The sequence below is a fragment of the Bubalus kerabau genome, chromosome 2, assembly GCF_029407905.1.
Source record: "Bubalus kerabau isolate K-KA32 ecotype Philippines breed swamp buffalo chromosome 2, PCC_UOA_SB_1v2, whole genome shotgun sequence".
Taxonomy (NCBI): domain Eukaryota; kingdom Metazoa; phylum Chordata; class Mammalia; order Artiodactyla; family Bovidae; genus Bubalus; species Bubalus kerabau.
This window is the reverse complement of record NC_073625.1, coordinates 127,775,541-128,018,804: the sequence shown is the minus strand read 5'-3', so window position 1 is coordinate 128,018,804 and position 243,264 is coordinate 127,775,541. Positions and strand designations below refer to the sequence as shown.

The window sequence follows — 243,264 nt, the reverse complement described above, 5'->3', positions numbered from 1 at the left end:
GTTTAGCAGGGGTGGTTGCAGAGTCAGTGTTCCTAAGTATCGTGTTGGCTGGCTGGTGGTGGGGCCTGTCCCTTGGCTTGCTTTGGGTTCTGGGGTGTCTCAGGGCTAGTGCTGACCCACTGGGGTGCAGGGTTGGATCCTCGAGTAGCTGGCTGAGTAGTCCATGGTGTCTCAGAGGTGGTGTTGGCCTTCTGATGGAAAGGGCTAGTGCTTGGGTCTCCTGGGCCTGTGCTCCCTGCTGGTGTGTTGTCTCGTTCCTGACAAGGCAGGCTGTGGGGCCCTGTGGTTCTGATCCTGCCATCCACCCACTGGTGGAGGGGTCAGGATCCCAGAGATACTGTGCTGGTGCCCACCCACCAGGGCATGAAACTGGATCCTGGAGTTAGTGTTGGCCCACTGGTGGGCAGAGCTGGGTCCCACGTCTCTGCCTGCAGGGTCTTGAGTCTCGTACCTGTGTACTGGGTGTCCGGGGCCAGGTCCTGGGTCCTCTGGTGGACAGGGCTGCGTCCAGGGGCAACTGTGGGCTAACGGGGTCTTAAGGCAGCCTGGCTGCCCATGGGTAGGGCTGTGTCCCCACCTGGCTAGTCACTTGACCTGAAGTGCTCCAGTACTTGTGTCTACAGACTGGTGGGCGGGGGTGGGGCTGGCTCCCGAGGCTGATAAGCTAGAATGAGGATTCCAAAATGGCACTTGCCAGCACCAGTGACCCCATGGTAGAAGGCACACGCAAAGACGGCCACTGCCAGTGTCTGTCCCCAGGGTGAGCTGCAGTTGCTCCTGGCGTCTCCAGGAGACTCCAGGTTCAGCAGATGGGTGTGACCCAGGCTCCTTTTTAGATTACTGCTTCTGCCCTGGGTCTTGGAGCGTGTGATTTTGTGTGTGTCCTTCAAGAGTGTAGAGCTCCCCAAAGTAAGCCCCACTAACCTTCAGTGCCAGACATCCTGGGGGCTCATCTCAGTGTACCTGTGTTGTTGAGCTTGATGTGGGGCTCAGACCCCTTGCTCCTTGGGGAGAACCTCTGCAATTGTAATTAACCTCCCATTTGTGCATCACCCGCCCAGGGGTATGGGTCTTGACTATATTGCAGCTCTGCTCCTCCTACCTGTCTCGTGGTTCCTTCCTTGTATCCTTAGTTGTAAATCTTTTCTGCTAGACTTCTGGTTTTTGCCATTCATAATTGCTCTGTAAATTGTAATTTTGCAGTGCCCATGAGAGGAGGTGAGCCCAGTCTTCCTAGTCCTCCTTGGCCAAGCCCTATGATGTTTTGATTCATTTTATTCTCTTTGATGTTCAGATTACCCCATTTTAAGTTACAGTGTCCCTTTGACAGAACCCCACAAGTCTGATTTTGAACACTTCCTGCTTAATTGGTATGATAAAGGCCCATCTTACACATTTCCTGTCCTAGACCTGGAGCTGGCCATTTAGTAAAGGGTTTATTTTAGTGAGAAATTTTAGAGATCAGAATTCGGGCACTATTAATGCTGAGTATCATTGGATTATTGGTCTTTCTAGGCCTTTACAACAGATTAGGGAATACTTGTTTTACTGATTTTAAGTTCATATTAAGATTTTAAGGTTTTTTATTTTACACTGTAACATTAAAAGTTTTGTTAACATCAACATAATTATTCATTTTACCCTGTGAAATACAGTAACTCAAAACATTAATACCAGGATAAAAAATAATAAGGCCACTAAATACAATTTGTTTCCTTTGTAATTCTTTTTAAACAATATTCCACTAGAGAATCACAGTGAAAATCACTCTAATTTTTAAGATCACTTGACAGAGTTTTTTCCTAAGGGATTATGCCATCAAGTTGATACATAATTGGATTTATTTGCTTTTGCTGTTTATGGATTTGCTTCTTGCTTATGTTTTAAAATTATGTAAGACGTAAACATTAGTCCAAGAGCAAAAGTGTGGAATAAAGAACGTTCACAGTTTTGCCTTTCTCTTTCTCTATGTAGATAATTTTATTTTAGCTTCTAACTGTCCCCTTTTAGGGGGGAAAAATACATACATACACACACACACACACACACATATATTTCTTTTTTAACACTAAAAATAGCATATTAAAACTACTTAGGCTTCTTGATTTTTTTTTTTTTTAATTTATTCCTGATGTCACTCCTCATTCTTCTGCTCCTTTTACAGCTTCCTAATAATCCATTGTTTGAGGGTGCTGTGGTTCATTACTGGTCCCCTCACGATGGATGCTGAGGCTCTCAGTCTGTTACAGATAATGCTGCATTGCATGTGCCTTGTTCATGTCACTTTCTGTTTCTGCTAACACGTCATCTTTGGGATAGCTTCCTAGAAGTGGGACTGCTGGGACAAATGTCTAGCATATGTAATTTGCCAAATTTTCCTCCCCAGGAGTAGCATCATTTTATATCACGCAAAGCCTAAAATATTTACTCTTACTGTTGACAGAAAAGGGTTGTCAACCCCTGCCTGACAGCATCGCACTCCTTAGCGTCCAGGCACTGTCTGGAGAGCATGGAAAGGGCAATGGGCTGTGCCAGGAGCGGCAGAGGCCACTTCAGCTCCCTTCCCTTTGGCCAGAACTCGGCCTCACGTTCATACCGCTTGGGTAAAGTGGGATACAGTTTCTGTTGGCTGCTAGCACAGCGCTGCTGGTAGCAGCTTTTGTTGTGTTTATGACCCTTCATTCTCCCCTCCCCACCCCCGCCACCCCCCAAGTGTCCTCATATACATTTCACACATGTTTGGTCTTTGTTAACAAAATATGTATTTTGGAACTTTATTATGATGATAACTATTTTGCTTCCTCTCCAAGGATAATTTTTGGTATTTAAATTCAGTTTTAAATGGAGTTGTAATTCAGCTCTAAATTTATATTTACAACAACTTAAATATTTAATTGGTTTCATTGCTCACATCTAGTTTAAACATGAGTTTTATTTGGCTTCATTTTTAGTTAGAAACATTTTCATATACTTATTTACAAGAGAAATACAGAGTATTCTTATCTGAATCCTTGCATATAGGAATTCTTAAGTTTTCACACATGGAGAACTTGACTGGGTATAAAAATTCTTGAGTCATGGCCCTTTTTCTCCTCAAAACTTGCTCTCTGGCTTTTGGTAGTGGAACAGAGATATATGAAACTAGCTTTATTTCTGTTTGTTGTTTTGTAAGTAGCTTTTTGGGAGGGAAGGGGGTCTGTATCCAATTAGAATTTTAGTTCTATCCAAAAGATATGCCAAATCTAGATCTTTAGTTTTTGCATGGTTGTATTAAGAGGTTTGTTTGTTGCTATAACAAAGGCCATATTAACAGTGGCTTAAGAAAGATCAGATTTTCTGTCTCACGAACATGATTATGAGAACTTTGCTTGGCACTTGGCTTTTGTGTCTTGAGATGCTGTCCCAGCTCCAGCATGGCTCTCACCACCACGTCTGCATCCCTCCAGCGGGAAGGGGAAGTGGTGGTGCATCTTGGAGATGGCAAATACGCATTTTCCTGTCGTTTTAAAAAGTGATTCTGTCAAACTAGACCATGCTGTGCATAGAAGGTTTCCCATTCTAATTCTGTAAAGCTTATAATTATTGTTGATTTCCCTTGCTTTTTGGTGTTTAGTTGTTTTTGTTGTGTGTTTTATTCTTTCTTGATGTTTAATGATAAATAGAGGCCATTTTTGACTTGGAAGTCTATTCTTATACATCAGTTAGAATCAGAGACTTTGTTGTGTTCAAACTTTTATTTTAGATGAGGAGACAGGCCTCCAAGAGGCTATGAGGTGTACAAAGTTATGTAGCTAGTGTACTGGGCAAGCAGGGAGCAAATATCTGGGTCTGGGCTCTCTTTCTCCTGATGAGAACGTGAGACCTGTAAAGATCAGGTACAAGGTAAGGGGCACCCATTTCTGCCTTCAGCCTGCCCCAGAGCAGAGCCGAGCTGCACCCTAGTTAGCTTTCTTCACAGCCTCTTGCTCTGTTTGCCGAGCAAGGCCTACCATGCTGATCAGCAGTTGCTGTGGCTTTCGAGGGCGTAGGATGAAGGAGCTGGGGGCTGTATTCCTTCACATGATTTTTCAGAGCTGAAAAAGCAAGTCCTAGAGATGAAGGATGACTGAAGGAACTGAGAGGGAGGGCAAGGCAGATGTCTCCAGGCATTAGGGGGCTGTCCTAAGCAATCTGGAGCAGGTTCGGCACGTGATGGTTGTAGGGTGAGATTTCCTACCAGGAGAAGACAGATCTACGAGGCTAGGCTGTGTGGCGACTAACTGTCTGCCTTAGAAGTCAAGGTTCCCCTCACTGGTGGGTGACTGAGCACTGCAAAGAGTTTAAAGGACACCACTCCTTATTAGGAAAGTGGATCAAATTACCCCTATAGTCCTTTCCCAGTACTGCTGTGCTGTTAATGTAGAGTTGAGAATAGGTTTTGCCATGTTCAGTGAGGGTGACTGGAAGTAGTTTTATGGCTGTTGGAGGATCAGGGACATTCAGGAGTCACAGAAGTCAGGCAACCTTTCATATTGGAAATGGTTGAGATTATAAACTGGGATAGGGATCAGATTGAGTTTGGTTTTATGGAGTTTGCCCTGATCATCAGAAGTTTTTGGAGGCAAATGGGGATATTCTTCACTGTTTATTGTCAGCCACATCCCAGAGAGAAGATTAGATCCTAAAATGGGAGCAAACCAAGGACCCTGGATCCCTGCTTTTACAAGAGAATACAGAAGGATCAAGGTCAAGTTAGAATATTGTTTTGTTCCATGAGATTTCAATCCTTGCCGGCCACATCAGTCAGAACAAGAGCACTCGTTGCTTCTAGAAAGACAGTGACTTTATGTGGCTGATGTGAACTAGAAGAGAAAATTAACTCGCATATGGTAAAGTCTCAAGTTTTTAATTCACCAACACTTTAAGGGGAATGTAGAGAGGAAATAAAAGGCAGCAACTGACAGTAAACATCAGGGGACTCAGTGGCAGTGTTGTTAAATATTAGCAGGTCAAAGAAATCTCCATTAGGCTTTAAGACAGTGAAAGATTTCAATGCATGTACAGTTTAGGTTCTGGGCTTCTCGCATCATCGTTCACATGAATGTCCCTCCCCAGGGTGCATGAATAAGAGTATGCCAAATGCTTTGCATACTCCTTAAGTCCTTACCCCATCTCTGTCTACTCAGTCACCGAGTCATTTACAGCCTAGTTGATGCCAGGTTATCCACTTTCCCCTGCTTCCCTTAGAAGTCCAGTGTTTCCACCCTTGCTTCCTGTCAAGATGCCTTGTCTATGGCGTATCATTTCCTTTGTTGAAACCTCTCCAGACATCTAACTATTCTACTGATCCTTTTTCTTATGTTCTTAAGCTCTCCCTCTGTGCTGGAGTCCTCTTCTAATTTGCAAACAGCCTCTGCCATCCTTCCTTTCCATGGCTCCGTGTTGGAGGAAGCGAGATTCTCCAGAGAGAATAGGCAGAGTAGGAGAGAAGCTGAGCAGGATGGAAGGGATGTTCAGGCCTACACACCCCATCTCCTGAAACCTGTAACGCGGGGCTTCTGTGGAGGGGTGGGGTGAAGCAAGTACCTTGTCCTTTCCGTTGCCAGGCATGTTGTCTCTTCCTTTCCCTCACACAAAAATAAGCTCTTTGCCTGGTCAGGCTTAAAAGTTTCTTTAAGATAGGGGTTGGCCTTACATAGTTACTACACAGTCAGTATCCAGCCCTCTAGTCCTGTGGTTCTCAAACTTCAGTGCACACTGGAGTCACCCATAGAGCTCCCTGAAACACCCACTGTCCACCCTCAGAATTTCCGGCTCAAGGTGGACCCCGAGAGTCTGCATTTCCAAGTTCCCAGGTGAGACTGATGCTGCTGGCCTGAGGAGCACAGTCTGACCACCACTGACCTCATGTAGCTGCTCGGTGAGACAGGCCTGGAGAAGCCGGCCTCCTCAGTGCAGTTTCCCTGGCCTGACGGCACATGCCCCCTGTTTCCCCACAGTCCCCTTAGGCAGGACTCAGCTGATGCCTAGGGGTGGGCGATACTTAGTAAAATAAGAGACCGAGACACCAGGATCTGGTTAGCTGGATATATTTCTTTTTTTTGTTTGTTTTTGTTTTTGTCACAGAACACTGTTTGCAGTAGAGGAAACTGGCATTGCAGTCTGGTGGTAAAATGGCTTGTTCACATAAACCAGTACATGTTCATCCTTTAGCGCAAAAAGCCCTAATGGCGCGTACCCTATTGAAATTCAGGACATCTCCAAAATTTTCTCTCTCTGTTTTTCTTTGTCATCTTTTTTTTTTTTTTTTTTTTTTTAATAAACAATTTCAAGGTTTGTCCAAAAGAAGGCCATATAGGTTCTTGGCTAGCGGAAGACAATTCAGAACAGTTGTTGCACACTTGGACTGTCACCTTCTCCAGGCTGGCAGTTGATATTTTTTTTTCCAACTCATTTTTATTAAAAAAATAAAAAAATGCTCCAACTATCAGTTTTACAAAATCTCTAAGGGAAACACAAGAGCAAGGTGCTGAGGTAAAAAACACCTGAGGTAGCTTTTTTTGTGTGTTTTTCTCGTTAAAAAAATCTGTAAATTTAACGCCCTGGGCCAACAACCTCGTGTAAATTGCTATTTTCCTCCATACTTTTTTAAAAAGAAAGAAATCATTTCGTTGAATATTGATGGCTTATACACCAAAATGTAAAAAGACAAAATACATTCTTTCTTTGTGGAATTTTTCTTTTGTTTGTTTGGTTGGTTTGATGGGTTCCTGTTTTCCTCTTCCAAAATGCTAGGACAAGTACCATTGACTCTTGTTCTTTTGAGTAACCAAGTGTAAGTTGAGGCTGGTTTGTGTGTTTCGCTTTTGTTCCTTTTGTGTGATGTGATACTCAGAGCACTGCTTTGCCTGGGGGGTGTGTAGATATGGGAATTGAGACAGAGGGATGAGGGAATTAAAAAGAATGGGGATGGAGAAGACAGGGAGGGAGAGGGGACGGGGGAGAGATAAACAGAGAGAGACAGAATTATATAGCAGTATGCAAAAACCAGTTTAAAACCTGTGAAGCAAAGAGAAATGGGTGTGAGAGTTAAGGATGAAGAGAGACAGAGTTTCCTCTTCAGAGAGACGGTATCCCTTCTGTTGACATACACAGGTGATCCAGAACTGCTGTTGAGTGTCCTTTCGGTGAGATTTCCCTCCAGGTGAATTTTGTGTGGGTGGCCTTGAAGTTCCTTACTAAACCATTAGACCTCCCAAAGGATGACTTTATTCTTTAAAGTCTAGAAAAGCCTGCTTTCTCTTGAAAAAGAAAAAAGAATTAATAATTGATTTAAAAAAATTGGAGTTAGTTGAGTTATTTGATATATTATTTCTAAAATATATTAACGCCGCAGGCACCCTGTGTAACCCACAGGCCACATATCTTAACATCTTTCCCTTCTAATATGTACATACATGTACAGAAACAATTTTCCACAAAAAGAAAAGGGTGTGAATTTTGCTTTGATTTGAACGCGTTCACCTATGTTAGTTCAACTAAAAGGGATAGCGTGGTGGGCGTTGAGATCCGAGTGGATGGTGAAGTGGATGGCTGCGAAGCCTGCAGAGGCCCCGGGGGAGGCGGGAGGCTGGGCCTCGACACAGTGCCCTCCCGCCTCCCTTCCTGCCCCCCGGATCCTCAGGGCCTCTGCAGAGCCCCTGGCGCCTCCGCAGACTTCTCATTCCTCAGGATGGTCTTTGGTTTGCTCCCGATCTGGCTGGCTGTGTTTGGTCTCATTCTGTCAGGTGTTGGAAGGGCTACATTCATCCGTTGTTTGCTGGTGCCTGTGGGAGCCTCACTTGCTGCGCTGTGAGGCGACTCCCTGAGGATATTTCTGCTCCTGCTGCTTCACCTGCTGTACAATTTCCCTGATCTTGCGCTGTGCAGTCTGCAGCAAGGGAGAGGAAGGGGATGGGGGGAGAAAAGGAACCCAGTTCTGAGGACAGGCAGAGGGGAGTGAGGGAGTGGGCTTAGGACTTGGGGGGAGGAGGTGGTAACCTCAGAGAAGTGTCATCTGGACTCTATTTCAGTAAAGTGGCAGAGTTCCCCACCCCCACTCCAAGGCTGCTAGGTGGAAGGTAAGAAAGTGGGATCCCAGGAACCACAACCAGGGCATCAGTGACTCAGGACCCTGCAGAGGTCAGACAGCATCGTCTCTCCCAGCTACACTCACTCCAGTGTCCAATGCTGCCCCCCACCCCCCTGCCTTCCTAGAGTGTGGTGTATAGCGGGGATATGACAGTCAGTGGCATGGGGAGAAAGTGAGAAACTGGCCCAGATGCTAACTCCACCCTGAACAAGTGGAGAAAACACATGAACCCACACCTGCCCCCTCACCCACCCTGGTGCTCCTTTTGCAGGGAGAGCCCTGCCATTGAGACCTGTGCCCAGGGCTGGGAGGGGACAGCCACAGGGGTGGCGTGGCCGGGCTCTGACTGTAGGAGTCTCAGGGTGCCTGTGGGTCATGGGGCTGCAGCAGCATCACAGGGCCTGGCAAAGCATGGCGTTGGGAACATGGGCTGGCTAACACCCAGACACACCTGCCGTGTCAGTGGAGACTGCCTCTGCTCCTTCAGGATGGGGACTGGACAGCTTTATCCCACCCCTACCCCATCCATAACAAAGCATTAGAAAGAACCAGGTCACATGATGCTGAGGGGCTGGCCCTTCTGCCTGGACGAGCAGCAGCTGTGTGGAGCTCTGAGTCCTAATGAGGGGTGTCATGCAGCAGAGGAGAGGAAAGAGAAACACGGGTCTCCTGGGATGAGTGTTTAACCTGTAATAGTGTCATTGTGGCACCCAGGCTGGTCCTCAGGGTCCAAGGGTGACCTTGGACTTCCTGGTAAGTGACTCCGGGCAGGGAAAGGCTGTGACTGAGGCCTGGTCAGGAGGATGAGGGAACGCAAGAGCTCGCAGTCCAGCATTTGAGAGGCTGAACTGTACTCGCTTGATTCCAAAGCTCTACGCCCTTCCTCAGCCTGCTCTAACAGAGCTAGGAGAGCAGCAGTAAGCTGAGGAGTGGTTGCCCCTGCCCAGTTCCATCTGTGCATGGGGGTCAGTGCAGGGGCGTGCGCAGGGCCTGGGGCCACCCGACAGGTCACCAAGAGCTTAGAGACTTGAAAAGAGATTAGCAGGAGAGACTGGACGCTCACAGCACAGGTACCTGACTGGCAAAGAAATGCCCGATAATTCTGACAATCACTTCCTCATTTTCATCTGGCGTTTGGTCACGAGGCACGATGACTTCTGCACTGGTTAAGTTCTGCAGTTCATTCACCTGTGGAGGAAGAAACCAAAAAACGTGTGACTCGCTTCATTGCAGTCTCCAAGGCATGTCCGAGGACCTGGGTGGAACTCTGCTCCCTACTCTTTCCCGCTGCTGTGTGTGTGGGTTTACAGGGGCAGGAGGTGGCTCCCTGTCTTCACTTCCCAGTGTGTAGCCTAGATGCAGCGTGTCTGGACTCAGGACCCTGGTTTCTCGGGGTTTGGCTCAGCACTATGGATCTGAGGCCCTCAGCTTGGGATGATGCAGATTACATTTTTGTCCTAGGAGAGTCAGGGGTGCCAGTCTGAGGGAAGTCAGACCAGGAGATGAAGCCAGCTCAGAGCACACTCACGGTTTTGCCGCCCTTGCCGATCACACGGCCGGCTGTAGAGGAGGGCACTCGGATGTGGGCTTCCAGCTTCACCTCCTCTTTGGGGTTAAAGAAGTTTTCTTCTTTCAGTTTCCCAAAGATCCGCCCCTGGGCCTGAGAGAGCAAGACATGTCAACCTGCTTTAGCAGCACTGCTGTGGGAACTGGTGAGTCCAAGGCATGGCACAACCCCGGCCCCATGCTCACCAGGGCCCGCTCAGCTGGCTCAGACCCGGTGGGCACACGCCTTCAACACCCAACAAGTGCACCTTGCAGACATGCATAGACACTCGTGTGTCTTCGGGTTTGCACACGATCACACAGGGAGCTTTCTGTGTGCAGGGACAGGGTGGAACTACCTGTAGTCTTTGTATCCTGAGCACCTATAAATATTTGCTTGAATGAATTTGTTCAGGGAATTCTTAACTTCCTCCCACCCATAGTATGTTCATAAGTCTGTTATTAAAGGATGGAGGCAAGGGCGGTGGTGACAGGATTTGCTTTCTGATACCTAACTCCAGAGGTGGTGTAGCCAAGAGCTTATTGTTCTGTTTAAAATTTGAAGAACTTAAAAAAGTATTTATTTATTTAATGGCTGCACTGCTCAGCATATGAGATTTGTTTCCTGACCAGGGGTCAAACCTGTGCCCCTTGCAGTGGTAACACAGAGTCTTAACCATTGGACTGCCAGGGAAACCGCTAAAAGGATTTAAAAAAAAAAACTGAGATATAACTTACATAACCTCAAATTCTGCACTTTCAAGTGTACACTCCAGTGGTTTTTAGGACATTCATTACGTTGTGCAACCACCACCACTATTCAGAACGTTTCTATCCCATTCCCCCAGATAAAACCCGTGCCTGTTGGCAGACAGTCCCAGTGCCTCCTCTCTAGTCCCTGGCAACCATTAAAGTACTTCTATCTGCACGGATTTGCCTTTTCTGATGTTTCACATAAATGGAATATACCATATGTGGCCCGCTGTGTCTTCCTTCTCTCACTGGATGGAATGTTTTCTAGGCTCACCTATGATGTAGTGTGCGTCAGAATTTCACTCTTTTCATGGCTGACTGATATCCTATTACGTCGTTATACCACATTTTGTTTATCCATTATGAGTTGAAGGACTATTGTCCTTGAACATTTATACATGTGTTAATTTTTTTCTCAGACACATTTTAAATATTTTTAATATGAATTGTATTTTATAAATATGTTTCTTTTAGAAAACTCAATTTGTAATTTTTCTAGGGGTGAAAAGGTAAAAACAAAATACTGCAGGAGAAGGGAGACAGCTGGCAAAGTAGTAACAGAAGGACTTGAGCTCACCTCCTCTCACGAAAACACCAAAATCACAACCAACTGCTGAACAACCATCAACAAAAAGACTGGAACCTTTCCAAAAAGATAATCTGCATCCGAAAACAAAGAAGCCACAACAAGATGGCAGGAAGGGTGCTGTCACGATACAACCAAATCCCACACCCACCAGGCCACCCACAAACTGGAAACTCATTATACTGTAGAGGTTCTCCCAGAGGAGTGAGAGTTCTGAGCCCCACGCCAGGCTCCCCAGATGGGCGTCTGGCATCCTGAGGAGGAATCTCTAGAGCATTTGGCTTTGAAGGGCCAGAGGCACTTGAGTGCAGGAGCTCCACAGGACTGAGGGAAGCAGAGACTCCACTCTTGGAGGGTGCACACAAGGGTTCATGTGCCCTGGGACCCAAGGCAAAGCAGTGACTCCACAGGAGCCCGAGTTAGACCTACCTGTAGGTTTTGGAGAGTCTCCTGGAGAGGCGGGGATTGGCTGTGGCCCACTGTGGGGCAAGGACACTGGTAGCGGAGGCCCCAGGGAATATTCCTCAATGTGAGCTCTCCTGGAGGTCACCATTTGGTACTGAGACCTGGCCCCACCCAATAGCCTGCAAGCTCCAGTGCTTCAGGCCAACCAACAGGCTGGGAACACAGCCCCAGCAATCAACCGACACAATGCCTAAAGCTGTCCTGAGTCCACAGGCACCTCAAGACATGCCCTTTGACATGGCCCTGCCCACAAGAGGGACAAGAGCCAGCCCCATCCCCCAGCTGGCAGTCAATAGTCACTATCACCGGGAAGCCTGTACAAACCCCTGAACCAACCTCACCCATCAGAGGGCAGACATGAGAAGCAAGAACTACAGTCCAGCAGCCTACAGAAGGGAGACCACAAACACAAAATGAGACAGCAGAGAAGTACGTTCCAGAAGAAGGAACAAGATAAAACCCCAGAAGAACAACTAAATGAAATCGAGACAGGCAATCTATCTGAAGGTAGAGAAGACTCTACACATGGCCATCACCACATGGTCAATACCGAAATCAGATTGATAGTATTCTTTGTAGCCAAAGATGGAGAAACTATATACAGTCAGCACAAACAGACTGACTGTGGCTTAGATCTGGAACTTATTGCCAAGTTCAGACTTAAATTGAAGAAAGTAGGGAAAACCACCAGACCATTCAGGTAACTAAATCAGATCCCTTGTGACTATACAGTGTAAATGAGAAATAGATTCAAGGGTTTAGATCTGATAGAGTGCCTGAAGAAATATGGACAGAGGTTCATAACATTGTACAGGAGGCAGGGATCAAGACCATCCCCAAGAAAAAGAAGTGCAAAAAGGCAAAATGGTTGTCTGAGGAGGACTTACAAATAGCTGTGAAAAGAAGAGAAGTGAAAGGCAAAGGAGAAAAGGAAAGATATACCCATTTGAATGCAGAGTTCCAAAAAATAGCAAAGGGAGATAAGAAAGCCTTCCTCAGTAATCAGTGCAAATAAATAGAGGAAAACAACAGAATGAGAAAGACTAGAGATCTCTTCAAGAAAATTAGAGATACCAAGGGAAGATTTCATGCAAAGATTGGCTCGATAAAGGATAGAAATGGTATGGACCTAACAGAAGCAGAAGATATTAAGAGGAGGTGGCAGGAATACACAGAAGAACTATACAAAAAAGATCTTCATGACCCAGATAATCACAATGATGTGATCACTCACCTAGAGCCAGATAGCCTGGAATGTGAAGTCACGTGGGCCTTAGGAAGCATCACTATGAACAAAGCTAGTGGAGGTGATGGAATTCCAGTTGAGCTATTTCAAACCCTAAAAGATGATGCTGTGAAAGTGCTGCACTCAATATGCCAGCAAATTTGGAAAATTCAACAGTGGCTACAGGACTGGAAAAGGTCAGTTTTCATTCCAATCCCTAAGAAAGGCAATGCCAAAGAATGCTCAAACTACCGCACGATTGCCCTCATCTCACACACTAGTAAAGTAATGCTCAAAATTCTCCAAGCAAGGCTTCAACAGTATGTGAACTGTGAACTTCCAGATGTTCAAGCTGGATTTAGAAAAGGCAGAGGAACCAGAGATCAAATTGTCAACATCCGTTGGATCATTAAAAAAGCTAAGAGAGTTCCAGAAAAACATCTATTTCTGCTTCATTGTCTATGCCAAAGCCTTTGACTGTGTGGATCACAACAAACTGGAAAATTCTGAAAGAGATGGGAATACCAGACCACCTGACCTGCCTCCTGAGAAATCTGTATGCAGGTCAAGAAGCAACAGTTAGACCTGGACATGGAACAACAGACTGGTTCCAAATTGGGAAAGGAGTATGTCAAGGCTGTATATTGTCACCCTGCTTATTTAACTTATATGCAGAGTACATCATGAGAAATGCTGGACTGGATGAAGCACAGCTGGAATCAAGATTGCTGGGAGGAATATCAATAACCTCATATGCAGATGACACTATACTCATGGCAGAAAGTGAAGAACTAAAGAGCCTCTTGATGAAAGTGAAAGAAGAGATTGAAAAAGTTCGCTTAAAACTCAACATTCAGAAAACTAAGATCATGGCATCTGGTCTGATCATTTTATGGCAAATAGATGGGGAGATAATGGAAATAGTGACAGACTTTATTTTGGGGGGCTCCAAAATCACTACAGATGGTGACTGCAGCCATGAAATTAAAAGACACTTTCTCCTTGGAAGAAAAGTTATGATCAACTTAGACAGCATATTAAAAAGCAGAGACATTACTTTGCCAACAAAGGTCCATCTAGTCAAAGCTTTGGTTTTTCCAGTTGTCATGTATGGATGTGAGGGCTGGACTATAAAAAAAAAGCTGAGCGCCAAAGAATTGATTCTTTTGAACTGTGGTGTTGGAGAAGACTCTTGAGAGTCCCTTGGACTGCAAGGAGATCCAGCCAGTCCATCCTAAAGGAAATCAGTCCTGAATATTCATTGGAAGGACTGATGCTGAAGAATGAGTAAGTGAGTTGGGAGACTGGTGAAAATCACACTGTGGAACAGAATAAAGAATGAAAAGAAATGAGCAAGTCTAAGAGACCTCTGAGGCAATGCTAAGTGTACCAGCATTCACTTTATAGGGGTTCTAGAAGAAGATGAGAGAGAGAAAGGGCCTGAGAAAATGAAGTGATGAAAGGGAAAAACCTACAACAAAGGATAGCCAGCAAGGCTCTCATTCAGAATCAATGAATAAGTCAAAAGCTTTACAGATAAGCAAAAGCTAAGAGAATTCACTACTTTATAACAAATGCTAAAGGAACTTCTTTAGGTGGAAAAGCCCACAACTAGAAACAAGAAAATTATGAATGGGCAAGTTCACCAATAAAGACAAACATACAGTAAAGATGGGAAATCATTCATACACAAATACGACATCAAAAGCAGTAATCATGAGGAGAGTACAAATGCAGGATACTGGAAAGGCATTTGAAATTAGATCAGCAACTTTATTAAACAATGTTGTATATATAAAGACTGCTATGTCAAAACCAAAAAATTTATAATAGATACACAAAAAAGAAAAAGCAGTCCAAACGCAACACTAAAGACAGTCATCAATTGTGAGAGAACAAAAGAGGAAGGGAAGAAAAAAGACTTACAGAAACAAACCCGAAACAATTAACAAAATGGCAATAAGAACATACATACTGATAATTACCTTAAATGTAAAAGGATTAAACGCTCCAACCAAAAGTGATGCATACACACACACACACACAGTGGGATGTTACTCAGCCCATTTACAAAAGAATAAATACCATTGGCAGTAACATGGATGAACCTAGAGATTATCATATTAAGTGAAGTAAACCAGAGACAAATATATGATACCACTTATATGTGGAATCTAAGAAAGTGATATAAGTAAACTTATATATACGAAACAACGAAACAGGCTCACGGACAACGAACATGGTTACCAAGGGGGAAATTAGGGGCGGGGAGATAAATTAGGAGTGTGGGATTATCGTATGTCAACAAAGACCTACTGTATAGCACAAGGAACTCTGCTCAACATTATGTAATAACCTACGTGGGAAAACCACCTGAGAAAGAATGGATACATGCATGTGTGTAACTGAACACCTGAAACTAACACAGCATTGGAAAACTGTCCTCCAGTATGAAATAAAGGAACACACGCCTCCACACGCTTCCAACAAGCTGCTGTTTCCCCTCACACCCTGTGTTTATGCTCCATCTTCAAAACCATGGCCAAGGGATCAGAGATGTTCCTGCGGGGGTGCCATCTGAACTGGGCACTGACAGTCCACTTTTCACAGGAGAGAAGGGAAGGAGGGCTCCATGTAGAGGGCACAGCCTGGAGGCGGGGAAGACAGGGTGGGTCGGGGACTACTGCAGGAAGGGAAATGGAGATAGGATGGAGCCTCCAAAGAAGAGCTTGAAGCTGCCTCTGGGGCAGCTGCACTTGCTAAAGGTCCTCAGTACCCCTAACAGGCAGCCCTGCACTCAGGACTGAGGAGGTTCTTGGCACTGACCTTGAACTGAGCTTCAGGTGGGCCGGTGATGATGACCATCCTTTCACTGACGTCTGGGCCTTCTGCTGGGGCGATCTGCAGTTCACAAAGCAAGAGGGAGATGCTGCTGCTTGGTGCTGTTCCCTGCGCCCCTTCTCCTCGTGTAAGTGGGTGGCACCCCTACTAGCAAGAGATGACGGGACTCCTGCCTTTGCACCCAGGACTCTGAGCCTGCTGCTTCCACCCTGGGTCTTAGGAGAAATGACATTAGTACCCAGGATCAAATTCAGGTGGGAAGCAGGTTACTAGTTACTGCCTATCCCTGCCCCCAACCCCAGCAGTGACCAACCTCTTCACCAAGAAGCCCTCTAGCCCACCCAGGGCCCAGAGGCGAGGAAGGGCTGGTCAACAGAGTTCAGTTGAGCCAGTCTGCAGGAAAGGGCCTCTTGGCTCTCATTCTTGGCTGCTGGTGGCAACTGAACTAGAGCAGATGTGCCTAGGACTGTGATGGCGCCTGAAAGCATGAGGACACCCGGGTCCAGGGTGCTCTGCACAAGCCCTCTCCCCACAGGTGGAACCTGGCTGAACCCGGCAAGCTGGAAACCTAGCGCTCAGTCTCAGTCTGATTAACACAACTCAGGATGGACCAAGCACACATTTTTTTGTTATAACCTCTTTATATATTCCCCATTGTAGCAAAATTAGTTACTTTTATTTATTTAGGTCATACTGCATAGCTTTCAGATCTCAGTTCCCCATCAGGGGTCGAACACATGTCCCTTGCAGTAGAAGCTTAGGATCCTAACCACTGGACCACCAGGGAACTCCTGTAAAGTTACTTTAAACTGAGTTAAAAGTGCACTGGGTGTTTAGGATGAGCCAGGTTAGTACACAAATGCACCTCATGAGGTTGTATGCACCGTCCAGAGACACCATCCCCAAGACTGACCTGAACTGTTCAGCATGAATGTGACGCACCACTAACGGGTGTGTCTGAAGTCACCGTCTCTGAACCACTGTGTCTGAGTCTCAAGCTCCCCTCAAAAGACCTCCGCCTCCACAGGGTTTAATTTACTTTTCTCTCTACACATCCTAAGCCAGGCTGCATCTGCAGGCCTCGGGGTCCCATGTCACTTTTCCAGCTCTGCTGTGAAGACAGAGCCAAGGCCTGCTCTGACCTGTGCCCACTCTGGAAGGGGAGACCCTTCTCGAGGCCTCAAGGAGGATCCGGCCCTGACTACTTAGTGGTATGAGGGTGAACGTGAGACACTCATCACCCATCAGAGCTTCTTGGAGGATCTTCCCTCTGCTGCGGGCAGACTGCCTGCCAGCCTCCAACCTCAGGGCTGCAGCCTCAGCTAAAAAACACAGATGTGTCCAGGGGACTGAGACCCTCCAGCAGGCCGCAACACAGATCACTGGTGAGGGGGCAGTCCAGTGGTTAAGATTTCACCTTCCAATGCAGGGGTGCAGGTTCAATCCCTGGTTAGGGAGCTGATCCCACATGCCTTGTGGTCAAAAGACCAAAACATAAAGCAGAAGCAATATTGGAACAAATTCAATAAAGCTTTAAAAATGGTCCACATCAAAAAAAGAAAAAAAATCTTAAAAAAAAAAAAAAAAAAAAAATCACTGGCGGGAACCCCTATCTCTACTTCTAGATCCATAGTGAAGTGAAGTGAAGTCGCTCAGTTGTGTCCAACTCTTTGTGACCCCGTGGACTGTAACCTACCAGGCTCCTCCGTCCATGGGATTCTCCAGGCAAGAATACTGGAGTGGGTTGCCATTTCCTTTTCCAGGGGATCTTCCCGACCCAGGGATTGAACCCAGGTCTCCCCCTTGCAGGCAGACGCTTTAACCTCTGAGCCACCAGGGAAGCCTACAGATCCATAGGTGGCATTAAATCCGCTCCTTGTGTGCAAGGGTGAATGAGAGTGACAGAGCATGGGCACAGTGGTTCCCAGCTCTTATCCACCCAAACTGAGAAAGGCTAATTCCCCCGTTGTGTTGACCCGATCAGTTCTCACAGCCACCTTGCTCCAATTCTGGAAGAAAGTCATCTGTCCCCTACCCGGCATTCCCAGCCCAGCCTGGCACTGAGAGCCACACGTGTGTGGCCGCACTTCTGGAATGGCACTCTGCAGGAAAACACCCCTAGAGGCCCTGCGATGAGGACCCCATTCTATGACTGAAGCAGATGAGACACAGAAAGATGGGGTGACCATCAAGATCACGGGTGAGCAGGGCTGGAGTGGGGACTGGGAGTTGTATGTGACATTCTTAAACCCGCCATCCAGAGGCTTCGAAGGCTGAGCAGGTGATGAGGTCTCCGCTCTCGCCTGTGACGGAAGCATCTCTTACGTGTACCACACGGTCCCAACTCAGCCCACCACCTTCCAGCACTGTGCTCCCACATGTTAGTGTAAAGCTTGCCCCTGCCCCGGCAGCATCAATGTGCCTCTAGGCCTCTGAAGACCAGCAGGGCAGGATGGGGGTGGTTCTCCAGAGCAGGTGAGATCATCACCTTTAGAGACATGCTGTCAGAGACCCATCAAGATAAAACTAGCAAAAACCAGATCAATTTTAAGAAGTAGGAAATATGTCTCGCAAATGCTTGGCTTCCCTGGTTTCTTCTCTCTCCTGCTGTTCTAGAGAGCCAGAGCCCATTCTGTTCCTGGCCCAGCCCTGTGGTCTCTGTCCAGCACAGAAGTCACACTACCACTCAATGCTGTTGGGATACCGAGCGACTATGGGGAGGCTCAGGGGAGGTCCAAGGGGTCGATCCTTCTCTACTTTCCTGAAGGCTTGCTGGAATGACTGGTCGAGCATTCAGAGTGCTATAGTGAGAAAACACTGGACCAGAGACAGGAGAGCCTGGTCTAATGTCGGCTCTCATAGGCTTTAGCTTTGTGGCCGTCGACACGTCAATCCAACGCTGGGCCCTGGTTCCTTAGGGGCAAGCAGAGACTCATTGCTGCAGTCAGCCCCGGAGGTGCCCCGTAGCCTACAGGTCAGCAGAGCTGCTATCTAAGCCTTGCTGTGGCCTGTGCCCTCTTTCCAACTCACTTTTCTCAGTGGAAATAGGATTTAATGAGACAGTTCTTCAAGTCCCTTCTAGTTGAAATTGTTTGTCTCTTGCACTGCACTCAGACCACAGGGCCCGACACCTCAGTATGCAGCCAGCACAGTGGCTGTCCACACCCTACCTGTCCCCCATGGAGGGTGGGCCCAGCACAGCCTGTGCTACCTGGGCTGGGGTCTCACCTGCAACAAGCCTGCTGGGTGCAAAGGCTCTAGCTGCTCTGCTACTGGTCACCCCCCACCCTCGGGCTCTCCTCCAGTCTGTGCACTTCGTGGGTGAGACCGACAGGGCCGAGAGGGAAAACGCTTTACCTACATAACATTCTGTCACAGTCTCACTGCAGTCCTTGTTCTGTACCACTCAAGGTTTTTTTTTCCTCCAGCACACTTGCTGTGGGAGAAATTCCAGCTCTTCTTGGGGAGAAAGTGTAAGCATTCTTTCTCTCCAAGTCATGAGACTTCTTGTTCGGAATTCCGGGTTGTCCCATGGCAGCGAATTATTTTACGTAACAACGGAAACTCTGTTTCCGAAAGTGTTTCATGAGGCCTGGGACGTGCTCAGCATTCTGCCCGTGAGTCAGCGCTGATAGCCGGGCTTGGAGCAGGACCAGGGCCGAATAATCCTCCCCTTTCAGTTTCTCTGACGACTCTTCCCGTTATGCTCTGGGAGGCAGGATGTGGGTATGGAACTGCAGCGACCTCGGAGCTCGGGGGCTGCGTGAATCAAGGGGCCTTCCTCCCTGACCCCTCTGCTCAGTGTCCAGGCTGCATCTCAGGCTTTGTCACCAGCTTTTGTCTATGGTTTCATCACTGCTTTTCAAAGAGCTTTTCATTCAAACTCAAAGTTCAGGGGTTTCTGAAGTGGAGACTAACTAAGGCATTAAAGCACTGACTGCTGCTGCTGCTAAGTGGCTTCAGTCGTGTCCGACTCTGTGCGACCCCTGAGACGGCAGCCCACCAGGCTCCCCCGTCCCTGGGATTCTCCAGACAAGAACACTGGAGTGGGTTGCCATTGCCTTCTCCAATGCATGAAAAGGAAAAGTGAAAGTGAAGTCGCTCAGTCGTGTCTGACTCTTCGCGACCTCATGGACTGCAGCCTTCCAGGCTCCTCCGTCCATGGGATTTTCCAGGCAAGAGTACTGGAGTGGGGTGCCAATGCCAAGCACTGACAACTGCTGAGTATAAATGATCGTTTCCCGAGTTGCCAGTCCAGGTTCGATGCACGATACTGGATGCTTGGGGCTGGTGCACTGGGACGACCCAGAGGGATGGAATGGGGAGGGAGGAGGGTTCAGGATGGGGAACACATGTATACCTGTGGCGGATTCATTTTGATATTTGGCAAAACTAAAACAGTTATGTAAAGTTTAAAAATAAAATAAAATTAAAAAAATATATATATTTAAAAAAAAAAAAAAAAAAATGATCGTTTCCCTCAGGCCCACAGTCCCTTCAATTGGGAGAATCCTCTGTTTCATCTTGAGGAGAGGAGGACAATGGTAGCCCAAGGAAGACTAGGTTGGCTTATGTATTACTAGTATTTTTTTTCCTAATTCATTTGTTAGTTGAACAAAAAAAGGAGAGAGGAAAACATGAGTACATATGGAAACAGTGCTGCAGGCAGGTTCCAGGATTCTGCAGATGGTGCAAGAGTTCCCCAGGACGGACAGAAGGAATAAGGGACATGGGGTAGGTGGGGGGGTGGAAGATGGTGGGACACAGATGGCTGTTCAAGAGCAGCTTTACCTTAATGGAGGCCCCGGCGAATCTGGCCAGCTGTTTAATGTGCGCTCCTTTCTTCCCGATAATGGCCCCCACGGCCTGGGTCGGGATGAACAGATTGACGATCTCCTGCTCCGGATACTGGAAGGACAAGACAAGACAGATGCCATCATTCCCCTGTGGGCTGCCTCCCCAGGCACTCACCATTACAGACCAGTGGCTGGGTGCGACATGGGATTCTTTGTTGCCTGGGCACTGCAGGTGGGAAGCTGGAGGGATGAACCTGAACAGTGGCCGTACTATTAATAACTACCCTACAACCAGGGTGCAAGTTTCTTTCGAGCAGCTCTGAATTCGCTGGTCCCAGCAAGCTACCTGTTCATAGGCTTTCTGTGAAGTTCAAAGGTGAGTATCCCTTCTGTGTCTTCGTCCAAGAATCAATAGCTCATAAGCATACCGCGCCTGAGGCACTTTGTTGGTGGGAATGCGGAGCTGCCCTCCCCATCCTTGGCAGGAGCGGATGTTGCAGGGGCAATGGTTCACAATGAGACTGATTAAACTTGTTCTGACTGGGCCGCACAGGACAACCTAGAGAGACATGGGCAAGGGCGTTCGGGGCCCTTGCAGTCCCTGTCCATAGAGGCCTGTGGGAATGACACAGCCCACCTGCTAGTTAAAGTTAAAGAACTTTGGAGACTGTTCTTTAGCCCAGCATCACCTCCTAATGGGACTGCTGATCACCTTCCCGCCCTTCCCCACACCAGCTTCCAGCCACCTGTGGGGTCTGTGAGCACAAGCAGGATGCTGACGGGGCATCCTCCTGTGCGCTCGAGTGCTGGGTTGTCCTGTACTGGTGCTCTGTGACGTGTTGCTCCCAGGACAGCCTGCAACCACGGGGCGCAGCATGCGCACTGTGAGCATGCCTGGTCAGTCTGCCAAGGACTGCGTGGCACTGGCTACAGGAGAGGGACAAGTGGCAGATGGAACTAAACTGTGGGCACTTACAGAGTGATGATGCGGGAACGGGCCAAACTGGTGAGGGGGGTACAAGCTGGAGAAATATCCGGAGTGGGTCTGCAGCAGGAGAGAAACATTCAGTCAGTGGGGCCCGCGAGGCCGCTCACCAAACTCAGGGAGGCAAGACGCCCACACGTACCCTGGCTCCCAGCACACCGCTGCGCAGCCCTGAAGGCACATCCCTCTGCAGCTCAGATCTCTGCTGTTTTCCCTGGCTGAGCCAAGCTCTGGGCTTCCCAGGAACCCACCAGGGTAGGGAGCATGCACTCACACTTTCTAACCTAACCTCAAGCAGAGAGGGAGGGCCAGTGGCTTCTTTTCTGAGGAATTATGAACCGTGGATTAAAGGCCTAGAGGGTGCCAGGTCAAGTCCAAGAGTTAGTCCAAACAAGCAAAGGTGTTCCTGGGGAAGTCAGATCACTAAGCTCCCAGAGAATCTTAGAAGGAATGGAGTGATGGAGAATAGAGGAGTTAAAACGAAATTGAGACAGGAGAGAAAATGAATGAATATATATATATATATATATTTTGGGGGAGGGGGAAGCAGGGAACAGGAAGACAGATGTGGTAGAAAAACAGAGTTGTTAAGAAAACGGCATTCATTTTAAAAGTAGCTGCTTTTTATTCAAGGCCTGTGTCCCAGGCATTGTGGTAGATCCTTTATTCATAAACTCTCTCAATCCTAATAGTCCTGCGAGACAGGAATGCATCTGCTTTTATATATTTTATGGGTAGAACGTTAAGCAGAGTCAGCAGAGTCTAGTTCACTGTGCTTTACACATAAGGCCAAGTATAATAAATGCTGACCTGCGTGTTACAGGAAGGAAGGTGGACACATGGCCCTGACAGGAAGGGATGTGGACAGCTCTGGGACCAACCCCCGAGGGCCTGTCTGTCTGGCAGTTGTCAGACACGATGAGGCTTGGAGTTAGTGGACCTAACTTCCATTTGAGGACCCTTGAACAGATCTCCTGGTGTTCTCTGTTCCCTGAATATCCAACTGGCTTCTCTGTTCCAGAGCACAACACTGCCTTAGGAATCAAAATGTAGCTATTCCTCTTTTTGAGTTTGGGCAGTGGACTTCTGACCTCAGGGGAAAAAGAGATATGAACACGGTGGGGAGCTTTTGCCAAGGGTGCTTGGGGTGTCCACAGCACCTGCAGGAGACAGAAGCTCTGCCAAAGGAAGGGAGTTCAGTTCAGTTGCTCTCATGTCCGACTCTTTGTGACCTCATGAATCGCAGCACGCCAGGCCTCCCTGTCCATCACCAACTCCCAGAGTTCACTCAAACTCATGTCCGTTGTGTTGGTGAGCCATCCAACCATCTCATCCTTTGTTGTCCCCTTCTCCTCCTGCCTTCAATCTTTCCCAGCATCAGGGTCTTTTCCAATGAGTCAGTTCTTTGCATCAGGTGGCCAAAGTATTGGAGTTTCAGCTTCAGCATCAGTCCTTCCAATGAATATTCAGGACTGATTTCCTTTGGGATGGACTGGTTGGATCTCCTTGCTGTCCAAGGGACTCTCAAAAGTCTTCTCCAACACCACAGTTCAAAAGCATAAATTCTTCAGGATTCAGCTTGCTTTATAGTCCAACTGTCACATCCATACATGACCACTGGAAAAACCATAGCTTTGACTAGACGGACCTTTGTTGGCAACCATGCTGTAAAGCCAGCCTCTACTTTCGTTAATGTGGAAAGAGGCTGCAGTGACACCTCATGGCCACAAGAGGGGGCTATGAGATCAGTGTTCTCCTGGCAAACACCACTTTTGAAAGGAAGTGTTGAGTGAAGATACTTGGCTTACTTGGTCGTGCCTCTTTCTCGAAGAACACCAACTCCAGACTCTACTCAGCGCAGGTCCCAGTTCTGGGCCATGGAGGGTCAGGAGAGAATTCCAGCAGCTTTCCTGCCCAGACAAATCCTTGGGGAAAGGATGCGTCTGTCTTCCTCTCACCTGGAAAGTTTTTCCTTCAGCCCTCAGCAGAAATAATTCTTTTGAATTGTGATTTGACCCCAAAAGAGACAAACCACAAGGGTAGCTCTGTTTTGGGTTTAAATACTCCCAAGACAAATATGGTATCAAATTTAGATCTACCACTTGGGCTGGGGAGGGAATGAACTGTAAAAGGCTAAAAAGAACGGACAGATTCCTCAGTCCCTTTTTTGTTCATGAGTTACAGCTGGAAAACCACTGTGGAGAAAGAGCCCTGAACACAGCAATCAGGAGCCTGCTTCTGGCTGAGGCTCTGTCATTAGCTTCTGTGTCTGTAGGATGGTTTTTGGAGTCAGAAGCCTCCGAAGACTTGAGTCTCAATCACTAGGCTGTATACAACTGGGGATAATTTACTCAACTTTTCTGAACCTCATCCACAAAAGGATTTAAAAAGTATCTAGAGCTTATAATACTATTGTGGGAGTTCATTCAACTGTTTATTCATTCATGCATAAGATATTTGAGCAAAAGCACTGTTCTAGGTGCTGGGGACACAGATACTAAGAGAGAAAAGGGTCACTGCCACCATGGAACTTAGGTTCTACTGGGGAGGCAGACAGTATATGAAAGAAATGAACAGGAGGACAGGAGGAGGGGTAGCTGCTGAGATAAGCAGTGGGCTGGTGGCTTCACCTGGAGGGGTCTGGGAGGACTCGGAGGAGGTAACTTATGAGTGGGGACCCACAGAGGATATGGAGCCCCATGTAAGGTGCTAGGTAGGAAACATTCTAAAGAGAGTTCTTTGAGATACAGAGCTAGGAAAGGGCTTGGCCTGTTTGGAAAACAGGAGAGGCCAGTATGGCAAAAATAACTGAGACAGAATGAGATACGATGGAGAGGCAGGCAGTGTGAGGTCACACAGAGCTGGGCCTGGGTTTGGACGTGGGTTTGACCCTACGTACAAGAGATGCCCCTGAAGTACACCACGTGGCACTTGATGAGGTCACCGGCATGGAGACTCCATCACTGGGGACCCTATGGCTTCACTATTGGTAAATGAGCACTCATTTATCACACTTCCCATTCCCTCTACCCTTACACTTACAGGGGAGGCCACAACCTCAAATGGAAGAGGTGCTTAGGCTTAATGATCAAAAAGTAACCTGTTGAATAAATGTTTTCTTTAATGGGAAAGCAGGGTGTAGCCATCTGACAAACTGGGGCCCCAGAGTGGGACAGGTGGTATGGAACCCTAACTCTAAAATGGCAGTTGAGCTTACTGTCTCAGTTTGAAGGTCCTCAGCTATTTCATTGGAGAAGGCAATGGCAACCCACTCCAGTACTCCTACCTGGAAAATCCCAAGGGAGGAGCCTGGTAGGCTACAGTCCACGGGGTCGCTAAGAGTCGGACACGACTGAGCGGCTTCACTTTCACTTTTCACTTTCCTGCATTGGAGAAGGAAATGGCAACCCACTCCAGTGTTCTTGCCTGGAGAATCCCAGGGACGGGGGAGCCTGGTGGGCTGCCGTTTATGGGGTCACACAGAGTTGGACACGACTGAAGTGACTTAGCAGAGCAGCAGCTATTTCATGAGGGAGAAGCTACTTTACTTTTGATGTTTCAGAAGAATTACAATTTCAGATATGGGGGGGGGGGGAGAGATAATGCTGAAGGTGCACCTGAAAGATGTGACCCCCAAAAAGAGAGGCCACAAGGGTCAGGGGCATCACTATTATCCACTGGTTAATTTCAAATTCTTGGTTTGAGGGAAATTAGTGTCATCTTCTATGCTTGACCATTCTGGGGTAGTAGTGGGGTAGATATCAAACTGTGGCCACTGGATGTGAAGACGTGACTCATTGGAAAAGAAAAGACCCTGATGCTGGGAGAGAGTGAAGACAAAAGAAGGGGGTGGCAGAGGATGAGACGGCTGGATGGCATTACTGATTCAATGGACATGAGTTTTAGCAAATTCCGAGAGAGAGTGAAGGACAGGGAAGCTTGAGGTACTGCAGTTCATGGGGTTGCAAAGAGTTGGACATGACTTAGTGACTGACCACCAACAAAAATATATCAAACACACTCATGAACATTTAGAATGGAATTAAAGCTGGGTCTGCTTTTCCTAGAAGAACTACAGGGTCCTTAGTTCCAAGCTGTTGGGTATGACCATTTGATGCATCATTTAGGTGATATTCTGAATCATAAGGAAATCATGGAGCAGGAAGAGAGAGGGTGTGCAAGGGTTGTAAAAAGGCAAGGGTCAGGCATACAAAATATTTTCAGATATATAAATAGCTTGAGTGTGATGACACAAAGATGGCAGGTGCTCCTCCCCGGAACCAGGGACATGGACGTGGGGCAAGGGAATGGACTTAGGCAGAGGGGTCAGAGTCATGGGTAGAGCTGTTCAAGGTTCAGAAGGCACACATGCTACCCCGGCTTGTCCAGTGCCTCCTTCCAGCCCCTGCCTACCAGCCCTGTGTGCTCTCAGAGGACCACCTCAGGAGCTGATGGGGACTAGAAGTTGGTAAGCTAGAAAGAAGTGTAGCCAAGATTCGAGCACAGATCCTCTGTCTGACTCTGTGTCTCTAGATCTTAACCCAATGCTGCCCTCACATGGAACATTCCAAATTCACTGGTTTATAGGTGGGACCCACAGTGTATGTTATGATAAGGCTGCCCAAAGGGTTCTAATATGCCTTTTGCTGAGTTTAAGTACACGAATGAACAATTAAAACTCACTGGACATATGCAGAGAACCAGCAGCATGAAAGAGGGAAGCAAAGCTAAGCAAGGCAAGCACATGACCTTGGTAAATTAATTTAGCAAAGAGGGAGAACTTTTTTAAAAAGTCTGCTTTGATTTCTCAGTGAGATTCAAGAGGGCAGTGCTTTAATATGTGAGTAGACTGCTATGAGGAAAGCCAATCAGGGAACTGGATCATCAATCTTAGAAATTAAAAATGAGCAGAGTAAAAACTCAATGGAAACCATGTAAACAGAAGCATGGACACTCTTGAAAAGGCAGTCAGTGCACAAGAAGGTTAACTCACACAAAACAAAAGGAGGGACTCAGAAAGACATGGCAAGTAGAGGGAAAGGACTGCTCTCTCTCCAGAAAGTATAAACTCCAGAAGCAAAAAACAGAGGGAAGAGAAACATACCAAAATTAATTACAGACCCAGGTTTCCTGAACCAGTGAAAAACCTTCTGAACAGTCAGACTGAAGGGCTGACTCACATTTCTGATTTCCCAGGGTGAAGGTGAAATGCTACAAAAAGCAAAAAACTTACAGGAAAATGAAAAAAAAAAAGTTTCTTACTGGTAGCAACTTATCTGAAAAGCAAAATGCTACAAGTATTGCTTTAAGAGTTCTAAAGGAACTATGACCCTAGAATCTCTAACCATCCAGTTGAACTTTCATTCATGTGTGAAAGGCAAAAAAGGCATTTTCAGATAAACAAAGGCTTAGAAATTATACTATTTATGTGCTATTCCTGAAAAAAAGTTATTTAAGGAAGTACTCCAGAAAAAGAAACAAAAACAAATAACTCAAGAAATGAGAAGATATGGAACACAAGAAACCACTTACAGTGAGCAGAGACCAGTAAAATTTAGCTAATTCTAAATAACTCTGAATTACGAGATTGTGTACTAAGAAAGAAAATTTAATAATTTGGACTAAAGTTCCAGATTATTTCTAGAGTAATTATAAAAATACATTAAACAAATATTAGAAATAAAGAATTTTAAAAAGTCATAATCATAGTGGGAACAGTAAACTGCTCTCAAAATGTAATGTCATAGAGAGAAAAAATAATTATATAGAGGATACAAGTCATCAATTAAAGGTTTGATTTTACAGTCATCAACACAACTTTTAGTCCATTAGAGAAGGTATATCTTTCCAAGATCCATGGTTTCCAAAATCTGATCATGCATGAGCAAGACCACAAAAACCAGAACTGTTTCAATAACATTCTTTGAGAGGAAAGTACAGGAAACTATTGTAAGATAACAAAAAGGGAACCCTGAACTACTAAAAAATTAAAAGAAAACTCCCTAATAACTTTGATTAAGGAAAGAGAAAACACAGTATGTGATGTTAGGAATGAAAAGAGATATTCACAAGTCTGAAGCTTTAAAAGGTAATAGATTGCTTTGTACAACTTTGTGTCATGAAGTATGAAAAGAGAGATGAATACTTTTACAGGAGAATATAAATCAACAAAACCAACTCAGAAACATGTAAGAAACTGAAAAGGTTATAAATGATCTCTCTCCAAACAAAAGTGCTAGGCCCAGAAGTTTTATGGATGGATTGCATTAAATCTTCAAGGGACAGAAAATTCCTATATATTCTCAATTTTCCCAAGTATAGTATAAGTTGACTATCCTTTCAATTCAGTCTTCTGAGGAACAAAATAACCCTGGTGTTGACACTGTCAAAGATAGTATAAAACTATAGTAACCGGTGTAGACAGAAAGATGAACAGAACAGAGCCCAGGAACAAGATTCAGTGGGAGTCCGGCATACAACAAAGCTGACATTGCAAACTGAGTGATGCAGTGGGAAAAAAATAACACTGGATCCCTAGCTCAACGTACAAGTCAAGATAAACTGCCTATGAATTATAAGCAATAGTCTCCCCAAACCAACAACTAAGAATGACGTAAGAAAACCTGGAAGGATATTCTATACTCTTAGATAGCAGGCAGCTTTTTCTTAGCATAACATCAAAGGCCAGAAGTCCATAAAGGAAAACAACACTGATCTAACTATCTTAATTCTTAAAATTTCTGCATTAATTCTTTTGAAGGAAAACGTGAAAATTTAAAAGAAAAATGCATTCCCTTTTGATGTAATAATTGCAGTCTTAGAATTTACTTCTAGATCTGCTCCCACTCTTATGTTTAAGGACATTCATTTTGACGCTATTGGTAGCAGAGAAAGCCTAGAAAAAACCCAAATGTTGAAAAACAGCATGCTCAGTAGAAAAATTATAGTAATTTCATACAATGGAATTAAAAAGCCATTAAAGAGAATCAACTCTAGATATGGAAAGATGCTCATAATAAGTGAAAAATAAAACAACAGTAATTCACTATATGTGGCATGATTCCATTTGTTTTTGAATAAAATGATTATATATACGCTCATAAAACATTTTAAAACATAACAATACTATACTTCTGGGGAGTGGTAGTTGGGTAAAATTTGGGTAAGAGAAGGAAGGCTAAAGGGAAACACTTCCTATTTACTTCATATAGTAGTTCACTTGTTCAAAAAAAACCTATTTTAAATTACTATGGCACAAGACACCAAAAATAAAGCAAAGAGAAATGACAAGCTAGTGAAAGATATTTACAACATGACAAATGGTTAACAGCCTTAATATGTAATTAGCTGTTACAAATCATTAAGAAAAAGATGGGGGGAAATGACAATAGCAACTAAGATTTATATAGCAATTACTGTGTAGGGATTTTTACTTATTTAATTACCCTGACAACAACTGCATGAAACAGAGGACATGGAAATGCAAAGAGGCTAAGTCTCTTGCCCAAGTTTGCTAAAAATAACAAGTGATATAGTGCAGAGATTCAAACACAGGTTGTTTGACTCCAGAATCTATACTGCCTCTCCACAGATTGATAGGCAAGGGATACAAAAAGACAATTAATTAGAGAGGGAGAAAAATGTCCAGTAAGCCCCAAAGTGCTTATTACAAGTAAAAGATACTCATAATAGTATCTTTTAAAGGATCAGACTGCAGGGCTTCCTTGGTGGCTCAGTGGTAAAGAACCTGCCTCCCAATGCAGGAGACATAGGTTGGGTCCCTGATCCAGAAGATCCCACAGGTCGTTGCGCAACTAGGCCCATGCGCCGGAACTATCGAGCCTGAGCTCTGGAGCCTGGAAGCTGCAGCTACTGAGCCCACATGCTCCAAGTACTGAAGCCCGTGTGCCCCAGAGACTGCTCTGCAACAAAGAAGCCACCACAACGAGAAGCCCACACAGCAATGAAGACCCAGCACAGCCCAAAATAAACCAATAAAAAAAAGTTATTGTTAAGAAAGTACCAGATTGCAAGGAATAATTACATTGGTAGTGAGAGTACAGAAGGAAAAAAAAGCCTCTGTGTCACATATCAGATAAGAAGGAATAGTAGTACATTCTTTATGTATCAAAATTTATATGCTAATAAATATAAAAATATCAACATTTATATTTTTATATACTTATACATTCTTTGGCTCAGCAATTCTATTTCTAGGAATTTATTCTGAGAAAATAACTGGATAAAAGAATGATATATATATATAAGAATTTCCATTGTAGAGTGAAAATTTGGAATATATATCATCTATATACTTAATATATACCCACACACAAATAAATAGAAACACTAGTTATTTCGAGATTAAGAAAAAACTTGCACTTGTACCATTTGCTTCTTAAATACTATGCATGTATTACTTTTATAACCAGAAAATGATAAAAATGGTAATTTTCATATATACACACATACATAAAAAGCTTCCAGCATTGGTACCCCAATTCATGCATGTGTGAGCCACCTATAAACAGATGCACAGATCTCCTGACCTTCGGATGTTGACAGCAAAAGCACTAGAGGTTTGTGATGTATAAAAGCAACCAAGAAATACCCTAATTCCTTGAAATTTGAATGTCTAAGTGACAGGAAAGCAGTAATATTTTATAAATATTTGAAGGCTCCCCACCACTCCACCCTCCCCTGTCCTTTTCAGGAGGCGTGGGTCCACCTGGGAAGCCCTCAAGCCTCCAATTCAGGGTCTAGACCCTGCACAGGTGGGTAGCGATGCCCACCTCTATGCCCTCCCTGTCTTCTGTAGCTGTCAGAGAGAGAGGTCTGCAGGAGCTGTACTGTTGCAGAGTTGGGGCAACTGTGTGTTTCAGATTAGAAACTAATCTTGATCTAAGGGCTCAAGGTCAGAACTACATGGCTTTTAACTTGAAAATATTTTATTTAAAAGCTGTTTTATAGAGAACAGAAACTATTTTTGTAAAAATCATTATTCTACTGTTTTAGTAAAAAAATCTCAGATGTACAGGATGTAAAGGAAGCTTCCCAACTGGCAAAACCTATTTTCAAGTTTAGAAAATATTCTGCTATCATATGAAAAGTTCTTATTTTTCAGTTCAGGGATTTGCAAATTTTTCTGTACAGAGCCAAATATTTTAGGCTTTGCATATCTCAGGGTCTCTACTGCATCTACGCAACTCTGCCATCACAGCAGAAAAGCAGACAGACAATGCGTTGAATAAACATTCATAGTTGTATACATACACAGAAATAAGTGGTGGGCTGGATCTGGCCTCAGACGGTCATTTGCTGAGTTCTCTTTTAGATGATCAATTTTAGAAGAACTTTATACTGTATTACGTATTTTTTCTCCCACCATTTATGTTACTTAGGTTTACAGAGTAGCGTGACTTTCAAAGTTATCACTGGTGGAGCAGTACCTATAATCTTTCTTTCAAGAAATGCCACATGTCTAAGGTCAGTTCACTGTCCTGGGCTCAGTCATTCTCACATCTCAGCAAAGATGGGGACACACACTTCTCAAAGCTGTTCTCCCCACTTGGAGTACCTACATGACTGTGACAGCTGCCAGCTCCCTCCTGCCATACGCCCAGCTCCCTCGAACACTCAGACAGACACACACACACACACACAGCTCAATGTTGGACGCTATCCTTGAGTTTAAAGGAAAATGTATATAATTCTAAAGAAATGGTATGGAGAGAAGCTGTATATAAACACGATGACAGAATGTGCATGTCCTTGTGACTAAAGATGTGGGTGTCAGTTCATTTCCCTATTTTTTTTTGGCAAAACAGCAACACTGAGTTCACCCTGTGTCTCTAGCTAACCCAAAGAGTTACTCAGAATTCTGACACTGTGAAGCCTACGATACCAGAGACCACCTCTCAAAAGAAAGAGGTGGTTAAGCTAATGTTCTCCAACTTGATTCTTCCCATTTAAACAATACGAACATTGGGAGAAAATTAGTTTTCTTAAAAAATAAGTAGTATGTGTGGAGAATTAGGAATGAATTAAAAAAAAAAAAAGCTGTCAAGTATCCTGAGCCCTAATTTGGTAACCTGTTGATCTTGAATGATGCTTGTGGATGGGGACAAGTAGAAAACACATAACGTTCACGTTTCTTCTGCTGCTATTAATTATGATTCAAACAATAAATACTTACTGAGAATCTACTAAATGCCAGGCATTGTGCTAAGTGTCTAGGAATAAACACTGTGTGTGCTATTTTCTTTTAAAAAACTATTAATAAAATATAATGTACTTGAATCGTAGACCCAGGTTAGAATTTTATACATGAGTCATCTAGGTACGAAAATATATTTTAGTAAGTGAACAACACTCATGAAGGTTCTTATTTGTGCTAACAAATCCTTTTTTACATTGAACAGGCTTCTAGCTAATGAATTTGCTAGCAGTCTCTTTCTTTCCCAGATATGATATATACTATGTTTAAGAGCACATATTTAGAGGATGGTTTTAATCTGTCCATTAGGAAGAAGTCCTAAGAACTGTTGAATTCAGCCCTTATGAGCACGGCCTCCAAATGAAAGCTTTGGCTCTGATTCAACACAGCAGAGAAATGCCGCTGCCTAGAGGAGTATGAGCGAACCCCTGAAAGCTGAGCTACTTACAGCGAAAGGGTGGTAGGGGGGAGCGGGGGGAGCTCCTCGGGGCCCTGCTGGTGGAGGCAGCACGGAAAGTCCTGTTGAAAAGATGCCAAGTGCGCTCAGGTTCAACCCCGGGATCAGATTGGCTTGTTGCTGAGAATAAAAATGGAGAAAAAGTTGAGGGGAGGAGACCAGAGAGGCCCAGCTTGCCTGGGTCAACCTCCATCTCTTGTCTGGATGGCATCAGCGTCTCCTACTCAGCTCACTCAGGCCCCGTGGACCTCTTCCTCACCCTGCTGCCGGGGCGGGCTCTCTAAGCCTCAACCTGATGGTGGTGCTCCTTTCAGAGCTTCTCTGCTGCTTCGAGTGTCTACACATCTTAACACAGCAATGAGGCTCTTCCTGGGGACCCAGGCCACCTTGCCAGCCTCTCCTGCTAACCTTCACTCACACCCTGCCCAGTCCTGCTCCTCTCTCCCCTCTGGATCCCCCGCATACACTGTCTGCTTTGCGAGAACTGTTGCTTGTCTCCGTCCTCGGCTGGCTACATCCTACTCATCATGCGGGTTTCACCTGACCTTAGGTGTCCGCTCCTCAAGGAACCTTCTTTCATCCCAAAGGCCTCAGCTCAGGTGCCCTTTCTGTGCCCTAACACACTCATGTTCCCCTAAAACAGCAGGCATCACAGAGTATTTGAATGGCCTATGTAGCTGCCTCTCCGCCTTTCAGACAACAATTTCCTCATGGACAGAAACTGTCTTGTTTAGTGCTGTGAGCTCAGTGCCTGGTACATAGTAAGTACTCAATAAATATTTGCTGAATGAATATGATTAAAACATGTTGGCTGAATAGTTCTTCCTAACTCTATCCAGGGAAAAATCAGACCCCTCATTAAGATACCACATGTGTAAACTCTTATCCATGTTTGGAATGGTCCACAACTTTGGCTTGTTTACCATTTAGCTGCCAGTTTTGTGATCATCTCGCTTGCTTATTTCACATTTAAACACGGGGATGCTCACACAGGCTGCCCTTCAGAGGCAGAGGGATAACATACCTCCCACCCTGGTCTGTAACCAACCTGCCTCCTGGTCCTACCACTGCCTCCCCGACCACCGAGCAAATCTCTAACATTTTCTCTTTGCTCATCTGTGGCTCGAGGGTCTCCCAGTAGCTTGCCTTCTTTTAGAAGGTCTGGAACGGGAGAGTTAGGATCTTAGCCTTTATCCCATTCATGTGTGAGATCTAGTGATTTTGTTATTCACCTATCAATGCATGACTTCAGCACAGACATGAATGAACCTAAGTGATGCACATGCTCAGGGGAAGATGTTTGGAACACCCAGAGCCTTTGCAGCATTTCTGGGTGTTCACAGAAAGAGTTTATCATAGGATATCAAGATCCCCAAAGAAGAAAACGAGATCAGTGGATGATACTTTGACAGACAAATACACACAAATGGGGGGAGGGAAGGTCACACTGCAGTCGTGTCCTCACCACGCTCACCATGTCCCGTAATTATCATGTGGGCCGCTAAGGTGGGACTTGGGGTGAGGCGGGAAGGCAGTACTGACCTGACTAAGAAGGTCCTATGGCAAGTGCTGCAGTGAGGGAGCTGGGGCTGCGTTTCACCCACCTAGTCCTTTCTCAACATTTAGTCCTCTGTGAAATGTTACAAAGTCTGGGATTTTCTTCCAAGTCATCCAAGTGGGAGTGGGGATGTGGATGAAGGTTCAAATGAAGCAAAACAGGCCATGAATGGATAACTGCTGAAGCCAGATTATGGGCATATGAGAGCTTATCATAGTATCCTTTCCTGTTTTGTATATGTTAAAAAGATCATTATCATAAAAAAATGAAAAAAATTTACTCCTCTGAGCTGAGTTTGTGCTTTTGATTAAAAGGACAAATATTTTTAAGATTTCTGAATGAATTTCAGGATGGTGTCTCCCCATTATAAAGTTGAAACCAGGCAGTAATAACAGGAAGGACAAACCCAAATCAGTCTGCTAGAATTATCAGAGTCAAGGTGGATGACAACAGTTATCGGACAATCTGAAAGGACAGATCAGTGAGAGGTGAACATCAGAAGTTTTTTTAAAACTGGAAAGTAGGGGGGGAAAAAATCTCACTTTTCTAACATAACAGCTGTCTTGATTTTTATATGCAGGCTTCTAGTCATTTTGACTCATATTATTTTATATAATTAAAACCTTAGTTATATACACTTTTATATTAATATATTTTCTTAATTAACAATATATCATAAGCAATTTGATTTAAAAATCTTCCAAGCTGTGATTTTAATGACTTCACACTATTTTGTCGAGTGTACTTAGCATATTTTACTAGTTCGTCTCCTGATTATTCTAATGCCCTTGCCCCCAAGAAGAAAGGTGTAACTCTGTACTCCTAAAGTGCTTCTTCACTTTCCGAATGACAATTATTCTTAGAGAGGCTTGGGTCTTGCCTGACAACACATGTGAAAACCAGTGGAGAAGAAAGCAGTCAGCACTTACATTAACAGCCAGCATATCATTTTCAAAGGCCTCACGCAGCTTCTTCATAATCTCTATTTCGGCATTGGCACAGGCCTCAACTGTGCCCTTCACAGTGATGGTTCTTTCAGGGTTGTATATGCTCAAATCCTGCAAGCTGGCCACCAGGAAAAAGAGAAAAATTTCCTTTTTTCAAAAGGAAAAATAAAATCCCAGAAGGGTCACACTCACGTCTTGGTGGAAGAGGCAGGGATGGATACCCTCACCTCACACTGTGGCACATAACATCTGCCATCTTATCTCAACTCTTTGCAGTGACTTAGATGATATCAGTAGAGAAGGTCTGAGTGGGAACTACTTATGCATCTGTTTTGACAGTGCTGAAGATAATTATATGATTATCTTACGATTACATTCCCATTATAAGGAAAAGCAGATGAATGAGCTGGACATATCACAATGCTCACAGTCTCCATTACTGGGTACAGTTAATTGGAACAAGTGGCTTACGATGAGATTGTTATCTTGGTCCCTGTCTCATGTTCAATTTTCTTCAAATTTCTGCCTTCTTTTCCAATCAGTCTTCCAACCAAGCCATTGTGGGCCAAGATCTTCAGAGGAATCTCTTCAGCTCTGAAAGAGACAAGCAACAATTTGACATTTAAGTTGAACACAATGGTTGACTTAAGAGCTATTGTTGTTGTTTAGTAGCTAAGTCATGTCCAACTCTTTTGCAACCCCACAGACTGTAGCCCGCCAGGTTTCTCTGTCCATGGGATTAAGAGCTATTACCCTCCTTATTTCTTACAAATAGAAGCTGTTTCTGTTCAGCTACCAAGTGGCCATGGGCTTTAGGAGAAGCGGGGTTTCTCACTAACCCTAGTGCATGAATTCTGATTAACACAAGCCAAATCATGTTAATTTTACTCCCTTGTTGTGACTGGTTGGAAATAGGTCCATGAGAAAGACTGACCAACGAGGTATCAGAAGAGGTCTGTAGAGTGGCTTTAGGAAGGTTTTCCTTGCTCTTAAAAAAAGCACAAGGGATAATGACATCAGTCAGATGGTAGACTAGGAACAACAGGCCCTCCTATCCCTACAGAGACACCAAGTTGACAACAAAAGATAGGCTAAAATCTCTGAGAACTCTAGAGATTAGGGGAGAAGCTATACCACCCAGGCTTTTATAAAACTGAAAAGGGATTCCAGCAAAAGGAGTAAGAAGTTTTGTGGCATTTGGCATGCCTTTCCTGCTCCTTCCCCTACACAACATAGCAAGGGGAAACTGGGAGGAAATCCTCCACACCAAGGCCCCTCCCCTGGGACAGAAACAAAGGACTGTACAATGAGTCCAACATTCTGGCTTGCCTGGGGGCTGCCTGAGAGAGAGGTTTCTGTCTCTCCTAACTTAGGGAGCTGCCAAGCCTGGTGCCCAGGTCTGGAAGCTGCTGAAAACAGAGGTGTATAGTACGTTAGAGCTGCAGTTCCACAGTCAGAAGCCAGGAGGAGAAAGAAATCAGAAATGGTTTGAGAGGTCCTAAAACCTCCAGCCAGGCTGACTAGTGAAGGTCTTCCCCTGAATAAAGCCAGTATGCAAAGATTCTGAGAGGTGATTGCTTTTTCTGATGCCCAAATTCCAGCAAAAAAATTATAAGCCATAGAAAGAAATAGAAACATGGTCTAATCAAAAGATCAAAATAAAACTCCAGAAACTGACCCTAAAGAAATGCAGATCTATGAGCTACTTGACAGACTTTAAAATAATGATCACAGAGATGCTCAATGACCTAAATGAGAATACAAACAACTAAATGAAATCAGGAAGGTGATGCATGAACAAAGTGAGAATATCAACAAAGAAAAAGAAACTATTCAAAAACAACCTAACAGAAATAGTAGAGCTGAAAAATATAACTGAAATATTAAAGGGATTCAAAAGCAGGTATGATCAGGCAGAAGACAGACTCAGAAAACTTGAGTATCAGTCATGTGAAATCATCAAGTGAAGGGAGAAAAAAGAATTTTAAAAAAAGTAGAGATAGGATAATGGGCTTTTGGAACACTATCAAATCGATCAAGAAACATGTCATTGGAATCATGGAAGGATAGAGAAAGAGACAAGGGAAAGAGCTTATTCAAAGAAAATAGGCAGAAAACTTTACAAATCTGAGAAAAGAAACGGACATACATATTTAAGAAGCTCCAAGAACATCCGGCTGGGATAAACCAAAAGAGAATCACACTGAGACACATTATAACCCAGGTGTCTAAACTCAAAGAGAAAATCTTGAAAGCAGCATGCGAAAAGTGATTAGTAACATACAAGAAAGTTTCCATAAGATTACAGATGGATTTCTAAGCAGAAATCTGCAGGACAGAAGGGAATGAGATGACATACTCAAAGCACAGAAAGAAAAAACTACCAACCAAGAATACTGTATCTAGCAAAACTGTCTGTGAAAATGATAGGAAAATTAAGACTTTTCCAGATAAACAAAAGTCAAAGGAGTTCATTACTCCTAGACCAGTTCTACCAGAAATGCTAAAGGAGTCTTTTAAGTTGAAATGAAAAGATGGTTCAACATACAAAAATTAATATAATATACTATATTAACAGAATGAAGGGCAAAACCCACATGATCACCTCAATTGATAAAAGAAAAGGCATATCAGATACACTGAAGAAAGTAAAACAGAAAGAAAAGTCATGGGCCTTTAAGGCTATGATTCAACTGACCCCGCAGTCATTCTCACAGAGTAAGGACTTCTAATTATGTGACATCAAAACTGTTTCTTATTACTTAAGCCATTTGTTACGTTTTCTGTTACTTGAGACCAAAACCATCTAACAGATGCACTACAACAGCCTCAAAATAAAGGGATGTTTGAAGAAGCTCTGTTAGAATGTGACTTACAGAGGGCAGGATTTTTCGTCCGCTTTGTTCACTGAGACACAGAACAGTGCCTGGCACATAGTATGTACTCAATAAATATTTGGTAAATGAATGGCTAAGTGGCAAAGAATCTGGCCGCAATGCAGGAGACGTGGGTTCAATCTCTGGGTCAGGAAGATCCTCTGGAGGAGGAAATGGCAACCTACCCCAGTATGCCTGCTGGAAAAATCCCATGAACAGAGAGGAGGCTGGCAGGCTACAGTCCATGGGGTTGCAAAGAGTCAGATAAGACCAAACATGCACATAAATGAATAAAAGGAAAGTTTAGGATCTCTCTTCTCCATCCTCCATCTCCTACTCATCTTCCTCAGGGATCAGCTGAAATGTCACTTACATAGGAAAGCTTTCTCTGAAATCCCTCAATTTCTTTCTGTCTCTCTAGAGCCTTGATTATGGCCTCCAGTTACCTGCAGTTGTTTTCCACTATGGCACTTATCATAGCCATGCTTAATTACTTACCGGTGTACTTGTTTGTTTAGCAGATGTCTCACACTGGATTAAAAAAAAAAGGAACTGGATCTTGTTCAGAGTTGTAGCCTAAGCCCCTAGCACAGTGCTCAGCATGGTGCCTCATTTAAAAAAAAACATATTTCAAAGATATTCAAACTCTATCTTGGCTCTACATAGATACTTTAAAAATCCAATTTATTTAGCAGTCTTTTTGATTCTTTAAAATAATGTAAGATGATGACACCTAATTCAAAGGGCCAAGGAGGGTAAGTAACATTTATAAAGTTCTCAATAATTTGGATGAGAGAGGGGCTTCTTTAAATTAAGTCACAGCATTTGGGGGATTCCAAAAGTCCAAAATAGTAAGTAATTCATAAGTAAAATGTTAGAGTTCCTCATGAAGCCTAAGAATTTGCAATGTTTTTCTTTTAAGAACTACTCTCATCTCTTTGGTTTTGGAACACTATTATTTGACACTGTTTGAATATAAATTAGTTTTATATTCAATTCATCCCTCACTGCTTCTTTATAAAACTGCCACAATCCATGCTTATAAGTAGATTTTGCCAGACTTACATAGAGCCTTTTTTATTATATTATCTATTCTATTACCATTAATTTGTTTATAATACAAATTAATACATTTGTATTACTAAATTATACAAGTTACTATGAACTGTATTTGTCATTCAAATTGGTACAACAGGAATCCTAAAAAATATTTTGTGAAAGAAATGGACAAAGGAGATACAAGAAAAAAGAATAAAATAGCCACTCAGATACCAGTTTCTACTATTTAAGGAAACATAATCCAAGCTTAAGAGTCCAAGGGGCTTAGGAGCAAAACCCTTTTGATGGTTTTGGTGCAAATGTACTTTTTGAATCTGCCCCGTCCAATATGATGGCCACTAGCCATACATGTGACTACTTAAATCTGAATGGATCAAGTTAAAATATTCAGTACCTCCACTGCACTTGTCACACTTCAAGCACTCAACAGCAACATTTGGCTAGTGCTTATTATAGTGAACAGTGCAAATATAGAACATTTCCATTAGCACACACATTGGACAACACAGTTATGTTCCCATCAATAATTATTGCCAGTGAGTGACGGAAGCATTAGGATCACCAAGAGAAACGTGCAAGTAGAGAAACAGCCACGTTGTAAACATAAAAGATCTATTTCCCATTGTAGTCTCTATGGAACAAATACCTGAAAATTAATCCTTCCCAGGCTCCCTTTAACTGAGAAATAGATTTACAGCTCTTTGAAAACTTTCCTGGGTTAAATGAATGAGAACCTAATCTTTTCTGTTGAGCGGTCTGTGCATTGCATGCAAACTTACAGTTTGGTCTCATCAGCCTCTTTCTGCATGATTTCAAGAATCATGCGGCATGCTTCAGAGGTTCCCTCTGGGGTGGCATGGATGGTGACGGGTTTCTCTGCAGCCCCAGAGTTCTCCTTTCTATGGATGTCTACCCTGCAGGAAAAGAATCAGGAGCCATAGCACAACGTCATCTGGCACTGGACCCTAGTCCAAGAAAGTGTTGCCCTGGCCAATGTACAGCAAGGACACAGACGGACAATAAGTGTCATCAGCACATTTGCAACCAATGCCATTCTCCAAGAAGGCAGCAAGCAGTGCAGAAGGTCTTGGGCCAAACCTGAATTCTTTGCAGCTCCACTTAGAAAGGAGTATTTCTTACAGGAGTGCTATTGGACAAAGGCACCAAGCCAATGTGGTAATGAAGCCAGTTTGGTAAATGAAGTATTTTGTGTAGTCTTTCAAATGATCTTAAAAGTGAGCAGGATAATACTGCACATTGGCACAGTGCCAGTCTCTGAACTGATTGCAGCTTTTAAAAGCCATATGTTAATCCAACTCTAAACACCAAATTCAAGCAAGCTTTATATATCTGAGTGTGGATAGAAAACAGAGGCATGCCCTTTCTCTGCCTAAGTTTTTGGTTTCCTTGCCACTGGCAGCCTGCCTTCTTCCAGACTCTTAAAACTAATGGCTCCAAAGCTTGATGACTTTATCAGACTTCTTTGGGTAGTTGTGGCTCTACTTGTTTTTGTTAACTTTCAAAATCACATAATTAATTGTATCCCTTTTTACTTTGGTTGTTAGAAGTCCAAATCCAAGTTTGGGGCCTATTTCTAAAAAAGTAGGCACACACTTTGAGAATTAACTTCAATTCTATTTAAACTTGCTACATTTATAAAGCCACTTCAAATAATATTTGGAACAAAAAGACATACAAATAAAAATCACTTTCTCAGGGAAGCAGACTTACAGGAATAAAAGGGGACTGATTTTAAAACAAAAGAAACATCAATAGTACTTCCTCTGACTACTATCTTATCACTTCACTCCTATGATTATAAACCCTGGGATTCATGTAATTGTCCACTTTTTGGAAATAACTCAGACACTTTGAAGAAAACAGTTTTTCCTCTTTCAGGTTATAAAACCCTCAATTACCTGAGTAAAATGCATTAGGAATATAAATAACTAATACTTGTAATTTGGTGCTTTGTAATTTAAGTGCTTTCACAATAATTATTTCATTCAATCTGTCTGACTGTCTTAATTCTCACACTACTCCTAGAGTATAGAAGAAGCTGTTGATGCTCAGAAAGCTTAAATTTTTTCTAAGCTTATATAGCTATTAAGTGGGAAAAGGTGAACAAGGGTCTTTGTTTTCAAGTCCTGTGCTTTGTTCATTTTATCATGCTGTGGTCTTAGGAACATACCAAAATCAACAACCTCACAAGTTACTTTATCCACTACAACTCCTACTACCGAGTCAGTCTCCTTAAGCAGACAGAAGACTAAACATAAGGCTAATAATGTACTTTATTTCTTGCTCAATGTAGCAGTGACTCACCCGTTGCCTTTATGAAGCTGTTTGTGAGACTCCCTAGGTGGTCTCAAAGAATGACTATCACCCTGGGCTCTGACTCAGGAGCGGAGGCAAGAGCTAAGGTAAGTGGGTTCTAGGATCCCATAAAGTTCAGCCCCATACCTCTGTTGTTTTAAAAATATGTAGATGTATTCACAGGCATCAGAGAGCTTAGGAGAACAATTCGTGACTGTGAGGTCATTAGTACCTTTTTTTTTATGAATTATTAGTGTTTCAGGTATGACCTTTAGAACACTGGCACGAAAGCTCATGAAGGCCCCTGGGTTCTGTGTTAGTCTGTTAGTACTTCTGTTTAAAGAAGCCACTGTCCCATCCAGCGCAGCCCCCCACTGCTGATGCAAGCAATAGCAACCTGGGAATGGCCGGGACCCACCAGCACTCAGGGGACCCCTCAGAAGGAAGCAAAGGAAGCCCCGGAGGCACGTACCGGGACTGGGTCTGCTTAGTGATGTTCTTTATGGTCAAGCCCTCCTTTCCGATGATGGCACCAACAAACTGGGTGGGGACCAGGATCCGCAGCGGGAAATCAATCTGTCTGGCCTGAGAAGAGCCCCCAGGGGCATGGCCTTGCTCCCGGGAAGAGTGGTCCCCACGCTGGGCTCGCTGAGGGGGCGAAGGGGAGCTCACCTCTTCATCCGGGATGTAGGAAATCTTGAAGGAGTAGTTCTCAAACTGATGCCCGCTTAGCTTCTCGATGGCTCTGAAATGCAGCAGGGGATTTGTTAGAGACCCACAGTCCAGGGTCAGTGGACCGGTTCACTCACCCTCCTTTGCTAATTGCCTAGGAGAGTGCCGTCCTCAGCATCGAGGATGCAGCGTGAGCAAAACACACACCATCTCTGCTCTTTCACAGAGGGTGGTTAGCAAGTAATCACCAAGTATAAGTCTGGCCTGATATACAATGTGTTGTCCTGCTTTCTTTTTTAACCACTTAAGGCTGTATCAGAAACTCTGTAAATATTGGCATAAAATTGACTCAAAAATTTTAACTGTAATATAGTTATTGCTGAAAATCCAGCAGTAGATAAGCACAAATGAGAAAAACATCCTAGTCCATCCTATGTCTTTCTTAAATATATTATTATTTATACAAATGGATTAATACCAAACATACTACTTTATAACCTTTAAAAATAGTTAATACTCCAGTTTTCTAAGTGATTAAATATCCTGAAATTTAATTTTTACTGGTTAACATTCTACTGATTTGCCATCATTTTTGCAACATATTCTCTATTGTTTTATATATATATATACACACACACTCCTAATCGTTTACTATTGCAATAGTGTTGTTATGGGTATCTCTGCAACTACAACTTTACACACAGGACAAATTCCTAATGGAATTTCCTAATGGAGAGCAGGCAGAATTCTAACATCTTAAGTACTGCTCAGAGTCCTCCTGGAAAGGTTTCAACATTTACTATCCCATAGCAGTTCAGAGAGCATTTGTTTCCTTGATGCCTCAGAAATACAACTTATTATTTTAAAATATTTATCAATTTGATAAATCGTTATCTTAAAAACGATACATGAAGTGGAGCAATTTTTCCACTTTTGGCACTATGTGAAAAAAATTAACCCTATTCTGTAAGGTTAATATTTAGGGTTTGCAATTTTTTAAATATTTATTTATTTGACTGCACCAGGTCCTGGCTGAGGCATGCAGGATCTTGAGTCTTTAGTTGCGGCACGTGAACTCTTAGTTGTGGCGCGCAAACCCTCAGTTGTGACATGTGAGACCTAGTTCCTTGACCAGGGACAGAACCTGGGCCCTCTGTATTAGGAGTGAGGCGTCCTAGCCACTGGGCCACCAGAGAGTCCATAGGGTTTGCAAATTTATTACAAAGCAGCACTTTGTGAATTCAATAAAAGCAGCAAAGTAGTATCATGTACAGAGAAGGCAATGGCACCCCACTCCAGAACTCTTGCCTGGAAAATCCCATGGATGGAGGAGCCTGGTAGGCTGCAGTCCATGGGGTCGCTAAGAGTCGGACACAACTGAGTGACTTCACTTTCAGTTTTCACTTTCATGCATTGGAGAAGGAAATGGCAACCCACTCCAGTGTTCTTGCCTGGAGAATCCCAGGGACGGGGGAGCCTGATGGGCTGCCGTCTCTGGGGTCGCACAGAGTCGGACACGACTGAAGCGACTTAGCAGTAGCAGCAACAGTATCATGTACAAAAGTCCTACCTAAGTAGCAGCTGGACAAAAACTGTAAAGGTGAGTTGTTAGTAAATGTGTCCTGCTTAAATCCATGTGCTAAAGTCAATAGCAGGGCTTCCCTGGTGGCTCAGAGGTAAAGAATCTGCCTGCCAATGCAGGAGACATGGGTTTGAGCCCTGATTGGGGAAGACCCACATGCTGCAGAGCAACTAAGCCCAGGCACCACAACTACTGAACCTGTGATTTAGAGCCTGGGAGCCACAACTACTGAAGCTTGAGTGCCCTAGTGTCTGTGCTCTGCAACAAAAGAAGCCACTGCAAAAAGAAGCTGGCACACCACAACTATAGAGCAGCCCCCACTTGCCACAACTAGAGGAAAAAAATTGTGCAGCAATGAAGACCTAGCACAGCCAAAAGAATATATAAAATAAAATTTAAAAATGTTTAAAAAGTCAACAGCAAATGACTGTTGCCTTTTTCAATGCAAAATTAACAGTTTGAAAACCAGTGGTATGAGAACGGGTTAAATACACATTCATGGATGTGGAAACCCTGGAAAAAAACACTAATTCTGGGATGTATAACCAATATGAATATTATGCCACCTCCATAAAGCATGACCACGTGTGACCGTAATTCTAGTTATGATGACCTGACAGGCACTTCATGGGCCTTCTACAAAAAGGAACTTGTTTTTGTTGTTGTTTTTAAAATATTCAATCCCATGTGTGTTAATAGCCAAGCTCACCATTAACCATCACTGAAGCAATGTCGCCATGAGTGGGGTCAGGAGGTGAATGTGAATAGGAAGAAGAGCCTGAGCCAGGCACTCTTTGATGAACCACTCCAAGATGACAGTGCTCCCTTGGGCTGATGTCACAGAGGTGAACCCCTCCCCCCTTCTAATATGCATAGAGGGAAAAGGAAGTTTCAGCATTCATCCAATGAGTGCGGACAGAAACAGGCTTGGGCTTCTTCCTCATAGTGCATGGAGAAAGCTCCAGGTGAAAGTGGCTTCCAGTTGTCAAAGCAGACTCTAGGGGACACAGTGTCAGAGACATGGTGTCCTCTACTCCTGATTGTTTCAAGATACAGCTCCCACCTTGGTTTTGATGCCAAGGCTCAACATTTTTCAAGATAAAAAATCTCTGTACAGTCAACAAACAGATACCCTGGTATAAATTCCCTGGGGCTGTATGGATGTGTCAAAGATCTGCATTCCCTGGTGGCTCAGATGGCAAAGAATCCACCTGCAATGTGAGAGACCTGGGTTCAATCCCTGTGTCGGGAAGATCCCCTGGAGAAGGGAATGGCAATCCACTCCAGTATCCTTGCCTGGAGAATCCCATGGACAGAGGAGCCTAGCGGGCTACAGCCCATGGGGTCGCACGGAGTTGGATGTGGCTCAGCGACTACATTACTACTACTGATGCGTCAACGATCTGCATCTTTTCAGAAGAGGTTTATAAACACAGGATTCAATGGAATTCAAAGACAAGCTCCCTCGGCATTCCCCAGCCCAGATTTAAAGGGAAATAAGCTAAATCCACTTACGTTTTAGCTTCTTCTCTTGTTGCATATGTGACGTTGACAACGGCAGTTTCTGTGTCTGTGTTGACTAGGAAAGAAGCAAAAACTACATTGTCACAGAAAAAAAAAAAGTTGTAGCCCTCTGGCTCAATGTAAATAGACTTAGAGAAAAATGCACAAAAATCTCATTGTTCAAACTCTTAAGAGTTATTTGAATTCTATCTTTATTCATGTGCACTCATAGTAATTTACAATCAGTTGTATATACACATTTGTAATCAATTGTATATATAATTCAAAGCTGTATTTTCCATATTTTATCAACACTTCTGCATGTGTATATGTATATGTACAGTTTCTTTGGATTTTTCATTTTTAATGTCTACATAAAATTGCAACAAGCAAATGGGCCATGATTTTTGCCTAACCATTCCTTAATTGTTGACAAATGGTTGTTCTCAGTATTTGCTACTCTGAAGACTGTTGATAAAAAATCACTACTGTTGCAAATGCCACTTGATTTGTGTTCTTCTGAATTATTTTTAGTGTCATTTAGAAGAAAAATAATTGGGTCAAAAGAACATAACGCTTTTTAATGACTATTTTCAAATTACTCTCCAAGAAGTTTGTATTAATTTACTGTACCACTATCAGTTTTATCTGCTATAATTTTTGGATAATTGGATATATATATATAAAATAATAAGAAAGCATTTTAATTTTAATTGTTCGTTCATGGATAAGGTTGAACTATTACAACATTTGTTCCACTTTGACTGAATTCGGCTGTGTGAGTTAAATCTAGTAACAGTGTACAATGAATCAAGAAAACTGGCAATTCCAACCCACTTGGCCAAAGAGGAGACCATATAAACTCTAAGAGTGGCTAACAAGGTATCACTGTTGTGAGTTGGCTTATCTTGATTAATAATTGATACATCTTCTTCCAAAGTCAGGTGTTAAAAATGAATTCATAAGACAGGACAAAACTTTCTCCATCCAAGTCAGTAAACTTAGACCAAAAGTATATTGGTTTCCCCAAAACCAACAGACATGACTAACTCAAAATCTTCTCCATTAAAACATTTAAGCTATTAGGAGACTTGGAAGTAACGGCATTAAGCAGAACATAATTCAAGAAAACCACACTAGAGCTGCTTTCCAAAGTAATAATAAAAGCCTCTAGTGCAAGGATTTTTAATTTTGAACCCATGTTAGAGCTTCAGGAATTCTATACTCACCCTCCCCACTTCCCTGTAAATATTCAAATCTGTGGGGACGTGGATTTTTCTAATAATTTCCATATGATTTCCAAAAACGTTAACGGTCACTGTTATCCAATAACTTCAAAGCAGCTGTGGCCCTTATGGGGAGGGGTGCATACTCCTCAGGAAGGAACTGCCATTGAGACATACAGGCCACTAACACTGAAGCCAGTCCTGGCCTCGGCCTCGGAGTGTTCGTGTTGCTCTCTAACACAGAGGTCTTCACAGGACTGCACCTCTCAGTGCAAAATAGGGCATGTGCACCCACAACCACCCTCTCTCAGTGCTGATACCCTGAATGCTACTAGGTCTCATAGTTACACTTTGGAGTGCAACAGATGAGGCTGTAGACCCAAAAAGGAAGAAGGGGCTGGGTTTGAACCTCCTGAATAAAGCTACCCACTAAAAGTCTCAGATTCATTCTTATTTATATTCTTTGTTCTTCAAAGACATCTGTCTTCAGGAAATCAGACCTGTGATTCTAGGAGGAACTGAACTAACTCCATTCAAATACTTTATTTCATTGGACATGAACGCTCTATAAAGATTCTTAAAATTCTCCTGCAGAATGCTTTCCTGCTGAATCAGGAATTACCTATGAAACAGAACAAAACAACAGCCCAACACTTATACCCTACAGTCATGAGGCAGCTAGAAATTGGGTGCTCTCAAGGGCACAGGTGCTCCTGGAGCATTGCTTCCTTGCATGGCACTGTCCTGAGTTTATAACATGGTCTTAGCTAGTAACTTGTACAGGTTCATGTCTGGAAAGTCATCTTGCCTATGACAGCCAATTCTTACTAAAATGTCTTGCATTTGAGGGAAATAACAAGAACTGAGAAAACAGAATCCTTATAAATCATGTCTTCTTTCCAGGCTTTTTCCCTTTACCTTGGTGGGCCTACCTCCCAACTTGGGGATGGGCAGTCAGCAGCATGAAACTGAATAATAATATTTTTAATATTCATGGAGTATAGAGCATCTGAATAGTTACTGCTTTAGAAACTATTATATTAACTATACTAGCAGACAGACTGCATATGAGAAAATGCATTTTCTGTGATTTTTTCCTAAGTGAATATTAAGTTATGTATGGTTTCACAGTCTGTAAAGGTAAATGTTTTAGAAGGTAAAAATAAAGTGGCAGGAAAAAGAATATACATTTTCTGGGGATTTACTACACTGTTCCCAAGACAGAGGCTCGCAAATGAGTACACAGAAAAATCACTTGGAAGTGACTGTTTAAAATACAGTTGCATGACTTCTTCCCCCAGAGAGTCTTACTTTGTAAATCTGTCTATGGTGAGCCCCAGGAAACTGCATTTTCCCAAGCGCTCCAGGTGATAATGGTATAGGAGTCCTACACCTTGAGAAACAGTCCAAGACATCAGGGATATGTTGTTCTTTATCAGGAAGAGGAAAGTTGTCATAGTATAAATACAGTTACTTCCAAATGAATTAAGCTTCCCTCATCCTGACAGCAATTTGTCCAGTGCTTGAGTACATTACAGAGTACAAGAAAAATAGTCTGAAAACCATTCTTTGGAAAAATAGATATGGATAGACAGATATAGACATTTCTTACATACATGCAGATATACAAACATATACTCTAGGAAGCTTGCTTCAATGGAATTTAAACTTGTTATATGTCCTTGGATTTGACCCAACCTTCAGAAGTAACAGGCAATATTCCTCTCAAAATTCAACAGGCTAATTTCAGCACTTATTACCTTGCTCCACGTTCTCCACTGTCCCACACTGAGCCAAAAGTCCATCCAACACCTGAAAAAGAAGCTTCACTGTCAGAATTTCAGGTCTTCATAAAAACAGCTAGAAATAAACAGATACACAGAGCTTTCATTTACTTATTGGCTCCCGAGTAGTCTGTTCACTGAGGAAGCACAGCAGTGTTCTTAGTAATTGTTAACAATCATGTTCATGATGGTTGGAGCCCATTTGCTTTTGAAATGAGAAGCAGACTAATGTACAAAAAGCACTTCTCCTTTCTGAAAGATTTAACCATTCTTCCATCAGATTTCCTTTAGGGATCTCCTTATTTTATGAAGCAATGAGATATGCATATGCTCAAAATTTTCCACAATAAAAAGTGTTTTTTTCCCCTTAAAGTAACAAAAATGTTAGCCAAAACATTCTATTTCCTTTAAGTCTATTTTGATTCCGTTTGAGTTGGGGAACATGGGGCAGTGTGCCTTTAAATGAGGCAATAAGGCTGCTTCTCATATTCTATCTTATTTCAATGTAACAATCTTGTAAGAAGTTTTACAACTCTGAAAACATGTCTTAACTGTTATTCACAACAATTAATTCAAAATAAACAAAACACTTGCCCAAACTAACAGAGAACCTTAGATTCTTATTGATTTTCAATTTATTTTATTTCCTCCCAGACCATAATTTAGAAAGGTAAAAATCTTTTCTAAAATCATGGAATAAAAATCACAAGCAAGGCATTTATTTTGTTTAGTTTGTCTGCTGGTGCTTGGTTCCCAAGAAGGCAGAACATAAGGGATCAAAGTGTATATCCAGCACAACAAAAGGGACGACTCTGACCCCAAACTCAGGGCAGATCATTCCCATCAGGGTGCTGAAGAAGGCGAAGTCTGAGGACCTCTAATTCCTAAACGTGAAAGGGAACAATAACAAAGGGACAAAATGCCCTGTTACTCCATCAGCAAGTGAAGACAGAGAGCAGGAAGATAATAAATACAGAAATGACATTGGCCTACCTCCCACTGCAGGTGAGGAGGGATGTTTCGAATCTGAATTTTCCTGCTCCTGTAGAAAATAAAAGCACAGACGCAACAAACAGGCTTAATACCACACTTTCTCACGTGTTAACCGAGGCCTCGGCAAGGGGTTTTGATTGTGAATCAAGAACATCTTGTTTTAAGCTAATCATCAATTTTGCCCTTTATGTTTGTTAGTATTTGCTTTATATATTTAGGTGATCCTATATTGGGAGAATGTATGTTAATAAATATGATATCCTCTTCTTGTTTTAATCCCTTTATCATAATATAATGTTCTACTGTATAGCATAGGGAATCATACCTGACATCTTGTAATAAGCTATAATGGAATATAATCTGAAAAAAAACTCACACACAAAAAAACTGAATCACTATGCTGTACACTTGAAACTAATGTAATATTGTAAATCAGCTATAGTTCATTAAAAATTAAAAAACAAAAAAAAGAGCATCTTGTTTTAAAGTTTTCAATTACTTTGAAGAAAAAAATTAAGAACAAACCTAAGAAGTCTGAATAAGCTAAAGAAACAGTTTAGATGCAAATCTACCATTTCAATTTCCTATCAAAATAGTTAGAATTTAAATTGCCATATATGTTATAATTATAGAGTATTCCCTTTCTCCTCAAAATACATGGTCCTGCAACTGACCCTACCCTAAAAGGTACCTATGAGAAGTAAAGTCACATATACAGTGGGTTTAAATAAGATCTTTGCTAACACCTCAGAATTTCCTTTTAAAAAATTATTTTTTATTTCTGAGTAGGTAATACAGTCCTAATTCAAAAATTAGGACACTTTAAAGAGGCATTCCATGAACAGTCTTACTCATTGCTTGTGTAACCTTCAGTTTCCTTATGCAAATACTAGTAAATCCAAATATACATTTCTGTTTTCCCCTTTTCTTGGAGAAATATTTGCATATTCTACACACTCACTGCATCTTGTTTTTTTTTCACCCAACAGTAATATCTTTCTATTGATACACTGGCAGAGAGAGAGCATGCTCATTCTATTTTACACAAGTTGGATCCACCAAAGTGCACTTGTGTGTGTGATAAGTTGCTTTAGTCATGTCTGACTCTTTTCGACCCTATGGACTGTAGCCTGCCAGGCTCCTCTGTCCGTGGGATTCTCCAGGCAAGAATAGTGGAGTGGGTTGCCATGCCCTCCTCCAAGGAATGTTCCCAACCCAGGGATCAAACCCTCATCTCTTATGTCTTCTGTATTGGCAGGTGGGTTCTTTACCACTAGCGCCACCTAGCCCAACCCTATTGTTGGATATTTGGACCCTCTGCCTTTTTTTTTTAGGCCTTGATGTGGGATCTTAGTTCTCTGACTAGACACTGAACCCACACCCCCTGCATTGGAAACACTGGACCACCAGGGAAATCCTTCTCCTGCCTTTTTATTCAGAAGATCTTTCTCTTTTTCCAAGACATCTTACTGGTCTAATAACTCTGATTTAGATCATTTCTTGTTTTTACCTAAGCTTTAAAATTAGATAGAAAAGAGAAAAGAAACAAGAAGATAAGAATTTTTCTATCTTTGAACTACATTTTAGATCTTGGAAGGAAAACACAAATCACATTTCAATATTGGCAAGGTCATTTCACTGGAAGAATTTGGCATTGAGATCCCATAAAAATCCCCTTCAGGGGCTGCAAGAGTGGAGATGCGGCAGCTGAAGCGTGCCCCTGTTACTTTTCCTCTCCTTTGTATCAGAGGTACCAAATAGTTGCTCTATGAAGTCACAGATTTCTCCACCGCTTTAATCTGGGCAACAGCCACAGAAAGCAATGTTACAATTCACGCAGAGAGAAAAAGGAGAGAGACAGAGAAGTACATAGGCAGAGGAAATAAGAAACAAACAATAAAAGATCTGAGGAGCTCCTGTTTTCTCAGATTGTTTTTATTAAATTAAGGGAGGGCCATCCCTCTCTTCCAGATCCCATATCCTAATTCCATCTTATTTTTTAAAAATAAGAATGCATTCATGCTTTACCAGAGCTGCTTAAATGACTATACTATATAAGCCACTCTGTAGAATCTCTATAATCTTGTGTTAGGATAGGAAGGAGAAAAAAGAATCAAGAACTAATTTCTACTTCTGTGCTATGAAGGCTCATTTCTGACACTGCCTTTGGCAAGAGTTTATAATAAAATTGCTGACACCATCCCATACAGTGGCTCCATGGAATGCTTCACAAAGGATGTCACAAGCCTAACTATTTATAGAAAAGGCAGCATAATTTGCAGGAAAAATTGAGTATTTCTAAGAAAAATACTTTTGTTATCTCCAAGTATAAATAAACATTGACTCCAACTGCTAACCAAGAATTCAACAGAAATCCTATTGGAAGAAACTTGTGCACAGACACAAAGATCTGAATAAAGACAGATACTAGTGCTCTGTTCTGACGAAGAATGAAAATCATCTGAATATCCACCATTAGGGAGATGAGTAAGTAAATCGTAGTACAGCTATAATATGGAACATTATACAGCTGTCCAAAAGAATGAAGTAGACATATGTTTGTGGTCATAGGATACTCATCTTAGAATACTGTAAGATGAGAGCTAGTTACAGATTAGGCTGATCCTATTTTATAAGAGTGCAAAACAAAACTACATGTCATTAGATGTGTGTATATGTAAAGAAAAAGGTAGCCACAAACATTTAGTTGGCAAAATGAGACTTGTACTTTTTATTTTAGTTCTGGTTTGTTCGCTTTTTGTAAAAATGAGAATACGTTCGTGTCTTATTGGTTTAAAAAATTAACAATTAAAACTCCTACTAGGGCTGCTTTCATGAATTGACAAGATTCATTTTTTTTTTTAAGTATCCTGGAACCTGATTAAAAAATAAAGAAAACCCAAACACCTTACTTTCTACATGATTACATTAGGCATCCTTCTTGGAATCTTATTTAACAGAGGATTAATTTATCTGGCAAACTCCTTTGTTCACAGTGTATAAATAATCAAATTCCACCCAGTCCAGATGATCCCAAATCCTAACTGAATGGGTCTAAAATAATGACACTTCATAATATGTCATGTCAGGACTGCACATCAGGCAATCAGCTGTGTAAGTGGAATGCTCATTAAGCAGGGTTCTGGGAGAAAGCATCTCTAAAAAGTTAGTGCATCTCATCTCTAACCTTAGACCAGGATGGAAAGAAGAAGAACTGAGAATTGATAAGGGGAAATGGAGCTCACTGTAGTAGAACCTGCTCACCTGGAGCTCAGTCAGGTCACCTGGGAAAACACCCTGAGAGACTGTTTTTCCAGATTAGGAGTGACCAGGATCTTTGGGATCCGCTAACTCCCATGGCATCATCTAGACACTGTGTCATCTCGTCAGGGTACCCGGAATGCCTGACTCCTTTTCCCTTGGGAGAGATTTCTGTGTGCCCTTCAAAACCCAGCTCACATCTGCAGACAATTCCAGGGCATCTCCAGAAAAGAGTGGTTTCCATGCACTTTTAAGTTTCTATAACAGTTCCCTCTATGCTGTAATTACTTCTCTACTGGCACTGTCCCCTCTCTGGACTGGAGATTTCCTCAAGGACAGGCTTCTTGTTTACTGGTCTCCTGTCCAGCCAGGGGCCAAGCATACAGCAGAGAAGGAGGACAGGGAGCTCCGGGGGCTGTGAAAGCACTGCTGTTGCTGGCTGTAGTCTACTTACGATGCTGTGGGCCTTCCAGCCCCACAGGTTCTTTCCTTCATTGTCAGGGAGTAAAGGGGAGAGGGAAGACCTCGTTCCCCTCTTTTCTTTAGAGAAGAAACCCAGCATTTGGCTTCATCTTGAACAACATATGTGGATCTTTCTCCCTTGAAATCCACAAAAATGTGCCCTGCTCGCAAACAAGCCAAATTTATACAATAACTTAGGAAAGTGATTGAAGAACAAAGTTTTTTAATCCTTTTTTCAAAAAGGGAATAATATCATAGTTCCATTATACTATAAATCAAGCTTTTCTACATATACATAATTGACATATCTTCTCATCCTCGCCACCCCACAGAACACTTACAGCCAGCTACTAGCTGCCTGCTGGCCATCTCACGTTTCCCTCCTCTCCCGCCCACCCCACACTCGGCCACCAGTGACTTTCTGAAACACAAACAGGACTGGTTGCTTCTGTCTTCTTTGAACGACTGTCACCATGTCCAAATTCCCACTCATGACCCTGTTCCTGCCCTGTTCTCCATCTCCTTATCTTTAAATTCTCTTGCCCCAGGAAATGCTCTAACTTTGGGCTCTTACCCTTCCACCCAAAATAATTTGCCACACCTGTAGTTTATATGTGTGCCAGGTCTGAGTCTTCAACACGCCCAGTCTTCCTTAAAAACAAGAGTAAACAAAGGCGGTAAGGAACATGAGTTTGATTTTTTTTAAATTTTAACTGAAAGCAGAATAAGACCTGCAGGTAAACCATCAATACAAACAGGCTCTTTCCCCAAGGCTTTAGGATTCAGGAACTCAGAATTTCCCACTTTTATATTCAAGTAAGTCAAGTGTGTTACGTGCTTCTATTTTTTCTTCTCTACTCAGGCAAGAAGCTCAGCCTCTACAACATCCAGGAAAAGAATAATATAGCCCTACAACTCTCCTGTTTGGCTGGGGAACTGTCCACTTTGATGGATTCTATATTCTAGGTGACTGGTGACAACAGTAAAAACACAAGTAGACAATCAAATCTTAACTAAACAAAGAAACTTAAATGCAGCTCTTCTAAGGCTCTTCAACATATAAGTGAAGCAGGATACTTTTTACGAATATGTTATTATCTTTGTGCTGTAGATGCCTAGAGGAAATAGAAAGCTCTGAGTGAATCTGAGATAAAACTAGATGTCCATTATTACAAATTTCAAGGACCTGTCAGGAATTATTTTGTATGGTAAAATGTATTGCTTAAAATAGCTGGGCAATCAGCTGGAGAAGTAAAATCATATTTAGTTGTCAAGGCATCTCTGTGATTTTGAAGAACCACCCCACACCTGTGTGTGTGTGTGTGTAACGCCTGCTTGCATGTGAAGTGGATAATGCTGTAGTTTTTAGTTGGTCAATTAACCACAAGTCTGATCAACCACACTGGGAACTCTAGCGCATGCCTTAACCATGCGGAGGGGCCACAGTAGAGAAGAAAGTTAACATATATTGTGGAAACTCACCTCACAGGATCTCAGATTCCATTTGAAAATTAGGTGAGCTAAGGATCAGAAGACCTCGGGAAAACTGTAGGCAAGAGAAGCAACAGAGGAAGCAAAAAGGATCCTATAAGAGTGCTTAGGGGGTTCAGTGACAGATACTACCCAACGAGGTCCCATCTGTTTCCTAGCAATTTTGAGCTCCATCAGATGACACATGGTCCTCATCTTGGAAGGAATCCAAAGCACCATGGAATGTGCATTATCTAGAGGCAGGTGTGCTAACCGACTCCAAGGACAGCGGCGGCGCCAAGACTGAAACCACCAGCGCTCTCGGCCACGCCTCCTTCTAGTGCTATGTCAGACTCCTCAGCATCCCCTGCCCTCATTCGTGTTTGAGGCACTTTATCTCCTTCCCATTCCTCATTAGTTCTTAAAGTTCTCCTTAAAACCTCTGGACATTTTGTACAAGGGACATCCTGTGCTAACTTGAACTAGGACCTAGGCTAGGAATGAATCAGGGAAGCAAATGAATCACCGGTGATAGCCATGTCCAATCTCCTACACAGCACTCAGCTGTCTTTTAAAGTAACCCCCACCCCAAACACACACACACACAGGGCACAGGGCAAGATTTTAAAAAGTCAGTAGAACTGTTAAAGTCACTTTGTTACTAAATTATTAAGAATAATTGCCTCTGCCTCTATGGAATCTTAAAGTAAACATAAGTTATTAGAAGACCAAAGGCTTTCAAAATAAAAACTGTTAAAAAGTGAAAAAGGCTTTGGGGTTTTTTTTGTTATGGAGAAAAAAAACATGTGATCAGAGTCAAGTCCCTGTGAATATTAGCAGTATTATGGGCCAAATCATAAAAGGATTAAGTCAGGTATTATTGTGGTGCTCTGTTGCAAAGGGTTTTGAGCCAGAAGAACTGCAGTTACAAACCAGTAAATTCCCTTGGTCTATAAACTTATGTCCACAAAACCATAAACCCCCAAGTGGCCCAAATACACTCATGCTTCATGAGAATTCACAGAAAGGACCTCCTGAAAGTCCACTACTTGAACGGCACAGAAAAGAAATCAGGGACTATGATTAGCAATAGTTTGAGACCTTGTAACTTATTCATTTACCTCTCAAAGAGGCCTTGACTTTTCAAGAGGTTGCCAACACAATTCTAGACTTCCCCATTGAGAAAAACATCAAGGATTCTTCATTGTTCTTGAAAGAGGTAGAAGGAGAAATGAAAAGAGTCAGTGCAATGATTAGATGATGGTATGTTGGTGAGAAGACAGGTCAGGCTGCTACTCCTGGGCAAGGAGTGGAGGAGTCCCCCTAGTGGGTCAGGTACAACCAGTACCACCTGCATTAAACCACCACTGAGTTTCACTCCAACTGCAGGGTTCTACAAACCTTTCAGGAAGATCAAAATCATCTTCTGTTAAAAGGAATCAGTATGTTTGACTGTGACTGAAACCACCATATACTGTTCTGGTGAAGGAGATAACCACATTCCTCGGAGGCTCACTATTTTAGTTCTTTAAAAAGGAAGTCAATATCTAAAATCTCTCTTTTGATTCATATTCAGTTTTTGTAAAGGGGGCTTCTTTTACTGAGGTAGTGGTAAATAGAAATATTTGAACTGAAGGAAGACCAAAAATCTTAATACTTATTCAGAGAAAATACTTATTTTTCTTTATCAAAGACATCTTTAGTAAATTAAAGCAAAAGCAAGCAAGCAAACAAACAAAAACCACAAACCAAAAAACGACATAGAAAAACTGTGACCAGTTTTATCAAAGTTTGTGTACAATTCCCTACAGATAATACCACCTTTCCCACCTACCAAACTACCTCATTAACTCATTTTGTGACAATACAGAGAAACAATTTTAGCTCTAGCTTTACCAGAATTTCTCCATGGGCTTCATGGAACACTTGCCCATTCTCCAAATTATATTATTTGATGAGTTTATTAATGTTTCAGAGATATACCCAACATGTTCATCACTGTTTTTAGCAGAAGCTTTCCCCTAAACCACCACTACTTATGTCGTGTGTGTGTGCGCACGCGCGTGCGCACGTGCGTGTGCTCAATCGACTCAGTTGTGTCCCCATGGATCATGGTCCACCAGGCTCCTCTGTCCATGGAATTTTCCCAGGAAGAATACTGGAGTGGGTTGCCATGCCCTCCTCCAGGGGATCTTCCTGACCCAGGGATGAGACCCATGTCTCCTGTGTCTCCTGCACTGCAGGCAGATTCTTTACTGCTTAAGCCCTGGGTGCTGAGCATTCCATTTAAGCCTCACCACTCCCCTGTGAAGTACAGATTGGTATCCTCATTTTCAGATAAGTAAACTGAGGTACTGAGGAATCCCCTGCTCAGTCTCACAGCTGGGGAGCAATATTTTTGACTATGGTCTATAAGTTTAAGTCTTTGCTCTTAAAATGTCACTCTGGAATTGTTAAACCACCAATAACAAAACTTACATTTCATGTATAAATTTCAGTTCAACAAATCTTGGACAAGATGTGCCAACTCAAGCAAATCCTGGGAAAATGAGTCTTAGGAATAGATTTCTAGGTTCTCCCTCTCACTGTCCACCTCAAACTTCACTATAGTGGCTCATTCTTTGCTTCTTGAGCCTGGAAGGCTATAGTCCATGGGGTCCCAAAGAGTAGGACATGACTTAGCAATTGAGTAAACAGCAGCAGCAGCAGCTTTGCTTCTCAGAAGAATTTGCTGAATATAAATGCCCCCTAGAGAGGGCACTAAAAGTATTAACTACTGACTCCTTCACAGGATCAGCTGACCCCTGGCTGATAGCTCTCCTGGCCCAGGACTGGGAGCTGTGCACGCCTGCAAGCCTAGTAGGCCTTTGCTCATTATCACTGGCCCCAGTCAGTGCTGTGCCGAACCTCACAGATAAGAGTTTGAGAACCCTCCCTGAAATATGGATTGCTGAATGGAATCTCAGAAGTAAAGGACATTCTTCACATGTGACCAAGTATAAACATGAATCTGGATTCAGGAGGATGAGATCTTGAGGGGTAAGACTGAGTCTGTGAGTGAAAGATCTCAAAGCCAGCTTATAGCTTTTCATGCAAGAAGTGAAAGAACTGTGCTGTGATGAATATTCCAGTTAACAAAACCAAGCTGTGTTTCTAATGAAGTGATTAGTTACCCTTATAAGGCCCTCAATTTATTATCTGTAATTAAGAATAACCGGGTAAAACCAAATACTTACACATCATATTTTGAGCCCAGATTTATATATATATATATACACACACCTGATGCAAGACAAATTACAATCTGCATGTATAAATGTTATCCTTGTGTGGTGCAGGGTAAATACAAAACCATCTTTATAAAGGCAAAGGGAGCCACATGCCTCATCACCAACACCTGTGCCATCCTTTCAGCATCTCTTCAATTCACTGTCAATTGATTTCCTGAGTTCTCCAAACAGCACTCAAATCTGTCCTCTTCCTTCCTTTACCTGCATCTTTTTTCCTGTGTCCATTTCCTGGAACAGAGCAGGTACTCAGCATCAGTGAATTCACCAGGAGCATGTGTTGCTGATGGCTGGCTTCTTTTTCCTGGCCCTCTCCACCCCATAGTCTGTGTTCCAACTAGAACAACAACATGTGATTCATGGAGACACTGACTGGTCTTCAACCAAGTCAATTTTCTCTCACTCTAGTCTATGCTTATCAGCCCAAGGCAACAGGCTGTTGACGGGAAAACACCAGGGAAGGTTGTTCCCGGCACAGTGGCCACTGCAAACCCTTCCTGTGATTGGACTGGAGTGACTCATATGGAGGTGGTGTCTCTTCCCTGAAGACAAGTACAATGGCGTGCCTTGACACAATGATGAGACAGTTTCACAATTAAAAAAAACTCAAGCCAGAATCTGTGAGTCCTCAATGCCTGGGAATGAGTGATAAACCAACAGTCATTTTACTTCTGAAAAGAAGGAACTACTCACAGCAGTTATAATAGACTTTGATCTTATTCATTATGCTCAGGATGACTAAGAAAAATTCAGTGAATCTCTAATATAGCTCTAAATCCCAAGTAAGCAGAGAAAGGGGGGGAAGGATCCTCCCTTGTGAAGGAGCTTCTCCACACCGTGTACATCAATAGCATCCACCATCTCACACAAAAGGAACATGTCACCCATGCTGAGGGTTAGGTACCACAAGCAATCCAAACCACCATACCCACATGTTCTGACTGGAAGTTAAATACTGGACATTTTATCTGACTTGGGGGAACAGGATGATTTCTAAGATTAAATAAAAAACTGTTTCATATTCATTTAACAGATGTTCACTAAGCATCTATTACTATAGCCAAACACTTGTTTTAGGTTCTGGGGTACAGTGGTGAAAAAAACAAAAATGCCCTTATTCTGCTTATATTCTAGGGAGCAAACAAAGACAGCACTGACCTCCCGCCCTAGAACTCTCTAATTAATTTCAATAAAACATGTAGTTTACCATGTCTAATTGGTCCCTTGATCCAATTAAATCCTCAAGGAAAAAGGCCATTCCTGCCTTTTCCTCATCATATTCTTGGGTTTTAGCTAGACATGAACCCAATGTCCTTTAACGCCTGTTTCTGCACAGTATCCTTATACAGTACTTGCGGCTAGTAAAGACCATCACGCGATCCTCATTTCTAAGCACGTGGGGAAGTTAAAGCTGAGGCAGGGGTTTCTGTGCAGAACGGCAGTGGGACACAGGCGCTGCCACAAACGGGTGCCTTTCCTTCCCAGCCAGCACGGCCCCTTAGTACCTAACCCCTGAGATTTCTTCCCCTTCTCAAAGGGGAGCTCCAGAGAAAATAAGATCAGAGGGAAAGTTCTGTCTCAAAATTGGGAGGAGTCAGAAAAAACTTCTCACACAACACTAACAAAAAAATAAAATCAGTTCATAGCATACAAAGAATAACAAATCTGTGAAGGTCTTCAGTATCTCATAAAGTGCTGTTATAAAAAGGAAAATCATTAGCTCTTAGAGCTAGTATTACATGAGTTAATAATTTAATATAGTGAAACTTAAAAAAAAAACTTTAACAGCCAACCTTCTTTTCTTTTTTTAGGCCATGCCAAGCAGCTTATGGAATCTTAGCTCCTAGACCAGGGATTGAACCTGGGCCCTCAGCAGTGAAAGCACAGGGCCCTAACTACTGGACTGCAAGAGAATTCTCCTTTTAAAATTCATTTTTATTTTATTGTCAAACAGCTAACTTTAAAAACAGATGAATGAACTGGGAAAGAGAGCATGTAAATTCAGTTCAGTTCAGTCGCTCAGTCGTGTCCGACTCTTTGCGACCCTATGAATCACAGCACGCCAGGCCTCTCTGTCCATCACCAACTCCCGGAGTTCACCCAGACTCACGTCCATCGAGTCGGTGATGCCATCCAGCCATCTCATCCTCTGTCATCCACTTCTCCTCCTGCCCCCAATCCCTCCCAGCATCAGAGTCTTTTCCAATGAGTCAACTCCTCGTATGAGGTGGCCAAAGTACTGAGTTTCAGCTTTAGCATCATTCCTTCCAAAGAACACCCAGGGCTGATCTCCTTCAGAATGGACTGGTTGGATCTCCTTGCAGTCCAAGGGACTCTCAAGAGTCTTCTCCAACACCACAGTTCAAAAGCATCAATTCTTCGGCGCTCAGCCTTCTTCACAGTCCAACTCTCACATCCATACATGACCACAGGAAAAATCATAGCCTTGACTAGACGGACCTTTGTTGGCAAAGTAATGTCTCTGCTTTTGAATATGCTATCTAGGTTGGACATAACTTTCCTTCCAAGGAGTAAGCGTCTTTTAATTTCATGGCTGCAGTCACCATCTGCAGTGATTCTGGAGCCCCAAAAAATAAAGTCTGATACTGTTTCCACTGTTTCCCCATCTATTTCCCATGAAGTGATGGGACCGGATGCCATGATCTTCATTTTCTGAATGTTGAGCTTTAAGCCAGATTTTTCACTCTCCACTTTCACTTTCATCCAGAGGCTATTTAGTTCCTCTTCACTTTCTGCCATAAGGGTGGTGTCATCTGCATATCTGAGGTTATTGATATTTCTCCCGGCAATCTTGATTCCAGCTTGTGTTTCTTCCAGTCCAGCGTTTCTCATGATGTACTCTGCATATAAGTTCAATAACCAGGGTGACAATACACAGCCTTGACGTACTCCTTTTCCTATTTGGAACCAGTCTGTTGTTCCGTGTCCAGTTCTAACTGTTGCTTCCTGACCTGCATACAGATTTCTCAAGAGGCAGGTCAGGTGGTCTGGTATTCCCATCTCTTTCAGAATTTTCCACAGTTTATTGTGATCCACAGAGTCAAAGGCTTTGGCATAGTCAATAAAGCAAAAATAGATGTTTTTCTGGAACTCTCTTGCTTTTTCCATGATCCAGCGGATGTTAGCAACTTGGATCTCTGGTTCCTCTGCCTTTTCTCAAACCAGCCTGAACATCAGGAAGTTCACGGTTCACGTATTGCTGAAGCCTGGCTTGGAGAATTTTGAGCATTATTTTACTAGCATGTGAGATGAGTGCAACTGTGCGGTAGTTTGAGCATTCTTTGGCATTGCCTTTCTTTGGGATTGGAATGAAAACTGACCTTTTCCAGTCCTGTGGCCACTGCTGAGTTTTCCAAATGTGTTGGCATATTGAGTGCAGCACTTTCACAGCATCTTCTTTCAGGATTTGAAAGAGCTCAACTGGAACTCCATCACCTCCACTAGCTTTGTTCGTAGTGATGCTTTCTTAAGGCCCACTTGACTTCACATTCCAGGATGTCTGGCTCTAGGTCAGTGATCACACTACTCTTATTTTTAAAAGGATTCATTATCTTAATGAGGATTCACCTTAAGATCTCTTTACATCAATTCTGAAATAAGACAAACTAGTAGGGAGATAACTGCAAAAATATACAAATTTATAACCAGTTTTGAAAGACCAGACTTTTGCCTAGAGAAAAATTTCCAGTGTTGCTGACAGAAATGCAAGATTCCTTAGCTGTATCCTTCCCAAATTATACACACCCTATCCCTACCCCCTGCAGATCCACAGCTCTGACAGGTGACAAGAACACAGCAGTCACTCAGGAAATCTGAGGAATGAATGAACGTGCACAACAGGGCTAACATCTCTGACACTTAAACAGAGAATTCTTTCCAGCTGCTGATTCACTTTCTCTTCTGAGTTCCCTGTCTCACAAAGATAGTAAACAGAGCATCTGTCTTACTTGGTTCCAGACTTTTCATCACTTCCTCAAACCAGCATCATTATGGGTGGGTCCCAGCAGGACTCATCCATGGGAAACCGCCTGTAGCAGTCAACACCAGACACGAATAAAAGTGAACAGCCTGCCTGGCTCTGCAGGTGACCCTGGGAGGGCCTGCTCCCACAGCTCCAAGTTTCTTTTCCTCTCTCTTCTCCCTTCCCTGGAAGCAGTGCACAGTTGCCCCCTACGTCGACCCTGTTGCTTTCTTTGCTGGGACCTCAGTCTTCTACAGTGTGAGTGAGGAGGGAAGAGAGTTCAGTCCGTGCTCTCCCTCTAACTGTTCACGGAGTCCCAGCCTTCTTAGGACTGTGATCAGCGCCTGCCCTCTCTGCCCCTCTGTCCCTCACTGAATCCCAGGGAATTATGAGAAAGTGCTCCATAGACTGTACTGTACCCTACACGTGAAGGCATTAGGCTGATGTTGACAGAAGCACAGCACCCTCAGATTCATTTCCCCAGTTTGGGTCCTGATGTGCCCAGGAGAGCCAGTGCCTGGTTCTCCTGGAGAAATGAGAGTGGCTCTGACTTCACCTGATGAGTCACAACCAAATAACCAATCAGAAGGCATCGCAGAGAGCCAGCACAGAACTAGGAGAACTCTGAAGTGATGTCACCTGTGGATTCAGGCTCAAAAGGTCCCATTTCAGGAAAATTTTGGAAGCTAAGACATACAACTGGCAAACCGACGGATTATTCTTCTCCATTTAAAAGCACCTTGTTTATTGTGCTGAAGTACGAGTGCTTGTGTTCCTTGGTGGGAAATACAAAGTTTGTAATAGTTAAGCACAGATACTGGTGGAAATGCAAACAATTTTATTTACTAATGTCCATGAGGTCTTGATTTCTTTCTTTTTTTTTTTTTTGGCTGCACCATACAGCATGTGGGATCTTAGTTCCCCAACCAGGGATCAAACTGGCACCTCTACATTCCTGTGTGGGAAACTCAGAGTCTTAACCACTGGACCACCAGGGACGTCCCCATAAGGCCTTGATTTCTTAGAGGAGAACAATGATTAAAGAAGAAATATAAATTTAAATATATTCCCTGGGTTGTCTAACCTAATATTGCTCCCAGCTCTAGTAAAATATTTCATTGCTACCAAAGGCCACCATTATTTTGACACCGCAAGCAGCAGATGGAGATGTGCTGAGATGCCAACAGAAGACCACAGTTTGAATCCTGGCTCTGCCTTGGCAAGCTAACGGACAGATACTGGGCCAGTCACTGAACCTCTCTGTTTAATGCCTCAGACAGGAGGCAGCTGGGACAAGATTATAGGTAGACAAGTTTCTTTTCAAACCCAAGATTCATTTATTTTGGCAGCAAAACAAAACTATCACAAAGAGAAGGGAATGAGCATAAAGAAGAAGTATCTCCTTAGGCTACAAACAGACACTGAATTTTAAAAAAACCATCCCAATAAATCTTGCATTTTGTTTGCGTCACAATTTTTAACAACCCAATAGATGTTAGCTGAATCTCCACAGTATTTTATAAACAAATGGCCTACAATCCAAAAAAGTGGATCTGTGACTCTACCTGTATCACAACCCACCCCTACAAACCACAGTTTATCCCGTTTCTTCTCTTTTCTACCTTATTGTAGAAAGCCTTATGTTTATATTTTCACTAGTACCAGGATTACTCTTGTTTAATCTCTGGTGTCTGGATTTTGAAGGTAGAGTGTTATTTCCTAAAATTTACTATGAATTTGCCAATATCTGTTGGATCACAGAAAAAGCAAGAGAGCTCCAGAAAAACATCTATTTTTGTTTTATTGACTATGCCAAAGCCTTTGACTCTGTGGATCACAATAAACTGTGGAAAATTCTGAAAGAGATGGGAATACCAGACCACCTGACCTGCCTCTTGAGAAATCTGTATGCAGGTCAGGAAGCAACAGTTAGAACTGGACACGGAACAACAGACTGGTTCCAAATAGGAAAAGGAGTACGTCAAGGCTGTGTATTGTCACCCTGGTTATTGAACTTATATGCAGAGTACATCATGAGAAACGCTGGACTGGAAGAAACACAAGCTGGAATCAAGATTGCCGGGAGAAATATCAATAACCTCAGATATGCAGATGACACCACCCTTATGGCAGAAAGTGAAGAGGAACTAAATAGCCTCTGGATGAAAGTGAAAGTGGAGAGTGAAAAATCTGGCTTAAAGCTCAACATTCAGAAAATGAAGATCATGGCAACCGGTCCCATCACTTCATGGGAAATAGATGGGGAAACAGTGGAAACAGTATCAGACTTTATTTTTTGGGGCTCCAGAATCACTGCAGATGGTGACTGCAGCCATGAAATTAAAAGACGCTTACTCCTTGGAAGGAAAGTTATGTCCAACCTAGATAGCATATTCAAAAGCAGAGACATTACTTTGCCAACAAAGGTCCGTCTAGTCAAGGCTATGGTTTTTCCTGTGGTCATGTATGGATGTGAGAGTTGGACTGTGAAGAAGGCTGAGCGCCGAAGGATTGATGCTTTTGAACTGTGGTGTTGGAGAAGACCCTTGAGAGTCCCTTGGACTGCAAGGAGATCCAACCAGTCCATTCTGAAGGAGATCAGCCCTGGGTGTTCTTTGGAAGGAATGATGCTAAAGCTGAAACTCCAGTACTTTGGCCACCTCATGCGAAGAGTTGACTCATTGGAAAAGACCCTGATGCTAGGAAAGATTGGGGGCAGGAGGAGAAGGGGATGACAGAGGATGAGATGGCTGGATGGCATCACTGACTCAATGGACGTGAGTCTGAGTGAACTCCGGGAGTTGGTGATGGACAGGGAGGCTTGACGTGCTGCGATTCATGGGGTCGCAAAGAGTCGGACAGGACTGAGCGACTGAACTGAACTGAACATCATGTGAAATGCCAGGCTGGATGAAGCACAAGTGGAATCAAGATTGCTGGGATAAATATCAATAACCTCAGATATGCAGATGACACCACCCTTATAACAGAAAGCAAAGAGGAACTGAAGAGCCTCTTGATGAAAGTGAAAGAGGAGAGTGAAAAGCTGGCTCAACATTCAGAAAACTAAGATCATGGCATCTGGTCCCATCACTTCATGGCAAGTAGATGGGGAAACAATAGAAGCAGTGACAGACTTTATTTTCTTGGGCTCCAAAATCATTGCAGATGGTGACTGCAGCCATGAAGTTAAAAGATGCTTGCTCCTTAGAAGAAAAGCTATGACCAACCTAGATAGCATATTAAGAAGCAGACACATTACTTTTCTGATAAAGGTCCATTTAGTCAAAGCTATGGTTTTTCCAGTAGTCATATATGGATGTGACAGTTGGATCATAAAGAAAGGTGAGTGCTGAAGAACTGATGCTTTTGAACTGTGGTGTTGGAAAAGACTTTTGAGAGTCCTTTGGACTGAAAGGAGATCAAACCATTCAATTATAAAGGAAATCAGCCCTGAATATTCATTGGAAGGACTGATGCTGAAGCTGAAGTTCCAATACTTTGGCCACCTGATGTGAAGAACTGACTCCTTGGAAAAGACCCTGATGCTGGGAGGGACTGGGGGCAGGAGGAGAAGAGGACAACAGGGGATGAGATGGTTGGATGGCATCACCGACTCGATGGACATGAGTTTGAGCAAGCTCCAGGAGTTGGTGATGGACAGGGAGGCCTGACGTGCTGCAGTCTATGGGGTTGCAAAGAATTGGACACTACTGAGCGACTGAACTGACTGACTATGAATAGAGTGTGAAAGTGTTAGTTGTTCAGTCGTGTCTGACTCTTTGTGACCCAAGAAATGTAGCCCCCCAGGCTCCTCCGTATGTGGGATTCTCCAGGCAACAATACTGGAGTGGGCTGCTATTTCCTTCTCCAGGGGATCCTCATGACCCAGGGATTGAACCCAGGTCTCCTGAATTGCAGATGATTCTTCACCATCTGAGCTACCAGGGAATGAATGGAGTGTAGGGCACAGCTAAGTAGGAGCTTGTCCATTTCCTATAGATGTATATAGGTCTGTGGCAGGGACTGTGAATGAGGAGACTATAATTGCCTCCAAGGAATTCCACTGATGTTATAAGCCACCAGATCAAAGCTCATGTTTCTACTACATAGAAACAGAGCTCTGGCTCATAATTCAGATTCTGGTTAATTAGTATCGTACTGATATTCTGCTCATTATTGCAGCTTTGATCTAGACAGCTCTGAAAGCCTATATTCGTATTTTTAAAGGAATACACTTTAGCAGCAGGTGAGAGAAAATTAAGACAAGGTACATGTATTGGAAAAGCAGCAGTGTTAGCTTGATTTAAAGAAAATGCCACTAGATAACTGTCCAAGGCTCTTTCCAACTCCAATGGTCTAGGCAACAAGTGAGTGAGATTTCAAAGGCAAAGGGGACAGGTTGGGGTGATCTATGGTGAGTCGTCAGGATGAAAAGTGTTTATATTACATGAAGCTTTTCCTGGTGAGTTTTATATAGTGATTCTGTAGATCTCAGCAAATCTGGACACATATCTATCACTCAACTAGTTGAAAACAAACTATGTTTTTAGAAATAAGTATGACATAGTTCAAAAGGTACCAAAGCAGAAAAAACATAGTAGAAAAATTTATCCTTCAGGCCTCTAGTTCTGACACAGTTTTAAAAAATCACTCCATAGTATTCTATACAAAAGCATATATATATATATACAGTAGAACCTTGAACACTGCCGAGTTAAGAGCACTTATCCACATCACCCCACCCACTCTAACGCAGCTGAAATCTGCCTATAATTTTTTATTCCCACCAAACTTAACTTCTATAGCCTACTGCTGACCAGGAAGCCTTACTAATAACATAAACACATATTTTGTATATGTATATTTTATGCATTCATGACATACCTTTTTCTTAAACTTTTTTGTATTTCTAGGATATACAGTTCATCTGTGAGGTTTCTTTTTTCAAATTGTCCCAAATCTCCTAAAAATTTTCCAATATACTTATTGAAAAAAATCCACACAGAAGTGAATCCATGCAATTCACATCTGTGTTGTTCAAGGGTCAACTGTGTATTCTTTTTACCCTGAAACAAATTATTAGTACTCTGAATATGTTTTTTTCACTTGGAGATTGTGTCATATCCATACTTGGAGCTGTTCTTTTTGATAGCCGTGTTAACACTGAACTTTAAGACTATATCATAATTTATTCAACTGGTCTCCTATTGATGGACACAAAATGTTTCTAACTTTTTGCTCTTTCCAAAAAACCAAAAATGTTGTAGCGAATAACCTATCTAATTTTACACAAGTGTGATGTATCTTGGAAGATAAGCTCCTAAAAGTGGAGGGCTGTTCATTTGTAATGTCTACACACAAATGCAACGTTGTTTCTTCACACATGAAAACACAGCTATCTCATTTTTTATTTCTGCCCTTTCACAGGTGAAAAATACTATCTTTTTCTGCATTTTAATTATGAACGAAGTTGACTGTTGGAAACTCCACAGAATTCATCCCTGCTCTTCACTGATATTCTGACAGGGGACTCCTGATTTGATTAAATTCATTAACTTCATTTATTCAGCAGACCCTCCCTGAGCATTTACTGTGTTGGACACCAGAAAGACAGGTGAAAGGCCTCTTCTCCACCATGAGGAACTCACCATCTGGTGGGCGGATAGCCAGTATGCCCTGCACACTGCTGCTAAGAGACATGCCTGTGGCTTGTTGGACGTGCCGAGTGGCTGGACAGACAGGAGGACTGGGCAGGGCCCCGGGGAAGGTGTTGCCTCAGCTGCATCCTGAGCAGTTAAGAGGCAGGAGACAAAGGGGAGGGAGAGCGCAGAGGGGTCTGGAGGGCCTTTCAAATCAAGGGAATGAGGGGCACAAGGGCAGGGCAACAAGGACACTTGGTCTGAGAGGAGCAGAGAATGCTTCCAGGGACCATGAAGGGAATAAACCTTTTGCCAAGACCCAGAAGCTGGAAGATAATGTAAACACAGCCATCAGCATTACCTTTCTCTTCAGAAGCTATTTTCTTCTTAACTGACTCCCTTCCTCGGAGAAGACAGCCCTGTGGCCCTGAGAATTTGGGTGCAAGTATGATCCCATCCTTTCTTCCAGCTGTGTGCAGCCCGCCACGAGGGCAGCCTACTGATAATTCCTCACTTCCCTTTGACATGGGGCTGCCAGATACACTTAACCAACAAATTAAGTGCCTCCAGCTGAAAATAAAAGCATCTTGCCAACTACCATGATAATATTCTTCTGCTTCCAGCAGGTATTTACCATACCTCTTGAGAGTGTAACGAACAGATCTATTAAATATATTAGGAGTGTTTTAGGTTAGTTAGTGGAAGATATGATTAAAAACCACAATTGATTTTTTTAAGTGAACACATTAGAGCTTCTATTTTTTAAATTCATATGAATAATGTCTCCATCACAGTCAGACTATTTACTTATTCTAATGATTCCTCTGCCCAACATTTTTTTACTTCTTTTATTAATATTTTCTACAACATCTATCCGATAAACACTGACAACTGAGTTGCCTTAGTCTGTAGTGCAATCTTACAAATATGCTGAGTAAGAATCTCCCTCTTTTCCTTCCGTATCGTCCTCTTACATTTAACAGAAAACAAAACTCAGAGGTCTCTCCTCTGCCTCTTCTAATAGCAAAGAGCACAGCTCTCTGGGGAGTAGGCTGCCTTAGTTTGAATGACAGACCTGCTGGGTTGGCCACCATATACCCTTGTCACCAACCCATCCTTATCAGGGGCTTACCTCCCACTTTCTTTTTGAGGGTGGTGGTACAGAGGAACAGTGCAGTGGGAACATCACCCTCGGCTGCTCAAGCTCCCTGGTCTGGTTAAGGAGAGGGTATTTACTCAGGATCATGGTGGCGCACAGGGAAGCCAACCCCATCTGTGTTGGCTGATCATCAGAACGGGGACAAAGGGATATTCTTCATTTCTGAGTCATGTCTGGTTAACATTAGGTGCTAGGCTCAAACTTTCACCTTAACTGAGGGGCAGCTGCCCAAGTGGGCGAGGTGAGTGCTCCTGTGGCCCTGGGCTAGTGTCTTCTTCATTGCATTTATCACAACCCACCATTTACATCTCTGCTGCCAGTCAGACTCTGCCCACTGTGCTGTGTTCATCCTACCATCCAGCACTTTTCTCTTCAAGGGATGATTATATACAAGTGAATAGACAGCAGGCACGGTTGCCCTTTAAGCCCGTGTAATCAGGCCTGTCATTTCAACTCACTATGGTCAGGTCACGTCATCTGAATGCAAAAGGGCTGCTCTGTCTCTGACCAGGATTCTTGCAACCCTTTGATGGCCATCCCTTGTGGCTCAGCTGGTCAAGAATCTGCCTGTAGAGCAGGAGACCTGGGTTCGATCCCTTGGTTGGGAAGATCCCCTGGAGAAGGGAAACGCTACCCACTTCAGTATTCTGGCCTAGAGAATTCCATGGACTGTACAGTCCATGGCGTCACAAAGAGTTGGACATGACTGAGTGACTTTCACTTTTGATGGCCATGGGGCTCTCAGAGGGAGCTCATTCCTGGGTGCTTGAGACCCAGTCACGGGCAGAAAGTTAGACCAGGCATCAGGATTGCTGAGTGTGGGGCCACCACCCAGATATGTGACTGTGGCAAGTTATGTCATTTCTCTGGAGACTGATGGCCTCTTTCTACAGTCCTCCTCAGGAGAGTAGAGATGCCTCTTATTCTCATAGAAAAGTATACAAGAACTAAGTTGTCCAAGCAAAAAAAAGACTGTTGGAAGAATTTCTGTGTTGCAAGTACTGTGAGAAAAGGACTCAGAAAAGTCTTAGAAATCTTCACTCAGTGACACAGATAGATAGACTTTAATCTGTGAGCCAAGAAAAATGGTTTGTAAAGGCTAGAAGAAAAGAACCCCATGGCTAAGAACTTGTAAAAACATCTACAACAAACAAGAGTTCTAAGGGAAAGACTATGAATCAGCAGGATCACAGGAGGTGGAGAGGGAGCTGAAATGGCAGAGAGCTAACCAGCTAAAGGGCAAACGGTGCAGAATGCCACTGCAGGAGGTGGCACAGGAATCCTGGTGGCACCTGGAGTCAACAGAGGACAAGCAGACACATCTTCATCCCAGGCCTGACCGACGGGGACAGCCTAGCCTACTAGGCTGGTATTTTCTGGATGGGAAGTAGGCGCTAATGAGATTCCTTAGTTTATAAAGCCAAAATCTCCACTCTTGGGAGGGAGAGGAGAGAAGGAAATGAGAATGAACAGGAATGACATTTTCCACATTTTCCATTCCCTTCACAGGCAGGTCTGCACAAGCTGCAAATGCAAAGGGGGAATGTAGACAGGAGCCCACCATCACGGTCTCTGCCCCCCAGGGAAAGCCAAAGTGTTAGTTGCTCAGATCTTGTCTTACTCTTTGCAACCCCGGACTGCAGCCTACCAGACTCCTCTGTCCATGGGATTCTCCAGGCAAGAATACTGGAGTGGGTGGCCATTTCCTCCTCGAGGGGATCTTTCCAACCCAGGAATAGAACCCGGGTCTCCCACATTGCAGGCAGATTCTTTACCATCTGAGACACCAGGGGAGCCCCAAAGTGAGGAAGGCAGGTCAATAAAACCCACCACCCAACGTACTGCCAATGACAAAACTGGTGCAGACTTTACCATCACAAAGCATTTTACACACGTCATCTCATTTAATTCTGACGCTGGTCAGTGAGCCAGAAGAGAACTTAAGCAACTTGCCTGAGGTCACTCAGCTGTGATGCAATAGGACCCATTACAGAAATTTCACTGGTACTTTTGTAAGAACTGTAAGAAGGAGTCTGAATTTACAGGGGTCCCAAGGACAACAGTGCCCATTCCAGGGACAGGTCTGATGTTAGGTGCTTTACCAATATCACTCCAGTGCCTAAAAGAGCCCCACACTGGTGCCCAGCCAGGCCCAGAAAGGCAATACCTGACTTCTAATGAATGAAGCTGGGATTTCTACTTTGCAGTTGGGGAATCTAAGGTGAAGTCAGGAATATGAACACAGGTCTGTCTGATGCCCAAGTGATTAGTCCTTTCATCTTGGCAGTTTTTAGGTGGGATACGAGACACAGAGTTCCATGTCTGCAGGAGGTGAGCAAATACAGCAATAAAAGCAATGCATCACATTTCATTTATTTTCTAAATTTCATTTTATATCAAGGAAAAACTCTCAGTCTGAGGCTGGAAGTTTTTAATGCCTCTCCAATACTAATCCTCCTGCTTCTTAAAAAATGTGTTAGGCTCTGAACCTTTCAACAAGCAACAGTAGCTAGAATTTAAAAACACCACATTGTTTTCAGTATACTGCAATTTTATTTTGTGTTTTTGTTTTTTGGCCATTCTGTGCAGCATGTGGGATCTTCAAACCCATGCCCCCTGCACTGGGAGCATGGAGTCTTAACCACAGGACCACTGAGGAAGTCCTGTCAGTGTATTTCATTTTTATGGTTACTTTCTATTTACTGCAAATGGTACTGTTTTTTCAAGTATATAAATAATACAAAGTTTAAGAGTAAACTTTGTTGTTGCTGCTGTTTCAATCACTCGGTCATGCCTCATGCTTTGCGATGTCATGGACTGTGGCCCTCCAGGCTTCTCTGTCCAGTGGACTTCCCAGGCAAGAATGCTGGAGTGGGTTGCCATTTCCTTCTTCAGGGATCTTTCTAACCCAGGAATTGAACCTGTATCTGCATTGGCAGGAAGATTCTTTACCACTGAGTTACCTGGGAAGCCCAAAGTAAACTTTTAGGTTACGTTTTTTCTAAGGGAGACTACTTCAAAAGAACATTAAGTAGTTAACAGTGCAGAGGGTAGAGCCAGCGGCAGAAGACATGAAGGCAGGACACAAATGGCTAGGATTCGGGAAGTGCTGCTCTGTGTTATCCCAGCCTCTGAACACAAGTGCTTCCACCCCATTGTGAATCAGCGCTCCTTTGTGGGTAAAGTAAATGTGACAAGAATGTTCCTGGAGCCTTAACTCAGGCTTCAGGACTCCCAGCTGCGCATGTCCCAGACATGATCTCCCACACGAGCTACACTAGTGAGTATCACATATTCAGGCTGGCAGACAGTTTTATGAACAGGTGTCAGGAGTGGCTATTAACAAGCAGGGGTGTTTGACTAGGGCAGGGGTCAGCAAATATGCCTGGTGGGCTACACATCCAGCCCAAAGCTTATTTTTGTTAAGTAAAGTTTTATTGAGACTCCAGTTTGGTTATATACTGTCTATGGCTACTTTTCCACTAGAATGGCAGAGTTGAGAAGTTGTGACAGAGACCATACAGACCACAAAACTTAATATATTTACTATCCTGATCTTTATCCACCCCCCGCTAAAAATACTGCCCACTGGACTACAAGTGCCAGGGTAACACCAGAGATAATGGTCTTGCATCTTTTGAAGTCAAGAGCCACCCTTATGGGGAGCTATTCTGGGTCTCCCAGTCCTTTGAAACTTATTGGCCTTTGAAGCTTAAGGGAGCCATGTTCTTGGGAAACCAGGGTTTCCAGTCATGCCTTGCAGGTGGTATCAATGTGGACCATGATAGGATTGTGATGGTGAGATGAGCTTGGGTGGGGAGAGGAAATAACAGACTGTGTTTGGTTAAGGGAAAAAACAGGGCATATCTCCTGGGGGGGACTGATGAATACTAAGTTGGAACAACTGCAGAGGTCTTATTTTTTAATAGGGCAAGGAGTTTGTGCTAACAGAGTAGGCTACGGGAGATAACTGCAGGCATTTGAGCAGGGCAGTCGTTCATAATTCCACTTATTCATGAGGCAGAGATAGTGGGGTCTGACAAAGCTCTACAAAACTATAAGATACTACCTATCTTTGACTAATAATAGTATAAAAGACAAATAGATGGGCTTTACTAGAATAAAGTATTTTAAAAGTGGCTGTCGCTAGTGGTCTAAGAATTCGCTGCAGCTACAGGCTCAACACCACCTATGCCAGCCCTTCTTTCACGTGTTTCTCCTCAACTGCACAGACAGTTCTACAGGTTAGGAGAAAGAAGGCAGGAATGATCTTGAAGTGACCAAGAGTGCTAACTTGGTGAAGGCTGGAGTATAAAGAAATGAGGTTTAAATTTTTTTTTTTACTTTGGCTGTGTTAAGTTTTAGTTGTGGCACACAGACTCCAAAGTGTGCATGCTCAGTAACTGTGGCATGTGGTTTAGCTGGCCCATGGCATGTGGGATCTTAGTTTTCTGACCAGGGACTGAACCTGAGTCCCCTGCACTGGAAGGAAGATTCTTAACCACTGGACCACGAGGTTAAGTCCCAGAAGTGAGCTTTGATAGACACCAATTCAAATGAGAGGAGTAAGATGTACTGGATCCCAGGGCCACTGATATATACGTAAAGGTAGTGGTGCAGGTGGGGTGCAATGTATAGTTTTTGTTAATTTCCACGCTATGCTATGCTATGCTAAGTCACTTCAGTCGTGTCCGACTCTGTGTGACCCCATAGACAGTAGCCTACCAGGCTCTCCGTCCCTGGGATTCTCCAGGCAAGAACAATGGAGTGTGTTGCCATTTCCTTCTCCAATGCATGAAAATGAAAAGTGAAAGTGAAGTCGCTCAGTCGTGTCCGACTCTTAGTGACCCCATGGACCGAAGCCTACCAGGCTCCTCCGTCCATGGGATTTTCCAGGCAAGAGTACTGGAGTGGGGTGCCATTGCCTACCCTCACCATACCTAATTTAAATCTACGAAGTGATGTCACCAAACAAAAGCTGCCAAGAGATGCACATAGTTGGTCCTCCAGCAACCACTGGGAGCCAAGCATGTTGCTCCAAGCAGCTCTGACCTGGACAATGTGGGAGGTGCTGACAGGTCACTCTGATGTCCCGCTGCTGCAGCCACTCCTCCCATCCAGTTACCAAGGGGCCGAGACCTTACAGCCGACGTTCTCAAAAGGTTCTGGAAGAACCTCAGTTTCAGATTTCAGAACAACTTCATTCTGCAGATAAGAAAACTGAGGCTCAGAGCTTTAGAACTGCTCACCTGGGGCTACATGGCAGGGCTGGGGCTGTGCTTTGTATGACCAAAAACAATTTCTGAAACCAAACAGGGTATAACTGTAGTGTGAAAAGGTAGTCCGCAAACGGTCAAGCCACATCAAAGTGCAGCTGATACAGGGCTAGTAAATTACTCCAAGGACAGTCTGGGCAAAGGAGAAGAAAGTCACCAGGAAAGCATAGAAGCGTGTGTGTGTTCGTGTGTGTGTGTGTGTGTCCGTTTGAACGTGACCGTGTATGTGTGTGTGTACAGGACCATGCCCACGTGCACATGTGAATCGGGAGATATCACAAAGCACTACCCATTGTCATCTCCTGTGTAGTGTCAACAGAACAAGATGCCCCAGGAATCTTGTGAAATAACAAAAAATTAGTGTGTGAATTTTAGCCAGTTAATGTCACACATAAGAGGAAAATTCATATGCTTTTCTCCTTTCAAGTAAGTTTTTTTCCTCTCCTTATTTATTTATATTTCTTGGCCACAGCATGCAGCTTGTGGGGCCTTAGCTCCCCGACCAAGGATTGAACCCACGCCCTTGGCAGTGAAAGCATACCACTGGACCACCAGGGAATTCCCCTGAATTTTATTTTTAGGGTTAAAACCTTTCATTTTGCTACATGCTCACCCTAGCAAACTTTATTGGCAATCAACTCCTCTAAAAACTAGTTTCCTTCAGACCAATAACATGCTGCTGATCAACCGAGACCTCAAGCAAGTCTCTCGTGCACCTGTCTTCCTCCTTTCTGCCCCCCACCGCCTCACTTCACCTGGAAAGACATGAACACCCACCAAGCAAGTTCCCTCTGACATCAGGACCCACAGACCCAGGGGGAAGTTCGCCCATGTTAGCTTTTTCCTGACTGCTCCTGCTTACGAAGAATGCTCCTTTGGCAAGTCAGGGCAGCCTTGTGGTCTGTCTGTGAGGCGCTTTTCTTCTGGGTGGCAGATAATGTCTTCTATTTACCAACCATTCGCTCTGCCTCCTTGGCAGCCTCTGGAAACTTCCAGGTGGCAGTGTTTCAATCCCATTTTGTTGGGGGTGAAACTGAGGCACAAGACGACACTGTTAGGACATACTACAGGAGCACAACACCAGATGAAAGCTTCGTGGGTTATTTTTAAAAACGAAAGTGACGCCAACAAGAACAGAATCACACCTTTTAGACAGCACTGCCTTTCTTCACCACTTTCTTCACACCTCCTTCACCAGCCAACTGTTAAGTGAACCTCTGCTGAGGGGCAACACTGGCAAATTTAAGCTTTCGATTTTGTCATTCTGCGCTTTCTGGAGGAGGGAGAGTCAGCTCGGAAATAGGTGATAGAGTGGGAGAGTGGAGACAGGGAAGTAAAGTGAGGCTTGTATGATCCAGGATGAGATAATTAAACTAAGAAGAATCAACCTGGTGGAAGCTGCATGGAGACTCCAGAAATGACCCTCAGCTGTGCTCATAGCTCACTGCAAGACCACAGGAGTGACCTTGGGTCTGGCAGGTAGAAAACTCAGACTGTATAATTACATAAATACACACACAGATACATAAACACATATACACATGTTTACATACATATACATAAAAATATATATACATTATTATATTTAATTATGTAATTATAATTGAGTTACAAGAACCTACTATGTTAGGATGTTTTCAAGATCAGACCTCATTATATGGGAAAACTGTTAGCCATAAAAGTTGTTTCATCTTGCCCCCAAAGGGATATGGCACTCCGTCTTTCTTTTGCTAATTAAGAGTTGAAAATTGTTGAAATGTTTCTTGTTGGCTAAACTGGAGAGAAGGCAATAAAATCCAGTGGAGACTTTGAGAATTAGGATCCATTGAGGTTTATGTGGGAAGGAGAAAGGCTTTATGGACTGTAGCCATGTTTATGATTCCATCAAATCTAGTCAGCCACAGCCTACCACCAGGGCATAGTCAAAATTGTGCAAATAACCAAATTTCTATCCCAAATGATAACGTTGGGTCATATCTTCAATAGATAGAATTCACTGCTTAGCTCCATGGCAGTCTATATTCCAAAGCTTATCAGTGAAAATTATCTTCACGTGGTATTAGTACTGGGCAGGTCCTTAAGGAAACCCCTTCATCTCATAAATAGAGGACGCTGCATTCCAGAGAAGTGATTTGTCCAACGTTTTCTGGATGAGAAGTCACATCTTCTGAGTCTCAAGATCCCTGAGTCTTCTTCCCACCCTCATGTCTCTGTTGGCAGCATCCAACCCAGTCAACGCATTAACAGACATAAAAAGCACTGCTGTTCCAGGCAGCACGCCAGCCTCCTGAGGAGGATCTGAGGGTCTTTGATATGCCCAACTCTTAACAGGCACCAAGGGCTCCAAGATGAATGACGCACAGTTTCTTCCCGGCTGGAGCTCCCGGACTTGCAAGGGTAACATGGAACTAAACAGCAGACAAATACAGAGTGGGACAAAAACCATTCCAGAAGAATGTACGAGAAACTGTGGGAGCTCAGAGGAGGGGCCAAAATCTACCTTGAGGATGGTGGGTAGGAACCCCAGCTGAAAAGGTTGAAAAGAGAGTCAGCACCATCAGGTAGAGAAGGGGGACCAATGACATCCATCCTGCAGAGAACGCTGCATAAGCGAGGGTGGGAGGCAGCCCAGATAAGCATGTTCAGGCCAGACAACCCCAGGGAAGCCAGAGGAGCCAAATCCAGAAAGAAGCCGAACTACGCAAAGACAAACATCTGTGACTGTAAGCAAGGCTGCAGTGAGTATTAGGTCCAAGCAGACCTGGGCTGGAGCTGAGGAATCCTGAGTGGGTGCTGGAACCAGATAGGAACCAACAGATCAGAAGAAAATAGAAGATGAAGAGGGCCTCCCTGGGAGCCCAGCCCAAGCCTGCAGAGGCAGACAGAGAGTCACGAGATCACCCCCTTGGCTTGTCCTGTCCACTGGGGCCACCTGACATCTGAGCACCAAACTGGCTGGAGTCATTGGCTAATGAGAGTCTGGCTTCCTTGAGTTGTGAGCCCTCCAGGATGGAACTGGACAAGTAGGGAGGTCAGAGTCTAAACTGAATCTCATTCCTGGCAAGGTTTCTTAATTACTATCCTCTTTTCCCTCTCTCCCTCCATCTGGGCACCCTGATAGAAGTGGAGATAGGACAGCCTGGAGGTTAAGACTGGCAACGCAGGTTCTGCATTCAAACCCCACCTGGGTGACCCTTGACAAAGCTGCGTTAAGCTTCTTGATTCAGTTCCCTCATCTACAGTCATAATTGTTAGATTAGAGGAGAACACATAGGAAGTCGTTTGACACCTAAGAAGTGTCCTGTAAATGGCAGGTGCTCTCATATTTAAAAGGTAAGTGGGCTACTATAAATAAAACAGGTGTGACAAGCAATAAGGATTTATAGTATAGTACAGGGAATTATATTCAATATCTTATAATAACCTATAACAGAATATAATCTGAAAAAAAACTGAATCACTTTGGTGTACACCTGAAACACAGTACTGCACATGGACTATACTTCAATTTAAAACAACCAGGTAAGCTGGGCCCTATTTTAAAGGAATTCCCATATCAGGCTAGACTTTCTGATAGATTCCATTTTTCAAAGATGACAGCAACAAAATCACTCACATGCTTTTCTTATGACGTGATTCCCTCCTCCCACAAGATACGGGGTTCTATGTTTCCTTCCCATGAATCCAGACAGGCTCATGGCCACAATGAAAGGGACAGTGTATGGCTTCTGAAGCTGGATCACACTCTGCCTCTCTTAGGAATGCACGCTCTTGGAACCCAGCCACCATACAGTAAGGACGCTCAAGCAACCACATGGACAGACCACCATTCCAGCTGACAGCTCCAGCTGAGGTCCCAGGGGACAGCGGCATCAAATTGCTGAAGATGTGACCAAGTAAGCCCTCAGACGTCAAGTCACTCCAGCCTTTGAACCTTCCCAGCAGAGGCCCCAGACATCACACAGCAGAGACAAAGCCAACTCATTGAGCCCTTTCCAAATTTCTGACCCACAGAATCTACGAACCTAAAACAATGGTGGCTGTTTTATGCCACTTAGTTTGGGTTTGCTACATGGCAACAGATAATCACGATTGTTTTAAGGCAATATGCGCCCATGGAAAATTTATGAGTGATGAAAAGTCAAGACAAAGGTTTCCAGAAAATTAACCTGACTGTAGTGAGTTGAGATTGGTGGCAGGGAGCCCTAGTAGGAGACCAATGATACAATATAGCAGGCTTTAAGGGCTTCCCTTAGAGATAGCCCAATGGGTTAACCACTAAGCCATCATCCCTGGTGGCTCAGCGGGACAGAATCCGCCTGCAATGCAGTAGACGTGGGTTCAATCCCTGAGTCGGGAGAAGGAAATGGCAACCCACTCTAGTATTTTTGCCTGGGAAATCCCATGGACAAGGAGCCTGGTGGGCTACAGTCCATGGGGTTGCAAAAAAGTAGAACACAACTTAGTGACTCAACAACATAATGCAAATCTGAATATTGTGTGTGGGGGGGTGTTTATAGGAAACATTAAATGTGAGGGTTCAAGGAAAGAGACTCCAAGGTTGGAACTAATGGTGGAACCTCTAACAGAATTAGGCTAATCCAGAAGGGGACTAATTTTTTTCCTGGTGGGCAGAAATATACTGAATCTGCATGATGTTAGGATAATCAAAGAGGAAGTACCAAGCATGAAGTTAGAAATTTAGGGCTAGAAGTTGAACACTAGCTTGGGTGAAAATCTTTAAGAGCGATGAGAATTATCTCCGAGATTATGCCGAGAATCGGTCTTATCCTCAGCCTGTGTTTAGAGGAGTGAGAGACGACAGGGATCAGGTTTGGTCAGTCACAGAGGCAGGATCCTGGAGGTGGAACATCACAACCACACTGTGGAAAGGTGTGATGACTGCTGATACCAGATGCAGAGAGGGAGTCAAAGGGACAAAATAGTGAGGAAAAAAGCGGGAACCGAAAAGGAAATTAAGAAGGGACCCAGAGTCAGGGGACAGCATCTCTGCTTCAACCAGACATGGAATCAGGCGCACACAGTGAGGAATCAGGCGCACACAGTGAGGACCAAAACGGCACGAGCTTGAATCAGATGCACACACTGAAGACCGAAACGACATGAGCTTGCTCAGCGCATCAGAGAGACAATTTCCTGTGAGTCTGCAAGGGCAATGGATGGGGACTGTCAAAACAAGACGGTGAGGTGCACAGTTCTAAGGGTATAAAGTGGGGACTGGAGCACCTCCACAACCTCACAAAGATAAAGCAGAGATTAGATTACCGTAACACGTTTTGAGTTCCCTGGCATCACGAATCTGACACCTATCTTTCAGCCTTTCAGAGGAACTGTTCTTAGCATTTGTTGAACTCCACAACATTCCTGCAAGGTAGATATTATCATTGGGTGAGGAAACAAAGGCCACACAGCAAGTCAAAAGCGAAGGCAAGATGAGAACAGGACCTGCCTTCCGTGTGGGGAAGGCCAGTTGGCTGGCTTCCTTTTGTGTCAGTAATAGGTTCTTTGATCTGTAACACGGAAGATGCTTGTTTCTGGGGAGGTTGTAAAAATAGACTCATTAATAACCATAAGGTACTCTGAAACTCACAGAGGGGGATATAGGGGAAAAAAAGTGCAGCCACCCAGATTCTAGAAACAATAAAAGAAATTCCAGGGACAGTGGGGATTCTAAGAACTTTGAGGGAGATCTGGGCACTGAGGAAGTCATTGTGGCAGTAACCAGGAGGGAACGGCTGCATAGGGAGGAACCTTGGAGTGGTGGCCCTGCACCAGCTGCTCCTCACACATCTTTCTTCTGCCTTTTCACTTCGGGCAAACATAGCATGAGAGTGACTGGACTCGACTGAGACTCTTGGCCTCACAGAGTAGCTGGGAGACTCCCAGGCTGAGCTGTTAAACAAACGGGCAGGGTTTCCCAGGTGGCTCCGTGGTCAAGAATCTGCCTGCCAATGCAGGAGACACAGGTCCAATCCCTGGGCTGGGAAGATCTCGTGTAGAAGGAAATGACTACCCACTCCAGCGTTCTCGCCTAGAAATCCTATGGACAGAGGAGGCTGATGGGCTACAGTCCATGAGGTCACAAAAGAGCTGGACACAACTTAGCAACTCAACAACAACAACAAGAACATGGGGCAGAGGGGTTCTCGATCAGAGCACCCCAGGGGTCCACAGACGCAGCAAAGAGGAGGGGTTACGGTTTTGTGAATTGTTACTTGAAATCTCTGGATGAGAAGCAGCATCACAGCTCTTCCAGTACCACATCTAACTTTTCCTAAAAACTTGAGTTTCCTAATAAAAGTAAAAAAGCAATGATGACATGGCTTGACTAGTAGTTAAGTCCTTATTCTAAATGAACAGTGACGGAATTCAAGATAACTGAAGGGGAAGGTAAGATATTTACTGAGTGCCTACCATCAGCTATCTCACTTAATATTTACACCCCACAAGAGGTACTAGCAGCCCCATTTTACAGAGACGAAACAGAGGCTGAGAAAGGTTCAATCCTTTGCCCAAGGCCATAGTGCGGGTTCATGACAGAGCCAGCATTTGAGCCCTGACATGCCTCATTGCAGAGCTCATGGTCTCCTCCGTGCACTGCTCTGTCTACCTCCCAACAGTTACAAGTTCACCATTAGTCAGGTCTGAACTAATGAGATTAATTGTACAGCCCAGAGATGGTTGCACCTCAGAACAGGAGAATGTGTAGGGAGGGGCACTTACATAATGTGTGCCTGGACTAAGCTGGTGATTCACAAAAGCAAGAAGAGACCAGGACCGATTCCAGGGTATGAGACTTTGTGTCATTCCTTCCTGCCCCAAAGAACCCTCACTCAGAACTCCCCGCCCATGTTCTACCTACACTGCAGCTGTCTCAAGGACCCCTCACTGCTCCTGGACCTCCCCCACCACTGTCACTCCATCCAGCACTAACTATCCTTCTCCACTCTTTCCGAGTCTTGACTCAGTTGGCAAAGTTGCCAATCTCTGCAAAGTTGTTAGTTAACACACTACCCCCTCTAGCACACAGGTTTTCACTCAGGTAATATGTACTTTACCACCATAAGGCTATGAAGGAGGAATTACAATGGTGGCCATCTCAGGCATCCTGGAAGACCGACAAAGGAGACAATTTCTGCACAAACCTTGCCTCTATTTCCCCAGATAATCAACCTATTAACTAACTAGGTATTACATTTTACCAACACCCACCAACAGGTTAACTATTAGGCAGGTTACCCAATCTAATCAGGCTGGTACTATTATTACACCCATTTTACAGGGACCAAACAGTCACAGGCTCAGCATCCTCCCAAAGTCACACAGCTGAACAGCCACAGAAGGAGGACTCAAAGGCAAGCCATCTAGACCCTGTGTTATGCTCTTCACCACTAACTCATACAGTTCTCAAAGTGTGATTTGCAAAGACTCTTTCAGGGGCTCCACAAGGCTAAAACTCTTCCTAACAATACCAAGATGTCATTTGCCTTTTCGTTGTGTTAATATTTGCAGAGATGGTGCAAAAGCAATGGTGAGTAAAGCTGAACCTTTAACACAAATCAAGGCAGTGGCACCAAACTGTACTAATAATTATTGTATTTTCACTGTTATGTACAGTTATTTATATTAACATAGACTTCCCTGGTGGCTCAGATGGTAAAGTGTCTGCCTACAGTGCGGGAGACCCAGGTTCAATCCCTGGGTTGGGAAGATCCTCTGGAGAAGGAAATGGCATCCCACTCCAGCACTCTTGCCTGGAAAATCCCACGGACGGAGGAACGTAGTAGGCTACAGTCCATGGGGTGGCAAAGAGTCGGACACGATTGAGCGACTTCACTTTTTTTCACTTTATGATTACTTTATTACTGTTATTTTAAAGGGAACTAATAAATACATTCAAACTTTCTGAACTTCAGATATGGGAAATATCAAAAGCTCTTCAGCATCCTCAATGATTAAAAAAAATTTTTTTAAATTGGAGGATAATTGCTTTACAATGTTGTGTTGGTTTCTACCATACATCAAAATGAATCAGCCATAGGCATACATATGCTTCTTCTCTCTTGAACCTCCCTCCAACCCATCCCACCCATCTCTGTCCTATTCTGGGAAACTCCTCCTCTTCTTGAAGGAGTCATGTTGCAGTAGGTACTCACCTCTGCTCTCTGCCTCCAAGGTGGGCTGTCACAGAGCACCAGGTTGAGCTCCCTGTGTCATACAGCAACTTCTCATCAGCTACCTCTTTTATATATGGTATATATACCAATGCTACTCTCTCAACTCATCCCACCCTTTCCTGCCCCAGCTGCATCCATATCTGTTCTCTACATTGGCGTCTCTATTACTGCCCTGGAAATAGGTTCACCAGTACCATTTTTCTAGATTCCATATATATGTGTTAATATACGATATTTTTTTCTCTCTTTCTGACTTACTTCACTCTGTGTAATAGGCTCTAGCCTCACCCACCTGAGCAGAACTGAGAGTCTTCAATAATTTGTAAGAGCACAAAGGGACCCAGAAACCAAACGTTTGAAAAATCACTGTTGTACAGCATGAGATCTAGAAGCAAAGAAGCCAAAAGAATAGACCATGCAGCTGCATCTCTCTTCAGGTGAAAGAGCCCCATAGTTGCCATCATGAATGTCATGGACTTTTCAGCGAGTAAGTTTCAAGGATCCAATTTCTCATTAGGCTTTACAGCTTAATGAGCATTAAAGATCGCTCTCAATTCCTTGCAGTTCCCAGAGTATACTTGTTCTCTCTCCTGTCATGGGAAACTCCTACTTTCCTTGAAGGAGGTAGGTACTTACCTCTGCTATCTGCGTCCAAGCACCCTCTATACCTTCTTCTAAGCACTAGGCTCGTAGTTCAGATGTTTGCTTATGTGGCTCTCTGAGGCCTTGAAAGCTAAACTTTTGACTTAATTCCAGCACTCTACTCAGTACTTGGCACACAGAGTGAAACTTAAAAAAAGATCTGTTCAATGAATGAAACCAATGAACTCCCCACCATGCACCAAGCAATCTTCCAAACGCAACCTGACTTTCTCAGGGGAAGGCGGCTGCTGGCCAGCCAAGAGGAATAATGCAGGTTTTCTGAGTGATTCTCAGTATGTTCTTCAACTGACACTCTGACTCACTAGCAAGTCTCCTGTTAGTGACATCGCCGTAAATTGTACAACTGAGACGAAATCCAAGGAAAGCTCCCCCTGCATCCTGCCCACACCAAAGGGCCCTTTCTCTGCAGAGTCTGGCCTCCCTTTGTGACACCAGTGACACAGCTCTCTAAAACCGACAAAACGCTTTTAATCTGCCAGGTTGGAAGAAGCAATTTTTAGTAAAATGAAGAACATATAACGCCAATTAGAAAATCATCGCTGTAGCCTGAACTGCTACATGATCAGAGACTTCATAACTCAATTAGAGAAAAAGATTTTCCCCCCAGATTTTAATATAAGCAATGTGTGGGAATAAAGGATGTTGAGTCAGATAATCCCCTGTGAGAATTACACACAATACAATGTGTATAAGTTATGAAAAATGTCCGCATAACTCAGGATGTTGCAGCCTCTCTCTGGAATGCAGCTACTGTCCTGTTAACCCCCCTCGCCGCCTCCTCAACTCCCAGAGTTCTCTTATCCTGTTGTTCATCCTGCCTCTTCTCTCTCTGTTGCTCTCCCGAGTTCAGCTGCTTCCTCACTCTACTTACCTAGGAACTGAGGCTATGACACAGCTCACAGACACAAGACACGTCACAGCCTTCATGGGCTCTGCCAAATTAGGTGCCTCCTTACGTCGTCATTCCTACAGTGCCAGAACGCTGGGCATCACCTATTCTCATCCCTTTATTTTACGTAAGGGGAAACTGAGAAGAACGATGTTAAAGGACCGACATGCCATACTTCCTCAATTTATTTATGTATGTTTCAGGAAAACTGATGCCAAGGAAAAGGGGGGTGCCCAAGGGTAAAAGGAGGAAAGGGACTGAGGCATGGTCAAGACTGGCAGTATCCATTCAACACTATGTATCGAGCATTTACTCTCTGTTGGGTGCCAGAGGCTCTGTGTCAGCACAGGCAACAGAGAAAGCCCTAACTGTGTATTAAAATTTTAACAGATGTTAAATCAGAGGGGAAAAAAGTAAACACAAATAGCACAAAGGAAAACAAAATAAATACAGTAACCTAGGAAAATAGAAAACCTAGGAAGGCTCTCCATGGATGGAATAGGAAAGAAACGGAGGAAAGCATAATACATTTATTCAGATTGGAGAAAAAAATTCTATCATCTTTCAATGCAAGTAAAACTGAATACAAGACTAAGCAATTCATTCACATTAAGGATTTGCTGAGGAAGATTACATGCATTCACTACTGAGAAAGAATTTCTGGTGACAATTTTTAAAATCCCAAAATAATAAAATACAAGTACTTTTCATAAAACTCCCTTAACCCCCTCAATTCACCACAAGAGGGTGCACGATTCCTTATTAATAAAGTAACGAAGGGAAACCCTTAAGTTCCTCCACAGAGCTGCCCACCTCTGCTCGGGGACCTCTCTTCCCTTCCCCTGAGCCTCAGGAGTAAACAATATCTGTATGGACTTGCGTAGGTTAAACCCCTTTCGCCTATATCATCTCATGTAATTCTAACACCATTTCTATCTGGGTGGGCAAAGTGAAAAGTACCAACTCTACTTTAAAGTCACTTTTAAGTCACTCAGAGGCAAAGTGACTTGGCCAAGGGCAGAGTAATAATAATCTCAGAGCCCAAACTCAAATTAATGTCCCCTGATTCCCAAATCCTATATACATGCCCCTTATTTCTCTATAAGAGCATAATCCAAATCCATGCCTCACTCATTTCATGCCTCTATCAACCCATTCTACTTTTTCTGAGCAAAGAATCATACACTAGGCAGATCAGGAAGTCTTGCTCACCTATGCAGTCTTAAAGCTCTTTTTTTAAAAGTGTATGTTAACACCTGGCAATTACTTTTATGGGTTTCCAATGAGGTGAGAAGTGCGCTGACACTTGTCTACAGTATTCCAGGCAGCATTAACACGGACCAGAATAATTTTAAGTGTTGGTTACAACAGGAAAATTAACTATAATCTCAAATGTCTTTGGCCAGATCTTAAGAGATTCAGACTAAATAATTCCAAAATGCCCTCTCTCATAAGAAACACTATATAGTGAAAGATTTGGGCTTGGCAGCCAGACTGAGTTCAAGGCCAAGTCCTGCCACTTACTCTGTGACCTTGGCCAAGTACTCCCATCCAATGCATGTCAGTCTCCTCTCCGTTCTACAGAGAGCGGCACCCACGTCACAGTTTAATAGTGAAGCTGCAGCCGCCACAAGGAACAGCACCCAACACAGTAAACTATGAAAGGCAGTCCTTGTTTCAAAAGGACAGATAAAATGATTAATTATAGTAATTATGAAAACATTAATTTTTATGTGCTTTGTCACAGAACTATATTTTATAATATGTATATTCAAAATTACATGTAAATCATAAGTATGTATAATATATATATTTTAGAAAATTTACAAATTTTTCCCTAACTAAAAAATTTGACATTTTGATTCTACTTTTTTTACTTAGTATGAATAGAATGCTATTTCTAATTTTAAAGATAGATATGCAACATGCAACAAAGGTTTATTGTATAATACACTGTATAGTCAATATCTTGTAATAACCTATAACAGAAAATAATTTCAAAAATAATATATGTGTATATATATAACTGAATCACCTTGCTGTGCACCTTAAACATTTTAAGTCAACTATACTTCAATAAAAAATGTACATTAGGAAAAAAATACATGTAAATTCCTTAATAATCTATGTGCACAGCAAATTATATCTTGAAGAATTTAGAGCATAAATATAAGTTATTAAGGAGCATACAGTTTCCTACCTCTGCTTTTATGACACTATGTATAATATCTGTGGTTAATTCAATGCCGAGTCTTTGGTCGGGAAAGAAAAGATAAACTACAGAGTTCCTTTGGGAGGAGATGAAAATCTTCACACACCAGAGACAGAGGAAACCTGAAGACTCAGGCTGTAGTCACACCTCTGCCACGAAGCAGCATCCTCCTAATTCTACACCCACAGCTCCTAAATACCTCAAAACATCCACCATTTTCTCTTCATTCCTATTACCAAAAACAATGACTCACCCCTTATCATCATGGGCTCCTAACTGAACATGAGAGGGGGTCTCAAGAAGTTAGTTAAATAAGTGAATAAATGGGGCTGGGAAGAGTGACACTAAAGGAAAAGACTGCAAAAGAGGGGAGGGGGGAATTAGTTCACAGACTACATACCTCCACTTTGCTTTTTATGTATTTACTTTTAAAGTTTTTATTGAATTTGTTACAATATTGCTTCTATTTTATGTTTTGGATTTTTTTTTTTTTGGCCATAAGGCATGTGGGATCTTAGCTCCCCAACCAGGGATTGAACTCATGCCCCCTGCACTGGAATCTTAACCACTGGACCACCAGGGAAGTCCCCAAAGCTCCACTTTGTTAATCCAAGTCTTAGCTCAGCTGACATGGTAAGACGCTGGGCTACTCTCAGAAGGTTTTCTTGGTGGTAGTGTCACAGAACCCTCAGGGACCCCAGATCACCTTTTCCAGTCTTGTTCAGTTTGCCAGATAAAATTCAGCAGAACATTAAGGCTGGTGGCTCCTCAGTTCAGTCGCTCAGTTGTGTCCGACTCTTTGCGAGCCCAGGAATCACAGCACACCAGGCCTCCCTGTCCATCACCAATTCCCCGAGTTCACTCAAACTCATGTGTATCCAGTCAGTGATGCCATCCAGCCATCTCATCCTCTGTCGTCCCCTTCTCCTCCTGCCCCCAATCGCTCCCAGCATCAAGGTCTTTTCCAATTAGTCAACTCTTCGCGATGAGGCAGCCAAAGTATTGGAGTTTCAGCCTCAGCATCAGTCCTTCCAAAGAACACCCAGGACTGATCTCCTTGCAGTCCAAGGGACTCGCAAGAGTCTTCGCCAGCACCACAGTTCAAAAGCATCAATTCTTCGGCGCTCAGCTTTTTTCACAGTCCAATTCTCACATCCATACATGACCACTGGAAAAACCAAAGCCTTGACTAGACAGACCTTTGTTGGCAAAGTGATGTTTCTGCTTTTTAATATGCTATCTAGGTGGCTCCTACACCTGGCTAAAGTCACTCTGGCCCCTCTAAGCCTAAGAAGGCACTGGGCCTAGCCTCAGTAGAGGTCATGTGGGCTTGCAGGTAGGGTAGCTCCTTTCAAGGGCCCCACAGACCTCTGATCCACTCCCATTCCAAACATCATCCTCCTTTTTTAGGCTCTACCTCTAAATTCCTGTTTAGTTTGGATACCTCTCTTGCCTGACGCCTGTGCAGAGAGAATTCCATGGCTCACTTCAGTCAGTTCAGTCCCTTGCTCAGTTGTGTCTGAATCTTTGCAACCCCATGGACTGCAGAACATCAGCCTTCCCTGTCCATCACCAACTCCTGGAGGTTGCTCAAACTCATGTCCATTGAGTTGGTGATGCCATCCAACCATCTCATCCTCCGCAGTCCCCTTCTCCTCCTGCCTTCAATCTTTCCCAGCATCCAGGTCTTTTCCAAGGAGTCAGTTCTTTGCATCAGGTAGCCAAAGCATTGGAGCTTCAGCTTCAGCATCAGTCCTTCCAATGAATATTCAGGACTGATTGCCTTTTGGATGGACTGGTTTGATCTCCCTGCAGTTCAAGGGACTCTCAAGAGTCTTCTCCAACACCACAGTTCAAAAGCATCAATTCTTCAGTGCTCAGCTTTATTTATAGTCCAACTCTCACACCCATACATGACTACTAGAAAAACCATAGCTTTGACTAGATGGACCTTTGTTGGCAAAGTAATGTCTCTGCTTTTTAATATTCTGTCTATGTTGGTCATAGCTTTTCTTCCGAGGAGCAAGCATCTCTTAATTTCATGGCTGCAATCACCATCTGCAGTGATTCTGGAGCCCAAGAAAATAAAGTCTGTCACTGTTTCCATTGTTTCTCCATCTATTTGCCAAGAATTAATGGGGACAGATGCCATGATCTTAGTTTTTTGAATGCTGAGTTTTAAGCCAGCTTTTTCACTACCATAATACCAATTCCACGGCTACATCCCAATGAAAGGTGACTACCTTTTATGCTTTGACCTGAGATTCTATTTGATGTCCCATGGGCTCCTGCACCCTTGTGGGGAACACAGCTTCATACACACACACACACACACACACACACACACACACAATATATATATGCAAGATCATTCTCCATCTGTGTAATGGCAATGTCTTACTGCATCTGCAGACAAAGGACTGCCCTACCCCCTCGGCTCCCTCAAGAATGTTCTTGCTTGCTTACTCAATAAGGCTATTAATTTTATAGAAGAGAGGCACCTCTGTCTATCTTGCTCACAACCTGCAGGGGGCACCATAGAGGGAGGAATCAGTCACCTGACAGCAGAGTTAATCAGCTAAACTCTGGGTTTTAATTTAGGCTGCAGGCACAGTCTCTACAGGGGTGGACTGCATGATGTTGGGGATGTGCCTGAGTTTGGCTTCTACAAGACTGTAACAAGACTCTTTCTTTTGACCCCGATATGCAAAACTGTGCAATCAGAACTGGGTAACAAATCCATGCTAGGAAGGGCCATGATCTCAGTCATCAAAATTAGAACTGGAAAAGCCCTCTCCAAATGTAGGCAGGATAGCTCAGTCATAAATGCCTCCTATACAGGGGCTTTAGATACTTCTCTTGGGATTCAAATTTACACGCTAACAAGTCTTCCCATGAAAACAGCTTTTTGTGATGTTTAGCATTAATTTTTATTTCTTTTTATATACTGCTTTGATTGGTTCTAAACACATTTTCTCTTTCCATGATGTTTACATCCTTCACATTCTTAGAGACTGTTATCATATCCCTTTTAATCATCCTTTGGCCAAGCTATACATATTTAGCTCCTTTCATCTCTCCTATGTCCTTCTTTCCAACAGTGTTGGCTCCTCTTTAAATTCCTTCTAATCTGTCAACATCTTTCTGGAACTGATGCACACTCTCCCTTAATAAACATTCTAGGTACTTCTGGTTTCCTAAGAGTTCTCCAAAAACCCCTTGACATACAGAATATTGGAGCAGAAGTAAGTAGTGGTAGCACTAATCCTGGTTCCCCTCCAATCTTCAGTAGTCTTTTCAATAAAATAAATGAGAGTAAGACCTCTTCTGGTTTGATCAAAAGAACTCAAAATATAAAATCACTTTGCAGATTTTAAATTACTGTGCATGAAGAATATGTGCATGTATTATTTAAAAATTTTAAATAATTTAAAAAGCACAAATAAAAATGAATAGGCTTGGAGACAAGGGCATCAAATAAATCTGGTGGTATCAGAGTAAGGCTACATTATTCAATGTATTTGGTGCTTTTTGCTTCAATTTAAGAAATTCATTTATTCACTGAAGTATTTACTGAACATGTACCATATGCAAGACAACAGCCTGCATGATTTGGGAGAAAATAAAATGAGGACTTTAAGAAATTATCATTATTATCCCAAGTTCTTAGGAACTCCGTTCTTGGTTTGGATCACATAAAATATGAAAGTGGTTGCTGCTGTATCTTTTTTTTTTTTTTTGGAAACATAACTGACATATAACTTCTGTAACTTTAATTACACTTAATGTTACAATGTTGGGATGATTTCTTCATTATTTCTTTAGAATACATTATAAAGAACAGAATTACTAGGTCAAAGTGTGTGCCCATATTTAAGCTTCAAATTTCCAAACGGTGTGCCAGAAACAGTGTGCCAATTATACTCTCATCAGCAATGTATGAGTGTCTCTTACCACACCATTGCCAACACTGGGTGTTACCTTTTTTGTCCAATCTAATGGGCTGCTTTTACAAATTCGAAACAAAAACATAAGCAAATCTACACTGCATTTCTGCCAACACAAAATCTCTCTACTTGGCATATATTCTGGTGTTGCCTTACAGTACTTAAGGGTTTGGTAGAATCTTTGAGTGGTTATTACTTTCCAGGCAATATTGCGGGTTAGACAAAGGTAAAACAGACCTGGATCCTGCCCTCAGAAGTCTCATCGTCCAGTGAAAAAGACAAACACCAACAATTACAGACACTGTGAGAAGTGTGCCTTTCTTGCCAAGTACGTGTCAAGTACAAAAGCAACCCAGAAATGGAAACCAGAAGCAGGGAGAAGAGTCAGGGAGATGTCAGAAGAAGTGGTGAGATCTCAGAAGGATGAGGAGGTCTGGACCACAGAAGGAAAAACAAAGGACAGTAATTCACACAGAGGAGCCTACTGTTGGCCTTTGCACCCATTATCATCTCCCAGAAAATGTTTTATTATATAAAGTTTTAGCAATTCAGATTTAAGACTTATGGGTAGTTTTTTTTTTTTCCATCTATGTCATCTGCAGCTATATTTTTGTCCATGGAAAAAGCAATCTTCCTGCTACTTCATCTAACAACAGAGGGTGTAAGATTACCATATTTCCTTCACAGATGACTTTACTTTATTAAAAATGGGTAGAAAACCATTTTGCTGAATACAAACTTTAAAAATTAGACTGTCAACTCTAAGACATTAATGAAAGAAACTGAAGAAGACACAAATAAACGGAAAGATATTCCACGCTCATGGATTGAAAGACTTAATATCATTAAAATGTCTATACTACCTGAAGCAATATACAGATTCAATGCAATCTGAATCAAAATTCCAGTGGCATTGCTGCTGAGTCACTTCAGTCATGTCCGACTCTCTGTGACCCCAAAGACGGCAGCCCACCAGGATGCCCCATCCCTGGGATTCTCCAGGCAAGAACACTGGAGTGGGTTGCCATTTCCCTCTCCAATGCATGAAAGGGAAAAGTGAAAGTGAAGTCGCTCAGTCGTGTCTGACCCTCAGTGACCCCATGGACTGCAGCCCACCAGGTGCCTCCGTCCCTGGGATTCTCCAGGCAGGAGCACTGGAGTGGGCGTCATCGCCTTCTCCGTCCAGTGGCGCTGCACTGCAACTAAAGCTTATGCCAATACTGTACTGTTTTGATTTCTGTGGCTTTGTAATATAATTTGAAATCAGGAATGTGATGCCTCCAGCTTTTTGACTATTCAGGTTCTTCTGTGACTCCATGTGAATTTCAGGGTTGTTTGTTCTATTTCTGTGAAAAATGCCACTGCAATTTTTAAAAAAATATTTCTGTTTATTTGTCTGCACTGGGTCTTAATTGCAGCATGTGGGATCTTTGATCTTCATTGCAACATGTCGAATCTTAGATCAAAGATCCCACATGCTGCAATTAAGACCCAGTGCAGACAAATAAACAAATATTTTTAAAAATTCCAATGGCATTTTTCACAGAAATAGAACAAACAACCCTGAAATTCACATGGAGTCACAAAAGAACCTGAATAGTCAAAGTAATCTTAAGAAAGAAGAACAAAGCTGGAGGCATCACATTCCTGATTTCAAATTATATTACAAAGCCACAGAAATCAAAACAGTACAGTATTGGCATAAAAACAGAAGCATAGACCAATGGAACAGAATAGAGAGCCTAGAAATAAGTCTACACAGATATGGTCAATTACTTTACAACAAAGAAGCCAAGAATATATAACAGGGAACAAACAGTCTCTGCAAGTCTCTTCAATAAATCATGTTGGGGAAACTGGATGATCAAATGCAGAAAAATGAAACAACCATACCTTACACCACACACAAAAATTAACTCAAAATAGACTAAAGACTTGAACATAAAACCTGAAACCATAAAACTCCTACAAGAAAACATGGGCAATATGCTCTTTGACATTGGTCCTGTTGATAACCTTAGATCTCACACCAAAATAAAAAATAAACAAGGGGGACTACATCAAACTAAAGAGCTTCTGCACAGCAAATGAATCCATCAACATAATGAAAAGGCAACCAAATGAATGGGAGAAAATACCTGCAAATTGTACATGTGAAGAGGGATTAATATACAAAATATATAAAGAACTCATACAACTCAATAACAAAAAATCCAAACAATTCTATTAAAATATGGGACAGAGGATCTGAACATTTTTCCAAAAATATACAGATCATCAACAGGTACACAAAAAGAACATCTTTTCTGTTAATGATGTTATGATAAACCCAACATCTATCATTATAGAAATCCAGATCAAAACCATAATGAGATATCACCTCTTACTTGTTTGAATGTCTATTATCTAAAGACAAGAAGCAAATGTTGGAAAAGGGAACCCTCAAGCCCTGTTGGTTGGAATGTAAACTGGTGCAACCACTATGGAAAATGTAAAGTACATATGATCTAGTAATTTCATTTCTGTGTGTTTGCCTAAAGAAAATAAAAACATTCATTTGAAAAGTCATCTATACCCCTGTGTTCACCCCTATGTTCATATCTTGACTATGTATGATAGTCAAGACACAGAAACAACCTAGGTGTCCACCAACAGATGAACAGATCAAGACAATATGGTATAAACACACACACACACACACACACACACACACACACACACACGATGGAGTATTACTCAGCCATAGAAAAGAAAGAAACCTTCCCATTTGCAATAATATGGATGGAACTTGAGGGCATCATGCTAAGTAAACTTAGTCTGACAAAGACAAAAACCATATGATTTCATTTATATGTGGCATTTAAAAAAACAAAACAGAAAACCAAGATCATACATACAGGGAACAGACTGATGGTTACCAAAGCAGGGAGGTGAGCAAAATGGGTGAAAGGGATCAAAAACTATGAACTTCCACTCATAAAATAAGTAAGTCATGGGGATGTAATGTATATAGTATGGTGACCACAATTCATAATACTCTATTACATATTTGAAATTTGCCAAGAAAGTAAATCTTAAAAGTTTTCATCACAAGATTTTAAAAAATTTTGTAATTACATATGGTGCTGGATATTAGCTATACTTGTGATCATTTCACAGTACACTACTACTGCAGATGGTGACTGCAGCCATGAAATTAAAAGACGCTTACTCCTTGGAAGGAAAGTTATGACCAACCTAGACAGCATATTCAAAAGCAGAGATATTACTTTGTGAACAAAAGTCCATCTAGTCAAGGCTATGGTTCTTCCAGTGGTCATATATGGACGTGAGAATTGGACTAGAAAGAAAGCTGAGCGCCGAAGAATTGATGCTTTTGAATTGTGGTGTTGGAGGAGACTCTTGAGAGTCCCTTGGACAGCAAGGAGATTCAACCAGTCCATTCTAAAGGAGATCAGTCCTGGGTGTTCACTGGTAGGACTGATGTTGAAGCTGAAACTCCAATACTTTGGCCTCCTGATGCGAAAAGCTGACTCATTGGAAAAGACCCTGATGCTGGGAAAGATTGAGGGCAGGAGGAGAAGCGGGCAACAGAGGATGAGATGGCTGGATGGCATCACTGACTCAATGGACGTGAGTCTGGGTGAACTCCGGGAGTTGGTGATGGACAGGGAGGCCTGGCGTGCTGCGTTCACGGGGTCACAAAGAGTCAGACATGACTGAGCAACTGAACTGAACTGAACCCCTACATACGAACCTTCAAGTTGTGAACTTTCGAAGAGGCAAACGTGCTTTTGCATGTCCAATCACGTAAGGTGTGAGTGAAACTGCAGCTTGCTCTCCATTTACTATTGCTGACGACCCCTCAGCTCTACCATCTCCCACCTCCTCTCTCTCCTCCAGTCTCTCTCCTCCTTCTTGCCTGTTCACTTGATGCCAGCCCCTGTATGTCAGCTGTTGTACTGTACTACTGTACTTTTCAAGATACTGTAAGATTAAAAATGTTTTATTCTTTGTGTTTGCTTTTTATGTATCATTTGTGTGAATAGTATGTTATAAACTATGATGATACAGTACTATATCGCCAATTGTGTTAGTTGAGTACCTAGGTTAATTCTGTTGGACTTATGAACAAACTGGACTGACGAACACACTCTCAGAATGGAACTCATTATTAGTATGTAGGGGACTTACTGTATATATAAATATCAAATCATCATTGTACAAATATCATTGTGTACTTGAAATTAATATAATGCTATGTCAGTTATACCACAATTTAAAAAGCAAATGTAAGATTTAAGAGGATCTTTAATCCTTCCCTGTTGTTGTTCAGTCACTAAGCTGTATCCAACTCTTTCTACCTCGTGGACTGTAGCATGCCAGGGTCCTCTGTCCTCCACTAACTCCCAGAGTTTGCTCAGATTCATGTCCATTGAGTCAGTGACCCTATCTAATCATCTTATCCTCTGTCACCCCCTTCTCCTCCTGCTCTCAATCTTTCCCAGCATTAGGGTCTTTTCCAATGAGTCGGCTCTTCGCATCAGGTGGCCAGAGTATTGGAGCTCCATCTTCAGCACCAGCCCTTTCAATGAATATTCAGGGTACATTTCCTTTAGGCTTGACTGATTTGATCTCCTTGCAGTCCAAGGGACTCTCAAGAGTCTTCTCCAGCACCACAGTTCAGAAGCATCAGTTCTTCAGCTCTTGGATCAATTCTCACATCCATACATGACTACTGGAAAAACCATAGCTTTGACTATACAGACCTTTGTCTGCAAAGTGATGTCTCTGCTTTTTAATACACTGTTTAGATTTGTCATAGCTTTCCTTTCAAGGAGAAAGTGTCTTTAATTTCATGGCTGCACTCACCACAGTGATTTTGGAGCCCAAGAAAATAAAATCCGTCAGTGCTTCCACTTTTTCTCTTTATATTTGCCATGAAATGATGGGATTGGATGCCATGATCTTAATTTTTTAATGTTGAGCTTCAAACCAGCTTTTTCACTCTCCTCTTTCACCCTCATCAAGAGGCTCTTAATAATTTCTCTTCACTTTCTGCCATTAGAATGGTGTCATCTGCATATCTGAAGTTGTTGATATTTCTCCCAACAATCCTGATTCTAGCTTGTGATTCATCCAGCCTGGCATTTTGGATGATGTACTTTGCATGTGAGTTAAATAAGCAGGGTGACAATATACAGCCTTGTTGTACTCCTTCCTAATTTGGAACCAGTCTGCTGTTCAATGTCTATTTCTAACTGTTGCTTCTTGACCCTCATACAAGTTTCTCTTTAATCCTTAAAGGTCCTTAAATAGTTTATCAAGTAAAGTGGGAGGGTATACAAATGAGATAAATAACTTTCTTTTCTATTCCCACAAAAGCAAATCAACTGGATCTACACAAAATCCAGCTTAAAAACAGTATAAGAATTTATTAATGGCATCAAATAATTTTCAAATAATAAAAAACACATAAAAGCTGCCCTTTAATGTGCTTTCACATGTAATTAATGGCAGATATACTCATGTCTGGGATTTAACGGTTCTGAAAAACATACTTATGTGGAATATGGATTTCAGCAGTGCACTTTAAAGTGGGGGCAGGGGAAATTGAAACTGTACTAGTTAAAAGCCTCTGCTGCTGCTGCTGTCGCTTAAGTCGTGTCCGACTCTGTGCAACCCCATAGACAGCAGCCCACCAGGCTCCCCCGTCCCTGGGATTCTCCAGGCAAGAATACTGGAGTGGGCTGCCATTTTCTTCTCCAAAATTATACCCAAATTTTCAAAGCCCAAAACATATCTCCAGGTCACTAATCGTCTGGTGTTTAAATTACAAAGCAGAAAAGCACATACAAAGAGGCCCCTAGTCCCTTATAACTTACAGAAAATGCCTTACAAATTACTTCATTGATTATTTTCTTTTACATTCAAGCCTTTCAAATTGTGCTTATGGCTCAAATATCTTCCTAAAAGCTTTGTTATCAAAGACAAACAGATCTTTCCCTGAATCTAAACGACAGCCTGGCTTTCTCTACCACCTGCTGGAATGTACCTGAGCTTGGCTTAATTTCTGATGCCGCGCCCATGATGGACACAGGTTCTCCAGCCAGGGAGCTGTAGGGGAAGGCTCTGACCCGAGCCCAGGTAAGCAACCACATGGAGCTTCAATTTCTGTCCAGCCCCACGTTGTAGCCCAAATCCCAGCTGAGGTGCCAGGCCATCTGCCACTGAGCCCAGGATTCACAGGTCAAACCTATGTTCAGACATGGAAAATGACCAGTTGTCCCATCTTTATTAAAAATAAAGATACCACCAAATTTGTGTTTGGCTTTTCTCTACCTTTTTCTCCCCCCAGTTGTAGGAATCAAATGGGATAGTCACACACAAATAACCACATATGCCTGCACTATTTCTACTGACAAAAAATAGACCTCGTTGGTTTTTTTTTTTTTTGGTAAATTTAGAAGAATAAAAGTCACATAAGGTAAAAAAATAAAATATGTACCTATTAATAAGTTCACAGTTTAATCAACAAGCACCTACTATGTGCTGATCTAAGGCTACAGAAATGAATGACACATAGTTACTGTTTCACAACATAGTCCAGTACAGACTGGCACCATTTTCTTCTTTGTATTTAATTTCTATCTGTTGGGTTTCCAATAGAACTAGACTAGGCTATTTATTAATCTGATAATTTATTTCATATCAGAGTTATTCATCTTTTAATTACAAGCATAGTCATTTGAAGTCTTTTTTTTTTAGTTACATACTAATAAGTATAATAGGTTAAAATTGAATACCTAGTTTGTGTCAAACATCAAACTAAACCATTTCCTGTATATTATGAAGAACAATCCTTTGAGCTAGCTGTTTTTAGCATAGTCTCTTCACAGGTGAGGAAGGCAAGCCCAGAGCTTTAGGTGACCGCCCCCCCCCGCCCCTACGCATACTAAGAGGCAGTGGGTGTCAGTCACTCAGTCGTGTCTGACTCTGCGACACCATGGCCTAAAGCTCACCAGGCTCCTCTGTCCGTGAGATTCTCCAGGCCAGAAAACTGCAGTGGGTTACCATGCCCTCCTCCAGGGGATCTTCCTGATCAGGGATGGAACCCACATCTTTTATGTCTCCTGCATTGACAGGTGGGTTCTTTACCACTAGCACCACCTGGGAAGGTCAGTAAGAGGCAGAGCAGATATAAACTTAGGTCTGCCTCACCAGAGCTCAGGCTCCTAAGTGGCAGATTTTGTGGTCTCCACTTACTCTCTGTCAAGATCAGTTACAAATAGAATTTTTGAATATTTTCTGAGGAAATGTTCTATCAAAGGCAAAAGGGCAAAATACTCCAATTGCCTCTTGGAGATAAGTTCAGAAAACTGTTGGTTTGCAAACATCTTACCAGCCCACTGAGTTTATAAACCTAACAGTAACATATGCCAACAGAAATACAATTGTGAATGTACTAATTATAAATTTCATTTATTAAACTTAAATCACAAAATCCTTTACTTATTTTTTAATTGAAGTATATAATTGATTTACAGTGTTGTGGCAATCTATGATGTACAGCAAAGTGACTCAGTTCCAAGATCCTGGACTCACAGACTCAGCTTCAATTCTTTCCTATTCAGGCTCCATGGGCTAATATGTCTGATAAACACATAAAGAAAGGATGAATTGGTATCAATAGCGAGTGGCACTTTTATACCATGAGTAACTATTTGAGCCTAGAATTCACCCTGGACAGAATCCTGGGCCCCATGAAACTGCAGATAAGGAGGACTCATAACCTAGAATAGAAAGCCATGGGAAGATTTTCAAGAACCCAATCATTAGGATTACAAAGATAACAATCATTAGGTCTGGCTTTATGGGATGCTACCTATACAGTCACACAGGTCCTAGGCTCAGAAGGGCCCTCCAATACTTCATTTAATGCTCTCCTGTTACCATGCAGAAATTCTTAATATCTTGTCTTTGAACCTGCATTTTGTAAGTAAAGTCAATGAACAATGGAGCAGAAGGGATACATGTAATGTGTGTGTTGCCACTCCTTGTGCCCCTCTTTACACTGACCAGTTGTGATGCCCTTCAAGCAGAGAATTCTGGTGGGCCCACCACACATGGGAGTTAGGCAAGACTCAGAGCAAATACAAGGCAAGCACACAATGTCTACAACTGAGTAGTAGATGTGAAGCCTCAAGAAGTCGCATTTTCCATTGCAACCAGAACTTGCTTGGAACACAGAAAGAAGCAATGGCATTTGAAGAAACAAATAACCAGCGGATCCTACAGTATTACTTTCTTATGCAAATCAAGCACTTACACTGAAAGTATGTGTCTGATGTAAAAAAAAAAAGAAAGGGAAAAATAGGGCAATCCATAGTCCCTTGTCTATTAATCCTACTATCAGTTAGCCAAAGGAAGAGCACTGGTAGAATGCAAAATAAACACAGCTGCAGCTGCACAGTTTGGTGCAGCACTTCCACTGTTCTAGTGAGAGCAATGTATGAGCTACAAAATACAAACTGTGCAATTCTGGTGATTTCACATATGAGTCGAATGCTCTTAAATTTGCATTTTAAACCTGCACTGCATGATATTAGAGTGAACAGTAAAATTCATAATTATGAAAATCTTTAATTTTCCTTTACTTAGAATGATATTAAGAGGTAAATAAAATATACCATGACAAGCCAAGATAGAGAACATGGAAGAAAGGATAAAGCTTTATATTTTTGTACTTTTAATGACACTGTTTCTCTTTTTTTTTTTTTTTTTGATCAGGAGATCCTATACTTTCATTCTGCACTTGGCTCTACAAATTATATACCAGCCGTGACAACAGTTAACAGGTGAAAGGATTAAATTATGATTAATTCATTGCCTGCTTCCAACTGAACTTTTAAGAGGTGAAAGACTAGATAATTCAATAATAAAGCTAAAAAAAAAATAGAGTAAGTATTACTGCTTGGAATTCTGAGTTTGGTGAAATCAACTCATCAACACATACACACAACCTCCTTTCACCATATGCAGCAACCCAGAGTATTCAGCCTGGAACGGAGGAAAGAGGTTTTTACATTAAGTCACCAGTACTTCTCCCAGGGCCCAAGACGGTGCCTCAGGGCTTTCCGGCAAGGGAAAAGCATGTAGATAGGACAAGCGGTATAAATGACACATTTTCAGTGCAAATCTCTGTATGACACAAGCAGCCTCAGACCTCAGCAATGACTTACCGCTCATGTGCACCTGTCATACTTGGCACCTCAGAGCAGAGAGAACCCCTTATGCTCGATGGATGTTTTAAGATTTAATAAGCACAAGCACTTTCATATATAGTCTTATTTTATTCTTATCATAGCCATGTGAAGAACTCAGGAAAAGTAGATTTTTAATAACATTTTTATTGTCAGTGTTTCAATGACAAAAGTAATGTTGTTTTTAATGTTCCTGACCTGGGTACCGATGACATGGGTATATTCACTTTAGACTCATTCTTTAAACTTATTTTGTGTGTTTTATGTACTTTTGGGTATGATAAGAGTCTTCAACAACAACTGAAAGGTAATAAATGTTCAGTGCAGGAAATTAGAAAAGACGGCTAAAAATCTCCCACAATTCCATCAAAGGAAACTATTAACAATTTGATGCTTTCCTTTGTTTTCATAAAATTGAAATCCTGTTTTTCCCTGATGTCTCTTTTTCAACATACTGTATCTTCACACAGCATTAATGATTCAACATAGTATTTCTTAGCAAAGATAAACCCTATATATTTAACCAATTTCCTACTGTTGGATTTTCAGGTTGTATCTAACTTATTTCCAGAACTACTAGAGGGCACTCATCTCTCTCTCAGGGAAAAGGAACAGCTTGTGGAGGCTGACAACCTTACCATCGCTGTGTGCAAAGGCAAAAGGAGCTCACCAGGTCAGAGTCTTGCTCCTCTCCACAAGCTGCTATGGACATCCTCTGATCAGGGGGTTTATCTTGACAAACCACAGGGGAGAACAATGAAAGGTGGTCAGTCTGACCCTTTCCCATGAACTCTCTTCCACTAAAATGGGGCTCAGTCCACCAAGTTGAGGGTTAAGATCATGAGGGGTGCATTTCTGTGGTGTCTGGTCTGAGATGAAGGGCCCCATCACTGTCCTTCTGAGGTGTACTGCTCAGGTCCAAACAGTTCCTTGGGAGGCCAGGCAGGGAGAACAAACTTTTCAAAGGTACAAGGTTGCAGGGTTCGAGGTTAGTAGGGAGGTTCTATAAATATTTACTGAACAAAACTCTGCCTGTTAACTGGTGACACAGAGCAAGGTGTGGTTTTCCTTCCCACCCCCGGAGGCGGCTGGGAAAGCTGGTCTGACAAACCAGTGGGAAGCACTGCCCGGCCACGATGGAACCAAGAGACACAAGAATGCTGAATATGACTCAGGAAATGAAGTGAGCCCAACCATCTTCTGCCTGCCTTCTCCTCTGAGCCCCCACAACTCCCACTCCTAGTCACTGAAGCCGGAAACCATAGAGGAGAAGACACTCATAAACAAAACACTGGCCACAAAAATGAGAGCCTGGAGGAGCTGACCAAACAAATAGCTCTGGTTGCAGTACACAGTTTAGCTGTTTCCCAACAGGTTGAAATATCACTGGCACCATTTAATACTGCAAATGCCACTGGGTGGCAATAAAAATCATGAGCTGTGGGAGGCTGCACAGAGAAAAAAAGTTTTAGCCTACCTCCGGTTTGGTGGGTGGTCTGAAAGTTTTCTTTTTGGCAAGGCCGTGTCCATTCCTTTAGAATCCTAGCTAGCTGAAGCAGCCAAGAACTGAGGTTTAGGAAGATGACCTTCCTTCAGGTAGAACCACAACTAGATTGTCTAGACCTAAGACAATCTTTCCTATCACCTAGGGATTCCCGAGACAGTGATTCTAGAATCTACTCAAAAACACAAAGCTGTTTAGCTACAGTTTACTAGGAAATCCACCTATCACCCCCAGTCAATTCTAATCTACTCTTTGATTCTAAAAGAAAATTAGCCCATTTTTCACATAACATAAAATGTAGTCTATGTGGCACAATAAATTTTGCTTGGGGACATCCTGAGGCAGTGAGGGCCTTCAAAGGGATAGGAAGCTATCTTCCAGATCTGTTGAAGCCAATGTGCACACATTACTCACAGCAACTGTGGACATACAACCTGCTGGCTCCCGATATCAGTGAACTCAAAGGTAAGTGCTCCCAGTGACAGAGCAGTGCTGTGCTGTGGGGCTGCTTCTCACATGAGCAACTCCACATCCCCCAGCATCAGCAGAGAGTGATCAGAGTAATGATGACTCTTATTGTCCTGAACTTCTGAGAAGTTCAGCTAGAGTACAATTCAGAAGGATTAGCCTTTTTAGCACTGAAACCCAAGGTCAAACTGAATGTCTCTCTCTTCTGGACCAAAAAAAGAGCCAGCTCTCACAAACATGGGTATGAGGCATGATTTGATTTATAAGCTTTGTGGGCCTCTATCCAGGCTTCCTAGGTGGCTCGGTGGTAAAGAATTCACCTGCCAATGTAGGAGATGCAGGAGACGTGGATTCAATCCCTGGGTCAGGATGATCCCCTGGAGTAGGAAATGGCAACCTATTCCAGTATTCTTGCCTGGGAAATCCCATGGACAGAGACTGGTGGGCTGCAGTCCATGGGATTGCAAAGAGTCAGACATGACTGAGCACACATGCACACATGGGCATCTATGAGGAAGACTGTATATGGGAGTGGAGTGGAAGTGGGATATAGCCAGCAAAAAGCATGTGACATACCATGCAAGTGGGACTTCCCTGGTGGTCCAGTGGCTAAGACTCTGTGCTGCCAAAGCAGGGGGCCTAGGTTCGATCCCTGCTCAGGGAACTAGATCCCACATGCCCCAACTAAGATCCTGAATGTCACAACTAAAGATCTCAAATGCTGCAATTAAAGACCCAGGGCAGCCAAATAAATACACAAATATTTTTTAAAACATTATGCAAGTAAGATACCTATTTATTGATAACTTTTCTTTAGATTTTCACATTATGCAAGCAAGATACCTATTTATTGATAACTTTTCTTTAGATTTTCACTTAAATGACAGATTCTCAAGCTAGGGACTCGTGTAGAAATTACCTGAAATATTTTGAGAGAAGAGAAAATACTCTGATGTTTGGAAGCAGGGCCAGAAAAAGAATCTCTTTGATGCTTTAAGTTGAAGAGTTAGGTCCATAAAGATCTAGGTATCCAAATGTGGTCAGGCTAAATTTGAGTGTGGGCTGTTTCTCATTCCTGGCCTGCCTTCTTTTGGACATGTGATTGGGCAAAGAGCAAAATCAAAAATAAACAAAAGCAAAAACCAGGTAAAACACAGAAATAAGTCAGAGACCTAGAAAACTCCAACATTAATAATTTCCAAATCACTAGGAGTTAGGGATAATTATCCAGCTATGTATCAATGGGATCACTATGTTTTAACATTCTATGATTCTCATGGTTCCAAAATTATCTGCTTACTTGTAGCTTCTAAATTACTATTTATAAATAGGTACCCTTTTTCTGCTCTGAAGAAATTTTAAGATGCTAACATTTATGTTTTGGTGCAGTCACCATCTTAGAGATCTTTGGTATTTACAGCCTAGGTGCTCTGTTCGTTCAAACTGAAAAAAAATCTATGGCCAACTTTAGTTTAACAGGTTGGGAGTGTTCCAAATGTAATCATGAAAGTTTCCTTCCTGTCACTGTTTCAGGGAGTCCTACTCAGCCTGCTCTTAGCAGCAGCAAAAAAGGCAGAGGAAGGAACAATGGGCTGGCATAATGGAGACGCTGTTAAATGCATGATGTCCTGCCTGCCTGTCTCGAGGTGTCTGTAAACGACAAGTGTTGTGCTTTAACACAAGAGGCAGCAACAGGCAAATAGAAAAATACACCACAAAGCCTGCTGCTCTCACTATTATGAGCAAACAGCAACCCTGTCAAGGATCAGTTTTCTACCCCACTCCCCTCAATAATAGGTTATATACAAGCTCTCTTCCAAGTTATAGAATTTATTTCTAAAAATTCCCAACCAGAAAATTCTAGATGGGCAGTAGGAACTGGAAAGGCATAATATGTAACAATCACAAGAGGCAGAACTCCCCAACTCTTGATTTAGGCATACGACCGCCACCCCACCCCAACGTCCCCACTCAGCTTGCCCTGTGACAACCCTGTTCCAAAAGTGCAGCCGTCTCCACACACTTCAAAATTCAGCCCCAGGTGTCCCCCTGCCCCCTAAGTTCTTGGCACACAGAATTCCAATGTCACTGATAACCTTGGAAATTCAAACACTTCTCTTATCTCTCTTCACCGTGAAAATTATTTTAAAATACGTATAGTAATTCAAGAACTTCTCCCTTTTCCTGCCTGACTATACTGAGAAAGGTATTTAACCTAAACACATACATACCAAGGCTGTGTTGTAAAGGCTAATTACCTATTAGTTTATTTATTAGACTCTTGGCATTAAAAATAAATGTTAGGAGTGGAAAAAAAACAACAACAAGAAATTGGGGTCAATACGTGAAGACTCAACCCAGAGAAATAAAGACATATATTCAATTACTGATTAGATACTAATGATAATAATGCATGCTGTAGTCCATACTTCAAATAAGCAATTATCATTGATGTAAGAAGTGTAAACAGTTAATGAATGGGCTAATTACTTTTCTGATTGGAGACTGGCCTCTGTTTCTCACACAGACTCTGCGACAATCTATCTAGAATCTCTATGGGTAACTCCTGGGCCACTTCCTCCCAGGCATATTGAAAATCTCTGAAAACTAGTAAAACTCTGAATGCAGATTTATCTTTCAGGACCATCACTTCTTCCTCTGGGTAACTCTGAGAAAAAACTTCTAAGTGTGAAAAAAAAATTGAACTTACAATTGGGCTTGGAATTAGCCAGGATATGATCTCTCATTGAAAGGCAAAGGCACTACAACAATTAGCAAAGTTGCAGCGTGTTAAAAAGGTCCCTGACATCAAGCCAAGAACATGAATTAGCTTGGCTCAGAGAGAAAACAGCCTGTTCCTGAGATAAATCGGCAAGCACGCATCTTTAACAAAAATTCAAAGGACACCAAAACCACAATGGCATCTTGGCTTTTATCCCTCTTGCTGATTTAATAGGTGACTCTAAACTCTTCAAAAGAGGGGACTACATCTTAGCTCTGTTCCTACGTCAGAATCCCCAGGAGAACTTGATAACACAGGACCCACCTACAGAGTTTCTGAAGCAATAGATCTGAGGTAGGCCTAAGAATCTGCAGTTCCAACAAAGTTCCTAGTTGATGGTTAAGGGGGCTACACTTTGAGAGGCATGCCCTGGCTTCTCTATTACATGGGGTGTAGAAAGGAGAGAGGATGTTCACCTTTCTGTGGAGAATATCCCCTCAACAGCACTGGAGGGCTGCACTGGGAAAGGGTCCTTCAGGAAATGCCCACATAGGCCCACACTTTGCCTTTTATATTGGGAATGTATTACCTGTTGGTCTTTAGTCTAGCTATTCTAAGCCTCTCTGGACTTAGAGACCTTCCAAAGCAAAGGAGAGCAACTCCCACAGCCTAGGAACCATCTCACCTGGGATGACATGCAGCCCATCCCCTGACTAAGAGGCACCTAGGTTCAAATCCTGGCTCTTTCGCTTATTACAGTGTGAGTCCCTGAGCAAGATAAATAAATCTTTGAGCCACTGCCACCTTATCTATAAAATGGGAATCAAAACAACAATACCTATAACTCAGAGCAAAGCTGGAAGATTTTGATGAAATAATACAGTAAAAAAACATCTTCACGACCCAGATAATCACGATGGTGTGATCACTCACTTAGACCCAGACATCCTTGAATGTGAAGTCAAGTGGGCCTTAGGAAGCATCACTATGAACAAGGCTAGTGGAGGTGATGGAACTCCAGTTGAGCTATTTCAGATCCTGAAAGATGAGGCTGTGAAAGTGCTGCACTCAATATGCCACCAAATTTGGAAAATTCTGCAGTGGGCACAGGACTGGAAAAGATCAGTTTTCATTCCAATCCCAAAGAAAGGCAATGCCAAAGAATGCTCAAACTACAGCACAATAGCACTCATCTCACACGATGAAAAGTGATGCTTCAAATTCTCCAAGTCAGGCTTCAGCAATATGTGAACCTTGAACTTCCAGATGTTCAAGCTGGTTTTAGAAAAGGCAGAGGAACCAGAGATCAAATTGCCAACATCCGCTGGATCATGGAAAAAGCAAGAGAGTTCTAGAAAAACATCTATTTCTGCTTTATTGACTATGCCAAAGCTTTTGACTGTGTGGATCACAATAAACTCTGGAAAATTCTTAGAGATGGGAATACCAGACCACCTGACCTGCCCCTTGAGAAATCTGTATGCAGTTCAGGAAGCAAGTTAGAACTGGACATGCAACAACAGCCTGGTTCCAAATAGGAACGTACTTGTAACGTACTCCTGTATGTCAAGGCTGTATATTGTCACCCTACTTATTTAACTTATAGGCAGAGTACATCATGAGAAATGCTGGGCTGGAGGAAGCACAAGCTGGAATCAAGATTGCTGGGAGAAATATCAATAACCTCAGATATGCAGATGACACCACCCTTATGGCAGAAAGTGAAGAAGAACTAAAGAGTCTCTTGATGAAAGTGAAAGAGGAGAGTGAAAAAGTTGGCTTAAAGCTCAACATTCAGAAAACGAAGATTGTGGCATCTGGTCCCATCACTTCATGGCAAATAGAAGGGGAAACAGCGGAAACAGTGGCTGACTTTATTTTTTGGGGCTCCAAAATCACTGCAGATGGTGATTGCAGCCATAAAATTAAAAGACGCTTACTCCTTGGAAGGAAAGTTATGACCAACCTAGACAGCATATTAAAAAGCAGAGACATCACTTTGCCAACAAAGGTATGTCTAGTCAAGGCTATGGTTTTTCCAGTGGTCATGTATGGATGTGAGAGTTGGACTATAAAGAAAGCTGAGCACAGAATTGATGCTTTTGAACTGTGGTGTTGGAGAAGACTCTTGAGAGTCCATTGAACTGCAAGGAGATCCAACCAGTCCATCCTAAAGGAGATCAGTCCTGGGTGTTCATTGGAAGGACTGATGTTGAAGCTGAAACTCCAATACTTTGGCTACCTAATGCGAAGAGCTGACTCATTGGAAAAGACCCTGATGTTGGGAAAGATTGAGGGCAGGAGAAGGGGACGACAGAGGATGAGATGGCTGGATGGCATCACCGACTCAATGGACATGGGTTTGGGTGGACTCCGGGAGTTGGTGATGGACAGGAAGGCCTGGCGTGCTGTGGTTCATGGGGTCGCAAAGAGTCAGACACGACTGAGAGAGTGAACTGAACTGAACTAAAGCTCTTAGACAAAAGACTAAGGCAGAGAAAACTCAGTGTCAACGCTATCACGCCTAGTTTTACTGAGGATGTCTAGAGTTCTCTACCCAGATCACTGTAACCCAGGAGCTGTTTTTCTACTGATAACTGCCACCTACCCAGACTTTTCAACATGATGCCAAGACAGGAGAGAGATATTTCTCCCAAGGAAACATCACTCACAGTCCTTTTGGATCCCTTGGTCCTCCTGCCAAAGTTGTATCTTTGCTCCAACCCAGACCCTCTGTAAATGCCAGTGTAAGAAGTCTATCTGGAGTACTTTTACCTGAAGTCCACTAGGTGCCCTAAATGAATTCACCACTCTTCAAAAACCAGGCTTTCTGAATAAGAGAAAGGTGTGGGCCATCATAAGTTCAGCCAATCAAAGATAAATCACCATAGCATCTGAACACATGCACTTCCTTTAAAAATTATGGAATTCAGTGCACATTCTCTTTTACAAACTTTGTTTCATTTTTCAAACATTTTTACTATAAAAGCAATACAAATAGAAAAGAAATTGGAAAATTAAGACTAGTGATTTTATCACAAGATAACCACAACTGATGCATGTTACTACAGTTATGTATTTATGAAAATGTATTTATGTATTTATGAAAATACTTTATATTTTATATATATAAAAATTTATTATTTGTTATTGTTATGTGATCTTTCTCACTATATTGTATGTTTTTAAATTATACGATTTTCATTTTTTATTGAAGTATAGTTGATTTACAATGCTGTGTTAGTTTATGATGCACAGCAATGTGATTCAGCTACACATATATTTTTCCTCTTTCAGATTATATTCCATTATAGGTCATTACTAGATACTGAGTATAGCTCCCTGTGCTGCACATTAGTACCATGATGCTTTTCTATTTTATATATAGGAGTTTGTATCTGTTCATTCCAAACTCCTGAGGTATCCCTCTCCCCTTTGGTAATCTTAAATTCGCTTTCTAAGTCCGTGAGTCTGTTTCTGTTTTGTACAAATTTTTTAATATTCTTCTCTAACAGGAGTTCTAATGGCTGCAAAGGGTGTCATGACGTGGTTCGGCAATAACTGACTTAACCCCTTGGCGTCTTTTCTCCCACAAAGGCTGTGTGTGTGCTGAGGGCCCAGCGGGGAGAATGTATGTACTCACTGCCCCCCATCACTGGGCCATGAGCAAGGACAGAACTGCTGGACTCATAAAGCGAAAGCAATCTTGCAAACTGACTTAATCAAAGAAAACCATTTAAATTAAAAATACTTCTATTAGTTTTCTACACATTCTAATACGGGAGAGCCAGTGGCCCACAAATTCCTTCCCTTTTTATACTCCAGTGTAGCTCATTTCCCCCCATTTTTGTTTTAATGAGAAATTTTGTCAATGAAATTAAATCAGAATATACTTTATATATATTCCCCAGGGTCTGAGCAGTTAAACTTTTTTTTTTTTTTTTTAATAAAAAAGAGGGGAAATCAAGGCATGTAAGCCATTTACTATGCTTCAATCCCGGAGAAGGCAATGGCACCCCACTCCAGTACTCTTGCCTGGAAAATCCCATGGACGGAGGAGCGTGGGCTGCAGTCCATGGGGTCGCTAGAGTCGGATACGACTGAGTGATTTCACTTTCATTTTTCACTTCCATGCATTGGAGAAGGAAATGGCAACCCACTCCAGTGTTCTTGCCTGGAGAATCCCAGGGACGCAGGAGCCTGGTGGGCTGCCATCTATGGGGTCGCACACGACTGAAGTGACGCAGCAGCAGCAGCAGCAGCAGCAGCATGCTTCAATCCTGTATTCACTACAGGGAGAATGCAGGGGGCCGAGACTGGTGGGGCAGATAAATTTAAATCTTACACTGTACATTCTAACTCATTAATGCTGTTAAAGAATCAAAAATCCTGACTCTTTGATTCAGGGAAGTCCAACTCTTGCTGTTTACATTGTGCCTCTCAAAGGCTTCCGTAAAAGTGATGACTGTGAGTGTAGGGCTCACGTAGCAGTCACCTCAGGAAACACCTATAGCCATGGCCTCCACGATGCACTCCCGAGGACTGCCAAGTACCTGCAGAAGTGAACTCTGTGCCCCCTGCCCCCAGCCTTCCAAGTCTGTGCCTCTTGCTTCTTATTTCTCACTGACTCCTTCAAAGAATATGTCTTCCTCCCCATTTGGAGAGGACCAACATTACTAGGCAAGATAGAGAGAAGATTACACACACACATATTATCTAGAAAGAATCAACTCAAATATCCCTTATAAAAGTTAAATTATTTTTCACTTCCCATAGTAAGTCATGCCTGGGAGCACCTGAGGGTCTATCATGGTGTCACATGCAGGTGAGGCAACTGCCCTGTGAGGAGAGAGAGCAGGGCACAGCCGTTCCATCCCACTAAGCAGACATTTCCTCTTGATGCACCAGTGCCTCACCAGCATCTCCTCAAAGCCACCTCCCTCTTCTGACTTCCATATTACATCTAATAAACCAAAGCGCCCCTTCTCCTAAGATCCCCAGTTCAGGATCACTGAGCCATCTTTGAGGACTCCTCTCCCTTACCTTCCTCTGTTTCTTCTCACAATGTCTTCCATCTGCCTCGTTCCTTCAGCTTCCTCAGCCAAGACCCTGGTTCAGGATTTATTATCCACACACCTAAACAAATCTGCCTCTTAACTGGCCTCCTCACCCATCACTCCACCCCATACTTGTTTTGATCAACCTTCTCTGCCAATCAGACACTCAGGGAGTTACAGAATAGAATTTAAATGTCTTTGTCCAGTACTCAAGATACTCTGATTCCAGCCATATCTCTGGCCTAGCAAAACTGGTCTATTCTATTCCGGGGACACATTTATATATGCACTCTTTTACTTCCAAACATACGTGACACCTTTTTCCTGCATTTGGAATGTCCTTCCCACTTTTCTACTCTTCTTTTCCTTAAATTTTATTCATATTTGAGTGTCCAGCTCAAATTTAACTTCTAAGAAGCCATCAAAACATCAAAAGCTATTAATCTCTCTCCTCTGCATTCTCATTCATTCAAAAAACATTTATTAAGTTCTAACAGCATGGCAGGTACTAAGCTAGTTATTGAGTATAAGGAGATGAAAAATAAAAGCCCATACACAGACATGGTTCTTATTTTTATATTTCTCTCCCTCCATGAGTCATATCTGCACCAATTAGACATAAACCTTTGAGAGGCTGTATCTCACGTCTTTATTTTTTTATTCCTTTAACACTCTTGTCATAGTGTCAGGCATGTCACCAAATGCTCAGTAAATCTTTGCTGATTGATTTTTGACTAGTACTTATAGATGCAATCTACCTACATACATACCCCTTGACCTGCCTGTGACAGCAGTCATTTATACATCCAAGCTAAAAGGCTCATATCTGGAGAGGCTAATCTTTGTTAACACTATGCTCCAAAACCAACAGGGCTAACTGGTCACTTGATCAAGAACAATAATTTTCCTTCCCATAGAGAATGCAAGCAGTTTGCCTTAGGCATTGAGCACACTTTGTAAAATCCTGATGCAACAGCAAAAGGCACCCTTTTGAATGGGACAGGAGATGGTACAGGTGGTCTCTGCCTTTGCATGTCTAGGCAACAGAACACAGGTTTGGTCAAAGATTCTCATTCACAGATGCCTTTGATAGTCCCGACACACTCATAACCATTTCATCTCATATAAATTTAGGAGATATGCAAAAGATCTGTCAAGCATCCAAAATATGCATCAATTCAGCCAATATTTACCAAACACCAAGAAGAGGCAACACACTTTACAGGGAAAAGCATGGGCTTTGCAATTAAGAAAACCTGGTTTTGATTCCTAGATTTACCACTAACTAGTTGTGTAGAAAGACAATTGACCTTGCTCAGCTTCAGTTTCCTTCTCTGTAAAACAAGGTTAAGGTCACCTACCTCACAGTGTTGCTATGAGGATTAAATGAGATAATGCATGCAAAGTACTTGGCACCAATAGGTTCATAGGTAGAAAGTTGTTGGTATGGTCAAAGGAGAAAAATAGAGCAATGGTGGTATTTAAAGCACTGGGCTTCATGCTTAATTTGCACTGCTGTGTATTCAACAAGACAAGCTCAAAGACAACCTGACTTAGTGACATAAATAAGATAAATACAAATATATAAGATACATTATCTTATACCCTGGGACTATGGGTCTGTCTTTAAAGTTGTTTCTTTAAAAAAAAATAATTTTACTTTTCATTTATTTTTGGCTGTGCTGGGCCTTCATTGCTGTGCAGGCTTTTCTCTAGTAGTAGCAACTGGGGGCTCTTCTCTAGTTGTATGCAAACTCCTCGTTACAGTAGTTTCTCTTGTCATAGAGCATGGGCTCTAGAGACTGCAGGCTTCAGTAGTTGCAGCATGTGGGCTCAGTAGCTATGGTTCCTGGGCTCTAGAGCACAGGCTCAATAGTTTTGGTGCACGGGCTCAGTTGCTCCACAGCATGTGGAATCTTTCTGGACCAGGGATCGAACCCGTGTCTCCTGCATTGGCCGGCAGATTCTTCACCACTGAGCCATCAGGGAAGCCCCTGTCTTTAAAGTCTCAAGTAATGTGCAATTTAGGTGTTTCATGGATATCAAAAGTTATGCCAAAGTATTTAATGAAGTGAAACACTCTCCAACTACTATCATGGCATAATCACTTAGCGCTTTCAATTCAAACTGTTTTGGGGGATGTAAGTCAGTGGTAGAACACTCGTGTGTGTGCTCAGTCATTCAGTCATTTCTGACTCTTTGTGATCCCACGGACTGTGGCCAGCCAGGCTCCTCTGCCCATGGAATTTTCCCAGCAAGAATACCAGAGTGGGTTGCCCATTTTCTCCTCCAGGGGATCTTCCTGACCCAAAGATCAAACCCACATCTCTTGCGTCTCCTGCATTGGCAGGCGGATTCTTTGCCACTGCGCTACCTGGGAAGCCCAGTAGAAGATCTGACTGCACTTCAAAGTTCTTTCACCTGTTTTACCTTGGGCTAAATGGCTTGTACACTCCTAGAAAGTCACGTTGGTTCCAAAAACCAAAGTTGGTTCTTCAGGGAAGATAACACTAGGGATCCAAAACTAGTCTAAGAACTCAACTTCAGGGCTGCTGCTGCTGCTGCTGCTAAATCGCTTCAGTCGTGTCCGACTCTGTGCAACCCCATAGACAGCAGCCCACCAGGCTCCCCCATCCCTGGGATTCTCCAGGCAAGAACACTGGAGTGGGTTGCCATTTCCTCCTCCAATGCATGAAAGTGAAAAGTGAAAGTGAAGTCGCTCTGTCGTGTCTGACCCTTAGCAACCCCATGGACTGCAGCCCACCAGGCTCCTCCGTCCATGGGATTTTCCAGGCAAGAGTGCTGGAGTGGGGTGCCACTGCCTTCTCAACTTCAGGGCAGGCCCCCGAAGAGAGGACACACCTATCTACCATACAGTAGCCACACAAATGTGTGCTGAACATAAGAATGAGTTTCAGTTACGGTGAACCTGTACCTCCAATGTAATGTAACACCTGAGATACCAATGCAGTAAATGTTTCTATAAAAGAGAATTCCAAACTTGAGAATCAGAGAAGGAAATACAAATGCCCAGTTTCAATCTCCCCTGAGAACAGAGTACTGGGGAAAAAAGTACTGAAAGAGAAGCTGATGTTCATTCACAAACATGTGTCACTGTTAATGTGACCCCCTTTACACACCCCTTTTTCAGCCTCAGAGATGAGTTTGTACATGGTTTCATTTGTGGGTTTCCAGTTCATACAGGAAGTCAAGAATAAATGTTATTCTTTAGCATCTTGCTAAAAAATTTAGCTCTCTACCTAAGAAGATATTACATCAAGTACTTCTGCACTCAAATCCCAAATTAGGAGACAAAGAAATCCGAAAGGGGAAACTACCCTTTAGAGAAAAGGAATAAAGAGTTCTCCCCCGCCTTTCTGAAGAGTGGCAGCTATTCCTTCCACCACTCCACGTCACAGTATCTGAGAAGCACAGGGAAGGCTGAAAAAGCTGTGGATGACCTTACTAGAATTTCATGCTTACTTATACATGTGACTTCAAGCCAGTACCCAAGCTTCCAATCTCTCAGAAGTCACCCATAAATCAGCAAATGAGACAAGTGCTGCAAATAGCATAATTTCTCATGAGCAAGAACCGTGGCTATGTTGCTAGTTTTTTTTTTTTTTGGTAGGTAACAGAGAATGGTAAAACTGTTTTAAATTTCATCATGAGAAAATCTGAAACTTACACAAGAGTAAAGAGATAGTATAATGAATCCAGCTTTAACAGTTATCAATATATAGCCATTCTTGTTTTATCTACAGCCTATCCAATGGATTTTTAAGCCAGAATTCATAGCATTTTTTAGAAATACTTCAGTATGCATCTCTAAAAGATAGACTTTAAAAAATCACTACAATGTCATTATCATACGTAATTCCTTTACAGCATCAAATATGTTCAAATACACTCCATTATCCCATAACCTCATTATCTTTTTTACAGTTCATCAAAAACTGAATGTTCACAATGGAAAGAAACTTAGAGATTGCACTGTCCAATTCTACCCAACATGATCCCACTTTCCACCCACCCTTAAAGCAGTATCTCAGCTGTGTGACACTGCCCTGGAGAAGAAATGTGTGCATTTTGCAGAAGACATGAATCTTAAACTCATGAGCTGGCTTTTTTTCCCCCCAGCATGTTATTCTACCATCTTTTATCACAATTTAAAAAATTTAGAAGAATAGCTTTGTTCAGATATAATTCACATACCACATAATTTACCCATTTGAAGTGTACAGTTTAATGGTTTTGAATATATTCACAGGGTTACGCAAGTATTACCACTATCTTTAGAACATTTCCACCACTCTAAAAAGAAACCCCACACACTTTAGTGGTCACATTCACCATCTCCCCTTCCCCAGCCCCTGGAAACCACCAGTCTGCTTTCTGTTTCTGTGGATTCTGCCTTTTCTGCACATTTTTACTCTATACTATGCTGTTTTAAAATTGCTTGGGGGGTCTGCCTGCCCCTCAAGAAAGGCAAGAACTGTTCTGGAAGGTACTCGTGGACACTCATGGAAACAAGATTCCTTAGCTGGGGGCTCTCCCTTTCCCCCCTAATTTGGGATCTGAGGATCAGCTGTTTCTTTTCATTTTGGCTGTCAGAAAGCCCAGAGGTGAATTTGTGGCCCAACTTTTAAACCATGCAGCATATTATCATAAACATTTCTCTGAACAATCTTTCCCTCCAACCTGAATTTTCCGTTTGTTTTGTTCATATGTTTTTACTTATATTTTAAGAATTTTTGTACTTTATTCTCAAATACACCTTTGAAACAAGGAAAGATTTAAATGCATTACATTTCTTTTCAGATATTCTTATAATATTCTATCATATCTTAAAAGTCTAGGAAAATCTCTCCCATTTGGCTATGATTATTTTCTTTTGATGACGGATGCTTCGGCTGGCATTTTCCAAAAATACTGTTGTAGGACTCCTAATAAAGGAGAAAAAAGGCAGAAAACGTGACGTGAATGAGGAAGGTTTAATCCTGTACATACAGAAAGAGGTGTAGGGTGTGGGGGCAGTTCTATAAAGAAAAAGTTGGTGATTAAATGGTTTAGAGAACTAAACGTAACAGTTTGATGGTCAGGGGAAACAGAGAGAAAGAAAAAAAGAGACATGGCAGGTATCACCCTCTCCTGGGATTACAGCATTTACTAAGAGGAAGGGGTGTGTCTCTGTACTTAAGAGACCAAGAACTGAAGCTTTACTGCTAGACATATGATGCACTCGTCCCAATTTCAAGTGCTGGATATTCAGCACATTTTACTTGGTGGTATTGACTATTTTGCTCTTGCCAAAAGAAAAATATTCTGGACCAAGTTAACATTAAAATCCAGACTTTCTGGGACTTCCCTGGTGGTCCAGTGGTTAAGAATTGGCCTTGCAATGCTGGGGTCGTGGGTTCGATCCCAGGTCGAGGAGCTAGGATCCCACATGCTGTGAAGCAACTAAGCCTGAGTGTTCGCAATGAAGATCCCATGTGCTGCAACTAGGATCCAAAAAAGAAATACTAAAATAAAAAGAAAAGAAAATTCAGATTTTCCCAAGGAAAAGTTGCCTGGAAGGATCTCACAGGCAAAAGACATTCATCCTTCCCTTCATAGGTTCAACTAAATCCTTTCTGCACACAGGAATGCAATGATTAATCAACTAATTTCGACCCCAGTTTTGTTTATATGTTCCAACCATAAACATTAATTGAAATATTTCCCTTGCAGCAGTATCACGCTGGTTTAAACACTGCTGCATAACAAAATGCAAGCATGTTTCAGAACATGAAAGTACAACCTGACAAAGCAACGTTACCTGTATTAAAAATCCCAGGGGACACACAATGGAAAATGTGTTATTCCAGGCTGCACAGCTACTTGACAGCTAGAGCGAGGGACTAGGGCTTCCTTTTCCATGTGAGAAACTACAACAGATATTCCACCTTACTTTGTAGTTTTAGAACAGTTTGCATGAAGACAAATCTGCTTGTTGGTGTCTCTCTGCTGTGTGGGAATTTAGGTTTAACATGTGAAACAGAGACACACATGTGAAAAATACCAGATCTAAGAGTTACACATGTTTTTGATAGTATTTAAATAGGGGTCAAGTCCTTTGAAGAAGCTTTGCTATAATAACGGAGGTGAACAGGATAACAGAACTAGTCTGGGCTGTATTCTATTTCAGTTACTGGTCCAGGGGACAGCAGCCTTTAAGAGGGGGAAAAATGACTGGGCAATTTGAGATGTACAAAGGCTATTTTTAAAATAAAAGCTAACAGGTAAAGTTTATCCAAATGTTTTAAAGTATGTATAGCACAGACTGATCTGCACCAGTTCTTCTCATCAGCAGAACTCTCCCATCTTTAAAGATGACAACCTCCTAGGTTCTTCAACAATGTTGTAGCAAAAAATTTATAATTTCTAAAGAAAGGCTAAGAAAATTTCTTAGCCTAGATTGTGGATTCTCAATCCTAGATGCACATTAGAATCACCTAGATGGCTTTTTCAAACAGCTAACCTACCCACCCCCACCACCCAAATTCTATTTTTTTCTCTTTCTTATTTTTTAAAGTATGAAAGCATAACACATTTATGGGAGACTTGGAAAATAAAGAACAAAGTTACATATAGTTATACTATTCAGTTCAGTTCAGTCGCTCAGTCATGTCCGACTCTTTGCAACCCCATGAATCGCAGCACGCCAGGCCTCCCTGTCCATCACCAACTCCCGCAGTTCACCCAGACTCAACGTCCATTGAGTCAGTGATGCCATCCAGCCATCTCATCCTCTGTCATCCACTTCTCCTCCTGCCCCCAATCCCTCCCAGCATCAGAGTCTTTTCCAATGAGTCAACTCCTTGCATGAGGTGGCCAAAGTACTGGAGTTTCAGCTTTAGCATCATTCCTTCCAAAGAAATCCCAGGGCTGATCTCCTTCAGAATGGACTGGTTGGATCTCCTTGCAGTCCAAGGGACTCTCAAGAGTCTTCTCCAACACCACAGTTCAAAAGCATCAATTCTTCAGCACTCAGCCTTCTTCACAGTCCAACTCTCGCATCCATACATGACCACTGGAAAAATCATAGCCTTGACTAGATGGATCTTTGTTGGCAAAGTAATGTCTCTGCTTTTGAATATGCTATCTAGGTTGGTCATAACTTTCCTTCCAAGGAGTAAGTGTCTTTTAATTTCATGGCTGCAGTCACAATCTGCAGTGATTTTGGAGCCCCCAAAAAATAAAGTCTGACACTGTTTCCACTGTTTCCCCATCTATTTCCCATGAAGTGATGGGACCGGATGCCATGATCTTCATTTTCTGAATGTTAAGCTTTAAGCCAACTTTTTCACTCTCCACTTTCACTTTCATCAAGAGGCTTTTTCGTTCCTCTTCACTAGCTGCCATAAGGGTGGTGTCATCTGCATATCTGAGGTTATTGATATTTCTCCCGGCAATCTTGATTCCAGCTTGTGTTTGTTCCAGCCCAGCGTTTCTCATGATGTGCTTCTAACAGAATTCTGCAGTGACATTAGATTCTGTGTGATTTCAGTACCTTTAGATGATGAAATTTTTGCACCTTGTTTTATGTCCCTGTTTATGTTCCAGTGTCTTCTAGTTTATAGTCTCTGGGAACTTGAATAGAATTTGTATCCTACTGTTGTGTGAAAATTGTATAAATATTAATTATGTTGATCTGATCTGATGTTGAATTGGTTCATGGTGTGTCTCAGGTCTATTATATCCTTCTATTTTTCTGTATATTCATTCTACTTTTGAGAGTTTGATATTGAAACTCCAACTAAAAATCTTAATTTAGCGATTTAAAAAAAATTGTAATATATACTATATTATATACTATATATATACTAATATAAACTATATATAGTATATATATTACAATTATTTAGCAATTTAAAAATTATACTATATTATATACTAATATATATATACTATATTAATATACTATTTATATATATACTATATATATAAAATATACTATATTAATATAATAAATATACTATAATACTATATTAAATACTATATATATTAGTATATATATTACAATTATTTTTTAAATCGCTAAATTAAGATTTTTAGTTGGAGTTTCAATATCAAACTCTCAAAAGTAGAATGAATATACAGAAAAATAGAAGGATATAATAGACCTGAGACACACCATGAACCAATTCAACATAATTAATATTTATACAATTTTCACACAACAGTAGGATACAAATTCTATTCAAGTTCCCAGAGACTATAAACTAGAAGACACTGGAACATAAACAGGGACAAAACAAGGTACAAAAATTTCATCATCTAAAGGTACTGAAATCACACAGAATCTAATGTCACTGCAGAATTCTGTTAGAAATCAGTATCAAAAGATATTTGAAAATAACCCACATATTTTCAAGTGCAGTTTGACATTTACCAATGGAGATCTGACTAAGCCACTGAAAGCCTCAATAAAGTTAGAAGATTGAAAAAACACAGAGGTGATTGCAGGGAAGAAAACATTTAAATGAGAAACTAATATCAAAGATACTAAAATCCCATGTACTTGGAAATTAAATGTCCACCTTTAAATGATGGGTGTACCTAAGAAGCCATAAGAAGGAAAATTAGAAAATATATGTAACAGAATAAAAATGAAAAGAGTTCACCAGAATTTGTTGCATGCAGCTGAAGCTTCTCAGTGCAATTAAATACAATGTGGAACCAAGGTTCTAATTTAAATGGTTTGGGATTGAGCCCAGGCATTTGTATTTTTTACAAGTTCCCCAGTGATTCCAATGTGAGCCAGTGTTGAGAGTCAATGGTCTACAGAGATGCTTCAAATAAGCTTTTGCTTCCTTCAAGGCTGAATTTTCTCCATGCAATATACCAAAAAGGTTCTACTTCAGTATGACTCTAGTCATTTAATCATTCTAGATATACCTTCAATATTAGGGCTTTTGCATTTTTCCTGCAACCTAGTTATTTATGGATATATGCAGCATTGTATTCACAATGTAACCATCATATTTGTGGTTATGTTACTATGTTATCATATTTGTTACTATGTTACATGCTTAAGGCTCCATGCTTGTATTTATCACCCTCATTTATTAGGTAATATTAGACAGCTTTAGTCACTGTGCTCAAAGCCTGTGTAAGCTGCAAAGATAAAAAGTCAGTCTTGTAGCTATACCTGCAGTCAAGGACCTTAAAATCCAGAATGGAGATAAGACAGGTGTGAGTAACAATATGAGTTAGAATATAAAGTCTATAACAAACAACCAAGATGTGCTAGACTATGCTTGCTCAACTGCAGAACTCAAAAATATTTCTGAAAGATGTATATGAAAATGATAACTGAAGTCATCTCTAGGAAGTGACAATAAAGATTTTGTTGTTTGTGGTTTTCTGTTTTTCCAAGACTTTTACAAGATTACTTGACGAAAAATACAATCCGTAGGGTCACAAAGAGATGCGACTGAGCATGCACGTACACACAGACACTCTCTAAAGGTGAAATCAGTTTGAAGAATGGAAAATCCATAGGTAGAAATGGCCATAAGAAAGACAAAGCCCCAGATGCATTTGGTAACATGAGTGGCTGTTTGCTGTAACTTGGAGTGTAGGGCAGAAAGAAGAGGAGGTAAGATGGGAGAGGTTGGAGTAACATCACAAAAGCCTTGAATGTCAGGGTGAGGGAATTTATTAGCAACTGGGAGCCATGGAACGTTTTTAAATGGTACTTTTTATCATTATAAAAATATGCTATGCTAAGTCACTTCAGTCGTTTCCGACTCTGTGCGACCCCATAGACGGCAGCCCACCAGGCTCCCCCGTCCCTGGGATTCTCCAGGCAAGAACACTGGAGTGGGTTGCCATTTCCTTCTCCAATGCATGAAAGTGAAAAGTGAAAGTGAAGTCGCTCAGTTGTGTCCGACTCTTAGCGACCCCATGGATTGCAGCCTAACGGGCTCCTCCGTCCATGGACTTTTCCAAGCAAGAGTACTGGAGTGGGGTGCCATTGCCTTCTCCGTTATAAAAATAACATTTTCTTAAAGAAAAAAAAACAAAACAGCATTGTATCTTTTTTCTCTTTTTAAAATTATTTTTTAATTGAAAGATAATTGTTTTACAGAATTTTGTTGTTTTCTGTCAAACCTCAACATGAATCAGCCATAGGTATACATATATGCCTGCCCTTTTGAACCTCCTTCCCATCTCCCTCCTAATCCCACCCCTCTAGGTTGATACAGAACCCGTTTGAGTTTCCTGAGTCATACAGCAAATTCCCATTGGCTATCTATTTTACATATGATAATGTAAGTTTCCATGTTACTCAAACTCATCACGGACAGATGAATGGATAAAGAAGTTGTGGTAAATATACACAATGGAATATTCAGTTCAGTTCAGTTCACTCAGTCGTGTCGAACTCTTTGCGACCCCATGAATCACAGCACGCCAGGCCTCCCTGTCCATCACCAATTCCCGGAGTTCACTCAAACTCATGTCCACTGAGTCGGTGATGCCACATTACTCAGCCATAAAAAGGAACACATTTGAGTCAGTTCTAATGAGGTGGATGAATCTAGAGCCTATTATACAGGGTGAAAAGTAAGTCAGAAAGATAAATATCATATTCTAATGCATATATACGGAATCTAGAAAAATGGTACTGAAGAATTTATTTACAGGGCAGCAATGGAGAAACAGACATAGAGAACAGACTTAAGGACTTGGAGAGAGGGGAGGAGAGGGTGAGATGTATGGAACCAGTATTATACCTTTATTGTAAAAATGACTGGCCAAGACCCGCAAAGTAAATAAAAATCACCAGGAAGCAGCTCATCACCAGGAGAAAACCACTGTTAATATTTTGCAACACTTCCTTTCAACCTTTTCACTATGTATATAGCTCTAGAATATTTGTAGCAGGAATGTGACATCAGCAGGGCTGTGCTTTAGGGAGGCTGGGTTACCAGGTAGCTTACATACAAAGAGCACTTTCTGGGAATGGAAGTGACCAGCTGAGGCTTCCAAGCACACATTCACTGTTTTCCCTTGCTTGTATTTCTGTACCCACACAAGTCAGAAGCGAGTCTGGCTATTTAGGGCAGACCCACAAACACGTCCTGCAGAGCAGCTTCCCGAGAGGGAAGCCCAGGGTGAAAGCCTAGGGGTGAGCACCCGTAACAGCATTCAGCAAAGCAGAAAAGACCTCAATGGGGATGGAGAGAATGTTCTTCAAAGTATCCTCAGGATTCCAGGAAAGGAGGTCTTTATCACAGGAAGAACGAAGAGAACTTTCCTAGAGACCATCCTCACCATGCACGCTTCCCAGTAGGGAAATGCCTAAAAATAGGTGATTACCGCATCTAGTATGTGATAATCACATTACGATAAAACAGCTCATGGTATGACAGCTACTGCCTATTAGTCAGAATTCATGTCGGCTCTGAGATCACAGCTTCCAGAAGAAGTTGACCTGTGTCAAAATTCACTGACAGGCGTTAACTGGCCAAGCCAGTTCTCACAGCTCTCAGCCTTGCCCCCTCCTCAGAGAAACAGGGCTCTGTGGAGCAGCAGAGGCCAAAAACGGGAAGGAAATTTGCATGCCACTTCTACCCCCTTGAGGTGTTTATTATTTTGCTTCCAAAGAGGCTGTGTCCAATGCTTTATTCCTCCCTCTTCTTCTCTTTGCTAATTTTAACTCAATTTCAAATTAATATTTTTCAAGCGATAACTTACTAAATTCCCAGTCCCTCCTACCCCTGTTTATGACTGAGGAATGAACGCAAGCACAAAACATCTTGTGATGGCCTCAAAATAGAAAGCAGGTTTAAAGTTTTATTTTTCTGTCCCAAAGCTGCCAAAGCTCTGGGTGTTTTAACTTCTGCTCTACACACTGTTTTCTCCCTCTCTCCCACCCAGCTATATTTAGTAAAGCCCAAATAAAAGGGATACAGGCAAAGCAAAATTAAATATAGTTTCTTTGAATCAGTAAACCCCAGGGTTAGTCTATACGGCCGCAGCTAAGAAAGCAAGGCTCATATCAACACACGTATACTCATGATGCGCACTGTCCTTCAAAGGTGACCACAGTCTCACCCGTTTCACCAAGTGGCAGGTGCACCCAGGAAGGTAAACACACCTCCTCCCTGCCTTGATCTCCAACCGCTCCCTTCCCTTCCTCCCTGCCATCTCCCTACCCCCACCTTCACTGCCACCCCCATCAACATATCTGCACCACCCTCTACTTTCTGCCCACACCTAGAAGGAAAGGAGGAAAATCGAGAAGGGTACATTTAAATGAATGAAAGCACAGAGAAGTACTTGGGGGACCGAGAACTTCTAAACGAAGCTGGCTCAGACACTCACTGCTATAACTGTTGTAATACCTTGCATTTTTACCTCATTTGATTTACTTAAAAACCATCTCAGGCTTTTGTTGATTTAAGGAAATTCTATGGGACTTGTGAACAAGGGCAACATTCTGTTTTCCAATACAAAGAATGAGCCTATAACAATAAGATTTGGGGGAGTAACTTCCCATCCACAAGGCAGCAAATCTAAAAATCTAAATACAGAATATTCCACAGAAGGGAAGAGGATGGGTTTGAGGGGCAAGGTCTGTGGAATGGAAGGGTAATGGCACCAAATGCAATTGTAGCTTTTTCCATAAAAGTATCTATCTGCCCTCTGCCTTTCCCCAAACCAAAGGCACAGGACAAGAGAGAAGTGCAGAGGTTCTAAGAAACACCTAATGGCTGGGTAGCAAATTCGCCCTTCACAATGTTCTCACTTTCCAAGTCCAATCTGAAAAGCAATAAAGATAGTACACTATCTAGACAATATGATCAAAGAAAGCCTGTATTTATTTGCTACTATATTAAGGGGAAAAAAACTCACAACCGTACATTTTAAAATATTTTAAGGGACTTCCCTGGTGGTCAGTGGTTCAGACCCTGTGCTTATTACTGCAGGGGGCATGGGTTTGATCCCTGGTCAGGGAATGAATATCTTGCATGCCACGTGATGGCAAAATACATATATTGGTTGTTCAGTTGCTAAGTCGTGTCTGACTCTCTGTGACCCCATGAACTGCAGCACGCCCAATTTCCCTGTCCTTCACTATCTAGTGGAGTTTGCTCAAGCTTGTGTCCATTGAGTCGGTGATACCATTCAACCATCTCATCCTGTTACCCTCTTCTCCTCCAGTCCTCAATCTTTTCCAGGATCAGAGTCCTTTCCAGGAAGTCGGTTCTTCACATGAGGTGGCCAAAGCATTGGAGCTTCAGCTTCAGTCCTTCCAGTGAATATGCAGGGTTGATTTCCTTTAGGACTGACTGGTTTGATCTCCTTGCTGTCATACTGTTGCTAAGTTGTGTCTGTTTGTGACCCCATGGACTGCAGCACACCAGGCTCCTCTGTTCTCTGCTATCTCCTGGAGTTTGCTCAAATTCATGTCCATTGAGTCAGTGATGCTATCTAAGCATCTCCCACCCTCTGTCACCCCCTTCTCCTATTGCCTTCAATCTTTCCCAACATTAGGGTCTTTCCAGTAAGTCGGCTCTTCCCATCATGTGGCCAAAGTATAGGAGCTTCAGCTTCATATTATTCTTAAAATATGTATTTATATTTTAAGTATAAAATCATAGAACAAGAGTTAGCAAATTATGGCCCATAGGCCAAATTCAGCCTGCTACCTGTTTTTATACAGCCTGTAAGCTAAGAATGTTTTTCATTTTTTAAATGGTTGAAAAAAATCAAAAGAATATCATTCTGTGACATGTGAAAATGATATGAAATTCAAATTTTGGTCCATAAATAACGTTTTATTGGAAAACAGCCACATTCATTCACTTACATATTGTCTGTGGCTGCTTTTGCAGAGTTAGACAGGTATGAGACTATATAGCCTATAAGCCAAAAACACTTACTATCTTTGTTGTTGTTCAGTTGCTAAGTCACATTTGACTCTGTGCAATCCCATGGACTGCAGCATGCCAGCCTTCCCTGTCCTTCACTATCTCCCAGCGTTTGCTCAAACTTATGTTCATTGAGTCAGTGATGCCATCTAACCATCTCATCCTCTGTCGACCCCTTCTCCTGCCCTCAATCTTTTCCAGCATCAGGTCTTTTCCAATGAGTCAGGTCTTATACTATCTTGCCCTTTCTATAAAAATTTTTGCCAGCCACTGGTCTAAAGATATATCTGGGGTGTGAAAATACCTTTCACTTATATCATACTTGATAGTTTTTCCAGGTACATTCGCACTCATTACTTTTATCTTTACTCCAAGCCTTTGAGTTGAATAAGCAGGAATTACTATCTCCTCTCTAGAGATGAGAACACAAAAGTTTGAATTTACCCAAGGTCATATTGCTGCTAAGTGGTTAGGCCAGAGCTAGACTCCAATTTTCTGACCCTCGTCCAGAGGTGTTCACATTACACAACTCTGTCCTCCTGGATGTCTGCCAACCGTGGCTAACCAAACTCTTTTAAAACATTCTCTCCATATTTGAGAGTTCACCATAGTGTAAAATCCTTCCTTCCTAAAATAGATCCCAATCACTACACTTCTTAGCACCACTTCCTGCTAGGGTAGAGACATATGAACGTGGACTCAGCGGTTTCCCGTCTTGGCAGAGGCAGCTCTGGAGGAAGTACAGTGATGGTGGCCGCAGATCCTGCGGCAGACCAAGTCAGTGGGATTCCTGGAAGCTCAACCTGGAGTTTGTTTCTTCATCTTGCCCAACAATTCCGTGCTCTATTTACACACCTCAGTACATTCTTTTATGCCTAATCAAGCTCCTACAGTTTCTGTTTTCCAGAACTAAGATCATGAGCCAATACAATTTAGAAGAAATCTTTATAATACTATTGGTGATGTTGTTCAGTTGCTAAGTCATGTCCAACTCTTTTGTGACCCTATGTACTGTAGCCTACCAGGCTCTTCTGTCCATGGGATTCTCCAGGCAAGAATCCCGGAGTAAGCTGCCATTTCCTTCTACAGGGGATCTTCCCAACCCAGAGACTGAACCCATGTCTCCTGCATTGGCAGGTAGATTCTCTAATGCTGAGCCACCAGGGAAGCACTTATAATACTACAGTGAATCCTAAAAACTTCTGGGACAACTTCCATCTTCACCATCTTCCAAAATACAATCTTATTTCTGTAAGATATTACCAAATGTAACTCTTAAAAACGGATTCTGTGGTGGTCTTCCCTCTGGTGATCCAGTGGTTAAGAATCCACTTCGCAACGCAGGGAATGTGGGTTTGATTCCTGGTCAGCGATCTAAGATCCCACATGCCGTGGAGAAACCACTGAGCCCACACACTCTGGAGCCTGTGTGCCACAACTAGAGAATTCACGCACTGCAATGAAGATTCCACACACCACAACTAAGACCCGACACGGCCAAATAAATAAATAAAGGGATTCTTTAGTTAAATAAAATTGGAAAATACCAATTAACACAGATTTCTTTTTCTAATTTTTATTATTTAAAAAAAATTTTTACACACTTTTTATTCCTATGTGTACATGCTCAGTCGCCAAGTCATGTCCAATTCTCTGTGACCCCATGGGCTATAGCCTGCCAGACTCCTCTGTCTATGGGATTTCCCAGGCAAAAAATACTGAAGTGGGTTGCCATTTCCTTCTCCATAAACTGATTTCTTTATTGCAGGACTTCTCAGAGCCTTGATATACATGTACATTTCACAAATCTCCAAGAAAGAGACAAGTATACAACATTTGGAAAATTTATTGGCCCACTGAACTATGTTTAAATATAATACCTCACCTGGATAGTAATACATTTTGGGAAATACTAGTCAATTGTTATCCTCTACCTAGAAAAAAAAACTATAGTTCTAAAATATAAAAAATAAGCCCTCTGAAATGAGAAATTCGGCTCCAGAGGGTGTTAAGAGTAAAAAAATACTTTCATACACTGCTGGGGGCTGGTATGTATTAGCATAACATTTTTAGAGAGCAACTTTACAATAACTAGCAACAGTCCCAATATTTATACTTTCAACTCAGTAATTTCACTTCTATAACTTATCCTAAAAAATAACCTGAAAGGCGGACAAATCTCAGGTCCTCAGTTCTTATTTATGCCTCTGATACTTTATAAAAAAGAAAAACATGCTCTGATTTGAAAAAACACAAAAGAGGGCTGCTTCGTTTTTCTATTCAGTTGATAGAAAAAAGGATTTCCTCCTTATAATTGAGGGAAGAGACAAAAGTGCTTTTATATTCTTAGTTGCATTATGACACTATATAAACATTTATTTAGCCTCTACCTTCTGCAGAAAAAGGAAGAAGTTGAAAGTTTAAAACTTTCCCAAGAATATCTCTATTGTTAATTAAAACATCCTAGACCAGATGCACAGCATCCCCATAAATGGGGCAGGAAGAAGAAACCTGGGTGACATAGATATGTAGTTAAGATATGCTAAGATGCTGAGCTAACCTTAAGGTTGATGACAAACCACAAATCTCTGGGACAGATTTGTTTACTCTAGGATTCAGGTTAACTTGGTAAAGATCAAGAAAATGACGACGAAGAACTGTATGTTAAATATTTGTTTGTTATGTTAACCTAAATACTCTTTCAAAGATTATTTAATGTTATTTAATGGGCTTCCCAGGTGACTCAGGGGTTAAGAATCCACCTGTCAAGCAGGAGATGCTGGTTCGATCCCTGGGTTGGGAAGAATCCCCTGGAAGGAAATGGCAACTCACTCCAGTATTCTTGCCTGAAAATTCCATGGACAGAGGAGCCTGGAGGGGTCGCAGAGTTAGACACAACTTCCCAACTAAATAACAACAATATTACTTAATTCATTTATTAATTATATTTTGTAGTATTGTTTATATTTAGCATATATAAATATATTACTACCAGTTTTATTTATTGTTATTTTAAATATTTATTTGGCTGCATCAGGTCTTAATTGAGGCATGAGGGATCTACGTTGTGTGATGCAGAATCTTACATTCCAAAGCATGGATGCAAAGCTATGGCGCAAGCTTGGGAGTTGTGGCACGTGGGCTCCCTGGTTGCAGCAAGTGGGCTGCTGTGTGTGGGCTTAATTGCTCCATGGCATGTGGTATCTTAGTTCCCAAACCAGGGATCGAACCAATGTCTCCTGCATTGCAAGGTGGATTCTTAACCACTGGACCACCAGGAAAGTACCAGAACTAGAAATTTTAAGTGAAGGATTAAAAAAACCTCAAATTCAGCAATTTGTAGGTTCAGATCATGTGACTAAGGCAGCAATGCCCCCTAGTGGTGGAGCACCACACTTTCACTTTGAGGCTTTTGACAGATGAATAAGCATCTTTAAAAGGTCAAATCCACAAAAATAAAGGTATGAGGACTCAGCAAACATTTCTAAGAACTGGTAACTCCTAATTGGTGAATGCCATGACCAAACAAGGGTATATTCAGTTTTAAAGCCATTCCTTGATTTGCTCTAAAGTCCATTTTACAGATAGAGAAACCATGGCCTCGAAAGATTAGGAATGACTTTGTTTCAGTCACAAAACCACACAAACCAAGAAGGCTACGTATGTCTCTGCCATGCTTACTGCCTATTAGGCAAAATCCACAAAGTAAGGATGAATGAACCAGCTTTTCTTATTTTATCTCTAACAAAATGTCAGTAGCAGCTGCTACATTTTTCTTTCCAAATTCAGCCCCTGTGGGCCTACACAAACTGCCTAAGGTCCAGGTACCCCCCAGAAGGAAAGTGATCCCCTTTCTCCATGTCCTTCAGTAAGTTCAAAAGGGAGACTGTCTCCTGCTTAGGCTCAGATGCCACGGGATCTGTGTCTCACAAGAGGGGAGGCAGTGGTAGGTATATAATTGGTATCAGAAAAGGAAGCCTGTATCTTCACTCTGCAGGAATACAACCATAGGTTAGAAGTCAGGACTGGTGAAGGAGGGCCAGCCAACCCCAGGAACATATCTGGTAATTTATGGGAAACTCTCTAGTTCTCTCAGGGAAAGTGGGATGTGGTAAGAGAGGCAAAACCAGGGAACAGAGACCATCATGATGGCCTGTGAAGTAGTAGTGGTCTATATTTGCAGAGTATTTAATATGCTCCAAAGTATTTTCACAAGTATCTTATTTGTTCCTTTAGTTATGACCCTATAGAGAAAGTCCCATTTATTCCAAGGCTACAGATTAAGAAGAGATGACTCTGAGAAGCTGAGTGGCTTGTTTGTATAACCTGGCAAGTTAGCAAACTCAAGACTCACCCTGAGGTCTACTGTTTCCCACAGCACCGGTCACATCCAAGTGAAGGTGGCTTAATTAGCAGTGAATATAAATTATGAGAGGAGGGGAGCTCCAACAGGCAGTCAAAGAGCAGGAAAAAGACACTGGTGACACATGATATTGTGGAAAGGTTTTCAAAGTCCAAGAAATAGTCACAGAAATTAAAAAGCAAGGAAGCCAGAGACCATTTGGAATAGGGAAAAACAAACCTCCGTAAGTTGAAAAGAGACTAAGGTAACCACTATATTACAATTAAAATACATTCCTTATACTCTCTGTAATAAGCAGGAAAATGAGAAATCCATTTTTAGAAAGACTGCTATCCGAAACTGCTAAAACATTTCCTTAAGGAGGCAAACTTTCCCCTTTCCAAAAACCTTCTGGATGACCAAGGTTCGGGCTAAAGTCTTCTCAATAATCTCAACCAATGGGTTAATCTCTTTCTGTTCTTCCTGTGCTCCCATTTTTGCTTCCATTTACTTACATTCTAAGTAGTCTCATATTTGGAGTTTTTAAAATGGCGTATTTCAAATCTTATAAGCTAATTTGCATTGCAAACCCCACTCTTCACAATGAAAGAAAACAATGGAACTGAAAAGCCACCTATAATAGACTATGGTAGTTTCTGAGACACTTGGCAGCTCACACTGCACCCCACACCTTCAGGAACCGCTTCTTCATCTCAGGGGTGGGCTCTTGGAGGCCAACCTTATATCCTGGAACCCTGTCTCTGTGACCATACCCAACTGATTAGGAGTAGACTTCTGTCCCAAACAGCCAATCAGAAACGTCTCCAGAGCAACTCCTTTTGCTTAAGCTAGCCTGATTCTGTTTCTATGACTTGGAACCAATGGTTCTAAATCACACATTCCATGGATTTACTTTCTGCTTCCCTATGTTGAACTGTTTGCTCAGTGTCTAAAATAATGCTTGCTGTGCTGTACTTAGTGGCTCAGTCGTGTCCAGTCTTTGCGACCCCATGGACCTTAGCCCATACTAAATACTCAAAAAGTTTGCAAAGTAATGCCTATTGTGAAACCTTCTTGGTTTTTCCCATTCTAAGTTTTATTCAGTGTACACTCTATTTGCTTAAGGGAAGTCTCAGTCCTGCAGAGTCTGGTCTTTACCACATTTCCATACAGTATCTGAAAGATTTTCGATTTCATCCTTTCCCAAGTATCTATTCTCCCTGCTTCTGTTGCTGAGTCTCATCTTCCCTTTGTACATCAGCACTTCACTACTATCTCTGTTGTATAGAGTGCACTGTGTTACTATCATCACAACAGGATAATCTCTTCATTTCTCTTTCTTCCCTTCTCTTTTATCCTTCCAAATGTCTGCTCTCAATAATGTCACTGCCCAGGCCATCTATTAATGAATGGGCAGAAGACCTTGTTCCTGCTTTACTAGCTCCAGGATTTAAATGATGTCAGCAAGGGAATAAAGACGTGCTCTGGGAAGCCTGATGACTCCATTATGGACCAATCACATTCCCAAGAGCAGCAAAGCATGTGAGTGCTACCCAGGAGGCCAAACAATGTCATATACCTCCAAATCCCTTTACAGAAATTAAAAGGCAAAGACCAGAGAAGCATACAAACTGCAAAAAGACAGCTGACCAAATCTTTATGCATCCTGGATACCGTTTCAGCTCCTGTAACTGAGCCATTTAACTGCTCTGTGTGGAGATCAGTAAAAAAACCATTGGTCCTACTTCTCTATATTGTTAAGGGAGAACAATCACTACTATAACACCTAGATTATAGAGGTTGAGTTTCTGGTTAAGATACAATGATCTATTTGACTTTGAAGTGACTTAAAAATGCTAAATAAATACCAATTATTCCTATATAAAATCCAAGTCCAAATCACAGATTTAAATGGAAACATGATTTTTTAAAAAAGATAATTTTTTTGAAGTAGAACATTTTCCCAAATATATGGCACTACAACTCAGTGTTTATGTCTAAAACCACTTAGTTTAAAAAAAAATAAATAAATAAAACAAAATAGACTTTAAATAAATTTAAATTCCCAACATAAAAACTAAGTTTGGGAAGCCAAGGAGAAGCTTATGTATAAGGTGGAAAGAACCACCATCACAAGTAGATAAATGAGCAACTGGCCTTGTCTCTATGGTTTCTTACAATTCCTTTTATCACCTCTTCTTTTCATGCCACCTTCTCTTTCTTGGTTTAATTTCTCAGTGTAATTCCTTAGGCTTAAATACTTAAATTTTTTTTGTATTGTGGAACTCTTAGCTTACTTTCGTGCAGTCTGAATAGTATTTTTAAAAAGTGCTCCACAAGTCCCTTGTGTCACAGTTTTAACATGTTGAGCACACTCATGTAGGTGATCTGACAAAGGCAAATGCTTTTTCGGCTCTCAATCACCAGCTCGGAATTCTTCTCACTTCTGGTCCTCCCTTCCAGGAAGTCCTGACTTTGCTGATTAAGGGAAGAAACAAATCTCTTTGGATGGGCTGGGGTGAGAGCTGCCTGCCACTCTCTACCTCTCCTTAATACAGCGCTAAACAGTTTCCTGGATGAGCTCCAGAATGTGTGTTTTCTAGAAGAGTAAAGAACTGTAGCAGCATCTTTATTCCAGTTCTCGCAGCTGGAAGAGTGTGGAGGGTTCAGAGCAGGAGGGAGGGAGCCTGTGATACAGAGCTTACATGATACCACTGACATTCACCAGGTTTCAAATGTCCTCTTTTTTTCCCCCACTTCTGCAAAATCACAGACTAAGACAGTAAAAGTGACTTCAAGAAATAACTCCTGGGCAAAGCTCTGTCTTCCCATAGATAAACAAGTAAGTCTCACAGACAGTGTTATGTGATGATGGAGAGAGAGCCTGGGTTTAAAGCTTGGCTTCACCACTTACTGGGAAACTCTAGAAGTTACTTAAGCTCTGTGCCTCAGTTTCTTCATTTGTAAAACAAGGATAATAACAGAACTGACTGTACAGGATTATGCAGATGTTTCATGAGATAAAACACATAAAGCATCGAGAACAGTACCTGGCATGTAAAAGCTCATGTAAATGATGGCAGTAATAGCTGTTGACGTGATTACTATCACTACTGTTGTTTTCTAAAAGAATTCCAAGAATTGCAATGCCTTCATTCAGCAAACATTTTAATGAGAACCTACCATGTGTGCCACGTATATGGTGCTCAGTACTGGAGACTGAGACTCGAAAGGTACAGATTCAGATCTTCAAACAACATTCAAGTGTGACAATATATTACAGAGTGGTTATGACAGATAGCAGTATAGGATCTTAAGAAGAAAGAAGCCTGGAGAGGTTTGAGAAAGGCAGAAGGAACCAAACCTTAAGAGGCTGACTGGAGGGCACCAAAGGAAGTGGAGAGAGAAGATCATTTGGGGCAATGGCAAAACGCAGGACTAATAAGCTTAGCAAAGGCAAGTGTATGAAAGGCTTAAGTAACCTGAACCTTAGCCTGAAGATAAATGTGGATCCTTGACTTTAGGACAAAGGATCGGCTGGAATGGGATGAATAAGTGGAGAAAGAGACTGGGTGGCGATTACTCCAAAAATAAACGCCCCTAAGTGGACAAGGATATATTTAAAAAACTCAAAAGTATCTTACAGAAAGGATGGAGCAGAGAGAGTAAACTCCCCAAACATTTAGCAGTTAAAACGGCTGACCTTACTGATTAGATGTAGAGGATTCGAGAACGGGAAGAGTTAAAAATCAACCAGCACAAAATTATTGATTGGGGTAATGGGGGAATGGTGGTGCAACTGGAATCCAGGCAGAGAGGGTTTGGGGGAGATTATGCCGAGCTTAATCTTAGCAAAAGACTGAAGGCAGAAGGAGAAGGGGGTGACAGGATGAGATTGGTTGGATGGCATTACCGATTCAATGGACATGAACCTGGGCAAACACTGGGAGATGGTGAAGGACAAGGAAGCCTGGCATGCTACAGTCCGTGGGGATGCCGAGTCAGACATGACTTGACGACTGAACAACAACAGCAATGCCAAGCTTGTTTTTGAAGATGCTCAACTGAGGTACTTGTGGGACACTCAAGTGGTGCCATGTGGTATGAGGGAAGTCAGAAACACAGGTGTGCATCTGTGAAACCGGTAAGGGTGGAGATAGAGATGAGCCACTACTGTTCAGGGTGCAGCCAAAGCCACGGAGAAAGAGAGGGGGTGGAGGTGACCAAGATGGATGGGTCAGGAAGATGAGAGGACAGGGGGGAAAGCAAGAGCAGAAACAGACTCAAAAGCTGCAATCCAGACATTCAAACAGCATCCAATCAAATGTGATGATATATCACCAACATTTTCAGAGAACCGTCGCACTATTTTCATCCTCATCAACCTTGTCAATAACAACTTTTTCAAACATTCCAGTGTTCTTTATTTATATACCATCTGTTTCACAAATATTTGAGGCAACTTAAGGTAAAGACATACAATAAAATAGCGAAATAAAAATGAAACAAATCAAAGCAAGGAAATACGGTATTAGATTAGAAGATCCTACAGAGGCAGGTTAGGGGAGAAAATGGGATTAGAATACAATTATGCAAGTCAATGATGACTACAGAGTTGTTACAGTAAAGGTGCAAGGTTGGCCCTGAGCTTCCTAGTGGCCAGAGTAAGAAAAGAAATAGTTACCTTCATAAGAAGAAACTATACCCTTCCTCAAGAGTACCTGATTTGCCTGACTGCCCAGTTAAAAGGCAAATGGCTCCTACTCCACCAAGTTGTTCCAACATGCAAATACTCTTCCACATAGTTAGATTCTCATTATCAGGGTGGAAAGATATAGGATTGGCCAAAAAGTTCGTCTGGGTTTTTCCATAAGATATTAGTGGAAATCATATTTCCATTACTATAAATCATATTTCCATAAGATTTAATGTCTTATGGAAAAACCTGAATGAACCCTTTGGCCAACCCAATAGAAAGGGGACTGGACTAGAAATCAGGATACCCAGTTATTTATAATACTAGTTCTGTTAATCACCAATCCAATCGCCAAACAATCGCCAATTGCAGATCATTTAAATTCTTTGTGCCTCTTTTCTCATTTATAAAGCAGGTGCTTTCACTGAGCTAGGGTCAACCAACATTATAGCTTCTGTGCTATCATTCTCCAATCCAGCATATCTTGACAGACATCACTAATTGATCACAGAACTTTTTTCTGCTGAAGCCTCAACAGACCTCAAAAATCCTGCTCAACAGTGTTCCAAGTACCCACCAATGAATCAACATGGGCATTCTGACCCTACAGCTGCTTTGAAGTGCCTCCAGTGTGTTATGCCATCAGACACACTATCATGTAATAAGCATGATCTCCATCATATTTTGTGGCATCCTCTCTGAATGGGAAAGGCTAAGGGCAGGGGTTGACTGCAGCTGCTAAGGTAGGCAGATACGGAACAAAACTCTTTTTGGAGCTATTTTTAAACTTCTAAAAATACTCTGATATATTAAAATTAAAACTCACACAAGTCAAAATACACCACTGATTAAAATAAAATACTTCCAAATGATTGACCAAAGGAAATCTACCAAAGATGTAACAGCATGTACTGAAATGAAAATCTTTAGAAGTAGCTCAAATTTCAAAGAATCTTTATTTTGTTCTCTTTCAGAATTTGTATAATGAGCATTTCTGCAAAATGCTTACACAAAAGAAGAGCAAATAGTACAACAAATCTGTGTGCAGCACCAGTTTCTACAACCATCAACATTTTGCCATAGGATTTAACCTTAAAAGTCAAGCCTTGGGTTTCCCTGTTGGCTCAGTGGTGAAGAATCCACCTGCCAATGCAGGAGACAGTTTCAATCCCTGATCCAGGAAAATCCCACACGCCATAGAGCAAATAAGCCCGTGCACCACAACTACAGAGCCCATGTGCCGAAACTACAGAAGCAGGTGTGCCCTGGAGACTATGCTGCACAACTAGAGAAGCCACCACAATGAAAAGCCCACACACTGCAATGAAGAGCAGCCCCTGCTTGCTGCAACTAGAAAAAAGCCTGCGCAGCAACAAAGACCCAGCATGGCCAAAAATACATGACTGCTTCCTCCAGAAACATACCCAGGTATATGCATTAAGGCATGAACACACACATTCATTACAAACAACAACTTTCAGACAATATGGGGAAACATGCTAGAGTGATATCTGTCCTCTAGATTCCTGCTTCTCAAAGTGTGGTCCCTGATCAGCAACATCAATATCATCTGAGAGTTAGTTAGAAATGCAAAATCTCAGACCACATTTCAAATTTACTGAGTCCTAGTTTGCATTTTAATAAAACCCCCAGGTAATCTGTACAATATGGCTTAAGAAGCACTGGTCTACTCTAGACCACCATAACTGTCCTCTGCAAAGCTTTTCTTAATTAAATGACTTCAGAGGAGCTGGGCAAGAAACCAAACCATGAAAAATAGTGTCCATTTCACTTGGGAGGGCAATTTGCCATTAACTACTCAAATTTAAAGGTATAATCCATCCTAAAGGCGATCAGTCCTGGGTGTTCATTGGAAGGACTGATGCTGAAGCTGAAACTCCAATACTTTGGCCACCTCATGCGAAGAGTTGACTCATTGGAAAAGACCCTGATGCTGGGAGGGATTGGGGGCAGGAGGAGAAGGGGACGACAAAGGATGAGATGGCCGGATGGCATCACCAACTCGATGGACATGAGTTTGGGTAAACTCTGGGAGTTGGTGATGGACAGGGAGGCCTAGCATGCTGCGATTCATGGGGTCGCAAAGAGTCGGACACGACTGAGCGACTGAACTGAACTGAACTGAATTTATGACCTGGTAATTCCAATTCTGAATACCTTTACTAGAGAAACAGCCACCCATATGGTTCAAATAAGATGTCTATCATAGCATTTTGGGGGGATTGAAAACAACCTAACTGCCCACTAGGTGAATGGTGAAACAAATCAGTACAGAACAGTCAGCAGAGGTTCAAGTGAATGAACCAGACCACAAAAAATTCTCCTAGTCATGTTGAGTGAAAAAAGCAAGTTGCAGAATATTCCACTTAGTATAACATTTGTTTAAAACAAAAGAAAAACAAATGTTTCATTATGTGTTTTCTCTGGATACATATATGCATATGTAAAGGAAGAGGAAAAAAATCTGGAATGACAGATATCAAAAGGAAACAGAGGCTACATGTGCAAAGAGATGAAGAAAAGTGGGATGAGGGGTGGAAAGTTAAAGGAGGATTATAATATTTCATCTATTTTCTTATTTTCTTAAAGAGAATGCATTCATGTAACTACCTACTTGTGGGACAAATATTTTATAAGTGGCTATGTGATTTCTTACACCAAATGAGTTTATGTAAAGAAAATGAGGTCAGATAGGGTACAGAAAGACAGATAGAAAATATAAAGACATTTGACAAACTACAGGTTTTTAGAAATGAGTTTTGTTTGCGTGGGCCATTTTCTCTGTTTTCTACAATACATGCATACAGCTGGTATTGAGCTTAGTTTGCAGTATTCAAAAATGTCTTCAAAAGTGGTATATTCATTTTTCTCTGTATTTTTGTATTTCCTTCATTTGTCTATGATCTATTTGAGAGAAAGTTATATATGTGATTGTTTCTATTGATGCATATTCCAGGTTCCTGGTTCAACAGACAATGATGCACACCAGTTAAATGAATAACTCACAAGCCTATGAATAATAGGTTTAAAAAATCCTAAGAAGTAGGCAAAGCACATCTTGTCCTGAATTTATAGCTGAAGAAACAGGCTCGGAAAGGTTGGGTAATGTGCCCAAGGACCCTCTAGCTAGTAGGTGGCAAAGCTGAACCTTGGCTCCCACTTGGTGATTCCAAGTCCTCTGTCCTTTCAACTGTACCATATTTGTCACGTCACCATTCTTAAATATGATGCTTATGTACACTTCTAGGCAGTTTTTTAGATAACTTCATGTTGAAAATTCTCCTGAGAAATATTAGAATTCAGTATGTACATTTTGGGGGTCTTATATCTGATTATTTGAGTTTCTTTCCCAATATCCTGCCTTGACAAGCCCAAGGAGATAAGACTGAAAAACGTACTACCATACTATTTCCATCATGAAGTAGAAAAAGGATGAATTCTAACTATTCTGAGTTTAAAAACCCATCTGTTCTAATTTATAAGGGGAAAAAATAGTATAAAAGTAGACAGATACTATACACCCATCATCTTTAAAGATTATCATAGTCCATGAGGAAAATCCTAAAAAGAGTGTAAACAGTGTTACAGAGTAGAAGGGAAAGGGAGAATCCAGTTCTCTATCCTTAATAAAGTGAAAATCTCTCAGTCATGTCCAACTCTTTGTGCCCCCAAGGACGATATATACTACACAGTCCATGGAATTCTCCACAGAGTGGGTAGCCTTTCCCTTCTCCAGGGGAATCATCTCAACCCAGGGATCAAACCCAGGTCTCCCACACTGCAGGCAGATTCTTTACCAGCTGAGCCACGAGGGAAACCCAAGAACACTGGAGTGGGTAGGCTATCCCTTCTCCAGGGGATCTTCCTGACCCAGGAATCAAACTGGGGTCTCCTGCAATTCTTTATCAACTTAGCTATTAGGGAAACCCCTCCTTAATAAAGGAAAGTGACCAAATACCTAAAAGCTTTTCATGGGAAATAGTCGCAATCTAATTGGCTTTGTGAAGTTAAATTTCTTTTTTTTAAAGTGTAAAGTTAACAAGGTTAAAAGCTCATACTGGACTTTAGATAACAAGATAATACAACTGACTTCTTGATCTTCTTAAGCACTGTGGCTAGAGAGGAGCTACTCTGGACACACATGCATGCCTCTATTTATAGCAGCGAGCACCAAGTCTGATGGGAAAAGCTCCTAAACCATTTAAAAATCAAACTATTTTAAGTATCTCACAACTTTCGAAGAATTTATTTTTGTTTGTCTTAATATTGTTCCCAAAAGTTGGATCATAAATTGCATGTGTGTGCTTCTGCACGCATGTGTATGTTTACTTTTGAGAAATGTGCAAAACGAGGTTAGTGGGTTTGAAGCATTAAAGGCTCTATGGAAAGGCTCTAACCAGAGCTGCGTTTGTGGGATAAGGTCCTGGGGGCTCATGGTATGACTAAGAAATGAATTCACTGCCCAAAAAGTACTTAAAAAAAAAAAAAAAGAATCAGGCAGAATTTAAATACTGTTAAAAAACATGAATCAAGTACAGTTGATTTCAAATATTAGGCATATTTCCCATAACCATTTAAAACATATACATACTGACTCTGGGAACTTGCTAAATTTAAACCCTGACTCAGTAGAGAAAGACAAGTCCTTCCTTTTTCTTTTGTAGAGGGAAGAATGGGAGAGATTGCCCCAGTAGAGAGGACTTTTAAAAACACCCTCTATGTGCCAAGAACTTCACATGCCAGGAACTTTTTAATTATGTAGAGAATTACTAGCCCTACGCACTTTCTTTTGAACACGTAAAAACCAGTTGGGATCACAACTAACTTCCCACACTGGTCTGTTTGCCTATCCCTTCTTTCTCTTACACTGACGTTCCACTAGGCCAGCGGCACCATTTGTTTGCATTGGACAGTCCTAAAAGAGGTTTTACTGACCATCTCATCTCTGCTTGGAATTAATCTTTTGATCATGTCTTTCGCTAATGTGCCATGTTTTTAAAGGTCACACTCATTTATACAGAAAGTTATATTACCACCTACTAATTTTGAAAAAGAACCCTTGAAAAGGGCTTTCCACCCCACCATGGCACTTACAAGGTGGTCATCAAAAAATGGTTATTCCTAGTAATTTTATTCCATCACTGGGAGCTCAGAATGTAAATTAATGGGCACAGCTACACTGGTCTTGTCTGAAAATAGCTACATGACTAACCGTGTCCACACAGTGACCAGAGTAAGTTAAAATACAAGACTCATGGGTTGCAGAAACTCTGTAGAGGGAGCCTCCATAAAGGTTGACCAGGACCCCAGGCTGAGGCCTGGGAGGTAGAGGTCACTGGCTTTCTAGTTCGGTCACCAATAGCACCCATCTGAGATTTCTACCACCAATCTTATTGTGATTATTGTTTTAAATTCTATCTTAAGGAACACATATGAAGAAGTTATGCAGTGGGAATTAACCACCTGTCAGCTGTGGGCCTTGTGTTATCAACTGGCAGGCTTGACTCAATTAGTAATTGTAATTAATTACATAACTTTTAGTTCACATTTAATTCCACTAAAATGCCATGGTGAAACTAGGCCATTTATGAAGGTTTATGCATAAAAGAACAATGATCAGGTTAAAGGTTATTATACATTTGATTCAGATTTGAGATACATAATATACTTATAATAAACTAAGAGTGGACCTTCTTGCTCCATGAACAGCAATAAAAATTAAGTGCGCCCTTCACATATATAGGTTCGGAACATTTGGATTCTTACTGAAAACAGACTGATGCCTTTGCTCTGGGAAGGCCATGAAAGGCCTAATTCCACCCCAGCCTCAGGAGGGAGAACGTGATAGGTTTTTCCAGGACTACAGGGAGCCCTGTGGAGGTGAAGGGCTTACAGTGGTGGGAAGCCTCAGGGCCGCTGGGACTGCCACCGTCAGCAAGTGGAGTTCTCATCCTTGAGGGCAGGACAGAGGGTTCTCAGAGAGCCCAAGCTAGCCACTGATTACAAACTCAGGGACATGAACCAGGGCTGTCACTTTGTCACTATAACCACAGGCCACTGCCTCTGCACCTGGTTCTTGGTTTACATCACTTTATGCGGAAATATCTCAGTTTTCAAGATCTGATTGGCCAAAGTGGCTAACACCTGTCTGTCAACAGCTCAGCCCTGCTTCTCCATCTATGATATAAGTCATCCCAGCAAATCAGAGTAGTGGGCTCAGGGTACAGGATGAATGTAGTTCATTCTTGTGGAATGTCAATTCCATGTAAAGTTTTCAAACATTTTTGATATGTTTATACTAAAGCAAACTCATATACAGTGGGGTCACATCACCAGAAACAGAAATGTTTTTTAAAAAAATACAAGAAGGGACAAGTTTTGTGTTCACAGAGATGACTTTGGTGGCTACCTCCCCATCCCCCTGGGGAATGTTGGTATAGACAACCAACATTATTGAGGAACACTGGCCGGCTGGATCGCTACACTGCTTCTTCAGGGTCTAGGCTGGAATGGAAGCTCCCTCTCCCCAGACACTTTCAGCTCCCAGCCCAGCAGGAGGCATGAATCCTTGGCACTGCCTCTTTCATTATCCTCCACCACACTATGCTCACACCACACCACAGGGCTGGGCATGACTACATCAGTACTGGCTAGGTTGTGAAGACTGTCCAGGGCACCAAACGGTGTATAAACAGCCCCTTGTTATCATCATCATCAAACCTTGCAACAGTGGTAGAAAAGCAAAATGGTACTGGGGATAAGGTGAGACATGGGGAACTGTTTCTACAGGAGTGAGTGTGTGAGTGAGAACAGCTGGGACAAGGAAAACTAATAGAAAAAACAGAAAAATATGAGGCATATGTGCAGAAATAGCAGCAGTACAGCCAGCACCAGAAACACAGTCACTAATCACCCCATCACATGCTAGGCACTGGAGACACAGGATACATAAGTCGCAGCCCTTGCCTGTGAGGTAAGATCAGGATGACTTAAGTCTCTGACATTTCAGTGGCTGCTATCAAAATCTGTATATTATAAATCCAACTTTATTTTTCAGGTAATATAATGATGTATCTGTGCTTTCTTTCCAATTTTGAGCTGGCTTAATGGTAAGGAGCCCATCCCCATGGAGATGGGGATTAGAGGTCTTTACACTCCAACACCTATATTCGTTTTATTGTGTCAATAACAAATGTTAAGAAAAAATAAAAATAATAAGAATTTTAGTCTAATAAGCAAGAAGCATCTGTTTTCTATAAGAGAGATTAATCATTTGACAAACTTCTTAAAGGTTAAAGAGTTTTCTTTTTGATTTCCAGTGCTGTAGGGTTTGCTGTGAATGCAATTTCTGGACTGAATGGGTCACTGAACTGGATCAGAAGTTTCATTCATTCAACTACGCTGTAACAAGTTAAACGGCTTGAAGAAAATGTTCTAGATCCTCTGCTAAATGCTAGAATACTCAGAGGCTAGTAAGACATATGTCCTGCCTTCCAGAATTCAGGCTCAGGCAGTGTTTCACAAACCTTTTTTCATTACTGTTCCTTTATTGAGCCTAACTGTGTTGACATTTGCTCTCACTGCTCCTCCCTGCCTCCCCTCCCCCAAGAAATGTTAATGTCAGAGATACACTATATATCTGTTTATATATTGTGGTTCTTTGAAAAGCTGCAAATTATATAGTATCTAAGATTTCTCACCCTCCAAAGACCAATATCACCCCAATTAGGAGCAACATAGCCCCATTCAGAATTCCTGATCTAGGGTAGATGTTTATATACCCTCCATAAGATATGTGAAAGGGTATATACACACACACATTTTAAAATGAAACTATTGGAGGACTCCATGATTTTAAAAAAAGGATATGGGATCTAAAGAAAGTGAAAGTGAAAGTGAAGTCGCTCAGTCGTGTCCGACTCTTTGGGACCCCATGGACTATAGCCTGCCAGGCTCCTCTGTCCATGGGATTCTCCAGGCAAGAATACTGGAGTGGGTTGCCATTTCCTTCTCCAGGGGATCTTCCCAACCCAGGGACCGAACCCAGGTCTCCTGCATTGCACGCAGACGCTTTATCCTCTGAGCCACCAGGGAAGCCCCATGGGATCTAAAACAGGGGTCAAAAAACTTGTTCTATTAAGAACCAGATTGTAAATATGTATTTTAGTTTTGGGGGGCTAAATACTGTCTTTGTGGCATATTCTTCATTTTGTTTTTGTTTGATTTTATAACCCTTTAGAACTATAAAAAGTTTCCTTAATTCAAGGACCCTACCAAAACAGGCTACCAGCCAAATCTGGCCTGTGGGCTAGAGTTGCTGACTCCTGATGTACAGGGATAACAGCTAACATTTTTTGAGATCCTACCATTTATTAAAAAGTAACTGTTTGTAGTATGGTGGTTGCCAGGAGCTAGAAGGAGAGGGAAATGGGGAGTTATTGTTTAATGGGTATAGAGTTTCAGTTTTGCAAGATGAAAAGAGTTCTGGAGATGGATGGTGATGACTGGTTGCACAATACTATGGATGTATTTAATACCACTGAATTGTACACTTAAAAATGGTTAAGAGAATAAATTTTACATTGTGTTTATTTTACCACAATAAAAAAAAAAACGGTGATTTTTTTTTCTTAAAAAGTTTAACTTTCATGTAATACTCACCCTAAAACCATATAAAATAGATATCTTCATTTTATAGCTAAAAAATATGAGGTTAAAAGAGCTCTGACAACTTGCCCAAGTTACAAAGCTGGCAACTGGAGTGCTGAGGTTTGAATCCTTGCCTGTCAGTTTAAAAGACTGAGCTCTTAGTCATTCTCACCATCAAGTACTCCTTTTATTTATTTTCTTCAACAGATGCCATATTTCAAAAGATTTTATCTGCTAAACAAACATCATTTACTAATAATTTGTTTTGTTTCTTAAACAGTTATCCTAAAATACATATCTGTTCCCCACGATGGGGAACACATGTATACCTGTGGCAGATTCATTTTGATATTTGGCAAAACTAATACAGTTATGTAAAGTTTAAAAATAAAATAAAATTAAAAAAAAATACATATCTGACAATCAGAGCTTTAGATCCATTCAAGGATCAGTCCATTCTTAGAAGAGAAGCTCTAAAGTGATATGATTTTATCCAAAACTCAAAGAAATTTGTTGCTCTAGTTAGCCTGCCTAGATTGTCCCTTAAATTATAAGTATAAAGTTCATGAGGGGATTTTCCTTCTCTCTCTGTTTCACGCCACCATCCTCAGTTCCTGATACCGGGCGCAATATTCACAAATTCAAAGAAATGCTCACACTTCCTTACGTCTGGGTCCTTTGCATTTAGGAGACCTCGCGATGTACATGAAACAACAGAAGGCAGATGGAATCGAGAATCCCTTTCAGTGCTCAAGTTTTATGATTCCAAGCCTCAATACAGATATATCGGCCGTATTCATTTAGTCAGTCAACCATAATTCTCGAGGACACACTATAGCACACAGTGCTAGTCTGTGAAAACACAGAATAAAATGGAAGAGAAACCTCAAGTTCATTTGGGTATAAAGTCCAGAACTGGACAAAAACAACAGAAGAAAGACTTTATGGAAAGAATTTTCCCAGTTGTTGAAACTGAGTCCCACATGAACTGAAAAAGCAAAACACCGCTATGGCTACCTGTTTATAACAATCCTCTCACGCCGGTGTCTGTGCAGCCTCCCTGGGCAAGTGACACAAGCCTACCTTGTCTGTCCTCTTGGCTGTCTGAACTCTCCCAGACTTATACTCTACGTCAGGCCAATCAGAAATCTTCCCTGGGGGAAAGGGATTCTGTTTCTTCCCAATCCTAGGCTGTAAAGACATCTATAGATTGGCCTTGACCAGGGTACCACCTTCCATGCAGCGGAAGCCCATTTGCAGTAAGAAAAAAATGAAGCCAACATTAAAAGACAGAGACAAAAGGTGGAGAGAAAGCATGGAGGAGGTAGAGATAGATACTCAGCTGTGTTCAAGTCCCTGGTTCTCCAGGTCCTTAAAACCCACTTTATCCAGCTCATCCTGCAGTGTGGTTAAGGAGGCAAAACACTTCACTTCATCTAGTTTAAGCAAGTTTCTGTTACCTGCAACCAGGAATCTTAATGCATGGGCTGAGGAGGCTGCCTGACCTGGAAGGACCAAGTGCATCATCCCGGAGAAAGTAGGCTAGAGGTAGTCAGCTCCTTGGCCACCCTGGGCTGTTCCTCATCCTTCCTCCACCTGGAGTTTTCAGCTGAGAAACTAGGTTAAACCTCTTTGCTACCAGGTGTGCTCAAATCTCTTAAACAGGCAGATCTGACATAATGTACTGTAAGTATTTTTGTTTTTCGACAGAAACGAGTAACCCAAAAATCCACAAACAGAATTATTTTTATCTTGGAAGCCCCTTTACATTTTATAGAGCATCCAGAAACAAGTGTGAAAAAAGGCTTCAGGCTATACATGATAAAGAGCTTTCAGGGAACTGTTAAGAACATAATCCCTCCAAATAGCTCATGTAAATTATATAATCTGTGGAAAGAAATCTTGCACCACAAAGAGGATGACAAGAAAAGTTTCATTTTCTTCCAACCCAGCCACCAGCCCAATCACCCTTTATTTTGCTGATTTTATAGTAGTATCATTTTCCATATCTTTCCTTCTCAACTATGTTTTTGTCCCCATATGAAACTAGATGAAACTATTCACCAGTAAATACTCTCAATTTTACCTAAGATTGGGGAGCTATGAATAAAAACAATATGCAACTAACTTAATCTCCAGGCACAAGGAAAAGCAATCTGTTGCCCTAATAGAAAACTGAGGAATAATTTATTAGAATATTCGGAAAAGGGTTTTTAGTATCTCAGATTACTACTTTAAGAGTTTAATAGAAGGTAACAAAGAATCACTCTCTAATCAAAGACTATGTAAAAGCAAACTGCCCACATCATGTTTTTCACTAGTTTAAGAACAATTCTGAATAACTGTAAAACTGACTTTTTCATCACTGATATTCAGTGTAAGAAAACAGATTTTGCCACCAGAAACACAGGCTATTCCAAAGTCAGTCTATGCATTGCTAGAATAGCAGCAGTTTACAGAAAACAGTCCCACCAGACCCAGTGAAGTGGCCTTCTGACAATGGTCAGATTATAAGCTCTAAGAAAGCAGGCCGTGAAATTGCATTGGTCCACTGCTCTGGTAGCACCTGGCACATAGCAGGTGGTCAACACATGTTTAGTGAATAAGTAAATAAAGGGATCAGTAAGTAAATTCAAATTCCTGTGCTAATAAAGAGCTCAATATAAGAAAGTTGTTAAGCAACTGACAAAGATGAAAACAGAATGTAAAAGTTTCTCTCTTAAATTCAACCTAATTCATCAAGTACTGACGGGCAGGTCCTCTGTGCCAGGCACTGGACTAGCAACTGCTGACGCACAGATAAAGAACTAAGCCAATGCAGGTCAGAGTGAGCTGACATCACTGAGAGGCCCAACTTTCACAGGACCTATCAGCTTACGAGGAGGTTCACCTTTAGTAGGACTGTCAAGGTGGGAAGAAGGGAGAAAATACCATAAGAAACTGACGTGATCTTTACATAAACTTAAGTATCCTAACTAGCCATTACAATGTAAGCCCTAAAAGCATACAGCATCACACAACCTATTTCCATAACATCATTTCTATAGAATGATACATTTCAACAGGGATACTATAGTTCCAGGAACCAGTTCCACGTTCCTAATTCTTCTCCTTTCCTCCCACTAGAGCTTTGCTCAGGCAGAGGTGCAGGGAAAGAGAAGGAATAAAAGGCAGCTTTAACAATGAGAGTTTTTCTAGAAGGGGAAAATGAAAGAAGGAAAGATGGGGGAGGTTGTAATATTCCTATATACGTATATATAATACAGCTCATCTGTGCGTCTGAAGATGGGAGTGGCTACAACTTTAACCCTGAATCTCACTATACCCAGGCGAGCTTTCTCACGCTGAATTCCACCTACTAAATTTACTACTATTATTGCCATCTGTTTGAATGAATGATCACATGGACAAAATCACTCATAAATTACTACAAATCCTGTTAAAGCAGATCATCACTTTATTGGTTTCAGTTCAGTTCAGTTGTTCAGTCGTGTCCAACTCTTTGAGACCCCATGAATCACAGCATGCCAGGCCTCCCTGTCCATCACCAACTCCTGGAGCTCACTCAAATTCACGTCCATGAAGTCGGTGATGCAATCCAGCCATCTAATCTTCTATCGTCCCCTTCTCCTCCTGCCCCCAATCCCTCCTAGCATCAGAGTCTTTTCTAATGAGTCAACTCTTCGCATGAGGTGGCCAAAGTATTGGAGTTTCAGCATCAGCATCAGTCCTTCCAATGAACATCCAGGACTGATTTCCTTTAAAATGGACTGGTTGGATCTCCTTGCAGTCCAAGGGACTCTCAAGAGTCTTCTCCAACACCACAGTTCAAAAGCATCAATTCTTCGGCGCTCAGCTTTCTTCACAGTCCAACTCTCACATCCATACATGACTACTGGAAAAACCATAGCCTTGACTAGACGGACCTTTGTTGACAAAGTAATGTCTCTGCTTTTGAATATGCTATCTAAGTTGGTCATAACTTCCCTTCCAAGGAGTAAGCGTTTTTTAATTTCATGGCTGCAATCACCATCTGAAGTGATTTTGGAGCCCCAAAAATAAAGCCTGACACTGTTTCCACTGTTTCCCCATCTATTTCCCATGAAATGATGGGACCAGATGCCATGATCTTAGTTTTCTGAATGTTGAACTTTAAGCCAACTTTTTCACTCTCCTCTTTCACTTTCATCAAGAGGCTTTTGAGTTCCTCTTCACTTTCTGCCATAAGGGTGGTGTCATCTGCATATCTGAAGTTATTGATATTTCTCCCGGCAATCTTGATTCCAGCTTGTGCTTCTTCCAGCCCAGCATTTCTCATGATGTACTCTGCATATAAATTAAATGAGCAAGGTGACAATATACAGCCTCGACGTACTCCTTTTCCTATTTGGAACCAGTCTGTTGTTCCATGTCTACTTCTAACTGTTGCTTCCTGACCTGCATACAGGTTTCTCAAGAGGCAGGTCACGTGGTCTGGTATTCCCATCTCTTTCAGAATTTTCCACAGTTTATTGTGATGCACACAGTCAAAGGCTTTGGCATAGTCAATAAAGCAGAAATAGATCTTTTTCTGGAACTTGCTTGCTTTTTCCATGATCCAGCAGATGTTGGCAATTTGATCTCTGGTTCCTCTTCCTTTTCTAAAACCAGCTTGAACATCTGGAAGTTCACGCTTCACATATTGCTGAAGCCTGGCTTGGAGAATTTTGAGCACTACTTTATTAGCATGTGAGATGAGTGCAATTGTGTGGTAGTTTGAGCATTCTTTGGCATTGCCTTTCTTTGGGATTGGAATGAAAACGGACCTTTTCCAGTCCTGTGGCCACTGCTGAGTTTTCCAAATTTGCTGGCATAATGAATGCAGCACTTTCACAGCATCATCTTGCAGGATCTGAAATAGCTCAACTGGAATTCCATCACCTCCAATAGCTTTGTTTGTAATGATGCTTTCTAAGGCCCACTTGACTTCACACTCCAGGATGTCTGGCTCTAGGTGAGTGATCACACCATCATGATTATCTGGGTCATGAAGATATTTTTTGTACAATTCTTCTGTGTATTCTTCTTACTACCTCTTCTTAATATCTTCTGCTTCTTTTTTCTGTCCTTTATCGAGCCCAGCTTTGCATGAAATGTTCCCTTGGTATCTCTAATTTTCTTGAAGAGATCTCTAGTCTTTCCCATTCTGTTGTTTTCCTCTATTTCTTTGCATTGATGGCTGAGGAAGGCTTTCTTATCTCTCCTTGCTAATCTTTGGAACTCTGCATTCAGATGCTTATATCTTTCCTTTTCTCCTTTGGTTTTCACTTTTCTTCTCTTCACAGCTATTTGTAAGGCTTCCCCAGACAGCCATTTCGCTTTTTTGCATTTCTTTTCCATGGGGATGGTCTTGATCCCTGTCTCAGATACCATCTATGACGCCTCCAAACACACCAGATATACAGAATATCTAGCTAATTTTGGAACTGAGTATCAGCCTGTCCTTCCAATACCAAAGGTAAAAAAAGTAACATTATATTCATTTAACACAGATGTTATCAAAGTTACAAACAATGATTCTCTAAAAACTGCAAGCTCTTTCTTCTATCCATCCATTTACCGATGGAACACCAGTTATGGGTCATTTACCATATTAGTCTAAGGAAAAAATATGGGGCTGGGGCAGAAGGGAGGGACACAAAAAGGGATACACCCTCAACTAATAATATCAAGTGGTATTCTTTCTATTTCTTATCTTAACTTGTTAACGTCTAACTGAATGACTAATGAGTACTCAGGAATGGGAAGAGGAAGATAAATGCCAAGTCCTATCCCATAATAAATTACAACAGAAGTTAAAAGTAGATTAAGAGCCACTATTACTTATAAATACATAAGTACAAACAAAATGAGAAGAGTATCTGTCACACCTTAGGCATTCCTGAAAAACCATAAATCAACCTACAAAGAACTATTTAGTTCAATTCAGTTGCTCAGTCATGTCCGACTCTTTGCAACTCCATGGACTGCAGCACGCCAGGCCTCCCTGTCCATCACCAACTCCCAGAGCTTGCTCAAACTCATGTCCATAGAGTCAGTGATGCCATCCAACCATCTCATCCTCTGTCATCCACTTCTCCTCCTGCTTTCAATCTTTCCCAGCATCCAGGTCTTTTCCAAGGAGTCAGTTCTTTGCATCAGATGGCCAAAGTATTGGAGTTTCAGCCTCAGCATCAGTCCTTTCAAGGAATACTCAGAACTGATTTCCTTAAGGATAGACTGGTTGGATCTCCTTGCAGTCCAAGGGACTCTCAAGAGTCTTCTCCAACACCACAGTTCAAAAGCATCAATTCTTCAGCACTCAGCTTTCTTCACAGTCCAACTCTCACATCCATACATGACTACTGGAAAAACCAAAGCTCTGACTAGACAGACCTTTATCAGCAAAGTAATGTTTCTGCTTTCTAGTATCTGTCTAGGTTGGTCATAGCTTTTCTTCCAAGGAGCAAGCTTCTTTTATTTCATGGCTGTAGTCAACATCTGCAGCGATTTTGGAGCCCAAGAAATAAAGTCTGTCACTGTTTCCATTGTTTCCCCATCTATTTGCCATGAAATGATGGGAACAGATGCCATGATCTTAGTTTTTTGAATGTTGAGTTTTAAGCCAGCTTCTCACTCTCCTCTTTCACTTTCATCAAGAGGTTCTTCAGTTCCTCTTCACTTTCTGCCATAAGGGTGGTGTCATCTCTGTATCTGAGGTTATTGATATTTCTCTCAGCAATCTTGATTCCAGGTTGTGCTTCATCCAGCCTTGCATTTCACATGACGTACTCTGCATATAAGTTAAATAAGCAGGGTGACAATATACAGCCTTGACATACTTCTTTCCCAACTTGGAACCAGTCTGTTGTTCCATGTCTACTTCTAACTGTTACTTCTTGACCTGCATATAGATTTCTTAGGAGGCAGGTCAGGTGGTCTGGTATTCCCATCTCTTTCAGAATTTTCCATGTTTGTTGTGATCCACACAGTCAAAGGCTTTAGTGTAGTCAATGAAGCAGAAGTAGATGTTTTTCTAGAATTCTCTTCCTTTTTCTATGATCCAACAGATGTTGGCAATTTGATCTCTGGCTCCTCTGCCTTTTCTAAATCCAGCTTGAATATCTGGAAGTTCACAGTTCATGTACTGTTGAAGCCTGGCTTGGAGAAGTTTTGAGCATTACTTAGCTAACATGTGAGTTGAGTGTAATTGTGCAGTACTTTGAACATTCTTTGGCATTGCCTTTGGGATTGGAGTGAAAACTGACCTTTTCCAGTCCTGTGGCCACTGCTGAGTTTTCCAAATTTGCTAACATATTGTGTGTAGCACTTTCACAGCATCATCTTTTAGGGTTTGAAAGAGCTCAACTGGAATTCCATCACCTCCACTAGCTTTGTTTGTAGTGATGCTTCCTAAGGCCCACTTGACTTCACACTCCAGGATGTCTGGCTCTAGGTGAGTGAGCACACCATCAAGGTTATCTGGGTTGTGAAGATCTTTTTTTTATAGTTCTTCTGCCACTCTTCTTAATATCTTCTGCTTCTGTTAGGTCCATACCATTTCTGTCATTTATTGTGCCCATCTTTGCATGAAATGTTCCCTTGGTATCTCTAATTTCCCATTAGAACTATTAGGTTGGTGCAAAAGCAATTGCGGTTTCACATTTTTGATTTCTGCCATCTGATACTGGAATACAACAGTCCATGGGGTTGCAAAGAGTAAGACATAACTGAGTGACTAACACTTTCACTTTTTCACTGGAATACATTCTTAAATACATGTGGTTATGTTATATATCATTTTAATGGGCATTTTTCACTTTATGCTTTTTTGCTGACTTATTACTTGCTGTTTATTTTATATTTACTTTAGACTATAGAAATTATACCCCCCCCCAAAAAAAAGAAAACAGTGACAGACTTTATTTTCTTGGGCTCCAAAATCACTGTGAATGGTGACTGTAGCCATGAAATTAAAAGACACTTGTTCCTTGGAAGAAAAGCTACCACAAACCTAGACAGTGTATTAAAAAACCGAGACATCACTTTGCCGACAAGGGTCCATATAGTCAAAGCTATGGTTTTTTCAGCAGTCATGTATGGATGTAAGAGTTGGACCACTAAAGAAGGCTGAGCACTGAGGAACTGATGCTTTCAAAGCTGGAGAAGACTCCTGAGAGTCTCTTGGATAGCAAGGAGATCAAACCAGTCATTCCTAAAGGAAATTAATCCTGAATATTCATTGGAAGGACTGATGCTGAAGCTCCAATAGCTTTGGCCACCTGATGCAAAGAGCCGACTCACTGGAAAAGACCCTGACACTGGGAAAAATTGAGGGCAGGAGGAGAAGGGGTCAACAGAGGATGAGATAGTTGGATGGCATCTATCTAGTTGGACTGACTCAATGGACATGAGTTTGAGCAAACTAGGAAGATAGTGAAGGACAGGGAAGCCTGGCGTGCTGCAGTCCATGGGGTCATAAAGAGTCAGACACGACTTAGCAACTGAACAGTAACAACAAAGAAATGATGCTAGACAAAAGCAAATTCGAGTGATATTCTTATTCGAGTTCCAAACGAGTCATAAAGCAGAGGAGACAACTCACAACATCAACAACGCATTTGGCCCAGGAATTGCTAATGAACGTACAGTGCAGTAGTGGTTCCGTAAGTTTTGCAATGGAGATGAGAGCCTTGAAGATAAGGAGCATCAGTCAGTTCAGTCACTCAGTTGTGTCTGACTCTTTGTGACCCCATAGACTGCAGTACACCAGGCTTCCCTGTCCATCACCAACTCCCAGAGCTTGCTCAAACTCATGTCCAAGTCAGTGATGCCATCCAACCATCTCATCCTCTGTCGTCCCCTTCTCCTCCTGCCTTCAATTCTTCCCAGTATCAGGGTCTTTTCCAATGAGTCAGTTCTTCACATCAAGTGGCCAAAGCACTGGAGCTTCAGTGTAGTAGCTGACTACTGGATGTTGACAAAGACCAACTGAGAGCAATTATCAAAGCTGATCCTCTTTCAACTATACAAGAAGCTGCCGAAGAACTTAATGTCGACCATTCTAGCATCCGGAGAAGGCAATGGCACCCCACCCCAGTACTCTTGCCTGGAAAATCCCATGGATGGAGAAGTCTAGTGGGCTGCAGTCCATGGGGTCACTACGAGTCAGACATGACTGAGCGACTTTCCTTTCACTTTTCACTTTCATGTATTGGAGAAGGAAATGGCAACCCACTCCAGTGTTCTTGCCTAGAGAATCCCAGGGACGGGGGAGCCTGGTGGGCTGCCATCTCTGGAGTCGCACAGAGTCGGACATGACTGAGCAACTTAGCAGCAGCAGCAGAATTCTAGCATCATTCAGCATTTGAGGAAAACCGGAAAGATGAAAGAGCTCGATAAGTAAATGCCTCATAAGCTTACCTCTAATAAAAAAAAATAATTGTTTTGAAGTGTCTTCTCTTATTTTACGTAACAACATGAACCATTTCTCACCTGGATTGTGACATGTGACAAAAAGTGGATTTTATACAAATGGTGATGACCAGCTCAGCGGTTAGACCTAGAAAACATGCCTAATGCTAATGCTAATGCTAAGTCGCTTCAGTCGTGTCCGACTCTGTGCGACCCCATAGACGGCAGCCCACCAGGCTCTGCCATCCCTGGGATTCTCCAGGCAAGAATACTGGAGTGGGTTGCCATTTCCTTCTCCAATGCATGAAAGTGAAAAGTGAAAGTGAAGTCGCTCAGTCATGTCTGACTCTTAGCAACTCCATGGACTGCAGCCTACCAGGCTCCTCCGATCATGGGATTTTCCAGGCAAGAGTACTGGAGTGGGGTGCCATTGCCTAAGCACTTCCTAAAGTCAAACATGCATCAAAAAAAGGATCATGGTCACCGTTTGGTGGTCTGCTGCCTGTCTGGTCCACTACATCTTTCTTAATTTGGTGAAATCATTACATCTGAGAAATACACTCAGCAAATAATGCACTGACACCTGCAATGCCTGAAGCTGGTACTGGTCAACAGGAAGGGCCTAATTCTTCTCCACAACACCACCCAATCGCACATCACACAACCAACGCTTCAAAAGTTGAACGAATTGAGCTATGAAGTTTTGCCTCATCTGCCATACTCAACCTGACCTCTCACCAATCGACTATCACTTCTTCAAGCATCTTGACAACTTTTTGCAGAGAAAACACTTCCACAACCAGCAGGAGGCAGAAAATGCTTTCCTAGAGTTCATTGAATCCTGAAGAACAGATTTTTATGCTACAGGAATAAACAAACATTTCTTGTGGGCAAAAATGTGTTGCTTGCAATGGTTCCTATTTTTATTAAAAAGATGTGTTTTGAGTCTTGTTATATGATTTAAAATTCGTGATCTGAAACCACAGTTACTTTTGTATCAACCTAATAGTAGTATTAGACTCTTGTGATAGTTCCTGAACCACCTAAGACCGTCTTACAAGCAGCCTATCGCTCTTCCTCCTCTATCCCAGCTAGAATACTCTGCTGTTCTAACACATAAAGCCACTGAGGAATTGTTCTACTCTTTGTAATGGCTGTCACAAACATGGCTCAATCGTCACAAAACCGTTTCAATCTCAGCTTTACAGAGAGGAAAATTACAAACAGAGCCAGCGAGTGGTTCTACTACTGCCTTGAGTTGGAGATAATCTTTCAGTCTAAGTTACTAAATAAATAGCACAGTTATATGCCCTCCTGTATGAGGAAGTATGGTACAGGAGAAAGTCTATAGGCTTTGCAGTCAGATCTAAGTTCAGATCTAATGTTTCTTGCTGGTGGCCTTGGGAGAGTGACAGTCTCCCTGAAGCCCAGTCTCCTCTTCTGAGGAATAAAGTTGCCATCACTTGCTCCACAACACTGTGGAAAGATGAACAATAATTCACATAAGCAACTAGCCCAGTCCATTACCTCTATTTTTCATGCCAGGCTATCTACACCTCCGCCCACTGAACACATCCACAAGCTGCACACACATGGCACTCAGAGAGTGTTAAAGGTAAGTTTCAGCCCATCATTTAGTCTGTGTGTGCTTAATAAAAGCAAAGCTCCAGTCTATGTAAAACCTAAGGGGGAAGATGAACTTGGTACCAAACTATATACTCCAAAGCCAAAAAGAAACAACTCAGCCTCTGACAAATACCATTCTACCTTCTGTCTCTACAAATCTGACTGCTCTAAGTGCCTTATATAAGTGGAATCATACAGCATTTGTCCTTTTGTGACTGGCTTATTTCAGTCACATAATGTCTTTAAAGCTCATCCATGATGTAGCATGTTTCAGAATTTCCTTCCTTTTTAAGGCTAAATAATATTCCACAGTATGGATATACCACATTTTGTTTACCCAGTCATACGTCAATGGACACTCAAGTATGAGAGAACCTTTTCCACAGATTACTGAAAATAAAGACAGATTGGAAGGAATGGCCCCCATCTTGAAGGCAGTGGTAAAGAAATTGATTTCTGATGCCACAAGGGCTGAGTCAAAAGCACTAAGAGAAATAGCCCTAAACTCTGGGCTGGTGTCAAAGCAAGTACAGGACCCCAAGATATAGCTCTGGAATCTGACAGTCTGTGGAGTTCTGGTCCTGATTATAGAACAGTGAGGCAAAATGGACCAATTAAAATGTTTACTGGATTTTCAAACATGCCTGAGACAAGGGTTGCCCAGAACGAGCTCTGGAGAACTGGTCTGCCCTCATACCGCAGGTATATCAGGCTCCTTATCTTCATAAGCAGTTTTTCCTAAACAAGCATTTCTTTGCTAAGGACCTGAACACTCACAGAGTTCCAGAGCAGGCAAGAAGGCTGGAGACGGACCAGCCTACAGCCTCACTTTACTAATGAGAAAACTAATGGCCAGATGAGAAAGTCACAGAGCTGAGTAACGACAGACAGAGAACGAGACAGAACCCAGTTCAGCATTCCTCCCACCAGACTCATCTCATTCAGGTTTCAGTGAACAGCCAGAGTTCCCTTCCTATCAATGTTTGCCTGTTTTTAAAGCTTTTCAAAGGCTTGACTTTGTTTAGAAGTCACCTCCTTTTTTTTTTTCCCAGCCCATTTTTTATTGTGATAAAATATTCATAACATAAAACTTATCATTTTAACCATTTTAAATGATACAATTCAGCAATATTACAACTGTAATACAATCACATTGTTCTGCACCCATCACCATCCACCTCCAGGACTTCCCATTTTCCCAAACAGAAACTCTATCCATTAAACAGTAATTCCTCAGCCTGTGGAAACCACCATTCTATTTTCTGTCTCTATGAATCTGACTACTCTAGGTGTCTCACATAAGTGGAATCACAGTATCTGTCCTTTTGGATTGGCTTACTCCACTCAGTGCATCTTCATTCACCCATGTTGTAGCATATGTCAGGACTTCTTTCCTTTTTAAGGCTGAATAATATTCCATTAAAAAGCAATACATTGTATATACAGATGCACATTTTATCTTTTCATCTGTCAATGGAGACCTGAGTTGTTTCCAGCTCTTGACGTTTGTGAATATTTAATGCTGTTATGAGCGTGAGTGTATAAATATCTGTTCAAATCTCTGATTTCAATTATTTGGAGCATATACCCAGTAGTGAAATGCTGGAACATATGGTACATCAGTGCTATTTTGAAATGTGGTCTCTCTCAAAGGAGACCAAGTAGAGACTAAATCATCTTGGTTGGTGAATTTTTTTAAGAAAATGAAAAATTATTGAATATTTTGTTCCTGAACTTAGCGTTACTTAAAAAAATTTTTTTATGAGAAAACTTTTGGGGTTATGTGAGGTAGAGGAAAAAGCACAGCAATGATAGTGAGGAGAATGTCAAATGTAACATTTTAGACCTTTCTGAGCATGAATTTCCACAAAGGAAAGAGTGGGCTAGATAATCCCTAAGGCCTATGGATTCTGTGAGTTCTATGAATCCGTGGAAAAACTTACTTAGAGGATTACTATATTTCTTAATCATTTTTAAGTTTTCCTTCAGTTTTCTTTGAATTCCTAAGTGTATTAGAGCTTAAAGAACTGTTTCGAATTCAGAATTTAGTGTATTCTTGAGACGAGACAAGAGTTCGAAGGGCAGTGAGTAGAATAATTCTGAGCTACAAAAAAAAAAAAGAGAGACTAATTTAATATAATAGGCAATAATTTTCTCTAGGAGTACATTTATTTGATAATTGCCTTAGAATTTCTAGAGTACAGTACCTGTATAACCTGCATCACTGTGACTTAATTTGAGTTACTGTGAACCTGCAGTTATTTTATAGTAGTTGATATAAAACTATCAACGCATACCAAGTTCAGTATCAATAGGGCATACCTGCCAAGAAAAGTTTGCTACAATAGTTTGGTCAAAACAACAATTAAGTTACTGAGCAACCTATCATTACCAAGATATCCCTAATTCACAATGCATTAAATGTATTCTGAGTCAAAATGTAGACCTGGCTGCAGGTAGGACACCAACAACATGCTTCAAATCCCATCCATTCTTGGTTCTTGCATAATGACCCAGACTGTAAACTTTTTCTTTCCCTGGGAAAGACTTGCAGAGTGAGAAATGTATTCCACCACCACTTTCCCCAGACTCCCAGAACGATCTGCTTGAGCATTCACCATGAAGCAGGCTTTCTATTCCAGTGGCAAGAAGGCAAGATGCAGATAGGATTCCTCATGGCTGTTTCAACTACTTAAAATAACTTTCATGGAAAGCTTACTGGGTACAATTACTATATTAACCTATTCAATCCTTCCAGTCCTGTGAGTTAGGTGTGTTCATGTCACATTGCAGGAGAAGGAGATGGCCGCTCAGCGAAGTGGCCTGCTGAGAGCCACAGGGGCAATAAGGAGCCAGCCAGGTTGGACTGGGTCTTCTGGCACCAAGTTCAGTACTATTTTCCACCAAACGTCTGCCCAGACTCTCACAAACCTGTGCCAACCCAAAGAGGACATCTGAAGTGCCTCTCTTAAAAAGCAGGCCCTAATGACTGAACAATGAATTTGCGGCTTTTTGGTCAAATGTGAAGTGTACTGATCACATCACTTACTCTCTTCCCCACATTTCTGCTAACAGCAGAACTGTGAGGGAACTAAGGTCAAGAGGAGAAACCCTGAATCAGTCCTTTCATGAAAAAATGCTTTTTGGGGATAGAAACATTCAGGTTCTCACCACCTGCAGCAGCAGCACACACTGCTGACTCCAGGGAAGGCTACTGGAGGAAAAGGCATCCATTCAAGACTTCCTGGGACATCTTTAGAAGCAGGTTATCCAAATCTTTCCTCCCTAAATTCTAAATGCGCACACAAATAGTGTTCATATTTACTATATAACAGTCAGGAAAATGCAAGTCTTACAAAGCCATGCATTTTTCTATAGCACCAAGATCCCAGGGGTGATGCTAGGTTGTGTACTGATGCTGATTTTATTGGACTTGGAGCATAATTTTATTATTTTAAATGACCACAGAGGCTTATAATTATTGTATTGTTGATTTTACGACACATTATTGGTCCCATCTATGATTTATTTATGCCAGGGCTTTGATCAGGAAGTTAACACCCAACTATGACATTGTTCCTGTGGGAAAACACCATTGGCTTTAAAACAACTGCTTGAATGCGGGAGTTTTTACTAATGCCATGCCATGAAAAGTGGGGACAACCTGCTCAATAAAACCCTGACAAAGCAAAATATAACTAAGTTTTTCTTTATCCAACTTTTAGGAGAAAGAAGCATTACTTTGGATTTATGTTTTAAGCAAGCTGCAGAGGCTAGTATGGGCTTCCCAGGTGGCACAGTGGTGAAGAATCAGCCTGCCAATGCAGGAGATGCAAGAGACATGGGTTCAATCCCTGGGTCAGGAAAATCCCCTGGAGAAGGAAATGGTAATCCACTCCAGTATTCTTGCCTGGAAAATCCCACGGACAGAGAAGCCTGGCAGGCTACCGTCCATGAGGTCACAAAGAGTTGGACACAACTGAGCATGCACACACTCAGAGGCTAATATGGAGTCAATTCCAAATTTCTGCTCTATGCCCTACATCAGTGGCTCTCAACTCTGGCTACACATCAGTATCACATGGGGGCACTTAAAAAATAAATATGCTAATCCCCACAATAGACCAACTGAATCAAAATTTCTGGAGGTGGGCTAAGGTACTATATTGTTAAAACATGAGCATCGAGAGTTCAGAACAGTTGCCCTATACCAGTGGCTCTCAAACTTGAAAAGGCATCATAATCACCTGACAGCCTTATTAAATCACAGGTTGTTGGGCTCCACCTGGGAACTTCTGATTCAGCAGGTCTGGAGTGGGATGGAAACTGTGCATTTCTAACAAGTCCCCATGAGATGGTCCAAGGGCTGTACTGAGAATCACTGCCCTATACTTTCTCCAGTTGAACAATATGAACAGTTATTCTAAATTAATTTTATTATAAAGATAGAAAATTTTAGAAAGATTTTCAACAGTATAAGCCAAAGAAAATGATTTTCTGTTTAACCATCAAATAAAACAGGTAACAGATGATCAGAATTCACTGTTACCTGAGAATTTTAGTTACTGAAGTTAAACCAGGATAAAATCAGACCCAGTTCCATTCAACCATGTGTAAGAACCTTCCATGTGGTGACTGGGTCCACATCATGAGTAAGTCATTCCTTCCTTCCTAGAGCAGTGAACAGACTATCAAACAGGACTGCTGTGCACACAGCTACACACTCACACACGAACAGCTGAAGTGACAGTGAGACGGATCATTTCACAATGACTTGGGGGAGCTATACCCAGAAGGGGGCCTTTTAAAAAGCTGGATCTTCAAGGGGATCACCCACCTGCCAGTTTTCCACTGCCCATAACACATTTTACATTACTGGGGAACTGAAATCCCTGCCCTAAAAGAGAGAATTTGGACTTTGTCCCCAGGCATTATAGGAGTGATTAGGAACTAAAGGCTAATTTTACTTTCAAGCTGAAGGCAGGTACTGTGGTTTATCTACCTTTGTACTTTTTAACAATTAGCCTAGCATCTCATACATAGGTGTTACTGAATACCTGGGAGTAAGTGACTTAAAAAATGTAATCTGGAAAACAAACCTAAAGATCCCCAGGGGTGCATACAGGTAGAGAGGGGAGGAGGTTCAGACCACCAGTCTCTAATTAGCATCCTCATTCCAGGCTTAACACATCATAGGCATTTAAAAAGTCTCAAACAAAAATACTGTATTATGTTAACATATTAACATACGTTAAGCTAGCATTAGAATGGTTTGTTTCTATAGATTTGGAAAGAATAAGAGGAGAAGACTTCTCAGAGTATAACTCACTAATGAAGGGACTGAGGGCTGGCTTCTTTTGTACCCTACTCTCTATGTACTGCATGGTGACTAAAATACATAGCTTTTTTAGTTCAAGTGAAGCTCTTCCGAGATGAAAAACTTTGCTGAATTCCTAGTGAGACTCAAAAACATTTTTTAAATTAGCCAGACACTATTTGATGATCAGCAGTTGATTCAGCTGAGCTAATTGAGAGCTGAAAGGCAGTCAGTTTCAATACCCATATGCAACCTCACCAACTAGGCACAGAATATTACCTATATACCCACCAACCAGACAAGCACTATCAATGAAGTTTAAGTCTCTAAAGACCTCTGACAGAGAAAATCTCCAGAAATAGAAGCTTTTCTCAAGATAAAAACACTTTTTGTTATTGTAAGAAGAACTGAAATAAGTGAAATTAAATGCTGAAAGTAATGACAAACCTAGATACGGTATTGAAAAGCAGAGACATTAGTTTGCCTACAAAGGTCCGTATAGTCAAAGCTATGGTTTTTCGAGTAGTCATGTACGGATATGAGAGCTGGACAATAAAAAAGGCTGAGTGCTGAAGAACTGATGTCTTTGAACTGTGGTGCTGGAGAAAGCTCTTGAGAGTTCCTTGGACAGCAAGGAGATCAAATCTGTCATTCCAAAAGGAAATCGGCCCTGAATATTCACTGGGAAGGACTGAGGCTGAAGCTCAAGCTCCAATAATTTGGCCACTTGAAATGAAGAGGCGACTCACCGGAAAGACTATGATGCTGGGAAAGACTAAAAGCAGGAGGAGTAGGGGACAACAGAGGATGAGATGGTTGGATGGCATCACCAATTCAATGGACATGAGTTTGAGCAAACTCCAGGAGATGGTGAAGGACAGGAAGCCTGGCGTGCTGCAGTCCATGGGGTGACAAAGAGTCAGACACAACTGATTGACTAAACAACAATATGCTGAAAGTACCCTTTGGAATGCCAATGTAGTAGGGGTCAGGAGACCCAGGCTGGCTGTCTCCCACTAGAACACAGCTCCCAGGCAGCCTCTTCCACTAACAGCTGAATACTGGAGGTTATCACTCTATTTCAGACAAATGCAGCTTGATAGGCTCAATCTTAGAACTCTTCCACAATACCTTAAAAAAAAACAAACTAAAATGTATTTACATTTTACCTTTAAAGGATAGTACAGAATCGAATGGCAAATGATCAAATGTAAAATAGCCCCCAGTTAAGTACCACTGGTTATTGAATTCTTGTTGGAGAATATTTCCCAAATGAAAAAAATCCAAAAAGAGGTACTTCCTTCAGTTTTTCTAATACTGGACTGCCATGATTCAAACTGAATGCTTTCTTTTGAATGGATAGATTTTCAGCCACTTTCTATTATGTGAAAGTTATGAAGGCATCATCCTAAATTCTTCCAGAATAAGGTAGTACCCACATATTAACTATCTGCATCCCAAGGGCATTGAAAACCTAAAAAAAAAAATCAAGATTTCAGCTCATTGAATAGTGAAATATTATTACTGCTCATCAAATAGTGAAATATATTACTTCTAATTGTAATAGGACAGAACTAGAATTTATCTTTTCTTTAAAAAATAATAAAAGACTAAAAAAAAAACTAAAAAAGAAAGGAGTGCTTACTTAACAAAAGAATCAATGTAAAAAAAAAAAACCGAATCAATGTAAACAAAATCATAACAGGTAAATTTAAACTACTCAAGAGAATAAGCTGTTTAAACACCTTTTCAAAGTATTTATATATAATTGATATCATGAATATAATTTTCCCTATTCAATAAGAAGGTCTAGTAGGACTGCTCTTCAGCAACATTTTGTTAATTTACTCAGGTTATAATTCTTAATTGAAAGTAATATAATTTTTTAAAATCTGCCTATTCCAACATTCTATGAATAATCATTCATCTTTCCTTTACCTGAATGAGTCTGAATCGATGGGGCCTCAATACATTTAATTCTAACCATAACCTCAGGTCAAGAATTGAACAGCATCAACCAAATTCAGAACAACTGATAGTGCTGATGTTTTCAGAAAGGAGGATCTGATGTGTTTAGTTATGGAAAATGCCCGACCACATCCATGCTACACTGCATGGCTCCATGGCTCCAGGCTGTAAGATACATCCATGAATGTCTAAGGTCAAATGCCAACTGCACTGGCCCATAAGCATTTCTGAAAATCTAGGAAACATGTATGTTTCCACCCTCAAAAGCTTCTCCATGCACCCAGGACCACTCAGAGGAGTGGGGTCCTAACTGAACTCTGGACAGCTCCTGTGGTGAGATGTTCTGTAGGCAGCGACCCCTGTGTATCTCTGTGAAATGGCATCACCAAACAGGACCATCTTTCCCAAATGCTGCTTTTCTTAACTTGAAAAACAAATCAACCGGAAGGCAAATTAAGAAGGAAAAGCCAAGATTATCTGAGACCTGAGTGAGTCACCTGAGGGGGAAGGGGTTCAGCCTGCTGAATGGCTTCTGCTCCCTGTCCCCCAGGACGGGATTATAACAAGAAGTCACTGAGGAAGAATGAGAAAAAAATACATTTCTTTGGGTACGTATCCACAGGAAGTCAAAATATTAAGAAAATCAACAATAATAAGAAAGAGAGTAGATTTACATGTCATAGTTGCTCCTCTGAGCTCACAGAATTCACGTTCATGCTCACCTTTAACCTTCTAACATTTGAAAATGATAAAAATCTGAAACAAATCTTAAACTCAGTCTCTCCACTGAGGATAGTTGGGGTATTCTCTCTTAGCTCTTTAAAGAAAAAAAAAAAATTTAACACTAAAATCATGTGACTATTTTATGGAAAAAAAAAAATGTATTGAGATTTTTAACTATGAAGAGGAAAACAACTCAGAGCATAAAAAAGGGAGCAAAGTAGGCAAAGGATAATAATAAATTTTGATGGACTGGTATATATAACCTGTGTAGAAAATGTTGTATTATATTTACCACTACTGGTTCTTTAAAACAATATAGAAAGCACCTATTTTTCCTAAAAAGCAGATATTCCCAAAAGACTGAGATATTCCATAAGCCTCAGTTTGTCCAAGTTCATAAGGAAACAACCAACATAACTTATCTTTTTTATTCCAAATTAATTCTATCAAGTTTTGAATGTTTTGAGATTTTACATTGTTAAATATGATTTTTTGTTTTTTTCAAAAATAGAATTAAAAATTTTGTACTCACATATAGTTGATTTACAATACTGAGTTGGTATCAGGTAAACAGCAAAGTGATTCAGTTGTATATATATATTTTTTCAGATTATTTTCCATTATAGGTTACTGAATATTTTCCTTTGTTTTATACAATAAATCCTCAAAATAAATTTTCACTTCACATTAACTATCACGTTATCAAGACCTTTAAGAGAAAAGATTGAATGTTTTATGGGAAGTATATGCAAGTAAAGTCAGCATACGGAAGTAAAGTAAGCACTGAGATTCAGTAAAAATTTAAAGACATGAGTATTCAACAAATTTCTTCAAGAAATAAATGCATAACAAAGGCAGGTACCAAAGATCAGAGGGCCTGCTGTTTTGCATTTTTAGTGGGGAAGAGAACTAGCTTGTCTGGTATCAAAGTGACCACTGCATTTTGCCTGAGAAAAGATTTTCTCAGATTTGGTATAGTAAATAGCATATTTCTTAGAAAACCAACGATTTTAAAGAAGGGTAAATATATTTTCCTCTTGTAGACCATGGCTAACCACAGCATGGCACAATTTTGGAGAAATAAGACCTCACCCAGTTACAAAAATAGCAAAAAGGACTCTTGCTTCTGGCAGAAAAGTGACATCTTTATTGATACTACAAGAAGAGTGTTTTAAACTTCTCAATTTGGCTTTTTTTTTTTAATCAACTCTTTTAGATTAAATTGAAAGGGGAAATTAAATTGTGTTTTATAAAATGTAAGTAACTGAAATCATTCTTCAGGAGAAAGAACAGAAAGAGCCACAAAACAAAAAGAAAAGAAAACAACTCAAGTTAAATACTGAATAAGTGACCCTGTCTTAAGTACTCTGAACAATCTGGGCCTCAGTTTTCTAATCTAAGAAATGAATATAGTAGTAGTATCTGCCTTTCTCATCCTACAAGGTGCTGTGAAAATTAAATAAGGAGTATAAAAGGCATCGATAAACTGTAACTGTTATTACTGCTGTTTTATAAGGAATTCCAGTTTTATTCCAAAAGGAGTTAATCATAAATATTAATACAAGGGGATTATTCTTTTCAGTGTAAGTGCCAAAGCAACCAAGTCTCTCTTTGACTTGCTGACTTTTCCTGATTGACTTAATTCAACCCTAAATGATCCCTGATGATCTCTAATTCTTGGTATTCACCTTTTGAGTAATTCCTTCCCTTTGAGTGTGGACAGAACTACAGTCTTGTATCTAACAAACAAATAAGGCAGAAGTGACAACGTGCAATGCAGTGACTAGGCCATAAAAGGCTGTGTGGTGTCACTCTTTCTCGGATTACTCACTCAGGGAAGCCTGCTGTCGTGCTGTGCACAGACCCACGGAGAAGCCCATGTTGTGGGGAACAGAGCCCTCCAGCCCACAGGCAGAAAGACACTGAGGCCTGCCAACAGCCCCAGGAGTGAGCCTCGCAGCAGATCTTCCAGGCCAGCTGAGTCTTCGGATAACTACAGACCCGGGTGGCAACTTGACTGCTATTCCGTGAGAGACGCTGAGCTAGAACAACCCAGCTAAAATGCTGCATGTTTCTGACCCTTAGAAAACGTGTGAGATGATAAACATTGGTTGTTTCAAATTGCTAAATTTGGGGGTAATTTGTATGCAGCGACAGGTTACTAATACAAAGCATTTGACAGCATCTTGCTCTGCAACTAACATTTAAGATCAGTCGCTACCTTGGCTATGGATTATCTTGCCCATTGGTAAACCTGTCATTTTTGTATTTGTCAGTTTATTCCACAATAACTTTTGAGGCTGATGGCTTAAACTGATATTTGATTTACTACATAAAAAAACACACCTTAAGTTTGATTCTTGTATCCACTTATTATCTTGCAATAGAAGGACAGCTGCTTCTGTTTTTATCAAATAGGTTTTTCTGTGAGTCTCAGCAGATTTTTAATACAATTTGGGTTATACAGAGAAATATCTACAGGGAAAATTATATTTTCATGTAATCATACTGAATTTAAGATTAACCTATTTTTATTTTTTTTAACTGATATGCAAAACTTATTCTGGTTCCACCAAATCCAAATCTTTGCTTTCCAATATTCATTTTGTATCTTTGTGCAACTGCTCTTTTACAGCTCAACTCAGTTTAAAAAGATTTCATACCTAAAATGCCCATGAAGGTTTCATTCTAATTAAGCCAAAGAGTAAGTCAAAAGTTTGAAAATCCCACTCACAAACAAGCAAAATCTCTGAACTACTATTTTCCCCACCCTGTTTGAAAATAAAGAAGGGGGAAAAAGGAGGGGGGAAAAAAAGTAAATTATTAATGATCTTATTATGACTTTAATTTTAATTAATTCATTCAAAAATAATTAATGAGCAGCTGTTTCCAGTATTCAAGGCATTCAAGATGCAACAGTGGAAATAAAAAGTAAGACCAGATCTCATGGTACTTCAAATTTTTAAAATTCAAAAGACCAGCCCCCAAAATATACTTAGCTATTTTTGGGGAACTGATGACTGTTTAGATCCATCACAAACAAGGAGAGTCACTTAAAACCCTGAATTCCCAGATCCTGCATGGGTTACACAGATGACTTGCTAACTTTTTTTTTTTGGAGTGAGGCATTTATTTCCAGTACAAATTTAAGGTGAATAAATGGAGAGACACAATATTTGTAATTTTTTTCTGTGTCAGGCATGTTAATACATTGTTATATAAACTACATAGTAACATTAATTATTTAGTATTAGAATCCCATTTGACAGCTGAAATTTAGGCTCTAAGATAAGATACTAGTAAGCAACATGGTTGGGGTCTAAATTCAGTCGATTTTGATTCCAAAGTCCATGTTCCACCCACCCCTTGATGAGTTGCATTTTAAGCTCCAATAAATCCTAAGATCAAGAGCATCTACAAAATTGCCTATAAGGAAAAAAAAATCTCCTATTAAAACTATACTTTAACTCTAGTAACTACTTCTAACTTAAATTTCAGTCTGGCATCATGTAGCTGCTTTCAGAGTATCTCCACTTGCATATCTATATGACATCAAACTCAATACACCCAAAACTTGATTTCCCTCTTAAAAGCTATTCTCCCCCCAAGGTTCTTTTTATCATGGCATCACTTTTCCTATCACCTCACAATTCAATCAACTGACCTGTTACCAAGCTGCCCACGCCACTATAAGATGCGCATGCTCGGCAGCTTCAGTCGTGCCCCACTCTATGTGACCCTGTGGGCCGCAGCCAGCCAGGCTCTCTGGTCATGGGATTCTCCAGGCAACAATACTGCAGTGGGTTGCCATGCCCTTCTCCAGGGGATCTTCCTGACCCAGGGATTGAAGTGGCATCTCTTATGTCTACTTGCATTGGCGGACAGGTTCTTTACCACTAGCGCCACTTGGGAAGCCCTCGCTCCATTATGCCTGACCATAAATGACTTGCTTACAACGTTCTCCAAAACAAGTGCTTTACCTAACTTGGTGATCACTAAAGAGCTATTTCATTATGCACGTAAATTACACAACAAAAAGATACATTTGAAAAATGCTAATTCCAACTGTCAGAGTAGTTTTTTGTTTTTCATTTTTTTTAAAGGTCCCTTAGGCAATTGGCAGTTTTCATTTAGTCTGGCCTTAATGAGTATTTACCATACCTAGAGCCCAGAAACAGAATCCATACGGCCTTCAATTTCCTCAACTTAAATACCAGAAAGTGCAAGAGTCACCAAAACATTTCTCAAACATATTTAAAAACAAAATTTTTTCACCACCAAATTTTCCTACCAAGTACGCTCTATGCTTTTAAAACTACATGTCTTATATCAGATGTTGGCTTATAGGTAGAACTCAAGTTCTTATTTTTAAAGAAGTTTGCTGGACATACAAGAACCGTATTTTCTTAGGAAATGGTTTAAACCATTATCTATAGTTTGCCTAGTATTTAATTGGAGAAGAATTCTGACTGATGTGGAAACATGTTCCTCCAATTACATGAGAAAATAGAGGTTTATTTTTTTTTAATGAATGTGTACTCCGAAATACTATACAAACTTACGAGTGTCACATATTCAGCATATGTACATTCTGTATTTACCAAAGGACTTTAGATGGCTAAATATAACAGAAACAAAATAAGATCACTACATAAAGATAAACACTATAGGGTACTCCATACAATGGAGAACATATTTATTCCAGAAAAATAAACTAAGGATGGTTGCTCTGAGACCTAATTTTAGTTTTGAGCTTTCAAATATCTATCATCATTAGATAAGAGACATACAAGTTTATCCAGTTTATCAAGAGAAGTACTTTCCCCTCTCACAGAGAACCTTAAGGGTAAGAGATACTAAACATAATGAAGTGTCCTCAGCAATACTTTTGCAGAAGATGCAGATTTTCACGTGGTAGAAACTGCAAACTGGCAACCCACGAGCCAGATTAACCTGCTCTCTTCTCGGACTCACAGTGTCTCCAAAATTTTTTCAATGGTCGAAAATTTTAAATATTTAAAATAAGAACTCTGACTTTTGACTGTAGCTGACTAAAGCTATGCCTCCTATACCCCATTAGGCCTCTTATACTCCACAGAACCCCTCCATGCCACCACTTATGTCATTTACAGATATCTGAATGTGGACCCTCATAAATACAGTCTTAGAACAGTCTGACTATAAAACTTGAGTGAATATGAAATCATGAGTCTTTCAAGACCAGTCTACAAGAAGCCAGAGTGATGAAGCACAGGGGCATGGAGGAAGAGCTCAGAGGGTAGTGTCCCAGTCCTTCCTTCAAGACTATAAGGACTCGGCCCAAGAGTCTTTGGCCACAGGTTAAGAAATCACTAAAATAAATAAATATATATATATATATATATATTTTTTTTTTTTTTTTTTAAGTAATACCTTGTTTTTGAACAAGAATCCTACATGCTGGACTGACTGAAGTGTGTGTGTGTGTTAGAGTATAATGGCTCATGTCCCTTCTGATTTTCTGGGCATCCATTCTGAAAAGTGAAAGTGTTATTCGCTCAGTCCCGTCTGACTCTTTACTACTCCATGGATTGTAGCCCACCAGGCTCCTCTGTCCACGGACTTCTCCAGGCAAGAATATGGGAGTGGGTAGCCAAGTCCTTCCCCGGGGGATTTCCCCAATTCAGGGATTAAACCCAGGTCTCCCGCATTGTAAGCAGATTCTTTATTATCTGAGCCACCAGGGAAGTCCAATTCTAATCAAGTGAAAGTATTTTGATGATCACCTCTGAGTTCATGGAACCCAAACACATAACAGATAAAAGTAGAGCTGCTCTGCTTGAAAAAGGGATATAAAGGCCATCCTGTTTGGACCTCCCAAAGTAGTAACTTGTTCTTGATGAATGAGTGGGTCCCATGCCACCAGACCCTTCACTCTTCAAAAGTCATTTGACACTAATGACTCTGCCAAGAGCTAGAGTACAACCATTGCCCAAGGAGCTCTCTGCAAAGTTCCTGAAGGGCAAACAATCTGTGCTGTTGATTGTAGAAAAATCCATAGATTTAGTAGTCTGGCATGCAGTTGGCAAAGCAAACATTTGTTACTAAAGCGAAAGTGACAGGAGATGGAAGGCCATGCCACAGGATTCAGAAGTAAGGGAGGCAGAGTCTAAACTTCCTCAGGAGAGAGCTTTGCATCTGCTAGACTACCTGATCAAGGAATGAATGGACTCAAGCCCCAGAATTACATACTATAGGGCAGATACTTCTGAAGTGTTTCTTCAAAGCAGCAAACCCCTCTTCTAAGCCAAATTCCAGACCAAACTCGAATATGTAAAACAGCAATGAATGCAGCTGTCTCCTGATTGAAAGGTGGGTAAGAAGCCAGAATCCTCTAGGTACTTATGTCTACCCTCTCTTCCCATAAATTTGGCATCTCCTTAGAATCCTAAGGCTCTGTGGAACATACAGTTAAAAGCACTACTGTGGGGAATAAAGTTTGTGACTTGGGCCTGGAAATTTTTAAGGCAGGTATTAACACCTTGGGGCTTCCCTGATGGCTCAGTGGTAAAGAATCTGCCTGCCAATGCAGGAGATGTGGGTTTGAGCCCTGGGCCGGGAAGATTCCCCCTGGAGGAAGAAATCCCATGGACAGAGGAGCCTGGCAGGCTACACAGTCCACAGGGTGGCAGAGAGTCGGACGCAACGGAGCACACATGCACACATTAACACCTTGACCATGATTATAATAAGTGAACTAAAGCCACAAACCATTTTCAATATCAAAATGACTGTTTTGAAATCACTATTGAAATAGATACATGCAGCAAATCATTAACACAAAAATCAATGAACCAAAGAGACAATTCTTCCCTGGCAAACCTCTTAAGATGTATAAAGAATTACATGAACCAGCCACCTATGCTCAGTCCTTTATAACCCTTAACAGAATCCCTTTTTAACTTATCTACTTCATACACCTAAATCCCAGTCTTCTTTTCAAATAATGGAGCCACCAGCACCTTTCAAATCTTTTGTGAAGGAAAAAAAAATATCTAAATAAATAATAGTAAATCTGAAAAAATAAATTAAGCAACCAAAAAAAAAATATTAACCAATAGCAGTTTGTTCTTTATTCCTTAAAAAGGAGATTAAATCCTACACTAAGAAAAAAAATCTGAACTTAAAATCTAGTTTCTAAAGATCCTTGATTTTCATCATCTTTAGCAGAGACACAATTCAGGGAGTTTTAAAGCAGTTAGTTTATAAATTCAGTGTCCACGATTTGAAGACATCACTATCAGTTTGAAGAGAAGAGGGAAAAGAGTGTAGTTGGATCCAGGAGAAAGACCATTTATGGTCTTTACGGTCATTTATGCATCCATGTATTTTTTTCTTTCTGTTCTTCAGTGGTTGTTGTTGTTGTTGTTAATAGATCTTTTTCTTTACAAAGAATAAATAAAAATACACCTGGTGGGGGGGGGGTAGCCTAAACTTTCAGCACTGAGAAATCCATTCCCAAGTTTCCAACCCCTCACAAAAGCCTACAAGGACTGACCCCCACGACCACTGAGACCCTGGAGGAGCCGGTCTGTGGCACACTCCCAGGAAGCATGAGCCACAGAGCCCATACATTCCAGCATTTTGAGCAAGCACGCACACGCCTCCCCACTTCCCCAGACTCCGCCAGTGAGGGGCACCAGGCTGGAGGCAGGCCGCACACCAGGCACCTTCCAGCCCTGGCCCAGCCATCCCCAAGGGCCCGGCCATCCCCAAGGAAATGTACAAGGGAAGGAGAATGCGAGAGAGGGAGAAGTGGCCAGTACAGGGCCTCAAAGAAAGAAATGTAAGACCTTTTGTGGGGCAGACCAAACACATACTCTGAGAGGTTTTTAAACGTCAAAGATCAACTTGTGTGAGACTCAGCCCTGCTAGCACCCAGTGGAGTCCCTTAGTCTCCCACCCACCATCAGTACTAGTCTTTGCCACGTGCTCTGAAATCCAGAAAGAGTGTACAAGCTGCATGACAAAGTTCTGTCATCTATGTTTCCATGGCTGCCTGTATACTTTCTCCCTTCCTTCTCTCTCCCGCTTCCTCATCCCGCTTTCCCTCCTTCCTTCTTCCATCCCTCCCTTCTTTCTCTTTTAATAATTGAAGAAGTTAAACTCTATTTTTTCAGCGTTAAACTGTTTCATCATCCACCTCCAACTCTCATATAAAGATGCACAAACACTTTTACTCCAAAACCCTATCCACACAATGATGAGACAAAACATCCATTTTTCAAATATTCATTGTTAAAATCACAAAGATCAGGAGGGACTAAAGTAAACAGTTCCACATTAACAAAAATTATATAGCCTATCCTCACATGAACTTTTTTGAAATATCCTCTATTTATGAGTTGGTTTAAGGTTAAGCTGTCCATGGAACCACACCTCAGTGAATATATTTTGCTTTATTTTCTAAGAGAAAGCACAAAAGTGAAGATATAAACATGGTATTGAAAATTTTTCTGATAATACTCGATTGATAAAAGCCATTATTTTTTTTACCTCATAATGAATTTTTTTCATAAAATTACATTCTTATCAAAAAAGCACCACCTGTATATCTAGAAAGCAGAATTCTTGTTTATCTCATTGCATTGGTAGTATAATTGTATCTCAAGTCCTATATACTTAAAAGTCATGAATGCATAATATATTTAAATAGTGTATCAAAAAGAACATATAACTCTTTCTACTCCCTGTGCTTTCACTGACTTTTTCATTGTCAAAAAGGTTTAAAATTTTTTCATGTTAGTAAGATGAAAAACTTTATAGAAGACAATTTGCAAGAATACTGTTATTTCCTTCTCCAAATCATTGATAATTTTTAAATATACAGATAAAAAATGAAAGCAGGCCACACTTTGTATAACACTCTAGGTCCTACACTAAAGAGTCTGAGTGTTTTTTTTCAGGATTTAAAAAAGGTATCTGAGTCAAAGGATATAAATACAGACCCTCTTTCCCCCTCCTCCCCACTGCATACATAGTATGCTTTTTACACTTAACTTTCAGCCACAATGTTTTTTTTTTTTTTTATCTTTACGTAATTACTAATGCCTCTACTACAGGACTACCTCAGGAAAGTTTCTTCAAATTATGACCTAATACTTTTAGTTGTTTTTCAGTTACATTAAATTAAAACTATACTAAAGATCAGTCCTTTATCTTCCTCAGCATATCTGCTGTATACATGTAAATTTTGTCTCTAATTCTGATTTAGGAAATACATACAAAGTTACTCTATAACCTACACACACATGACAACTTTCTACTTTATTGCTAGGCTATTGTTACTGTATACAAATTAAATAAAGGTGAGCAAGGGTAAGACAGCCACTGCTGCTTTGAAGCAGGTTTGGGTGGGTGGAAAGAGGAGTTGCTGGGGAGTTAAAGTTTTACAGCCCTATCTGTAAAAGGTATGAAAATCAGATCTCTCTTGGCTGTATATAGTAAGATACGAAGAAGGCCTAGTCCAATGCCTAGCACACCAACTACTCAGTATTAGTTACCTTCTTCCTTTTCCCCATTTTCTGAGTCAGGATTCCACAAAACATGCAACACCCAACCCTGGACTCTACTAAGTTAAAGAAATGAAAAGCCTGAGGAGTTGGAAATCATCTTCCTTCATTTACTTTTTTCTTGATAATTCCTTCCTCCCTCCACCACCACCACAAATATGATAGTGCACAAAAGTTAAAGGTAGCAAGAGGATAACGCAGGTAAAGTTTACTGCTAAGGGGGAAATGGACTATTCTTCCTATGCTTAGTTATTTAGTATGTTTTTGAGTGATATATCATTAATGAGGAACTTGGGGACTTTACAGATGCTATTCTATTAATGTTCATTTCACCCCCACAGGAAAGGCCAAAGGCCACAGTCTGTACAGAAAGAAAAGCAGAGACAGACACCAAATATCAGGAAAGACTTGGCAGCTACCAGGGAAACACTTCAACCAAAAGCTGTCCTGCCCTCTAGCAATGGGTTGGCTGAAACCCGGGAAGAACCCACCCAAGTGATTCCTTGAGCCTGACTTTCCTTTACCATGTGGCACAGAGTCTTGACCAGACCGTATGGCTCAGCTGCTGAAATCTCTTTCTCGGCAATGTCCTGTTTCATAACACAAGGAATGCAACCACTGAAAAAAGCAATGTAACAACAACATCGAAATCCAACCTGCTTGGTTAGGCATACCCCACTTCTGTCTACGGGCAAGCACAGTGATGCTGCTAATAATGTTAAAATGACTTCTGTTTCTAATTTTTCCTAAAAACTGTAACAAAGTACAGATCATTTTGGATTGATATAAGAATAAGATCATTGCAAAGGGTGATTCACAAATAAAATCTATATTTATATCTTTCCTTCCCTCTTGAATGGAAACCTCTGAACCTATCAATAATAACACTTTCAGACAACTTTCAATTAAACAAAGTGAATGGAGATGAAGCACAGTGGACTGAGAATCAGAAGTTCTAACCCTAGCTTTACTATTTAATAGCCATGTGACTTTAGGCAAATTATTAAATTTCTCTGTGACTAAGTTTTTTCATCTAAAAAATGGAATAATATTAACTGCTCTTCTTCAGATAATTATTCTTTAGAATAAATGAAATAATGTTTTGAAGAGCCTGGGTTATCATCAGTATTATATGAATGGAAGATACAGGCACATAAGTAAACATCTATCTAGTATTATTTACATGTCCATACATGGAATCATGAAATTACCTTTCTGATCACATTTAAAACAAAAATTAAAGTCTAAGCATCGCCCGCTAAGGCAAATCCTCACATACTGGTACACATTAATTATATAATAAGGAAAACCAAAAATATCATTCACATTGCAATGGTCCCATACAGATTTTCCTGGTCATTAGGTATAACATTTTCTTATAACATAGATAGATAAAATAAAGCCTAAAACATGCATCAGAACTCTGAATTTTCATTTACTGGACTTACTGAAATACCTAGTTTATGAAATATTCCTGATAATAAGCAGAATGGGAAAATTCTAACTAAATCTTCACATTTTAAGAAATAAAGCATAGAATAAACAAATAAAATGTATCTCCAAAATGTAAGCTTATTATTTAGTGAGAACCAGAGACTTGGAGAAGAAGCATATCTATCAAATAGTAGTTATCACTTTGGACTTGACCGCCTGCTATTAATGCAAAAGTACCCTTTTTCTCTGGATTATTCAACACCTCAACATGCCATCAAATGCTAAACCAAATTAAGGAAACAGTAATTATATTCTCCCTCCTCTTTGGAAGCCAAAGTAACAAAATCTGAATTTTCCTGTAAGAGAAAATAATTTTTCTTCACTATTTTATGGAAATACCAGACTAAAGTACATTATCAAAACAGGAAAAGAAAAACCTTAAAAATAATGCTCTGAGCACTCTGCAATTTTGCTGCCCAAAATAGAACCCATACAGTCTATGCCACCAAATGAAAATTACAAGTTTGTAAGCATGAAGTAAAATTATAAAGTAAAAGGTCTTTAAAAATATTTTATAATGATAAGTGAAATACTGTTATATTTACTGGTAGGTGTTTGCTCTTTATTTGCTATTATGTTTTCTTCAATGATAGTGTTTTGAATGACCATCCAAACTAATTTGAGCTTGAATTTGAATATAAAAAGGACAAATCTTGACTAATAAATTATTTGGACATGTTTTGTTAAACAGAACTGTCCCATTCTTCAAATTAAGAATCTAATCATAACTTTTAAGAAATTATGCTTCTGACTAAAATTTTTAGAAAATTAGTTTAAAAACTGGCTTAGCCAACCCCACCCCTCTCTTCTCCAATACCAAAGGACACTGAAGACATTTTGCTGATATTTAAATAGAATTTTTAAAAACATAATTTTGAAATCTACAATTCAACCTTTTAACAGCCTCCAAAGAAACCAGTTCAATGCCATGCTTCTTCTAATGAAACTGATTCAGAGTACTTTTGTTACACAAAAAAATACATTGCCTTCCACAGTATAGAATTTCTAAATGAAAATACATATTCAAATCTTGAATTTTCTACAGAAAATCAAAGCCTACACAGAATCACTTGCTAACTCTCTTACTGAGAGGGGACATCTGAGCAAAAGTGAAGGAGAGAATATTTTGCATAGGACGGTCCTTCCAGCAGCATGCTCACTAAAGCAGCCACTTCAGGTGACTGTGCCCCGGCTTCCACAGGTTAACCACCTGCAAGAACTATAGATCATGCAAGCACACATCACTGCACTTGACTCCATTCACCACAAGGTTCTAATACCTAACAATTTCCCTGTGCCTTGTCAGGAATGAATAGCAGAACATTTGTTGCTCAATTAAAGATTTCTTCTTCTTCCCTCTTGATACCATCTCTGTCTGAAACTACTGTCTCCCATAACACACACACACACCCATGTGCACACACCCCACTGAATCACAGAGATGATACACTTAAGCTCAAATAATGTCCTGTGACAATGCTGATCAATTGCTCATCTACTTTTGAGGATTTCATTACCAGACTTGGAAGAGTGATTCAGCAATCGACAGCAAATATTTAGAAAGTTAAAAGTATCAAATATGTATAAATAGTTCTTATAGAAATCTGATTTTCATAGCTTTACTGACTTTTAATGAATGTGCTCAAATTACTATCCTGTATGTACATTTCAATGTCATTTACATTCACCCATTAAAAATTGGAACAACCGCACAAAATAAAAACATTAACTCAAAATAATAGTGAAATGTTGATTTTGATATCTATTGGTTCTAAATCTTCAGTGTTCTTTAAAATTTTTCTTTCTAAAGAAAATATATTGTACTTTAGATCATTACATATAAAAGGTGTTATACAAATATTATTAATCTTCTCACCTTCTCTATATAAATGATAATCTCAGGTTAACATAATAAGAAAACAAAACTCTGAGACCATCCCTTACCAGTCCCTCATATCCAGTCATAAGTACAAAGAAACACTATTATTTAAGAAAACACAATTTGCCAAATGTATTACATATCACAAAATTGTCTTTTAGAACTAATGTTTATGTCTTTAGCCATTCAGCACTTTTATAAATCACTACAATATAATTTAAAATTGATATAAATTTGGCAAATTGGAAAATCAAGCAGTATATAACATCTATTTTGATTTGTAGATTTCAATGGCTTTTAATATTTAACCAAATAATATAAAAATATTAAATGACCAGTCTTTTAAAAACACAAACTAGAGTTTTAAACCTGAATTATTAAGTAATTTTTTCTTTATTGCTTCTATTTTAATTTCAATGCTTATCTCGCAAAGGTCACAGAAATGCATAATTTTATATGGCATGACCTAGAAGTGTATGAAAAAATTACTAGCCTTTTTTAAAATGAGAAGCTAAATGTCGAACTCAAAAACAAATCATAAGTAACCTTTGAGTCTTATATATATATATAAAAATAAAATATATATATTTTAATATACATTACACACATGTAATCTATACAATTAAATCCAGGCATTAACTTCTAATTCAACAAATTCTTGAAATGAAATAGGGTAACATGTGATTTTAACCTAATGAAGTCTTTTCTGTTGCTACAAAATTAAAAATTGATCCATCAAAAGCCTTTGTTGCAGGGAGGGCTTGAGGTTGGGTGGTTGGTTTTTTTTTCTTTTTGGTATTTAATTCAACTAAATACAATGTAGTACATACAAGCAAAATACAATTGAGATACTGTTTTCTTTAACATTCCTATAGGAGACCAAATTCATTTGCATTGGAGAGAACACAATTACTGATTTTTAACTCATGAAAGACAAATTCATAGCATTTTCCTACACTACCTCATAGTATTCTCACCATCTCAGTGAAAGCATGTCTAGCACCACTTAGTTACTTCCTAGAAGTGGGCAGAAATTGCATTTTTAAAAGTTTTGTTTCTCACAGAATCATTCAACTTTAGTTACAAAGCACATTCAGGTTAGTGTAAGTCTTAGCCCAAAACAATTTATGCAATACGTGTGTGTGTTTGTGTGCATGTGTGTAGATATAAACAGCATATAAATTTTTTTAAACTAAACTCTCATCAACATCAAAAATGAAATTTCTATCAAGGACATTTCCACAACTTTTAAAACCCTTTGTCAGTTTTTTATTCTTTAAGAAATCTTTGATTCTTATATACTACCAAGAAATAGGAATAGAGAAAAAAGAATCGAAGATTTTTATTCAACAGAGCCCGAAGCCAACTTAGAAAGTTAAGAAAAATAGATGGTTTGTACATGGTTTACTTTACAGTAATTTACATTTAATAAGAATGAAGCACATGTGGCAAAAGAAAGAGTTTTCTACTTCTGAGTGACCCTGAGAAAATAATAGTATCTAGTCTGTCCACAATAACAGCACATATAAAAGGATGCTAGAATGATATTTAACAAAAGATCCAATTGGTAAGCAAATGGCATGCCAATATTTTCATAACTTAAGATAAAAAACATCCCCTCCCAAGTATCATTAGCTTAAAAAAATCTATCTGGAATGTAGATGTTAAAAATGATTCCTGAGAACAGAAAGAAATCAGAACAATATAAAGAAAAGGAGCACTCAATGGCAGAATGGTTCTTTAAGTAAGCAAGCAATGAGGATGAACTGTTTTCTTCACATTTTCACTTCTACCAACACAAAAACCACATATAGAACTGACTTGACGCTGACAAATGTACTTTTAACTTGTTAATTTTCATGGAAGTGCAACAAAAGAACACCAAAATAGTCACCATATAACATAAAAGCTTTGGTTTCAAATGTCACAGTACCCTGTTTTTGAGAGTCCCCACCGTGGTGGAGCCCTGTACATGAGCACACACAGCTGCCTCCTCCCAGGAGTCTGAGCTCAGTACACAACACCAGTCATTAGTTATCTCTCCCTTAGCCTGCAGTACCAGTAACTAATTTCTGCATTTTAAACTAATAAAGGAAAGGAAAAAAAGATTCAAGCCATCCAATCAGAAATGAAGCAACCCTCTACAGCAGCAGCTTATGCATACATTTGGTATGTCAGACGTCTTCAGTGTAGTGAATCACACACAGCGCATTGTAATCTACCTCCTAGGTATTTCATATCACCCACAATGTTCAAAGAAATCATGTCCCAATAGGGCTGTAAAAGTCCTAGATTGCTCTTTAATTAATACTAAAAATTTGGGACAAGTTTTTAATTCTAAACTCTTTTATAAACACAACAAAATCATTTAAATGACCCTCCAGCTAACAGCAAATAATCTCTGCATTTTGAAAGAAAAAAGTTAAAAAGTAGTATATTTGTGACAAGTTTCAAGAGATGTTAATAACTTTAGATAAACTAGTATTTCACTTACATTGCCACATTAAATAATGCTCTTTGCAACATGAAATGAGACACCAACTAACCAAAGTTAAAATTCTACTTATTTTTCACTAACTATAACTCCAAAAAAGAACTCAAAACAACTATACAGTCAATAGAATTAGATATTTACAGAAACACAACCCATCAAATATTTTGGGTGGTTCTTTTAAACCTTGTTTAATATATTCATCCAATATTCAAATGTTATGAGTAATTCTAACTTACAATAAATAGTTAATATATCAGAAAGCTTGAACTTAGATTTATCAAGCCAAAAAAATTTTTTTTAAGTATACAAATTTAAAATTCTTAATTGAAAAACCTATCAGTTGCGCATTACATCTCTTCCTAGCGAGAACTAGCTTAATGCTACACATAAAACTGCAAATCATAACTTTTGCCTCTTTTTTTTAAAGGTATTAAGTAGTTTTCTGATATGCCACTGGAATCACTGGTAAACAAAAGATATTTTGTTGCCTAGTTAAAACATACCTGGAAATTTGCACACATTTTTAGAAACCCCTTAACTAAACATCTATGTGTTTAAAAAGTAGAATAGTTTGTTTTAAAATCTATTCAATTCTAGCAAAAATCAAGTAAATGGTTACACTGTTGAGAATTACAAATTGTAAAGGTGGTAAGTCACAGACTTCACTTAGAGTCTCCAATTCAGCTACTTAATGACTAATGGTGAAGAAATGTATGTGAATGGGATATAAACTAAGTTACGACACATAGAAAAAAATTCTAGAATGAGTAATAAAGGGCCCAAATTTAAAGTCCACAATAAACTTTAAACAAAGATGTTCTCCCTCAATCTCTCCTCATAGACATTCTCATGTAAGCAAATCACTGTGGAGAAATCCAACCTCCACAAAACTTTTTACTTCTTCATTAACAACAGTGCACTTAAATAAAATTATAAATTTCACAGTGATATTTGTTTAGCCTCAAATGTATCTTAAAAGCAACAACAACACGCTCAGAAGCAATATTCAGTAGTTTCAGTGACTAAAAAAGTCTGGCTTTTAACCGCCATCCAATCCAAACAACCTTCTTGTTTAAAACGCTATGTAAAATATCGACCCTTAACTGAATTATTTTATTATTCAACATTTAAGCTATCTAAAAAAGAAAACTAATTAATCGCGAAGTTTAGTTAAGCTATTTAGCTGACACAGTAAATATTTACTCTTAACATCTCACAGGAAGTCTTGACAAGCATTTGCTGCCATTGTGCTGGGGGTTAGGGTGGGAGTGGGGGGGGCGGGGAGGCAAGTTTTCATAAACAAGTTAAATGGTCCCAGCAAATTTAACACAACTAGTGTTCGTCACCCCCACCCCCAATAGGCACCAGATATTTTCCAAGTACAGTAAACACCTTATATAATGAAAGTAAAAAATGTAACTTTCTAAACTATTTTATCTCCACTGACAAAACAAACAAAAGCCTCTTAAAAACTATACAAGCACATTAAAAAAAAAACTGAATGTATTTTTATTTATATGTGAGACCAATCAAAAAAACTAAGCAAAATATATTTACCTGAGCTTTTTGGAGACTGAGTAATCAACTTCCATGATTTTCCCATGCAATTCCACTTTACCTTTAAAACAGAAATTAAAGCACTCAGAACCTTGCTGTGATCAAACCGGCGGGGGTCTAGGAGGGGCACGCACAGAACTCCACGCTCCGGTTCCGCCTTCAGGCGCCCTCCAGGGGTCTCTTACCCGGCTCGAACTGGGCAAACTTGCTTCCCAGTGGGAAAAAAAAGGTGGGCGCCGCGTTTCGCCTCGTTCCCCGGGGACGAGGTGGGAAGGGTGCGAGCCCGGATCCCGACCCCAGGTAGAGCTGTGGGTGGCATTACCGGAAAAACAAATTTAATAAAGAGCGGCGCCAATTTGAAAGGATGAGCTCATTTGAAACTCAAGCTGCAGGGCTGGCGCGGCCCCGCTCCTCTCCGGGCCCCCACCTCTCCATTCCACTAACCCGGGCCCCGAAGGCTCCGCTGCGCTCCCCTCCCTGCCCTCTTCTCCCGGTGGCCCCGGAGAGATGCGCCGAAGCCCCCAGGGGTCCGCTTCGGCGAGAGCCGGGTCCCCGCCGGCTTCTGATCACCTTGGCCTCGCCGCCGCCCCGCCCCCACCCCGCGCGCTGGTGGGGAAGGGGCTACGGCCGCGGGCAGAGGCTCGGGGGGCGCAGGCTCGTGGCCTGGGGGCGAGCGCGGCTCCGAGCGGTGCGTGTGCGAGAGGAGAGTTGGTGAGTGCGCGCGCGCGCGAGTGTGTGTGTGTGTCGCTCTCCGTCTCCCGTCTGGGCTCCAGCGCTCTCGCGGGCCCCCCGGTCGCCTCTTTCTCGGTCCTCAGCCCGGGCCCCCACCGAGTTGAGACAGGGCACCTCGTAAAAAGGTGCTTCTGGCCGAGCGGGAGGCGGGGGGACAGGCGGCGGAAAGCCCCCAGCCCCGAGTTCTTCTCAATAAAATCGGACAAAAAATTCAGAGAAAAATAGGAGCGCTTGAGAGACGAGCGAGAAGGGAGTGAGGTTCGGGAGAGGACCGAGAGAGATGTGCCGTCGTGCAAGGGCTGGGGTCTGGGGACTCCCCGAAGTCTCGAAGGGGATCGTCAGGGTGGCGCTGAGGGGGTGCCGAAAGTGGGGGACAGCGGGGCGACCTGGGGAGGGGGGGCTCGAAAGGAGAGTGCGGCTCAGGGGACGCCAGAGGGCGAGAAGTCCTGGGCACGAGGCACGGGAAGGGGTAAGGTCCGGTCAAGGGAGAAGGAGATGGAGGGGTGTTTTTTTTGGGGGGGGGTCCCTGACAAAGGGGGTGACGGGAAGGTCAGGGAAGAAGGGGAGACGGGGGGCTCTCTAAAGATGGGGGTGGGGGAATTCTGGAGAGCAGCTCGGGGAGCCGGGAAACTGGGGGTCCCCGGGAGAGCGAGCGAGCCTCGGGAACCCTTGGGGCGGCACGGGGGTCGCCCCAGGACTGCGGCTGGGAGGGCAAGGGGTGAGTCCAGAGCTGGGGGGGGAGGGGAGCGGGCCGTCCCAGGAGCGGGCCGGCGGTGAGAGTTGAAGGTCTGGTGCGTGGAAGTGAACGTGAACGCCGGAGCCCCCGCCGGGCGCCGCCCGCAGGGCTCGGCCTCCCTCCGGGCGCCGTCCCGGCCTGAGCAGGGCGAGGCGGGGGGAGGGGGACAGCGCCGACTGCTCACCCGAAAGGGTCTCGATGGCGCGGATGGCCCAGTTCTGGTCGGGGTAGTCCACGAAGGCGTAGCCGGACTTGAGCAGGACCTGTCCCGCCAGGGGCAGCTTCCTGTCCCCGAAGAGCTGCCGGAGGTCGTCGGCGGTGACGGCGGGGCTCAGGTTCCCGATGTAAAGCTTGTTCATCATCCGTCTCTTCCCCGAGAGCCCGCGGCTCCCCCGGCCCGGTACCCGGCGCTCCTCGCCTCCTCCGCTGCCCTCGTCTCCCCTGCTCCTCCTCCGCCCCCCCTCCCCGCCCTCCGCCCGCCCGCCACCCACCCCCACCCTCAGCCTGGCTCCCCCCACCGCGGCCGGCCGGGCCCGCCCGGGGGCAGAGGCGGAGGCGGGGACTCTGTGCGGCTGCCTCCTCGGGGCAGAGTCCCGGGCCGGGCGGCGGCGCGCGGACAAAGCGCTCTCTCTGCCTCCCTCTCTCTCCCTCTCTCTCTCCCTCTCAAGGCGGTGGCGGGAGGAGGAGCAGCGGCGGGCGGCGGCAGCGCACCCCGCGTGTGTCTGTGTGAGAGTTTGTACGGGCGTGTGCGCAGCCTAGAGTGAGCGAGCGAGCGAGCGCCCCCTCCCCGCCCGCGCCGCTGCGCCCCTCGCCTCGCGCCCCCCGCGCTCCGAGGGCTCCGCGCTGGCTACCCCGGCTTCTGCCCCGCGCCGGGCGGGCGGAAGCGGGTCGCGGCCCGGGGCTGGGGCTCCCGGACGCCAGAACCCCGGGGCGGGCGCGGCGCTGAGGCCGGGCGAGCGGCGGGGCGGGGAAGGCGCGCCCCGGGCGCGGGTGGGAGTGCGCGATGGGGAGCGGCTGGAGCCGCAAGGCGTGGGAGGGCGAGGGGCTGCGGGAGAGAGTGGAAGGGGGTGTGCGCAAGGTGGACCGGATGTGAGGGCGCGGCTGCCGGGCCGGCGGGAAGGTGTGTCTCGGAGGTGAGAAGCGAGGGCAGGCTGGGAGACCACAACTTTCGCGGCGAGTTGGCCGAGTCCGGTTCTCCGCGCGTTCCCCGGCGGAGCGCTCGCTCGGAGACCCGCTCCCCGCCCTGCTCTCCCGGGCGACCGGGCGGCGCGTGTGGTCGAGGGAGCGCGGACGGGAGTCTGGACGCTTGGGGGCCCGGGACTGGCCGGGCCCATACGAACCTTGCATCCCGGGGAAGTTGCTCCAGCCCCGGGCCTCAGTTTCCCGGACGGCGAGGGGAGAAGGCAGGCCAAAGCGGAGCCACGTCCCCTCTGCCCGCACCCGGTGCGCCCGGAACCCCGCGGCCGGCGGCAGCCTGACGTTGGCAGCTGCTCTCTATTCTGGGAAGTGCCTAGGGCTTCCCGAGCGGCCGCTGCGAAGCCAGGTGGCGGGTGGGGAGGGGGCAGGGGCTGCGGCCGGGAGGACCGACGCTCGCTGCTATGCTTCGAGGCCGGGTTCAGTCCCCCCCAACTCCCGCTGGGATGGTGGGAGGCGAGGGTGACTGGAAGCGGAGGCACTCAGGCGGTGGAGGAGTTCCCCAAGCTTTGGGAAGGGCCGGGAAAGAGGTCCTTCCAAGCGGAGGAAACAACGTGACCGACGGAAGAGGCTGGGTTGGGATGAGAGCAGCCCGAGTCGAGGGGCTACGGAAGGAGCCAAACAGACTAGAGACCGGTTGCTCGTTCCGGGGCCCGCCTGGAAGTCTGGTGGTTAGAACCTGGTCCCAGCCAGGAAATGAAATTCTACAGAAAAGAAAAAAAAAATTGGCAGGATTCAGAGGCGAAGGGGCGAATAGACGATTCCAAGATCGGCACTACTGGGGGCCTTGGGAGAGGTGATGGTTTGACCAGAGAAATGTGCATTTTAAAAAATTTATGTTGAGAACGTTAAGGGTTTCCTGATGGAGAAACCACAAATGTAGGGATAGTCTCCTGGCTGGGTCGTGAAGTGCTCTTTCTCAAGCTCTCCTCTTGACCAAGTGGATGGGGAGGCAGCACGGCTTCTTAAAACAAAACAAAAAACACGTCCCTGGCCCCTTCCTTTGAAGACTGACTGTGAGCCTCAATTTTGTGTTTTCCTTAAGTAATCCCAGGTGATTCTTGTCTGGGAAACACCGGCCGGTGAAGGCCTTTTTGGATTAGGATGTAGACCTCAGCTGTGTGACCTGTATGTAAGTGTTCCAGCAAGTCTGAGCCTAGATTTCTTCAAACATGAAGAGAGGATACAGGGACCAACTCTTGGCTGTTGTGAAGGCTACACAAAGGATAACTGAATAGTGTGAAAACACAGTGGACACACACTTAATGCTTGTTTCTTTTCTTTCCCCTGGAACTCCCAAGCTTTCAAATACTTCCTTGTGGGGAAACATCTCTTTAAATAGTTGTCTAGAGTAGAAAATGTAGTCTTTCTAACCTAGGTATCTGCAGTTATTTGAATTCTGGCTTTGGTCTCAAATATTCACATATTTCCTCTTTCTAGAAAAGGAATTGGATTTTACCGCTCCTGGAGTTAGGAATGGACTTTGCTATTGTTTCTCAAACTAATAGATAAGTTAGGTATGGATGCTTCCCTACTAAAATGTACTGGAGAATCACAAATGGAAACTCCTGTGTGTGTAGAAATCTCAGCAGACCAGAAATTAATGATCGTCTGATTATTTACACAAATATCTCTAATGGGTATCATCACCTTCATGCTATTTGCTTTATTTTACTTCCAGTATTTCAAAACTGCCCTTTCTAAAAGAGAAACAAGAATGGCAGGGATAATTGGTCTCTTAAAGGTTAGTAAAACTTTTGTTGTATAATATTTTCAGACATCGTGAATTCCTTGGACCTACTGCAAACCTGCAAACAATGTAGCATGGATTCTCTAGTGGGTAGCAAGTACCTAAAGATTCTTCTGCATTTTGTTATTATCCGTAAGTGCTCTCAGGTGATTCTTGTCTAGGACCCACTGGCAGGTAGAAAGACTTTTCCTATTAGAATTAGGACCTCAGCTGCATGTCCTGTAGTGTTCCAGCATCTCTGAGCCTAAGTTTCGTTATCCACAAAGACAGGATAAAGCAACCAACTCTTGGCTGTTGTGAAGGCTACACAAAGGATAATAGCAGGTATCTATAGAGGTGGCTTCTGATGAACTCTTTTACCCTGTTTCATGAGATCACTTTCATTTTTTTTTCCTGAAAAATAACTGGTCTTTGCTATAATTTGTGTGTTCGGTCCTGCTGGTGATTTGTAGACGTGGTGCTGGAGAAGAGCTTGAATAGTAAGTGTGCTGGCGGATGTGTTGTCACCACACCTCTGACTTGTAGCCCCTGCAGTTCATTATCCTACAAGGTAGAGTTGCTTTTTCACGTGATGGAGAAGGGAACAGCCTCTGAATGCAAAACGGAAATCCAAAAGTCATTGCAACTGCCTGACAAAACTCATTTTCTATCTTTTTTCTCGGAGTTTCCGTAGCTCCTCCCTTCCCAGAGAGATGAACTGTAGATTGATCCGGGCTGAATTTAAGCTTAATGAACAAAGATTTTATGAATGTTTTACTGAGGTCAGAAGTTTGGAGAAATTCTTATATTAGGCATATTCTTAAAGCATGTATTGAACTTTTCCTCAAGAATTTCAAAACAGTAACAGATCCCCATGGTTTTCCAGTTGTTCTTTTGGGCAGGATGGTGGTAAGGTGGTTGGGACAAGATTTCTTAATGTCACTTTGCAGGCAGGAAAACTGAGGCCTACGAAAATACACTTTTTTTTCATCGTCATACTGAGAGCTTGAAACATGATTAGCAAACACATATTAGCCTAACAAAGAGCTCATGAAGTATTAAGGTTTCATCTTGACTTTCATGACAAATATTTTGTTCATGGGCAGAGCACCTTCTTATAGCATCACTGTGATGGTCTTGACCTTTGGAGTCTTAAAAAAAAAAAAAAAAAGCCACAGTGGAAATGTGTTTGTTCAACTAATGTTGATCACCATGGCCAATGGTTCTAGGTAATCCAAGGATTTGGAAGAGAAAAGGAAGCCTCTTTGCTGGAAGGCTGGTGGATTGCTGGAGGAAATTCAGTGTTTGATAATACAGGTTTGGTGGGGTCAGCACCTGCCTGCTTCTTGGGAATGGTTTGGTGATGGGGAAACATTGTTTAGATACTTTCTGCTGAGTTGGCAGAAGAGAAATTGTTTGACCTTAGTTGAGTTAATTCACCTCTCTGAACTTCAGATTCCTCATTTGTAAAATAGCCCAGCCTACTTTCTCACCATAAACTCTAGCTCCCCTGTTCTTTTCATATTTTCCAAATCCTGGGCCCTTTCAAAGCTCTGTTCCTTTGTGCATACTGCTCCCTTTCCCTGGACTGTATTTCTTCCCCTGATTTTCTCTTCTGCCTTGACCCCAGGATATACATAACAGTGCCTTTATACAGATAAAAAAAAGTCTAGTGGTGATACCCCTGAGGTGTACATTTTAAACAGGTGGACTTTATGGTTCGTGAATTACGTATCAACTGTAAAAAATTGTATGAGAAAAAAAGTCTTTATGAGATCTTAGTTTTTCATCCTATCACTGGGATCAAACCTGGCACATAATAAGAACCTAAAAGGTAATATTTGTTGCATAAACAGTTATCTGAGATTTGCTGTAAGGATTAAGTAAAAATGCATTAAGATGGTACCTATCTTGCATAGCACTTGACATATAGCAGGGAGAAATGTTCACTTTTCACCCCTTATTGAATTCATTCATTTATTCATGGCATTACACAATCTTAGGCACTAAGGATCCGGAAATGGATAAATATCATCCTGCACAAGGAGTTTATCATCATGGAAGAAGCAGATGTATAAACAGATTATAGTCTGGCATTAGAGATGCCCCAAAAGACTGTGAGCATAGAGAAGAGACCATGTCATTCAGCCTAAGGTCAGAGAGGGAATCACTATGGAAGAATGGAATTTGGAAATGTATTTTGAAGGATAAGTAAGGATTTTTGAGGAATGGGAGAGGAATTGGGTTCTAGATAGAAGGAATAACATATGCAAAGGCACAGAGACAAAAAAGCATCTGCCCCACACCTAAAATCAAATACTGAGTTAGAAGAAGTTTGAGAAAAGAACAGAGAAAATAATGCCAGAAAAACAACAGAAATGAGAAACTTCCAGAATTAAATACATGGAACTCCAGATTGAAGGGGTTTACTGAAGTCCCAGCACAAAAGATCCAGAACAAAATCACATTGTAAAACTTAGAACCCACTCAAATTATGAAAGCATCTGTGAGTAAAGAGGTCACATAAAAAGGATTTGGAAAGAGAATGGAAATGTATTTCTAAAGCAAAGGACTCTAGGAGGCAGTAGAGCAATGCCTTCAAAACCTAACTGAAATGATTTCTAGTCTAGAATCCTAAACCTAGTTAGACCATCAGTTGAAAAGACATGCAAAGATTCAGACACGCCTCCATCTGGAGGGAAGCTACTGGAGGTTAAGTGCCAGCAACACCATGAAAGAGGAAGACATGGGATCTGGGAGATAAGGAATCCAACCCAAGAGACTGAATAGAAAATCCAGAATGCCAGCAATGCTGCAATCAGAGAGCAATCAACATAGGCTGGAGCAAGAGAACTGGTGGATTGGAAAGTGAGGACTTCAAGGAACAAAGAATGGAACTCATGTATGAAAAGTGTGTTAGTCACTCTTTTGTGACCCATGAACTGTAGCCTCTGTCCATGGAATTCTCTGGGCAAGAATACTATATTGGGTTGCCATTTCCGTCTCCAGTGAGTGCATAGTAATAATTTCTGATAGAATGGCAGGCACACTGGAGCATTTGGAAAAAATCACAGGTATATGGAAAACTAGGTAAATGGAAAAACAAGGAAATTATTAACTCTAGGAAAACACATGGTTATACTAGAAAGGATCAGTGGTCATAGGCTCAACAATGAAAATATTTGTACAGTCGTAATTTAAACACACTGTATTATCCAGACTGCAAAAGAGAACTTAAGAATCAATCAGAAAAAGACAGCCATTAAGAAAATAGAAAGGAACATGAATGAGCTAATTTAAAGAAGAAGCTCAAATGAACAGTAAGCTCAACTCATGAATAGCTGGGAGAAATTGAAACTTTTCACAAATAACAAATTGACAAAAAATGTAAAGTTATGATGAGACAAGGTACTGGTGAAGGTTAGGAGCATCAGAAACAACCATCTGCTGCTGGCAAGAGTATACATTGATACAATTACTCAGAAGAACAGTTTGTCAATATCTAGTAAAGCTGAAGATACAGGCCCTTAGCACTCCCTGGCAATCATTTTTCTAGATGGCTTTCTCTTGTATCATCTCTCTTCACACTCTCCAATGCTCTTCATCCACTCTAGATCTCGGCAGGTAACCTTGCTTTTTACTTCACTGAGAAAATAGAAGCAATCAGAAGAGCGCTTCAACAAATCCCCAGTATGTCTGTCTATATACCTACACCAATGCCCATAGATTCTGCCTTCTCTCCTGTTACTATGGATGACTGCACAAAGAGGGAAAGACTGATGACTTCCAAGAAAATGAACAAATGTGCATGTCCTTTGACCAAGCAATTTCTCCTCTGAAGAACTACGTGCCAACAAGAAAATACACAAGGTTTGTTGTAGCACTGGGATAGTGAAAACTCAAATGTCCAGCAGAAGGAAATGGGTTTTTTAAAAAACGGGGGTGTAGTCATAAATTGAATATTACACATCAAGCCAAAGGGTATGCATGTTATTTGTTTCCCCTGGAATCACTGGTTTTTCCCTCTCTCCTGGATGAAGTAGGCTACCTGTATCAGTTAAAACCCACTCCAGTCTTCTTGCATGGAGAAAGGAGCCTGACAGGCTACAGTCCATGGGATTACAAAGAGTTGAACCCGACTGAGTGACTAGTATACACACTGCTGCTGCTAAGTCGCTTCAGTCGTGTCCTACTCTGCGATCCCATAGACATCAGCCCATCAGACTCCCCCGCCCCTGAGATTCTCCAGGCAAGAACACTGGAGTGGGTTGCCATTTCCTTCTCCAATGCATGAAAGTGAAAACTGAAAGTGAAGTCACTCTCTTAGTGACCCCATGGACCGCAGTCTGCCAGGCTCTTCCATCCATGGGATTTTCCAGGCAAGAGTACTGGAGTGGGGTGCCATTGCCTTCTCCACCTCAGTTAAAAACCAAAACATATCATGCTGAATGAAAAGTTTTTGCAGAAGAAAGTATTTATGATACCATTTCTGAAGTTTGAAAATGTGATAAACCAATTCAAAGCTGATATGGATATATTTGTATAGTATAAATGTATAAAGTATGCACGAGAATGACAAAGTTTAAATATGACATAATGATTATCTTTGGGGAAGCTCCAGACTTGGAATAATAATCACTTCTTGGAGGACAGAAAGGGGACTAGGAGATGGAGGGGCACACATGGAATTTTCATTATAACTGGTTTTTGTTTTTTAAAGCTGGGTGGTAGGTAAATGGATGTTTATCATTTTTTGCCTCTTCAGTAACAAAATTTTTGTTACTCTATCTGGCCCAGAATGATTCTCAAACCAAGTTAAGCATGATAATCATCAGAAGAACTTTTAAAATACAGATTCCCAAGAGACACCACTTGGACTCCAAAATGAAAATTTCAAAGCTGGAATCCAGGGATCTACATTTTTTAAAACTGAAAGTTTTTTTTGGTTTATACATACATATACTTATGTATTTGTGTACACACATATATAGATTTATATTAGGTTGGTATAAAAGTAATCGTGGTTTTTCATTGTTGAACTTTGCCATTTGATGCTGGAGTACATCCTTAAATAAATGTGGTTATATTATACATCATTTTAATGCACATTTCTCTCTTTGTATTTTTGCTAGTGACCTATTACTTCCTGTTTGTTTTGTATGTATTTTAGACTATAGAAATGATGTTAGAAAAAAAGCAAATTTGAGCAATTTTTTGAGTTTAAAATGGGTCATCAAGCAGCAGAGACAACTCATAACATCAACGACACGTTTGTCCCAGGAACTGCTATGAATAGTGCAGTGGTGGTTCAAGAAGTTTTGCAAAGGAGACGAGAGCCTTCAATATGAGGGGTGTAGTGGCCAGCCATTGGAAGTTGACAAAGACCAGTGGAGAGCCATCATTGAAGCTAATCCTCTTACAATTTCATCAGAAGCTGCTAAAGAACTCACTGTCAACCATTATATGGTCATTTGGCATTTGAAGCAAATTGAAAAGTGAAGAAGCTCAATAAATGGGTGGCTCATGAGCTAACCGCAAATCAAAAAACTGGTTGTTTTGAAGTGTCTTATTCTACACAACAACAACAAACCATTTCTTGATCAGGTTGTGATGTGTGGTGAAAAGTGGATTTTATATGACAACCGGCGATGACCTGCTCAGTGGTTGGACCAAGAAGGAGCTCCAAAGCACTTCCCAAAGCCAAACTTCTACCAGAAAAAGGTCATGGTCACTATTTGGTGGTCTGCTGCCTATCTGATCCACTACAACTTTCTGAGTCCCAGCAAAACCATTACATCGGAGAAGCCTGCTCAGCAAATCGATGAGATGCACTGAAAATTGCAGCGCCTGCAGCCGGCAGAGGTTAAAAGAAAGGGCCCAATTCTTCTCACACGTCCCGCAACCAACACTTGAGAAGTTGAAGGAATTGGGCTACGAAGCTTTGCCTCATCCCCATGTTCACCTGACCTCTCACCAACTGACTACCACTTCTTTAAGCATATCAACAACATTTTGCAGGGAAAACACTTCCACAACCATCAGGAGGCAGAAAATGCTTTCCAAGAGTTCATCGACTCCTGAAGCACAGATTTTTATACCCTACAGAAATGAACAAACTTATTGTCATGATTCCTCTTTTGATTAATAAAAATATATTTGAGCCTAGGGCTTCCCTAGTAGCTCAGATGGTAAAGAATCCACCTGCAAGATGGGAGACCTGGGTTTGATCCCTGGGTTGGGAAGATTCCCTGGAGGAGGGCATGGCAACCCACTCCAGTATTATTGCCTGTAGAATCCCCATGAACAGAGGAGCCTGGTGGGCTACAGTCCATGAGTTTGTGAAGAGTTGGGTGTGACCGAGCAACTAAGCATAGCACAGCATTTTTGAGCCTAGTTATAATGATTTAAAATTCACAGTCCGAAACCACAATTACTTTTGTACCAACCTAATATATAAACATATATATAATGTTGAACTTATAGAAAATTTGCGAGAATACTACAAAGTAGTCCTGTAAAGCATTTAATGCAGATTTCTCAAATGTTAATGTTTTACTATATTTCTTGAATCCTTTTCTGTGTTTCTCTGAACCATTTGGGAGTAAACTGCAGACAGGATGTCCCTTTTTGTCTAAGTAATTTCAGTTTATATCTACTTAAAGAACAGTCTTTATATAACCCCAGTGTAATGATCAAAACCAGGAAATAATACTCTTATCTACAAACCTAATTCAGATTTCACCCGTTGTATCAATAATGTCTGTTACAGCAAAAGAAAATCCCAAATTGTTTGTTGCATTGGGCTGTTTTGTCTTTTTACTCTCCTTTAATGTGTGCAGTTCCTCAGTCATTCCTTGTTTTTCATAACATTGACTTTGTTGATAGAAACAGGCTACTTATTTTGTAGTCAGTCAATGTTAGTGGCACAGTCGTGTCCAACTCTTTGCACCCCATGGACTGTAGCCCGTCAGGCTCCTCTGTCCATGGAATGTCCCATGCAAGAATACTGAAGTGTGTTGCCATTCCCTTCTGCAGGGGATCTTCCCACCCCAGGAATCAAACCCGGGTCTCCCACATTACTGGTGGATTCTTTACCGCCTGAGTCTCCAGGGAAGCTGGAGCGTCTTCCTCAATTTGAGTTTTTCTGATGTTTCCTCGTGATTAGATTCAATAGATTTTCTTGCAGGAATACAGAAGTGATACTGTGTATTGTATCAGGAGGTGCACAGTGCAGATTTGTCCCATTATTAACTTTGGTGATATTAACTTTGCTCATTTGCTGAAGGTAGTGTGTGTATGTTCCCTGTTACATAGTTATTAAGTATCTCTTGGGACAATACCTTGAAACTATACAAATACTCTGTTGCTTAAAGTTTTGTATTGCTGATTCTTGACTAGGTTAAGGATTTTTGTTATGGTTGCCAAATGGTGATTCTAATATCATTCCTTTTTATTAGTTGGCTTTCTACTGTAAGGAAGAGCTTTTCTTTTCCCTCCTCCACCCCAAACTAATAGATTCTTATTTTATTCAAGGTATTATAAACTCACTGTGATAACAGATGTATTTTGTATTGTTTATAAATATTTTGATGCTTAGACTGTCCCAGATTTGACCAGGGAGAGCCTCTTCAAGCTGGCTCATGGCAACTTCTGACATTGTTCCATGTTTGTACTTTCTCTGTTCAGTCTTACAATCAGCCACTTACCAAGGAGCTTTGTATTCCTCTAGCAAAGAACAGTGTTGAGAAACCAAGATCTGCATGCCAGATACACTCATTGCTACTAGAATATTGGTGATTTTAGACCCTGACAGCCAAAAGAGCTAGGAAATAGATTATGTATGTAAATACACACACAGGTTGATCTATATCTGCCTATATTTACCTGTTTATATTTACCTATCTATCACTGTGTGTATTAAAAAATCATAAGTTCACACTAATACCTCTGATTCCAGTGAAACACTGCAGACTTCATTTTTTCCTCCTTCCCACTTTTCTTGTTTGTAGCTCTTCTTTAACTGTGAGAAACCTGGCTCTCATTATCCACAATATATTTACTTACTTGATCAATCCTAGAATAAACAGAATTGCTAACCCACACTTCTGAAGGGGGGCGGGTGGCGGAAAGGCTATTAACTAGGCTTCTAACTTATCTAGTATTAGTTTAGAGTTCTGTTCTGTTTAGCCTGAGAATATGCAGTCCAAATACAGCGTTCAAAAGTCACTTGAGTTTTATTTCCCCCTTCAGTGTTGATTATCTTATTCATTTGAAATTTTGTTAGTCTGTACAATTTAGATTTTCCCTCCATCTTTGTTGATTTTTTTTCTCATTTTGTTGTTGTTGAATATGTAAAAATTAGCATGGTTCCAGAACACAGAAATTGTAGTCAAATGATTCCCATCCCTTCCCCTTCCTTATATTCTATCCAGCCCATCCCTACACAGTCCCTGAAGGTACCCAGTCTTTTTAGTCTTTAGTTTATATTTACTATGTTTCTTTCTGCACAAATGAACATATACACATATGTTTTCTTATTCCCACTTTTTACAAAAAAAAAAAAATAGAATATTGGTGATATTCTCTTTCTCTTTGATATCTTTACTTAATGTATCCTGGAAATCATATCAGTTCATGGGGATCTTTCTCATTTTTTTTTTTATTTTAGCAACTCCATAATACTCATTTATCTCATATATATGCATATCAGTGACCTCTAGTATTTTTTAATTTTATAAACTGTGATGTGAATAACCTTCATGTGTGTATTTTTGTATTGTTGGAAGTTTATCTTCAGAGTAAATTCTTAGAAATGGTATTGCTAAGTCTAAAGAGTATATGTGCACATACATGTGTATTTTAAATACATTTTGTGAAATTCTCCTCTGTAAAGATCATAGCAGTTAGTATTCACAATAGCATTGTGTAAGAGTGAAATGTATACAGCCTGCTAACAAGGTGTGTGATTATATTCTTAACTTTTGGTCACTCTGATTGGTGAGAAATGGTATATCAGTGTAATTTTAATTTGTATTTATCTTGTTATAAATGAGAAGGAACTTTTCATGTGTTTAAGGGTCATCTTTATTTCCTTTTCTGTACATTTTATGCTTATGTCTTTTGTCCATTCTTCTATTGGGTTTTGATCTACTTTTTGCCTTAATTTTTATGAGTTACTTAAATATTAAGAATATAAGCCCTTTATTTGTGATAAATGTTACAAATATTCTCTCCCACATTTTAATTGTCTTTGAACTTTGTTTATGGTGTTTCTTTCCCCATGCAATGTTTTATGCAATCAAATTTATTAATATTTTCTTTATTCCATTTAATTTTGAGTTAAGAGTTAGCAAGCCTTTTCTACACCTATGTTAAAGAGGAATTCACTCATTTTTAAAATAGGACTTGTGTGGTTTCATTTTTTTTATTTAGATCCCTGATGCATTTGGGGTTTATTCTTGTGTAGAGTATGAGGTGTGAGTCTAATTTTACCTTTTTTTCCCCCCAAATAGCTAACTAGTTGCTCCAGTAGTATTTATTTAAAAATCCTTCAGCCCAGGCATTTTGAGATGCTACATTTAGCACAGACTAAAGTTTCCTATATATTTCATTCTATTTTTTGACTTTTTTCCCTACTGGTCTATCTATTCATGTGTCCATACCCCACTGTTTAATTATAAAAGCTTTATGGTATGTTTCACATCTGGTATGGCTAGTCCCCCTTATAGCTTTTTCTTCCTTCCTTCCTTCCTTTCTTTAGTTTTTTTTTTTTTTTTTTTTGGCTTGTTTTGTTTCACTGTTTTCCTGTCTGTTCTTGTTTGTTTTTTCCATATGAAGTTTAGTACCAACTTGTCAAGCTGTGTAAAAAGTTGTTGGTATTTTATTCAGATCAAATTACATTATAAATTAGGGATAACACACATCTTTATGATGCTGAATCATCCTATCTAAAACAAAGGCTGTCTTTCCACTCACCAGTCTCATTTAATAAAAAGCACTGGGTTCTAACTATGTTGGAAAGAGGAGTTGTGGAAGAGCCCAAGATCATTGGGCTCAATAGGAAGTCAATAGATAATGGCTAAAATTGGTAAGTTAATGAATGGTACAGGCAAATTAGTTAGAAATACACAGATAAATGCCACGGGAAAGAGCTACAAGAATGAGAGGATTTTTTTTTTTTTTTAATGAGGCTTTTAATAATAAGTTAGTCAGGATCCTGGTAGGAAACAGATGGCATGCCCAATCAGGGTGATTGAGAATCTTAGTAGAAGTACTACTATTTAGAGGTGTAGGTGGGATTAAAGGACAGAAACACAGCCTCGTGCGGCACTCTGCCTCTAGCAGCAACAGGGAACCATCCTCCACTTGGCCTAAAGAGTGATGGGAGGGAGGGACAACTTAATGGAACCCAGAGAGCTATTGGAGAGGACTGCCCAACAGAAACCTTGGACTTGCGGTGAACACGGTCACAGCTCACTGCACCATGAAAGGGTGACAGCATAACAGGGAAGGAATAATTATCATCTCACTCATCTCCCACTCTTCACAGTGTCCTCCAAAGCAGAAGGCAGGGGCAAAGGAGCCCATGGTGCTATTGGTAATGGGCAGCCTCCAGGACACAATAGGAAAGGGAAGGATCAAGTGTGGATTTGGAGGGGCCCACGGAAAGTATCCAAGGAAAACTGTCATATATTTTCCCAGGTGGCATACAATAAAATAACAATGAAAGCAACATTAGGCAATGAATCAATGGTCTAAGGGAACATGAATCGAATAGTCATGATAAAGTTTGAAAAGGAATAAATGCCTGAAGAGGGGTCAAGAGTATTCCCAGGGAGGGAACCCAGAAGATTCTCTAGAGGAGGACATAAACATTTAGTTCAAAACAGTCATGTCAGCAGAAACACCACGAGCCTCTTGTTTTACAATTGAATGTCCACTGTTGGTACAGTAGCCTCTCAAACTCATTCTGTAAGTAAACACTTCCTTCCTGCTTGCAGGCCACAGAAATCTTCAGTGCGTGGTTTCTAATTTATACTGCATTTGGCTTCCTTGATGTTATACGTTGTCTATACTTTTTGTCTCCTCCCCCTTTATCCTGCTTCTCTGAAAGCTTGGTGAGAAGTGCTGTATTGAAGTCAGTAGACCTAGAATTGAATTTCATTACTAGGTGTGTGACCTTAATAAAGTTACTTAGCCTCTCCAAGCCTCAATTCCTCTTTGCAAAAGGAGAATAATACCTATCATAGAATTGCTGTGAGAGTTAAAGATGCTGTATGCCAAGGACCTGGCACGAGGCCTGTCACTCAGTAGATAACAGGTAAGGATGTTAACTGCCCCACTGGCAGGCTGTGCTTCCTCATGCTCGTTTCTTGACTTTTCCATTTAGATTCACTCCAATGGGAGTTGCTCTCCTGGCAACTAACTACTTGAAATAAAAGTTTCTGAACAGAAAGGATCTTAGCAGTAATCTGGGTCATCGTGTCATTGTGTCAGGGGATTTGGCCACAGGCTTCCTGATGGATGACCACCCTGACTGTGCCTGCACCAGCAGAGAAGTCAACATAGTTGAGCTCGGAAGCTGCCTGTTATCAGAAGATTGGTTGATTAGAAGAAAGCTTTTCTTCAAATTAAGCTGAAATCACTTTTCCCACTACTTAGAGACTCAAGAGAATCTTGAGCTAAAAGAAATCTTCAAGCGCACCACCTTATTTTATGAATGAAGAATCTGAGGCTCAGGGAGGCAGGGCAAGGTGCTGTTCTTTGTGGTGCTACACAGAATAGTCTCCTCCTCTGCCATTCAGTGTTATCAACCAGCATGCTTCCCAGTGCTTTTAGATCCTGTCCCCCAACCCCTGCTGCCAACTCATTCAGCATGCCCCTGTTTCATCACTCTGATCACCCACCTTTGCATGTGCAAGTTTGTGATGCCCAGAACTAAATTTGATTATTATTGTGATCTGGTCTAGCCAAGTAAAATGAAACTATCTGAAATCTGGGCAAGGAATGACCATTAGACCTAGAAAGTCCAAGAACTTGAGTTAGACAAAACCAGCAAGACACTTAACAAAAATGGAGTTGGTTGTGGTTCCTCAATCCTATTAAGTCCTCTTCATTGCACACTTAGAATTTGCCTGCATGCTTCTGAAACATCTGTGTCAGCTCCAAAGAAGGTGCTCAGGAATACTAGTATCTATTTATTTATTTTTATTTTATCAAAAGGAGAATGACTTTATTATTGTTTATCATTATTATAGAGGAAAAATATTTTGATTAACATTCTTGTGACCATCTCCATATACACATACACATAAGTCATAAATATACTGGAAACAGGCATAATTTTATACAAACCAATTTTATACAACATACATGCCTGTTATTTGTAACATCCTTTTTTTGGTAACATCTTTTTTTCTTAATATTTTGTAGGCATCTTTATCAAAGAACATAAGTTCATTTTTTTAAAAAAATTTTATTGGAGTATAGTTGATTTATAATGTCTTAGTTTCAGGTATACAGCAAAGTAACTCAGTTTTTTATATATATATATATATATATATATCCATTTTTTTAGGTTCTTTTCCCATATAGGTTATTATAGATGATACAGACTATTGATAGATTTCCCTTGCTATACAGTAGATCCTTATTGGTTATTTATTTTTATGTACAATAGTGTGTATATGTTAGTCCCAAGTTCCTAATTTATCTCTTTCCCCCACATTTCCCCTTTTGTAACCATAAGTTTGCTTTTGAAATCTGTGAGTCTGTTTTATAAATAAGTTAATTTATATAATTTTAAGTTACATTCCACGTGAGTGATATCATATATTTGTTTTTGTGTAATTGTCTCCAGGTCCATCTGTGTTACTGCAAATGTCATTATTTCATTCTTTATGTGGCTAAGTAATATTCCATAGTGTATGTATGTGTGTGTATATACATATCACATCTTCTTTATCCATTCTTCTGTTGATGGACATTTAAGTTCCTTTTGTGTCCTGGCTACTGCGAATAGTACTGCTATGAACATAGGGGTGCATGAATCTTTCTGAGTTATGGTTTTCTCCAGATATGTGCCCAAGAGTGGGATTGCTGGATTATATGCTAATTCTATTTTGAGTTTATTTGGGCACCTCCATACTGTTCTCCATAGTGGTTGTACCAATATAGATTTAATTTTTTTTCTACCAAATACACAAAAAATAAGGGGAGAATGGAGATAGGGGAAGTGTCAAAAATACAGGTTATCCCCAAACTAGAGTTGTTAATTAGCTGCTTTGCCCAAATAAAGTATTAATCACATGACTTTCAAATAAACCTAAGCAGAATTTCTCGAAATCCAGCATTGTTGGTATTTTCTGGTAATGTTGATAGAGAAGGCACAATAGAGAACTGCCTAGTACACAGTAAGTAAAACCGGTGAGTCCTTTTGTTCAAAGCCAGAGAAATTACCCCTGGTTCTTCAGCATTTCTAAAAGAGGAAGGAGGAAGCATGGCTGAAAACATTGCTGTCTTGCCCAACTGAATAATCCTCAGAGAAGTTCTGTGTATTTATGAAACTGCTGTAGTCACCACCATATAGAACATGATGCCATTTGCCTCAGCAATTTACTTTAAGATCAGTACCACATCTGGCCATTGGTTTTTGAGATTTTCTTTTCTAAATCTTAAAAAACCAGTGACCACTGATATTAGAATGGGTAGGATAAATTCTAGTTTTAATGGGTGATAGCTCTTTTTATATACCTCAGGCACTTCTTTTTTTTTTTTTTAATTCACCTATATAATCTTTTCTCTGTTTTAGACAAATTGGATATATACCCTCCTGGATAATTAAAAAAAAAAAATTACCTTCCTGGGACTTCCCTGGTGGACCAATAATAAAAACTGTGCTGCGAATGCAAGGGGCATGGGTTTGATCCCTGATTGAAAAACTAAGATTCCCACATGCCAGACAGTGCTACCAAAAGAGTAAAAAAAACCACCCTCCTTTATGTGAAAGACGTCTTTAGCAAGACCAGAAGTGGTCTTCAGAAGCAGCTGATTTGATTAGCTAATTACTGTCAAAAAGAACAGCTACATAAGTACCACACCAAAACAAAAATTGTTGTTTTTGTCAGAAGTTTGCCATTATTCACATGGACAGTTTTAAATAACATACATGCAGCCGCTAGGAGTTGGACATGACTGAGCGACTTCATTTTCACTGTTCACTTTCATGCATTGGAGAAGGAAATGGCAACCCACTCCAGTGTTCTTGCCTGGAGAATCCCAGGGATGGGGAAGCCTGGTGGGCTGCTATCTATGGGATCGCACAGAGTTGGACACGACTGAAGTGACTTAGCAGCAGCAGCTGCTTATAAGAAATTTTTTTTATGTTTGTTGCTATTTTTAAAAGAATGATTAACAGCTATTAGCAGCCTTCACCAGGTCAGTGAAATAAACAAATAGCTAATTCCTGCCACACTCTCTAAGGTAATTTGTCCAGTACTCATGCTGGATTCAAGTGACTGAATGTGACAGGCAGAGCATCAAGGAGCATATTTTCACTGTGCTCCAGCCTGAGGAGGGGGATTTTTGTGCATTTCTGTAAAATACCAATTTTGCTTTGGTTCAGTAAAGTAACTGTACTTTGTGGCTTAGTTTGAATTCTTAAAAGACTAGTTTATAAAATCTTATTGCTATCATATATATTATTTATCTTAGAAGTGTAACTTTTTTCTGTGATAAGACATCCTCAAGTTAATCATGGAAGTCAGTGGGAAATATGATTCAGTTTTAAAATTAGCATTATGCCCAATTCTATTTAAGCTTTTCATCTGGTCTGACAATCTCTTCTGAAAGAAGGGAAGAGGATGAGGTTGAGGGGATAGTTACTATATCTGTGAGGTTAATGATACTGTTCACTTTAACAGTTCTCTGATGTTCTGAATCCAGCAGTAAAGAATTCTGAATCGTCCAACTCAGTTATTCCTAAAAACTATTGCCAAAAACAAAAGGTGCAATGAATGGTGACCAAGATGCTGCTTTTGATGAGTGACGAAAGCAAGTTTTCAGAAGTAAGTTATTAACTCATATCAGAAACAAAAGAATAGCCACCATTACAGGGTAAACATTAATTTGATGTGGAAAAGGCATAGCTTTAGAAATAGAAAACCTGGAGTCTAGTCCTCACCTCTTCTTCATTTTAATGAATTTGGGGCAATTCACTTAATCTCTTATTCTCAATTACATGCTGAAGGCAGAATGCTGAATCTAATCACCTTGTAAGGGTGTCTTTCAGCAGTAAGGTCTATTAGCAGAATTCTTGAGAAAGTAGCTGTCTTTGTTTCAGGAAATACCATCATAAGCCCCTAGGGTATAAGGGCTGGCTAGGGCTCAGGCAACCAAAAAGAACCAAAAGTCTACACTTACAGAAGCAGGAAATTAATTTTTCTTGGTGGCTGAGTTGGGAAGAAGGTGCTCCTTTATAGGTTGGAGTAGTGAGAAGAGGAGGGGGTTAGGAGATGGATGGAGTAAGGGCCCTGCACGGGATAAAAGCCAGTGAGAAACTTCCAGTAGGGAATGATCAAAAGGACAGTTATGAACCAGGAAGCCTAAAATGTCATTTTAAGTGCTTTGTGGCATAATGAGCAATGTGACCCTTCCTCGAGACCCCCACATCTTAGCAAACTTGAACACACTAATGATTTGTGTGAGTGGGGGCTTGTTGAAAGCAGAGTAAGGAACCATATAGACACATTGGGGAACAGAAATGGTCTCAGAAAAGCCAGAGCTGGGAGGCAGAAAGGCCCTCCGAAACACATACCCTCATGATTCAGCAGAAGGCTTGGTAGAACTATAGAACTGTGCTAGGCACAGTGGGGCTCAAGCCCATCTGATCTAGAAACAACGGGCTAGCAGAGCCCCCCACTTGGGGGTCTCCCTAGTGATAGGGAGGGTTTGTACACTACCCGCTGAGTTCCACTGCTAGTTTCATCGTCAGTGTTTCACCCTCTGCATCAAGAGGCTGAAATTTTAAGGGGTGATTTCAAAGTCTTGTAGGATCACCTCTGTGTGTCTCCAATATTTAGTTAGAACACAGGCATTTTGTCCTAATATTTTCCCCATCAATACGTTTCTTAAACCTCTCATATTATTCTTATGTTACTTTCTAGCTTGAACTCATTTCATCATTTTGTTTCTTTTCCTCTCTCTCTTAGAAATGAATTGGCAGAAATTCTGGTTTATTTCCTATTCCTCTCTTCTATTTGTCATTCGATTTTTCTTTACCTGAATATCTTTGAAGATCATTTGCAAGACTTCCTTAGCTTTGCAGATGGGTTTCTATAAGTGCTATTCTATAGGACATCAACTTTAGCATGTTGATCTAATTTTCATTAAAATTAGATCATCTTTCATATCCAAAAATTTTATTGCTTCCTCCAGCTTCACTTTTTAAAAGAAATTTATTTTTAAGTGTTCCACATTTGTTCTGTGACACTTCCACATTCTCACTCAAAGTGAAAACAATCACTTTGGAGTTTCATCTAAAAGCATTAACTCCTAAAGACTATGCTAGTGCGAGAATAAATTAGTATAACCTTTCTGTCAAGCAGTTTGGCAATGTACTACTTGTCAAGAGCCTTCAAAATGTTTATACCCTTTGCTTCAGGGATCACATTTCTAGGAATCTTTCCACTGGAAATAATCATAAATGTGGTCAAAGATTTATGCATGTTTATTGCAACATTCTTTATTTGAGATAGTGACAGATGGAAAACAACCTGAATGCCCAGCAAAAGGAAAATAGAAACACCCATATGATAAAAATTATGCAGCAATTTAAAAATTATGCTTTTCCTTGAACTGGCAGTCAGTTTCAAACATTTGGATAACCACTCTGAGTGTCCATGATTTCCAAGATGGAAAGCCAGAATGGCTTGAGTCCCTTTAGAAGTTTAACTTCTCCATTGCTTGTGAAAATCAGCCCATTCTGAATGAGGAAGATTTCTACCCAGAAGCCCAGCTCCAAGGGCTTGGTGTTTGAAAGCTTTGGGGCCTTCAGAATCCATGTTTTTACTGAAGTTTCCATGTGTTTTTTTGTTTGTTTGTTTGTTTGGCTCTCCTGGGTCTTTGTTGCTTTGCGTGGGCTTTCTTGTGGTAAAGGGGGCTACTCTATTGTGATGTGCAGGCTTCTCATTGCGGTGGCTTCTCTTATGGAGCATGGGCTGTCGGTGCACAGGCTCAGTAGTGTGGCTCTCGGGTTCTAGACTGTGGGCTCAGTAGCTGTGGCGTACTGGCTTTATTGCTCCCCAGTGTGTGGGATCTTCCAGAGAGATGGAACCTGTGTCCCCTGCATTAGTGGGCAGATTCCTGTTGACTGTGCCACCAGGGGGTCCTCAATGTGATTCTGACATGAGCAGTCTGAGACACCTCCTCTTCTGCCACCATAAGGGCCTGAACTCTGAAAGGGATTGAGGAGGAGAGGAGAAAGAATTGTTCTTTCAAAAAAACTTTATGATCTGGCAAAACATTTTTGAAGTAGAATTTTTTTAAACATTGTTATTCCAAATTTGTGGGGAAAATTAGTATATACTTAGAAAAAAACACACCAAAATATTTATAGAGTTTAAATCTGGGTGATGGAATTGTGGATAATTTGTGGGGAATCATGATTCAGAGAGATGAGGTCATTTTCTCAGGTTCTCATAGCCAGTAAAGTGCTGGGGTAAAGATTCAAACCCAAGTCTACTTGCCGTGAAGTCTACTCTAATAGCTGATTACTGCTACTTAGATTGGAAAACCATGTGTAAAAAAACACATATACAAATATGGTACCCTAAGTGTGGTGGATTCAATTATTTGTCCTGTAGGAGTATTTTACATTTACGCTCTTGCTGTATGGCCTTATGATAGATAGAATGTATTCTGCACACCTTGATTTTGGGCTTAAACATGTGACTTGCTTTGGCCAATGGATTGATGGTAAAGATCTTGAAAGGGAAGGCTTAAAATGTGCCAGTACAATTGGGCCTTTCTCATATGCTCCTGTCTGTTGCTTTGTGAATAGTATGTTTCAGGTAAGCTGTGGTCCAAGGAGAATGAGAAAGAGTAGACAAACACAGTAGACAAATAGTAGAACCAACCTTTCCTTAAAGCTTTGCTTTTTCTCTGTGTGTCTTCAGCTAATCTGAAGACACACAGTGAAAAATAAATGATTATGGTTTTAGGTTGTTGGATTGTGGACTTTTATTATTTTATGTAGAATTATTATGGCTGATGGATATGAAATATGCAGATGTTTGTATTAAGTCACAAAGCTGAATCCCTTGATATGTCAGTTTAAGTCCAAATTTGGTTATGTAAATATACGGTCTACAGGCTCTCACCATCTGGGAAAAGGGTATAACACAACCTTTTATTTAATGCAAACTCTGTCATCATTTGATATGAGAACTAGTCTCAATAAGGAGGGAGAAGTTCATATAGAAACGCATGACATTCTGAGGAAAAAAGGAACACAAACCCCAAACTTCTCAAGTCTAGGATTGGGAAAAGCAATCAATATGAGCCAGGACAGAGTAGGGATGAACAAGGTGGAAAAGAGAAGAAATGGAATTCAGAAGGAAATTCTTTTCTTTGGGGATATATAAACACATTCCGCATGTCACAAGGACACAGCAAAGGTATGGATATAAAGGGTTGAAGGTTCTAGGCTCAACAACCTTTGAGGTCAGAGCTGGAAGGCTCTCAGACTGAGTCACTGTGGGCACCTTGTATGAGCCTTAGAGAACTACGGCTTAGTCTGTGAACTGTAGCTGTGGAGTCCAGCCACTGATCCAACATTTATGCCCGCCCCACTTTAAAAAAAAAAAAAATAAGATCATACTTCTTTTAGTCAACTGTGTTTTTAGTATATAGTGAACTGTTTTTCAAATCACTAAATTTGTTGTTGTTCTTCAGTCGCTATGTCACGTCCAACTCTTTACGATCCCACGGACTGCAGCCTGCCAGGCTCCTCTGTCCATGGGATTTCCCAAGCAACAATACCAGAGTGGGTTGCCTTGTCCTCCTCCAGGGGATCTTCCCAGATCAAGGATCAAACCCATGTCTCCTGAATTGGCAGGTGGATTCTTTACCACTGAGCCACCTGGGAAGCCCCAAATCACTAACTGTTCTTCTGTGAGTTAGTTCTTAATAGGTATAAAATATTCTTTTATGATACAGCATCCTACGGTGTACTTAGGATAAGAATTAAGACAGAAATACCATCTCCCATAGTCTGTCCTCTACAATTAAAAAAAAATGTCAACACTATATCTTTTTTAAAATATGAATTTTTATTTAAAGCAAACAGAAGCTAAATGAAATTTCCAGAAAGTAAATTTATTGTAGGAGAGAAAAATCAAAGAAAATAAACTTATTTCCATCAAAGCAATGAAATAAATAAGTTAAAGGAGATTCTCTATTAATAAGAAATATTTATGAACAAAAAATATGAAGCATGAAAATTTTATGCATTATTTATGTCAATCCTGAAAATTATCCTAAGCTTATGATTCAAAATAAGAATAGTCAATATATATACAATGGAATATTATTGAGCCTTAAAAAACAATGAATTTGAGTAAGTTTTGGTTAGGTAGATGAACCTAGAACTTGTTATACAGAGTGAAGTAAGTCAAAAAGAAAGACAAATATTGTATATTAATGCATATATATGGACTCTAGGGGGCTTCCCTTGTGGCTCAGCTGGTAAAGAATCCACCTGCAATGCGGGAGACCTGGTTTGGTCCCTGGGTTGGGAAGATCCCCTGGAGAAGGGAAAGGCTACCTACTCCAGTATTCTGGCCTGCAGAATTCCATGGACTATAGTCCATGAGGTCACAAAGAGTCAGACACAACTGAGCGACCTTCGCTTCACTTCATGGAATCTAGAAAAATGGTACTGATGAACCTATTTGTAGGGCAACAATAGAGATGCAGACATAGAGAACAGACTTGTGGACCCAGTGGGGGAAGGGGAGGAAGGGACAAATTGGGAGAGTAGTTGAAACATACATTACTGTATGTAAAATAGGTAGCCAGTGGGAATTTGCTGTATGATGCAGAGAACTCAACACGGTGCTCGGTGACAACCTAGAGAGGTGGGATGGGGTAGGGAGTGGGAGGGAGGTTCAAGAGGGAGCAGACATGTATACCTGTGGCTGATTCATGTTGATGAATTGCAGAAACCAACACAACAATGTAAAGCAATTATTCTCCAATAAAAAAAGAATGGTCCATAAGTGTGTGGCTAAGTAACTCCTAACAGACTCAGTCTTCCACAGATCACTATAAACTGGACAAAATACAAAAGCACAGTGATTTTGGAGAGGAGTCAACATTCAGGGAAAAGGAACATCAGGATAAGTTATCCATTTTCAAAGCTTTTTGCCATAAGAGAAGCCACAGTCAGCACCGCATGGGGTAACTAAAACAGAGAGAACATTTGCTGTCTTTCTAGTCTAAAGCACCACAGGATGAAGCTTAAGGAAATCCCAGGTGCTGCAAAGGCGGGAGTGGAATCTCAGGAAAGGGAGAGTCACAGAGGGAGTACTCTTAATTCTGTGTATAAACTCTGGCCAAATCTCTGGTTGACTCCTGAACCACATGCATATGCATTGGACAGACTTGAGCTCAGAACAAAAGAAAAAGAATTGAATTGACATTTGAGCGACCGTTCAAGAGATAGAGTTTACAGTTCAAGTTCAATCAAATTAGCTGCTGGCTAAAATACACACGCAATCATTCTCTTTCTCTCTCTCAAAATACAACAAAATCCAGAAACTTTACAACATAAAATTTGCAAAGTTCAGGATACAGTCTGAAGATTCATTCTCAAGAGAAAAGGCAATCAACAGAGACCAATGGTGAGAAGACTCAGATGTTGAAATAAGCATGTGTGTGTGTGTGTGCTTAGTCGCCCAGTTATGTCTGACTCTTTGCGCCCCTATGGACTGTAGCCCTCCAGGCTCCTCTGTCCATGGGGTTTCTCCAGGCAAGAATATTGGAATGGGTTGTCATGCCCTCCTCCAGGGGATCTTTCCAACCCAGAGAGCGAACCCAGGTCTCCCACATTGTGGGCAGATTCTTTACCCTCTGAGCCACCAGGGAAGCACAAGAAAACTGGAGAGGGTAGCCTAGCCTTTCTCCAGGGGGGTTTCCTGGCTTAGGAATCGAACTGGGGTCTCCTGCATTGCAGGCAGATTCTTTACCAGCTGAGCTACCAAGGAAGCCCTGAAATTAGCACTGTTGTTGGTAAGTCTCTCAGTTGTGTCCAACTCTTTGCAACCCCATGGACTGCAGCACGCCCGGCTTCCCCGTTCTTCACCATCTCCCGGGGCTTGCTCAAACTCTTGTCCATGAGTCAGTGATGCCATCCAACTATCTCATCCTCTGTCATCCCCTTCTCCTGTTTTCAGTCTTTCCCAGCATCAGGGTCTTTTCCAGTGAGTCACCTCTTCTCAACAGGTGGCCAGAGTATTGGAGCTTCAGCTTTAGCATCAGTCCTTCTAATGAATATTCAGCTTAAAAAGTATTCAAATACCTAGAAGAAAAAGAGAAACAGAGAAACATCAAATTGAAAGAATTAACAAAAAGTAGACCCTTCCTTGGTTTCCCTTTGCCATGATACCTCCGTGGCCTAGATGTGCCAACTTTGCTGGATTAATTTTTCCAGCCCACTGTGTGTACTGTGTGCTAAGTCACTTTAGTCGTGTCCAACTCTTTGCAACTTCATGGGCTGTAGCCCATCAGGCTCTTCTGTCCAAGGGATTCTCCAGGCAAGAATACTAGACTGGGTTGCCATGACCTTCTCCAGGGGGTCTTCCCAAACCAGGGATTGAATCTATGTTTCTTACGTCTCCTGCATTGGCAGGCAAGATCTTTACCACTAGCACCACCGGAGAAGCCCTCTCCAGCCCACTAGCATTCTCCGTATTTAGTTTTCTCCTCCTTCCTCCCTGGAGAAGGAAATGGCAACCCATTCCAGTACTCTTGCCTGGAAAATCCCATGGACGGAGGATCCTGGTAGGCTACAGTCCATGGGGTTGCAAAGAGTTGGACATGACTGAGCAACGACTTCACTTTCCTTCCTCCTGGCTCCCTCTCTTGCTGTCTCCCTTTCTTCTCATCTGCCAGGGACACCTTTCCCAGAATCCTTCACCAGGCTAAGTCCTAATTTTTCAGGTCTTAGCAAGGTGACACTTCCTTCAGAAAGCCTTTCTGGGGCAAGTTCTCCCTCCTGTGTGTTGGTCCCTTGCACCACAAACATCCTTTATTAATTCACTTACCTAGCTTCTCTGAAATTTCTGGTCCAGTACTTCTATTTCCCTAGGCTGAACTCCATGGGGGCAGGGGCATGACCTATTTTACTTACCGTTCTATCCATGGCCTGGCTTAGTGCCCACCATAGAGTAAATGCTCAGTAAACATTTAGCAAGTGACTGAAAGAGTGACTATATGAATGAGTAGAGAAGGAAGATACTGATTTTTCTGCTGGGGAAAGAGTCCCTATACTGGAGAGATGCGGTCACAAAAAAATAGGAACAAGGGGAGCTGAGGGAACAAACCTGTCAGAAGCACTTAAGCAGTGCATGCTGGCATGAAAGAAGACCAAGGTATATTCTTGAATGGAAAAAGCACAAGACAGTGTGAGGAGTATGCTGCCCTTAGTGTCATGTTAATATAGTGTCCTTCTTGAAGGAAGTACAAGAAGTTTGCAACAGTGACTTTCATTATGGAGGAAGGAAAATCTTTTCAGTTTATACAATGTTCATGTGTTGCTCATAAAATAAAAAAACAAAAATAGATTATGGCATGAAGACTTTGTATGTAGTACTAGCCACATTTGGAAAAAATAAAAAAGAATCTACATGCTTCTGTTGGAATTCTCCAGAGAAACAGAACTGAGTGGGGAGAAAGGGAGAGGGAGAGTGTGTGTGTGTATGTATGTAGAGATTTATTATAAGGAATTGGCTCATGCAATTATGGAAGCTGACAAGTCCCCAAATCTGCAGAGTGAGTTGGCAAGCTGGAGGCCCAGGAAAAGCTGAAGTTTCAGTTGGAGTCTGAAGGCAGGAAAAAGGCAATGTCTTAGTTCAAAGGCAGTCAGGCAGATGGAATTCACTCTTCCTTAGAGTAGGGTCTGTTTTTTTTATCCTATTCAGGTCTTCAGCAGATTGGATGAGGCCCACCCACATTAGAGAGGACAATCTGTTTTTGTTTGTTGATCAGTTGATATATTAATCACATTTAAGTGCATTAAGACTCAAAATAATGTTTGAGCAAATATCTGGGCACCCCATGGCCCCGTGAAGCTGACACATAAAATTAACCATCACAGTGTCCTACAATAGGTAATGGAGTATAATGCAAGAATTAAAGTGTCAATTTTGAAGGCTAGTGAATGAGTATGGTAGGAAGCTAAGTGGAAGAATAAGGCAAAGAAACTAGATTGTACTTAAAACTGCAACTGTAATGTGCACAAGTATTAAAATAGGAGCAAATAGGAAGAAACAAAAGTAGCTTTTGTACTCTGGTGAGATTATGGGAAACTGTTTCTCTTAAATTTTTCCTTTAATTTTTTAGTAATTGTTAAAATCCAAGAAACCAGAAATCCTAGGTGTAGCAGTTTACAGGAGAATGGAGTAGTAATAAGAAACAGTGCCTGACACATTGTTGGTACTCAGTAACGAATGAATGAATAATAGTGACCATTGTCTTCAGTTTGGTTCCCCAGAAGTAGTTCATGAGACAAGGATTTGAGTGCCAAGTAGTTTACTTGGGAAGTAATCACTGGAAGGGTACAGAGAAGTGAGGCTGAGAAGGGAAAGAAACCAGTACCAGATGCTTTGATGAGAAGGTACCACTGACAACAGCCAAGCCACAATCCACTGGGGACCTCTAGGAGAATATGTAAAATAGGCTTCAGTTTGTTTAGAGAGCAAGAAAGAAGTTTTAATACATCAGCTTACATTGATCATTGGTTGAAAGGCCTGCATCTAGGGGCATGAACTTCTTGGCATTTCCAGCCTGCCCCAAGCAGGAGTTGCAAGAGAAAGAACCCAGGTAGAGAGTCACAGGTGCTTGCCGTGAGAAGCCATTGATTGAATGGGAACAATGAGTACTAAGGGCACTCAGGTGCGGCAACTGCGAAGTTGGCTATGGGGTCGCAAAGAGTCGGACACGACTGAGCGACTGATCTGATAGTATAATTTGGCAGAGAAGGCAATGGCACCCCACTCCAGTACTCTTGCCTGGAGAACCGCATGGACGGAGGAGCCTGGTGGGCCGCAGTCCATGGGGTCGTGAAGAGTGGGATACGACTGAGTGACTTCATTTTCACTTTTCACTTCCATGCATTGGAGAAGGAAATGGCAACCCATTCCAGTGTTCTTGCCTGGAGAATCCCAAGGACAGGGGAGCCTGGTGGACTGCCGTCTATGGGGTCACACAGAGTCAGACACGACTGAAGTGACTTAGCAGCAGCAGCAGTATAATTCGGGCACTTAGGAAACATTTTCTCTAATCCTCACAACAATTTTACATGGGGATTATTATTAGTTCCATGTTTCAGGTGAAGAAACAAGGTCAGAGAGATTGTGGCTTAAAATCATGCAGGCATTTATGCTCTTGAATCTGGGGAGGGCTTGTGAGTTCTTTAGTCACAGAGTCTGACAGAAGTGAGACTGTGTAACTTCTAAGGCTAGGTCATGAAACTGACAGGGGTCATTCTAGAATGCTCACTCTCAAGGCACCCTCTCTCAGAGCCCAGTCACACACTGTGAGGATTCCATGCTACATGGAGAGGCCACAAATGATCACTCTAGCTGACAGACCCCACAGAGCCCAGACTCAAGTCATGCACTGGCACCAGATATACCAGTGCAGAAACCCACAGAAGATCCATCTCCCAACCATACGAGTCTCTGCTCACTGAGGCCCCAGGCCTTGTGGAGCAGAGACAAGCCATCTCTTCTGGGCTGCCTCTGGATTCCTGACCCACAGAATCCATAAGCAATAATAAAATGATAGCAGTTGCATACAGCAATTGAATAATAATAACAATACCTATCCACACCTTTTCAAAATAATCTCTTTGGCAGGTGTTTAAATTAAAAAAAAAAAAGGTAGGATTTTATGAGCTACAAATAGAAAAGGAGAAATAACTTTTAGAGACCCAATAAGAAGAATGACTTGAAGACCTGTCCCTGAGATGCTGAATAAGAAGAAATCTAACAGAGCTGAGTTGTTGCCTATTCATGTTGACTTTTCTCTTTGAAGGAAGAAAACCATGTCATGATCTACAAAATCACCCACACTCAAGAGTTTTCATCTTATCCCTAAACTGTAAAGATCACTGTAAGAGCAGTGGCCATCAAAGACCACATACTGGAGAATAAAGGCAAAGATGTAGAGACACAAGAGTTAACTGAATTTAAACATTAAGAAGTGGAGTGAGGGGACTTTAATATTGTAAATATAACCCAGCCTAGGGCAGTGTTTTTCAAATCGCAGGCCACAGTCCATTAGTAGGTCATGAAATCAAGTTAGTGACTCTCAACCAGTTTGGTTTTTTTTTAAGAAATAGAGTATGCTGCTGCTGCTGCTAAGTCGCTCCAGTCGTGTCCGACTCTGTGTGACCCCATAGATGGCAGCCCACCAGGCTTCCCCGCCCCTGGGACTGTCCAGGCAAGAACACTGGAGTGGGTTGCCATTTCCTTCTCCAATGCATGAAAGTGAAAAGTGGAAGTGAAGTCACTCAGTCGTGTCCGACTCTTAGCGACCCCATGGACTGCAGCCTACCAGGCTCCTCCACCCATGGGACCTTCCAGGCAAGAGTACTGGAGTGGGGTGCCATTGCCTTCTCCGTATAATGAGATAGAAAATGCCAGAGTTCCTCATAAGGGGGCTTAGCAAAAAATATGCTTACTGTACCAGTCTTCTGCCCAATTTCAATGAGTGGGCATAGAGAGAGGGGTGTGATAATGTGCTTTTTTGTTCCATGCTATATGATGGTCAATTTGACTGTCATCATAAAGGGAAGATTATCGTATAGTTGCAGGTAAAGTTGAAGCAAAGTTTAGTGTAGTTTTATTTATACTGTTGGCAAAATTGTTGATACTTTCTAGTGAATTTTAGATAAAAATTTTGTCTGTTTTACTTTCTAGTGAATTTTAGATAAAAATTTTGTCTGTTTTTCAGAAACATTTCAATGCAACATTTTATTCATGATAATTGTAAAATGTTAACTGAACTTGTATAAAATGCTTTAAAATTGATTATTTGATAGTAAAAAAAAGATGAAATGGAAAATACAGAGGCAAGTTCAGACATAATGCTAGGTATAATGGTTAACGGATCAGAATTATTTGGACTAATTTTTCCATAGCTCATCCACATCATCAAACTTGGAGGCATGGAATTTGTGAGAGACCAACATGGGTTCCCTTGAGATACAGACATGGGTTCCAGCTTGTTTTTGCTCTTCCTAATTGTCAGCCTCCCCGACTTCAGGCCCAGCACCAGATGCAGGGGCAACTGACTTACACAGAGTGCTTAACCAGCCCTTCCAGTTCTGTCGGGTCCAAGTCCTATCACAAATCCCTTATATCACACAATGTGGTTTTGATTTCCTGACTGTACCCTAACAGATACCCCTCCCTTGTTTCTTTTCTGTTCTTTTCTCCCCTAGCAGTTCAGTTATCCTGCAGAGTTTTCCACAGTCTGGATTTTGGATTTTGTTCCTTGGGCCTCTTAGTGATGTTTGCTATGTTTCTCTGTCCCCTTTGGAAGCAAAAAAGTGTTGGTCACTCAGTTGTGTCTGCCTCTTTGTGACCCTAGGGACTGTAGCCCTCTAGGCTCCTCTGTCCATGGAATTCTCTAGGCAATAATATTAGAGTGGGTAACCCTTCCCTTCTCCAGGGGATCTTCCTGACCCAGGGATCAAATGCTTTATTTCCCATAAACTGGTGGTTAGATCTGAAGGTCTGATCAGATTAAGGTTCATTTTTTTTTTTAAAGGGAGAGTCAAGATGTAAATAGCAGTTGTATATTCTATCAGAAGGTATATAATATCTGGTTATCTCTCTTCATGCAATATTAGCAGTCATTGATCAACATCAAGACCTATTATATTGTTGTTTGCAAAATAACAATATTTTATCAATCTTACTTATTAACTGGAGTACATCCATAAATAAATTTATTGACTATTTATTTATACTGAAGTACAATTTGTATAGGAAATGGAGGGATAAATGGTTTTCTGTTTCTCCCCTTTTATTTACCAGATTTTAAAATAATAACATGGTTCCCTAGCATCGTCCAAAGGTGACCAACCAGTTTTGTTTTGTTTTTTAAGGATTATTATGAACTCATGAACATATTTGAGGAATTTCAAATAATTTCACATATTATTCTCCTGGACATTTTTGAGCAGTTGGAAAACTTGAGACAGTGGTGCCTTTGATGGCTTTCTAATTTCCTGACATGTTTTGAGCTCAATTTGCATATTTCCTGTTCCAGATATAGAATCAATCATTTCTCCAAAAAGTTCTGGTTTCTTAAGTGCAAAATGGGTTTTGGATATCACAGTCTGGGTAGGGTACTCACTGATGCTTGATTGGGACTTTTTTTTTTAATTAGTTGTTTTTAGGCCTTGATCTTATGGCATTTGAGTTCTTAGTTCCTCGAGCAGGGGCCAAACCTGTGCCTCCTGCACTGGGAGCACAGAGTCGTAACCACTGGTTAATTAGTTAGTGTTAGTCGTTCAGTTGTGTCCAACTCTTTGTGATGCTATGGACTGTAGCCCTCCAGGTTCCTCTATCCAAGGGACTTCCCAGGCAAGAATACTGGAGTGGGTAGCCATTTCCTTCTCCAGGGGATCTTCTCAACCAGGGATCAGACCCAGGCACCCTGCATTGCAGGCAGATTCTTTACCATTTGAGCCACCAGGAAAGCCCCTTATACACTGGACCACCAGGGAAGTCTTTATTGGGTCCTGTTTTAGGTGAGCTTTTCCAATGGATATAGCTCAGAGGTACTTTTTTTGGTCTGCACTACCAGGGAATTCCTTAGCACTGTTTTTTTGTTTTTTTTTTTTTAATGATAAAATATATCATGAGTTCATAGTGATATTTCTAATTCAAATTTAGGACTACAGGAGTTTTATATAATCTCAACTACCTTAATCTATTTCTCCTTTTTTTCTCAGGTTGAAAAACCAACATAATCACTTCTTTGCTTCACCCCACAACACACACACTACTGTCTTAGAATAACAGTACTGACACTAACACAAACATTATGATTACTGAAAACAGTTTGAGATTTTTTTCTTTTTTCTCTTTTCTTTTTGTCCTAAGGGTATAGCCCACTAAGAATATACACTCAAATTTTATCATCTTAAACTCATTTGAAATAATTCATATTTGTGTGGTTGTACCACCAGCTCAATATACAGTTAGGTTTATGTATTTCATTTTGCTTTCCACTTTTAGGGTTTGCTTTTTGAAATTATGTATTTTCTAATTATGTAAAATTACATGATCTCACAGTCACATGTATCAAACAAGATGTTCAGAAGAGTTTAGCTTCTATCCCTGTTTCCTCTGTCCTTCCCTTCCCTCTAGAATACCATGCACACTTTTAAAAAACTTTTTTTTTTTATATTGGAGTAGAGTTGATTAACAATGTTATGATAGTTTTAGGTATATAGCAAAGTAATCTAATTATACATATACACATATGTATTCTTTTTAAAATTCTCTTCCCATCTAGGTTGTTACAGATTATCGAGCAGAGTTCCCTGTGCTGTAGAGTAGGTCCTTGTTGGTTATCCGTTTTAAATATAGCAATATATACAGGTCAGCCTCAAACTCCAAAACTCTCTCTTCCCCCTGGTAACCATAAGTTAGTTCTCTAAAGTCTGTCAGTCTTTCTATTTCATAAATAAGTTCACTTGTATCGTTTCTTTTTAGATTCCAAATTCTCTTTCTCTGTCTTACTTCACTCAGTATGACAATCTCTAGGTCCATCTGTGTTGCTGCAGATGGTATTATTTCATCCTTTTTAATGGCTGAGTACTATTCCATTGTATATGTGTAGCACGTCTTATTTATCCATTCCTCTATTGTAGACATTTAGGTTGCTTTTGTGTTGTGTGTTGGCTATTGTAAGCAGACATGCAGACTATTTTTTATTGCTTTTTTGCTTACTAATATGTCTTGGTTGTTACTCTGTAGCAGTTATGTAAATACAGTCCTCATTTTTTTTTTTTTTGTACATTTGCATGGTGTTCCATTATATGTATATACTCTAGGTAATCCCACCAGTTCCCTCTTAATGGATATCTGGGTTATCTCTAGGTTTATTTGTTGTTGTTGTTATTATAAGTAATTAAATAACTAACTTTTAAAATACTCCAAAGCTTGTTGGTTGTCATCAGGGAAAGTACTGAACAGATTATACAAACCTATAAATGAGATTTACATTTTTCAAGTCCTCCTCTTTCCCAATTTTTGTTTTCATATTATTTATTTGGCACATCTCTATATTTTATGTATTATATTAATAACATTATAATATTATTATTACTGGTACTAATAATTAGTATTAGTAATTAATAATCATAGCAAATAATATTAATGGTTAATATTGGGTTATTAATGATTAATACATCAATATGTTGTATATTAATAACAATTTATATAAACTTTGTTATACTTTTTTCTTTATCATCCATAGCAAGAATATGTGAAAATTTTCTTTCTTGCATATATTTGTCCTAGGTCACAGTGTAAAAATGTATTTCTTACTGTGGTGATGGGGTTGCTCAGTCGCTAAGTCATGTCCGATTCTTTGCAACCCCATGGACTGCAGCTTGCTCATCTGTCCTTTACTATCTGTCAGAGTTTGCTCAGATCATGTCCATTGAGCCAGTAATGCTATCTAACCATCTCATCCTCTGAAACTCCCTTTTCCTTTTGCCTTCAATCTTTCCCAGCAACAGGATCTTTTCCAGTGAGTCAGCTCTTCGTGTCAGTGACCAAAGTATCAGAACTTCTTCTTCAGCAACAGTCCTTCCAATGAATATTCAGGGTTGATTTCCTCTAGGATTGACTGGTTTGATCTTGCAGTCCAAGGGACTCTCAAGAGTCTTCTCCAGCACCACAATTTGAAAACATCAGTTCTTCGGCACTCAGCCTTCTTTATGGTCCAGCACTCACACTCATATATGACTACTGGACTATATGGACCTTTGTCTACAAAGTGATGTCTCTGCTTTTTAATACACTGTCTAGGTTACTCATAGCTTTCCTTCCAATGAGCAAACATCTTTTAATTTCATAGCTGCAGTCACCATCTGTGATGATTTTGGAACCCAAGAAAATAAAATCTGTCACTGCTTCCATTTTTTCTTCTTCTTTTTGACATGAAGTGATGGGACTGGATGACATGCTCTTAGTTTTTTGAATGTTGAGTTTTAAGCTAGCATTTTTACTCTCCTCTTTCACCATCATCAAGAGGCTCTTTAGTTCCTCTTCATTTTCTGCCATTAAGATGGTATCATCTTCATATCTGAGGTTGTTGATATTTCTCCCAGCAATCTTGATTCCAGCTTGTTATTCATCCAGCCGGGCATTTGACATGATGTACTCTGTATATAAATTAAATAAGCAGGATAATAGTATACAGCCTTGTCATACTCCTTCCCCAATTTTTAACCAGTCCACTGCTCCATGTCTGGTTCTAACTATTGCCTCTTGACCTACATACGGGTTTCTCAGGAGACAGGTAAGGTGGTCTGGTATTCCCATCTCTTTAAGAATTTTCTACAGTTTGTTGTGATCAACACAGTCAAAGACTTTAGCATAGTCAGTGAAGCAGAAGTAGATGTCTTTTTAGAATTCCTTTGCTTTCTCCTTGATCCAATGAATGTTGACAATTTGATCTCTGAATCAGTCAAAAGGCACATAATCAAAAGAGGATGGAATATCCATAAGTATGAAATATTGATAATTGAGGATTTTTTTAAAAAGAAATTCTCAGCCCTAGCTTTTCTGAAGCTAGAGATGCCAACCTTACTACTGTAAGAGATCTTGTCCTCTGTTCTGGCTCCAGGCCAAGTATGCTGATATCAGCCCTTCCAGGTTCATGCCCTTCTCCCTACCTTGGGCTCTGATAGCCTAGCAGTTACACCCTCTTAACATGATTGTTCTTGTCACCCATGTCATCTTGTCATCTGGGTAGCTGATGAAATAGAGAAAGGCCTGTCCCACAAGGTTTAAAGCCTTTTGAAGGGACTGGTAAGACCCCACAGCCTCACACCTTTGCTTCTGATGGTAACAACTCTTTATTAAACCATTCACTCCTACCCTTTAAAATGTTCTCTGAGAGATGTTCTCCACTAGCTATCATCGAATCTTTTTTTTTTGCCCTTCACAGCCAAATGTTATTATCTCCAGCTCTTCATGCTCCATGCATTTGACAGCCTATTGCAATTGCTTGTGCTTCTACCATTCCGCCCAAATGAACACTTGCCATGGTCACCAAAGACTTCATAGCTGGCAAATCCTATGTTGCTTTCCCATTGTCATCCAACTTGAATGCTCTCTCCAGCATTTGGCATTGTTAATTTTAAATTTTTATTTATGTTTATTTTACCTATGTTCTTAAAAAAGTTTTTTCTTCTAGTTTTATTGAGCTATAATTGACATATAGCACTGTATAAGTTTAAGTGATACAGCATAATGATTTGACTTACATCATGAAATGATTATCACAATAAGTTTAGTGAACATCCATCATCTCATATAGAAACAAAAATGTAAAAATATATGGTGAGGTGTTACTATAGGACTTTTGCTTCAGACTTAACATACTCTAGGTCCTACCTGCTAGTATAAGGAGCATGAGAGATATGCAGAAGACCTGTCAACCTAAAGTAGGAACCAAACCCAACTGAGTCCAGACTAGATCAGTCAACTCCCAGCCACAGAAAAAAAGAAAAAATAATTTTTTTCCTTGTAATGAAAATGCTTAGGATTTACTCTCTTAAATTCATACATAACATACAGCAGTGTTCCTTATATTCATCATGCTGTACAATATATCCCAAGTACTTATAACTGGAAGTTTGTATCTTTTGACCACCTTCATCCAATTCCCCCTCCCCTTACAACTCGCCTCTGGTAACCAAAAATCTGATCTCTTTTTTTGAGTTTGTTAGTTCTTGAAGTATAATGGACCTATAACAGTATGTTAGTTTCTGTTACACAGCATTGACTTGGCATTCCTGTACATTTAAAAATGATTGTCTTGAAAAGTCTAGTTATGATATGTCACCATACAAAGATTTGCATAGTTATTAATTATATTCCTCACACTATACTTAGTACTGGAGTGGGTTGCCATTTCCTTCTCCAGAGGATCTTCCCGACCTGGGGATCAAACCCAGGTCTCCTGCATTGTAGGCAGACGTTTTAACCTCTGAGCCACAAGGGAAGCCCACTATATATATATCAGTATCTTAAAATAAGCCCACTATATATATATATATATATATAATCAGTATATATATATATATATATGCTTATTTTAAGATACTGATTTCTTCTTTTTTAAGATACTGATCTCTTAAGTGCACACAAATTTTAACAACCCTGCAGTTTTACTCCTTGCCCATATTTACTGTTGTTGACATCATAGTTTACATCTTTTTGTTTTGTTTATCCCTTAACTACTTATTGCAAATATAAATGATTGTACTACTTTTTAAAAAAGATGGATGCTTTTCTTCATACCTTTCCTCCAGTCTACTTATTGGATTATTATTCACCTTTTTTAAAAATTGAAGTATAGTTGATTTACAATGTTTTGGTAGTTTCAGGTGTACAGCAAAGTGATTTTTATATATTTATATATATTCTTAGGTTCTTTTTCAATATAGGTTATTATAAAATATTGTGTATAAGTCCCTGTATGCATTAGGTCCTTGTTATTTATCTATTTTATATATAGCGGTGTATATATATTACTCCCAAATTCCTAGTTTACCCCTCCTCCCTGATGTTACTACTTTTGTCTTTTAATCTTCCTACTAGCTTTGTGTTCTTGTTTAGTTGCTAAGTCGTGTCTGACTCTTTGCAACCCCATGGACTGCAGCATGCCAGGTTTCCCTGTCCTTCACCATCTCCCAGAGTTTTCTCAAACGCATGTCCATTGACTCGGTGATGCCTTCCAACCATCTCATCCTCTGTCATCCCCTTCTCCTCCTGCTTTCAATCTTTCCCAGCATCAGGGTCTTTTCCAGTGAGTCAGCTCTTCGCATCAGGTGGCCAAAGTATTGGAGCTTCAGCTTCAACATTAGTCCTTCCAATGAATATTCAGGGTTGATTTCCTTTATATCTAGCTCATTTACTGCCTTTACAGTATATTTGCCTTAACTAATAAGATTTTTCACTGGTTCTACCTAAGTTTCTTTTTGTAATTTTCCTGTTTCTAGTTGTGGCATTTCCTTTTTCACTGAGAGAAATCCTTTTACTATTTCTTGTGAAATAGGTTTGTTGGTGCCGAACTGTTTTGCTTGTCTGCGAAACTTTGAATCTCTCCATCAAATCTGAATGAAAGTCTTGCTGGATTGTGTAGTCTCGGTTGTAGGTTTCTCCTTTTTGTCTCTGGCCTGCAGAGTTTCTGCTGAGAAGTCAATTTATAGCCTTCTGGGCATTCCCTTGGATGTAAGTTTTTGCTTTTCATTTGCTGTTTTTTAATATTCTCTCTTTTGCCATTTTAATGACAATGTGTCTTGGTGTGGTCCTCTTTGAACTGATCTTGTTTGGGACGCTCTGTGCTTCTTGGACTAGGATGTCTGTTTCCTTTCCCAGGATAGGAAAGTTTTAGCTGTTATGTCTTCAAATATGTTCTCTGCCTGTTTCTTTCTCTCCCCCTTCTAAGTCCCCTATAATGCAAATATTAACTTGATGTTGTCTCTTAAACTGTTCTCACTTCTTTTTATTGTTTTTTTTCTTTCTCCCTAAAGTAAGCCCCACTGACCTTCAAAGCCAAGCATTTTGGGGATTCATCCTCTCAGTCCTAGACCCCTGTGTTGAGGAGCCTAATATGTGGCTCAGACCCCTTGCTCCTTGGGGAAAACTTCTGCAATTGTAATTATCCTCCCATTTGTGAGTTGCCTACCCAGGGGTATAGGTCTTGATTATAGCAGAACTCCATCCCTCCTACCCATCTTGTTGTGCTTCCTTCTTTATATCTTTAGTTGCAGATCTTCTAGTCTGATTTTTCCCATCAATAGTTGCGGTGTGTTGTTGTTTTTAGTCCCTCAGTCGTGTCCAACTCTTTGCAACCTCATGAACTGTAGCCCACCAGGCTCATCTGTCCATGGAATTTTCCAGGCAAGAATACCGGAATGGGTTGCCATTCCTTTCTCCAGGGGAAGGTCCCAACACAGGGATCAAACCTGAGTTGCCTGCATTGCAGGCAGATTCTTTACTGGCTGAGCCACCAGGGAAGTGTCAAAACCTTTGAAATGTTTTTAGTCACTCAGTCATGTCTGACTCAGAGCAGGAGTTAATCTGTAAATAGGTGTAATTTTGCTGTGCTTATGGGAGGAGGATCTTCCCACTCCACCATATTGGCCACCTCTTGGCATTGTTAACCACCCCTCATCTTTGAACCTCTCTCTTGCATTGGCTCCCATAACATTCTCCTTTTCTCTGGCAACTCTTCCGTAGTCTCTGATCCCCATTTAATATACCTTATTGGATTTTCCGTTCAAATTACCATAGGAATTTATGCTCATTATGCATGTGTGCTAAGTCACTTGAGTTGTATCCGACTCTTTGCTACCCTAGGGACTGTACCTTACCAGGCTTCTCTGTCCATGGGATTATCCAGGCAAGAATACTGGAATGGGTTACCATTCCATTCTCCAAGGGATCATCCCAATCCAGGAATTGAACCTGCTTCTCTCATGTCTCCTGCAGTGCGGGTGGGTTCTTTACCATTAGTGTGCCACCTGGGAAGCCCATATGCTCATGAAACTAGTCGATTAATACAGAAGTGTACAAACAAAAAGCCAATTATAATATTTTATGTATTTAGAGCTAATATAGTATACTAAAACTACAAAAACTTGTAATGTTTTTAAATTTAAAGATTGATCTGTAAATGGCAATAAACAAATACTCTGGACAGAAAACAAAAAAAGATTGATCTGTGTTGAAATAAGTAAGCCCTAATTCTATGACCCAAATGAAACTGTGTCTATATTGCAAAAAAGACTGAAGGCAATGAAACCAATTAAGAGATTTGTTACTTTATATCAAGGTAAGCAATGTAAAGAAATAGAGGAAAACAATAGAATGGGAAAGACTAGAGATCTCTTCAAGAAAATTAGAGATACCAAGGGAACATTTCATGCAAAGATGGGCACAATAAAGGACAGAAACAGTATGGACCTAACAGAAGCAGAAGATATTAAGAAGAACTGGCAAGAATATACAGAAGAACTATACAAAAAAGATCTTCATGACCCAGATAACCACAATGGTGTGATCACTCACCTAAAGCCAGACATCCTGGTTTGTGAAGTCACGTGGGCCTTAGAAAGCATCACTACAAACAAAACTAGTGGAGGTGATGGAATTCCAGCTGAGCTATTTCGAACCCTAAAAGATGATGCTGTTAAAGCATTGCACTCAATATGCCAACAAATTTGGAAAACTCAGCAGTGGTCACAGGACTGGAAAAGGTCAGTTTTCATTCCAATCCCAAAGAAAGGCAATGCCAAAGAATGTTCAAACTACTGCACAATTACACTCATCTCACATGCTAGCAAAGTAATACTCAAAATTCTCCAAGCCAGGCTTCAACAGTATGTGAACCGAGAAATTCCAGATGTTCAAGCTGGATTTAGAAAAGGCAGAGCAACCAGAAATCAAATTGCCAACATCCGCTGGATCATTGAAAAAGCAAGGGAGTTCCAGAAAAACATCTACTTCATTGACTACACTAAAGCCTTTGACTGTGTGGATCACAACAAACTGTGGAAAATTCTGAAAGAGATGGGAATACCAGACCACCTGACCTGCCTCCTGAGAAATCTATATGCAGGTCAAGAAACAACAGTTACAACCGAACATGGAACAACGGACTGGTTCCAAATCGGGAAAGGAGTATGTCAAGGCTGTGTGTTGTCACCTTGCTTATTTAACTTAATGCAGAGTACATCATGAGAAACGCTGGGCTGGATGAAGCACAAGCTGGAATCAAGTTTTTGCAGGGAGAAATATCAATAACCTCAGATATGCAGATGACACCACCCTTATGGCAGAAAGTGAGGAGGATCCAAAGAGCCTCTTGATGAAAGTGAGAGAGGAGGAGGAGCCAAGATGGCAGAGGAGTAGGACGGGGAGAACACTTTCTCCCCCACAAATTCATCAAAAGAGCATTTAAACGTCGAGTAAATTCCACAAAACAACTTCTGAATGCCGGCAGAGGACATCAGGCACCCAGAAAAGCAACCCAACTCTTCGAAAGGAGGTAGGAAAAAAATATAAAAGACAAAAAAAGAGACAAAAGAGGGAGGGACGGAGTTCCGTCCCGGGAAGGGAGTCTTAAAAAGAGAGAAGTTTCCAAACACCAGGAGACCTTCTCACTGCCGAATCTGTGCCGAGCTTTGGAAGCACAGAAGGCAACATAAAAGGGAGAAAAAAAATAAATAAACAATTAAAAATTGCAGATTGTGAGCCCTACGGTAACTCCCCCAGCGGAGAAGCAGCGCAGACGCCTGCACACGGCATTAGCAAGCGGGGGCTGGGCAGGGAAGCGCGGCACGGGCTGTGTCCCTTAGAGTAAGAATCGGCCCGAATGTCCTGAGCGCGATCTGAGCGAAATAATTTGGGCTAGCAAACCAGACTGTGGGATATCTACCACGCGAAAAGCCAGCCCTAACCTAAGACACCACCAGGCCTGTGCACAGAACAAAGGACTGAACAGAGATAGCCGGTTGCAGACCTTCCCCCTCCGGTGACAGGCAGCCAGAGCCATAAGGGGGCAATCGCAGCCCCAGAGAGACACTATCTATAAAACTGTAAGCAGGCTTCTTTGCTAACTAAAACTTCTTGGGGGTCTGGACGGTCAACATCTGCCTGAGAAGGTGCGCCGGTTTTACACCCAGATAACCTAGTGGCGGGGAGGCGATAAGTCGCAGCATTGGCGCCCGCCAAACACATCACCTGAGCTGCTCGGATCTGGGAAGAGCACAAAAGAGCAGGCCCAACCGAGTCTGCACCTCTGAGGACTACCCGAGTGCCTGAACCTGAGCGGCTTGGACCTGGGAGCTCAGCCCAGGGCCGGCCTCTGATTGTTCCCGGCGGAACAACCTAGAGCCCGAGCAGTGTGGGCAGGGAGGCTACACGCTCCGTGAGCTGGGGCAGACCCAGTGTGGCTGAGGCACTACGAGCGCATGCCAGTGTTATCTGTTTGCAGCATCCCTCCCTCCCTCCCCACAGCGCGGCTGAACAAGTGAGCCTAAATAAAATAAAAAAAAATAGTGTCCTCCACCGTCCCCTTTGTGTCAGGGCGGGAACCAGACACTGAAGAGACCAGCAAACAGAAGAAGCTATAACAGAGGGAAACGCCTTGGAAGCTACAGGCCATAGATTAAAACCCTGTGGTTACTACGGACTACATAGGATCTTGAGAAATATAAGTCAGACCAAGGAACTAGCCAAAAATGAGCTGAACCCACAATACTCACAACAAAACCAGAGAAAGACCTAGATATATTTTTACTATTTTTACGATCAATCTTTCTTTCTTTTTTTCTTTTTTTTTAATTAAAAAAATTTTTTTAAGTCCTCTATTGTCCTTTAATTTTCACTTTTATAACTATTACTTTGCAAAAAAAGAAAAAGACCCTACTTTTTTTTCTTCTTCAGCAAACTTCATATATATATTTTATAATTTTTTGACCGTGTTTTGTTTTTTTTTTTTGTTTTGTTTTTTTTCTTTTTCTTCTTTTCTTTAACATTGTATTTTTGAAATTCCAAACTCTACTCTAGATTTTTAATTTTAGCCTTTTGGTATATGTTATCAATTTTGTACCTATAGTTTTTTTCATAATTTATGTGACTTTTTTTTTCCCTCTGTTTCTTTCTCTTCTTCTTTTGTATAACATCGTATATCTGCAATTCCAAACTCTACTCAAGATTTTTAATTTATGCTTTTTGGTATTTGATATCAATTTTGTACCTGTATTTATAATTTTTGCAACATTGTTTTTGTTGGTTTGTTGGTTTTCTCTCTTTATTTTTCTTCTTCTTTTTTTTAACATTGTATTTTTGAAATTCCAAACTCTACTCTAGATTTTTAACTTTTGCTTTTTGGTATTAGTTATCAATTTTGTACCTGTAGTTTCTTTATAATTTTCGCGACCTTGTTTGTTTTTCTTTGTTCATTTTTTCCTCTCTTTCTTTTCCTTCTTCTTTTCTTTAACATCGTATTTTTGAAATTCCAAACTCTACTCTAGATTTTTAATTTTAGCCTTTTGGTATATGTTATCAATTTTGTACATATAGTTTTTTTTTTATAATTTCTGTGACTTTTTTTTTTTCTTTTTTTTCCCTCTGTTTCTTTCTCTTCTTCTTTTATATAACATCATATATCTGCAATTCCAAACTCTACTCTAGATTTTTAATTTTTGCTTTTTGGTATTAGTTATCAATTTTGTACCTGTAGTTTCTTTATAATTTTCGCAACCTTGTTTGTTTTTCTTTGTTCGTTTTTTCTCTTTCTTTTCCTTCTTCTTTTCATTAACATTGCATTTTTGAAATTCCAAACTCTACTCTAGATTTTTAATTTTTGCTTTTATGTATTTGTTACCAATTTTGTACATTTAAGAACCCAATCTTCAGGACCCATTTTTCACTAGAGAACGAGATTACTGGCTTGACTGCTCTCTCTCCCTTTGGACTCTCCGTTTTCTCCACCAGGTCGCCTGTATCTCCTCCCTAACCCCTCTCTACTCTACCCAACTCTGTGAATTTCTGTGTGTTCCAGACAGTGGAGAACACTTAGGGAACTGATTACTGGCTGGATCTGTCTCCCTCCTTTTCATTTCCCCCTTTTATCCTTCTGGCCACCTCTGTCTCCTGCCTCCTTCTCCTCTTCTCTGTATAACTCCGTGAACATCTCTGAGTAGTCCAGTTGTGGAGTGCACATAAGGAAGTGACTACTGGCTAGCCCACTCTCTCCACTATTGATTCCACCTCATCTCATTTGGGTCACCTCTAACTCCCTCCTCCCACTTCTCTTCTCCATGTAACGCTGTGAACCTCTCTGAGTGACCCTCACAGTAGAGAAACTTTTCATCTTTAACATAGATGTTTTATCAATGGTGCTGTATAGAAGGAGAAGTTTTGAAACTACTGTAAAAATAAGACCGATAACTGGAAGTAGGAGGCTTAAGTCCAAACCCTGACTCCAGGGAACTCCTGACTCCAAGGAACATTAATTGACAGGAGCTCATCAAACGCCTCCATACCGACACTGAAACCAAGCACCACACAAGGGCCAATAAGTTCCAGGGCAAGACATACCAAGCAAATTCTCCAGCAACAAAGGAACACAGCCCTGAGCTTCAAGATACAGGCTACCCAAAGTCACCCCAAAACCATAGACATCTCATAACTCATTACTGGACATTTCATTACACTCCAGAGAGAAGAAATACAGCTCCATCCACCAGAACATCGACACAAGCTTCCCTAACCAGGAAACCTTGACAAGCCACCTGTACAAACCCACACACAGTGACAAAACGCCACAATAAAGAGAACTCCACAAACTGCCAGAATACAGAAAGGACACCCCAAACTCATCAATTTAAACAAGATGAAGAGACAGAGGAATACCCAGCAGATAAAGGAACAGGATAAATGCCCACCAAACCAAACAAAAGAGGAAGAGATAGGGAATCTACCTGATAAAGAATTCCAAATAATGATAGTGAAATTGATCCAAAATCTTGAAATTAAAATGGAATCACAGATAAATAGCCTGGAGGCAAGGATTGAGAAGATGCAAGAAAGGTTTAACAAGGACTTAGAAGAAATAAAAAAGAGTCAATATATAATGAATAATGCAATAAGTGAAATTAAAAACACTCTGGAGGCAACAAATAGTAGAATAACAGAGGCAGAAGATAGGATTAGTGAATTAGAAGATAGAATGGTAGAAATAAATGAATCAGAGAGGATAAAAGAAAAACGAATTAAAAGAAATGAGGACAATCTCAGAGACCTCCAGGACAATATTAAACGCTACAACATTCGAATCATAGGGGTCCCAGAAGAAGAAGACAAAAAGAAAGACCATGAGAAAATACTTGAGGAGATAATAGTTGAAAACTTCCCTAAAATGGGGAAGGAAATAATCACCCAAGTCCAAGAAACCCAGAGAGTCCCAAACTGGATAAACCCAAGGCGAAACACCCCAAGACACATATTAATCAAATTAACAAAGATCAAACACAAAGAACAAATATTAAAAGCAGCAAGGGAAAAACAACAAATAACACACAAGGGAATTCCCATAAGGATAACAGCTGATCTTTCAATAGAAACTCTTCAAGCCAGGGGGGAATGGCAAGACATACTTAAAGTGATGAAAGAAAATAACCTACAGCCCAGATTATTGTACCCAGCAAGGATCTCATTCAAGTATGAAGGAGAAATCAAAAGCTTTTCAGACAAGCAAAAGCTGAGAGAATTCTGCACCACCAAACCAGCTCTCCAACAAATACTAAAGGATATTCTCTAGACAGGAAACACAAAAATGGTGTATAAATTCGAACCCAAAACAATAAAGTAAATGGCAACGGGATCATACTTATCAGTAATTACCTTAAACGTAAATGGGTTGAATGCCCCAACCAAAAGACAAAGACTGGCTGAATGGATACAAAAACAAGACCCCTACATATGTTGTCTACAAGAGACCCACCTCAAAACAGGGGACACATACAGACTGAAAGTGAAGGGCTGGAAAAAGATTTTCCATGCAAATAGGGACCAAAAGAAAGCAGGAGTAGCAATACTCATATCAGATGAAATAGACTTTAAAACAATGACTGTGAAAAGAGACAAAGATGGTCACTACATAATGATCAAAGGATCAATCCAAGAAGAAGATATAACAATTATAAATATATATGCACCCAACACGGGAGCACCACAGTATGTAAGGCAAATGCTAACAAGTATGAAAGGAGAAATTAACAATAACACAATAATAGTGGGAGACTTTAATACCCCACTCACACCTATGAATAGATCAACTAAACAGAAAATTAACAAGGAAACACAAACTTTAAATGATACAATAGACCAGTTAGACCTAATTGATATCTATAGGACATTTCATCCCAAAACAATGAATTTCACCTTTTTCTCAAGCACACATGGAACCTTCTCCAGGATAGATCACATCCTGGGCCATAAAGCTAGCCTTGGTAAATTCAAAAAAATAGAAATCATTCCAAGCATCTTTTCTGACCACAGTACAGTAAGATTAGATCTCAATTACAAGAGAAAAACTATTAAAAATTCCAACATATGGAGGCTGAACAACACGCTGCTGAATAACCAACAAATCACAGAAGAAATCAAAAAAGAAATCAAAATTTGCATAGAAACGAATGAAAATGAAAACACAACAACCCCAAACCTGTGGGACACGGTAAAAGCAGTCCTAAGGGGAAAGTTCATAGCAATACAGGCACACCTCAAGAAACAAGAAAAAAGTCAAATAAATAACCTAACTCTACACCTAAAGCAACTAGAAAAAGGAAGAAATGAAGAGCCCCAGGGTCAGTAGAAGGAAAGAAATCTTAAAACTTAGAGCAGAAATAAATGCAAAAGAAACAAAAGAGATCATAGCAAAAATCAACAAAACCAAAAGCGGGTTTTTTGAAAGGATAAATAAAATTGACAAACCATTAGCCAGACTCATCAAGAAACAAAGGGAGAAAAATCAAATCAATAAAATTAGAAATGAAAATGGAGAGATCACAACAGACAACACAGAAATACAAAGGATCATAAGAGAGTACTATCAACAATTATATGCCAATAAAATGGACAACATGGAAAAAATGGACAAATTCTTAGAAAAGTACAACTTTCCAAAACTCAACCAGGAAGAAATAGAAAATCTTAACAGACCCATCACAAGCACAGAAATTGAAACTGTAATCAAAAATCTTTCAGCAAACAAAAGCCCAGGTCCAGACGGCTTCACAGCTGAATTCTACCAAAAATTTAGAGAAGAGCTAACACCTATCCTGCTCAAACTCTTCCAGAAAATTGCAGAGGATGGTAAACTTCCAAACTCATTCTATGAGGCCACCATCATCCTAATACCAAAACCTGACAAAGATGCCACAGAAAGAGAAAACTACAGGCCAATATCACTGATGAACATAGATGCAAAAATCCTTAACAAAATTCTAGCAATCAGAATCCAACAACACATTAAAAAAATCATACACCATGACCAAGTGGGCTTTATCCCAGGGATGCAAGGATTCTTCAATATCCGCAAATCAATCAATGTAATACACCACATTAACAAATTGAAAAATAAAAACCATATGATTATCTCAATAGATGCAGAGAAAGCCTTTGACAAAATTCAACATCCATTTATGATCAAAACTCTCCAGAAAGCAGGAATAGAAGGAACATACCTCAACATAATAAAAGCTATATATGACAAACCCACAGCAAACATTATCCTCAATGCTGAAAAATTGGAAGCATTTCCTCTAAAGTCAGGAACAAGACAAGGGTGCCCACTTTCACCATTACTATTCAACATAGTTTTGGAAGTTTTGGCCACAGCAATCAGAGCAGAAAAAAATAAAAGGAATCCAAATTGGAAAAGAAGAAGTAAAGCTCTCACTATTTGCAGATGACATGATCCTCTACATAGAAAACCCTAAAGACTCCACCAGAAAATTACTAGAACTAATCAATGACTATAGTAAAGTTGCAGGATATAAAATCAACACACAGAAATCCCTTGCATTCCTATACACTAATAATGAGAAAACAGAAAGAGAAATTAAGGAAACAATTCCATTCACCATTGCAACGGAAAGAATTAAATACTTAGGAATATATCTGCCTAAAGAAACTAAAGACCTATATATAGAAAACTATAAAACACTGGTGAAAGAAATCAAAGAGGACACTAACAGATGGAGAAATATACCATGTTCATGGATTGGAAGAATCAATATAGTGAAAATGAGTATACTACCCAAAGCAATCTATAGATTCAATGCAATCCCTATCAAGCTCCCAACAGCATTCTTCACAGAGCTAGAACAAATAATTTCACAATTCGTATGGAAATACAAAAAACCTCGAATAGCCAAAGCGATCTTGAGAAAGAAGAATGGAACTGGAGGAATCAACCTACCTGACTTCAGGCTCTACTACAAAGCCACAGTTATCAAGACAGTATGGTACTGGCACAAAGACAGAAATATAGATCAATGGAACAAAATAGAAAGCCCAGAGATAAATCCACGCACATATGGACACCTTATCTTTGACAAAGGAGGCAAGAATATACAATGGATTAAAGACAATCTCTTTAACAAGTGGTGCTGGGAACTCTGGTCAACCACTTGTAAAAGAATGAAACTAGAACACTTTCTAACACCATACACAAAAATAAACTCAAAGTGGATTAAAGATCTAAACGTAAGACCAGAAACTATAAAACTCCTAGAGGAGAACATAGGCAAAACACTCTCCGACATACATCACAGCAGGATCCTCTATGACCCACCTCCCAGAATATTGGAAATCAAAGCAAAAATAAACAAATGGGGCCTAATTAACCTTAAAAGCTTCTGCACAACAAAGGAAACTATAAGCAAGGTGAAAAGACAGCCTTCAGAATGGGAGAAGATAATAGCAAATGAAGCAACTGACAAACAACTAATCTCGAGAATATACAAGCAACTCCTACAGCTCAAGTCCAGAAAAATAAATGACCCAATCAAAAAATGGGCCAAAGAACTAAATAGACATTTCTCCAAAAAAGACATACAGATGGCTAACAAACACATGAAAAGATGCTCAACATCACTCATTATCAGAGAAATGCAAATCAAAACCACTATGAGGTACCATTTCACACCAGTCAGAATGGCTGCGATCCAAAAGTCTACAAGTAATAAATGCTGGAGAGGGTGTGGAGAAAAGGGAACCCTCTTACACTGTTGGTGGGAATGCAAACTAGTACAGCCACTATGGAGAACAGTGTGGAGATTCCTTAAAAAACTGGAAATAGAACTGCCTTAGGATCCAGCAGTCCCACTGCTGGGCATACACACTGAGGAAACCAGAAGGGAAAGAGACACGTGTACCCCAATGTTCATCGCAGCACTGTTTATAATAGCCAGGACATGGAAGCAACCTAGATGTCCATCAGCAGATGAATGGATAAGAAAGCTGTGGTACATATACACAATGGAGTGTTACTCAGCCATTAAAAAGAAAACATTTGAATCAGTTCTAATGAGGTGGATGAAACTGGAGCCTATTATACAGAGTGAAGTAAGCCAGAAAGAAGAACACCAATACAGTATACTAACGCATATATATGGAATTTAGAAAGATGGTAACAACAACCCTGTGTACAAGACAGCAAAAGAGACACTGATGTATAGAACAGTCTTATGGACTCTGAGAGAGAGGGAGAGGGTGGGAAGATTTGGGAGAATGGCATTGAAACATGTAAAATATCATGTATGAAACGAGTTGCCAGTCCAGGTTCGATGCACGATACTGGATGCTTGGGGCTGGTGCACTGGGACGACCCAGAGGGATGGAATGGGGAGGGAGGAGGGAGGAGGGTTCAGGATGGGGAACACATGTATACCTGTGGCGGATTCATTTTGATATTTGGCAAAACTAATACAATTATGTAAAGTTTAAAAAATAAAATTAAAAAAAAAAAAAAAGAAAGAGAGGAAAGTGAAAAAGGTGGCTTAAAGCTCAACATTCAAAGAACTAAGGTCGTGGCATCCAGTCTCATCACTTCATGGCAAGTAGATGGGGAAATAATGGAAACAGTGACAGACTTTATTTTCTTGGGCTCCAAAATCACTGCAGATTGTGACTGCAACCATGAAGTTGAAAGACGCTTGCTCCTTGGAGGAGTGGCTTGCCATTGCCTTCTCCGATGACCAACCTAGACAGCATATTAAAAGCAGAAACATTACTTTGCCGACAAAGGTCTGTCTAGTCAAAGGTATGGTTTTTCCAGTAGTCATGTATGGATGGGAGAGTTGGACCATAAAGAAAGCTGAGCACCGAAGAATTGATGCTTTTGAACTGTGGTGTTGGAGAAGACTCTTGAGAGTCCCTTGGACTGCAAGGAGATCCAACCAGTCCATCCTAAAGGAAACCAGTCCTGAATATTCATTGGAAGAACTGATGCTGAAGCTGAAGCTCCAGTACTTTGGCCACCTGATGCAAAGAGCTGACTCACTGGAAAAGACCCTGATGCTGGGAAAGATTGAGGGCAGGAGGAGAAGGGGACAACAGAGGATGACATGGTTGGATGGCATCACCGAGTCAATGGACATGAGTTTGAGCAAGCTCCGGAAGATGGTGAAGGAGAGGGAAGCCTGGCGTGCTGCCGTCCATGGGGTCATAAAGAGTCAGACACGGCTGAGTGACTGAACTAAACTGAATTGACCCAGGTAAGAGGGGATAATGGTTTGCACAGGGGATTGGCAGCAGAACTGATAAAACAGACCCATTCAGTGGATATTTAGAAGGTAACGTCATAGAGCTGAATGACTGATGGGACAAGGCGGGTGAGGGAGAGAAGGAATCAAGGATGTCCTCCAGGTTTCTGGGTGAAACATGAGGGAGGATGATGGTGACACAAACTGAACCAGAATGTGGGAGGAAAAGCCAGTTTGGGGAAGAAATTAGTATTTCAGTTTGAGCACGTCAAGTTTTAAATGCCAGGGAGACATCCAGGAATATATGTCCTGTGATCACATGGACCTGGAATAGGGGATACAGAGAAGGGATTTATCTGCTTATTATGACAATGGGAGCTCTGGTCACACACACCAGAAAGAGTGTACAGTGTCAAGAAAGAGTGTACAGTGAGAAGGGAAAATGGCCCCAGATAGAACCCCAAGGGGCCTCACACATATGAGTGAACAGAAGCAGAATCCTGATGGAGCATCCATCATTGCTCCCTGTTGTCACTATCTGTTAATTTCCATCCCAGCTGCCTGGTTCTGACTGTTTATAATGAACTAGAATGACTGTGCTAAGTGTTGAAGATAGTAAGACAAACTAATTATCATTAAAATGTTTTTCCCCTGCAGACCAGCAGAGGAAAATGAAATGTCAGTAAACAAATGCATGCTTAGGTAGAGTTCTGAAACTTGGCCTGTAGGGTGTATTGATCATGCCTTTTTCTTTGTCGTATTTCTGGCTCTTTGACATTAGGGTCTTGTTGACCATGGTGAGACTGCTCTTTCCAGGGCTAGTCAGGTTCCTGGAGATAAGAAAGGGCTTGAGGCAGTAGACCAGGTCCCATGGCTGTCTGCCAGCCTGTGCCCCCAACAAGGAACCAGGTATTAGACTTTGCATCACAAGGAATGTAGGGTCTAACTCATGTAATACTTGGAGCCACCGTTTAGGGTCAGTGGAGTTGCTTTCTGAGTGTGGAGAGGAGGTGGTATCTTCAAGGGCTGGGCAGAGAAGGAACTGGAACAAGTTAGGAGCAGACATGCCCAGCGGAACAGTAGGCATCTGAAAGTTTATGTGATTTCGTATCATGGGGTGAAGGGCTGGAATCCAGGAAGTAATCCTGTAGGCAGTCTAGGATTTCTGACTTATTTATAGTGCAGTCCTTGAGGTCCTCCAGGAACTGAGGCCACATGGTTAGGTTTCTTTCCATTCCAACTCCCAGCAAGAAGCAAGAAGTGTGTAGTGGGCTGTGGCTGACCCCCATTCCCCACCGCACCCACACACAGAGGCTGCAGGGGTGACCCAAGACTGCTACTTGGCAGGCGGAACCACTAAACAGGTAGGAACCAAAGTAGTTCCTACACCCAGTGTCCCTTATCCCCCTCACCATCCACCAAGAAACCAAAAACGTAATTTCTTACATTTCTCCAGAAATCTTCTTATATTTCTACAAACAGCCAAATCTTCAGAGGAAAAAAAACACAAAACCCAGCCATCTAGAAGAACCTCCAGTTAGCTGTCTGGCAGGGGTAGATGGACCATTTGCAAGAAGAGTATCTCAAGCTACACTTCCATTGCCACCAGTCATACATAAGGTGCTGACAGCTAACTCCCTACCTATCCTTGCTGGCAGGAAATCCTGACTGGTCCTAAGAATTTCGCCAGATTCTTCTCCCAATTAGGTCCTCATTCTTTATAAGGGAATCTAAGGTGGATTATGGGTGTGGTTTTCCTGAATACAAAAAAAAAAAAAAAGAAAGGAGAGAGCAAATAAAATGGATCTCACAGTGAAAACTACTTATGGAAAAGAACTGTTTATATTTTTTAACATATGGAAGGATAAGCCATAACATGTTTTGAAAGGTTATCTGTAGAAGGAGGGAGGAATAGAGTGGAGAGGAGAGGAGTAGAAGGTAGTGTTTATAGATTTGATTTAGCAACTATGTAAATATTTTACATAATTATAAAACAATTAAGATTTAAAAACAATCTCTTAAAAATTGAAAGAAAAGTTAAACAAATGAACCTAACTATAAATCAAGTAGTGGGGAAGACACATAGAGGGGACCTATTTCTAGCAAGTTTAAAATACAGTGATTTGATTGCTTATACCAGTGAGATATACCCTTAGGGCAAAAAGAACTGCTTAAAGAGATTTAAACTGTTTATGGCAATCATATTGTTGGTAGTAGTGTTGGTACTGTCATTCTGAGACTCTTGGATGTCTATTGTGGGGTGAAGAAAATGAGTAATTATGTGATATTCTAGTATCATTCCCAGTGTTGCTGAGAACTGGGATTTTTAGCATGGGAAAAAGAAAATACAGATTAAGATCAAATTTAAGTATAAATCCTGAATTTGAATTGGAAATATCACTAAACATTCACAGTGAATTTATCTTAGAAAAAGAAATATGTTCTGGGGAGTTCTGGAGCAGTCAAATAGTTAGGATTTCACACTTTTACTGCTGAGGATGCCGGTTTAATCCCTGTAGGGGAACCAGGATCCCACAAGTTGCAGGGAGTGGCCAAAAAAAAAAAAAAAAAAGAGCATTTTCTATTTGAAAGGCCTACAAACAATGACTAACAAGTAAAAATGAGCAGATTGTGATTTACCCAGATTGTGATTTTAAAAAATCATTTCCAAATAGAAAATAATAGTTATCAAAGATAGCTAAGGTCTTGTCAAAAGGGCTTAGATATCAAGGTAAGGGGCCTCCCACTGACCAAAGATGTGGTAATTTGGACATCCCATCAGTATGTTTCTCAACCCCAGTTCAGGATAATACTAAAAATTAATTAGTCACCATGGGAAGATTTAAGTGCACAGTTTATTATTTTGAGAACTGCTAAATAAAAGGAAACACTATTTTCATTGTTTTTCCTTTATGAACTATACCACTGGGTAGCCAAGTAATACAGAAAATGTCCAGCTAGTGAATGAAAAAGGCATGCTAGAGTTGGATATCACCAACTGGAAGTCTTAATGAATTAATGGAGGACTTCCCTGGTGGTGAAGTGGCTAAGAATCTGCCTTCCAATGCAGGGGACACCAGTTCAATCCCTGGCTGGGGAACTAAAATCCCACATGCTGCTAGCATCAAAAATGGAGGCATGCAGACATCTTATGCTTCCTAATGGATGATCACAATACCACCCATGAAGTTGTCGTGCCGAAGAAGTTTAACTTGAACATGATCAGGGCTCTACATCCAATTACTAACTTACAGGGGAAAGAGAAAAAAAATTCAGAGGCTAGAGAAACATGTTCAGTGGCACCATGGGAATACAGTCAGCAAAATACAGATAGTGGACAAATGAGTGATTTCCTTTCTTTTTTTTTTTTGGCCCTGCCGCAGAACTTGAGGGATCTTAGTTCCCCGACAAGGGATCCAACCCATGCCCCCTGCAAGCGAAAATGTGGAATCATACACAGTGGACCGTCAGGGAAGTTCCTAGCCATTCTCCTTTTTAAAATATTTATTTATTTTTATTTTTGCTTGCAGTTGGTCTTCGTTCCTGAGGTCCGGCTTTCTCTAGTCCTGGAGAACAAGGTCTACTCTTCATTGCAGTGCATGGGTTTCTCATTGCAATGGCTTCTCTTGTTATGGTGCACGGGCTTCAGTAGTTGGAGCACAGGGATCAAAAGTTGTGGCAAACGGGCTTAGTTGCTTCGCCCATGTGGAATCTTCCTGGACCAGGGTTTTAACCAGCACTGGCAGGTGGATTCTTATCCATTGTGCCACAAGGGAAATCCCCCAGCCATTTTCTTAATTAAAATTCCAAGAGAAAAAAGAAATAGAGGAAGAACTGCTAGGGTAAAAGAAAATTAAGAGATAAATCAACAAAACACAAGTAGATCTCTCTCTTTTTTTTTTTTTAATGATTTGTTTGACTCCTCTGGGTCTTAGGTACAGCATTCAGGATCTTTGTTGAGGCATGTGGGACCTAGTTCCCTGGACAGGGATTGAACCCAAGTCCCCTGAATTGGGATCACGGAGTCCCAGCCACTGGATCATCAGGAAAGTTCCATATAGGTCTTTTTTTGATCATCACTTCAGTTTAGTTCAGTCACTCAGCCGTGTCCGACTCTTTGTGACCTCATGAACTGCAGCACACCAGGCTTCCCTCTCCTTCACCATCTTCCGGAGCTTGCTCAAACTCATGTTCATTGAGTCAGTGATGCCATCCAACCACCTCATCCTCTGGCATCCACTTCTCCTGCTTTCAATCTTTCCCAGCATCAGGATCTCTTCCAATGAGTCAGCTCTTTGCATCAGGTGGCCAAAGTATTGGAGCTTCAGCTTCAGCATCAGTCCTTCCAATGAGTATTCAGGACTGATTTCCTTTAGGATGGACTGGTTGGATCTCCTTGCAGTCCAAGGGACTCTCAAGAGTCTTCTCCAACACTACAGTTCAATAGCATCAATTCTTCAGTGTTCAGCTTTCTTTATGGTCCAACTCTCACATCCATACATGACTACTAGAAAAACCATAGCTTTGACTAGATGGACCTTTATTGGCAAAGTAATGTTTCTGCTTTTAATATGCTGTCTAGGTTGGTCATCGGAGAAGGCAATGGCAAGCCACTCCTCCAAGGAGCAAGCGTCTTTTAATTTCATGGCTGCAGTCACAATCTGCAGTGATTTTGGAGCCCAAGAAAATAAAGTCTGTCACTGTTTCCATTATTTCCCCATCTACTTGCCATGAAGTGATGAGACTGGATGCCACGACCTTAGGTCTTTGAATGTTGAGCTTTAAGCCAGCTTTTTCACTCTCCTCTCTCACTTTCATCAAGAGGCTCTTTGGATCCTCCTCACTTTCTGCCATAAGGGTGGTGTCATCTGCATATCTGAGGTTATTGATATTTCTCCCTGCAAAAACTTGATTCCAGCTTGTGCTTCATCCAGCCCAGCATTTCTCATGATGTACTCTGCATTAAGTTAAATAAGCAAGGTGACAACACACAGCCTTGACATACTCCTTTCCCGATTTGGAACCAACCTGTTCCATGGAACCAACCAATCTGTTGTTCCATGTTCGGTTGTAACTGTTGTTTCTTGACCTGCATATAGATTTCTCAGGAGGCAGGTCAGGTGGTCTGGTATTCCCATCTCTTTCAGAATTTTCCACAGTTTGTTGTGATCCACACAGTCAAAGGCTTTAGTGTAGTCAATGAAGCAGAAGTAGATGTTTTTCTAGAAATCTCTTGCTTTTTCCATGATCCAGCAGATGTTGGCAATTTGATCTCTGGCTCCTCTGCCTTTTCTAAATCCAGCTTGAACATCTGGAAGTTCTCGGTTCACATACTGTTGAAGCCTGGCTTGGAGAATTTTGAGTATTACTTTGCTAGCATGTGAGATGAGTGTAATTGTGCAGTAGTTTGAACATTCTTTGGCATTGCCTTTCTTTGGGATTGGAATGAAAACTGACCTTTTCCAGTCCTGTGACCACTGCTGAGTTTTCCAAATTTGTTGGCATATTGAGTGCAATGCTTTAACAGCATCATCTTTTAGGGTTCGAAATAGCTCAGCTGGAATTCCATCACCTCTACTAGCTTTGTTCTTAGTGATGCTTCCTAAGGCCCACGTGACTTCACACACCAGGATGTCTGGCTCTACGTGAGTGATCACACCATTGTGGTTATCTGGGTCTTGAAGATCTTTTCTGTATAGTTCTTCTGTGTATTCTTGCCACCTCTTAATATCTTCTGCTTCTGTTAGGTTCATACCGTTTCTATCCTTATCGTGCCCATCTTTGCATGAAATGTTCCCTTGGTATCTCTAATTTTTTTGAAGAGATCTCTAGTCTAGTTCTTGCTATTCTTTGGAACTCTGCATTCAAATGGATATATCTTTACTTTTCTCTTTTGCCTTTTGCTTCTCTGCTTTTGTCAGGCATTTGTAAGACCTCCTCAGACAACCATTTTGCCTTTTTGCACTTCTTCTTCTTGGGAATGATTTTAATCACCACCTCCTGTACAGTGTTACAAACCTCCATCTGCAGTTCTTCAGGCAGTCACTCTATCAGATCTAATCTCTTGAATCTATTTGTCACTTCCACTGTATAATCGCAAGGGATTTAATTTAGATCATACATGAATGGTCTAGTGGTTTTCTCTACTTTCTCCAATTTAAGTCTGAGTTTTGCAATAAGGAGTTCATGATCTGAGCCATGGTCAGCTCCTTGTCTTTTTTTTGCTGACTGTATAGAGCTTCTCCATCTTCGGCTGCAAAGAATATAATCAGTTTGATTTCAATATTGACCATCTGGTGATGTCCATGTTTAGAGTTGTGTTATTGGAAGAGGGTGTTTGCTATGACCAGTGCATTCTCTTGGCAAAACTCTGGTAGACTTTTTGCCCTGCTTCATTTTGTACTCCAAGGCCAAACTTGCCTGTTACTCCAGGTATCTCTTGACTTCCTACTTTTGCATTTCAGTCCCCTATGGTGATAAGGACATCTTTTTTTGGTGTTAGTTCTAGAAGGTCTTGTAAGTCTTCATAGAACCATTCAACTTCAGTTTCTTTAGCATTACTGGTTGGTGCATAGGCTTGGATTACTGTGATATTGAATGGTTTGCCTTGGAAACAAACAGAGATCATTCTGTCATTTTTGAGATTGCACCCAAGTACTGCATTTCAGAGTCTTGTTGATTATGAGGGCTACTCCATTTCTTCTAAGGGATTCTTGCCCACAGTAGCAGATACAATGGTAATCTGAATTAAATTCGCCCATTCCAGGCCATTTTAGTTCACTGACTCCTAAATTGTCAATGTTTTCTCTTGCCATCTCCTGTTTAACCACTTCCAATTTACCTTGATTCATGGACCTAACATTCCAGGTTCCTATGCATAATTGTTCTTTACAGCATCAGACATTTTTTATCATGGTTGAAGCAAATTGTAAAGTATACACATACACACGACATAACATTTGAGGTGACTGCAAATGAACACTGATTGAATGTTTGATAGAATTAAGGAATTATTGTTTATATTCCTAGCTATTTTGCTTTTTACTTTAAAAAAACATAGCATTGTTCACAGCCTGAACGGGAGGGGCGTTTGGGGGAGAATGGATACATGTATATGTATGGCTGAGTCCCCTCCCTATTCACCTGAAACTGTCACAACATTATTAACCAACTATGTTGTTGCTGTTGCTTAGTAACTTAATTGTGTCCAACTCTTTTGTGACCTCATGGATTGTAGCCCTCCAGGTTCCTTCATATCTGGAATTTTACGGGCTAAGATACTAGAGAGCATTCCCTTTTCCTTCTCCAGGGGATCTTCTTCACCCAGGGATTGAACCTGTACCTCCTGCATTGTAGGCAGATTCTTTACCACTGAGCCACCAGGGAAGCCCTAATTGACTATCAGTTGAGTTCAGCTCAGTCATGCCTGACTCTTTGTGACCCCATGGACTGCAGTACGCCAGGCTTCCCTGTCTATCACCAACTCCTGGAGCTTGCTCAAATTCATGTCCATCAAGTCGGTGATCCCAGCCAACCATGTCCAGTACAAAATAAGAAGTTTAAAAAAAAAAAACCACATAGTATAGTTTAAAAATATTTTAAAACAAATCCTCAAAATTTAGTAATGTATACTAAATAGTTATAAATGTTTTGGATTTTCTTTAAAATAATCTGTGAAAAGAGCAAGTACCTGGAAGAACAGATGACATAAGCATGGCTGTGCCTGCATGCTGCCGCTTCAGTCACGTCAGACTGTTTGTGACGCTATGGACCCTAGCCTGCCAGACTCCTCTGTCCATGATTCTCCAGGCAAGAATACTGGAGTGAATTACATGTCCTCCTCCAGGGAATTGAACCTGCATCTCTTGCAAAAATTATTTCACTTGCACATAATCCAGGGTTCATTTTATACTTGGTAAGGACCTTTTTCTAATTAAAATAAAACCATTAGCATACCTAACAAAATTAAAAATAATTTAAGGAAGCAAGATATAAAAAGTACAAATCACAAAGAGTAAGTTTTTTATTTTCTTAACATTTAAGATTTTAAAAATTCTGCTTAACAAAGATCATCACAAAAAAGGGAAAAAATCTACTGAAAAAAAGATAAACACATAATAGACAAAGATTAAAGAACCACAGCAAATCAATAAGAAAAAGGCAAACAATCCAATAGGAAAATGGTCAAGGAATAACATAACTTACAGAGGAGGAAATTTAACGTACCATCAGACATACAAGAAATTGTTCACTTCCCCGCCAATCAGGAACAAGCAAATTAAAACTAAATGAGATACCATTTTATATCTTTCATATAGACAAAATTTAATTTGATAAAACCATATGTTGAGAAAGATATAGACAAATGAGAATTCTCAGATACTGCTAGTGGGAGTGTAAATCAGTTGTTGAAGAGAAATTTGGATATATCTACCAAAGCTGACCAACCTCAGATATGCAGATATACCACTTTAATGGCAGAAAGCAAAGAGAAACTAAAGAGCCTCTTGATGAAGGTGAAAGAGGGGAGTGAAAAAGCTAGCTTAAAACTCAACATTCAGAAAACTAAGATCATGTCCTCTGGTCCCATCAATGCATGGCAAATAGTTTGGGAAAAAGTGGAAATTTCATTTTCTTGGGCTCCAAAATCACTGCAGGTGGTGACTGCAGCCACAAAATTAAAAGACACTTGCTCCTTGGAAAAAAAGCTATGACAACTCTAGACAGAGTTCAGGAGTTGGTGGTGGACAGGGAAGCCTGGCGTTGCAAAGAGTTGGATACAACTGAGTGACTGAACTCAACTGAACAGAGACAATATATTAAAAAGCAGAGACAGAACTTTGCTGACAAAAGTCCTTTTAGTCAAAGCTATGGTTTTTCCAGTAGTTATGTATGGACATGAGAGTTGGACCATAAAGAAGGCTGAGTGCCGAAGAACTGATGCTTTTGAACTGTGGTGCTGGAGAATACTCTTAAGAGTACCTTGAACAGCAAGGAGGTCAAACCAGTCAATCCTAAAGGAAATCAACCCTGAATATTCATTGGAAGGACTGATGCTGAAGCTGAAGCTCCAATACTTTGGCCACCTGAAACGAAGAACTGACTCACCGGAAAAGACCCTGGTGCTGGGAAAGATTGAGGGCAGGAAGAGAAGTGAGCGACAGAGGATGAGATGGTTGGATGGCATCACTGACTCAATGGACATGAGTTTGAGCAAGCTCCAGGAGATGGTGAAGGACAGGGAAGCCTGGTGTGCTGCAGACCATAGGACTGCAAAGAGTCAGACATGACTTAGTGACTGAACAACAACAACCAAAGCTGAAAATTAGTACATATTCCATGGCCTAGTAATTCCCCCTCTAGGTGTATATGTGTTTGTCTCTCAGTCATGTCCAACTCTTTGTGACCCCATGGACTGTAACCCGGGAGCCTCCTCTTTCCATGGGATTTGCCAGGCAAGAATACTGGAGTGGGTTGCTATTTCCTTCTCCAGGGGATTCTCCCAACCCATGGATCAAACCCCAGTCTCCCACATTGCAGGCAGATTCTTTACCATATGAGCCACCAGGAAAGCCCATAAAAACCTTGTATATTTGCGTAAAGAAAGATGTATAAGAGTGGTTTTCAACACTTTTTACAATAGAAAAAAAAAAATAGAAACAACTTCAAAGTCCAAAATAGGAGGATAGATAAATAAATTGTTCTTTCTTCATATAATGACTTCCCTGGTGGCTCAAATGGTAAAGAATCCTCCGGCAATGCAGGAGACCTGGGTTCAATCCCTGGATTGGAAAGATCCCCTGGCAAAGGATTTGGCAACCGACTCCAGTATTCTTGCCTGGAAGACCCCCATGGACAGAGGAGCCTGGCAGGCTACAGTCCATGGGGTGGCAAAGAGTTGCACATGACTGAGCGACTAAGCACAGCACATATCAGTTCAGTTCAGTTAAGTCAAACAGTCATGTCCGACTCTTTGCAACCCCATGAATTGCAGCACGCCAGGCCTCCCTGTCCATCACCAACTCCTGGAGTCCACTCAAACTCACATCCATCGAGTTGGTGAAGCCATCTAGCCATCTTATCCTCTGTCATCCCCTTCTCCTCCTGCCCCCAATCCCTCCCAGCATCAGAGTCTTTTCCAATGAGTCAACTCTTCACATGAGGTGGCCAAAGTATTGGAGTTTCAGCTTTAGCATCATTGCTTCCAAAGAACACCCAGGACTGATCTCCTTTAGAATGGACTAGTTGGATCTCCTTGCAGTCCAAGGGACTCTCAAGAGTCTTCTCCAACACCACAGTTCAAAAGCATCAATTATTCGGCACTCAGCTTTCTTCACAGTCCAACTCTCACATCCATACATGACCACAGGAAAAACCAAAAGCCTTGACTAGACAGACCTTTTTTGGCAAAGTAATGTCTCTGCTTTTCAATATGCTATCTAGGTTGGTTGTAACTTTCCTTCCAAGGAGTAAGCATCTTTTAATTTCATGGCTGCAATCACCATCTGCAGTGATTTTGGAGCCCCAAAAAATAAAGTCTGACACTGTTTCCCCATCTATTTCCCATGAAGTGATGGGACCAGATGCCATGATCTTAGTTTTCTGAATGTTGAGCTTTAAGCCAAGTTTTTCACTCTCCTCTTTCACTTCGATCAAGAGGCCTTTTAGTTCCTCTTCATTTTCTGCCATAAGAGTAGTATCATTTGCATATCTGAGGTTATTGATATTTCTCCTGGCAGTCTTGATTCCAGCTTGTGCTTCTTCCAGCCCTGCATTTCTCATGATGTACTCTGCATGTAAGTTAAATAAGCAGGGTGACAATATACAGCCTTGATGTACTACTTTTCCTATTTGGAACTAGTATGTTGTTCCATGTCCAGTTCCAACTGTTGCTTCCTGACCTGCATACAGGTTTCTCAAGAGGCAGGTCAGGTGGTCTGGTAGTCCCATCTCTTGAAGAATTTTCCACAGTTTCTTGTGATCCACACAGTCAAAGGCTTTGGCATAGTTAATAAAGCAGAAGTAGATGTTTTTCTGGAACTCTCTTCCTTTTTCCATGATCCAGCAGATGTTGGCAATTTGGTCTCTGGTTCCTCTGCCTTTTCTAAAACCAGCTTGAACATCTGGAAGTTCACGGTTCACATATTGCTGAAGCCTGGCTTGGAGAATTTTGAGCATTACTTTACTAGCGTGTGAGATGAGTGCAATTGTGCGGTAGTTTGAGCATTCTTTGGCATTGCCTTTCTTTGGGATTGGAATGAAAACTGACCTTTTCCAGTCCTGTGGCCACTGCTGAGTTTTCCAAATTTGCTGGCATATTGAGTGCAGCACTTTCACAGCATCATCTTTCAGGATTTGAAATAGCTCAACTGGAATTCCATCACCTCCACTAGCTTTGTTCGTAGTGATGCTTTCTAAGGCCCACTTGACTTCACATTCCAGGATGTCTGGCTCTAGGTGAGTGATCACACCATCGTGATTATCTTGGTCGTGAAGATCTTTTTTGTACAGTTCTTCTGTGTGTTCTTGCCACCTCTTCTTAATATCTTCTGCTTCTGTTAGGTCCATATTATTTCTGTCCTTTATCGAGCCCAGCTTTGCATGAAATATTCCCTTGGTATCTCTAATTTTCTTGAAGAGATCTCTAGTCTTTCCCATTCTGTTGTTTTCCTCTATTTCTTTGCATTGATGGTTGAGGAAGGCTTTCTTATCTCTCCTTGCTATTTTTTGGAACTCTGCATTCAGATGCTTATATCTTTCCTTTTCTCCTTTGGTTTTCTCTTCTCTTCTCTTCACAGCTATTTGTAAGCCCCACCCCCCGCCCCAGACAGCCATTTTGCTTTTTTGCATTTCTTTTCCATGGGGATGGTCTTGATCCCTGTCTCCTGTACAATGTCACGAACCTCCGTCCATAGTTCATCAGGCACTCTATCTATCAGATCTAGTCCCTTAAATCTATTTCTTAAAAAAAAAATCTATTTCTCACTTCCACTGTATAATCATAAGGGATTTGATTTAGGTCATACCTGAATGGTCTAGTGGTTTTCCCTACTTTCTTTGATTTAAGTCTGAATTTGGCAATAAGGAGTTCATGATCTGAGCCACAGTCAGCTCCCGGTCTTGTTTTTGCTGACTGTATAGAGCTTCTCCATCTTTGGCTGCAAAGAACATGGAACACAAAATTGCATTTACAATATGAATCAATTCAGAAAACATGCTGCATTAAAACACAAAATGCAAGAGAAAATATAAAGTATCACATTATTTATATAAAGTTTGTGAAATGTATGCATTTTTTGTGAATACGTATACATGTGAAATAATAGTATATAGATATGCGTGGAAATGGTGAATGCCAGCTTCAGGATACCATTTACCTCTGTAGGAAAAGAAGTGAATAAATGGGGCTTCAAATGTGTATGTCATATTTTATTTTGTTTAAAGAACTAAGATTAAAACCTGAAAATCTAAAAGATTAAGAGGTAACCAGGCACACAAATGTTTATTATAGTTTTCTGTATACTTTCTCCCTGCTTGAAATGTTGCTAAAAAGAAAAAATAATAAATTTTGGAGATGGGAAAGTGGACCCAGTAAGGATCATGGCTCTGAAGTCAAAGAGGCTAGTAGCTAGAAAAGGAAGAAGGTCCAAACTCCTAATGGAGCCACAAGTTTTGAAATGCTGGCAGGTTAAAGGCCACGCCATGCCTTTTCATTTTTTATTATCCCCCTCCAGCTTGACAAATAATACTTGGCAAATAAGTAAGCATTCTATGAGTTTTGCTGAATGGATGAATGGAATTGACAGCCAGAACTGCTTCCAAAGTAAGAGTTGGCATCCATAAGATATATAGTTGAACATTCCTTTTTAACAAGGTGGCTCAGAATTTCCTGAATAGATTACTCTGGGGACAATTGCTTCCCTCTCTAAAAAGCCATATCCTCTGACTAAATGGGGATTTCTGCCATGGTAGCTAGCACTGATTACAATTCAGCATCCTTTCTTGATTAAAACCCTAACATAATTAGATATCTAGATTTTTTAACAGTTTTATTGAAGTTTAATTTACAGCCTTAGAATTCAACTATTATAAAGGTATAATTCTATGACTTTTAATAAATTGAGTTGTACAACTATCATCACACTCCAGTTTTAGAATATTTCTACTATACCAAAAAATAACCTCATGCTGATCTGCAGTTAATCTCTCCTCCCCCCTAGCCTCAGGCTACCACTGATTTTCCATCTGTTTCTATAAATTTGCACTTCTGGACATTTCATTTAAATGGAATCCTATCATACATAGTGTTTGTATCTAGCTTAGCATAATGTTTTTGAGGTTCATCTATGTTGAAGCATGTTTTAGAATTACGTTTCTTTTTTGCCAAATATTATTTGATTGTATGGATATTTGCTTATCCATTTATCATGTGATGAACATTTAGGTGGTTACCAGCTTTTGCTAGTATGAAAAATGCTCCTGTGATAATTTGTATACATGGTTTTTTCATGTGAGTGCGAGTTTTCATTTCTCTCTTTTGTTAAACACTGACTCTGTTTTCTTTTCTTTTCTTTTTTTTCTTTTTTGGCCATGCCATGCAGCTTGTGAGATCTTAGTTCCCCTACTACGGTTTGAACCTAGGGCCATGGCAGTGAAAGTGCCAAGTCCTAACCACTGGACCACCAGAAAGTTCCCTGTTTTCATTTCTTTGGCTGGATTCTTAGGAGTGGAATGCCTGAGTTGTATGGCAAATTTATCTTTTTAAGAAACTGTTCAACTGTTTTCCAAAGTAGCTGTTACCATTTTACTTTCCTTACAGCAATGTACAAAGGTTCTAGTTTTTCTACTTCCTTACTAACATTTGATATTCTCTGTCTTCATAATTATAACCATTCTAGTGGGTGTGAAGTAGTATCTCATTGTGGTTTAAATTTGCATTTCCCTGATGACTCATGGTGTTGAATGTATTTTCATGTGCCTATTAGCATTTAACATGCCTTTTTTGGAGATTTTTTATTCAAGTCTTTTGCTCATTTTTCAAATTGAGTGTATTTTTATATTGAGAAGTAAGAACTCTTTATATATTCTAGGTACAAGTCATTTATCAAATATATGATTTGCAAATATTTTCTCCCATTCCATAGCTTGCTGTTTTTCATTTTCTTAGTGATATTTTTAACTATCAACAGAGTATGTTTCTCTATTTATTTAGGTTTTCTTTTTTATTAACATTTTGTAATAATTGTTATTAATTTTTATTTAATCTCATTATAGTCAGAAAGGGCTTCTCTTGGTGGCTCAGCTGGTAAAGAATCACCCTGCAATGCAGGAGACCTGGGTTCAATCCCTGGGTTGGGAAGATCCCCTGGAGATGGGAACGGCTACCCACTCTAGTATTCTGGCCTGGAGAATTCCATGGACTATATAGTTCAGTTCAGTTCATTTGCTCAGTCGTTTCCAACTCTTTGTGACCCCATGGACTGCAGCACACCAGGCTCCCTGTTCACCACCAACTCCCAGAGTTTACTCAAACTCATGTCCATTCAGTTGGTGATGCCATCCAACCACCTCATCCTCTATTGTCCCTTCTCCTCCTGCCTTCAATCTTTCCCAGCATCAGGATCTTTTCCAGTGAGTCAGCTCTTCACATCGGGTGGCCAAAGTATTGGAGTTTCAGCTTCAGCATCAGTCCTTCCAATGAATATTCAGGACTGATTTCCTTTAGGATGGACTGGTTGGATCTCCTTGCAGTCCAAGGGACTCTCAAGAGTCTTCTCCAACACCACACTTCAAAAGCATCAATTCTTCGGCGCTCACCTTTCTTTATAGTCCAACTCTCACATCTATATATGATTATTGGAAAAATCATAGCCTTGACTAGATGGACCTTTGTTGGCAAAGTAATGTCTCTGCTTTTTAATATGCTGTCTAGGTTGGTCATAACTTTTTTTCCAAGGAGCAAGCATCTTTTAATTTCATGGCTGCAATCACCATCTGCAGTGATTTTGGAGCCTAAAAAAATAAAGTTTGCCACTGTTAACACTGTTTCCCCATCTATTTGCCATGAAGTGATGAGACCGGATGCCATGATCTTAGTTCTTTGAATGTTGAGCTTTAAGCCAGCTTTTTCACTTTCCTCTTTCACTTTCATCAAGAGGCTCTTTAGCTCTTCACTTTCTGCAATAAGGGTGGTGTCATCTGTATATCTGAGGTTATTGATATTTCTCCTGGCCATCTTGATTCCAGCTTGTGTTTCATCCAGCCCAGCATTTCTCATGATGTACTCTGCATATAAGTTAAATAAGTAGGGTGACAATATACAGCCTTGATGTACTCCTTTTCCTATTTGGAACCAGTCTGTTGTTCCATGTCCAGTTCTAACTGTTGCTTCCTGACCTGCATACAGATTTCTCAAGAGGTAGGTCAGGTGGTCTGGTATTCCCATCTCTTTCAGAATTTTCCACAGTTTGTTGTGATCCACACAGTCAAAGGCTTTGGCATTGTCAATAAAACAGAAATAGATGTTTTTCTGGAACTCTTTTGCTTTTTTGATCATCCAATGGACATTTGCAATTTGATCTCTGGTTCTGCCTTTTCTAAAACCAGCTTGAACACCTGGAAGTTCATGGTTCACGTACTGTTGAAGCCTTAGATAATTTTGAGCATTATTTTACTAGTGTGTGAGTTAAGTGCTATTGTGGGTAGTTTGAGCATTCTTTGGCATTGCCTTTCTTTGGGATTGGAATGAAAACTGACCTTTTCCAGTTCTGTCACCACTGCTGAGTTTTCCAAATTTGTTGGCATATTGAGTGCCATACTTGCACAGCATCAACTTTTAGGATTTGAAATAGCTCAACTGGAATTCCATCAGCTCCACTAGCTTTGTTCGTAGTGATGCTTCCTAAGGCCCACGTGACTTCACATTCCAGGCTGTCTGGCTCTAGGTGAGTGATCACATCATTGTGGTTATCTGGGTCATGAAGATCTTTTGTATAGTTCTTCTGTGTATTCCTGCCACCTCTTCTTAATATCTTCTGCTTCTGTTAGGTCCATACCATTTCTATCCTTTATTGAGCCCATCTGTGCATGAAATGTTCCCTTGGTATCTCTAATTTTCTTGAAGAGATCTCTAGTCTTTCCCGTTCTATTGTTTTCCTCTGTTTCTTTTCACTGATCACTGAGGAAGGCTTTCTTATCTCTCCTTGCTATTCTTTGGAACTCCGCATTCAAATGGATATAGCTTTCCTTTTCTCCTTTGCTCTGTATAGTTCGTGGACTATATAGTCTCCTTTGGACTCCTTTGGACTGTATAGTCCATGGGTTGCAAAGAGTTGGACACAACTGATTGCTTCTCACTCATGCACTCACTCATAGTCAGAAAACATCTTCTGTATGATTTCAGTTCTTTGGAAATCATGGTACTTGATGGTCTTTGTTAAGTTATGTATTCTTGCCAGTTTTCTATTTGTTCTACTGGTTACTTAGAGGAGAATGCTGAAGGCTTCAACTCTACCTGTGGATTTGCCCAAATCCTCTTTCAGTTCCATCGATTATAACTTCTTTTATTTTGAAACTCTATTTTTAAGTATATATCACCTTTAAGATTGCTTTGTCTTCTTAGTGTATTGACTCTTTTATTATTATATAAAAAACCTCTTATTCCTAGTCAAGTTTCCTTGCTTTGAAATCTATTTTGTTGGCTATTGATAAAGCTTCTCCAGCTTTCTTTTGACTATATTGGCATCATAAATCTTATTTCCATCTTTCACTTTTTACCTACCCACATCATTTTACTTAAAGTAAGTTTCTTACAGACAGTATATAGTTACATTTTGTTATTTTATTCAATCTGACAATTCTGTCTTTTAATGACTGCTTAGACTATTTACATATAGTATAATTATTGATATATTCAATTTTAGGTCTACAGTTTTACTACTAATTTTCTTTTTGTGCCCACTTTTGTCCTGTTTTATCTCTCCTACCTTTTCTTTTTTTCCTTTTTTTTTTTTTTTAGGATTCCACTTTAATTAAATTCATTGGATGTTTGGTTACATTTCTTTATAGTCTTTTTAGTAGTTATTCTAGGGATTAACATAACATATCCCTAATTTTTCACAATATTCTTAGAATTAATATTTACTACTTCAAGTAGAATGGAGAAACTTTACCATCATATAAATCTCTACCCTTCCCACTTTATGATGTAGTTGTATATAATGCATTTACATGCACTGAAAACCCCACTCAACAATACTGTAATTTTTGCTTCCAACTATCATGTGTACTTTAACAAGTTAAGGGGAGAAATGGAGAAGGCAATGGCACCCCACTCCAGTACTCTTGCCTGGAAAATCCCATGGACAGAGGAGCCTAGTAGGCTGCAGTCCATGGGGTCACTAAGAGTCGGACA

General features: G+C 41.1%; 1 protein-coding gene and 1 long non-coding RNA gene across 10 annotated transcripts; one reads left to right on the top strand and one right to left on the bottom strand.

Moving 5' to 3' along the window:
* Positions 1–6,054: 6,054 nt before the first annotated feature.
* Positions 6,055–179,367, bottom strand: IGF2BP2 (insulin like growth factor 2 mRNA binding protein 2). 8 transcript variants are annotated; one of them, XM_055568819.1, is made up of 16 exons: positions 178,446–179,367; positions 175,638–175,698; positions 48,496–48,544; positions 47,479–47,530; positions 44,505–44,568; positions 41,208–41,480; positions 39,199–39,333; positions 34,956–35,078; positions 34,467–34,602; positions 31,971–32,099; positions 21,298–21,366; positions 20,317–20,433; positions 15,511–15,585; positions 9,639–9,770; positions 9,185–9,298; positions 6,055–7,909 (listed from the first exon to the last, which is right to left on the bottom strand). In XM_055568819.1, exons 1-16 carry the CDS (start codon positions 178,450–178,452, stop codon positions 7,817–7,819), a joined length of 1,629 nt encoding a protein of 542 aa, XP_055424794.1. In that variant the 5' UTR covers positions 178,453–179,367; the 3' UTR covers positions 6,055–7,816. The 8 variants fall into 8 exon arrangements, with proteins under 8 accessions (XP_055424794.1, XP_055424792.1, XP_055424798.1 ...); XM_055568817.1 differs by lacking the exon at positions 178,446–179,367 and adding an exon at positions 177,290–177,557; XM_055568823.1 differs by lacking the exon at positions 178,446–179,367 and adding an exon at positions 175,823–175,997.
* Positions 179,368–180,057: 690 nt separating this feature from the next.
* On the top strand, positions 180,058–186,245 carry LOC129643763 (uncharacterized). 2 transcript variants are annotated; one of them, XR_008710491.1, is made up of 4 exons: positions 180,058–180,373; positions 181,258–181,345; positions 183,643–183,898; positions 184,826–186,245. It is a non-coding gene; the product is annotated as an uncharacterized LOC129643763 (long non-coding RNA). The 2 variants fall into 2 exon arrangements; XR_008710490.1 differs by having other exon boundaries at positions 180,058–180,528.
* The last annotated feature ends 57,019 nt before the right edge of the window (positions 186,246–243,264 follow it).

Coding starts and splice junctions, on each gene's coding strand:
- IGF2BP2 (XM_055568817.1), bottom strand. CDS start 177,467: ATGATGAACAAGCTTTACATCGGGAACCTGAGCCCCGCCGTCACCGCC. Junction 39,334..41,207: donor ACTAAGCAGACCCAGTCCCG/GTACGTGCCTCC, acceptor CTTTTCCTGCAG/GGTAGACATCCATAGAAAGG. Junction 7,910..9,184: donor GGCATTTCTTTGCCAGTCAG/GTACCTGTGCTG, acceptor CCCTTGCTGCAG/ACTGCACAGCGCAAGATCAG.